Here is a 288,358-nt window from a genome sequence, read left to right on the forward strand (position 1 = left end):
TGTGTGTGTGTGTGTGTGTGCGTGCACACACACACACACACACACATTCTGATTTGCTCCCTTTTCCCACAAAATATGGCCTACCACACAATCTACCCAGCATTTTACCTTCGTTCTCTCCCTTGAAATGTCTGGTAGATCTTTCTCTACAGAGAGGTTGGTCATTCTTTTCTGCAGCTGCCTGGTATCCCATGGCAAGGAGGACTGTGGTTTGACCAACCATCTCCCACTAACAGACATCGAGATTGTTCACGAACTTCCACCATTTCAACAACGCTACACTGAATAATACAGAGAGTTTAAACAATGGGGGGAAATGGAGAAACTAGCATTTTATTATGTTTTTCCCAGTGATTTCTTTCTCCTGCTGCTGTTTCTTCCTGCTGCATTTTTATCTTGCTGGAAGCCAAATGCTGATGCTTTATTACAGTTTGCGCATGGTTCAGGGCCATTTTCACAGTTGGAATTACACAATAAAACAGAAAAATGCATATTTGTGGAAGTCCTAAAAGTAGTGACAACAGCAGCAAATCTCACATTTTTCCAGGATCTTCTGCAGCCCTCAGTGCTGACAGGGCAGGCTGGTGGGGACTGGGCAGGTTCGGCGCACGGTGACACAATCAGATGCAGACCCCTCCTTAGTGTCCCAGGACACTAAGAAGCCTAGGTTGTGCCAGGGCTGCGGACGACCCGGAAGTCACCCAGGAATTTTTTCCTCCACTCACTGGTGGAGAGGATGGAAAGCCAGGACTCCAAGTGATATCTGCCTGCCAGCGTTCGAGGCAGCATTATTCACAATAAGGAAGGGGTAGTAGCAAGCCTAGTGTCCCCTGAGCAATGAATAAATAAGAAAACATAGTATATGCATATAATCGCATGTCATTCAGCCTTTTTAGGAAGGAAATTCTGGCAAATGCTACAGTATGGATGAGCCTTGAGGACATTACAGTAAATGAAATAAGCCAGTACAAAAGGACACATACTATGTGATTCCACTGCTGTGAGGTCCCGAGAGGGGTCACACTCCTAGAGACAGAAGGTACAATGGCGGTTGCCAGCGGCTGGTGGAAGGGAGTGGGGAGTTACTGTTTGATGGGTACGGAGTTTCCGTTTTGCATGTAAAGAGTTCTGAATATGCATGGTGGTGACGGTCGTATAGTAATATGAATGTGCTTAATGAGACTGAATTGTACACTTAAAAATGGCTAGGATGATGAGTTTTATGTATATTTTACCACCATTTAAATTTGGTTTTAAGAGGAAAGAAAGAAAGCAAGCAAGAAATGAAAGAAAGAAAGAAAGAAAGAAAGAAAGAAAGAAAGAAAACATATGCAACCCCTTGAGGTCTCTGTGGAAGCAGCTGTAAGGGAGGCTTTTCCAGTGAAATCCTTGTTCTCCATGACCCCTTCGCCTGCAATCAGTGGAGGGAGTCACAGAGAAAGTCTCCACCATGAGGCTGGTAGCAGTGGGAAGGCTGGCTATCACTTATCAGCCAGCCTCTAAGCTAGGCTTCTTACTTTATCTCATGTGACCCTGTTAAAGCTCCACAGAGTCAACACTATCTGCATTTTGCAGATGAGAAAACTGGTGACCAGCAAATCCAAGAAAAATAACTAAAAACCATTAATGCTAAAAAATACCACAAAATAAAAACAAACAAACAAAACAACCAAACCAAAAAACCCTGCAAGGAGTAAGGTGGACAGGACACAAAGTAGATGACAATCGTGCCTTCCCCGGTACTAAGGCATCCAGCTGAGACCGTAAAAGTCATTTCACCCACAGCAACAATCTAACTACTAAGGACTGGGGAAGCACTATGAAAATCTGCTGAAGAAACTAAATACAAGAGGGATTGGGGCGAGGGGATAGTGTCAGAAAATTCACTCCTACCTGGTGTAATGGACTGAACATGTATGTTCTCCCAAACCCAAATGCTAAATCCTAAAGCCCAGAGTGACAGTATCTGGAGGCGGGGCCTTTGGGAGATGAGTCAGTCCTGAGGGTGGGGCCCTTGAAAAATGGGATTAGTGCCCTTATGAAAGAGACCCCCAGAGGCTCCCTGGCTCCTTCCACCACGGGAGGCCACAGTGATAAGATGGTCTTTTACGAACCACAGAGCAGGCTCTCACCAGACACTGGATCTTCCAGTGCCTTGATCTGGACTTTTGGCCTCCAGGAAATGATTTTCTGTTATAAAATACCCAGTCTATGGTAGTTTTGTTATAACAGCTCAGACAGACTAAGACACCTAGTATTAGCTCTGTACAATTTGAATTTTTATGACAAGTATTTTTATAACAATGAAAAGCTGCTAAAATACAAGTAAGGTTAAGAAAATTGTCCAGGTCAGAATTTGAAAGCAAATCAATCCAAATCCAAAAGGATTCCTTTATCCTCCACCACCCCAGAGTCCACCCACGATGACCCCTGTTGGTTTGCATTAGGATCATCAACAGAATGAAAACACGAATATCTAAAACTCCTGTGGAGGGCTAAGCGGGCCCTGACTCTACACAGTGCTCTGACTCCAGCATAAACACTGTTGCTATAAAAAGGTTCCCTGATTTAAGAACTTTCCAAGCCAGGCCACAGTATGGGACAGGGGGTGTGACACGTGGGGCAGAGTCGGCAGGAGGGCACGTTACATTGTATTCAGAGAATGGTGCCCCCTGGACCATAATTCAAAGCGGAGCCTTTGCTCTGGGCCCCGAATTTCCTATCCCATTTTCCCAGCGACTTGTTGTATGTCACTGCCCCCAAGTCTCACCCCTTGGCTTGGACCTAGTTTCTCCCTACCCAGGCCCTTTGGATGGGACCCTTCACTTATACTGTCTGCTTCCCCTTGGCACTGAGCCTTGAAGCTTTGGACCTACCCTATGACAGACCAGACTCCACTTCATGAGAGCAGATTCCGGGCAATTTCCTGAAGGTGCTGCAGGAAAAACCTTTATCCCTTGGCTCCCTGGATGACCACATTCCCTGCAAGAATCCATCTCATTGTACTCTTAGTACCTTCCCAAATCCTCAGCTCTTTACAAGACCCACAGCAATGCACAGCCCAGAACTCCCAGAAAAGGACACCCAATCACTCTTTTGTGCTTTCCTTCCTATTACCCATGCCCAGATTTCCAGTCTACTAGGCACACGTATCTCTTATATATTCATTTTATGTACAGCAAATTCCTCCCATACAGTTGAGTTACTCTAGAAATGTAATAACATTTGCAAAGCACTCTTGCATACCTGTTTCACTTGGTAGTTACAGAAACCCTGTTAGGTAGCCAGGTGACCCGCTAGGACGGGCCATCTGCACAATAACAATCATAATAATATCTGACATTACGGAGACCTGGCTGTGTTCCAGGCAATGTGCTAATAAGCACCTCATATGCATTATCTCATTAAAGTTTAAAACCACCCTCTGAGGTTGCTATTATTATCCCCACTTTACAAATAAGGACACCGATGCTCAAAGATGTTAAGTAAGTTTCCCAAGGTCACACAGCTAGTAAGAGGTGGTGCTGGGATTCAAACCCGGGTCTTCAAAGTTCTTTCTGTTGTACTATGATCCAGAAAGATATGGTGATAGTAATTAGAAATGCCAAAGTGCATGAAGGGTGAAAGAGAAAAACCATAAAAATCAAAAAAGAATTCAAAAAGCACATATATCTAGACCAATGACCCTACACTCCTCCTGGAACCCAGGAAGTTCTGTATCATGATTGATGTCATTTACACAGCACTACTCTGTGCTAGGCCAGGGGGCTTCCGCGTGACTTTCTCTTACTAGTTGTGTGACTTAGGCATGGTCAAGTCTCCCAACATCCTGAACATCGTTTTCTCTCTTATAAAATGAGCTGAAGATGCCTAGTCACACAGCTGTTATTACAGGTGAACGGATGGCACTCAACATTACCGTCACAATGGTTGTGATCAGAGTAGGGGGACACTCAAGGCCCCCTTAGGTATGAGGGGCCCCCTTCCCAGAGCACCCTACCCCGACCCTAGCCTGCTGTCTCCCCCCACAGCATTGGCCAAGACTGAGTACATGACCATCCCTAAATCAGTCACTGGTGGGGCGCCTGGGTGGCGCAGTCGGTTAAGCGTCCGACTTCAGCCAGGTCACGATCTCGCGGTCCGTGAGTTCGAGCCCCGCGTCGGGCTCTGTGCTGACTGCTCAGAGCCTGGAGCCTGTTTCCGATTCTGTGTCTCCCTCTCTCTGCCCCTCCCCCGTTCATGCTCTGTCTCTCTCTGTCCCAAAAATAAATAAACGTTGAAAATAAAAAAAATAAAAAAAAAAAAATAAATCAGTCACTGGCAATGGGATAAATGCCATCTAGGTTAGACTAGTCACTGGCGGGGCGGTCGGAGTAGGGGGTGGGGGGGTGGAGGGGGGACACAGTCTAAACAGGCAAAAATAATTTACAAGAAATTCCTTTTTACTTTGTTTAACTTGAGCCTTTCTAAACATCTTCACAATTCTCGGGAGCCACTCAGGAGGCCCCTTCTCCCAAAGCTCCCCCCTCTACTTCCAGCCCTCGGATCTCCCTCCTTCGTATGATGCATTCGCCCATCCCTTCTGATGCCAGCTTCCCCTTCTCTCCAGTCTGGTCCTTCTCCACCTCGCCTTGGCGTCATCCTTACTCCTCTTTGTCTCCCACCCAAACCCAATCTAACAGAAAATCCTTGGCCTCTACCTTCAAACCAGGTAGAGGGGCTGGTGGCTTCTCAGCCCTTCCCTGCCCCAGCTGTGGTCCAGGCCACCACACTCTCTCTCCTGAATTCGTGTAAGATCACCCACGATCTCCCTGCTCCCACCCTTGTCCCGCGGTGAACGCCATGAAGTGCCACCCGGATCCGCCCTTGGGACCACAGCACTCATTTCCCTAGCGGTCAGGAGTGTCACCTGCTGATGGCTCTCAGCCGAGTCCCTCCCCAGGAAGGCCCTCTGAGGAAGTAAGAGCAGCCCACGTCCTATGACTGGTCAGTGTAGGGATATAAAGCCCCGGCCACTTCCCTCAATCCAGGACATCTCCCATTGAGCCAATGTCACCGTTGCAAAACACTGACATGCAAAACACCACGTGCCCTGCCTCCCTCACTCCCCGACGGACGCTGCTGTCGAGGGCACACCCTGCACACCCTCCTCCCTCTCGGAGTCCGTTTCTGGGGAAATCCAACTATGACACCCTCTGCTGTCTCCTTTCCCACCGAAGCAGCCAGAAGGATACTGATAGTATCATAACACAAATCCCATCATGTCACACGCTCTGCTCACATCTCCCTCGTGGCTCCTTATCTCTCTCAGGCTAAAAGCCAAGATCCCAGTAATGGCTCCAAGGCCCCCAAGAGTCTGCGCATGAAACTCTCTCTCCTTTGCTCCCTCTCCACAGCCTCCCCAGCCTCTCTGCCATGCTGGGCGTGCCCCACTTCGGTGCCGTCGTTCACACTCATGTGCGCCCTGCCCGCCGCCGTTGTTGTCCAGCTCCCTGCAAGCCTCAGGTCTCACCTCCCTCTAGCCTCCGCCCAGATGTCGCCTGTGTGTGAAGCCAAGCCTGACCACCCTTCCAGGTTCTAACACCCCTCCCAGACCGTTCATCTCTCCTAGCCCACTTCATGTTTTCCGTTGCACTTACTGTATTCTCGAATACCAGCACTTACCGTGTTTAATGCTTATTACCTACCACTCCTCCCACTAGAATGTAAGTTCTCGAAACAAATGATCCCTGTTTTGTTCAGTGCTGCATCTCGAGGGCCTAGAATGAAGCCTGGCTCATAGAAGGCTCTCAGCGAATCCGTGTGGAATGGACAAGTGAATGAATCCAAGAATGAATCCAAACGTGCTTTACAAGAGCCTAAATTCTCCCCAAAACGCAACAACAGTTCATTTATGTCATCCTGGGAAAGAGGAATAAATCTCTGTCAATAATTTTTATCCCAGCACATAAATACACTCTGGGCCCTCTACCTTACAGCAGAAGCCTTCCTTATAAGTGAAGATTATACCTTGTGAGTGAAGAAGTCCCACCAATTTCAGTACCCAAGTTCATATCTGTATTAAAATCAGATTTCTGGGGCGCTGGGTGGCTCAGTCAGGTAAGCGTCTGTCATGATCTCAAGTCATTCAGCTCAAGTCACGATCTCACAGTTCACGAGTTTGAGCCCCTCATTGGGCTCTGTGCTGACAGCTCAGAGCCGGGAGCCTGCTTCGGATTCTGTGTCTCCCTCTCTCTCTGCCCCTCCCCTGCTCACACGTTGTCTCTCTCTTTCAAAAACAAACATTAAAAAAATTAATCATATTTCTGCCTAGTGAAAAAAAGAATAAACGATATGGTTGGCCCGTAAAGGCTTCCCCACGTTGTTACGAGGACAACATGAGATCTTGCATGGCGACGGCTTCTTCTGATGCTTGACAGATACTTAGCACTGTCTGGAAGGCAGATTCGGTTATTTCTTTCATTTCCTCAGTGCTAACCCAGGGAGAGCCAAAATATCAGACAGGTTGCTGCTAATGGTGGCGGGCATTAGTCTTTGACATTAAGAAAAATTTATTTTCCAATTTTCTACAATGTAGCTAAAATTACAATATAAATTGCACAAGTATGTATTTACCTAAGGAGCAGGAGGAATAGATTGTGAGTAAAACACATTGGAGTAATACACCCAGTGTGTGCCTAGATAAATAATATGAATACATTTTTTAAAAAAATTTTTTAATGTTTATTTATTCTTGAGAGAGAGACACACACACACACACACAGAGTGCGAGTGGGGGAGGGGCAGCGAGTGGGGAGACACAGAATCCGAAGCAGGTTCCAGGCCCTGAGCTGTCAGCACAGAGCCCGACATGGGGCTCGAACTCACAAACGGTGAGATCAGACCTGAGCCAAAGTTGGACGCTTAACCAACTGAGTCACCCAGGCACCCCTGAATACATTTTTTTAAATGCCTTAACAAAGAAGTTAACAGTAGTCAGGTTAACAGACAGTTGAATCAGGAATACAAGATTCAATTGATGGAAATTGCTATTAAAGAATTTTCCAGTGGAGAAAGTGGTGCATCCAATGCATCAACCTTTCTTAAAAGGCAGAACTAGGAAGCAGATGAAAATGGGCCAGGGTAGTAAGAGCAGTACCCTTTACTATACACAGAGACAAATCCTTCAACCAGCCCAGGTGGTTTATTTGATCCTATCAGGGTCTGATCTTTCTGGCTTTTTTGGAAACTTTTCAAACTTTAACGTTCACTTCCTCCTTTGAAGGGTGAAGTTCACCAACTCTTGTACATACTTAAAGAGATTAATTTTTAAGCTCTCTCCTCTGATATAAAATGTACACCTCCTCCTCTCCTTTCATGTTCGGTTCCCACTGGGGCAAAGCAGGCACAAAAGGTCTGAAGAAGCCTCAGCTACTCTTAAGGAAGAAATGCATGGTTGTGATCAGGCTGAAGAAATCGATCGGGAAGACTTAAAAACGAGCCCATCCACTAATTGTCTTCTATACGTCAGACACTTTACAAACATGAGCTCATTTAAATCTCATAACAGCCCTTAAAAGTGTAACGGCTATCATCCTTATGGGGCACATGGGGACACGAAAGCTCCAAAAGGTAAGATTATACAATGACTAAGTGGTGGAAGGAGGAGGTGAGCAGGCATAGTGATCTGTTTCCAGAGCCCGTGCTCTCAGCCATGACCCTATGTACCTTCCGACCTCTCAGTAAAAGGCCTGCCCAGGCGGATGAGGCACTAGGCATTTCTCCCCTGGGACCACAGACCAGGGTGCAGTGACAGAAGCGCAACAGCCCTGGGGGCACAGGGACCTCGCTCAGGGCAAATGCTGGTCCTTGGAAAATGCTCCAAAGAGAGATGTGCCTGTGAAGAATTTGAAGGCAAAGCTATGGAAGCAGTTGTGGGATACAGAGCAGTAGTGTTTGCCCAAGGCGGTGAAGACATTCTGGTCAAGTAGTGACTTAAGGAGTGATTTAACTCAGCATTTTACCATGATGCACTTTTAAGGTGTGGTTTTCTTTGTATTTACTCAGCTTATGGTTTACGGAGCTTCTTGAAACCATTGTCAGTTTTGGAAGGTCCTCGTCAACTTGCTCTTCAAATACTGCTCCTGCCCTAGTCTCTGACCTGCTTGCCTTCCAGGACTCCAAATACACGTTAGATCGTTCATACTCCATATGTCTCTTACACTCTTTCCTGTGTTTTCTATCCTTTTCCTCTGTGTGGTTCAGGCTATTTCTTCCTGACCTGCCTTCTAATTTACTATTCCTCTCTTCAACTACTACATCGTATCTGTGTTGAAACCCACTGCTGAGTTCTTATCTTCTATTACTATATTTTTCAGTTCTAGAATTTCCATTTGGTTCTTTTCACATCTCCAGTTCTCTACTCCAAATTGTCCGCTAATTTCTTGATGATATTAATCACCATCATTTTTAAGTCTGTATTGAATAACTCCAATGTCTGGAGCTGTTGTAGCTGTGTTTTTTCTTCAGGTTTTCAGTCATGTAGATTTGACATGATGTATGAAAAATTACACAGAAAATTCGAAGCTCTGGGTGATAGTATCTTCCTTCCAAAACAATTTGTTTTTGCTTCTTTCAGGCAGTTCACGTGGGAGCAAATCACCGTAATGCATTCAGGGATTCAGCTGATTTAAATCTGAGCTTCAGTCTTGGTGAGAGGTTCTCTACTTCTGGTTCGTCCCCATCTGAAAGAATGGACTTTCAGAAGTCCCAGCTGAAATCCTGTGATTTGTATCAGAACCTCTCCTCGGTGTGCTGTAAACTATCATTTCTGTCCCCTCAGTCCCATAAAAATGCCAGAAGCTCTGCTGTCACCTCCATGGTATCTCAGTCACCACCTCTGCTTTGGCAATTGCCTCAAGGGGATAAGTGGCACCCACTGTCATACTTACGTTGTTGAATCTCCTCTCTGGAACCTTGGTCCCTTGGGTCCTCGCTTCTTTGGTAGGTCTCTGCTACTCCCAGACATTGTTTTCTAGATATCATAGCTCCTAGTTGTTTATAGCAAGATGGTTGGTGTGCAATAAGCTAGTCCATCATTACTGAAAGTGGAAATCCCTCTCGTGGCTTTGTAATTGAATAAAGTGATGAGTTGGGTAGTGAAAATTGGTGTCACGGCAGTGGGGGCTGCTGGGCAGGAAGCCAAAAAGGGAACAAGTGTATTCTGGAAGACAAGATTGCTCAGCAAGAGGAAACACTGGATGGGCTACTTTGCTCTCCCTCTTCCCCTCTCATGCACGTAATTTGGATTTAAGAGTCTCTGGAAGGTGGATTTGAGAATCTGAATAGGTTTGTAAGGAAACAATACCTACAACCAATAACTGTATTTTCTGAAATTAGAGCTTTATGGTCAAGGGCAAATTTCATTTTTAAATAAGAGTAAATAAATGAAACATGCAGGGGCGCCTGGGTGGCTCAGTCGATTGAGGGTCTGACTCTTGGTTTTGGGTCAGGTCATGATCCCAGGCTGTGAGATCGAGTCCTGCATCAGGCTCCACACTCAGCATGGAGCCTGCTTAGGATTCTCTCTCTCTCTCTCTCTCTCTCTCTCTCTCTCTCTCTCTCTGTCTCTCTCCCCTGCCCACACGTGCATATGCACTCTCTCTAAGATAAAAATAAATAAGTAAATAAAGTGCCACAGATACCATAAAAGGAATTTAAAATATTGCTAACACTGGCTACAATGAATTAGACCAAGGACTAAATTTCCATTTGCTTGAATGAAAGCAAATTAATTGAATGCAATATGAATCATATGCACCCCATACAGTGGATAACTAAAACCTTTCTGGAATATAAAGCCTTTCCAGAAGATTTGGAAAGGTTCAGAAGTCATATCATTAGGCTTCCATGACCTTATGTGCAAGCCACATTTAAATGACATCTGCTGGTCAAAACAGCTTGTGGATTTAACCTTTTGGGGTGTCTGGGTGGCTCCGTTGGTTAAGCGTCTGACTTCAGCTCAGGTCATGACTTCACCATTCGTGAGTTTAAGCACCATTCGTGCTGACAGCTCAGAGCCTGGAACCTATTTTGGCTTCTATGCCTCCCTCTATCTGCCCATCCCTCACTCACACTCTGTCTCTGTCTCTGTCTCTCTCTCTCTCTCTGCCAAAAATAGACATTAAAAAAAAAAGTTTTTAAATGCCACCTTTTGGTAAACACACCCCTTCTAAGTGAATCAGACTTGAAAGCCACTGTGGGTGTGTGAAATGGTCACTGTGTTCTGACAGAGGCGTGCCTTATAGAATTCTCCTTTCCAACAACTGTCCACTTTTGCTTTAATTTCATTCTTCAGTAGAATTAACTTTTGGTTTGAAAATAGAAAACCGCTTTACCACCCAGCTAAGTAACTGAGGTTGAAATCTACATGTAAGATGGGGTTTTGGTGGATACCAGCACTGCCATTCAGGGAACAGAATCTTGAGGGTGATTTTGAGCCTTTTGAGAGTGTACAAAGACTGAAATAAAGCCACCTCAGGAAAGTCTTATTTCCTTAGCAACTTCCTGTTTCATTGGACCTCAGAGAAATCATACCTGTTCAGTGACTGAATTTAAAACTCATTTTGAGTTTATTTTTGTGTATGGTGTAAGAAAGTGGTCTAGTTTCATTCTTCTACATGTTGCTGTCCAGTTCTCTCTCCCAGCACCATTTGCTAAAGAGACTAAGACAGTCAAAGAAAGACAGATATCATAAGTTTTCACCCACATGTGGATCTTGAGAAACTTAACAGAAAACCATGGGGGAAAGGAAGGGGAAAAAAAAGTAGTTACAGAGAGGGAGGGAAGCAAACCATGAGAGACTTTTAAATACAGAGAACAAACTGAGGGTTGATAGGGAGTGGGGGAGAGGAGAAAGTGGGTGATGGGCATTGAGGAGGGCACTTGTTGGGATGAACACTGGCTGTTGTATGTAAGCCAATTTGACAATAAACTATATTAAAAGAGAGAGAGAGAGAAATGTAAAATACATACATACATACATACATACATCTTTTTATTTTTTTAATTTTTTTAATGTTTATTTATTTTTGAGAGAGAGAGAGACAGAGCATGAGCAGGGGAGGGGCAGAGAGAGAGGGAGACACAGAATCCGAAGCAGGCTCCAGGCTCCGAGCTGTCAGCACAGAGCCCGACACGGGGCTCGAACTCACGGACTGCGAGATCATTACCTGAGCCAAAGTCGGACGCCCAACCGACTGAGCCACCCAGGCGCCCCAATAAATACATCTTAACTCAAATGTTCACAAAGCTTTCTCTGAAAGGAGCTTCATCAAAAGGTTGATCTAATGTGTCTATCTTCCTATACACACACATACATGTGCATATATATTTGGAAAATTGGAAACAATTCAAAAACCAAATGATGGTGATTGGATAAGTCAAAAGTGATTTAATTTTATAGAAGATTTTTCAATGACAGAAACTTCAAGCAATAACACACATAAAAAGTAAGTTCCAAACATTATAGTGTGATTCCATTTTTTTAATGTTTATTTATTTTTAAGAGAAAGAGACACACACACAGAATGCAAGCAGGGGAGGGGCAGAGAGAGAGGAAGACACAGAATGCGAAGCAGGCTCCAGGCTGTGAACTGTCAGCACAGAGACTGACGTGGGACTTGAACCCACGAACGGTGAGATCATGACCTGAGCCAAAGATGGACCCTCAACCGACGGAGCCACTCAGGTGCCCCAAATGTGATTCCATTTTTATGAAGAAAGAAATGGTGTAATTTTATTTTCTCATTTATGCCTCTCCGTATTTTCCAAATTTTCTAATACAACACGATGTCAAGAGCTATTTCATATTTACACACTTTGGGGTCTGGCAGAGTTCCCAATTATATACTGATACGAAATGTATTCCCAAGGAGCAGCAAGCAGTCTAGGCTGCAGTGTAGGGCAGGTCTAGGATGGAAAGACGTGAGCTCCGGTCCCAGCTTCCTCATCCACTCCCGAGTCTCTGTGGACAAGTCACGTCGCCCCTGGGAACCTCGGTTCCCTCATCTATAAAGATGGAGATGATCATCCCTGTCCTGCCTTCTTCCCTTAATGAGCACAAAGATCAAACGCAGTGAAGTTCATGAAAGCGTTCTGCCAAGGGGCAAGTGCAAACCAGTAAGAGAAATAATTGCCACTGCTAAAGATGCTCTTAATGTTCGTATGGGTCTGACTCAAGCTCATAAAGTTAAGGCTCTGTATTTTACATCAATTAAGATATTCATCCCTACCGTGCGCCTGTTCCATCCAATACAAACATGGGACCCTATGCAGAGCACTAAAGCGGGGGTACCAGACAGGTGGGTAGCACCAGCCAATCCAGAGAGAAAAAAAAAAAACCAAGATATTTACAAAACCCACTAAAGTAAGGAACAGCTGTCCAGACCCCAGGGGCACATTATCAACAGTTATACGATGCCAGAAAAGGTAAGAATGCTGTGGGAGATATGTCCACATATGAAGGACAGGATAATTTTTTAGATGATTAACATACTCCTCTCCCTTCCAAATCCATGAAAAAAAAGAATTTTTGATCAACACACTGAGATATTTTGTCCAAACATGGGAGGAACATAAGAAAAGCAATAAGTAAAATCTTGACCTTTCATCTCAGTTTTCCATTCTTGCTTTCTCTACTCTGACAATTCCACCACTGAATCATTGTGTCATCTTAGACAAGTCACTCCATTTTCCTTTTATTTTTAAATATTTTTAAATGTTTATTTGTTTTTGAGAGAGAGAGAGATACAGAGTGTGAGCAGGGGAGGGGCAGAGAGAGAGGGAGATACAGAATCCAAAGCAGGCTCCAGGCTCTGAGCTGTCAGCACAGGGCCTGATGCAGGGCTTGAACTCACAGACCACGATTTCATGATCAGAGCCGAAGCCAGATGCTTAACCGATTGAGCCACCCAGGTGCCCCATCTGCTTTTCTGATCTCAGTTTCTTTACCTGTAAAATGGGCCTGTGCCATTCCAAAGCCACAAACATTGAAGTGATACATGAAGCTGTCGCTAAGTTTTGGGCTCCAGATGGACACAAATGGGCTTTGGACTCAGGAGACGGGACTCCACGCTGGCTTTGTTGTTGTCTGCAACCCAAGCCCACCGCCCCCCACAGTGCTCAGATTGCTCAGGACTGGTTAGGAGGGTCTTGAGCCCCCAAGTCCAGCCACCCTTAAAGCTACACACATCCATCGTCCGCCCAGACTGGCTTCCCTCCACTTCAGGTGGCACTCTGTGTGAGGACACTGCCTCTGACATGCTGACCCTGTACAGACAGGGAATGCACGTGGGTTGTTTTTATACTTACAAAAATAAACAGATCTGCACTGAACAGTCCACATGCTTTCACTGCCCAGTAAGATTCCTGGTGGCCAAGACTAGAAATGTGTGAAATCTCATGTCTCCCTTCCTCTTCCCTGACTTCTTCCCAAACTGACCACCTTATTTTGCTTCCAGATCTTCACTCTAAAAAGCTCCCCTGATGAATAATCCAGGGTATATAAATCTGTGTCCATTTTTAAGACTATTTCTGAAAGTGAAACTATGGGGTTATAAGGCCATTTTAAGGCTCTTAACACACAGTATACCACATTGTTTTCTGGAAAGAAGTATCAATTGATATTCCTACCAGCAATGTAAGTTCTGTGCACGTCTTTTTTTTTTATTTGCCATCATGAGCAGTTTTTTAAAAATGTTCTTCTTCTTCCCTCTTAGTTTGTATTTCTGAGATAAGTTACAAGCATGAACGTTTCATTTCAAGTGTACTAGTCTTTTTTAGTGAATTATCTGTTCGTGTCCTCTTCCTATTTAAGTGGCTATAAGTTCACCCTAAAAAATTTTGTGAAGCAATTTCTTCCTTAGGGGGGAAGACTCAATTCTAGCCAGAAAAATAAAAAGTGGCCACTTTCTTTTCAGTTGGTTGGGATTGGCACCATGCAAAATGAAACAACATCTATAAAATAAAAACAACTTTAAATATTCATTTCCCTTTGAGGCTTGGCGACTGGGAACGTACTTCTAGTTTATTGCACACGCTCACTCTTGCTATTCAAGAAAGCTTTCCAGAACTTTAAGATATGACAAGGAGAAGACTTTATGTTCTTCTCTCAGTACCGAAGAAAGCAGACGTGGCTCTAAATTCCGGCCAGCAGGTGGATTTCATTCTCTGCACAGAAGCAGCACATGTTTTGACTAGTGATGCCCAAGGATCAGAAACCTTAATCTTCATGTCTCTTCTGGAGGAGACTTATTGAGACTCCAAATCGCCAATTCAGAACTCATTATATTTGACAACAGTTGAGGTAAACTATCATTTTCAGGTAACAAAACATTGTCATTTCGTAGACAACGAAACTCCACAGGGCCCCATCGACAGAAAGTGATGACAGAGGAAGGTAATAATACACTGTCATCCAGAGACCAGAGCCGTGCGAGATTCAGGTGTTGACAAAGCTAATTTGGGAAAAGGAAAAACCATGTAGGGCCATCTAAGGCATTGGGAAATGAATTTTGAAGGGAGTTAGGTGAAAGGCGTTTGAGCTAAAAAAAAAAAAAAAATTGAAGCAAAGTCTCAAGGGGTAAAAAGCAACTGTACCTCACAACTATTGTTTCTTTTTTTTTTTAATTTAATTAATTATTTTTTTTTTTTTAATTCACATCCAAGTTAGTTAGCATATAGTGCAACGGTGATTTCAGGAGTAGATTCCTTAATGCCCCTGACCCGTTTAGCCCATCCCCCCTCCCACAACCCCTCCAGCAACCCTCAGTTTGTTCCCCATATTTAAGAGCCTCTTATGTTTTGTCCCCCTCCCTGTTTTTTTTAATATATGAAATTTATTGTCAAATTGGTTTCCATACAACACCCAGTGCTCATCCCAAAAGATGCCCTCTTCAATACCCATCACCCACCGTCCCCTCCCCTTCCCTGTTTTTATATTCTTTTTGCTTCCCTTCCCTTATGTTCATCTGTTTTGTCTCTTAAAGTCCTCATATGAGTGAAGTCATATGATATTTGTCTTTCTCTGGGTGACTAATTTCGCTTAGCATAACACCTTCTAGTTCCATCCACATCGTTGCAAATGGCAAGATTTCATTCTTTTTGATTGCCAAACAACCCGTGTTTCAAACACAAGACTCAAGAGCTTCCTGCCCAAATGCTGAACAAAGTAACAAAATCTGTCCTGTTGCCACACATGACCAAGACATGACCTAAAGCAAGTTGTAATGAATGATAGAAAAGCGACACTCCAAAAGAGGCAAATTAAGGAATTTCTAGATGGCCTCCGGAAAGATTTACCTAGTAAAAGCAATCATGGATCCCATTTAGAGAAACTTTTTGACACAAGATGATACTTCAGCGGGGGGAATTTTGTATCTTTTCACGGGGGAGGCTTTGTAATTGAAGCTTTTTTGTTCAGACCAACAAAATGCATTCAGTCCGGATCCTTGAAGTGAAGGTGAGCTCTCCAGCCTAACAGACACGTCACAGGACCTCTTTGTGTTTTAGAAGCGGCACCTGCGGCCTGGTCGGTGGCTCAAGGACCTCCCCTCACCAGGTGACCCGCCACACAGGGGTGCTGGAGAGCAGAGGGTGAAGACGTTTACCCTCCCTTCTCCTGGCTTTCGGATATTCAGGAGGGAACCTGTCACTCTGATGTGGCTACTCTGCCTAGGGTGCGGCACCAGGTTGAGGACAGCGTGGCAGAGGCCGTGGGGGCCAGGGAAGAGGGGCAAAAAGGGTCTGCATGTCTGTTCGCCTCCCTTCAACGTCCTTTGAAGGCAAAGGCTGGAATCCCAGTAGTCATTCCCCCTGTTCAACTGTGCTTTTTGAATAAACCCCTGAGACCAAACTGAGGCACAGGGGCTGGGGGAGGCAGAGGCCACATGGGGCTCTGGTCCCACAGAGAGGCCGGACTCGCAGCTGGGGGCAGCACAGCCAAGAAAAGAAAAGCCACTGGGGAGAGTGTAGAGTCGGCTTGATTCATGGAGGGAGCAGAAGGCAAAGCCAGAGAGAGGCTGGGGAAGAGGGCAAGGGGGACAGGAGATTGGGAACAAAGGAAAACCTCTCACTGGGATGGGGAAGCCAGGGGCAGCATCTGAGGACAAGCTGGGAGGGCTGAGGTTCAGGCTGGACTGACGAGCCAGGGCGGTGTTGTGGCTACCTGGGACTGAGGCAAATGGGTCATGGAAGGGCGAATGGAGAACCGGCCCACGGGACAGCCTCCCACACATCCTGAATGCACTTCCCCACTTCCCACCTGGCCACTACTTACCTGTCCTTTTAGGTCACCTCAAGAGGCTGTCCCTGCCAGTACCTCCGAAGGGAGGGGAAGGGTACCAGGGGATTCATTATACCATCCTCCATACTTCTGAGTGCGTGAAAATTTCCATAGTAGAGTCTCTTAGAAGTCACTCTTTAACATAAGGAATGAAAGAAAAATATGGTGGGTCATCCCAAGGATGCCATTTGCACCTGTTCATGAACCTGAACCTGCAGCTCACCCTCTAACGAATCTACTAGCTCCAGAATGGGTCCTTGATAATCCCCGGTCCGTTTGAGGTGTCATCGTGCGGTTTCATATGCTGAACTGTATTTTGTGGTAGTTTCCGGGGATATTACGTGTGTATACCACCCACGTAAAATCGGTCCCCTGGACCTGAGACTGAGGTATGAAGAGGCTGCGCTGTCTCACGAGCTCCCCCTGGTGGTCACAACGTGAAGTCATCTTCCAAGTGTTCTGCGGGGCCAGTGAGTTTAGAGGAAATCTAGAAGGGTTGATGTTTTAAAGCAGGAAAACAAAATATCAGGGAGAAAAGAGAATTTAAGAAGGAAAAACATGTTTTCTTGATCGTTATCCCAAAAAGAGCTTAGGGAATCAGGGCATGCAGAAGTAACACACAGGTGCTTTCTTTTTTTTTAAGTATATTTTTATTTATTTTGAGAGTGTGTGCGAAGGGCAGAGAGAGAGAGAGAGAGAGAGAGACAGAGAGAGAGGGAGAGAATCCCAAGCAGGCTCCACACCATCAGTGCAGAGCCCGACATGGGGCTCAAACCCACGAACCATGAGATCGTGACCTGAGTCGAAATCAAGAGTCGGACGCTTAACTGAGCCACCCTGGTGGCCCACAGGTGCTTTCTAACGGTCCTGCTGACCTGCGCGAAGCAGCAAAGAAGCATTAGCATCCCCACCCCCGCCATCCCACCCCACTGGCTCCGCTGTCCCTCATCCTCCTTTCTAATGACCGCCGCCTCCTCCAGGCCGCCATGCTTCACACACCTGCACAGCCGCTAGCTGCTCTCGGCTACAGGAAACCTGGCAAAAGTACAACCCAGGGAGGAGAGAAGTGGCCGTGAGCCAGCCGCGAAGGCCTGGGTCTTCCCTGACGTGAGTGCTCCTGGCGGCAGAACCGGGCGTTCTGAGTGCTGCTATGTGCCTGGTGCTGTCACACGCACTTTCCCCACATTTCCATTGCGTGTCACACAACTGCGGGGTGGAGGAATCGCACGGCAGAGGAAACGGACCAAAACCAAAACACGCCGTGCCTGCCGACAAGTTGGGGACAAAGTCTTGCCCCAGGAGCCACAGCGGAGGGCTTGGACACCAGGGCGCGTGGGTGCCAGAGCTCTTTACGAGGCTGTCAAGGTCTGGGAAGCTCATTCGGAGGTGAAATGGCAGGACAAGACTGATAACCTGCCGGAAGTATGACATCTCGAGGAGAGGGCCCAACAGCAGGAACGCAGGGTCAGGGTCACTGCTCACAGACCGCGTGTCGTGACTATTGCACACATACGGTCTTCCCACCGCGATGGCGGTTATCTACTATGATATAATCTGTGTAGTTATGATTACACTCGCGTTTTGAGAAAACACCCTTACTTGAGAGACCCAGGAAACACACAGGTGTATCAGAGCTACAGAGCTCTCTCCCCTTGTTACACGTTACACATCAACGTAACCAGCCAGGTTACCATCATCGGTTTTATGAGGACTCGGGACCTCCAACTTCAGACACTCCTGCTTTTTTTGGTCCCACACTCTGGGTCTGAAACCCTTTCAGAAGGACGAGTGATGACCTTCCTCACCTGGGGAAAGTGAGGACATTAACCTGGATCAGGGGCTGGGGTGGGAGGTTCCAGGCGGGGGGTGGGGGGGTTGTTCCTGGGGGAAGTGGGGAGATCAAGCTGGACTCGGAAGCTATGCTCACGTCTAGGTTATGTTCTGGAATTTGGTGAAAGTTCTCAGTTTTGCAGACCACTGATCTGGATGGCCTTCCAAGGCCTCTTCCATGCGTTAAACCATGTTTTTGATTCTTAAAATTCTTTTATTCAAGAAATATTTGGAAAGCGCCTTAGTATGAGACAAGACTGTGCCAGGCCTGATACGCTATCAATAGTGAACAACATGCTAATAGATGCCGATTCCACCCTCATGGGAACTACCAACTATGCGCTTTTTTTTTAACGTAAATTGAAGAGTAATACAAATACACGTCCACAGGCAGAGTCACCAAAAAATTCGAATACGTGTTTCAAGTGTTAAAATCTCAAAATTCCTGAAACTCAGCTGGTACACAATTTATTCTTTGCACACTGGTTCAGGTGTTTCTTCTTTGCACAAGACTCAAAAGACATAGGCAGACGAAACCACTTGTCAATTGAAAATTCAAACTGGATTTTGTTTAGTATCCATAAACAACCCTCAGTTTTCTTTATGTCGTCAATTTGGGGAAGATAAGTGGCTATTAAGTGAAAAACAATAGTACTAGGTGTAGAGAAATGAAGGCCAAAACGGAGTCAGGGAAACTGTGTTCCGGCCCCGGTCTGCAGTCAGAGAAAGGCACTTAGCGTTGTGTCCTCAGCCGGAGAATGAGGTTGGTTGGAATGAACACGTGTTGCCCGAGATCACTTCAGCTCTAAAGTTGTTCTGTCCTAATTCTATTATTAGGAGTAAATGCTAGGAACAAACCACATACAGCACGTACTCACAATGAAAAAGTAAATGAATGCAGGAATATTCACAGGAACATTTTTAAGAAAGACGAGAAATACAGACGTATGCTGCTTTTTAAAAATGCCATTACTGTTTTATTCACACTAGTTAGAATATATACACAAAAAAATGTGTATCATATGTTGCTTTCAAAAAATTCTATGTTCCATGAGAACTATGTAAACAGTGTAAAATGTTTCTATCGCATAACAAAAGAAGAAAAATCGGCATTCCCATGTAGTATTAGGAAAATATTTAAGATAATTTGATTTTAAAGTCATAGTAAAACAAAGTGAAATATTACAGAACAGTCTTTCCAGGAAGTAGATCTACAGTCTAGAAGCAATACATTTCATACTCTGAAATACTTTGGTATACGTGAAATTAATACAAAGCAAAAAAACGAACAAAAAAAACCCACCCCAAAACCTAAAAAGTCTACTTTGGTTCTCATATTAACTGAAAGTTTAGCAATGAGGCGACTGCACAGCTCCTCAGATGACAAAACGGAAAACCTCTCATTTGCTCCCCACACCCCTGCGAGTGGACGCGGATGTGCCCGGAGGACACTTCACAGGACCTCTGGAGCATCTCACTTCTTTCCACAAGTACGCTCTCAGCGAGAGCCTGAAAGGCTTCATAAAACCTCAGATTCAACTCGGAATATAAGTGCTCTTGGTTACTTCCTCTTAGACACCAATGACCCCTCATTAAAGCAGCTCGAAACTACAAGTCACATTGAAGGTAGAATATAAATTTTTGGAAAGTCGTATTACTATAGTTTCTCAAGAAGTCCATACTTGAATAAAAGAACATACTACATTAATTTAAAAAATGCAAGTTTAATGGCCCATTGACAATAGGTTTTTAAGAAACAGAAATAACCATCTGCATGCTACAAATATTTCTTCATTGATATCACGCATTACTCTGACAGCTGTACAACTAAACTGATCTGAGGAATTTTTAATTGCATCATTTTTCAAATTACGTTTTCTTATCTATACTGTCCACATGTGGTACTGATTTTCTCCATTGTCTTTTTGTTCTGTACGTTTTCTTTGAAACGACTTCCTACATGTGAGAAATTCTGAGCAAATGCTGATGAACCACTTTTCTGTCATCCATCACGAGAGCAAACTGGGAATGTCTTCTGAGGGTTTTCTCAGCAATGCAATTTCTTGCCCGACTTTCTGGAAAGACAAGAAAGCCTTTAGAAGAAAAAGAAAATACCTGGTGAACTTCACAAAGTTACAGTAACAACACACTAATGCACTGTTATTCCTTCCTGAAGTAAAAGAAATACTGTCAAGTGCCTCCGAAGAACACAGCCCGTGAGCACAAGGCCTCGGGCCTTCCACGGGGGTGGACGTGAGGCGAGGAGCGTTCACTGAGAGTCGCCAGCATGGTAGCTCTCCAGAACAAAACACGTATGGAAAATAAGAGAGAAAGTTTCTGTCAGATTCATGAGAGGCTTTTTAAAGAACAATTCTTTTTCTATTTTTATTTTTTTAATTTGAGAGAGCGTTCATGAGCAGGGGAGGAGCAGAGAGAGAGAGAGAGAGACACGGAGGGAGAGAGAATCCCAAGCAGGCTCCACACTGTCAGCGAGAGCCCAATGCGGGGCTCAAACTCACGAACCGGGAGAGCATGACCTGAGCCAAAATCAAGAGCCGGACACTCAGCCAACTGAGCCATCCAGGAGCCCCTTAAAGAATACTTCTAAAAAGGACTAAAGGAGAAAAACATAAAATTATTCAATAAAACTGGCCTAAGCTTACACGAACCAAGTAGAGAAGGACTGTTCATATTCTCAATTATCGTATACTATTACAACAGTCTCAGGAACCAAAGTTCTGGCCCAAATTTTACAACCAAGTATAAGGAGAAGTAAAACAATGAGCAGTGAAAAATTCTGTATGAAATGAGAAAGGTTCTTAGTTTTTCATGCTAGCTTTTGCTTTCTTTTGTGGAAAGACACTGTCAGGCGAACTTGGGTCATTTCAAAAGTCATTTGCGACAACAGCCAAGACCGTCGTATGCTCAGAACTTGCACCGCCAGACAGCAAAATCTTTGTTACGGTCACTAAAACACCGTATTTCACAAAGTGTGAGACACCATCGATTGTGAGATGTACCATCATTTCAGGCACCCATCTTAGGCAAAGAAAAAAAGATGTTCAGGATACAGACTCTAAAAGGAGACAGAGACCATCACAAAAAGTGGGGACACGGAATGGCCACAGCCTCAATGAGGGGTAAAAAGAATAACCCTTCCTCTACAAAGGACAGCCAAGAAGTCTGCACGCCTCTTCCTTGATGATGGGAAGAAGGGAAAAGATATTCCTTGGTATGTGAACTGGTCCCCCAGCCCTGCCAGCCCACAAATTTTATGTCTGAATTCATACTAGCAGCATCGTCCAAAAACCTGAAGCAGAGAAATTAGCTTAAGCAGGCTCAGGTTGGTAGTGCCCCACCCAGTAACTGGGAGAAAATAACGCAACCCCTTTTGGCAAGAAGTCAACACCATCCAGGCAACAGCTGATTAGAAGATGCAGTCCAGGGGCACTTGGGTGGCTCAGCCAGTCGAGCGCTGACTCCAGCTCAAGTCATAATCTCACGGTTGGTGAGTTCGAGTCCCCGCATCGGGCTCTGTGCTGACCGCTCAGAGCCTGGAGCCTGCTTCCGATCCTGTGTCTTCCTCTCCCCCTACCCCTCCCCTGCTCGTGCTCTCTCTCTCTGCCCCTCTCAAAAATAAAATAAACATTAAAATAAAAAGAAGATGCAGTCCAAACGTAAAGATAAAATGTGGAAAATATACGACTTGCAATCAGTAAAATATGGTAGACAGATGAGTAAGTCAATAGGAGAAATGTCAAAAAACCTAGAAAACAAAGACTGGGTACAATTATCCTGATGAGCACTAAGCTATGTATGGAAGTGGTGAGTCACTATATTGTACACCTGAAGCTAATATAACACTGTATGTTAACTACACTGAATTAAAAAAAAATTTAAATCAATTTTCTTGGGGTGCCTGGGTAGCTCAATCGGTTAAGTGTCCGACTCTTGGTTTCAGCTCAGGTCATGATCTCACAGTTTCATGGGTTCGAGCCCCGTGTCGTGCTCTGTGCTGGCAACCCAGAGCCTGCTTGGGATTCTCTCTCTCCCTGTCTCTCTGCCCCTTCCTCACTTGCACTCTCTCTCAAAGTAAATGAATAAACTTAAATAAATAAATTTTTTAAAAGCAATTTTCTCATCAAAAAAAGAAAACAATACTGGGCATATAATAAAAATGTCAAACAAGAACTTACCATAGAAACATCAAATCAATGACCAAAGGATGCATTTCAATATATGGCATGGGCAAAACAACTAAGACAAAAGTTAAATCCCTCTATTCTTCTAAAATATATCTTTCTAACCTATAAAGTTAAATTAAAACACTATATAAAAACAAAAAATTAAATGTAATTATTGAAATGGTAAGTAATCTCAAAAGACTGGCTTATGTATTTTTAAAACATATTCTCTACCCATCCAAACCCCCAAAATCCAAAGCATAAGCAAAAATAAAAGGCCAATGTCAAACTGGAAAAAAACTCTGCAGTGACAAAACGTTATTATCCTTAAATATTATAATATAAATCATTAAGAAACAAAAATATCCAGAGAAACACGTTAAGACTAGACAACTGACAAAAAATACAAATGGGCACTTAAATATACCAAAAATGTTCCATTTCACTAATAATGGAAATATAAACTAAAACAATTATAACAATTTATGCTATCAAATAGGCAAAATTTTTAAAAATAGTAATACCCAGTGTTGGCAAGGGTACAGGAAAACCAGCACTTTTATACTGATGGTAAACATGAAAACCAAGAAACCTTTCTGAAATGCAATTTAGCAATGGGTAGTATAGATCAAAATCCTTTTATTTTGGTTGTTTTTATTTGAGAGAGAGAGAGAGGGAGGGAGAGGGAGAGAATCCAAAGCAGGCCCCACAGTCAGCACAGAGCCCAACAAAGGGCTTGATCCCACAATCCTGGGATCGTGACCCGAGCTTAAATTAAGAGTCGGACGCTCCAATGAGTCACCCAAGCACACCAAATTCCTTTAAAATGTGCAATACTCTTAAATCCAACGATGCTACATGTAGGAATTTATCCCAGATATGTGCAAAAAGCATATGCAACTACATGTCAGAATTATTTATAATAAAGTTGGAAAACATCTAAACACTCGACAATAGTATATAAATTAAGTATTTTAATAAATAACAGAACTATAAAATGGAATACAATGCAACTCTTAAATACTATGAACAGTAAAGCCTTCTTTATACTAGTAAAAGATCAGAATGACCTAAATGCCTATTAACAAGGAGCTGGTTTAAAAAACTATAGTGTAGGGGTGCCTGGGTGGCTCAGTTGGTCAAGCATCTGACTTAGGCTCAGGTGGTGATCTCACAGTTCGTGAGTTCAAGCCCTGTGTCAGGCTCTACGCTGACAGCTCAGAACCTGGAGCCTGCTTCAGATTGTGTCTCCCTCTCTCTTTGCCCCTCCCCCACTCACACTCTGTCTCTCTCTCTCTCTCCCAAAAATAAACATTAAAAAAAATTTTTTAATTAAAAAAAAAAACCACAGGGGCACCTGGGTGGCTTGGTAGGTTAAGCGTCCGACTTCGGCTCAGGTCATGATCTCACGGTCTGTGGGTTCAAGCCCCGCATCGGGCTCTGTGCTGACAGCTCAGAGCCTGGAGCCTGTTTCAGATTCTGTGTCTCCCTCTCTCTCTGCCCCTCCCCTGTTCATGCTCTGTCTCTCTCTCTCTCTCTCTCTCTCTCTCTCAAAAATAAACATTAAAAAAATTTTTTTGATTAAAAAAAAAAAAACACATAGTGTAGCAGTCAATGGAATAGCACACAATCATTACAAAGAATGAGGCAGCTCTTATGTTCTGATATATATACTTCTCTCTGCCTGAAATGAGCTTTCCCCAGATACCCGCCTTGCTCACTTGCTCCAAAGACATTGTATCAGTGAGACTGTCCCTCACCATCTGATACAGAATAGCAACGAGTCCCATGCCAAACGCACTCCCTCTCCCCCTGACGCTGCTGCTCTACTTTTTACCATCTGGCACACTTCAATTGTTTATTTACTGTCCGTCCTCCCCCCAGACGAAAGAAGATCCCTGAAGGCACCACCAATGTCACCACCTATCTGCATCAGTGTCCACACTCCTCTCCTTCATCTGGCACCGGGAAAGATACATCCCTGTTCTTTTCCTAAGGCTAAACGCTTCACTTGACCTAGGCCCCTTCCTGCACTGCCTTGGCAAGTATTTCCTCCACAATTATCCCCTTTTGCTCCTGTCTTATCATTTTCTCCCCCCAGCACTGGGTCGTTCTCAGTAGCAAACATACCTTAATATCATAAAATGTCCCCCCATCTTATTTCTATTCCTTCACAGCAGAACTCTTTCCTATCTGATCCCTCACTTCTCCTCAACCCACTTTACCTCTGCCATGGTGTTAACAAGGTTACCAGTGAAGTTCTATGCCCTCCTCGAGCCTCAAGCACACGGCCAAGTCTTGGCCCTCCTCCTTCTTGACCTCTGTGTCAGCAGCCCTGGACACCACTGACCACTCTCTCTTGAAGCAATCTTCTCTCAGCTTCTCTGAGATCGCAAGCCCCCAAATTTTCTTTCACTTCTATGGCTCCTCCTCCACCAGACCTCTTCTCTTCTCTTCTCCACCTACTCACTCCAAGGTGATCCCATCCAGTTTCCGGCTTCAAACGGCCAAGTATATGCTGATGAATGATTTCAAGGTTATTACCTTAAGCTCAAACTTTCTTCTGGGCTTCAGGCCATCAGCTTCACAACATCATCAACTACTGACTTAACACAACAGAACTACGGATTCCTCGTCCCCACTCCCCACCCCCACCCCCACCCAAGAGCCTGCTCTGTCCATAAGCCCTCCCAGGAAAGGTACACCATCCACCCAGCTGCTCACCTCAAAATCCTAAGAGTCATCCTCAACTTCATTCCTTCCCCGCTTACGATGAAGTCCTCTGGAAGTCCTGGACTTCCCTCCCTCCACAACAGATCTGCCCTCAGCCATCTGTCACCATCCCTATCACTAGAGCCCTCCTCAGTCACCACTAGCCTCTTCACAACTCCCCCTTCCACCATTCTTGCCCGGCAGTCTGCCCTCCACCCAGCACCGAGAGCATTCCTTCTACAGCCTAAGCCAAGTCATGTCACTCCGCCCATTAAAGCCTTCCATGTTTCCATTATACTCAGAGTAAAATGCAAAGGCCTTACCAGCGACCTCATAACCAGGCCCGCCCACCTCTCTGACTCCTCTCCTCTTTTATTACCACCAGCCACAATGATCTGCTTGCTGTCCCTCAAACGTGACACGCCTGTTCCCATCTCATGACCTTAGAAGGAAGCTGCCCTTCCTTCTGTTTCTTCTCCCCAAATCCTCAGATGTCCACCTCCTTCTCATCTTTCAAATTTCAAACCCAATGTCATCATCGCCCAGCAAGGCCTTTCCCAGTAGCTACCCATCACTTGCAACGTCTTCCTATTTTCTCTCTCCACAAAACCTACCAATATCTGGAATGTACTTGTGGGGAAAGCACAGGTTTACTACTGCTCTCCTCCCAGGAGAAGGGAAGTTCTTTAAAGGAGAGAAGGCTATCTTATTATCCATTTATCCACAGCATGAAAACTGGTGCCTGGCACACAATAAGTACTGAATAAATATTTGTCAACCAAAGGACAGACCATTTTATAACTGAAAATCTGAACTGGGGTAGCTTTTGACATCACCTCCAGTTTATTTTAGTACTATAGTATCAGAAATGGTGAGAACTGGTAAAACTATATCAAGAGCCTGATTGCAAAATGGCTTTTTTAAACCTCTTACCTACTCTGTTGACTAAGACTCCCTAATATATATTAGGGAATGATCTAAATGTGCATTAATGGGAAACTGGCTAAATAAGACGGAGTACAGCCACACAAGAGGTTACTATGCGTCCACTAAAGAGAACGAAAAAGATACCAGCCAACATAAAATACAAGCTGCACAAGTGAGAAGGTTGATGGAAACCATCAAGTAGCACAACACGTTCAATGAGATCCCTTTGTTTCCACGTGCACACATACCAGCCTGGATATGCACAGGGCGATCCCTCGAGGGCAATCCTGAAAGTGGTTACCGCTCCAGAATAAGGTGGAGGCTGAACTTTACATTTATTGTTAGAAAGATAAAAAGTGCCAGGAACTACTTTTGACTTCACAGTTTAGAGCTCACCACTTGTATTTCATGCTTTGAAGGGCTTCAAAATTTCGAGCTCTTTAAAAAACACACCTCTTTTTTGTAAATGATGCATCATCTAGTGAGGAAGAGGAGGTGTCGGGGTCTCAGAAGAACCGTCAGGAACGCAGGCTGGCTCGTTCTTCATAGGTTTAACCCCCTTCTCTACCCCTTCCCTCTATAAGGACTGGGGCGCATAAAGCATTGCTTTTATAACCCTCCATGCAGTTTGGGGTTGGAGGAGACATGGGACATGTGGTACAGGCTTAGTCAATAGCAAATTCATTAGTGAATTTGCTTTCCTAATTAAAAGGAATAGATATAACGGACAATCCTTTCCCCCGTATTCATGTCTCAAAGGTACACATGATGCCTGGAACCACAGGACCCGTCTTGTAATTGTGGAGTAAGAGCCGAGGTGCAGATGAAAAGATGCCAACAGTGTGGATGTCCAGTGACTTTACCCAACAAATGACACAAGAAAAACAAACCTCTCTTCATTTAAGGTACAGTGAGCTGGGTTCTGCTACCTACAACCAAAACAACTCCTAACTGATATTCTTGGGAATGTCTCATTGAAAGAAATTGAAAACAAAAGAACTCAAATTTGATGTGGAATTAGAAAACTGTTAACACATCAGAAATGTAGACTGCAAACCAATTCCCCTCTTTAAGGTCTCTATTCTGAATTTTTAAAAAAAAAAAAAGGAAAAAAAAAAACTACTAGGAAGAAACAGAAAAAAGAGAAAATTATAGTCAACATCAACTCCATAAAAAAGGCTTCAGAGAGGTGCCCGGCTGGCTCAGTCCAAGTGGAACATGTGACTCTTGATCGTGGGGTCATGGGTTCTAGTCCCACACTAGGCACAGAGATTACATTAAACAAACAAACAAAAAACAAAAACTAAAAAAAAAAAAACAAAAAAAAAAAACAAAAACTAAAAAAGACTTCAGAATGAAACATTCACAATGTATACACATAATAAAGATAAACTCACAGAGTGAGACTGAAGTCCAATCAATGCTGGGGCTGTTCTGGACTAATGTTCATTGTTCGATAAATTTCTTTAAGTAACAGCAGGGCAGTATCTTCAGATTCCCTATCACAAAGAAAAGAACATTTTTACTTAACAGATCATGAGTAGAAATTTACCTCTATGCCTAAAGGTGAAAAATGCAACTTTGGTTCTAGTCAACCTACCTAAGAAAGGCAAATGAAAATAAAGTAGTGTAGCCTTAAAGCTGCCCTTAAAAACTGGATGGATACCGATCAGCTACAAAACAGCTGTGCCGCAATATGAAAGGGTGGCTTTTCAAAGTCCCCACCCGCTCTCATTCTGTGAAAGGTATCCCTACAGAAACAGTGTGCAAGTACCAAAGGCCTGTGGTCAAAGTCAGATGACACACTGCCATCTTGTGGACAACAAACTAAAGGGGGAAAATACTGATTCTGAATACACGGCCGCCGAAATTAATATTCCATCCCAAGTGATAAATCCGCAAAAGAGTCTCCCTAAAACTACTGTATGTGCTAGCACCTAAAGGCCACGGGAATGTTATCAAAGAAGAAGACACTTACCAATAGCATAAATGACTCTGAAGAGCGAAAAGATATTCATTAAAACTCTCTATTGGCTTTTCTTGAAGAACGTAGTCAATTCGACGGCCTCCGTTTAGCATTCCCACCTTTCCTAAGTAGTCCTCATCCTTGGAAAAATCTGGACTTTCAACAATCTTTTCTGCTAGAATTTAAACCATTTCAATATCAAAGTCAATCACTTAATCATTATCCTTTGACTTTAGCTGACTTTCTGGGCTCAAGAGAATATCGCTTGCCACACGTAGCGACCTGGGGAGCTACCAGGCTCCCTTCCCATTCCTCCAAAGAGCCGGGGGAAGGAAGAGGGGCTGGTTACCCGACAGAGAGGAGAAAGAGCCAACGAGCTGACAGCAGTTTTGAAGAAAAGGGGTGAGAGAGTTGCAGAAAGGAAACAGAATTAGAATCTGAAAGAGTCAAAAAACATCACGGCACAATGACCTGACTATGCAGGTAAAGTCTACAACATAATGACACAGTTCAACAACAGCAAGATAACTTCTCACAGCGAGCGGGCCTTTAACATGCCTGAATGCGAGCTTAGCTCTCAACTCTGACATGCCATTCTGGCCTTAGGAGTTTCGACAAAAATTTAAGATTGCAGAGTAAAAAAGTCCAGCACCTATCAGGCGAAACTCCAGGAAAAGGCCGACACGCATTCTGAAGCAGTTTATCAGAACAGATTTTCCTTTGTAGGAAGAACATTTTAACAAAAGAGACTAGAATGGAAACGCCTCATTGAACAATTCGTGAGTATTATGTTTACAAACGACATTTGTACTAGAAAATGCCTCAAAGGTTAAATTTACCTTCAACGACTTGTTTTTCTTCTTCTTCTTTGATCTGATTGGCCACCTTTTCCAGTTCTTCCTGAAGCTGAGCTGAAGAGGTGTGAGCGCGGGCAAACTCGTTCAGCGTCTGCCAAGCGCTTTTCAGGGAGCTGATGAAGCCCTGCTTCAAATCAGATCCCATACGAGAGAGACTGTCTTTCAACTCTAAAGAGATTAAGACGACATATCAAGTGAATTAGGCACTGGGTAAAATTCTGTACCACGAAAATTAAAACAAAAGTTAACACCGTCCTCAGACAGGTTAAGACCCCCTCAAGGCCTTAAACGCCAACCACACGGGAGTTTCTCAGCCAAGAACTTTCAACATATAAAAATGTTTTGAGGAGTCTTACTCTGTCATTTTTTTAACAACTAAAGCTAATCCAGCCAAAATGTATACATTTCCTCTCTCCAAAAAAGAAAAGAAAAGAAGAGAAAAGAGTTCAAATACCATAAAAATTCACGTGCTTTTTTTTTTTTTTACCATAAGTTAGAAGAAAAAAAAATAGACCCATAAGATTTAAAAGATGACTGCTTTTCTAATCTGTAATGGTAAAATGGTTTTGAGATTTTGAGATTCTGACATAACCACAATTTAACTTCTTTAAAAATGAAAAAACTCCTGCCCCTTCAACCTTTTCTACTTCAGTCTAATAAATCCTATTTGAACTCAAGGTATTTGAGTATCAAATTTCTCATTTTAAGTCCAAAAGAGTTAAATACATTTTTATTTATTTTTTACTGTTTATTTATTTTGAGAGAGAGAGAGCAAGTGAGTGCAAGTGGAGGAGGGGCAGAGAGAGAGAAAGAGAGAGAATCCCAAGCAGGCTCCACACTGTCAGCACAGAGGTAGATGCGGGGCTCGAACTCACAAGCCTCAAGATCATGACCTGAGCCAAAATCAAGAGTCAGACAGACACTTACCCAACAGAGCCACCCAAGTGCCACAAAAAAGAGGTAAATGTTTTTTAAAAGCATGATGTAAGCAAAAAAAAAAAAAAAAAAAAGGAAAGGAAACCCCCACTTTCAAATAAAAAGGCATGATCACTTTCCTCGCTCTTCTGTGCTACACTCCCATCCTTTCCACCCAGATCTTTAAACCTATGAGTAATATACACCCTTAACTGGCATAAGAGAAACCTAAACCCCACTTGGAATTATTATCGATCCACTACATTTAATGAACATTTTTAAAGGGAAAAGTTTATCCTGTTAGCAAGGACATGACAGCTCACTTAACTTAGCATAGGGTTTATTTCCTGATTGTTGGTCCTTAGTTCGTGTTACTCGGCTTCCCAACTCCAAAAATTATGACCAAATTCTATCAAAATCTATGCGTCTCATCATTTTATTACCAACTTCCCCCATTCCTAAGTATCTCAACCATTAGAACGCCATTTCAAGGAAAAAGTCAACAAGGAGAAGCAACGCATTCAAAACCTTTCTTCACAGTTCCTCTGAATGTTCTAATAAATGGGTTCTAAACACAGCAGGCATTTCAATAACACTAATTCCATCAAGAAAGAACTTAGTGTTAAAATTTTCATAATTCAATTACAAATGACAGGAAACACCTAATTCATTAGGACTGACAGATTCCAAAATGACAAGAAGGAAACAAGTTTTTACAGTATTTGCTTTTTACCTAAATGAAGTCTTTTTCTGCCTTTGTGATGGGGAATGAGAACTGCTTTCAGGTCCAAATCTGGAACAATCATAGGCTCTAATCTATACGCCACTGGATCAAGCTGTAAAGGGAAGAATTGGAAATTCAGGAAAAGCTGTTTTATCTTGAGTTACGTATCTCAGTTGGGCGACCAAACGGATAACCAGCAAACCAGAGGTTTTGATTTTTTCCCCCAGGTTATTCTGGTATATTACCAGTATAATTATACTGGTAATTATGAGGAGACTTCCACGTTTGTGGGTAAAATTACTTTGCAAGCAAAACAACAGAAATATTTCCTTGAACAAAGGCTCTCTGGTAGAGAAGTTTATTGGAAAGCATCAGACGGTTCTCTATTAGGACAGAGAGCTGAGCTGTATGTACCTCAAAATCAGAGTTAGTTCCTAAGAAATAAGGATCTGAGAAGCTATTAGGATGATCCAGATAGGTGTTTCTATGTTGGTGTTTCATCTTCTCCAAAATAAAAAGTAATTCAATTCACTCACTGGATGATAAATATTGAAGAATCCTTTACAGGTGGGAAGCCTGTAGTTCTCATCTATCCTATCCACTCCTCGAACAGTGAGAAACATACCAATTGGAGATCCCAAGGCAAAGAAAATCTCTGGTTCAAAGTCTAATGAGTTGTAAACAACAGAAACCTAGGAAGAATCAAAAATAATGAAAGATCATCATTCCAGTGGCATATAATAGAAAATTCACAAGTTCAAGCTGGAACTGCACTTAATTAAAATCACCTCAACGTAGATGATGCCATTCTAGGTGCGGCTTGTGAGGCTTATAATCACTGTCACGGCTATTTTAAAAGGGACTAAAAACTCTCTCTTTAAAATCTTCACAGGCTTCTCCATCTTCTGTCTATATTTCTCCTTGTTGTACAGCATAGTATGTACAGTACACAGCAAGCATTCTATTTACTTTGGTTATAAATTACCCTTAAAACTGCAGACTCTAGCTTCAAACCGCCTGGGTTTGAATCCTGGCTCCACGCCTCACTATGTGGCCTTGGGCAAGTTTCTTAACCTCTCTTGCCTTAGCCTGTTTCCTCACCTATAAAATGGGGATCATAACAATGCCAAACTCATAATGGGGTTAAAAAATCAAGAACCTAATCCACATGAAGGGCTAAGCACAGGGCCTGGCGTTTGCCAACTGCTACTTCTATTCCAGCGACCATCTTTGTTTGTTCAAGCAAGTTGCTTTCCATTAGGAAAACGATGTGCCCCCAAAGAGCTGTTTTGGGACAGCTTGCATGGAGTGTCGCAGCCCGCTGAGAACTGTCAAGATTAAGAAAAAGCACCTACATTGGTGCCACTCTACAGTTTACAAAGCTCTTCTGTTTGCTGCTCAGTGGCAGGATACAGGCCTTTGTCACCCGAGTACCCTGAGAACGAAGAACAATCCCCACGTGCACAACAGAGACCCAATGAAAGGGATGTAGGCAAGATGATCATGTCACCCCTTGGATGAAGATGTCACTTCTCGGATGAAGACGGTTAAGCTCAGACAGGTGGCACCACTCACCCGAGAGCACTCAGCCGGGGTGGCAGAACGAGGACTTCTCATTCCCACTCCAATGCACCCTCGACTACACTAGGCTGCCCCTTCCAACAAAGTGTGGACTGCACACGCCTTGGCTTGTCCTTATATGTGCAAATTCAATGGTTTCTGCTACTGATGAGGGCCACACAGGATGTGCTCCCAAGATTACCCACTTCCCCCAGCTCCAGACAAGAAAAAAAGAAGAAAATCCAAAGCTAAAAGGAAAAATACCAACCAGAAAAGGTTTTTACCACACAGATGACAAAGACCAAATACCCTTAATATACAGAAACTCTTCGATATCTGTGAAGGGAAAAAGAACTCAGCAGGAAAGTAGGTAAAATCAGCACTTCTACAAAGAAATCATGCCAAACAGACCTACGAGCCAACAGCTAACTTGTCTAGTGCTCAGAAACACAGCGAGGCGCCATTGTCCCCACAAGGTTATCAGATCAATGAAATACTAGAAAGAAAGTAAAAGTCCTCTGTTTTCACGAAACAGTTATTTCTTCAGAAGAGAGAGACCAAAGTGACAGCACTGACTATCCGTAAAGGACGCATGTGTAAAGAGTAGCACCAGTGTCAGTGAGGAGACCGGACGGGGGTCAATGCTATAAACTGCTAGCCAGAGTACAAACCAGCACAGCCTTTTCAGGGGCAAGTAGACAGAACTACCAGAATTTTGTGTGTACGTTCTTGGGCCCAGCTATCCCACTTGTACTTATTTAGCTAAAGGAAATAACGAAGAACGTGCACAGAAAATTGGTTTAAAAGTGTTTATCACTGGGTGGCTCAGTCAATTAAGCATCTGACTTCGACTCAGGTTATGATCTCAAGGTTGGTGAGTTTGAGCCCTGCATGGGGCTCGCTGCCATCAGCATGGAGCCCGCTTCGGATCCTCTGTCTCCCTCTCTCTGTCTCTCCCAGGCTCACTCTCCCTCTCTCAAAAATAAATATTAAAAAAAAAAAAAAAGTGTTAATCACCGGATTACTTAAAAAAGTGGAACACCAGAAACTGCCTACATGTCCGATGTTCTGGGTGAACTGTGTCCCCCACAAGATACATAGCACTTCCTCAGACCTTATTTGGAAATAGGGTCTTTACAGAGGTAATCAAGTTATAATAAGGTACTCAGGTGGGCCCTAATCCAACATGGTGTTACTATAAAAAGGGGAAATCTGGACAAAGAGACAGACACATAGAGGATGCAGACACAGGAGGAGCCATGTGAAAACAGACGCCTGGAGAGCTACATCTATAAGCCCAGGAGCCCCTGGAGGGCCGCCAGAAGCTGGATGAGGCAGGAAGGGTTCTTCCCCGTAGGTTTCAAAGGGAGCGTGTCCTGCTGACACCTCGCTAGACTTCCAGCCTCTAGAACTGAGACAATAAGTTTCCGTTGTTTAAAGCCACCCACCGTGCGATAGATACTTGTTACGGCGGCCCAAGCAAGCTAATACATCCGGTAACAAGTAAGTGACAAAATAAATCATTATCTTTCCAAACAGTAATACAAGGCAGTCATTAAAATTGACAGAAATATTTAGACATGGGAATATATCCATAATATAGTGTTTGAAAATAGCAGTAGAATGTTTTGGTAAAACACTATGTAGTATTTTCCCATTTTTATTAAAACATATATATATAAATATATGCTTAAATAAAACTCTAGAAGGGCTTGTTCAAACACTTCACAGTGGTTAGTTCTGGCTAAGGAGAATATGATGTTATTTCTTTTCTCTTGCTTAAGCAGAGTTTCTTGGCTTTCCGGCAACAAGCCTGCACACAGGCTATTGTCCACACTGCCCCATAGGCCTTTGGGTAACAGACCCTACTTGCCCACATTGGCCCACCCCCCACAGAGGTGGCATGTGACTTGGGCTGGGTGAATCAACTTGTGCCCCATTCCCCAGGCAATATGAATTGGCCAAAATGGACTTATAACCCAAACTAGGTCAAGTAAATTTTCCTAACTGGACCAACCAGGGGAGATTCCTTTTCCTCTGTGGTCATAAAGCTATAAGGAAAGGAACATACAGTCAATGACACCCATGAGCCCAGGTTCATGGAGAAGGCCAACTACCAGAGAAGGGCATGCAGTGAGAGCGTCCTGGTCACAGGGAGTCCCTGTTTCCACAAATCTTCTGTGCTCTGATCCTTCACAGTTAAATGAGGAAATACCTGCCCTTCATTTGCTAAAGTATGCTCAAGTCTGCTCATGTTTAAAAAGAAAGACATTTTAGAGGCGCGTGGGTGGCTCAGTAGGTTAAGCATCCGACTCTCGATTTCCTCAGGTCATGATATCACGGCTCATGGGTTCGAGCCCCACATCAGGCTCCACACTGACAGTGCAAAGCCTGCTTAGGATTCTCTCTCTCATTCTCTCTGACCCTCCCGCATTCTCACTCTCAAAATAAATAAATAAACTTAAAAAATAATGATAAAGGGTTCCTGGGTGGTTCAGTCAGTTAAGTGTCCAACTTTGGCTCAGGTCACGATCTCACAGTTTCTTGAGTTCAAGCCCCACGTTGGGCTCCACACTAATAGTGCGGAGCCTGCTTGAGGTTCTCTGTCTCCTCCTCTCTCTCTGCCCCTTCCCCATGTGAACTCTCTCTCTCAAAGTAAATGAATAAACATAGGGCACCTGGGTGGCTCAGTCGGTTAAGCATCCAACTTCGGCTCAGGTCATGGTCTCACAGCTTATGGGTTCGAGCCCCATGTCAGGCTCTGTGCTGATAGCTCAGAGCCTGGAGCCTGCTTGGGATTCTGTGTCTTTCTCTCTGCCCCTCCCTCGCTCACGTTCTGTCTCTCTCTGACTCTCAAAAATAAATAATAATAAATAAACTTAATAAAGGTAATAAATGAAAAGAAAGACATTTTAAAAAATGCAATCTTTATCAGTGAATTGGGTTAAAAGCTTGAATAAACTGTAATAAACACCTTGTTCCATTTTCTGCCTTCTTTAAATCAGTCGTGAATTCCTTTATGATAAGGAACCTTAGAGACCCAACTATAAATACATTCAAAAATACAATGTCTATAAAGATTTTAATACTCCCAAGCCACTGAGATACAAGTATAGTAAAGTATACTATTAAATGAAGCACCACTGACTCCTTGGTTTTTATAGAAATTTTCTGGGAAAAAAAAAAAAAAAAGAAATTTTTTCTCCAAGGGAAGAATTGTGAATACTAAAAACTGTAAGTCAAGTGAATGCAGCAAGTTTCTCTCACAGGAATCTAAGGATATATTAGTCTCCCCTCATCCAAGGGGATACACTCCAAGACCCCCCGTGGATGCCTGAAAACTCAGATAATCTGGTACACTATATACCACGTCTTTGCCTACACATACATACCTACGACAGTTTAATTTATAAATTAGGTACAGTAAGACATTAACCACAATGACAATAAAATGGAACAATTGCAACAATATACTATAATAAAAGTTATGTGAACGTAGTGTGTCTCTTCTGAAATATCTTCTTGCACTGCACTCAGCCTCTTCTTGTGATGATGTGAGATGATAAAAGGTCTACGTGATGAGATGAGGTGGGGGGAATGACGTAGGCATGTGACGTAATGTTAGGCTACTGCTGACCCTCTGACCATGTATGTCAGAAGGAGGATCATTTGCTTCCAGGTCACGGTCGACCTTGAGTCACTGAAAACTGCAGGTAACTGGCGTCTACTGTGTTCAGAACATAATTTTCTTTCTAAGTACTGCCACTCTGTTGCTGATGGCTATGAGAGACTAATACTATAAAATATAAAGTACTGCTACAAAATAATGGAAAAACTGAAATGAAAACAATTTCAAAAGTAGTAACGTTCAGTACACAATCCCTTATTTGGAACATTTCCATGAAAGCAGCATACAATCCTACTGAATGCAAATCAGTTTTCTCCATCGCCCCCCATAAATGTTGAATTTTTAAAGAATTTAAAGCCAACTCGGGGCGCCTGGGTGGCTAAGTCGGTTAAGCGGCCGACTTCGGCTCAGGTCATGATCTCGCGGTCCGTGAGTTCGAGCCCCGCATCGGGCTCTGTGCTGACAGCTCGGAGCCTGGAGCCTGTTTCAGATTCTGTGTCTCCCTCTCTCTGACCCTCCCCCGTTCATGCTCTGTCTCTCCCCGTCTCAAAAATAAATAAAACGTTAAAAAAAAAAAATTAAAAAAGAATTTAAAGCCAACTCAAATAAAAAAGATATACGATTCCAATATAAAATGTGCAGCCCTAATCAACATATAAACTTACCTGTCCAGTGCCAACTTCAAAAGACTCATAATCAACATGCACAGAAGATACATAAGCACCAACTGGAAGTTTCCTCTTGGACTCATTAGATTCTGAGGGGAGAGAAGCCGTCTCTTTAGCTTTCTGAGCACTTTCCTCTTGCCCTTTTGTCGAAGCAGCCATCACTGCCTTCTTTTCTGATGCTGCTTTTTTCTGTTCCTGTGAAACACCAACAATTCATAACATAACCTTGAGGAAAAGTTCAGTTAATCAGCTATCACTATGGAACACATTATGCTGATGGTAAGGAATCCTCAGTCATTTCTTAGGCAGTGTGGTGATTAGAGAAATGTCCTTTTTAGAGACACACACTAAATATTTAGGGAAGAAACACCAGGATTTCTACAATTAACTTTAAAATTCTTAAGAAAAAAGGGGCGCCTGGGTGGCTCAGTTGGTTGAGCATCCGACTTTGGCTCAGGTCATGATCTCACGGTTTGTGAGTTCGAGCCCCGCATCGGCTCTGTGCTGACAGCTCAGAGCCTGAAGCCTACTTCAGATTCTGTGTCTCCCTCTCTCTGCCCCTTTCCTACTTTCTCTCTCTCTCTCTCTCACTCTCCCAAAAATAAACATAAATAAATAAAATGCTTAAGAAAAAAATGACTAAGAGACTAAGAAAAACAGCAAAACAGCAACAGTTAAATCTAAATACTGGCTATCATTATACAATTCACTCTACTTTTCTCTTTTTTTTTTAATATATGAAATTTATTGTCAAATTGGTTTCCATACAACACCCAGTGCTCATCCCAAAAGATGCCCTCCTCAATGCCCATCACCCACCCTCCCCTCCCTCCCACCCCCCATCAACCCTCAGTTTGTTCTCAGTTTTTAAGAGTCTCTTATGCTTTGGCTCTCTCCCACGCTAACCTTTTTTTTTTTTTTCCTTCCCCTCCCCCATGGGTTTCTGTTAAGTTTCTCAGGATCCACACAATCACTCTACTTTTCCATAGAACTTAGATTTTTAATAAAAAATGCCAACTTCTTCCTTTATGGTCTCAACTTTAGACAAATTAAAGTACCATATAATTGTAAAATACATACTTCCCATAAAGATATGAATTTGGGGAGAAATTTCTTCATTCAACATGTTTACACCCATCATGTCTACATGGAGCCACTGACCAATTTTCCTCAAAACCATTTTGGGAAGAATGGACGAGCACCCTACAGCTAGAGTCGCACAATGGAAAAACTACTCAGAGATAAAAAGGAATGAACTGCAAATGTTGCAACAACTGGATGAATCTGAAAAACATGACTGTGAGTAAAAGAAGCCAGATACAAGAATATATGATGCTGATTCCATTTATGTGAACTTGAAGAGCCAGCAAAACTCCACAAAGATGGAAACCAAAGTAGTAATCGTATGGCAGGAGGAGTGGACTACAAAGAAGCGTGAGAGAATTATCTGATGGCAGAAATGTTCTAACTCCCATCTTAGGTGGTGATTACACAGGTGCAAAAACGCTCAAAACTTCCTGCGCTGAACAGAAGACCCACGTATTTCCATGAGTAAGGAAGTAACCAAAGCGTTAGGAGCCTCTGTGGAACAGGTGTGCCTCTGCAGTAATGAAATCAGGTCTGTTTGTGAGATCACTGGTTTGTGAGCGCAGCCTGACACAGCAGCCCGACAGAGTCAGAGGAACGTGAGCAGCTGCCACGGGTGGACTGGCCTGTTCACCACAAGCCCACATCTCAGCGGCCCTCGCTCGCCAGGCTGCACACGACTGCCTAAGTCTCTGCTTAAAAGGGCGCCTCAACAAAACAGCTGGCCAAGCGATCTTGTCTATTAAGGGCTTCCAAACACCAGGAAATCGGGAATCAAGTCTAACTGGTTAATTCTTAAGCAAAAAGAGAATACAGAACTCTCTGCCAGCCTTCTTTTCCACTTCCCAACACACCCCCATCATCTCTCACTGAGTCACTAAATAATCACAATGACTGCTCTGAGATGTGTAACAGCCCCTCACTGCCCCACTGCCCAACAGCAGGGGTTCAAGAACCGCGTCCCCTCAGAAACTGGAGCAAGAGGTTTACGGGGGCTATATGAAACTATGGCCCAATTCACACACACAAAAATTTTTTTAATGAAGTCAATCCAATTTAAAAATGGGCAGCGGATTTAAATAGACATTTTCCCCTAGAAGACACACATACACATGGCAAACAGGTACACGAAAACGTTCCACATCACTCATCATCAGGGGAATGCAAATCCAATGCACAATGAGGCATCACCTAACAACTGTTAGAATGGCTATCGTCAACAACGGCAAGAGATAACTAGTGTTGGAAATAACGTGGAGAAAAGGGAAAGCTTGTGCACTGTTCATGGCAATGTTACCTGGCGTAGCCACTACAGAAAACAGTATGGAAGTTCCCACTAAAATTAAAAGTAGATATACTATATGATATCTAGAGGGATAACCAAATCAAACAAAATCACGGTCTCGAAAAGACATCTTCTACCCCCATGTTCATTACAGCATTTTTTACACAACAGCCAATATATGAAAGCAACCTAAGTGTCCACTGATGGATGAATGATGTTTTGGTGGGTGTGTGTATAAATCTGTGTGTGTGTGTGTCTGTGTGTGTGTATATACACGTAGGAATATTATCTATCAACAAAAAAGAAAGGAATCTTACCACTTGCAACATGGATGGACCTTGAGGACATTATGACAGGTGAAATAAGAAAGAGAAACACAAATGCTATATAGGATCTCACTTAAGTGTGGAATCTAAAAATCAACAAACTTATAAAACTTGAGAACCATTTGGTGTAGCCAGAGATAAGGGCTGGAGGGTACGAGAAATGGGTAAAGGGGGTTAAAAAGTACAATCTTCCAGGTATAGCATTTAAAAAAACTTTTTTAACCAAGCTGATAATAGAATTGTTTCAATTTTAAGCTGACCTCCAATTTTTTTTCCTTTAGCCCTCCATATCAGCCAGTAGGCCCTAGCCAATAGCAAAAGAAAGCAAATGTTAATGGCAAAACCAGGAAGGAATCAAAATGTTAAAAACTCATTTATTACAGACACATTGCTCATGGCTGAAATTTTATAATGTGATTTATGGTACATATTTTTAAATTTTAACATGTCTAAAATAAAAATTAAACTTCAGACTAAACAGATGATTTGATACTAAGTCGTAATTTGTGACAGAACTAATAAGCAGGAGAGTATTTCATGGTATTTCCTTAAAAGCACCATGACTTTTGTGGCACTTAGGTGGCTCAGTTGGTTATACATCCAACTCTTGATTTTAGCTCAGGTCATGATCTCCTGGTTTTTGAGATCAAGCCCCGTGTTGGGCTCTGCACTGACAGCTTGGAGCCTGCTTAGGAGTCTCTCTCCCTCCCTCTCTGCCCCTCCCCCTGCTCACATACATATGCACTCTCCCTCTCTCTCAAAATCAATAAACTTAAAAAAAAAAAAAAGTACCATGACTTTCATGGCCATAAAAACATGCTTGAGAACCACTCCCTTATAAAAGGAAATCCAAACTCCAACACCTGCCATTCCCGCCTCCAGGAACCTTTGTCCTACAGTATTCCCAATTCACCTGTTTCAGCCCCAGGAAAACACAAGCCCACTCCTGGAAAGCCATCTCCCCTAATCCTCTCTCTCCTTCAAGCTCAAGCATCAGCATTTGGAGGAGTCTTCTCTCCCCATTCCCAGCCCCTTCTCCCCAGGCCAGAAATACCACCCCTCCCCTGGCTGACAGCACAGAAGACGCTCTGTTCCAGGACCGATGCCTCATTTGTGGTCAAATCTCTGCCCCTAACTAGACCACCTAACCTTGTTCGTCTCCAAATCCCAAATACTGAGCATGGTGCCTGACCCAAAAGATATTCATAAGATGCCGAATAACTCAACTACACAAGCTAATCGTAACAAATCAGTTCTATGACTTTATAGTCCTATTGCGTATAAAGTGACGTATGTGAAGTTCCAAACACGTGACACAAATAGAAGAACCACAGAAATTAAAAAGATGGAAGGATCAACATAGACCATGATAACAACAATAAAAATAAAGTAGCCACGCTAAGTGCTAATTTCTCTAAGTATTGAGAAAATCTGTCAAATTAATTTGATTAATAAATGAAAATTAAACAAGTGAGTTTTTTCCCAGTTGTTCTATTTCTTTCTGCATGCTTTTTAGTTGTGGCTTTGTTTTGTATTGTTAATAATTTTTGCTTTTTGGTTGTTACTAATTTAACGAGATTTTAGTGGTCTGTTCTTGTTTCTTTAGATGGTGAGGCCTGAGAAGGGAGAACATGAGCTAACATTTACTGGGGGCAGAGCCGACTCGTATGACTTCATCCTCACTGCAGCTCTATAAGGAAGGTAGCATCATTCACATTTTAGAAATGAGGGAAACAAAGGATCCGAAAAGTGAAGCAAATTGCTCACGAGTAAGTAGCTAATAAGTAGTTGAACTGGGAACTAGGGTGACCAATCCATCTTCCTGTCCAGGGCCTACCCAGTGTTTGCACCAGGAAATCCCCAAATACCAATTTTAAAACTGCAAGTCCTTTGGCCTGGGAATTGTCTCGGTTCCAGGAAAATCAGGATGGTCAGTTACCCTAACTAGGACTGAAATTCAGCTCTGGCTGCCTCCAAAGTCTGGGCCTCCGTCAACATGACTGTGCCCTCGGGCAGGGAGCACACCCGCTGGCCTAACCATACCAGTATCAACACAAACTTCCAAAATACAAAGGAGCTAGTCAAAGATGGGTTTGGGTTTCTATTTTTAGGGCAGAAATCAACTTTACCAGTTTAACCGCTTTCTGTTTTACAAAGTTAGCTATCTTCTTTCTGGGTCCAAGGGGTATGCCCATCTCCTTCAGGTCATCAACTGTGCACATCAGCTTTAAAAGGAAACAGATAAGCACATTAGTTAATTGGTCTAATGACAGATGAGCTGCAACTGAAATAAGGAAATGATAACAAGAACCCATATCACTGAAAGCAATCTAAGATCCAGTCGATTTTTTAAAAGTCCATTTGTTTTTAAATCACGGATTAATTTAGGTTGTAAAATCTGGGGCCTCCACATCTAAACCATTCTATTTATTTTTGGCTGAAAATACATGCGTGTTGTACAAAATTCAAAAGCTACAGTCGAGCAGACAATGAAGTCTCTCTCCTCCCCTCCTGTCCTCACCACCCCTCTCAGCAGCCACTGCTGACAATCTGCTCTCCTTCCAGAGACACCTTCTGTATATACAACACCTATGTGGTTTTCCTTGTATGTGTAGCCTGCTATACAAACAGGACTAAACTGTGCACTTTTCTCATAACATACCTTAGGAATCACTTCACACCAGTATTTCTGACACTACCTTATTTATTCCACAGCTGCAGGGTATTCCATTGTGTGCATGCACCATTAATTATTTCACTGGTGCCCTACTGGTGGACATGGAAGGTGTTTCTGAGGTTGTGCTATTATAAACAGTGCTGCAGTGAATACCCTTGTAGAAATTCTCGTGTAGGGGCGCCTGGGTGGCTCAGATGGTTACGTGTCCAACTTCGGCTCAGATCATGATCTCACCATTCGTCAGTTCGAGCCCCAAGCCCCACATTGGGCTCTGTGCTGACAGCCCAGAGCCTGGAGCCTGCTTCCGATTCTGTGTCTCCCACTCTCTCTCTGTCCCTCCCCTGCTTATGATCTTTCAAAAATAAACATTAAAAAAATATATATATATATATATATATATATAAAATAGTTTTTTTTTTTAATTCTTCTGTAAACACTTTTTTTTCTTTCCTTATTTTCCTACTGTGTTGATGGGCTTTGTGGAACTATTTTGTAGGAGCTTTAAATAATAAGGAAATAAACTCTTTGCCCAGAAAGGATGTTCCAAATATTCTTCTTAATCTATTGCTGGCCGTTAGATGTTGTTTAGGGCATCTCCTGCTATGCAATCTTTCTCTTATGGCTTCTGGGTTTTGTGTCCTACTTAGAAGCATTCCCAGATTATACTAAAAAACAAACAGGGGTGCCTGGGTGGCGCAGTCGGTTAAGCGTCCGACTTCAGCCAGGTCACGATCTCGCGGTCCGTGAGTTCGAGCCCCGCGTCAGGCTCTGGGCTGATGGCTCGGAGCCTGGAGCCTGTTTCCGATGCTGTGTCTCCCTCTCTCTCTGCCCCTCCCCCGTTCATGCTCTGTCTCTCTCTGTCCCAAAAATAAATAAAAAACGTTGAAAAAAAAAAATAAAAAAAAAAAAAAAAAAAAAAAAAAAAAAACTCCTGCCTTCCATTTTTTAAACATGTAAGTTTCTGCCTTATCTGAAATGTATTATGACGTAAGAATGTTCAAACCATTCTTAATGTTTGATCTTACAGGAAAAACAATTTCAAACAGAAATGAACGAAACTATCATCGGTACCAGAGATTCCATGTCAATCTTTTCCTTTTCAAAAGTGCTAACATATTCAGAGAGGCTAAGTGCTTCCAGAGTTTCTTGCAAACTTAGGACTTCTTCATTTTCAACATCAAGGTCACAAGACTCATCCAAAGTCAGCTTTGACTCTTCAGGCATCTTAAAAAAAAAAAAGTCAAGGGAACATTACAAAGCTCAGAAAAACTTCCACAAAATGTCTCCTGACCTACAGAAAATCTTAAACAATTTTGCTCCACAAAGAAATCCATTTTAGGTAGTTTATCATCCAAAGTTTGAATGTTCTGAAAAAGAATATAAATTTAATAAATCATTCTCACTCCCGTTTTCTACAGTAATTTGCTTAACATTTTTTAAAATCCTAAACTTTCTTCCACATTTAAATTTATAATCTAGAAGAAAGAAAAGTGAGAAACTCCAACAAGCTACATGATCCTATCATACTTATAAACCTCAGGATAATTTGATTTATAAAAACATTTCAGGAGCACCTGGCTGGCTCAGTCAGAAGACTCATATGACTCTTGATTTCAGGATTGCGAGTTCAAGCCCCACGTTGGGTGTAGAGATTGCTTAAATAAACTTTAAAAAAAATTTTTTCCGGGAAAGTTCAGACTTTAATAAACTTTTCAGCTTCACTTCTAAATCTGAATGTTAATCAGGCCATACCTGCTTTTCCTGAAAATGTGGCTGCTTCACAACTCCATTAGCAACAGCAAAAGGCCCAGGAGACTTTGACAAATTCAAATCTTTTTGATTAGATAGGATGTCAAATAATATTAAAGAACCTAGAAAAAAAATTGCATTTTGCTTTATAACGTACTAATAATTTTGTAACACTAATTATCATTTTTTTTACAAAGTCCCTAGACAGAAGTCATACAAAAGTTAAATGTCATTCAAGATCTGATCATCAATATCATTGTTTTACCAAATAGCAAAATAAACTAAAATACAAAGCATTCCTAGGTAATTGAAAAGCAAAAGCAGAGGGGCGCCTGGGTGGCGCAGTCGGTTAAGCGTCCGACTTCAGCCAGGTCACGATCTCGCGGTCCGTGAGTTCGAGCCCCGCGTCAGGCTCTGGGCTGATGGCTCAGAGCCTGGAGCCTGTTTCCGATTCTGTGTCTCCCTCTCTCTCTGCCCCTCCCCCGTTCATGCTCTGTCTCTCTCTGTCCCAAAAATAAATAAAAAACGTTGAAAAAAAAAATTAAAAAAAAAAGAAAAGCAAAAGCAGAATCTAACTAGACTCACCGCATTCATGTCTACCCTTTATAAAACTTAAAACCTGGGGCACCTGGGTGGCTCAATCGATTGAGCATCTGACTTTAGCTCAGGTCACAATCTAATGGTTCGTGGGTTTGAGCCTCGCGTTGGGCTCTGTGCGGACAGCTCAGGGCCTGTAGCCTGCTTCAGATTCTGTGTCTCCCACTGTCTCTGTTCCTCCCCCACTCACACTCTGTCTCTCTCTCAAAAATAAACATTAAAAAAAGAATTAAAAAAAAATTAAAACCTGTAATTCTAAATCTCACACTAACATTGTCACCCTCTCTAAAAGCAGTGAGGACTCAACAAAAATCATGTTTAAAATGTGGATATTTGACAGTTTTACCTAAACTGTGACCAGCAACAGAGACTCCTCCTTTAAAGTCTGGATTCCGACTCATAAAAAGTGCATGTAGACGGTTGATCTCCATGCTCACTTTTTCCACAATCGTCTGACAGTAGGTGGGGCTATTGTAAAATAAAATATCTAGCAAGGTTTCATTGGTAAAGTGACGAAACCGACCAATACTTGGTAAGGTGATTTTCTTAATATTCCTGTTTAAAGAGACGAAAAAGTATATTCAGTCAGTAGCCACCTTAAACCTATAGATTTTTTAAAGTTTAGATCCTGATTTCTAAATACACAATGAGTAAAGGAATCCCATAGGCTAATTATGAGCTGATTCTGTAGACAGTTATTACAAATGAATCAAGATAAAGCAAAAATTATGTGTGCCTATAGCTATACTATGACTTTGGGGCTTCATGAAGAGTTATTACATAAAAGAACGCCTACGTAAAAATTTAAATTTTATTTTTAAAGATGAAAGGCTACTCTTCCATTTTTCTTCCAATTAAGTGGAAATGAGGACACCTGACAAAAACTGCAGCGGAAAGGACAACAGGGAATATAACAAAGAATCAGAAAGCAGCTTCATGCACTGAAAAATCTTTCCTGATTTGAGAATGGAGGTAGCCAAGTTCATGAACATCCACATGGAGAGAAAACACCCTCATAATAGGGCCTGCCTGGAATAACATATGGAATAACACAGAATGCCGTTTGTAGAATTCGTTTTATTAAACTACATGCCTTGAAACATTATGATGTTCACTAAAACCTAGACATGTTATTAGCCCTGTGCCCCAGCAGAAATGTTTACCTCAATCTGTGTTTCTCAACTGAGAGCATTCAAAACTGAGTGGGACACTAACTTGTCGTAGCGCCTACAGAGTGCTGCTGGTCTTTAACAACGACTGGAGAGGTCTTTGGCTGTTATGGGTTCGAGGCCAGAGGAGGGGGTGCGTGCTGTTGTTGTCTAGTGGGTAGAGGCCAGGATGTTCCTAAATGTCCTACAACATACAGGACAGCACCCTGTCTCAACTACTACAGGTGAGAATAGTATTCTAAAACTGGCTTAAATTCCTTAGATTCTCAGGGCACCTGGGTGGCTCAGTCAGTCAGGTGTCTGACTTCGGCTCAGGTCATGATCTCACATCTCATGGGTTCGAGCCCCACGTCAGGCTCTGTGCTGACAGCTCGGAGCCTGGAGCCTGCTTCGGATTCTATGTCCCCTCACTCTCTGCCCCTCCCCCGCCTTGTGCTCGGTCTCTCTCTCTCTCTCTCTCTCATAAACATTAAAAAAAAAAATTCCTTAGAGTCTCTTATTTATAATAGGAACACATACGTATGCCTACACACATGTGCAAAAACACACATGTAAACACACACAGATAAGTAGCATATAAACATTAACGGCCAGTATTTAAATCATATGTCAGGGCAACTAGAACATTTAAATAAACAACTGTATTTGTTGAATATATCTATTGAAGCTACAACAAACTATTTTATATTATGATTTAAATCTTGAATCTAAGTGTGACTAATCCGAACGACAAGTTATCAAAGTCCACAAACCTGTCAACACCTGTGGCGTCCCCACCCAAGGAACTGTGCCAATGAACAGGAAGAAACTCCACTCTGCTTACTTTCCGATCGTCTAAAGATTTCTTGAAATGTGTCTGCAGCAATTTCAGAGAAACCACCCGAAAATCATCCACTTAAAAAAAAAAAAAATTCAGGAAGACAAATTAAATAGGTTAAATTTTCCCAGCTTGACAGGTAGTTAGCAATTCCCATTAACTATGCCAGTATGCTTTATAACAAACTCTTAAGAAAAAAAAATAAGAATGACAAAATCAGTCCAATAAAGAAAAAACCAACTTTTAGGAAGCTCTTTTCAACTTTTCAATAGTTTAGAGGAATATGTAAATGAATTAACTACCACTTCTGGAAGGCAGCATGGCACTATGGGTACAGACTCTGGAATCAAACTACCTGCCACTGGACCCCTGCCCAAGAACCCACAGACCACGAAAGCAGAGAAGCTAACTTGCGCTTACAGGCCTCAGTGCCGCACCTACCGGTGCAGAGGACAGACACCCCCAGGGTTTATTGGGAGAGGTAAGTAAAATGATACACACAAAATGCCTGGCACAAACCAAGTATTGAATAAATACCAACTATTATACAAATATAAAAACAAAACTTCAAAAATGTAAGTAAACAGGCAGATTCACTGTTCCATTAAACAACTTCTTTCAACTAATTCACTTTAAATTTAAAGCTCAAAGCATAGGTATTCCCAGTTGCTAGACGTGCTTAGGCAGAGGGTGTCTGTCAGGAAAGGCGAAATCATTTCAAAGATCTCCCTAATTCTAATTATTCTAATTCTTCACAGTCTAGGATTTTATGAGTTACACGTATCATATGAGCAAATGAAGTACAAATTATTTCCCAACGACCATTTAAAAATCTCCTGTCCTTACAGTTCCTCAGCCAGTAGTACACAGCTGGAAACTCTCTTTAAAATGAACATTTAGGGGCGCCTGGTGGCTCAGTCGGTTGGGCGACCGACTTTGGCTCAGGTCATGATCTCACGGCTTGTGAGTTCGAGCCCCATGTTGGGCTCTGGGCTGACAGCTCAGAGCCTGGAGCCTGCTTCCGATTCTGTCTCCCTCTCTCTCTGCCCCTCCCCCACTCATGCTCTGTCTCTCTCTGTCTCAGAAATAAATATTTAAAAAAAAAAATTTTTTTAATGAACATTTAGTTTTGAGGGAACAGGTCTATCTTAGAAAATATTTTGCCAGGTATTTTCTATTTGTTTTAACATAAGGTTGTCACCTTTTGAATGTCTCTGAATAATACCAGAAAATGATAGTTGTTCCAGGAAAAAAAAAAAAAAAAATGAACATTTCAATGTTCTTCTGTTAGTTCTCAAGTCATCACATGAAATAAAATGACTAACTTACCACATTCAATAATGCTTCTAAAGCGCAAGTCACACACAGGTCCAATGCCATGCACCATGAACACCAAATGATCAACCCGAGGCATTTCTCCTACAAAAGAAATGCATACATGGCTATATACATGCAATATTATAGATATCCCTTTAGTCACCACAAACTGGGCAAAGAACTGTAGGACCCTTCCATGCTAATAAGCTTTATTACTCTCTATGAGATGAGAAGAACAAAGCTCAAGGTCCATCTCGGTAAGTAACAGTGAACTAGACCAAGAAGTGGAGGAAGGTCACCCCTGATCCCAGAAGTTATGAGCATGTGATAATCATTAGTTTTGTGCCTCCTGCATCTCCATAACCTTTGTGATTTCTTCAGGTTTCCCCAGGAGACTACTAAGTCCCACATGGAAAAGCAATATGCCAATATAAAACTTTAAAATATTTCCCCCAGTGGGGCGCCTGGCTGGCTCAGCTGGAGGGGCATGCAACTCTTGATCTTAGGGTTGTGGTTTCAAGCCCCACACTGGGTATAGAGATTACTTAAATAAATAAATGTAATTAATTAAAATAAAGCATTTTCCCCAAATCCTTCCATTTCCCTATACAATATATATCCTGTATCAAGAGCATCTTCAAGATATATATAGGAAAATCAAGTTAAATCTATTATCTTACTCGGGCATATAGGAACATCTACAAGTTAAATTTACTATTTCACTCTGGTTATTTTGTTCAGATTCACAATGAGTACATTTATTTTATAATTTCATAAGACAATGAAACAAAAACGAAGTACATAACTGTCAAAATAAAATGTGTATATTTTTTAACGTTTATTTTATTTTTGAGAGAGAAAACGCGCGTGCCAGTACAAGCAGGGGAGGGGCAGGGAGAGGGGGACAGGATCTGAAGCGGGCTCTGTACTGACAGCAGAGAGACCGATGCGGGGCTCAAACTCACCAACCACAAGATCATGACCTGAGCAGAAGTCAGAGATTTAACCAACCGACCACCCAGGTGCCCCTGAAATGTGTCATTTTCAATGGTGCAACAGGAGAAAGCAAAGCATATACACTGGAGCAGGGGTTGACCAAACAGGCCAAATCTTGCTCACTGCCTATTCTTTACAAAGCTTTACTGGAACACAGCTATGCTCATTTGTTTATATACTATCTACGGATGCTTTCGCACTGCAATGGCAGAGTTGAGTAGATCCGACCAAGTCCATATGGCCTGAAATATTTACTATTTGCTCCTTAACAGAAAAAGTTTGCAAACTTGCACTGGAGTAATACAAGGTAGATAAGGCATAACCAAAAAAAGCCCAAATGTATTGCCAAAAGCCTGGTTTCAACCAGCAAAGTGTTTCTTCACAACAATACGTATTTTAGAATTTACATTACATGGTTTGTATATCTTCAACAGGATTCTCAACTTAAAAATTAAGAGAGAGAAAACAGGATAAAAATAAAGATATGTGCCAACCTGGCTGATTTCTGCATGTTACAGCAGGTATTCCTAATAATTGCTCCCTTTTTCATCATTCTAAAAATGATGCTACAATAGAGGAGTCGAAAAAAGACCTTGGCCCTAAGCAAACTATACACACCATCAGGAATTTCATCAAGGTTATCATCAATTCCACGCTTTACAACCCTGGGCCTTGTCTGTCCATCTTGTGTGGTTCCCCATTCATCTGGCACTGATGAAGGCTGGAACTGAACAATAACCTTCAAGACATGACAGAAGGATTATGACAGAGCTCACAACCAAGTGCATTTCCACTACAGGCTAAATAATTTATTTCAATACATACTAAACTACTTCATAGTATGAATAATTTATAAATCAAGTACTCGTATTGTTCTCCCAACACCAATTTTATAACAGTCCTCCTAGAGTTCATTAACCATTAAAACTAGGCAAATCAACACCATTACCTCCAATGCGTATACTGGAAAATACTACAACTAAATCAGAAGTAGTATACCTTGATTTTAAAAATGTAACGTAACAATCCAGGGTTATGCGTAAGAAATTAAGGAAAAGTTACCTAGAAGAGAAGAATCTTTGCCTAACAAAAATATTTAAGGCATAATCCTTTAAATAGCAAGATTCTCAATTAATTTACAAAGTTCAATTTCAATGCCAAAAACTGATATACCCACCACTTCTTAGGAAAACACATATTCTGTTAAACCAACTGTATTGAACTTAGTCCTATGTCACACAGAACATTTTCTTCAAAAAAAAAAAAGGATGCATGTAAGATGGTATGCAAAATGTTTGTGTTTGCATCAAAAACAAATGAAAAACAAAAGGTTAAGAGTACTTACTAACAGGAGGAGAAAAAGGAAATGCAGAGTAAGAGGCTTTTATTCTTGATTTGATACCTTTTTATATTGTTTCAATTTTGTTGGCAAATGAATGTTTTTATTTTTATTTATTTCAGTATCAATAAGAACTACAGAAGTGATGAGATTAAAATTACTTTTGTTTTCTTTTATGCTTTTCTAAAATAAATAAATAGCCTATGTTCTGAGAAACTATGGTATGCCAAGTACTATGCTGGATGTTTTTGTAGAAATTACTTCATTTTATTTAAAATATGATCCTGACCATGGAAAGATTGAAGTAAATCTTTTCACAGGTGAGGAACCTGGAACTCAGAGAGACTAAGTGTGGTAAATGAAAGACCACCACTAATCAAGACCTTAAAAAAAAATAAATTCATGGAGACAATACGAACAAAAATAGGAAGAACATATTTTTAAAAGGTGAAATGAAACATCATCAAGTGGAGGGTGGGTAAACTATGATGTACACTAAACTTTAGCGGACACACAGACATCAACAGCCTCATGAGAAAAATTCAAATTTCATTTTTGTTTCTATGATCAGTGTGAATAAGTAAGCTTTTAAAAGCCACGTGCTTGTTACAACTAGATCCCTACAGAAGTTAACAAAAATGAGCATTTATCTACAAATCAAAGCCACACTGAGATACCACCTCACACCGGTCAGAGTGGCTAAAATAAACAAATCAGGAAATTATAGATGCTGGAGAGGATGTGGAGAAACGGGAACCCTCTTGTCCTGTTGGTGGCTGGTGCAGCCACTCTGGAAAACAGTGTGGAGGTTCCTCAAAAAATGAAAAATAGACCTACCCTATGACCCAGCAATAGCACTGCTAGGAATTTACCCAAGGGATACAGGAGTGCTGATGCATAGGGCACTTGTACCCCAATGTTTATAGCAACACTTTCAACAATAGCCAAATTATGGAAAGAGCCTAAACGTCCATCAACTGATGAACGGATAAAGAAGATGCGGTTTATATGTACAATGGAATACTCCCTGGCAATAAGAATGAAATCTGGCCATCTGCAGCAATGTGGATGGAACTGGAGGGTATTCGCTAACTGAAATAAGTCAGGCAGAGGAAGACAGATACCATATGTTTTCACTTGTATGTGCATCCTGAGAAACTTAACAGAAGACCATGGGGGAGGGGAAGGGGAAAAAAAAAGTTACAGAGAGGGAGGGAGGCAAACCATAAGAGACTCTTAAATACTGAGAACAAACTGAGGGTTGATGGGAGGTGGGGGAGAGGGGAAAGTGGGTGATGGGCATTGAGGAGGTCACCTGTTGGGATGAGCACTGGGTGTTGTATGGAAGCCAATATGACAATAAATTATATTTAATATAAAAAAAGGAGCATTTATCAACCACATTCAATAAAATCTTTATTGAAAGGAACCTTACACTTTAATATCTTTTTTTTTTCCTTAACACTTTAATATCTTAAACATTACCTTTGGATTGTGCATAACGATGGTCTCTCCACTTGGGAACTCTAATCTACGGTGCCACTGATTGGTGGTTACTGCTTTTTTATATTCAGCCTAAAATAACAGAAACATATAAGCCAAGAAGACAAATCTATGCCACGGTGAGAAAAAGGGTGGAAGAAAAGTAGAACTATGATGATGATAAAAATAACGTAACAGCAGTTCTCATGTACTATTTATCATCCTTGTCTGTCATTTTACGTACATTATCTTATTTAATTAATTACTCTCAATCACTCCTAAATAAGATTATCCTCATTACATACAGGAGAGAACAAAGGTTTACCCAGTCTATTAGTTTCCTAGAGCTGCTATAACAAAGTACCACAAAATGAATGGCTTAAAACAATAGAAATGTACTGTCTTGGAGTGCCTGGGTGGCTCAGTCAGTTAATCCTCCGAGTTCAGCTCAGGTCATGATCTCACGGTTCGTGGATTCGAGCCCCGCATCAGGCTCTGTGCTGATAGCTCAAAGCCTGGAGCCTGCTTCGGATTCTGTGTCTCCCTTGCTCGCTGCCCCTCCTCCACTTGCACTCTGTCTCTTTCCCTCTCAAAAATAAATAAACATTTAAAAAATTTAAAAAAACAAAAACATAAAAAAAAAAAAATGTACTGTTTCACAGTTCCAGAGGCTAGAAGTCTGAAGTCAAGTGTCAGCCAGGGCCGTATCCCTCTGAAACCTATAGAAGACTCCTTATTCCTTCCTTGCCTCTTCCTAGCTTCTTCTGGTGCTTTGCCAGCAATCTTTAGTGTTTTTGCTTTAAAGATGCAACACCCCAATTCTCTATTTTTACTTGGTATGATGTCAAGTCATACTGGATTAGGGGCCCAACCTTTTCCAGAATGATCTCGTCTTCACTAACTATACCTGCAAGCACCCTATTTCCAGGCAAGATCACATTCTGAGGTGCTACAGGTTAGGGCTTCAACATATCTTTTGTGGGGTGCAAAGGAGGACACAATTCAACCCCTCAGTAGACATTTTAAGTTCACAGCTGCACGAGATCGCAGGCGTAAAGTAGCACGGGCAGAACCGCAGTTCACTCCCACCCTCAAATTTCTGACTCCAAAGACTGGACTGTTGAACAATCTTCTTTCTAGGGAAGATTAACATTTTAGGGGCCCCTTTCAACGTTAACACAGTGTTGTTTTAATGTTTTCTGTTAGTGCCAATTGTCTCAGTTTTAATAACTACTACATTAAAAAATAGTAAGTAGGAGCGTCTGGGTGGCTCAGGCAGTTAAACGTCCAACTCTCGATTTCAGTTCAGGTCACGATCTCACGGTTGGTTGGATGGAGCCATGCGTCAGGTTCTACGCTGACAGCCCTGAGCACGCTTGGGATTCTCTCTCTCTCTCTCTCTCTCTCTCTCTCTCTCTCTGCTCATACCTTGCTCACACGTGCTCGCACATATCCGCTCTCTCTCAAAATAAATAAAAGTTAAAAAAAAATAGCAACTAAAGTGTTCTGTATCTCATTTCCAGTGTACATAAATTGAATTCATTTATTAATTCAACCATTAAGTAGAATTATCATAAGAAATGAATGCAATTATGTGAAACAACATTAACCACCAGTTTTAGAATGGCTAAGTCTTAAAACATTTGTTTCTATTCCGTTTTCTATCTATTTTCAAAAATCAGAAGTTAAGCTCAAGTCTTTTACTGAAGTGATCAGAAAAGAATCCATATGCTTGGCACGTGCTTTGAACAACAGATCCCAGCAGACTAAGTTGGTGTGAATGTTTGATACAAGTATCTAGTTTCCAGATCTGTGATACGCCCCTATAAAACAGTCTACCTTCAGCTACTGAGGCCATGATTAGCACCTCATCTGAACAAAGGCACCACTGAAAAAGCAATCTTCTCTGTGAACAGCATCAAAACAGGCTCTTAAAAAGCCTGCTTCGTTGTGAGCGGTGTCACGTGAGGCTCCAATGTATACAGGGCCTACGGTTTGGAAGGAAAGCATAAAAGAATAAAGCCCACGTACCTCTAGTTTTTCACTGAACTCCTCTGTATAGGGAATAAATCTGCTGTCTGTGTCCCCTTTGTAAAACCAAGTACAGCGTCTGACTTCCGCCGGCTCCTCTTCCCAGTACACAGCCTTCCTCAGTCGATCATAGAGATAAACGTCATAGCGCCCTCCATCTGTGCCTAGAACCACACTCTCAGGGTCCGGCTGGACTGGAGCACAAAGTTCACGTTTTAACCCGACAGTTACAAGGCAGGTTGAAAAATGGTAAGTAATGAAAAAAAATAAATGAACTTTAAAAAATAAAAGTAATAAATAATGAATATGGTGGCTAGTTGACCCCTAATGACACAGAACTAAGTTCATTCCTGTTTAAAAATTGAAGTTTGGGGCGCGTAGGTGGCTCAGTCAGTTAAGCGTCCGACTTCGGCTCAGGTCATGATCTCACGGCTCGTGAGTTCGAGCCCCGCGTCGGGCTCTGTGCTGACAGCTCAGAGCCTGGAGCCTGTTTCAGATTCTGTGTCTCCCTCTCTCTCTCTCTGACCCTCCCCCGTTCATCCTCTGTCTCTCTCTGTCTCAAAAGTAAATAAACGTTAAAAAAAAAAAAATTAAAAATAAATAAATAAAAATTGAAGTTTAACATTAATTTGTGCTACTCAAAATTATGACTCTTCCTGGAAACAAATTTGGCAATAAATTTCATATATTGAAAAAAAAAAAAATTATGACTCTTCCTAAGTGAAGAAAAAATAGCCGGAGCAGAGTTGTGAAGTAGGACCATAAAATAATTCAAATGAAAAATAAATAAATAAAATAATAATTCAAATAACTGGATTTTCTTTTTTTAATCCAAGCAGCAAGTCTCCATGAGGTATGCTTACAGAAGGTATTGAGGGATTAAGTCTCATGATGAAATATCATCAGGATGAACAAAAACACATAATTCTATACTCCAGGACTTCTCAGAGCCTTAACACACTGCATTGCACTATCTCAAGAGGTGAACGAAGTTAAGTCACTTTCAAAACTGCCTGACTACAGAACACTTGTCAAAGCATCTTCAGGAACAAGAGTTCTAAAGAAGATGTTTCATAAATGTCCGTTAACTACAAAAGAATGACAGAAATAGGAAAATTGACACCTACATTATATGAACTACTCTATGTCTCTAACTTAAAACATCTTTAAACAAAGAAGAAAATTACTAAAACATTTTAAAAACCTTGCTTAAATAATTCAGGCCTTCTATTACTATCACTATCTTAAGATACAGAGTCTGGTGAAGTCTACAAGGATTAAGGAATTTGACATTCACAAAATATGAGCCATGGATAAATACTATTTCTTCTCTTCCTAAAATGAGATAAAAATGATGCATGATCTGTCCTTACCTGAATTATAGATTTCTTCAAGATTCAAAGAGTCAAACACACTGAAAGGCATCCACAATTGTTTGTATTCTACCTCCTTGCAGTAAAACCAGTGGGGTTGAACAGGTTCATATTGGTTTTGAAGTAGAAAAGGAGGGGGCGTTTGCACAGAAGGACCTGTGGGTCTAGCAAGAGCCTGCTGTGGTGTTGGAGGGGTCAACCCCGATGGCACTGAAGGAGGAATCTGGAACACACCAGAAAGACAGGACTATGATGTTTGTCCAAAAAACAACAATTCCGTATATGCCTCAGACCCAAAGTAACATTCATAATGATTATCCTACATATATCTCTGGACAACCATTCAGTTTAATAATTGGGCCCTAAAACAATGTTTCTTAACAACAAAAATCAACAAAATCCAACATCAGTCTCAAAGTAGACTGGGCTTTCTCAAACTGATGGTGAAGTAAACTGGCACCTTTACAGAAATCAATCTAGCAGTATGTCTCCTGTGATTTATTTAATCTCTATAACTTGCATATTCCTTGACCTAACAATTCTATTTCTAAGAACTCATCTTAAAGACGTAATACAGAAACCAAAATTTACCTACAAAGACATATACTAAACGGTCACTTATAACAGAAAATCACTGGACACAATCTAAATGTCTAACAGAGACCTGATTAAGTACATTATCTGTGACTTAAAGGGTGGAATTCTCTAGAGCCATTAAAAATGTTTTAGGAAAGGGGCACCTGGGTGGCTCAGTCGGTTAAGCGTCCTACTTCAACTCAGGTCATCATCTCGCAGTTTGTGAGTTCAAGCCCCACGTCGGGTTCTGTGCTGACAGCTCAGAGCCTGGAGCCTGCTTTGGATTCTGTGTCTCCTCCTCTCTCTGCCCCTCCCCTGCTCATGCTCTGTCTCTCTCTCTCTCTCTCTCTCTCAATAATAAATAAATGTTAAAAAAAATTTTTTTTAACGTTTTAGAAAACAATCTTAACATCTAAAAAACGTTCACAGAAATCATATACAATGTTTGTCTACAAAAAAAGATAAAACATAAAAAAAATGAGAAGAAGGGTTATCCAGATGCAATTTTTAATCATTTGACTATTCTGCGTTTTTCAAATTTTCTGCACTGGAAATACTTTTAAAATCAGAATCAGGGATGCCTGGGTGGCTCAGTCAGTTAAGCATCTGACTCTGGATTTCGGCTCAGATCATGATCTCACGATTTGTGGGTTTGAGCCCTGCATCAGGCTCCACACCGGGATTCTCCCTCTCCCCCTCTCTCTCTGGCCATCCCCTGCTTATGCAAGTTCTCTCTCCCTCTTTGTCAAAAAATAAACTTAAAAAAAATTTAAACATGATGTGGCGCCTGGGTGGCTCAGTCGGTTAAATGTCTGACTTCAGCTCAGGTCATGATCTCACAGTTCATGAGTTTGAACCCCACATGGGGCTCTGTGCTGGCAGCTCAGAGCCTAGAGCCTGCTTTGGATTCTGCATCTCCCTCTCTCTCTGCCCCTCCCCCACTTGTCTCCCTCAAAAATAAACAGTAAAAAAATTAAAATAAAAAAACAATTTTTTTAATTAGAAAACAATTATTTTTACATGTTTTAATTAAAAATCATTTTGGAATGTTGTATCAATGTTAAAATTACGGAGGTGATAACTGTACTGTGGTTATGTAAAAGGACATCCTTATTCTTAGAAATTTGCACTAAAATAGTTAGGAGTAAAGAGTCATAATGCATTCAACTGACATTTCCCAAACAACTTGCACACACACATAGTGACAAGGGGAGAGAGAGGATGTCCAAATGTGTGAGTGTGTGCCTGTGCACAAGTAAAAGAACAAATGGGGTAAAATGTTAATGACAGGTAAACATGCATTAAGGGCACTGGGGTACTGTTTGTGCTATCTTTATTTTTGTAACTTTCAAGTCTGAAATTATCATTTTTAAATTTCTTAATTAGAAACCTTTTCAAAAATTTAATCAGCAAACTAATATGTTAACTATCCCACATGCTGTGATGCGCTTACCTTCCAATATGCTGAAATCCAACATTATCAAGTTTGTGTATTGATAGGATTTAAATTAAACAATAAAACTGAGCCCATTCTCTATTCCCAAGAGAGAAGTTAGGTTATTTTCTGATTATAATACCGCTATCCCTGCCACACTTGGGTTAATTCTTCCTTTGAATCATTTCCCTTTTTTTGATTCAGTTGATTTCCCTGTGGAAGTCAGTTCAACAATCAGCTGGGGAAAAAGCATAAGGGAATTTCATAGAATTTACCCAATGCAAATGTTGCCCCATCACCCTCCTGAGATAGAGTTTGACTGTCTAGACCCAAACTTCATAAAGTAAATAAAAGAAATTATAGAAGTAATAAATTTTAGTCCCTGTATTTGAATGTTTTGATTGAGTAGGATAATTAAAAACTGAGAAAATGGCAGTCTGTTAATAAATGCTTCAACTCTGACATATCCCCAGATAACATTTATTATTGGTATCTTGCTCTAAAATCTGGAAATATTGACATGTAGTTAACTCATTAAAATCAGGTACTACTTTCATAAATCAATAATATATGAACCATTTAATGAGCTTCCTTTAAATTTTTTTTTAATGTTTATGTATTTTTTTGAGAGAGAGTGGCAGTGGGGACCCACGGCAGAAAGAGAAGGGGGACAAAAGATCCAAAGTGGACTCTGCACTGACAGCGGGGAGCCCAATGTGGGGCTTGAACTCACGAACCGTGAAATCAAGACCTGAGCCAAAGTCTGACTCTCAACCAAATGAGCCACCCAGGTGCCCCTTTATGATTCCTTTAAAAGAATGTTTACTTCAAAACACATAGCTTACAGGGGCGCCTGGGTGGCGCAGTCGGTTAAGCGTCCGACTTCAGCCAGGTCACGATCTCGCGGTCCGTGAGTTCGAGCCCCGCGTCAGGCTCTGGGCTGATGGCTCAGAGCCTGGAGCCTGTTTCCGATTCTGTGTCTCCCTCTCTCTCTGCCCCTCCCCCATTCATGCTCTGTCTCTCTCTGTCCCCCCAAAAAATAAATAAACGTTGGGAAAAAAAATAAAAAAAAAAAAAAGTTTAAAAAAATAAATAAATAAATAAAAAAATAAATAAATAAATAAAAAAACACATAGCTTACAAAGAATCACCTCTGAGAACAGTTTATCATCACATTGACTATTAAACGCCCAGTGTTGGGACACCTGGGTGGCTCAGGGGGCTGAGCGTCCAATTCTTGATTTTGGCTCAAGTCATGATCTCGTGGTTGGTGGGATCGAGCCCCAGGTCGGGCTCTGCGCTAACAGTGTGGAGCCTGCTTAGGATTCTCTGTCACCCTCTCTCTCTGCTCCTCCCCGACTTGTATATGCAGGTGAGCATGCGCCCGCTCTCACATTCTGAAAATAAATAACTTAAAAAAAAAAAAAAAAAGGAATGAAAAAATAAAAATAGAAGCTCACTTTTTAAAAACACAGGCTAAGATGAGAGAGAGATAAAAAATCAGAGTGAGGGAGGGGCGCCTGGGTGGCTCAGTTGGTTGAGCATCCAACTTTGGCTTAGGTCATGATCTCACGGTTCCTGGGTTCGAGCTCCGCATCAGGCTCTGGGCTGATAGCTCAGAACCTGGAGCTTCCTTTGTATCCTGTATCTCCCTCTCTCTCTGCCCCTCCCCTGCTCGCATTCTGTCTCTGTTCTCTCAAAAAGGAATAAACGTTAAAAAAAAAATTGCTTTTAATAAAAGATAAAATAAAAAACAAAATAAAATAAATCAGAGTGAATAGCTAAGATATAAAAACACATCTCCGTACCGGTGGCAAAGATCCTACAGGCATCTGGTACATCTGAAACGGGGGTCCGGCGGGTGGAGGATGGGGGGGATGGCCTGGCGTTTGGCACTGTTGCAGCTGTGGGGGTGCAATATAAGGATTAGCCCTGCTGCTTACAGGGGTGTGACGATATGGATTGTGTCCTTGTTGGGGCGTTCCTTGCGGTGGGCTCCCAAAATTGGAAGGAGGGAGACTACTTGGCTGAGAAGGCAGGTAAGTATTCATTCCCATCTGTGCAGAAGGTGGAGCACCATACTGAGCCTTCGAAATGGCTGGTGAGCACGCATTCGACGCATCTTGGGATCCAGTTGTAAAAGGGAGAGCAGCTGGGGACTTGGAGTATGCTGAGTGTCCAGCCGATGCTGCCACAGTTGTTAACGGCGACTGTCCAATATTCCCAAAAGGATCACTACTGCTTGATACCTGAGAGAAGTAACTAAAGGTCTGTGGGGTAGACGTGTGAGCAGAAGTCTGACCGAGGAAGCTGTCCTCCTCCCCAACATCGGTGGAATCTTCTGAAAAGGAACAGGAGAGCCAAAGATTTAAAGGATATTCTATTTTTCTGTAGCTACGATCCTATAAGGCAGATCGAACAATTGCACGTGTTCTTTTTTCTATTTCTGCATTACAAAAAAGAAAGAAAGAAAGAAAGAAAACCTTGTTCTTTTTTTCTTTGAGATGAAAAACTAGAAAATAAGAATACGAAACAACAAAAGGAGGGAAAAATCAGAATTCATTCATAAGCCCACCTCCCGAAGACAATCACTGTTAACACGTTAATGTTTTGGTACATAACCTTTTATATTTTTTAAATGAATAGTCAAGTATTTATTGTAAATATATATAAATTACACATATCTGTATATAGGAGTGTTTGAAAACAGAAACAAAACCTATACCTACTATTTTTACATCTTATTTTGAATCTCCTCCTGGTAAAAAATAATTCAAATATTTTCTGCTACCAAATACACGCAGTTTTATTTCTACAGTAATAAGAAACTTAAGTACAGACATGAACTCTGTTGACAAGAAGGGGTGTGTCGGGACTCTTACCTACAAAGCATTCATTGTACAAATGAACACGTGGTATTTGTATTCCCAAGGCAAAGTAGGTCAACCATTAATTGCCATCCCTAAAATCACACTATTGCGACCAGAGAACTAGCCATTAGAGAATGCCAAATCACTAAAAAAGCCATTTTCTAACCAAAGTTCACTTCTCTTCACTTCCCTTTGCCCAAACTGATCTTCACCACAGGGATTATCAACCCCAAACTACCTTCTCTTCTGCAACCAAGTTGTAAAATAAAAGTATTCTCCCTCTACATGGCCTCAAAAGTCCAACCCACTCTTCTTACCAAACTTTTATAAGCCCTTAGCTTGTAGAAACTTTCTTCCTAGGGGCGCCTGGGTGGCTCAGTCAGTTGAGCGTCCGACTTCGGCTCAGGTCATGATGTCACCGTTCGTGGGTTCGAGCCCTGCATGGGGCTCTGTGCTGACAGCTCAGGGCCTGGAGCCTGCTTCCGATTCTGTGTCTCCCTCTCTCTCTGCTCCTCCCCTGCTCACACTCTGTCTCTCTCTCAAAAATAAATAAAGATTAAAAAAAAAATTTTTTTTAAAGAAACTTTCTTCCTAATCTTTTCCTTCCCCCGGCTCATTCCCTCTTATCTCCTACTGCTGGAGGCATGGAGCCCAACAGAAGACCCACACTCAGCACACAGGCACACTGTGATCCTTGCCCCCGAGAGGCCTTCTTTCACTGGCTCACAGAGATTCTGGCTTGAGCTTCTAGGCTGCTCCCACTGTATTTCTCACGCATCAATTTAACTGAGATACTCCACTACTCAAAATACTCCTCTCCATTGTTTCTTTGTAACCAAAAATAAATTCTCACCTCCTTCACAAAGCCCTTTGTCTGCTGGCTTTATTCTCCTTTGGAGATACATCTCCAGTTCCCTCTCTCTCTTTTCAGCTGCCTGGACCTCACTTGTCTTACATTTCTCAGTTCACCTCTCAACAACTAAAAACATGGAATGGAAACAAACAAACAAACAAACCCCTGTGGTATCTTTCTTCCTTTAAGACAACCTGGGAGCAACCTGACCCAAGAGACTTTTTTCTGATTAGCATCAACTGCAAATGAAATACTGATCTCCGCATGCTGCCAGCTCACCTCAGGGGCACTTTCTAATTACATGTGGACACATTCGGCATCGAAACCTACAACCTTAATGAGCACTTGTACACTTTTGACACTCCCAAATCTGTCTCAAACCAGGAGCGTTCTCCTGTGCTCCAGAACCTATCAACCAACTGCTTCCTCAACACTTTTGGCAGACTCAGCCACATACACCTCAAACCTACTAAGCCTGAAAAAGAACTTACCACCTTAACTGTCCTCCTTCATGCGCTCCTTTTAGCACACCGCACTATCTCAACAGGTGTTCACCAACATCCATCCAGACACTCAAACCAAAACATCATCTCAGACTCCTCCCCCGCTTCGTTTCTCAATCCCTTCATTTAACCATTCAGACACTCATTCAAGAAACATGTACACAGTATCCATTACACGCCAGTCAGGGAGCCAGGTCTTCTGGCTAAAACTGAAGGAAGAGAAGGAGCCTCTGGGCTGATAAAGCTGACAGTATGGCCCCCAGGGAGTCACTGAGGCCCAACAATTTATAGTCTAAAAAATCTCTCCCCTCTCTTCCCTGCTCTTCATACCCAATGTGGCTGGGTAGGGCTAGAGTGCCATCCACTCGTGCCTGACTCCCAGTGGCCCCCAGACTGACCGCTCTTGCTACAGTCAGCTTAACTCTGGTGCAATCTCAGAAAACTCCAGTCTTTCTGAAACACACCTCCAGTTTCACTGCCTTGTTACCTTAAGATCCTTCGAAGGCTCCCCCACACCCTACAGGATGAACTACAAACTCCTCAGTACGGCATATGAGGCGCTTCGTGATCTAGTCCCCACTGACTACTCACGCCACTCCTCTGCACACACTCTAGCAACAGCTGCAAACTTCAAGAAGCCCACAGTCCAACTAGAGAGGCAGATATGTTTATTTCACAAACATGTAGGTAATACTATGTGCCAGGCACTGCACTCGGCACCTTACAAAAATCAATCCACTTCTCCTTACAGTTTTATGAGGCTGTACGGACATGGAAAGTGAAGCACAGAGAGGTAAAGTAACATGCCTAAGGTCATACAGCAAGTTCCTGGCACAGCCAGGGCTGGAACGCAGTCTGTGCCCCTAGATACTGTGGTCTGGGTAATGCCACACAATCATTAAAAAGCAACACCCCTAGACAATAATAAGGAAATGAAAGAGCTAGGGTGCACGTAGGAGTGGGGGCCAAGGAGAACAGGAAACGGCTTCTTAGACAATGTGATGATGCACTGTCTTGAAAGATGAGAACTGCATCGTGTACCTCTACTTTGCAAGTATTACAGGTCTATCCTAGGAGATCTCCTACTGTATCCTAGTTAAGAAGCACTATGCTCTTTGCATTCCCTGCCAGCACCTGGCACACTAGCATGTGTTCGACAAAAATCTGTGTAATGCCAGTGCCAGCGTGGAGCGTCCAGCCCTCGGATCAGAGGATTCCTCGACGAAAAGCAAGTCTCATGATCTGGCCCCCTACTTCCAATATTTCAAAGTCCCCGGGCCACTCAAACCTGGCCACGGATGGCCCTGGCAAGCCACCCAGAGTCGCATCGAGGCGCAAGGAATACCTCCTTTCCGACCCTCGTCACCCCACGCCCTCCGCCCGCCTCCCTGCACACACTCTTCCCACCGGACACCTCCCCCCCGCCCCCACTACCTCCAGGCAGGAGCAAGGAGGCCGAGGCAGCGGTGGCTTGGGTGACTGGGATGAAGGGCACGTTGAAGCTGAATTCCGTGGCCGAGGAGGAGAAGAGTAAGTTAGTGCCCGAGGAGGAGGTAGAGGCGGCGCCGCCGCTACCGTTAAGTTTCCTCTCGGCCATGGCTGCGGCCCACCGTCCGTTACACGTCTCCTGGCAGCCGGTGCGGCACCACCGGCCGGAAACCGGTCACACTCGGGGCCAGCACACTTCCGCACTTGCGCACAAGGCCCGGAACTCGGGTCGGCTCGTCAGCAGCCTTGCCCTTCCCCTGGAAAGCGCCGCCAGCAACCAACATGGCGGCGCTGGCTTCACGCCCGTGTCCTGGCACGTGACACTCCCCGGCGCGGCCGCGGCGGAGGCTGGGACTGGAGCGTGGGAGTGGCAGTACTGCTGGTTCTGAATCGAGTTGACGCCGAGGGTCACGGATTGCGGGGGGCGCGCTGGGCTGCCTAAAAGTATCGACAGAAGAGTTTAACTGGCAAGATTTTGGAGGAACAGCGGGAACCTGCAGGAGCAGTCAGCAGAGCGCTGTCCCCATTGGGAGGGAAGAAGAGGTGTTGAGCCATTTGTAGCCAAAGCTGAGCCCAACTCACCCACGCTAGCACTCACATCCAACCCGCCCACATGTCTTTCTGGACTGAACTGAACTCTTTTTGTTGGCCCAGAAATAGAAACGGTAAAACTTTTGAAGTTTTTAAGCCATGTTTAAAAAAGGAGCCAGGGAATTGAAATTTGGAGATGCTACATTTTAAAATAGCTTTCTATATCTGTCTACAATAATCTGATTAGTTAAATCCCAAAATGCGCCGTGGGTGACTTGGATGTAATTGTCACCTTTCATGTAGGTAGAGATTATGAAATAAAAAATAACAGACAAGTAGCTTTTTTGGAGGGAGGGAGAGAAGGATAGACCCCAAAAGAAGCTTTGAAATAATGAAACTCCTCCCCTGCAGCCATTCACTCCTGTGCAGAACCTGTTTACTTAATTCAGTAACTATTTAGTGTGCTTACTGTCAGAGATAAACAAAGTGAGACACTAGTTAAAGCAGTAAGGATAGATTTTACTGGGTAATAACTACTACAACAGGAAAGAGGGTACATCGTGAACTGAACTGAACTTCCCCAAAAGACTGCAGACTTTCCAAAGATCAGAGTGCTAAGGGGAAAGCATTGAAAGATGCCAAGGGATGTTGGTCCACGTGACTAGGCCACCTAGGTTTGTTAACTGCCAATTATCTGGAGGAGAAACAAACTTCTCATATCTTTATGACAGGCAGTTGTACAAGTTAGAGCAATATACCACCAGGCTGGGAGGAGATGGGCCTTGAGAAGACAGTTCTGTATGACAGATTTACATCTCAAAATTATAAGGGATATAGAATTGCAAGTTTTCTAAAGTAACTGCTCTGAAATGAAGCTCAGGGGCCCAAATGCCTAGCACCAGGTTTTGGCTGGAACATACAGTAAGTTCTCCTGGCAGCGTTGAGCTTTCTCAGGGCAGGCATTTTAAGGAGGACTGGGGTCATTCTAGGGACATGACCTTACACTGTTAGAAACCTTGGTAGAATTGGGTCAAGGAGAGAGTCTTTGTCGTTCCTATGGGTGACCAAGGCACTACACGAAACACTGCGGGTTCGGTGGTGTTTAAGAAAGACACAGAAACTTTCCATCTTAGAGCTTATAGTTTGGCCAGGAAGACAGGAAAGTAAACAGTGGTGAAAGTTGTAATGTAGAATTTCCCAAGTGTGTTATGTCTAATATGGACACCATCAGGGGAGGGAGGTATAACCCTTCTGTGAGAAAAGATAGCAAATATTTAGACTAATCAGACCATCAACAAAGGACCTACATAGTGTTGAGTGACGTGAAAGGCTTCCTCGAAGAAGAAAATTTAAAGTCAAGCCCTGAAAGACAATGAGTAGAAGTTAAGTGGAAAATCTGGTGGTTGGGGGGGGGGGGTGGTTGGAGGAAGCAATGAGAGATCATTTCAAAAAAAGTCACAGTATGTAGGAATACCCTGAAATGCCACACTGAGCAACTGGAAGAATGTTGGGAGATGAGAATGAAAAGCAGAGCAAGGCCAGATGATGCAGGGGCTTACAAGTCAAGAGCAACAGGGAGCCAAAGAAGGGGTTAAAAGAGGGTAGAGAGGGGAGCCTGAGTGGCCCACCTGGTTGAGCATCCGACTTCAGCTCAGGTCATGATCTCACGGTTTGTGGGTTCAAGCCTGGCGTCAGGCTCTGTGCTGACAGCTCACGAGCCTGGAGCCTGCTTCACATCCCTCTCTCTCTCTGCCCCTCCCCCCGCTTGCTCTCTGTCTCTCTCTTAAAAAAATTAATTAACATTAAAAATGTTTTCAATAAAAGAGGGTGGTGGGGCGCCTGGGTGGCTCAGTCGGTTAAGCGTCCGAATTCGGCTCAGGTCACGATCTCGCGGTCTGTGAGTTCGAGCCCCGCGTCAGGCTCTGTGCTGACAGCTCAGAGCCTGGAGCCTGTTTCAGATTCTGTGTCTCCCTCTCTCTGACCCTCCCCCATTCATGCTCTGTCTCTCTCTGTCTCAAAAATAAATAAGCGTTAAAAAAAATTAATAAAAGAGGGTGGAGAAATAACATTTGCCCTGTAGAAAGTCCACTCTGACTTCAGTGTAATAAAGTAGATACGGAAAGAGCAACCCGGGCTGCTACAGTGGACCAGGGGAGCCGTGAGAGTGGCTCAAATTAGAGCAATTGCAGTAGGAATGAGCAGAGAATTCCTGGGGTAATTCCTGGGGAGAGACATCACATTGAACCAAAGTGTCTTCATTTCCTTCCTCCTGAAACTCTGTGGAAAACACAAATAGGTGTGTTTGATTTTTAAACCCAGAAGGATAAGGGGGATAGGAGAGGATTCTGCAGCAGCAAGATTCCGCACACACACACGAAAATGGACCTGTAGTGGGTGAGTTAGCAAACCAGTAATGGGGAGCCCAAGAGCAACTTGTTTGCACCACAGAATCTTCATAAGATTGAGGGTCTGATGACCCCAGGCACCTGAAGCTAAAGAGTTTGGAAGATTGGGTAAAACTGTGGGAGAAGCTGTTAGGTCTGTACCCCTACTCTGAGTAACTGGACCACTAACCATCCCCCTTCTGGAAAAAAAAAAAAAGACGAAATTTTCCCTTCCGGAGTGGGTAACAGAAGAAACACTTAGCAAACGTGTACATACTGAATAAAAAAATAATCTCTCCCACAACCCCAGCCAAGTTTCTCCACTCAGCTCTGAGAACACTGGCTGCCAGATCTTCAACCTTCAGGCAGAAGATTAGAAAATTCTTCTTTGGGGCATGGGAAAGAGAGATGTAGAGGTGCTGAAATCTGGAGTCCCTAGGAAGACAGCCCAGCCAGATCACCCCATATTAAGTTCACAATCAACAATCCCTATTTATATGCTCTGAGCTCCCAATCACCTTGTCAGTCCCCACACTTTTTTTTTTTTTCAGTCGCTTCTGTGGCCAATGTGGGGCTCAAACTCACAACCCTGAGACCAAGAGTTGCATGATCTACGGATTAAGCCAGTCAGGTGCCCCTAGCCCCCACACTTTAAATATGATCACCACATAGTTGAGAAGATCCTTTAATGTGAAAGAGATCAAAACAAGACACACACCAAAGGAAGAAGAAATAGCAACTTAGAATAAACAACCCACACGGGAAGAAAAAGACTTAGAAAATCTGTCAATAATATCCTCAGAGGGATAAGAGGGTCAGTAACCAAGAAACAAGATCGGTGTGTTGTTTTTTAAAAAAATGTTTTTTAACATTTATTTATTTTTGAGAGACAGAGACAGAGCATGAGCAGGAGAGGGGCAGAGAGAGAGGAGACACAGAATCCAAAGCAGGCTCCAGGCTCTGAGCAAGCTGTCAGCACAGAGCTCGAACCCACAAACCGTGAGATCATGACCTGAGCCGAAGTCGGACGCTCAACCAACTGAGCCACCCAGGCGCCCCCAGGATGTCATTTTAAAAAGAAAATAAATGTTCAGGGAACACACAAGAAAATCAGTAGAAGGAAGATAAATAGGAAATTTCCCAAAAAGTAAAGCAACAAGACAAACAGATGGGAGCTAGGAGAGAGACATAAGAAAATTAGAGTGCTGGGCAAGGAAAGCCAATATCTGTACATTAAGAGTTCTGCTAAGAATAGAGACAGAGAAAACGCAGGGGAGGGAATAATCAAAGAAAAAACATTTTTATTCCCAGAAATGAAGGATACCAGTTTCCAGATTGCAAGGGTTGAGTACCCAGCACAATAGTTGAAAATAGACACACACACGAGAAAACGCTGGAGACAAATAGAAGATTCTTAAGGCTCCAGAAGGATAAAAACAGGTCAAATGCAAAGGAATTCAGCTCTCAAAATACTTACCCCTCCAGCACACCTTCTAAGAAAGCAAATGGAGGAGGTCCTCCACCAAAATAAAGGAATAAGCTAAGGAAGTCTTCCTATGTGGGATACAGGAAACGTGATGTGCAACCACAGGTGTACCGGAGAACGTAAGCTGTTTTAACAAAAAAAAAAAGACTGCAAAATGCAGTGGCTCAAAGTGAAGGTTCATTTCCCACATGAGAGTACATGCAGGTAACCAGTTTTTCATCTTCAACACAAGGCTTCCAAGGCCGCTCTAGTTTTTTGCCAGCCAAGGCAGCGGCCAGAGGTCAGAGCAGTTCAGGCACAGACGTCTCATCTTAAGAAGTAAGGCAGACCTTGTACAAATCACTTCTGTTCACATTCTGCTAGTGAGAACTTGGACAAAAGGCACTCCTGGTACAAGAGCTGGAAATACGATCCTCACCTGAGTATCCACATCCTACCTACAATTCTGTAACTGTTCTGTATGGAGAAAGAAGATTTTAGTGGGCAAATGATGATCGCCACCACAGTCTGCCCCTCTGGCCACCAAACGCCAACCCTTCTTCCCAAATGTAGAATATACTCACTCCTCAAAGGAAGCAACATGCTGCATCCTGTTCAACAGTCTAGGATCTGTGGGTGCAGCTCAGCCCTTTCCACTGGGCCTGGATGTGGCTTCTCACCTATGGCGATAGGGCACATTAGACAGTCATGGGCTGAGAACAGGGTAACTGTATGGAGACTCCCACCGTTGCACAGAAATGATTAAATCCTACGAGGCATAAATTGAAAATACTCCCTGAGAGTGGAGAATGTTTTTGATTGGTCCTGACTGCCCCTGGTTTGGGCCTCTAGAAATACTTCCTCAGTCTACAGTCCTCCCTGGCCTCAGCTTTGCCCTCAGGGAGGTTTCTTCTTGTCCCTGACCATCCATGGCTATATCCCAAGTGGCACGAGGAGGCACGTCCTCTTTGGGGGCTGTACAGCTTTGGTAGCCCACTGTCTCTCCTATGAGTCTGGGGCCTGAGACTTGCCTTAAAACTTGACAAGTTGCAGACTTTTTCAGGCCAAGCTCCTGGCATTTTATTTCCTGAAAGTTCCATGTTCTTTACTTCCTTGTCTGACTTGAGCCCTTTTTCTGTCAGCCTAATAGGTATAGGTGGGAAAGCTACATCCTTGATCTGACCTTTGCCATAAGGCAGGATTCTTTAGTTTACCAGAGAAATCTTAAAAGACCCTTGGAAATGCCTTTGAGCAAGATTCTTACCTCCTCTGATCTGAATACTGAGGCCCTGGTCTCTCCTGTGCTGCCTCACTTGATGGTCCTGGCTACCTGTGGCTATCGAGGTCTAGAAATGTGGCTGTCTGAATTGAGAAGTGCTGTAACTGTAAAATGCACACCAGATTTCAAAGAATTCATTCTAAAAAAAGAAGATAAAATATTCATTAATAACATTTATATTCATTATCCCAATTACAATATTTGGAATATGTCAAGTTAAATATAGTACTAAAATTTTTTAAGTTTATTTATTTATTTTTGAGAAAGACAAACCCAGTGTGGGGGCGGAGGGGCAGAAAGAGAGGGAGAGAGAGAACCCCAAGCAGGATCCACACTGTCAGCACAGAGCCCAATGTGGGGCTCAAACTCATGAAACCATGAGATCATGACCTGAGTTGAAACCAAGAGTCAGATGCTTAACTGACTGAGCCACCCAGGCACCCTACTATTAAAATTAATGTGATCTGGTTTTTTTTACTTTTTTTTTTAACATTTATTTAGTTTTGAGAGATGGAGACAGAGACAGCATGAGTGGGGAGAAAGCGGGAGACAAAGAATCTGAAGCAAGTTCCAGGCTCCAAGCTGTCAGCGCAGAGCCCAATGCGAGGCTTGAACTCATGGACCATGAGATATGACCTGAGCTGAAGTTATAGGCTTAACCGACTGAGCCACCCAGGTGCCCCTCTTTTTACTCTTTAAATCAACTTTATTGAGGTATAATTTACATGATAAGTGCATGAACTGTAAGTATACAATTTTATGAGTTTTGACAAAAATATCAGTATAGAATAAATCCATCACCCTACAGATGCCTGAGTGGCTCAGTTTGTCGAACGTCCAACTCTTGATTTCAGCTCAGCCCATGATCTCACAGTTTGTGGGATTGAGCCCCACATCTAGCTCTGCACTGACAGCACAGAGCCTGCTTGGGATTCCCTCTCTCCCTCCCTCTGTGCCCCTTCCCCACTCATGCATGCACACTATTTCTCTTGCTCCCTCTCTCAAAAATAAAACATTTAAACATTTTTAGAATGTTTTATTTATTTTTGAGACAGAGAGTACAAGCGGGAGCGGGGGAGAGACACACAGAGAGGGGAACAGAAGATCCGAAACAGGCTCCGCGCTGACAGGAGCAAGCCCCACGCGGGGTTCAAACTCACAAACTACAAGACCATGATCTAACCCAAAGTTGGACGCTCAACCAACTGAGCCACCTAGGCGCCCCATCAAAATAAGTATATTTTTTTAAAAATAAATCTATCACCTTAGACTATTCCTTTGTGTTCCTCTTTCCAGCCAATTAATAACGTCATAAATTCTATTCCCAGCCCTATTCCACCACTGATCTACTTTCTATTTTTTACATTTTTACATCTGTCTTTAGTAAGTTTTGTATAAATGGAACCATATAGTACATATTCTTTTGTGTCTGACTTATTTTGATTAATGTAATATTTTTGAGGTCCATCCATGTCATGTGAATCATAGGTCATTCTTTTTTCCTTGTTAAGTAGTGTTTTATATGACTATACCACAGTTTGCTTATCCATTCATTGGTTGGTAGAGATTTAGGTTGTTTCAAATTTGGGGCTATTATTATTAAAGTTGCAATGAAAATTTATGTAAAAATATTCATGGGAAATGTTTTCATTTCACCTAGGAGTAGAATTACTGAGTCTTCTAGTCATGTATATTCAACTTTGTAAGAAATTGCCACATGATTTTCCGTCATCTTTTTTTTTAATGTTTATTTATTTTTGAGAGAGAAAGAGACAGAGTGTGAGTGGGGGAGGGGCAGAGAGCAATGCAGAGACACAGAATGTGAAGCAGGCTCCAAGCTGTCAGCACAGAGCCCGATAACTGTGAGATCATGACCTAAGCCAAAGTCAGATGGTTGACTGACTGAGCCACCCAGGTGCCCCTTTTCCATCATCTTATTTTCCCACCAGTAATATCTATACTTGGTGTTGCCAGTATTTTAAATGTTGGCCATTCTAACCGGTGTGTAATATTATCTCACTATGGTTTCTTATTTGTTTTCTATTTAGAGAGAGAGAAAGAATGTGTGCACATTCAGGCACATTCAGGGTGGGAGGGGCAAAGGGTGGGTGGGTGAGAGAGAGAGAGAGAGAGAGAGACAGAATCTCAAGCAGTTTCCACACCCAGTGCAGAGCCTGATGCAGGGCTCCATTTCACAACATTGAGATCATGACCTTAACTGAAATCATGAGTCAGGGGCTTAACCAACTGAGCCATCCAGGTGCCTCAGTTTGTTTTCAATTTTTTTTTTAAATTTTTAATGTTTTTTAATTTATTTTTGAGACAGAGAGAGACAGAGCATGAGCAGGGGAGGGGCAGAGAGAGGGGGAGACACAATCTGAAGCAGGCTCCAGGCTCTGAGCTATCAGCACAGAGCCCGACGTGGGGCTCAAACTCATGGAGTGTGAGATCGTGACCTGAGCTGAAGTCAGATGCCTAACTGACTGAGACACCCAGGCACCCCAGTTTGTTTTCAATTTTTAATTGAAGTATAGCTGATATATCTTTCAGGTGTAAAATATATTGATTTGACAGTTATATACATTATGAAATGCTCACCACCACAAGTGTAGTTTCTACCTGTCACCAAAGTTATAACAATATTATTGATTATATTCCCTATGCTGTGTTTTTCATTCCCGTGATTTACTGATTTTATAATTAGAAGGTTGCACCTTTTGGGGCACCTGGGTGGCTCAGTTGGTTAAGTGTCCGACTTCAGCTCAGGTCATGATCTCACAATTTGTGAGTTTGAGCCCCACGTCAGACTCTGTGCTGACAGCTCAGCTGCTTCAGATTCTATGTCTCTCTCTCTCTCTCTCTCTCTCTCTCTCTCTCTACCCCTGCCCTGCTTGTGCTTTGTATATCTCTCAGAAATAAATAAACATTAAAAAGTAAATAAATAAAAAAGAAGTTTCTACCTTTTATCAACTCTTAATGTGACTACTAATAACTTTTAATTTACATATATGGCCTGCACGATATTTCTGGGAGGCTGAATATACAATGGCCAGACCATATTTAACAAAAGAACTGACAACCTCTGCAGCGATTGGCCTAGAAAAGTCAGAACTTGGTCAATGAGTCCAACTTCCCTAGTAGTTGCCCCCCACTCACTCCTCAGAAAACAGGGATAGTTAAGAAATCCCTTCTTGTTTCTGTGTTCCAAGAAAGGATTATAAATGCAAAAGACCAACTCATTCTTGAAAATTCCAACATAAGGGGGCGCCTGGGTGGCGCAGTCGGTTAAGTGTCCGACTTCAGCCAGGTCACGATCTCGCGGTCCGGGAGTTCGAGCCCCGCGTCAGGCTCTGGGCTGATGGCTCAGGGCCTGGAGCCTGTTTCTGATTCTGTGTCTCCCTCTCTCTCTGCCCCTCCCCCGTTCATGCTCTGTCTCTCTCTGTCCCAAAAATAAATAAACGTTGAAAAAAAAAATTTAAAAAAAAAAATAAAAAAAAAAGAAAATTCCAACATAAGGCTCACCTCCATCCTTCCTCAACGACTTCCTTGCTTTATGAAACTCAAAATTTACCACTCTCCTTTGAGATGTTTCTGAACGAACATTCTCCCTACTGCAACAGCATGAATGAAATCAATCTCCTTCGTTGTCTCAGGCATTTCATCTTTTACTGATTGCTACCTTCCTTCCAACCACTAAACTAGAGCCACCTTAGTTTGTGTTTGTTGTGATAACACCCCACTTACACCACTTGCTGAATTACTTAGAGTAATGCTAGCAGTTGTAATAAAGAGGCCTCAGAATGCAATGTTCATATAAAAATCCAGGCTGTCACACAGAGTCGTTCTAGTCATCACCATCCTGTCCATCACAAAGGAGGAAAGAACATATCCAGGCCAAAAGTTTTCTCCAAACAAATTGAGGGGGAAGTTCCAGACATAACATTTGCTCCCAGTTCATTGGTAAGAACCTAATCACAAAGCCCTACCTAGCTGCAAAGAAGGCTGGGAAATGTAGTCCCTCGTTGGGCAACCAGCCTCAGCTATACGTCTGTAGGTAGAAAATGCAGGTCTTCCCTAGGAAATCTATAGCTGTGGAAGATGGAGGAAACAGATTTTTCTGAAGGGTCAGTGAAACCATGAAAGGAAAGAGAATCTTAAGGATAATGGATAATGGTGGTAGGAGATCCTAGGAAGACAGTTTTGTACCAGAGGTAAAGGGCAGCAAGTCTAGATCAGAACAGGTCAAAAGGCTCTAGGAAAGATACCCAAGAAAAGGTGTCTAAACACCTAGAGAGGAAATTTAGGCAACGGATGGAAAATGTGTATTATCCATTCAGAAACCATTTATTGAGCACCTATGCTATGCCAGGCACTGTTCTAGGTGCTAGGGAATAAAATAACATGTAACTACCAAAATCATTGCTTCAAGGATCTTACAGTCTAGTGCAAATTCTAGTGCAGTTGAGGCTTAATTAATAACAAATGTGTAGAAAACTAGCAAATTTTTAAAAAAATTTACTCCACCCTGAAGGCAACTGCATTCAACTCTTTCTGCTGATTCTTTCAGGATTTCTGTTTCCAAATTAACATGATTACGTTGCCACTTCTGATGTTTTTCCTGTTTACATTATATTGTTGACTTTCCAGGTGAACAATGAGGATTTTGCCCCTTTTGATCTTTGTCCTCATCACATATATGAACCCTTTCCCCCTAGCCTCTTGCTGAAGTTAAATTATAACATTGGTTAGATTAACACTCAAGTTTTACCTTTATTATGATTACATAAAGATGATTCATAGCCAAATGATATAATAAGTTGTCACTATTTTAATTTTTGTTTGCAAGCTTTGTTTTCCTAGGCTTGGAACACTCTTCCCTCACTTTTTGCCTAGTTACCTCTTATTTATCTTTCAAGTCCTAGGGTAAATGTCACATTTCAGGAAAGTCCTCAAACATCCTTTGCCTTTACCCCACAGAGGTAGACAGGGTTATTTAATGCCGTCCTTAAAAATATAGGCTTGGTGTGGGGGCAGCGGTGCCATTCGTGGTGGCGGGAAGTCAAATCTTGCCACAGAGATGTGCTTTTATGGATCCTCCCTGGCCTCTTACATTTTCATAACTACTTAGTAGTAGTATCAACACATCTTGCCTCAGAAAAATTAGGTGTTATGATCATTCACATTTTAAAATAATGACATTTCGGGGTGCCTGGGTGGCTCAGTTGAGCATCAGACCTCGGCTCAGGTCATGATCTCACCATTTGTGAGTTCGAGCCCCAGGTCTGGCTCTGTGCTGACAGCTCAGAGCCTGGGGCCTGCTTCAGATTCTGTGACTCCCTCTCTGCCCCTCCCCTGCTCATTCTCTCTCTCTCTCTCTCAGGAATAAACAAATGTTAAATATATATACATACACACACACACACACACACACACACACAATGAAATAATGACATTTCAAAAGCACCGTGGGGTCTCTTTAAGTAAATCTGAGTGATAGTTTGTTTCTAAGTCACTAAATACAGAGGAAGAAACCTAAAGCTTCAGTGTTCCTCGCCACTGTTGACTTGGTATCCATCGGCAATTTCATATGAAGCAAATCAATCTGCAATTATTATAACTTAAAAGCAGACATTTTCATGTCCGCATACATTTAATTTGCCCGTTACTGGTCAAGACACTAACATATGGGATTTCTCCATTTAATACAAGGGTCTTGGCAACCCTCTCTGCTAAACACATGAATAAATGAACGACGTGGTGGTAGTGCCCTGGATTTGAAACTCCGTTTTCTCAGCTCACCCAAACTCACAAGAGCCAGATGTATAATCCAGTAGACCAATTAATTAGTTCACAATGAGAAATACAAACCACCCGCCTTTGCCCTAAGTAGGGCTTAAGCTTCGAGTTCAGTTCTTATTCTCAGGCTTTCCACTTTCCAGTCTCCATTCAGATCATCCTCCTGTTTAACACGCTCTTCAGCTGTGGATATTTCAGTTTTCTCAGGTGTGTTCCAGTCCTAGGAGAAACATGCTGTTTCATCCCTGAACTTGGATGTTTTTCTGAATTCCCTCACTAAAAGTTTACCCCTAGATTTGATCTTTTTGTATGTGTTAATGCCACCATCTTCAATCTTAGGGTATCCAGAGAGAGGCACACATTGTTTTACTCTGCTTAGCTTTACTGCCTTTCCCAAATACTGCGTTTTTTCACAAATTGAAAGTTGGTGACACCACCATTTGGCGCAAGTCCATTGACGCTATTTTTCCAAGACCATTTGCTCACTGGGTATCTCTACATCAGGTTGTGTTAGATCTTGGCAGTATTTCAAACATTTTCGTTATTACTACATTTGTTATGGTGGTGATCTGTGATCAGTGATCGTGACTTGCTGAAAGTTAAGATGACAGCATCTTTTAAGTTAAAAAATATTTTTAAATTGACATATATACTTTTTAAGACTTAAATATATTGCACGCTTGATAGACTACTGCATAGTGTACACATAATCTTCATGTGCCCTGGGAAACCAAAAACTTCATTTGATTTGCTTTATTATGATTTTCGCTTTATTGAGATGGTGTGGCACAAAGGGGCAGCATTTCGAAGGTATGTCTGTACACACCTTCTGCAGGAACCTGCCAAAGCTCCCTGGTTGTTTCCAGCTTCTAGGCAGAGGCAGACAGGTACGTTTCCACAGTGAGGAGCTTGCCTCTCAAATTATGAACTCGTCACTCTACCACAGTGCCAGAGATCCAGCAAAAGGCGCTTGTGAGTTTTCAAAGTACCCCTTATCCAAATGCATACCTCCCCCAGTGGAATCAGACTTTATGCAGCTGAGGGAGTCACTGTATGGGTGTTTCAGGCAGGGCGCCACAGAAAGGAGCAAAACAAAACAAAACAAAACTAGCACCAAGAGTGGATGGACCGACACCCAGGGCTGTTTTGCCCACTAATTTTGCCCAGAGAGGACCCGAAGGTCTCCTTGGGCTTGTGCTTTTGGGCTGCTGCGCCCTCCAGCCTGTGCAAGGGCTCGTATTACGAATTAATAAACCGGACCTCGGGAACTTCCCCCTTCACACTAGCACAGCGTGACAAAACGCGATACGCAGAGCTCAGCCTCGAAGCCCTTCCACCCACCAGCCCTGCGTGCCCTTCCTTTTGCCCATCTCCAAGATGGCGGCCGCCCCGCCGCCGCGTCGCCGCCGCGTCCTGGCTCCACCCCGCCCCACCCCCGCGCTCCCACCGCCCCTCCTCCCGCCCTCGGGGCCGCGCCGCGCGCTCCCGCCGCCCCTCCTCGCGCGAGCTCCACCCAGGTCGCAGGCAGCGCGGTCGGCGGCGCCTATTTCCCGCCATTGTGCGAAGTGGAGGCTGGGGGCCCGCACGCGCCGCCTGCCCGTGGCCAGCTGCTCCTTGGCTGCCGCCGCCACAGCCGCAGTTCCCTGAGGCGCGGACAGGCCGGGCGGCCCGCGCCCCGAGGCTCGCCGTGCGTGGGAGGGCGCGGGCGACGAGCGGCCGAGCCCCCGAGGAGGAGCCGCGGCGCGGGACGCCGGGCCGCGCCGGCCCCGGCCCGTCGGCGAGATGCCCTGTGGGGAGGATTGGCTCAGCCACCCGCTCGGGATCGTGCAAGGTTTCTTCGGTGAGTGGCGGCGCCGGGGGCGGGCTGGGCGGGCCGCTGAGTTTGCCGAGCCCGGGGCCCGGCCCCGCCGCGCGGCCCCACGCGGGGCTCCCCCGGAGGCTGGCGTGGCCGGCCAGGCCTGCGCGGAGACACCCCCGTGCCAGGGCCCGTGCCCGTGCCCGGGCCGCGGCTTCCCCGGCCGGCCGCAGGTGCCTCCCACCTGCCCGATTCGTGATTCGCGAGCGGCCAAGGTTACGCGGCGAGGAGCCGGCGACCGGCCGTGATTGCCGGCCTCGCTCCCCTCCGTGGCGCACCAGGGACCCGCGCCCCGCGTTTGACGCTTCGCGGAGGGGTCCTTGAACCTTCGGGGGGCCCGCCGAGACGGGGCGAGGAAAAGCACTTTGCCTATGGGAAGCCTGCAGGATATTTCAAAACTTCCGGTGTGTCGGGGGAGTGCTCGCTCGCAGCAGAAGTTGGCTCTAACTACTGTATTACACACATCCTCCCTTTTCGCGATAAGATTAGGGGTGACAGCTTAATTTTTTCTGTTATGACTTTAAAGCCTTTTTAGTACACGTCTGCTTTCGTGCCAGAGCTAGCAAGAAATGTTGAACTCAGCTGAGTTCCTACGTAGAAAAGGGCTTTGAATGCTGCAGACCAGCTTAGTAAATTTTAGTTGTAGTTCTTGTTAACGCTACTTTTCTGCTAAGCATCCATGGAGGAAAATTGAGGCTTGTTTGCGGTTAACTGGGCATTTTAACCCCCCTCTCCGTTCTTTTTGCACTTACGAGTGGTGGAGGCAAACCAGAAATCACTGTTAGATTGTGGCACCTGGAGGTAGCTTAGCAGTGAGTGGCCTTAGCTCATTTAAAACACCAGGCGGGTGTTAGTGAGAACGCCTTGATCTAGAAGCTAGTCTCCAGCAGCCAAAACCAGTGGCGTAAAATGCACGTATTTCTTGTAGGAGGGATTCAGCAACTCTTTATTCATTTTCCCTATAATTTGAACTAGTTTAGTTTTCTGGTTTCCCAGGTTGAAACTAGAAGCAGTAAATTAGAAGGCCTGTGTAGGCATCAGGACTGAGTCCGTGAACACTGACAACCTGATAAAGAAGTCTAAAACTATGTGTGTGTGTGTATGTATACATATATATATATATATATATATATATTTTTTTTTTTTTTTTTTTTTTTTTTTACTGTATCCATAAGGGTGCTTTGAGGAAGGGGCATATAGTCCTCCACTAAATCTTAGTAATTGATGTTCACATTACTGGAACCCATAACTGATGTCCAAAATAATGGCTCCAAAATGTGGAGTGAAGATTAAATTGCACAGTTGGTTTAGGTCGCTGTAAATGCATAGGTACTTCTTAGGGAAAATCCATCAAAAGTGAAACGTTTTGGGGCACCTGGGTCGCTCAGTCGGTTAAGCGTCCAACTCTTGGTTTCAGCTCAGGTCATGATGTAACGGTTCATGAGTTTAAGCCCCGCATCAGGCTCTGCGCTGATGGTGCAGAGACTGGGACTCTCTCTCTCTCTCTCTCTCTCTCTCTCTCTCTCTCTCTCTCTCTCTCTCTCTCTCTCTCTCTCTCTCTCTTTCTCCCCCCCTACCCCGATTGTCCTCTCTTTCTCTCTCAAAAATAAACAAACTTAGAAAAAAAAAGTTTTGGTGCTGAGGGGCAAAGTTCCAGTTATGGATATTTAGTAAATTTCCCACACCCTGGTCTTGCTGGATAAATAAGATGACTTTATATTTGATGTAGTTTTGAAAGTATTTGTCATGTTTTGTTTCCTATGTGTATGATCCTAAGGGACACATCTCATTATAGTACAGAAAGGGTATAATTCGGATAAAAATACTGGCTTTACAGTATTTTGTAAATTTTGTAAGTTGCTATGGGCACCTGGATCTTGTTGAAATGTTTCCCTACAGAATGTCTTATTTCCCCATATAGATTGTTTTATAGAGAAGAAAATAATACTGCTTTATAGCCATAATTTTTTTGTAGAAGCTGTTCTGAAGTATATGTTTTTACTGTATTTTCCTACTGCCATGAATATGTTGAGTACCTTTGTAATAACAGCATTACAGGTATGTTTCTGTGAGAAGTAGGTCAGGTGTTAAACTTGTAGACTCTTTTTGGCTTTGTAGTAAATTGTTTCAAATTGATTTTTCACCCAGTTAGAGAAATGACTGTTGTAGTTTATGAGGCCTTTCTTGGCTCCACCCCTACCTAGTTCTCAGACCTCACCTTATCACTACATTCCCTCTCCTGCTGAACCCTCTTTCAGTTCTTTAATTTTGGACCTTGCTTCTAGACCTTCTGCATCTCAGCTCTTTCCTTTGCCCGGCCCCCTCCTCATTCCACTTGTACTTTCCTGCCTAAGTCTTCTTTTGGAAACCTAAGTTAAGTACCCCTTGCTTCGGTTACTGCAGGATCCTTTGTGTCCTGGAAATTAGTATACGTTAACCCTAAAAATAAAACTGCCGGTTATCTTACCAGTAAGAATGGGTTTACTGGGAAATAACAGAGAATTACAGTGCGGGACATGCATGCAAGCTAAGGCAAACCATAGACAAGTCCCACAAACAAAGGAGAGGAACTTTATTTTATAAAGGAGGAGGAAGTTGGGACGGGTTATTTTGAAGGGAAGCCCATCGGAGAAAAAGGTTCAGGGTGATGCTGGTTTCTCACTGGCTGAGTTGCAGGGATAGTAGATATCTTGTAGGAGATGCAATGTACATCTCTCTCTGTTGGGGCCTGTAATTGATACTTACCTGTTAAAGATTTTTTTGTTAGGGATCTTTAATTGATAATTCTTCTTGTAATTAACATTGAGTGGTAGAGCTCCCCCTTTCAGCCTCCCAAGTCCACTTTAGTGAGGTTTCCCTTTATTAATTTTCACATATGTAAAGCAAGTTGTTGAAAGTACTTGTTTCTTGGGTTCCTTTGCTATATTTTTTCTCAGCACATTCAGGGCCTGTCTCTGACTTATTCACCAGTATATCTTCATTGCCTGGAATGCACCTTGCACAGTGAAAATGCTCAGTGAACATGTGTCAGAGGCAGTGGAAAGACTGATGAATCAATCAGAAATGGTGTGAATTGGGGTGGTTACTGTGAGCGCAGGTCTCAGACATAGGACAGTCCTGGCAGACCTCCTGTTGATTCAGAGAATTCATGATCGTACCAGGTATGAGCTACATTCACATGCAAGTCCTGATTCTTCTTCATTTAGATAGGAAACTTTGAAATTCTGTGAGTGGCCAATCATAACTACCTGGGTCATAATTCATCTTTGCGAATCAATCTGTACTTTAATTTGTATCTGCCATGTTATAATTGCACATTTTTTTTAAAAATGCACATTTTTTTCTGTAAGCCCTCATAAAGTGTCATTAATGTTTCACTTGGAGTTTCTTAAAGATTTTATGTACAGGACATTGAGATCCAAAGCTTTAAATTATGATTTAGGAATACTTCAGCATTATCTTTGTTGGCCTCTGTTATGTGTATAGTGCTAATGGCTGAGTCCCTACGATGATTATTTAGTGATCCATATCAAATTGCTTCCTTTAAACAAAGGCAGGAATAATAATTAAAAACAATTTTGGTATCCTTTTTTTTTTTCTCCTAATCAGTTTTTATTTAAAAGAAATTTTTTTTCTTCCTTCACTCAGGTCCTCTCCACTGTACCACATTAACCCTGAAAGACTAGCTATACTCATTCCTGTCCTCTGCTGCCTCAGTTTCTGTTGAATGGTGTTCTCCTCTGGTATGACTATACCCACACAGGTGGCTCCAGCAAGCACCAGGAAGAATGAACATTGGTGGAGCCATCCACGGGAAGCATGATGCACTCAGCTCTCAGACAACCATGAAATAAATGAGAGGACTTCTGTTGTAGCCTATCTCCATTTTCAACCACTCATTCTCATCCTTGAGTGGTAGCTGTTGAAGTGGAATTTGCTTTATTTAAACGAAGACTCGTAAGACAAGATTTCTAGATCTAACTGTTGGTTAGAAAAAATAGATAAAATAAATTTTCTTAGGGCAGCTGACTGGTTCAGTCAAAGGAGCGTTCTACTCTTGATCTTGGGGTCATAAGTTTGAGCCACATGTTGGGTATAGCTATTTAAATTAAAATACTTTAGGGGTGCGTGGGTGGCTCAGATAAGCGTCAGACCCTTGGTTTTGGCTCATGTCATGATCTCACAGTTGTGGGATCGAGCCCCACATTGGGCTCTGTGCTGAGCACGGAGCCTGCTTGGGATTCTCTCTTTCCTTCCTTCTCTGCTCCTCCCCCACTTGCACATACTCTTGCTCTCAAAAAAGAATAAGTAAAAAATTTAAAACACCATTAAAAATTTTTTTCCTTCCCTGAATTAATAACTCGTCAATTTTGGAAAACGTAGGAATGCTTATTGACCAGTTTCTTTAACTGTTTTTATTAAAAAAAGTTTTTTTAGTGTTTGTTTATTTTAGAGACAGAGCATAAATGGGGGAGGGGCAGAGAGAGCCAGAGACAGAATCTGAAGCAGGCTGCAGGCTCTGAGCTGTTAGCACAGAGCTGGACATGAACCATGAGAAGATGACCTGAGCTGAAGTCGGACGCTCAACCGACTGAGCCACCCAGGCGCCCCTCTTTCACTGTTTTTAGATTGTTGGTTGGGTCAAGATCATTATTATTGGTTATATTCAAAGTACTGTGGTTATATCCAACAACCAGAACTAGACTAAAAGAGCAGTGTTATGTGGAGAAGGGCAGGGAGAAGTATTTGGTCACTAGCATTTTAAAGAATTTAAAGCAATAATAAAATTGACTAAAAGTTTGCTTTTTTACTGTCACCACGATTCTGGACAGACAATTCATCCCCTTTTGTTTGTACCCATCTTGGATCTCTCCTATCATCCTGACCTTGGTAGGCCACTGAAAAAAGGCATTTGTTACAAGGCTGTGGAACCCAAAGATAGGGAGGATGTCTTGGCGTCCCAAGAGTGGAATCTGGAACTGGAAAGCTGGCAGGAATCTAAGCAGCTCTTCTCAGATTTTCTTCTTAGGCTATATTCATCTCTGCACACGAACTTTATCTGTCTCTACTCCACAGCTCCCAAATTCACTTGGTCTCAGTTCCACACTAGTTAGCATCTTTATCTTAATTTCAGATTCCAGGGTTAGAGAATCTGATTGGTCCAGCATGGCGTCAGGAGTCCACCCGTGCACTAACAAGCTGTGTCCAGGGCACAGAGTTATATAGGACAGTCCTGACTTTTGAGTCCCACACCTCAACAATGGGGCAAGTTCTCAGAGAAGAAGAATGGATTGGGCACCTGTGGCAAAAGGTGTAGATATGTATGTATGCATTTTTAAATAATAGATCACACATGATTTTAAGAAACATGGTAATAAGTAGAAGGATGCCCTTTTCCCACTGAAGTAACCACTTGTGATCCTACTTTTAGTGCCTTTATTTTTGTTTTGTTTTTATTGAGATCTAACTCACAGACATGAAATTAATCATTTAGGTATGTATACTTCAATGGTTTTTAGTATATTCACAGTAGTATGCAGCCATCACCACTATCATTTCCATCATTCCAAAAAGAAACGCTGTACCTATTAGCAATCACTCCCAATTGCCCCCTCCTCCATTCTCTGTCAACCAGTCTACTTCTGTTTATGATTTACCTATTCTGGACATTTGTATAAATGGAATAATACGTGTGGGCTACTGTGTCTGGCTTTTCACATAGCTTAATATTTTCAAGGTTCAACCATGCAGTGGCATGTATCAGCACTGTATTCCTTCTTATGACTGAAGATAATATTCCACTGCACGGATATACCACGTTTATTCGTTCATTCGTGGACGGACCCTTGGGTTGTTTCCACTTCTTGGCTATTGTGAAGCGTGCTGCTGTAAATATCAGTGTACAGATTTTTGTGTTTTCACTTCTTTTGGGATATACCTAGGAATAGGCTTGCCTACTCATAATGGTAATTTATCTTGATGTATATATACATATATGTGTGTGTGTGTGTGTGTGTGTGTGTGTGTGTGTGTGTGTTTTAGGTTTATTTTGAGAGAGAGAGAGAGAGAAAGTGCACACTCATGAGGACTGGAGGAGCAGAGAGAGAGAGGGAGAGAGAGAATCCCAAGCAGGCTTCGCATAATCAGTCGGGAGCCCGATATGTGGCTTGAACTCACAAACCGTGAGATCATGACCTGAGCCAAAATCAAGAGTTGGATGCTTAACTGACTGAGCCACCCAGGTGTCACTTTTATGTTTAATTGTTTGAGGAATTGCCAAACTATTGTCCAAAGTGGCTGTACCATTTTACATTTTCACCATCAATGTGTCAGGTTTCCAGTTTCTTACATCTAACATTTGTTATTTTCTGTTTTATTAGTTATAGCCATCCTAGTGGGTGTGAGGTGATAACTTCTTGTGGTTTTGATTTGCATTTCTCTAATGACTAATGATAATAGCATATTTTAATATGCATATTGGCCATTTGTGTATTTTCTCTGAAGAAATGTGTATTCAAATCCTTTGCAAATTTTTTAGCTGGGTTTTGTCTTTTTATTGTTGAGATTTGAGTTCTTTGTATATTCTGCGTACTAGACTTACCAGATATATGTGATTTGCAAATATTTCTGCCATTTTGTGGATTGTTTTCACTTTCTTGGTGTAATGCATTTCAATGTAAGCTTTTAATTTTTTGTGCATAATACACCATAGTTTATGTAGAGGAACAGAAAGCACAGAAAAACTTTCATAACATTCTATTTGTATACGTTCAAGTTTTTAATTTGATGAAGTCCAATTTATGTCTTCCCTTTGATTGCCATATTGTAGAACCCATTGTCTAATGCCAGATGTAAAAATTTATACCTATGTTCTTTCTAAGAGTTTCAGAGTTTTAGCTCTTAGATTTAGGTGTTTGATTCATTTTGAATTAAATTTTGTATAAGATATGAGGTAGGGATCGAAATTCATTCTTTTGCACATGGATATCCAGTTGTCCCGGTATCATTTGTTTTTGGCTTATTTTTTACATTTGCCAGTTTATTATAAAAGATATTATAAAGTATTCAGATGGACAGCCAGATGAAAAGGTGCATAGGGTGAGATCTGGAATAGTACCTCGTGCTTTTGTCTCCAGGGAACTGGAGTGTGATAGCTACCTCCCAGCAGTGGATGCATTTGCCAACCTGGAAACTCCCGCACTGGTTTTTGAATAGTCTGTTCTGCCCACTGAATGGTTGCCACTTAATGGTTGCCATTGAATGACACCTTTGTCAAAAAAATCACTGGACCATAGATGTGTAGCTTTATCTCTGAACTCCCAGTTCCGTTGGTCTATATGTTTATCCTCATGCCAGTACCACATTGCCGTGATTAACTTTGCAGTGTTTTTAAATCAGGAAGTGTGAATCCTTCAACTTTGTTCTTTTTTAATATAGTTTTGGCTCGTTAGAGTCCCTTGCATTTCCATATAAATTTAGAATCAGATCGCCCATTTTTGCAAAGATAGGCAGTGGGCATTTTGGTAGGGATTGCATTGACTCTTTTAGTTCTTTTGATAATAGAGTATAGTTAAGATTACAGACTCTAGAGCCACACTGCTTCTTAACTTCTGAACCATACTGGGTATTTGGCTCCCTGAGTCATTTTTTAAAATATTTACTTTTTTTTTTTTTTAACTGCTGAATGATTTTCAGTAATAATCATGAAATGAAGCTTAAAGTATTATGTATTTCAAAATAGTATAGTTCTGCTTATTGCTTCTGTCGCCTTCTTCTGTACGCAACGCCCCCCCCCCGCCACTGATTTTAGAATTTTTTTGTTGAGTTCCACTGTATTGATGTTGTTTCATGTTGGTATGGGTACCGCACATGAGATTGGAAGAATTTTGTTTTAATTGTGTAATTAATTCTTTGAATAACTTCCCAAGTTCCTACAGGACAAAAAAGAAACAATTGATAATTAATAAGTGAATTCCAACTACTTGGCAATGGCAAAGAATGAAATCTGGTCATTTGTAGCAACGTGGATGGAAACTGGAGAGTGTTATGCTAACTGAAATAAGTCAGGCAGAGAAAGACAGATACCATATGTTTTCACTCATATGTGGATTCTGAGAAACTCAACAGAAGACCAGGGGGGAGGGAGGGGGGGAGTAACAGAGAGGGAAGGAGGCAAACCATAAGAGACTCTTAAATACTGAGAACAAACTGAGGGTTGATGAGGGGTGGGGAAAGTGGGTGATGGGCATTGAGGAGGGCACCTGTTGGGATGAGCACTGGGTGTTGTGTGGAAACCAATTTGACAATAAATTTCATTAAATAAATAAGTGAATTCTGATAAAACAAGCAACTACAAAAGACACAAGTTAGGCAGTTCCCAAAATCGTGCCCCTGATGTTAATGTATTTTTTGTCATTGTTAACGTTTTTTCTTTTCCTTTCTTTTTCTTTCCCTTCCTCTTCCTTTCCTTTTCTTTTTCTTTTCCCTTTCCTAGAGAGAGCACACACACCAGGAGGAGAGAAGGGCAGAGGGAGAGAGAGAATCCTAAGTAGGCTCCATGGTCAGCGCTGAGGCCCACGCGGAGTTAGATGCAGGGGCTCAATCTACCATCATGAGATCGTGACCTGAGCCTAAATTAAGAGTCAGTCACTTACCCAATTGAGTCCTCCAGGCGCCCCTGTTAATATATTTTCTTGATTCATTCTTTAGTTACAAAGCGAATAACAGTTTGATAAGAATATATTTTAGTATTAAATACTAAATTCAGTGCAATATATACGTGTGAGCTAAAATGTGCGCTTCCTATGCCTCTCATTTTGCACTGTTTTAAATATTAAACACACTCCCAAGTTGTCTCATAGAAGATAGAGTTGAAATAACTCAAGTTCTGTCTCTTCATCTTTACAATCACTGTGGTGTTTATTTAAAATCTGTTGTATGCATGTAGGGCTCTAGAGTGCCACACAGGGATTGGGGGATACTCACTGCCCCTAAGAAACTTTGGACTGTTCTGGACCAGTTAGAGATTTACTGTCCAAACAAATGCACTTAGCTGAGTCTTGATTGGGAAGAATCTTGACAGTATTTAGTCTTCCTAGCCATGAATGTGGAATATTTCCCCATTTATGTAGTTCTTGAGTTTCTTTCATCAGGCTTTTATAGCTTTCCTCATACAGATCTGACACATATTTTGTTAGATTTATATACAAGAATTTCGTTTTGGGGATGCTAATGTGAATGGTTCTGTGTTTTTAATTTCAAATTCCACTTGTTCATTGATAATATGTAGGAATATGATTGACTTCTGTATACTAACCTTGCATTTTGCAATCTTGCTATACTTGCTTATCAGTTCCAGGCGGGTTTTTCTTTTTGTTGATTCCTTCGGATTTTCTATGTAGAAACATGTCTTCTGTGAACACTTTTATTTTTTTCCTTCTTGGCCAGTATACCTTTTCTTTTCTTTTCTTTTTTTTTTGTCTTAATGTATTAGTTATGGCTTCTAGTACAGTGTTGAAAATGGTGAGAGGGCCATCATTGCCTTGTTCCTATCTTAGTGTGAAGCTTCTGGTTTTTCACTTATTTTTAATTCTTCAGTTGCTTTCCTTTTGAATGTAGAGGCATATTCTAAAGTTGTTTTTTCTCTCCAGCAACTTTAGATACCATTTCAGAGTTTCCATTTCATAAGATGAGGAAATAGTGTCTACACAACCCTCCATTGCTTGTACCCAATTTTTGTCAGTCATCGTGCCACAAATGTGGCACCAAAGTTTACAGTGCTCTAGTGCTTTGTCTGACCGTATTATAAAGGTCAAAAACCAGTGAGTAACATTTATGTTGTTATGATTGTATAATAGCTTTCCCTACAGAATCTACTAGGGTGTTTGGACCAGTAGGGGAGGAAGTAAAATCCTGTCATTACATTATTTTGCTTTAAGGACAGTGTTTCAAGAATCAAGGTCAAAAGGTTTCTCTTATACTCCAAAGTTTACTATCAAGCCATAATTTATCATTTTTCATCATGAAATAGGTTTTGCACTTTATCAAGTGCCTAGTTTTCTATCCCCTGAGATGGTTATATTTTTTCTTTAATCTTTTAATGCCATAAATTATCCTCTTAGGTTTTCTGGTCATAAACTACTTTTGTATTATTGGGTAAGTACTGCGTGATCATGATTTCTTTTTGAATACTCCATTGGATTCAGTTAATAGTTTATATGGGAGTTTTGCATCTTTATCTTTTGTGAACAGCTTGGCTTGAAAGTGCATAATTTTCTGGACTTGGGACTTCATGGAATTGAGAGGAAAGATCAGTTTTTCTCTCGTGCAGTATTAGACATACAATGTTCTTTGACCAGATGGTGATAACCAGAAGAGCTCTGCCTGCCAATCTTGTGGCAGTTCGTATTCTTTCAGAAATTCATCTTTCACCTGGATTTTCAAATCTGTTTATAGTTCATAATATTTTGCATAGTTTTTAGCATTTCTGTCATCTATAGCATTTTCCCTTTTTTCATTTTGCTCTACCTATATTCTTTCCTTTTAGTATTGTCTTCTGTGTCTTGTTTTTATTTGTCTGATTTTGTTCTTTGGGTTTTCTTTGTTCTGAACTGGCTTGCCAAAAAATTTAGCTATCTTAACATTAATGATTTGTATTAGTATTTTTCTCCATTTTATTTACTATTTTTCTTATTCTTTGGATTTTCTCTTCTAAAAGCTTCTTAAGTTGAAAAGTAATAAGCTCATCTATTTCCATTCTTTCTTTGTACTCGATAAGCATATTCGAATCTATAACTTCATAAAAACCACCTTGGTAACCCACAGACATTAAGCTGCACAGCTTTCTTTGTTATCCGTCTGGGAGAATTTCATAATTACTCCCTATAAAGTCCTCTCTAAATTATGGATTATTTATTATCATGGGCTTCTCTGTTTTTAAAAATCATTATAGACATAAGGGTGCTCATGTATTAAGCTTCCCTTTTGTACTGAGTTCTTGGCACATTTTGGGCAGAGAACATACACCTGGCATCTGTTGAGGCTTCCTCTGTGACTAGTACGTAGAACTTTTTGTAAATGTCACATGCTAAAAATGTACTCTGGATATTTTTATTTATTAGAGAGCTTACTATCTTCATACCTGCTGTGTATTTAATTTTGTGTTTCATGCTTGATTTATGTTTCTGAGAGGGCTGTGTCAAGTCTTTGTGATTTCTGTTTAGTCTTTCCTCCTTAGTTCTGAAAGTTGTTGCTTTATGTATTTTGAGGCTATGCTGTCAGGTACATACACACTTCCTTGAGCAGTACTATGTTAAAACTTAATTTACTTATATTTGTATTCTTGCATTTCCTTATTGAACAGAAATTTGACATCATATTCAATAAGTTCTTCCAGCATCTCATTCATATTATTTACTAAGAAAGAACTATGATCTCTTTGTGGATGTTCTTCAACTTCTTCGTTTTTAAAATTTTATTTATTTTGAGAGAGGGGGAAAGAGAGAATCCCAAGCAGCCAGAGCCAGATGTGGGGCTTGAACTCACAAACTACGAGATCATCACCTGAGCCAAAATCAAGAGTTGGACGCTTACTCAACTGAGCCACCCAGGTGCCTCAACTTCCCTTTTGAATTATTCCTCTCATTTGTGCTAGTTGCTTTTTAGGTTTGTTGCTTAATTATGATGCTTGGACTTTTTTTCCCCCCCATTGCATTCATGAGTTAATTCTGTTGTTTCTTAGACCTTAGGTCTTCCTCTTTAGCGGATTCTTCATTTTAAATTTAAAAATATTTTTAAGAAATATTGTGTGAGAAGAGAACAAGAGATTCATCACATAATGATAAAACAGTTCACTAAGAGGCCCTACATGTAAATGCACCTAACAGCAGAGCTTCAGAATACAGGAAGTAAAAACTCCTGGAACTGGAAGGAGAAATAGAGACATTTGTAATTATATAATTATAAGTGGAGATTTTACCATTTCTCTTTTAGTACTCTACAGAACAAGCGAATAGAAGATAAGCAAGGATTGGGGCACCTGGGTGGCTCAGTTAAGCATCCAACTTTAGCTCAGGTTATGATCTCATGGTTTGTGAGTTTGAGCCCTACATTGGACTCGCTGCTGTCAGCATAGAGCCCATTTTGGATCCTCTGTCCCCCTCTCTGCCCCTCCCCTGCTTGTGGGTACACATGCACGTGCTCTCTCTTTCTCAAAAATAAATAAATGTTAAAAAAAAAAAGCAAGGATTTAGAAACACTGCAAAACACCATCAACCAAATAAATCTAATTGACATTTGTAGAATGCTCCACCAACATCAGAACATACATTTTTTCTGAGTGCGCATAGAACATTCACCAAGATAAGCCATATTCTGGATTATAAACAAATATTAACAAATCTTAAAGAGTTGAAATCATCAACTATGTTCTCCAGCCATAATGAAGTCAGATTAAAAATCAGTAACAGATGACAAGAAGATTCAAAGTTGTGGAAATAATATTTCTAAATAATCCATGGATCAAAAAGTCTCTAGGGGAATTTTAAAATATTTTGAACTAAATGAAAATGAAAACACAGCATATCAAAATTTGTGGGAAAGAGCCAAAGATGTGCTAAGAGGCATTAAGTGCATTTATCAGAAGAGTAGATCTCAAATCAATAATTTAAGCTTCTGTCTTAAAACTAGAAGAGCAAAATAAACCCAAGTCAAATAGAAGAAAGGAACTAATAAAGGTAAGCCAGAAATGAATGAAATTGAAAATAAGAAAAAAGAAAATCAATGAAACCCAAAGCTGTTTGTTTTATTTTTTTAAAAAGATCAGTAAAATACATAAGCCTATAGCCAGACTAGCAAAGGAGAAAAAAAAAAAAAAAAAAGACACAAATTACTAGTACCAGGAATGAAAGAAGAGCTACCACTACAGACTGTATGGACATGGAAAGGATACAAGATAACTCTAAGGACATAAATTCAACAACTTAATGGAGCAGTTCTTCAAAGAACTGTATTTCCTATTTTTACTGTGACAAATCACCACAAACTAAGGGCTTAAAACAGTATAAACTTATCTTACAGTTCTGGAGGCCAGAATGATGGGAGTCTTACTGGGTAAAATCAAGTTGTCAACAGGACAGCATTCCTTTCTGGAGGCTCTAGGGGAAAATCTATTTCCTTATTGTTTTCCAGCTTCTGGAGTCTGCCAACATTTCTTGGCTCATGGCTCCTTTCGAGTTCTTTTCTCCTCGCTCTGAAGACTTCTGTCTCCCTCTTCCATGTTAAGGACCCTTGTGATTATATTGGACGCACATGGATAATCTCTCTGCTTTAAGGTCAGCTGATGATCAACCTCAATTCTATCTTCTACCTAAATTCCCCTTTGTCGTGTAATATATTCAGTTTCTGGGGATTAGGATGTGGCCATCTTGGGGCGGGGGGAGGCATTATTCTGCCTACCACTCCACATACTCATACTCACCCCAAGGTAAAATAACCATCAGCTCCCCCTCTTTCATGTGTCTCCCCTACAAAAGCCTCTGTTCTAATTTTTGTCTCTGTGATTTTGCCTATTCTTGGTACCTCATGTGAGTGGAATCCTACAATATTTGTCCTTTTGTGTCTAGGTTATTTTACCTAGCATATTGTTTGTAAGGTTCATTCTTGCTGCTCTCATTGTTTGACAGAGTACAAAGATAATTCATGGAAAAGGATATTTTCAGCATAAATGTGGGAACACATTTAAAACCTTTAAATCTCATACCTTATACAAAAATTAACTCAAAATGTGTCACAGTTCTAAGTATAAAATTTAAGACTGTAAAAATATAAAACTTTTAGACGTAAGTAGAAGATCTTTGTGACCCAGGGTTTGGCAGTGAGATTTTAGACATACACCAAAGACACAATGCATGAAACAAAAATTTGATAACCATCAAAACTAAAAACTGCTGCAAAAAAATACTATTAGAATGGAAAGATAAGCCATTAATTAGAATATATGTGAAAACCATAGATGAGATTTGTATCCAGAATGTATAAAGAAAGCACAATGGTAATTAACCCAGTTTTAAAAAGGGCCAAAGATTAAATAGATGCCTCACCAATTCAGCATCATTAGCCACTAGGGAAATGCAAATCTGAACCATGATGAGATGTTACACACCTATTAGAACAGCTAAAATTGGAAAACATAGTGACAGTACCAGATGCTGGCAAGGATACAAAGAACTTGATCTTTTATACATTGCTGGTAAGAATGCAAAATGGTACAGCCATTCTGGAAAAGAGGTGGAATCTTAACTGTACATTTACCGTATACCCAACTGTCCCATTCCCAGGTTTTTACTTAGAGAAATGAAAGCCTACGTGTACACAAAAACCTCTACACAAATGTTTAGTTGTTTTGTTCATAGTTGTTAAACTTGGAGACAATCTAAATGTCCTTCAGTGGGTAAATGGAGAAACAAATTGTCATTCAGCTATACTGTGGAATACTATTCAGCAATCAATAGAAATGAGCTATTGATATACTCATGTGTTAGGGTTCCCAAGACCACTTCTATCTTGAGAGACTCACTAGAAGGACTTAATGTGACTCCATGTATAGTTTTATTCAAGGCCAAGATTTATTACAGCAGGATAGTAAAGATACACAGCTGGATCGTAAGGGAAAAAGACACAGATGAAGTCTGGAGGAATCCACGTGTAGGCTCCCTTATTCTGTCTCCCCTGGGAGAATTCATGGATTGGAAGACTCTGTTAAGATGTCAGTTCTCCTCAAATTATCTGTAAGTTCAACACAACCCTAATCAAAATTTCAGCAGACCTGACACAGAAGTCCATAAGCTGGTCCTCACAATTACATAGACATGTTAAGGATGACAATAATCAAGACAAATTTGAAGAACTTAACTATTTGATTTTTAAGACTTAAGACCGAGCCATAATGGTTAAGACAGTAACGAATATAGTATTAAGACAGCATAAAGATAAATAGATCAGTGTAACATAGCAGAGTGTGGAAATAAACTAAGTACAGTGAGTTGATTTTTTGATACAAGTGCCAAAGCAATTCAATGCTAAAAAGAAAGCCTTTTTTTTTTTTTCAACGTTTATTTTTATTTTTGGGACAGAGAGAGACAGAGCATGAACGGGCAAGGGGCAGAGAGAGGGAGACACAGAATCAGAAACAGGCTCCAGGCTCTGAGCCATCAGCCCAGAGCCTGACGCGGGGCTCGAACTCACGGACCGCGAGATCGTGACCTGGCTGAAGTCGGACGCTTAACCGGCTGCGCCACCCAGGCGCCCCAAGAAAGCCTTTTAATGTTGGAACAAGTGGATATCTTTTTGGGGAGAAAATGAGCCTCAACCCCTATGTCACAATATAAACAAAAACATTAATTTGATGTGGGTTTACAGGCCTAAGTATGGAAAATAAAAAATGTAGAATATCTTCATGACCTTGGGGGTCAGTTACTATGAAAGAAAAAAAACTTGGCAAATTGGACTTCTCCTTAAAAGACACCACTAAGAATGTCAGAGAGATAAGGGGAAAATAATGTGCCGTGCATATATATCTGACTTCATCATCAGTTAGGTGGCATGGTCTTGTTTGTATAACTTTCTTTTTTATTTATTTTTTTAAAAGTAAACTCCACACCCAATGTGGGGTTTGAACTCAACCACTGTAAGGTCATGAGTTGCATGCTCCACGGACGAGCTGCCCTCCTCCCCTCACCCCCCCAGCATGTCATGTTTCTTACTCAGATGCAGTCAGAATAGCAATGTTGCTGTGGCTGTCATGGCTGTGTATCAGCCTTTTCTTTAAACATCCATTTTCACTGAAAGCAAAAATGCCCATTCTTATTTACTTATTTATTGTCCATTTTGGTAATCCTTTATCGGCACTCCTCTAGTACAACAGCAGCTCTCTTTAGTATGCATCAGATTCACTTAGAGGGCATTTTATTTGTGTATTATTTTTTTTTTATCGCGATTTACCAACAGCACTTTATTTTTGTCTTCTCGACATCTTGTTCCACGGCCTCCTTGGCCCTTTCTGCCGGGGCATCAGAGTCCAGCGTTGGCACCAGCCGTGTAAACACTGGCTGCAGTTCTCCTCCTCCTCTGTTGTGACTCTGACTTCCTCCTTGCAGACATTCCGTATGGGCATGACTGGTCCTGTCAGCTGGGTTTGACCGATTTGAGGTCTTCCGGAGAGCGCTCCCAGAGAGGGGCAGAGAGAGAGAGGGAGACACGGAACCGGAAGCTGGCTCCAGGCCCCGAGCTGTCAGCACGGAGCCGGACACAGGGCTCGAACTCGCAAACTGGGAGATCATAACCTGAGCTGAAGTTGGGGGCCGAGGGCGTCCAGGAAGGAGGATGGGCTGGGAGCGGTGCCGCCACCACGGCACGCCGGCCTGCAGGACTCTGCAGACTGGTTCTGCCCTCTTGGATTCCACCGAGATCACTGGTTCATGCCGCCTCCTTGTGGACGCCAGCCTCTCGAGACTCTTCTGAGCTGAAGGCCCTGCCGGCTCGCACTTGGGTGTGACGCTGCAGCAGAGGGCACCTTGCTGTGGGCTGGAGGGGTCCAGGCGCAGGGTGCGGGTGAGGCACCAGGCCTTTGGTCTGTGGATCTTACAAGCCTGCTGGTTGAACCACAAGGCGCGAGCCACTGTGGTCCTCGTGGAAGTGGGACTTCGGGGTCCTGCCTTTGCGGCCGCTGGCGGTGGCTGCTCCAAGAGGGGATAGCCAGTGGGAAGGGACGGGCGTCGCAAAGCCATTTAGGCATTTTAAAACGCAGATTGCTAGGCCTCAGCTCCAGAATTTCTGATTCAGTAGGTCTGGAATGGGCTGGAAATTTTGGATTTTTAACAACTACTCAGGTGATTCTAATGATGGTGGTCAGGGCACGCGCTGAGGACCAGTTTCCCGGTGGATTTAACCCTCGTTGCACATCTGAATCACCTCAGGAGTTTATTCCTCCCTCCTTTTTTCAGAATTAGACTTGGCTCAATTAAATGAAAGTGTTTGGAAGCCCTGCTGAGCATGGTGTTAGTGGAATTTTATGAATATTTCTAACAGAATCAGCTCGTCACAAATAGTTCCTTCCTTTACTTCACGGCACCATAGCACCTGTGTGATGAATATAAATGGTGGAAGTATTGGCTAGCTATGTGGTTTGCTGGTTCTCCCCAAGCAGATAATTCCTAATTCTGTCAATAATTCACTTTGGTCTTGGCCAAATGCTGTAATTTTTTCAAAGCCTTGGTTTTCTTTTCTTTTTCTTTTTTTTTTTTAAGATTTTATTTTTATTTTTAATGTTTATTTATTTTGGAGAGAGTGAGAGAGTGCAAGCGGGGGAGGGGTTAGAGAGGTTAGGCACAGAATGTGAAGCAGGCTCCAGGGCTTGAGCTGTCAGTGGGGCTTGAACTCAGTGAACCGCGAGACCATGACCTGAGCCGAAGTCATACGCTTAACTGACTGAGCCTCCCAGACACCCCTAAGATTTTATTTTTAGGTAATCTCTATGTGCAACGTGGGGTTCAAATTTACAACCCCGAGATCAGGAGTTGCTCCACTAACTGAGCCAGCCAGGTACCCCGGTTTTCTTCCCTTTAAAAAACATTTTTTTTTAATGTTTATTTATTTTTGTGAGAGAGAGACAGAGAGTGAGTGGTGGAGGGGCAGAGAGAGAGGGGGGGAGATGCAGAATCAGAAGCTGGCTCCAGGCCCTGAGCTGTCAGCATGGAGCCTGACGCAGGGCTCGAACTCACAAACTGTGAGATCATAACCTGAGCTGAAGTCAGCCACTCAACCAACTGAACCACCCAGGCACCCCTCTTCTCTTTAACATGACATTAGAAACACCTTTCTCTTCATTTTACAGTCATCATTGTAAGAGTTGTCAATGGATGCTAAATCTGGGGGTGGGGCAAGATTTGTAATAATTATTTGCATGCTCTTGAAGTGCCTCCTGCAGATTACTTAACAGTTGCAAAGGGGAAAAAAGTAACTGTACTGTGGAGAGATTGGCTATCCTTTTGACTGGGTGGTTAAGGTGAACATCATCAGTGAGGGGAAGGTGGACATTTGTCTCTAGATGATACCATTACAAGGACACAGCATCGCTTAGGGAATAGTCTGATAGTGCACACCTGCAATCTAATCATAAGAGAACATTAGACAAACCCAAAGTGAGAAGCATTCTATATTTTTATCTAGGGTTTGTATTCTTCTTAAATATGAATGTCATAAAAAATAAAGATTGAGGAACTGTTCCAGTTTGAAGATTAAAGACACATGATAGCTAAAAGCAGTCAGTATGTGATCCTAGACTGGCTCATGTACCGAAGAGGAAAAAGTGCAATAAAGGATAGTATTGGAATATGGACGGTGGGTTAGGTAAAAAGCATTAGTTTTGAATTTCCTGAGATTGGTAACAGTACTGCTAGTTATGTAAAATAATCTCTCTGTTCTTAGGAAATGCATATTGAAATATCTAAAGGCAAAAGCATATGGATGTGGGTAATTTAAATCGGGTCAGAAAACTATGAGAGCAGATAAATGGAGCAAAGACAGAGGTATTCTTTGTACTGTTCACGTGATTTTTTGGAAAGTTTGAAATTACTCCCAAATTAATTTTTTTTTTTTAATTTTTTTTTTTTTCAACGTTCATTTATTTTTGGGACAGAGAGAGACAGAGCATGAACGGGGGAGGGGCAGAGAGAGAGGGAGACACAGAATCGGAAACAGGCTCCAGGCTCTGAGCCATCAGCCCAGAGCCCGACGCGGGGCTCGAACTCATGGACCGCGAGATCGTGACCTGGCTGAAGTCGGACGCTTAACCGACTGCGCCACCCAGGCGCCCCAATTTTTTTTTTTTTAAAAGAACATCCTCTTTTTATTTCAGGATAGCTGTAAGGGAAAAAAATCTGTATAAAAATGTTTTCAAAGAACATTGTGCTTTACAAATGATGGTTCATATGCTGCTTTGCGTAGCTTTAGGCCTTGTTCTGTGGTGGTCTCAGCTAGGGTGTTGGCTTCTGAGAGCCTGCACGAGGTCACCATGCCCTTCCTTGTGACACCCAACCCCCTGGAGGGCAGCCCCCCCCCCCCCGGGTGCCCACTGCAAGGCTGCACCTGAACGCGAAGTGCCACACCTGACCAGAGTCTGTTGTTACGTATTGTAATATTGTACATGTAGCTGTGAAAAGTGCCTTTTTTTTTTTTTCAGCCCAAAATGGAGTTAATCCTGACTGGGAGAAGAAAGTAATTGAATATTTTAAGGAAAAGCTGAAGGAAAATAACGCTCCGAAATGGGTAAGTTTATTGCTGCTGGGTTGGGCTGACTTCCAGGTTCTCTCTGTAGAGTGGTAATCCACGTAAAATTTTAAACTATATATACACATTATATATATACTATATGTATACATTAATGTGCCCTGTCTTCTGCATTAAGTGTATATGTATTAAAAGATTTTGCCCTCTTTCAACTGAAACGTCGAGCAGTTCGGTGCTTCTATGTTGGTGCCTCTAGGTGGCAGTAACTGACCATATTACTCTCTAAGACCAAAAAAAAAAAAAAAAAAAAAAAAGGTGTGAGTCTCTATTATCTTTGTTTTATTGCTTTCATTTAAAAAGAATTGGCATGTACTAGGTTGTTTTTAATGTTTATTTATTTTCGAGAGAGATGAGAGACAGAGTACAAGCAGGGGAGGGGCAGAGAGAGAGGGAGACACAGAATCCGAAGCAGGCTCCAGGCTCTGAGCTGTCAGCACAGAACCTGATGTGGGCTCTAACTCACGAACTGCAAGATCATGACCTGAGTCGAAATCAGGTGCTTAACCAACTGAGCTACTCAGGTGTCCCTGGGATGTACTCGTTTTAAGAGAAGAGCTCAGTAAGGCAAATGCCTTTCTGCTACTTGCGAAGTTTACATTAGAGTCCAGTGTCATTATACAAACTAGGAAGAACTCAGTACTTTTATGCCCAGCACTTATGTTAACTGTTGAGATCATTGGCTTCCTAATGGGGTTTGGGGTGTGTGTGTGTGTGTGTGTGTGTGTGTGTTGCAGTTTGGGTCTGGATATATAGTTTCTGTATATGTGCTTAATGTTTTACAGATAGGAGTATTGACTTGTTTTCCTTTAAGGTGCCATCATTGAATGAAGTTCCCCTTCATTACTTGAAACCTAACAGTTTTGTGAAGTTTCGCTGCATGATTCAGGATATGTTTGACCCTGAGTTTTACATGGGAGTTTACGAAACGGTTAATCGAAACACAAAAGCACGTGTATGTATTGCTTTTTTTCATGAAACTTTCTGTTTGTAATTAGTGGTATTAATCTTATCCTTGTTGTTTCTGGTGGTTTTGATTCAGATATACTGATATGATACTGTTATTCTTTGTTTTGGATCATAGGTCCTTCATTTTGGAAAATACAGAGATGTAGCAGAGTGTGGGGTATGTATCCTTAAGATGTATAAAACATTTTTAGTAAGAATTTTTTTTCTTAAATGTTTATTTTTGAGAGAGAGAGAGAACACAAGGGGGTGTGGGGCAGAGAGAGGGGGGTGGACAGAGGATCCAAAGCAGGCTCTGTGCGACAGTGGAGAGCCCGATGTGGGACTCACAAACCATGAGATCGTAACCTGAGCCAAAATTAAGAGTCAAACGCTCAAACCGACTGAGCCACCCAGGTGGCCCAATATGAATTTTTTCTTAAGCAGCAAATTTATTTCCTTTGGTTGATCTTAAATGTATTTATCTTGTGTGTAAGTAAGTTCTAAGAAGTCACATGAATGTTTTATTTACCTTTTATTTGAGTTTCTCTGATGTGGATGTATTTTTGATCTTCTAAAAATCTCTTAGAAGGTGGAGTACTATAAGTAACAAAACTAATTCCTTTTCCTAATATCTCTATACTTGGTTAAAAAATTACAGGTTATGATAAGTTATTTTAAAATAAAAGTGGAAGATTAATTTAGGACTTAACACTGGCTTAATTAAATTTCATTAAATCCTGTCATCTTTTTGTAGGAGGAAAAATGTTTTTAATAAACTTAAGCTTTCTTTGATAAAAAGAGGTAATGGAAGCTCTCTTACATATCACGGGAAAGGCAAGAAGGCAGAGAACACCAGTCAGGATTATGTTTGGGAAAGGGATTGTCATGAGGTAGAAACTTACTAGGAAAGCAGTTATAGAGAGGACCTACAGTATATCTGCAGTTTTTTAAAAATTGCTTTTCTGATAAAAGCAAAAATATCTCCCATATTTTACTTTTTATGTGTTTTTCATGTGGTTCTATTGAAATTGATGGTAATTTTATTGTTGGGGAAAAAAACAGGTATCATAGGTGGGGATTGATCAGGTAGGTGCTTACGTAGAAAGGTGTCACCTCCATTCTAGGGTCTAGTTCTCTGGTTTGCTGATCCAGAATCTTAATTTAATCAGATTATGTAGGGCTTTTTATATTTTGGGAGTCTGACTCCTGCTTACCCGAACCTTAAGAGATTGATTTATAACCCTCATACCAGCCGTTAAGTCACAGTAGAAGCTGTGCCTGGCTGAATAAAGTGTTCTAGTTCAGGGGCCAGTCTGAACAGAACAGCCCTAATTTGGAAGGTTGCCGTGAAGATTACATTCAACAAAAATGTATCTTCCTACAGTTATTTAGGGGGACCCATGAAAGATGGATTTGTTCGTCTTAACACATGATGAACCAGGTCTCCCGACGTCTTTTTTTCTTTTACAGTGTTTCTACAAAGTAAAATGTGGGAGTAAAACGTGGTGCCAAATCGAATGAGTTAACTTTATAAATGCTTGCTGCCTCCCTTTTTTGAGGAATCCTAAGGCACATTAGCCGAATGTATTAATAAATACACAGTTTTGTCCAGTACACAAAATGCAATATCACCATAGATTACCAAATCTCAGCATCTGGAAATAGGAAAATATAAAAGATGATGTGTCTGTCCACGTGTGACACTTCCGAAGGCAAATAGTTTCTATTGTTTTGCTAAAGGTCATAAGTAAAAGCACCAAACTAGGAAAACTTGGGGCCTGGAAAGAAAGCAACACGCAGAAAGCCCAGGTTGTACATATTGGCTAAGGCTCACACTTGATGTCTCTTGGGTTTGTGGGTCCTTGGGCCCTTGTTTTTTTCCTTACAAAATGGAATATATATTTTATTTTCTAAGAATTTTTTTGTACTATAAAAGTAGTATGTACTTATTAAAGTAACATTTTAATATTACATCCTGGGTTCTTTCTTACCTCTTAGGATTTTCTAAGTGTATTTGATATAGAGAACATGCCTCTTTTAGGGAATAATATCTGACTCCAGTCTCATATCAGTTACCTCCTAATGAATGTTTCATTAAGTTCCTGTTTTGTAGGCTGATTCTGATCATTTTCTATGAAAGAGACAATGGAAGTACCATGTATCCTGTTTATTAAAAAGGATTTAATTTTGTAACAGGGTGCTGTGTATTATGGATTTGAGGGAAGCTAGTATATTCATCATTGCATGTGAAATGATTTTATGTCCATTTTCCTTTTTAAAAAATGACAGTTTGGATTTGGTATTTGTTTTTTAGTTCTTAATGTGTAATATTTACAATGATTTATAAATAACATGAAAAAAGTGACTTGCTAATTAAAATTTTTGTTTTTGTTTTTCTTAGTAAAATTTTAAATATACTTTTTGTGTACATCACAGCCTCAACAAGAAGTTGATTTAAACTCTCCACGGACTACCACATTGGAAAGACAAACTTTCTATTGTGTTCCAGTGCCTGGGGAATCTACGTGGGTAAAAGAAATATCCTTTATCTGAAGTTTCTTCCATATTGAATGGTTCCTGATTAATTGAAAAGACCACAATTAGGGAGGGGTACCTGGGCAGCTCAGTTGGTTAAGTGTCCACCTCTTGATTTCCACTCAGGTCATGATCCCATAGTGTGTGAGTTCAAGCCACGAATCCACCTCTGCACTGACAGTGTGGAGCTTGCTTGGGATATTCTCTCTCTCTCTCTCTCTCTTTCTCCCCCTCTCCTCCTTCCTCTCCCTCTCTCTTCTCCCCCTCTCCTCCCCACCCCTCCCCTCCCCTCCCCTCCCTCTCTCTCCCTTCCTCCCTCCCTCCCCCCCACCTTGTTCACACACACCCACTCTTTCTCTCAAAATAAATACATTTAAAAATAAAATAAAAAACAATTAAATTTTGAGTTTTTAGAAACTTCATCTTTTTATGCCAATGAAGTTAGCCGGGAAAAAATTGTTCTTCCTTTACAGAGGTTGGCTTTGTTTTAATGAGGTGTTTTTCATTTGTCCTAAATAAGAAAGCTTATAAAACAACCCAACTATTCATTGTGGAGAAATCATAAAATTATGGTATATTCCTATAGTGAAATACTGTTGGGGCACCTGAGTGGCTTAGTCAGTTAAGTGTCTGACTCTTGATTTCATTTAGTTCAGGGCTTGATCTCACAGTTCATGAGTTTGAACCCCAAGTCCAGGCTCTGGTGCTCGCAGTGCAGAGACTGCTTAGTATATTCTCGCTCGCTCTCTCTGCCCCGCCACTGCTCACACACACACTCAAAATAAATAGAAAAAACTTAAAAGAAATACTGTTAAAAAGATTGAGGTGGCTAAATTAAAGGTACTTGAAAAGTACCATAATTAAGTAAAAACATAGTTTCAAATTAGAGCTAATGCTGAATTTCTTAAGGGAAGGCAACATGTTGGCTATTTTGAGAGATGTGGAAACATCTTGGTGTCTTTTTTATTTTTTAAATTGTATAATTTTTTTAGTTAGTAACTTTTTTAGGCATAGTTCACATACCCTGAGATGCGTAGATTCTAAAGGTACACTGCAGTGATTTGGACAAATGCATACCCATTCCATTTACACCCGTCAAAGTAAAGAACTTGTGCCAGCAAGTTCCCTTGTGTCTTTTCCAGGCACCTGTCTCCTCTTGGAACCACTGTCCTGATTTCTTTCACTATAGCTTCATTTTACCTATTCTTGAGTGTCCTGAAATGGAAGCAAGAGAGAGTCTGTGTGTCTGATTTTTGTTCTGCATAACATATTTGAGATTCATCTCTGTATGTATGTTAGTAGCTCCTTCTTTTTTATCACTGATGGTATTTGTTTATATTTTTTTTCTGCTTGATGAGCTTTTAGGTTGTTTCCAGTTTGGAGCCTGGTGTTTTCTTTGTGAGAAGATTTTCAATTAAGTTTAACAGTTTTTTTCTGTGTCAGTTGTAATAAGTTGTATCTTTCAAAGAATTGTTTCAAAATCATTTAATCTAGTTGTACTTATGTCAGTATCAAAGCTTTTCATAATATTTCCTAGTTTTCCTTTTAATGTCTGGGGCATATCTAGCAATGATCTCTTTTCGTTTCTAGTAATACTAATTAATTTTTCTTTTATTCTTGGTCAGTGTTAGTGGTTTGTCAGAGAACCAACTTTAATTTTCTGTTTTCTATCTCATTGACTTCTGTTCTTGTTTCCTTTTATGATAGTTTGGTTTTAATTTTTCTCTCACTTCTCAAAGTGGATGCTCAGATCATTAATTTCAAATCTTTTATTTCTAATATTAACATTTAAGGCTATACATTTCTCTATAATCACTGCTTTAATTGCATTCCACAGATGTTGATTTGTTGTTTTCATTATCATTCAACTCAGACATTTTCTAATTTCCCTTGTGGTTTCTTCTTTGTTCCTTGATCTTTACAATAGTGTACTTGCATTCATCCACTTCATACTTAGTGCTGCTGCCATAACACTTGATTTGTACTTTAATTGTAGAGCCCCCAGTATATTATCATGTTTGCTTTAAACATTTGGCTTCTTTGTAAATTAAGAAATGAGGATGGGGTGCCTGGGTGGCTCTGTCGGTTGAGCATCTGACTTCAGCACAGGTCATGATCTCACAGTTCATGAATTCGAACTCGTGTCAAGCTCTACAGCTCAGAGCCTGGAGCCTGCTTTGGATCCTGTGTCTCCCCCTCTGTCTGCCCCTTCCCTGCTCACGCACTGTCTGTCAAAATTGGATAAATGTTAAAAAAAAATTTTTTAAGGAGAAAAATGTCTTTTATGTATTTTTGTGTGTATGTATCATTTCTAGCTCCCTTTGTTCTTTTTTAAGTTTATTTATTTTAAGAGAGCTTGAGCAAGGGAGGGACAGAGAGAATCCCAAACAGGCTTAACTGACTAAGCCACCCAGATACCCTTGTTCTTTTTGCTTTTATATAGAGTCATTTTCCTAAGCTTTTTTTTTTTTTTTTTAAAGTACACATCTGTTGGTGATGAATGAATTTTCTCAGCTTTGGTTCAACTGAAAATGTCTTTATTTCACCTATATTTTTGAAAGATGTTTTCGCTGGATATAGAATTCTTGATTGATAGCTGTTTTCCCTCCCCAGTGCTCTGGTGGTATTGTCCACTGTCTTCTGGCCTCCATTGCTTTTTTGATGCAAGGATAGCCATCATCTTACTGTATTCCTGTGTGTAATGTCTCTGATTTTCCTCTGGCTGCTTCTAATTTTCTCTCTTTGTCTGTGGTTTTCAGCAGTTTGACTGTGATGTGTGTGAGTATTTTTGTATTTATCTTGCTTGGGTATTTTTGAGATTTTGGATCTGTGGACTGGTACTTTTCAGGTTTCGGCCTTTATTTCTCCCAATGTTTGTCTGTCCAGTCTCTCATCATTGTGTCATTTTCTGAGGATCCACTCACATGATCATTAGATTCTTTGTTACTGTCCTCCTGGTGACTGGGCTTCTGGGAGACTTTTGTTTTTGTTTTTATTTTTATTTCAGGTATCTTATTTTTCTCTTCTTCATTTTTCTTTTTTTTTTTGTTTCCATTTCTCTGCTAACATTCCTCATCTTTAACTCATCTCATCTTTGCTTTTAAAATTGTGAATTTTATAATTGCCCTTTAGTGTCCTTGTCTGTGAATTCTAATATCTGAGTCATCTCTGTGTTATTAGTGATTTTTAAAAAAATTTTTTTTAACATTTATTTATTATTGAGAGAGACACACAGAGCATGAGCAGGGGAGGGGCCGAGAGATGGAGAGATACAGAATCCGAAGCAGGCTCCAGGCTCTGAGCTGTCAGCACAGCCCAGCGCGGGGCTCGAACTCACAAACCGCGAGATCATGACTTGAGCCGAAGTCAGACGCTTAACCTTAACCTTAAGACTGAGCCATCCAGGCACCCTGTTTTTAGTGATTTTTAAATTTTTTTTTTAATGTTTATTTTTGAGAGAGACAGAGCGTGAGGGGGGGAGGGGCAGAGAGAGAAGGAGACAGAATCCAAAGCAGGCTCTAGGCTCTAGGCTCTGAGCTGTCAGCACAGAGCCCAGTGCAGTGCTTGAACTCACGAACTGTGAGATCATGACCTGAGCCGAAGTCAGATGCTTAACCAACTGAGCTACCCAGGCGCCCCTGATTATTTTTAATCCTGATTGTAGGTCATATTTTCTTGTTTTTCATCTGTAGCTAATAATGTGTTACTATATGCTGATATACAATATTGTAGAAAGTTTGGTTTTGTCTTATCTCAGGAATGTTGCATTTTGTTCTGATAGGTAGGTGATTTAAGTTGATCCCTTGGACCTTGTTTGTCATGGCTTGGTTTTGGGATTGGTTAAGGTGGGTATGGAGTGGCCCTTGCTGTGTAGGACACAGTCCTTATTCATGAGATGCGCTATTTCTGGGTCACACTTAAGTGCCCGATATGTTCATCAGGGTCCAGTTCTAATATTGTACAGTTTCCCCCAGCTGCATTTAGCTTCCAACCAGCTAGCAGCTGTTCTCTGCTAGGCCTCAAGGAATCCTGACTTGAACATCACAGGTTTCAGTTCAGCCAAAGACCCAAATGGAACCTGCACAGATTTCTGGGTGTTTATCTGCAACCAGTAGCCTGAACTGGGTGTTCTGTTTTCTCTACCTAGCAAGGGCAGGGCCTTTACTTCTCTTTGTTGCAATTTGGGCAGTGTTCCAAGAGAAAGCTGGGAAGAATGTGGAGTTTATCCACTATGTTTTCTTATTCAAGGATTATAACCTTACGCTCCCTTACGGTGACTAGAAATCGTTGCCTTGTGTCTTTTGCCTAGTTTTACACTTCTTTATAGCAGGGGTTGGGGGCATGAGGCTAAGTTGCTACCTTCATAATCAAAACTGGAAGTCTAGTCTTCTTTTAAAAGAATGTTTTAATTTTAACCAAATTGCCAAACTAGTAATCTTTTATTGGTCCTGTAATTAGCATACCTTAGGATATTCATTTCATGGTGGACTTTTCTTAACTTATTTAACGCCTATGTTAATGCAAACCAAGCTCGAGTCAGTCCTTCAACGTCCTACACCCCCAGTCGTCACAAGAGGAGTTATGAAGATGATGAAGATATGGACCTACAGCCCAGCAAACAGAAAGACCAGCATGCGGGTGCCAGACAAGCAGGTATTGTGTGCCAGTGGGCTTTCTGTAGACTTCTCTCTCAGATTCGGTTTCAGAGTGAATTGTCGTGTGATGCAGCTCTAGATTTAGGAGCTGGCAGTGATGGGACAACCTCACTTTCAAGTTTATCGCAATTATAGACGGTTTTGAGAGATTCTGCAGTACTTTTGGTCAGACTGTTTCATAACCAAGCAGTTAAGCATCACTTAGTGAAAAGTGTCTGCTCACCTATTAGTTTGTAAGGGTCTTCAGGTGGTTAGTCAAGAAAGGCCTTTGGTCATTCTTCATACTGGTTTTTATCTCTGCTCATAAGTAATACGGAAGCATAGTACTTTATCCTGAAAATGTTTTTTTCATATCTGAAAACATCCTTTCTTATTTTCCTTTTGAGATAGTGGTATTTTAAGTTAGATTGAGAACACCAGCAGAAAACCTGAAATTGTGGCACATGAGATGACTTAGTCCTCAGCTTGAGAGCAGAAAGCCCTCAGGATAGGCAGAATTATATTTATACATGTTTGTAGTGGTTTATCTCGAAATGTGCTGAAAACCCAGTGAATTCTTGTTAACACAGGGAGAACAAAAGGGGCAGTGCCCTAAGAGATGAGACCATTTCAGGATTGGCATAGTTTATTCTCGATCTCACCGATCACGGTTTTTAGGAGTATTTATTGTGGCAGGTAGAGGTTTGTCTTTCCTCCTTTTCTGTCCAGTCATTGAGCTTGAGCACCTTCATCAGAGGGCAAGTTGAAGGGAGAGGAGGTCAAACAAGTCTGTCTTGTCAGTGAGCTTCTGTAAGATTGGGCTGAGGGTGGTAAACAAAGAATTAGTAATGAATTTCACTTACCCATGTTTTCCTACTTAGTAAGTTCATATTACTATATTTCCTTAAAGCCAAGGCAGATTTTAATGTTCTTAAAATTGGGATGTTTAATAGTAAATCTATACAAATGTGGTTATTCTTTTTCTCCACACCACCCCCCCAAACAGTATAAATTAATGGTGTAGCATAACAATAAGTAACCTTAGAATCCAGGACATAGTAATTCTCTTATTGTCTAAGCAGTTGATGCTCTCTTCTGTTTTTTGCCTTTTGTTTGAATGTCATACTGTAGGGGTTTTTTTAATACATTTGAGTGTATTATTTATGTAAAACTTGTTTGTTGGTTTCTGGGTAATCTGTCAAGCTACATATATTTTTAAACTTTCTTTGAGATAAGTGTAGACCACATGGCAGTTGTAAGAAATAATACAGAGAGAGCCTGTATATCCTTGACCCAGTTTCCCCTGATAACATCTTCTATAATTCTAGTAGAATATCATAACCAGGAAATGGTCATTAATACCACCCATTGACCTTATATTCACATTTCTTATATGCACTTATTTGTGTGTGTGTGTGTGTGTATTTAGTTCTGGGCAGTTTGGTCACGTGTAGATTTATGGGCCCACTACCACGGTCAAGATCCAGAGCAGTTCCTTGCCCGCCATCTCTCAAGTTGCCTTGTAGAGCATACTTACCCCTTTCCTGCCTCTCCCCTCCCCACAGATTCCTAACCCCTGGCAAACACTAATGCTTTATGCTTCCGTTACTGCATGACCATATGTAGTCAGGTATACTTCAATTAAAAAAAAAAAAAGATTCCAGCCTAGCATTAACCCTAAAAAAAAAAAAAAAAAAAGGTTACATAAATGCAATCAAATATTACGTAAACTTTGTGGATTGGCTTTTTTCATTCAGAATTTCCTTGAGATCCATCCAAGTTGTTGCAGGTATCAGTAATTTATTCCTTTTTATTTTTTTATTGCTGACCGATACTTTATGGTATGGCTGACTATCTGTTGATTCTAATTAGTTATAAACCCTAGGCTGGGACTGCTTCAGAGATAAGAGGGTACTTTTTAATCATCTTTGTATCCCCAACAACTGGTCTGATTCCTAGTACATAATGGATGCTAATAAATATGTGGTAAATGAATATATTGCTGTTACATGGTTTTATTCTGCTTAATAAGTAGAAAAAAGTTCTACCAAGGTGGGTTTGTTGTCTGTAAACCATGTATTTCTTAAAGATGTCAAAGTAACTATTAAATGTTAACTTTTAAAATACTTACACTTGAGATTTGATGGGAATTTTTTGCCATCTTATTGTAGGGAAGAAATGATTAAAATTTGCAGATCTTCATAATAATCTTTGTTCTTTTAGGTCAGATAGTAGGTTTTGTTAGCATATGTTATTTAAGAACCGTAACAACTTGAAGTTTGTGAGTTCAGCAGCACCATTTATATCAAACTTGAGAGGCTCTTTGGAATGTTCTTTATCTCTGGGAAGCCTTAAAAATGACTAAGTGCAGTGTTGTTCTTTGAATTTAGGCAGTGTTGGTGGTCTTCAGTGGTGTGGAGAGCCAAAACGTTTAGAAACTGAAGCTTCTACTGGGCAACAGCTGAACTTCTTGAACTTCTCTTCTCCTTTTGACCTGAATTTTCCACTGCCAGGGGAGAAGGGCCCTGCATGCCTTGTGAAGGTACTAAACCCTTTATAGACCCCATGTGGATACAGATGTGCTATGCGTCTCAAGTCGACATGGAGTGCTCTTAGCATTGTGTTTGTTTCCTGTGGCTGCTGCAGCAAATACAACTTCAGTAGCTTTTAATAACAACAAAAATGTATCATTTTATAGGCTTTAGGTCAGAAGTCCAACATGGATCTCACTGAGGATAATATGCAGTCCTTAGGGCTGCATTCCATTATAGATGCTCCGGGAAGACTGTTTTTCTAGCTTCTAGAAGTGCTCACGTTCCTTGGCTTGGGACCCCTTCTTCCATCTTCCAAGCCAGCAGCCATGCCTCTCTCTAACCATTTTTGCATAGTCACATCTCCCTCAGACTGTTGGTAGGAGAGATTCTCCAGTTTTAAGGGCTTTCATGATTATATTTGGGTCCAGTCAGATAATCCAGGATAATCTCCTCATTGCAGGGTCTTTAATTTACACACATTCCTTTTGCTTGCAAGGTAACACATTCACAAATTTCGGGGATTAGGATGTGGACCTCTTTAGGAGGCCATGTTCTGCCCACCACAGCATTCTGAAAGAATTGAAGAATATTCGAACACAGAAGTGGAACAGTTTTTTAATTCATGTCTACTGCCTTCCTTAGTCATTTCCATCTTCCTAATAACGACTTCATTTTCAACATTCTCGCCCCAAAATCCATTTCTCATTTGAATTTAAAATAAAATAGAAGGCAGCAAATCTATTGGTAGTTTGTTCTCCAGTGTTGCTTACCCTGGTTTTTTTGAAGTTTCAGAAATGATCTTGAGAATTTCCATTCTCATATTTTGTGGTTTTAACTTCAGTGGCACTTCAGTTATGTAACACAGGGACCAGAGTTAGGACAGCTTTCCTGCCATGCTTCAGTTAGGTCTCCCCAGTAGGAGGCTTTGCCAGTTACTAAAGTCCATTAAAGACAGACAACTTTGAAAGTTTGTTTTATTGTGAAAAACCTCATGGCCTGAGTTAGTGTTAATCCTCCTAATGGTACCTAGTGTGTGAGTAAGTCCAAAGGTAGTCATTCTGGTTTTTTCCCCCTTCCCTTGGTATACCTAATGGATTTTGAATTATATAATGTATGTTTCTTGTTTAGTTGGCCATCCTTCTTTGGGAAAGCCCTTTTCTTCACAGCAGTGTGGTATATTGAAAACAGACCATGGTCTGGGAGTCAGGAGTCCTGTGTTTTAATTGTTAATTGCTAACTAGGAGAATGACTTCAGGCGAGTACTTTACCTCTCTTGGTTTCAATTGATGAAATAAAGGAGTTGCCTTAAGGTCCATTTCCTGTATTTTATGATTTTTTGGTGTTGGTTAGTGCTAACAACATGATTTTGTGTGGTTTCGTCCTGTTAGGTCTACGAAGACTGGGATTGTTTCAAAGTAAACGATGTTCTTGAGTTATATGGCATTCTGTCTGTGGATCCTGTGCTAAGTACACTGAATAATGACGAAAGGTGAGTCTGTTTGCTCTTTTGGGGGGAACTTTATTTTGATATAATTTCAAACTTGCAGAAAAGTTGGAAGATCGTTATAAAGACCTTTCTCCCTATGCCCAGATTGACCAGTTGACACTTGTGCCTCATTTGCTCTGTCATTCATTTGTGCTCTTACATGTACACATTTTTGTGTGCATACATACATTTTTCTGAAACACTTGAGAGTAAGTTGCCTACATTATACCCTAAATACTTGAGTTCATACTTCCTAACAACAAAGACTTTCTCATACACATTCAGAATATAACTATCAGAATTAAGAACTTTGCCATGAATGCACAGTACACTGACCCACAGTCCACACTTAATTTCCCCAGCTATCTCAGTCATGTTCTTTCTGGTGTTTGTTTTTTGTTGTTTTGTTTTTCTTCTTTTCCCTGGTACGGTATCCATAGGGTCACATGTACCACTAACCTGGAATAGTTCTCAGCTTTTGTCTTTTCTGGTCTCGATGCCTTTTTTTTTTTAACAACAGAAATTCATTGCTCACAGTTCTGGAGGCTGGGAAGTCCAAGACTAAGGTGCTGCCAGATCCAGTGTCTAGCGAGGGCTCGTATCCTGGTTTGCAAATGGCTGTCTTTCGTGTCCTCACATGCACAGAGCCTTGACACTTTTGAAGAGTAAAAGCTAGTCATTTTGTAGAATATCTCAGTTTGCGTTTGTGTGATGTTTCCTCATGATTAGATTCAGGCCATCATCTCGGGAGACATGTGATGTCTGGTTGCCCTATTACTGGTGATACTAATTTTGATTACTTGGTTAAGGTGGCATTTGCCAGCCTTTTTGTCCTACAAAGTTACTGTTTTTCAATTTGTAATAAACAAGTAATTTGGAAGGTGATACATTGAGACTATAAATACCTGGTTTCTCATATAACATCCACTTATTTTAATATCCATTGATGATTCTTGAACCAGTTATTACTGTGATGGTGATTTTGTTATCAGTCATTCTTCCTACATTTATTTATTGGCATTCTGTTGGAAGAGCAATTTCCCTTCTCTCTCATTTGTTTATTCCGGTAATTTGTTTATATCAGCATGGACGTTAGCCTGGTATAATTTTGAGATTCAGATTTTCTCATTTTGCTAGTGGGAGTCATCGTAAGCAGGCTTTGGGTCCTTGCTGACATGACCTTTTCGATTTTGAACATCTCTTTTCTGGCACATTAACAGTGAGTGTTTCAGCTTCATCTTGTCCTTCCCATGCTCCAGCTGCAGTATCAGCCATATTTCCAAGGAGCACCAGTTTCTTTTAGGGAGGAATTGTATTTAAAAGTCTAGATCTGAGTGCTTGTGTGCTCCTTGGTACTAGGATTGGTATTGCTTCTATGCCCTTTGAGTGGACAGTGCTGGGAAATATATATACACATACTCGCACTGTATACATACAAATAAATGCACGTTTATATACACATACACATAGATCTGTGTATTTTCAAGTCTGTATATCAGAACCATGAGTTCACACTGTTTCTGGTTCCAGTTCGGCACGTAGATCGTCCTTCCCCCTTCCCATGTTTGTAACTCCTTTTCTAACAGAAAGAAGCTTGACTCTCATTATTCTCCATACATCCTGCAATACAGGGAAGGTCATTGCAGAATTGGTAGTCCATAGCACTGCAAACAACAAACCTCATAACTGGAGTTCAAGATTTGTTTCCATTTCTTCTTGTTTTAGAATGAGGTTTGTAGTCAGAGTGTTATGTCCAGAATTACTGGGGTGGGTACTTTCCTTCCCCTTGGTTCTTTTTTTTGCTCATCATTCATTTTATGTGGTCGCGTTCCTTTGCTTCCATTGTGCTTCATTTCAGAGTTTTTCTTCCATCCTTAACTGTTTTGATTTTTAAAGCCTAGAAAACATTGACATTATTGCCAAAGTTGCAGCTGTACACAAAGAAGGCAGGGCTGTCATCGCCCTGCCCTGTTCCCCTCACCCTCCACAGGGAACCAGCCTCCCTTTCCACTTTTATCTTCCATGTAGTTTTGGCCAAAATAAGTAGAAACGTGTGTATTTTATTCCCCCTTTATTCTTATGGAAAAGGTGGCACAGTATATGTATTCCTTTATACTCTTTCTGCTCATTTAACAATATATCCCGAAAATCCAGATCTTCCTCATTATCTTTTGAGTTTGCCAGAAGAGTGGAATCGCATCTCGCCCTTCCCCTCCCCCGCCCCGCACACACACACGATAGCTTTGTTGAGTATTGGGCATTGATCTTGGTTTCTCCACAGAAAGAACTTTTCACTGTTAAAAAAAAAAAAGGTACAGGGGCGCCTGGGTGGCGCAGTCGGTTAAGCGTCCGACTTCAGCCAGGTCACGATCTCGCGGTCCGGAAGTTCGAGCCCCGCGTCGGGCTCTGGGCTGATGGCTCAGAGCCTGGAGCCTGTTTCCGATTCTGTGTCTCCCTCTCTCTCTGCCCCTCCCCCGTTCATGCTCTGTCTCTCTCTGTCCCAAAAATAAATAAACGTTGAAAAAAAAATTTTTTTAATAAAAAAAAAATAAATTAAAAAAAAAGGTACAAAATAAAAATTTTAAAGAACTTTAAATAAATAACATTTCCATAATAACAGTATAGCAAATTACTTTTCTCAGCTGTTTCTGGTTATGATGATTTTTCCTGCGTCGGTTTCTTCATTTGCTGAGGCCACGCAGTGTACAGAGAGACCCGGATCGCTTGGGCTGGGTCGGCAGCCTGGTTTGGCCATTTACTGGCTGTGCAGCCTTGGGCTTAATTGCTGCGGTGGCTTGGTTTCCTCTCTGTAGCTGAGGGTGTTGGTGCACAGCGAAGAACACTGCCCAGCACATAGTACGCGTCACAACAAGGGTTGTCATTGTCCTTGTGTGTGAGGGAGATAGCAGTATGAAGTGGGGACTCTAGAGCAACCTGTAAAGTCTGAAGTTCTAAAAACATTTTAGTGTTTTGTTTCAATCATACCACAGCAAATCTATCGTCTGCTCATTTATTTGGCAAATTTGAAAAACTCACACTTTATTTTCACTGCTTGACTACTCTTCAAGGGAGGTGTCGTGTAGGAGTAACATTTAGGAAGAGCAATTAGGATAGAGGTGAGTGGATCTTCCACACACTGAGTAAGAGATACCTGATGGCTTTTGAGAAAAAGACCCCAGTTTGGGGGTAGCTGAGATGCTGCTGCGAAGTATTTCATGTTTCAGCTGATAGCTTAAGAGTATCTGTGTTTTGAAACAGCCTTATCAGTGACATACTCTGTTCCATTATTTGCAGCTACAGCACACTGAGTAAAAATGTTCTTGTTCTCAAAGAATAAATCCATATCCTCCTACGACCTTAACTAGCCTGAAATCGTGTGACCTGACAATTTAGAGGGGCCGTTTTTTGTTCTTTAAGGAGATACACAGGTGGAGCCGTTCTCGGCCTGAATTCTCATTTCATTTTCAGAGATGTGTCTGGGAATTGAAGCTTTATCCTGTCTCCGTAGGGATGCCTCTTCGCTCCTGGATCCAATGGAATGCACAGACACGGCTGAAGAGCAGCGAGTGCACAGCCCTCCTGCCTCGTTAGTGCCAAGAATCCATGTGGTTTTAGCCCAGAAGTTGCAGCACATCAATCCTTTACTGCCTGCTTGCCTTAACAAGGAGGAGAGCAAAACCTGTAAGTGTAAGTGCTGACGCCATGGGGCCCAGACCGTCAGCCCCTGTGTGTGTCGGGAGCTGCCTGTGACATGTGTTCACGGTGGCGCTGAGTTGGTCAGGTCCTCGCTCCTCAGGTTGAGCTTCTCTAGTAATCCCCCTTTCTCTGCCCCATTTTCCTCTGTGTTAATCCTCTTTATTAAAACGAAGCAAACGAAAGTTTACAGGCTGTCTTATTTTGAAGATTGGCATCGCTTAATGACCAATATTTTAAGTCTACGTTAGTTGTCTATGGACCATAGTGCTCTGTTCCACTCGGGTTTGTTTAGTTTTTTTAGCTGAGATGCTCGAGAGGAGCCGTGTGTGTGTTCTAAATGTGGTCTCCCCTCTCCAGTCATTTCAGGTTTCATGTCCGAACTGTCTCCTGTCCGGGCAGAGCTGCTTGGTTTCCTCACGCACGCCCTTCTGGGAGACAGCCTGGCCGCCGAGTACCTTATCTTACATCTCATCTCCACAGTGTAAGTGCGGTCGTCCCGGGGTGCTGAGGGCAGCTGGGGGTGGTGTGGAAAGTGGAAGAGAGCGGGAAGGTTTCTCCGCTAACTTGTGTGTCACAGTTTATTAGCTTCATCATCAGATGGTTTTTATTCGTTCAGTGTAACAAGTGTTACACCAGATGGCAGACAAATTCCTTTTCTCAGTTTCACATTGAACCTTTTGTTTATGTCTCCCGTAAATAGAAGAGCCACAGTCAGACAGAGCCTGGCTGATGAGTAAAATGAGCTGTTTTACTCTTTTTGGGTCCTGCATTCTCTGTTCATACAATCCAGGGCTCCACACAGTTCAGTGTGTGCACCTCTGACTGGTCTGTGGACGTGAGCGCCTCTCCCTTGCACAGCACTGTGCGTGTGTCTTCCCTGATTTCGGAAGTAACGTGTGTCTTCAAAGTTTCAGGAGCGTAAAGAAACGGGAAGTCATCTATAATCTCTCCAGTCAGAAATGATCTCTGTTAACACATCTTGGCTCATGTCCATTTCATCTTTTTTTTTTTTTTTTTTTAATGTTTGTTTATTTTTGAGAGAGCAGGGGAGGGGCAGAGAGAAAGGGAGACAGAGGATCTGAAGCAGGCTCTGCAGTGATAGCACAGAGCAGACACAGGATTCGAACCCACCAACCATGAGATTGTGACCTGAGCCAAAAGCAGCCACTTAACTGACCACCCAGGCGTCCCCATTTCGTCCTTTTTGTTTGCATATGGATTGGATATATCCCTACACAGATACTCCATTTCATTCTTAACACAGATCTACATCTTGGTTTTATCACTGAATATATCTTAAATATTTTCCCTTTGTGATTCTTCATAAAACTTTTCAATGGCTGCACAGTATGTATTTCCTTATAGACAGTTGTACTGTTTCCATACGTGTTAGATTTCCTAGTTTTTCATTGCAGTAAACATCTTTGTACTCCAATAAATCTTTCCTTGGATACGACTTCAGACAGCCATACGTGATGGTTGAGTGCACAGATTCTGGAGCCAGACTGTAGGTTTGAATCCAGTTCTCCCACTTCCTGACTGTATGAGCTCTGGGCATGTTACTTCAGATTTCTGTCTCAGATTTCTTACCTGTGCAGCGAAGATGACCTACCTTAGAGTGTGTGGGGACTAAATGAGGCATTTAAGCTCTCTGGACAGTCCCTAGCACCTGATCAGCACTTAGGTTCTGCCTGCTACTTTTATTGCTGTCATTCTGATAAATGAACCGATCAGAGTAGTCTGCTTTATTTATTTTTTCTAAGTTTATTTATCTTGAGAGAGAAGGGGAGAGAGGGGAGATCCCAAGCAGGTTCCGTGCAGTCAGGTCAATGCAGAAGTGGACACGAGGCTCAAACCCACAACCCTGACATCATGACCTGAGCCGAAATCAAGAGTTGGACACTTAACCAACTAAGCCACCCAGGCACCCCTAATCTGCTTTATTTTTAATGACAATACCGTGCTGATCTTTGTTTGCTCTTTGGTGGAAATCAGGAAATGACCTGAATATCTTATTCGTTGGTGTCTTTTTTTTCTAGATATACAAGAAGAGATGTTCTTCCACTGGGAAAATTCACAGTTAACTTGAGTGGTTGCCCGCGGAATAGTAGCTTCACAGAACACTTATACCGAATTATTCAACATCTTGTTCCAGCAGTAAGATCAATATAAATATTTATTATAAACCTAAGCAGACTTGAAAAATTTATCTAATTGTCTTTCATTCAACCCAAGTATTTAACTTTGAGATTATAATAGATCTTACTCAGGGGAAACAAAGCCTGCCAAGTTCCAGAATTTAAAACCTATTCACCCCTCAACATGTCACTTTTCTGTTATTGCCTTAGCATATATTTCTGCAAATCTAACAGCACGATTGCAGGGAACTTCCTTAAAATTGTACTCTCAGTCGATGCCTGTTTGTGCAGTTTGGTATCCTTTGTGTATGTTAAAAATCTTAAATCTTTAAGTGAACCTAAATTACAGGAGCATAATTCATTTAGCTGAGGTAATAAAGATCTTTATGTCCATTGCCCCAGTTGTAATTCTTGCTTGCAAAGTCGAGCTGCCTTTGTTTGCCAGGGCATCTAGAACGAGCGTCACCGTGGGGAACGAGGGAGTTGCTTCTGAGTAGTAGTGTGACCGGCAGTGCTGACCGCTTGTTTAACTGTGCTCGCTGAGGGCGAGTGTCAGCGCTCTTCTGGGCCCTCAGGAAGCAGTAGTAGACCAAATAGACCAGCATTTCTCACACTCCTTGACTCACTTTACACTCTTAAATTATTGAGGACTCAAAGAGGTGTAATTTATTTGGGTTGTTTTTGTCATCAGTTTACCATAGTAGAAATCAAAAGCTAAAATACTAATTCACAAAAATAAATCAGTTACATAGGAACATAAAATATTTTTGTAACTATAGCTATTTTCTCACACCAAAAACCGTTAACGATAAAAGTGACACAGTTTTTTGCCAGTCTCTTTAATATCTGGATTAGTAGATCGCTGGGTTGTCAAATCTGCTTCTGCATTCAGTCTATTGTAATAGGACACTTTGATTGAAGTATATGAAAGAAAGCTGGCTCCTTACAGAAAAGTAGTTGGCCAAGGAAGGACTGTTTTCATAGCCTTTTCGGATACCTGTGGATATTCTTTGATACTAGACCAAAACTGCCTACGGGACATTCTCTTGAAGGATGGTTGCAGGTGTGGGATCTGTAATCTCATCCGTGAACTTGCATTCTCCACTACAGTAAATTCATTGGTCTCTCTTGCACGTTGAATGGATCTTTCATCTATGTGTGATTTTGACCTCGTGGACTCCATAAAAGGGTGTCAGCAACTCCCAGGCAGTTCCCTAGACCACATTTTGGGAATTACTGAACCGGTCAGATTTTAGATTGTAGTAGAACACCAGTAGATACTAAGTAAGTATGTAGTATGTCATTGAAGTGCCTTGGAGAACAGTAATGGCCCAGGAGAAAGGGTCTTGGGGGCGCTGGGCCAGGGTGGAGTTGCTAATGTAATCCGAGTGGTCAGGGAAGGTCCCGCCTTCAGGGAATTCAGGGAGACACTTGGTCGAGTGTGGGAGCAAGTCAGATGCTCTGTCGGGGGTGGAGGGTGTCCATCCTGGGCAGAGAGAGGCAGCAGTGTGCCTGGCACGTTGGAGGCCCAGTACAGGCCGGTGTGGCTGGTGCAGAATGAGTTCTGGGGAGGAGGGGAGGAGGTGAAGTCTGAGCACATACTAAGCACGAATTGTATTTTGTAAGGTGTCTGTGCTGGGTACTCAAGGTGTGAGAGTGGTAAGGGATTTCCTTTTGGTTCCTTCTTATTTTGCATCACTTTGTAGTGGGTTTGCGGGTTTTACTCTTTTATCGCTACCATATCCCACTCCCTACTGTTCCTCTTATGTTTATGTCCAGCACCAAACTCTTTCTGAACTCTTGCCTTGTTCATCCCTTGTTTAGTTTCCACAGCGGGTTAGGTATGAGCGACCTCATGCCTGCGTGGAGCTAGACCTGCTCTGTGCCACCTTGTGAATGACAGACTCTGCTTCTTCAGGGCTTGTTTGCTTCCATCTTTGGTATTCCAGCCCCCTGCGCATTTTCTTTGAGTCACCGAGCCAGCATACCATAATCCTCTGAACTCTGAAAGTTTCTCTCTTCCTCAGCACCCTTTTCCCCAACCCCAGTCTCCACCCCATCCACGCCTACCTCTTCTGAGGCTGGAGCAGGAGGAGGGGTTGGAGTGGAAGCAGGGTGCAGAGGGTGTTGGTGGGCTCGGGGAGATGGAGGAGAGGCTGCATGTGGTCTAACGGATACTGAAGCGTGTTGAGACGGGACGAGGAGGCTGCGTGCAGCAGGTACACGACCCGCAGGGCCCAGTCCCCGCTCCGTGCGCTTTGCACCACAGTGTTTATTTATCGGGGCTGTTTGTTCACTGGTCTGCGGTAGCCTGATGAACGAATGTGATTTTAACTTGAGGCACCCAGAGGAAAATTAAACTTTTCTCTCCCCATCTTGAATAAGTATTTTCTGTTTTGTTAGCATGTGGTCGTGGTAGGCAAAAGAAGTCAAGCTCCTGAATATTTGATAAATGTATCTGAATTATCTGTCGTTTCTTGTTCACTGGTAAAATAGAAATTAGTCATTAAGAATAGCAAACAAAACGGTTGAGAATAGAGCAGCTCATACAATCAGTGAAATTCTTATTTAAGATGTAGATATTATTTTTGCTTCTAAGAGCTCAAGAAACCATGAAACTGCACCCTGAGGTTGCAGAGATAAGCTCTTTCTTACACACATGTGGCAAGTGTTTAACCCCGCGTGTGTATTTTCTTAAAACAGGGAAACTTCGTTCCGTGCTTAGTGAAACGTGTCTCTTTGTAGTCTTTTCGCCTGCAGATGACTATAGAGAACATGAACCATTTGAGATTCATCCCCCACAAGGACTATGCAGCCAACCGCCTCGTCAGCGGGCTCCTCCAGCTCCCCAGCAACACTTCCCTCGTGATCGATGAGACTCTCCTGGAGCAGGGGCAGCTGGACACACCAGGTATGGGCGGGGGATGCTCCCCTTCATGTCTGACCTCCCGGGAAAGCCGGATCTGGTAAGGACTTTTGAAAGAATCACTGAACAGAAGGCAGACTCCCGTTTCACAAATATTTAATTAAGGTCAAGGCTCGCCCTATGATCTGCATGCTGTGGGTACTGTAAACTTACAGATTGGGTACATCAGCTATGTTTTGTGTCGTAGTATGGAAATAGTACAAGGACAGAGCAAGGACGTAGCAAGGAGTTCTTTAAAAGCTGAGAAGGCAGGAGATTTTGCCTTCAGTAATCTGTTAGCTAAAAAGGAGAGGGTAGAAAAGATCTAATAAGGTGTTTTTTACCGCCCGATGTGAAACTTAAAATTATTTTTCCCAGAATCCCTGAAAAAAAATTACTATGTTGAATGGTTTGAACTAGCCTCAGTTACAAAACACGTTATAAAATCACAAGAAAGCAGATTGTGCTCAGCTGAGGTTGGAGGAGGCACCTTGCTGGTGGGGGTTCAGGAGGCAAAGGTAGAACAAGTAGTGTGGATGGGGGTGCTTAAGGCAAAGGTGAATCTAAGAGTCACTGCAATTCAGTAACCTCCTTTCTCTGCATAAAACAGTTTTAGTTCTGTCGTTGCAGACCTGTGACACCGCACACAGTGATCGTACTTACTGGGAACCTGTCTTAGGCCTGGTTGCACGCTGGGTGCTAGAGTGATGTGGGGGATCTTGGCCCCAAAATACGTTTGTCCAGCATTGTCTGTGGTGTCTGTTAACGTAGTGAACATTTAGTTGAACGGTGCCCCAAACGCTTTTTTTATAGAGGTAGAAACCTCACGTCTTAAAATCAATGTCCGTAAAACCAGTTTGTTTAGGTGATTAAAATCAGATGACCAAAAAATTACTTGTTTTATTTTCTAGGTGTTCATAATGTGACTGCCCTGAGCAACCTAATAACTTGGCAGAAAGTCGATTATGACTTCAGTTACCACCACATGGAGTTCCCCTGCAATATTAATGTTTTTATCACTTCGGAGGGGAGATCACTCCTTCCGGTAAGAGGAGTCATTCTGAGATGGAGGGAGGTTACATTGGAATGGGATCTGTATTTTTGTTTTCTTTCTCGGTACTGCTTGTTATTATTGGTAAGTTAAATTTGTTTCACAATTGTGGCTGCTGATTGTCAGTAAGAGAACTGGTTATTTTGTTCCTGCCTTGGGGATGAAAACCTCTCGGCAGATCACAACACAAGCAAGGGAAAGCTTTTGGTAGCCGAAACTCCCACATCCAGGCCTGGAGAGGAGAAGCTGTCTGTAAATTGCCTGATTAACATCTAGACCTTTGTTCTTGCTGCCTCGATCCCATTGTTTTCTTTTTTAAATTTTTTTTTTTTTTTCAACGTTTATTTATTTTTGGGACAGAGAGAGACAGAGCATGAACGGGGGAGGGGCAGAGAGAGAGGGAGACACAGAATCGGAAACAGGCTCCAGGCTCTGAGCCATCAGCCCAGAGCCCGACGCGGGGCTCGAACTCCCGGACCGTGAGATCGTGACCTGGCTGAAGTCGGACGCTTAACCGACTGCGCCACCCAGGCGCCCCATCGATCCCATTGTTTTCTGTCCGTCTTCTGTGAGAAGTATTTTAGAGTTGCTTTTAAAGTGTTCCCAATGACGTGGTAATTAGTTTTGTGCCTTATGGTGGAATGCTGTGGTAAATCATCAGCGTGATTTCTGAAGAGAGCTTTTAATTCTGAATCTTTTAATGATGAAAAGTATGCCCAGTTGCTTAAAAGGTATGTCGTTTCTCTGGAAACTAATGTTCACCTGTGATTTATGAGAAATTGCCTCTGGATGAGAATGAAATAGCCCAGGAGTAAGTTTTCTTTGGGAAAGTGTTATGTTATGTGGTTTTTAGAAATGCAGATCAGTAAGAAACAGTACCTATTCCAGGATGAGGAAACCTCTAAAACATTTTAATTGGCTGCTTTTTAGAGGTGGGCTCCCTTTTTATACTGATACCCTTTTTACTGATACTGTTAAGGAAATAAAAGTAACCAAACAAAGGCTAACTTTAGTGAGTATTGCTGAGGTAATCATCGTGCTTGTAAATCAGTGTTAGGAAGTGACATCCCCACCCCTCCCAGGGCGCCTTGGTGGCTCTGTCAGTGTAGCGTCCGCCTCTCGATTTTGGCTCAGGTCACAATCCCAGGGTTATAGGATCAAGCCCCGTGTCGAGCTCTGGGAGTGGAGCCTGCTTACGGGTCTCTCTCCCTCCCTTCCTGCCCCCCTCCGTCCGCTCTTCCCTCTGCCCCTCACCTCTGCTCGCATGTGTGTGTGCTCGCTGGCTCTCAAAACCCCCCAACCCCCCAAAAAACACAACGTGCCCTTCCCCCAGTAGTAAAGAGTATTTTCTGATACGTGCAGGGGCCGATAAGGTGACGCATCCCCCCGAACCGTCAGACCCTGTGGCAGCCTGGAAAGCACTGTGCCCTTTGTCCTTGCAGGCCGACTGCCACATCCGCCTGCAGCCGCAGCTCGCCCCGCCCAACATGGAGGAATACACCAACAGCCTCCTGGCCGCGGTGCTGCCGTCCGTGCTCAACAAATTCCGCATTTATCTGACCCTCTTGCGGTTCCTGGATTACAGCATTTCTGATGAAATCACCAAGGTGGGTTTGGGTCAAAACACGGGATTTCCCCGTGTGGAATCGGACCGTCACATCGACTCCTGTGTCCTGGGACCGCCCTGTGGTGCCTGCGGGTCCCCCGTGCCCTTGGTTCCCTCGTTCTCCGGCGTCGTGTCGTGTCGTGTCGTGTCGTGAGGAATCGTTCCTTGTATACAGTTGCGGTTTCCGGGTCTTTGTTTTTACGGTTTGTCTTCCTAGTAGCTGTCCTGGGTTCTGCGGCTCCCAGTGTGTGGGGTCCGTCGCGGCGTGTACGAAACGGCGACTGTAACCCCGGTCCCCCCGGTGCTTTATTGTCACGCACGTCACACCGTCGGGCCTGGCTCTCCGCCGGCGCTTTTACAGTTTGTGCTGTGTGCGCTCGTCTTTAAGTCGGAGGAGAGAAGTCCCAAGGCAAGAGACCTGCATCCTGCTTTTGTATTTAGCTGCGTGCTCACCTTCGCCGGTGACGTTTGCGTGGATGCGAGTCACCGTGCGGGGTCCCTTCCGTTCCGGCCTGAAGAGCCCACTCGGGCTCCCGTGGGGCAGGTCTGCTTCCCTGGGCCTGTCTTCGTTTCTGCTTCGCTTCCGGAGACTGCTTCTGCCGGATGTGGTGTTCTCGGTTTAGAGACTTCTTTCAGCTCTACCATTTCCTCCGGTTGCCTTCCGGGCCCGCGGTCTCTGACGACAAGCCCGCTAGGGCCTGAGGAGAAGCTTCTCGGTGCACGGTGAGTCCTTTTGCCCCCGCGCCTTCGGGACTCTCTCTGGCCCTTGACAGCTCAGCTGGGGCGCGTCTAGGCGAGGAGCCCCGGGAGCCTGCGCTGCCGGCCTTCGTGGGGCGTCTTGGGTGTGCGGACGGGGGCACATCTTGGGAAAGTCTTGAAGAGGCTTGGTGGGTTTTGGGGGCACCCGGCGTGGCTCGGTCGCTCAAGCGTACGACTTCTCGGGTCGCCATCTCGCGCTTCGGGAGCCCAGCCCCGCGTCGGGCACTGTGCTGTCAGCGCGGAGCCGCTTCGGAGCCCCTCTCCCCCCTCCCCCACTCGCGCTCTTTCCAAAACAAATACTAAAGAAAGATTTGGTGAGGTTTTGACCATTACTTCTTTACGTTTCTTTCTGCCCCCCGTCTCCTCTCCCCTCGACACGCCCGCGCGTATGCGAGTGTTCGCGCGTGGAATCGGGTCCCCCGGGTCGCTGAGGATTCGTTCGTTTTCCCCCCTCCCTTTTACCGTCTCCTCCGCAGACCGGACATTCGCATTCGACCTTCCCACGCGTTCGCAGAGACTTTCTTCTGCCTGCGGCGCAGAGCTGCTCTGGAGCCTAGCTTCTAGTGAATTTTCAATTTTGGTTCTGTTTTTGTGAAAGAATTTGTCTCTGTTGAGGTTCTTTATTTGGGGAGACGTTCTCGTCCTTTCTCTGAGTTCTTTATATGTGGTTTCCGCTGGTTGTTGGAATGTATTTAAGATAGCAGATTTAAAGTGTCTGGTGAGGCCGATGTTTCGGCTTCCTCAGAGACAGTTTGTTGCCTTCTTTGTTCCCAGTGAAGGGCACCGCACATTCTTGTTTCCCTCCCCGTCTCCTCAGTTTTGTTTGGGAAACCGGATGTTTTACGTCGTCGTCGGCTGGCCCTGCTCTGGGGGCTGCTCCCCCCTCCGGGGGTGGTGGCGTGTCGTTCGGCGACTTCTGAGTGAATTCTGTGAAGTGTGCTCTTGGTATGTGGCTTAGCGGTCAGTCAGTGATCAGACAGAAACTTAATTTCCTCAGATGCTATGTCTCAGTCTAAGCCGAGGGCTGTGGGTCTTGTGTGGACAGGCCTCCTGCTCTCAGCCATGCAGGTCACGACTGTGACCTACCCTTCTCCTTCTGCTCACACAGAAGAGGCTACTCAGAGGGGATGGCCTGGAGCCCGCTCCCTGTACACGCACGGGGCCTTCTGCGTTCCCGGGGAGAGGGGGCTAGATCTGTCCGCTGGGGGCTCTGGGAGGAAAAACCTCGCATTTCCTAGTTTTTTCTTTTAAGGGTTTTGGTTAACCGCGTATCTGCCCCGACTAGTACCCGACGCTTGAGGCGGCCGGGACGATCGGTAATCGCTTCGGGTGGTTTCTGGTCAGTCCCCTGGGAGAAGAGGCTGTTCACACTGGGCAGGCCGAGTCAGGCTGAATGAAGACCACCTCACAGGTGGGTTCTCCCGGGGAACCGCCAGTCAAATAACGACCGTTCTCCCGGGTGGTGCTTTGAGAGGACCCTCTCCAGCAGTGGCCGAGAGTTCCCTCTTCAGGGCTGCTGGGGCCAGGGGATAGATAGGGCAAGCTGAAATGACTCACAGCCTCGTGTTGTGTCTTTCTGGAACAAATGCTCCCTGCATTCTGGTTAATTTTCAGCTCTCGAAGAAGCAGATTTTCGTATTGTTTGCTCCCGTTCTTGTGCCCTTTAATGGGGGAGAGAGTTTTCAGAGGTCCTCGCTCTGCCACTGTGGTGACGTCACTCTTCCCCGTAGGCCACGCACACTGCCGACCGGGACATTTGCCTTGCCGGGCCCTGGTTCCGTCAGCAGCGACAGCCCCGCGTGTGACGTGTGCTCCTCTGTCCGCTACCTTCTGGTCTCCGCGGCCTTAGAATCGGGGCCCGTGGCCCATGTTACTCTCGCTTTCCCTGCGGAATGCATGTCGCTTTTCCAGAAGCAGTCGTCTTAAAGTCCGTTTCCTCTCTCGATACAGGCAGTCGAAGATGACTTTGTGGAAATGCGCAAGAATGACCCTCAGAGCATCACCGCGGACGACCTCCACCAGTTGCTCATTGTTGCTCGGTGAGGAACGATGTGTCCGTGAATTGCTTCTTTGTTTAGTAAGCCGTGTACGAACCTCGCGACTGGGGGGGAGTAACAGCAGAGGCAGATTTCTACAAATGGAAGATGTTCTTCCTTTAGAACACCTTGCGAAAGTGCTTAGCGAGGGGGATTGCTTGGCAAGTGACCACTACAGTGGGACGGGCTTGCTCTTTGGCTCCAAGCTTCAAAGATCCCTCTGTGGAAGTCTAACTGGGCTCTTGACTTCCGTGTAGCTAACAGATGGTCTTGACCTGTAACCCAGGATTCCTAGGTTCTTTAAAAAAAGAGAGAGAGAAGGAAAGAGAACTAGAGACTGCCCTAAGTCTAGACTTCAATCTATTTCTGTGTTTCATTCCAGGTTTCTGTCTCTCAGTGCCGGCCAGACAACGCTGTCTAGGGAACGATGGCTAAGAGCAAAGCAGCTAGAGTCTTTAAGAAGAACCAGGCTTCAACAGCAGAAATGTGTGAACGGAAATGAACTTTAAAGATCTGACACTTATGAGAGTAGTGGGCAAGTTGTAGCCACATTATTGTAAAATTCAAATGCCATTTATACCACATTGTTTTGTAGATAATTTGTATCAGAAACCAACGACTTTTCCTGAAATCAAGCCTGGTAACATCTGAAGTTTATATAATATTCAGTAAGGGCTTTTACCTTACTGATTTTATGGAGCTTTTGATTGTTTTATAATTATATAAATTAGTAACAATGTACAAAAATGTATTTGATATTAAAAGTTTAATATTGATAATGTTGCTGATTATACCATTTCCTTAGTTTCAGCTAAGTCATAGGCCAGACTCTGTTGAAATGCTCATGTCAACTTCATTTGAAGAAAATTGTTGGAATTCCAAAGTCAGAAGGGTTGTTCGCTTCAGATTTTTACATCTTTCCGATTAACGGTGGGTCTGAACGTGTTTAGTGGTCCAGGTTTGGGGAATGGGGTGTACTTGCCATTAATTCACACGACCGTGTGAGATTCTGCAGTATCATTTCCCAAACATTTGGCCACAGATTTTTTTTCCCCCGTTTAACAGTTGTTAATAACCTACAAAATTAGTCTTTTTACGTGGCAGTGGTTCCCAGACTTTTGGATTTCATGGACCAGTAAGGTTTCCAAAAATTTGGGGGACAGCGTTGCCAGTTTTGCCAAGTAATCTGAAAGAAACCCCTGTATTGCCATTTGTTTCTTCCTAAAAGGACAGTCTCCGAAGGAGAGTCCTTGAAATGGAATAAACACAGCTTTTTCAAAAACAAAACAAAACACTACATTGTCCTTATTTTTCTCATTTCACCCCGGTGCATCTGGGAACCACTGTTTCACGGGGTTTGTTTAGGGGAATGCTGCTGGCCTGGGATAGGATATCTTGCCCAGATCTGAAGAGAGCAAACAGTTAACTTTTTAAAAGATGCCTTCTGTAGAAAATAAAGTTTTAAATTGTTTTCCTAATGGTCATTTAGTTGCTTTGATGATTGTATTGGATTTTGAACTTTTATCTAAGCTTCTCCATTAGTTCCAGATGAGTTAGTTCAACTAACATTATCTGCTAATCCAGGAATAACTGATAAAGCCATGGTAAGTTTGTCCCAGACCAGTTACAGTTGTAACATGAAAGTTTTTAAACTAACAGAAAGCAGTTTAGTACAGTGTAGTAGGGAAACTGTGGTATCAGAAAGGTTTGGCAAGTTTAGACCATTACTTTTGTCAGAAGCCACCAGTGGTAACGTAGAAAGATGGTTTTCTTAGGCAGCAACTTACATAGTGGGAAATGCGAGAGCTCAGTTAAATAACTCCCGAAGTCTGCCCCCCACTCCAAATTGACACAGCTAAACAAGGAAACAGGGTCTGCCTTGAAAACCAAGGAATTCGTTATGCTTAACTGAAGTGAAAATTACTAGTTGCTTAGCTTTTCCTAAACTCAAATCTATTTTTATAAACTAATGTAAATAATGTTTATATTTAGAATTCTAACTGGTTTTCATTTTTATAACTGGTAGACTAGACTTCCTTAAAGTTTTAGAAATGAAATGAACACTCAACTGGATCTGTGAGAATAAAATTCAAGAGAGTAGATTAGTTACCATGTGATTACTGTGCCAATGTGAACTGTAATTTACCAAAGAGAAGTACATGATCTGCTTGATTTTGCAGAAAAGTTCCCCTGAAAGGAAAACCCTCTTTCAAATAAATAAAACTTCCCAAATGACCAGTACTTGGGGTTGTTTTTCATGAATTGTAAGACTCTTCCCCCTGTGACGTGTGGGGAAAAGATCCCACTTCCTCCTGGTAGAAAACCATTACTGGAAACTGTGTCCTTCTGGCGTCCCACTTGGGTAAGACAGCCTGGAACTCTGGGCTTCGGAACTCCCTTGGCCTTTGCCTACACACTGGACCTCACAGGACTGTAACCTCTACGTGAATCACCAGGAAACTGAACATAGTACCCTCACTGGAATTAAATGTTGCTTTATTTTTCAAAAATCTCTTTGGAACGAATTCTGTGGAGCTTAAAAGATACGTTTTATCACCTGACTTTGCTTGTATTTCTCTCTCCCGTTGTGGGACACTAGCATTTCAAGACCCAGAAGAGAAGCTGCTTGAGAACAGGATAAAGCATTCAGTGTTCGGGTGTTTAAAATTTGCGATGTGCTTCATCGTCACGAGGGGGCACTTGGGTGGCTAAATCGGCTAAGCGTCCAACTTTTGGTTTCAGGTCAGGTCATAATCCCAAGATTGTGGGCTTGAGCCCCGGGTCAGGCCCTTCACTGATCGTGGAACCTGCTTAAGATTCTCTCTCCCCACTCTCCCAAATTAAAAAAAAGGGGGGGGGGGGCAGAATACTAGAAGGGCTGTGACCTTTTTTTTTTTTTTTAAATGTTCGAGACAGAGAGGGAGACTGAATCCCAAGCAGGCTTCACGTTGAGAATGGACAGCCTGACGCAGGACTCAAAGTCACAAACCCTGAGATCGTGACGACCTGAAGTCGGCTGCTTAACTGAGCCACCCAGGCGCCCCCAACCCTTATCTTTAAAATGTTATTCAAGGACTCCTCATACACACTGTCACATTAAATTACAATGGTCTTTTATTTTAAATAGTCACAAGATTCGACACTTCAAAAAAAAAAGATACCGCTAATAAATAACAAACGTGGAAATACTTATCAAAGTTACAACAGACATAATGTTTAGCTGAGAATCCCTTCAACAGAGTAAGGCTCTAAAGATACCAGACAAACCAGAACTTGTTTGTAATAACGTTCTTGTTGTGTAGGGGCCCTTCTGGGGCCGTGGTTCCACGTGGTCAGGATTTGAAGTCCTGTAATCGGTTTCAGCACCGCTGTGCTTCAGCTGAACCTTTAATACTTTTCAGTGAACACAAGATGTTAAGGAATGCCTCCCTGCAACAAATGATGACTTGAACACTCAAGAATTACCAGTATCTAATAAATGCACAGTCTTACACTCCTGAAAACAGCAAAAATTTAAGGTGCTGATCTTCACATCTGGTGTCTCAGGTTTCATGACTGACAAGTCTTAATCCTAGACTTCGGGGTGCAGAAGGAAGCAAAATATTTTAAATTTAGGCTACGGGGAATGCATCAGATGGGCATACCCTTCTTGGGCCAATAACCCTCAATTTAGTCTTTCTAGGGGATGGTTAAGCCATCAAAACTAAGTTAGTAGTTTTTATATTCAAACGCTTCTTTGTACTAGTAACTCTAAAGTCACTAAGAACTAAATGTATTTACACAAAAGAATGGACAGAACAAAAACACATGGTGAAGAGGCTGTTCCCCTACATGTGTCCACGTGTGTACTTTCCGTGTTTACTTGCACACGCCACCCACCCACCTCACTCCCAAGAAGGGTCGTTCAGGTTATTCTGTCTCAAAGTAATTATCTCGAAATTCCTTCCAGAGAGACACCGCTCTGTAGCGTATGAGCTACTCACGTGTGCACCCTTCGGGGATGACGCACTTCTGTTGTTCTGGCTCTCAAATCTGGACATCTGCTCAAGTTCACACTCCTTTTAAAACCTTTCCCGATAAACACAATTAGCATTTGCGATCCCTAGCTTCAAAGACCACGAAGGTTAAAATTGCCTCACGCGTGAAACCTCTTTTTGGATCAAACAAACGCCAAAGGATTCTTGGCAGCTAAAAACTAAATCTGAATTATTCGTGTCTGGCATTGTGTAAACATATTTTTAAGTTCGTTTTGCCGGACTTCCTGGACCACTTCAGACTCTGCAGGGCTCTTCTGGACCTTGGCCACCGCAAAGTTTATCCCCTGGGTTAACCCGGCTTGGGTAATACTCGCCACCTGGACCATGGAACTTCGGATCTTCGCAAAGGGGGAGACTGCCCTGCTGCCAGCGCCCTCTGAAGGAGAAGGAGTCACCGGAAGCCCGGTCTCCAACTCCCGCGTGCTGGAGCCAGAGCCCGGGGTCTTCTGAGATCCAACCGGATGCACCGGTTCAACTGACAAATACTGGGGGCCGCTTGCGGAAGAAGCCACGTCTAACTGAGACGGTCGAGAAGGTAGCGGTTCTGTTGATTCAGACGGTGTTTCTTCATTAGAAACTTGATTGGTCACTTGGTTTCCTTCCTCACTGGCCTGCTGAGAAACAGACCCCGCTTCTGATGGCCGGGTCATTTTGTTTTGTGCATCTCGTACAAATCTGTGGCAGTAAATATCCACAGGCTTGGCAAAGCCAGTCAGTACGTGTATGTTGTCGGCAGAAGGGCTCTTCTTCAAAGGGGACTCCTGGCCTTTTCCAAAACCACTTCCGTGAGCGGCACCCTCTGGAGGGACGTGAATGCTAATATCCGTGCTGCTGAGAGACTGGGAGCGACTGCCTAATCGAGGTGCTGAAGCAATAATCCCACAACTCGGAAGAACGTAGTCTATTGGCCCTACGTTCTCTAGGGAGTTAGCTAGCTGTCTGTCTTCATCAGACTTGGAATTTGTGAGGAATTCATCAGAGTGGTAGGAGTCGTTATCTGAAGACATTTCCCCATCCGACTCTGCTTGGACTTTATTATCCATCACACCGGTGTTCTCCATGGTTTCCAGACTACTATCTGATTTCCAGAGATTTACTTTTAAGTTTGGTTTTAGAAAGTTAACTTTCATTTCAGGTTTGGTAAAGTTTCCTAGCTTTCGTAGATTGCCAATATTTACATTAGATTTGGTCTGTTTCACTTTTTGATTTAGAGATGAAAATTTGCTCATTAAAAAATTTTTTCCCTGTGCCAAAGAGCCTTGGTTTTGAGATCTGATGCCAATGATGTCTTCGTGAGGTTTACTGCTCTTCCTACAAATGAGAAGAGAAAAAAAGTTCCCTGTGAAATCTAATATGCCAGTTCCAATTACTAATGTAAATGAAAACGGTTACTTTCATTGGGCCCAATTTCTTAAACTCATATAATCCCTTGGAATTGAGGCTATAATAGTACTGTCCAACAGAAATGTGAGCTATATGGTAATTGTGAGCTACACAGTAATATAATTTTCTAGCCACTACTAAAAACATGAGATTTTGATAATCTTCTGTGTATATTAAGATACTGTAGCGTTTCAACATATAATCGCTATTAAAAGACAATGAGATATTCTTTTCGGTATGAAGTCTTTCAAGCAACCAGTGTGTAGCAGTTGACCACTGGGCAGCAGAAGCCTCTGGAAACAGTGTCGACAAGTTGTCCCCAAGTTCTGAGTGGGAACAGTGGCCTGGCTGTGACTTTAACCCCAAGTCCAGCAAGCAGTGTCCTGCCCTTAACCATCCTCAAACAGGCCATGCACTGAACAGCCAGTCCCTGGAAACACAACACCTGTAAGATCTTAGTCTGACTCCGTGAAGCTCTTCACCATAGTTAGGTTCATCATATTGGGTTATTTGGGATCAAACCTTTTGTCTTTAAAGTTGACTGTAATTATTTCATGTTTCCTTCAACTGAGTTCTCTCTGGCATCCAGAGGAGGGGGAGGCAGCAGAGGAAGGCAAGGGAGAGAAGCATCCCAATGGTTGCCTCAACCTGCATTTTGGGGTATTCTGAGAATTAAGCACAAAAAGTTCCCCCAAAAACCACACCTAAAATTCAGGCAACAGCAGTTATCCCCTCGTCTGTGGTGGATACATTCTAAGCCCCCCGCAGTGGCCATCTGAAGCCATGACTGGACTAAACCCTGTATATATACTAGGTTCTTCCTTACACATATGCACCTGTGATAAAGTTTAATTTATAAACTAGACACAGTAAGAGATCAACAGCAGTAAGACAATAATACTGTAATAAAAGTTATATGAACATAGTCTCTAAATACCTTCTTGTACAGTACTCACCCCCCTTCTGATGATGGGAGATGATAAATGCCTACACGATGAGATGCAGTGAACGACGTAGGCATCGTGACTTAGGCTACTACTGACCTTCTGACAATGGGTCAGGAGAAAGACCACCTGCTTCCAGACCATGGCCGACAACAGGTAACAGAAACGTGGATGGCAGGGGGAGGGGAGAAACTACTACAGTCACTTTGGGGGCATGTCCACCACATCCACAATCTAAAGGACCAGCAAAGACAACAGGCCCATAAATGGGAATCTAACATCTTGACTAAAGCTGCCTGCACGCATTCCATTTGGCTGAATTCGGATGGGAGGGAGGGAAAATTTTCCTTATGTTTTCTATGATTTACCTACATTTATTTAAAAAGATACGGGCTATTTAACATAGCGTTTTCGCATTTGGCATCCCTCGTGACAGCTATGAATGTCAGAAAAAAGTATTGCTGTTTGCCACATGTCTCAGTATGTACGTTTGACTCTTGCTGGTCATGTGGGATTGCTGGTCATGAGCATGTTCAGAACAACTAGGATGTTATTAAAGCGCTACTGGAACAATTCTCTCTACTAACAGAAGACCGAACAATTATTCTCTAGATGACCAAGTGGCTCTCTTTAGTGGAATGTGAACCATGAAATGTGATTAGATAGAAAATCCAAATTTTAATGTAAATAATCTCTTCACAGGCATTCATTCCTTCCCCAAACTCAGAAACCACTGGTGTTTAAAACATACTGGCTCGGGGTGCCTGGGTGGCTCAGTCGGTTGAGCATCTGACTTCAGCTCAGGTCATGATCTCACAGTTTGCGAGTTTGAGCCCCACGTCGGGCTCTGTGCTGACAGCTCAGAGCTCGGAGTCTGCTTCAGATTCTGTGTCTCCCTCTCTCTGCCCCTTCCCTGCTTGTGCTCTCTCTCAAAAATGAATAAATGTAAAAAAAAATTTTTTTTAATTTTTTTTAATTTTTTTTTTTTTTTAACATTTATTTTTGAGACAGAGAGAGACAGAGCATGAACGGGGGAGGGTCAGAGAGAGAGGAGAGGGAGACAAAGAATCTGAAACAGGCTCCAGGCTCTGAGCAGTCAGCACAGAGCCCGACGCGGGGCTCGAACTCACGGAGTGCGAGATCGTGACCTAGGCCGAAGTCGGACGCTTAACCGACTGAGCCACCCAGGCGCCCCCCCCAAAAAAAATTTTTTTAAATATATTTAAAAGAAAAAAGAAAATAAATAAAACATACTGGCTTGTCATTTCCTCTATACAGTTGTTTAAATTATGGCCACAAGTAATGTATTGCTTAGATCTACTCTCAAGAGAGAGCATTCAGATTCAAACAAAAAGCATTACTTATTGATCCACAAAAACGGGACACTTCCCAGCCTAAATACCAATACATTATCACAGATTTCTCCCCATCTTGCAAATACTTTTAAAGGAGTAAGACTTTGAATAACAATGTCTTCATTCTTCAGAAAATCAAAGTACTGTACTTACCTCTCAAGTTTTTTCTCAATTATAGGTACATCTAATCCCATGGCTTGCTTGGTTATCTGCAGCATCTCCGCAATGCACTGAAGGGTATCTGAAACCCAAATACAACTGCTTGACAATCTCTCCAAAAACAGATGAAAAAAACAGCACTTGTAATTCAGAACCCTGAATGAAACGTGCGGTCTTAACGCTTAAATACAAATGTACTTGCTGCGATTTACAGAAAACTGCTTCTTGTTCATTACTCTCCCCCACTAATTTAAAATGTCCTAAAACAAATTTTTTTTGTTGTTCTAAAATTAATAAAGGGCAAAAGGAATTAATAAAGGGCAAAAGACCCAAATCAACTGGAATTAGAAGTTTCTTCTCATTTGTCCTGTGTTAGACACCAAGGTTGCAACAGCCACGAACAAGACAGGAACGGTCCCCGACGAGTGTCCACGAGAGGCACCTGTGTTGGGGGAAAAGGCCCGGCACCCATATGGCCAAATACACAGATCTCCCATCAGATACCCTTGCCTGAGCTACATCAGCTCAAGTAACTTCCCTGCTTTGCTGGGGACAAAGTTGCTATGTGAAGGTTGCAAAGCTCACAAAGCGGTTTTCCTGGATCATTCCGTTTGTAATGGTATGTACTTTCCCCAGTTCCACCTGGATTTTTAAGAGCAGATCAAAAGCTATCCCTGGGGGCGCCTGGGTGGCGCAGTCGGTTAAGCGTCCGACTTCAGCCAGGTCACGATCTCGCGGTCCGGGAGTTCGAGCCCCGCGTCAGGCTCTGGGCTGATGGCTCAGAGCCTGGAGCCTGTTTCCGATTCTGTGCCTCCCTCTCTCTCTCTGCCCCTCCCCCATTCATGCTCTGTCTCTCTCTGTCCCAAAAATAAATAAACGTTGAAAAAAAAATTAAAAAAAAAAAAAAAAAAAAAGTTCCTTTAAAAAAAAAAAAAAAAAAGCTATCCCTGAATACAGGCATCTCTTCATTACCTTTCCCGTCCTCTTCTGGATTGCGCATTACAGCTCTCAGTGTGTGGAAATAGCCACTTGCTTCTTTGTATCTGTAGTGCAGTCGCATGCAGGAGAACTTTGGCTTACCAAAAAGAGTGGGTTCAGGACCTAAAAACCCAAAGGAAGATGTTTAAACGATTCATATAACACTCACTTTTTTAGCTCCAAAATACCAACACTTACTCATCATTAACTATTTAGCACACGTTTCTTATTTCTTCTAAATGAGGACACACAAAATACAAGCTTACTGTGATGATTTGGTTTGATGAGACTACATAAAAACTCTTCTTCAGTTTCAAATATGTAAACTTTCTTGATCCCTGGGTTAATCTTCACAAGGTATTAAGCACAGTTATTACAATCTATCCATCACTCATCTCTAAGGAACAGAAGAGAGTCCTAAAAATTAGACTACTTGCAGTATAGTATCAATACCCCTTTCTGGGTCCAGTATGCTATAGTGCTTGCTCAAACAAAGTGACCCATTCTTGGAAGAAACCATGTTTGCTTTCGAGGAGTTGATTAGCATGTTAAAATTTACCTATTTCTATTTTTTCCAGGTCTTCTAGACTTAGTCGTTGATACTGGTTTACCTTATCAACTTCATCATCATAACTGGATAAAAGGAAAGGGAGTAAAAACAGGATTAAAATCAAAAGCATATTTGGTTTGTCGGCTGAAACAGTAGCAACTTCTATACAGTTAAAATATTCCAGGGCATAATACACTATGGGATAAAAGGTTAAACATTTTAAAAACTAGATGAAATGGCATTAACATATATATACAGTTCAAAAGCTAAGTAACAATCAGCTTATATCTTACATTAAAATGAATTACAAAATGTAATTTGTTTTATAAAAATTTTTAAACCCAACCAACCTAAAACTTAACCTAAAAGGCAGGTAAACACATACATACTACACTAAAGGCATGTATCTGTGAATAATAACAGATACATCTGATATCCGAAATCAAGAATAAAAAATCCATACATCAACCTCAATGGGCACCTGGGCCAATGACTAAAAAAAAAAAGACCATTCAGAGTCACACAAGTCCAAAAAGAGAGTATTTACTTAACAGGAAAACAAAACAAAACAAAACAAAAGCTGATTCTGGTAAGGCTAATGAGGAAGTGCTTGTAATTTTGCTAGTGGCATTGTTAATTGGTAGCCTTATTGGAGATCTGATAAACCACAGAAGTATTGTAATTCATCATACCCTTTTAACCAAAGAGAAGCAGGTGTGTGCATGTGTGTGCACACACATATACAATTACCTGCACAATGACAACTGTATCATTCCTAACAGAAAAAAAAAAAAAAAAAAAAAAAGGAAGTATTTCAGTGCTAAAAGATGGGGAACTTTACTGTAGAGTAATAAAAAATAATGTAGAGTCATTTACATTAAAAGTATGGAGTACATCAAAACATGGAAAATATATAATACTTAAATACTGAAAAAACATATAAATACTGATTACAACTCTAAAATCCCATTTTCAAGTTGATAAGAACAGTTATATGAGGTAAAGAAGTTCAGTGAAGTTCCTTAAACTATGTAACAAAACCAGACTCTTAATTTTTTTGTCATGAATTCTAATAAGGAAGTTGACTTAAATTAAAATAACAATTAAAAAGCTTTAAATCAAAAAGCAACTTACTAGGCCACGTAGTAGGCAGAGTTAGAAAGCAGTAACAGCACATCCACATCTCTGTGAGTAGCATCAATGAGGCTAAACAGACACGACACAAATAATTAAATATTTTCATTTTCACCTGCATTTGTGCCAAGATTATTTGTATAGCAGAGCCACTTGTGATAAAGATTGGTTGGGGGGCGGGGCAGAAAATCAAATAATCAAGGAGTCCCACTTTTGAAGTTAAATGTATGCAATCTATCCATCTGGAGGGGGGAAAAAAGGAACTCCGTTTGAGAATGGGGGGTAGGTATCAGGGAGGACTAGCTGAGGAGAGAGGTCCCTTCTCAGAGAGAGGTGGCCAAAGAGGTGGGAGGATTCGGCAAAATAAGATAATATGTGGGGAGAGGGGTTTGAGAAGAAAGGAAAACCAGGGTCTCAGAAAAGAAGAAAAGGTCTACATGATCTCACAAGACCTAACCATCAAAACGACAGCACACATTAAGGATATTTTTACATATGTGCAGAATGCATCTTTTGAAAAAAATTTACATAAATAAAACATTTAGATGCAAAAATGGGACCAAGCCCAAGCAACTTGGTGTATTTCTTACTCCAGATTAATTTATTTGGCTTTTAAGGAACAAGTAAACATTTCCTTATTCTAAGTCCATTTTTTGGACTTGTTTTACCATATTTTTACCTCCCCTCTCAAATCAAATATCAAAATAAGGGTCAGAAACATGAGTGTTGGTGAGACCATTAAGCCCCACAGCAAAATCTACATTCTTGTAAGATTATGAATTAAAAAATGGTCCAAGTATAAAAATCTACAAATAATCAGCAGATAAAGCGGGCAAAACCTGAACTCAAATAAAAGTCTTAATATTCATCTAATATTAACAATATTAATTTCCAATCAAAAGGTGGAAGTTAATCTACATTCTTATATTGGTCTCAATATTCCACTGCACGAGTGGATATTGCTCCTTTAGAATTTCATACCTATTCGCCCAGATTTGCCAAAATGCTACTACTGAAAAACAAATGGAAAACAGTAGGGAAAAAAAATCATTTGTAGATGGAAGTCACGTCCTTAAACTGCGTCAGAATGAGGTCATTGTTTAACGCGTACTGCAGAGACTAACTAACCAAAATCTTCAAACTGCAGTAATTTACATCCGCGGCCCCCTGCCGCAGCATAACTCAAACGGTCTTAATCTGAAATAACTAATTCGCCTCAGTTTTCACCTACAGTAAGACACCGAAAAATACAACGAGTAAGATGCCAGGAACCGACGTTACGCAGATTGGTCCAAGAATCACGCGCACTAACTAATCAATCCACCGGGAACACAAGACCACGCACTCAGGCTACCGGCAGCTCCACCGCGAACCCCGGATCACACTACGGCGCAGTGGGGGTTTGCGCAGCGATACTTACATGCACTCTGAAAACTGATGCTGGAGCCAAGCCATAAAAATTCTGTCACGACACTTATCTTAATGAGAAATTCTACTTCTACAAGTCAGTGGTTACTTCCTCCGAGCTTTTTCCACTGAGGCATTAATATATTTACATCAGTCCAACAGGATCCTCAGTCAAAAACATTATGTCTTTAACGAAAAGCACTGGGCACGTAACAGGCGGTCAAGAAAAAGGTCAGCCCTCCCCCCCCCACCCGCAATTTTACTGGAGTCTTAGCTGCAGTAAATACTTAATTTCCCTCCCCGCCCACCCTGCCCCTGAAGCGCACAAAAAAAGACACGTTTTTCAACACAGACAGTAAACGAAGGAAGCCCCCCCACCCCGCTTAGGTACCTCCCCACCCCCCGCGTTTGCAGCTTCCGAAGCTGCTCTACTCGTTTTTGTTTTCCTGCCAGTCAGGCATGCCCTCCTTCCACACGATGAAGACAAAAACTGCCAGCACCACATGCAACCCCACCACTGCGACAATGGTCGCATAAAAGCCACTGTCGTCAGGAGACATTAACAGGAGACTTTGGAAAAGGAGCAACTTGCAGGAAAAATACAGCCCCACAGGAACTTTAACCATAAGTCCTGCAAAAAGGAGAAAAATCTTGAAAGTCGTGGCCAGGCTGCCGCCTTCGGGCTTGGGCTCGGCAGCGTTGCCGGTGGCATTGCCGGTGGCGTTGGCGGGCCGCTGGGCGGTTGGTGGAGGCCTGTGGGAGCGCGGCATCGCGTCCGTCCGTCCGTCAGTCCGTCCGTCGAGAAGTCGAGGCTCAATCGGAGCCGCCTGCAACCAAACTCGCGCCTGCAGCGACTGCGGAGACTGCGGCAACTGCGGCAACTGCAGCGCCAAGCCACGCCCAGGAGACACGTCTCGCTTCCGGCCGCCCCCGCTGCCGCGGCACGCGCCCAGTGCGCATGCGCATCCGCCCCCGCTATCCCGCCCCCGCTATCCCGCCCCCGCGCACCGCGCGGTCCCAGCCCGCGGGGGCGGAGCGCCGAGGTGCCCGCGGTCCGCCCGGCCCGGCGTTCGCACTCGCTGCGGTTCAAAGGGACGCATGCGGCCGCGGCAGTGTGAGCATCTGTCCGCTGCACTCACACGCCCAGCAGCGTGGCCGCCCCACGCCTCCCCACGCCTCCCCGCTGCCCTGAAACGAGTGGAGAAGTGGGCATCTACTCGGGGCAGAAAAAGCGGGCTCGACAGAGTTGGGCAAAATAACGAGTGGGCTGGTGGAGGTGCCGAAGGGCACCTGGGCGGTACGCCCGCTGTCCTTCCACTCTGCCGACTCCCCTCGCGACCAGCAGCGCGCCCCCAGGCACCTGTCGTTCAGGGCCCAGCGTTTTCGCGGCAACGGGGCGCAGTGCAGGGAGCAGGGACTCAGACCACCCGTCGTCCGCGCCGCTGGCTGGCCGTGGGGGTGCAAGCCGAGCTCGTCGCTGGAAGGCAAGAGGCCGCGACGGGAGTACCCGGGAGGCCCGCAGGCAGTGCGGGAACAGTGCAGCGACAGTGCGCGGCCGCCCCGGGAGGGGTGGAACAGCGCGGGGAGCGGGTCGTTCCTGTGGTGGCAGGGCTGCGCATTTGTCAACTGCGGCCCAAACTGTTTTCCTGCCAGAGTTAAGTGACCGGGACCGCATTGCGGCGAGCCTCTGACGCAAAATTCAACCGACATCAAAAACACCCAGCCATTAATTTTTTAGTGCAGTATTTAAAAAAAAAAATCCTAACGCCAAAATATCATGAACAAAACACCAGCCAACATTTGAAATAACGACAGGATCTGACCCTGCACTTGTACAACCTTGTCTCACTTGCCTCACTCCATCCCCAGCCCTGTAAAAGTTTATTTACCAAAACACAGTAGCTCAACAACAAAAAGACACAGAACTGTTTTTAAACGGGCAAAAGATTTCAACAGACATTTTTCCAAGGAAGATACACAAATGGCCAACAAGTACAAGGAAAAATCCTTAACATCCTTTGTCAGTAGGGAAATGCAAATCAAAACCACAGTCAGATACTACTTCACACCTCTTAGGAGGACTGTAATTAAAAAAAAAAGGGGGGGGGGGACAAATGTTGGCGAGGTGGAAAAATTGGAACCCTCATACACTGTTGAGAATATCAAATGACACAGTCACTCTGGAAAATAGCTTGATGGTTTCTCAACAGTGAAACACAGATTTACACATGACCCAGCACTTTCCACTCCTAGATATGCACCCAAAATAAAAACTGATGTTCAAACCCAAACTTGTACAGGACTGTTCTCAGTGTTACTATTTACAACCGCCAGAAAGTGGAAACCACCTAAATGTACATCCATGGAAGAAAATAAGCAAAACACGCTATATCCATATGACGGAATGCTACTCAGCTACAAAAAGGCCTGAAGTTCTGATACGGTCCACAGCATGCACGAACCATGAAAACATGATGCTAAGTGAATGAAACCAGTCACAAAAGTGGTCATAAAAGTCACTTATTATATGATTCCATTTATATGCAATGTCCAGAACAGAGACATCTATAGATAGACAAAAAGTAGACCAGTGGTTGTCTGGGCAGAGGGACAGGAGAATGGGGAGTAATTGCTAGTGGGTGCAGGGCTTTCTTCTGTTGTAATGAAAATGGTCTAAAATTCACCATGGGGATAATTGCACAATTCTATGAATATACTAAAAGCCATTTAATTGTATGCTTTACATGGATGGATTACATGGTATATGAACTCTATCTCAAAGAAGGTGTTTTTAAAAATATATACACACAACCCAGGAGCAAATGGCGGAGGCAGGTAGGTATCAACTGCTGAAGACCCCAAGCCCCATGGCTGGCTGGCTGGCTGGCTGGGGATCTGAGCCCACACAGCCATTCCTGGAGCTCTCTCTCCCTGTCCTCCATCAGGGTCCGCCTGCTCTGGGTTTACCTCTCTGGCTTAGTCGAGAGACTGTACAAAGGTTCCGTAGCAAGTCAGCCAAAGAGCAAGTTTCCAAACATCCCCCTTCAAGGGAAAATGGTCCGCCATCTAAAAAAAAATCTTTAATCTTTGCAAATGAGGAAAAATACCGGTAGTGAAGTTAAAGAAATTTTAGCAGTATTAGAAAGAATGACAGCCACAACAAAAAGTAGAGAGGAGCTGACAAGCAGGAGAATTCTAAAGAACTGTGTGTAATCGAGATGCAGACACACAGTTAACTTTGGAAATTCAAATGGGCACATGAGACCCATCAGAGAATAACCCACCTGAGAGGAAAAGGTAGTGAACCCGAAGATGGTAATAATTCTGTATCTGAAAAAGCATCACCTCTGGAATAAAAGAGAAGACTGACCTGAAACAACGATGGCTTCTGCTCCAGCTCCTCCAAAACCCAAATGTAAGGCTCCAAACCATGCCCCCCATAGGGGCCGACGCTGGGGCCAGCCGCAGGGTGGCAAAGTGTCTCCCATTACCTCAAAGATACCAAGACTCCGGATGGGCGGGTCCCGGCCTTCTACCCAAGCCACCAAGCCAAAATACAACCTTCGAAGTCACTGCCTCAGCTTCACTACCTATTCTATCCATGTCATCTTGTCCCACAGCTTCAAGGGTGGCAGTTTCTAGTAAAACAGTAATAGTGGGAAACACAAAGGGCAAGAAAAAAACCTAGCAAGCAGCTAACACCTCAACCGTTATCAGATGCAACCGCTTTCAGTTTGGTCAGCCTCAGGGATAGGAGATCCTTCCCAGACCAGAGTAGAGAGTCTCAAACCTGAGCCGTCTGTCCCTGTCACCCAGTAGACCACGTGCAGATTCCCACAAGTCTGTGTCCCCTCTGCTCCCCCAACCCTGTCCTCCTCTTGAGAATCCATACGTCACTTCCTCAGACACTCCTGATGTCCGGCGTAGCAGTGGGGCTCCCTGCCCATCTCTTGTCGGACCAAGTCCAGTGTCTGTGCTGAAGAGGCAACACACAGAACCATTCTCCCATCAGGAACTGGCTACGTGTGAGAACCAACAAGACACAGAAGACGACACCTCGGCCAACGAGATGTAAGCTGATGGGACAATCTTCAGAATCTTTCTGTGTCCTATAGCACAGAGGTCACAAGGTTTCACTACGTCCATGACTCTGGCTCTGATGGGCCTCTTTTGTCCACCAATGACCACGAGGAAGAAGACAAGGATGAGGACGGCGGGGGTGAATGTGCTTCGGCATGTGACGTGGGCAAAGGGATCCTCTCATCACACTAAAACTTAGCCACAGACCGTCTAAGAAAGAATTAGAAGACAAAACACCTCGCAGGGGTGACACGTGAAGAAGAGAGGCAGGGAATCCAGGAACAGGTTGGAAATTAGGAGACTTAGCCAGAGGCCCACAGCCGAGGAATTTGAGGGAAGAGATATCCTTAACCCAAAGGAATGGGTAGGGAAGGATTCAGGGACACTCGCTGCCTAGTATGGGTTATCCGAGTAAATTATTCTTCCTCAGGAGCTTCAACCAAAGATGAGCAGAACACAATCACTGTCTCCCAGTTACCAGAAAGCCCAACGGTATAGTGCAGGATTAAAGAAAAACGAGGAGTTCAATCATCGGGCACTAGAAAGGGGTGGAGGGGTCAAAAAAAAATCAGAAAAAAAGAGAAGTATTTCATCATGTGAATGAAGAAAGGACAAAACTGGGATAGGCATTGGCATCTGGAAAGTTATTACGGGTTTGGGAATCTAACCACCCAGCAATTTTCTTAAGGACCTGATCTGATCCCAGGAGAGGAGACCAGTCTTGTTTCAGCTGTTCTGGTACATACGGTACCAGTAATTTATGTTGTGCCAGTGAGCCCAGTTGCCAGAAAAAAGCCTTGAGTGTTTTCATACACATTTTTCTTAAATGCAGGAGGCTTCTTCTGACTCTTAACAAGCGTGCCTACCCAAGTTGTGCAGCAAGCTTTAAATACAGCACAAACACACTTTACGTATTTTTAAACTCCTCATCCAGGAGACCAACTTCATGTGAGAATTACAGGATTGGAAATCAAATCAGGTGTAATGTGACCTTGCAAAATGGTAGTCAGCTTTAGAAAAGAACATTTTGGGGCACCTGGGTGACTGTCAGTTAAGCATCCGACTTTAGCTCAGGTCATGATCTCATGATCTCACGGTTCGTGGTTTCAAGCCCCACATTGGACTCTGTGCTGACAGCTCGGAGCCTGGACCCTGCTTTGGATTCTGTGTCTCCCCCCTCTCTCTCTACCCCTTCCCTGCTCACACTCTGTCCCTCAAAAATAAATAAACATTAAAAAAAAAAAAAAAAGAACATTTTGGTCTTTCCCTATTTCAATAATCTCCAAAGCAGAAATAAAAATACTTGATCTAAGGAATATGATATTGACAATCACAACACCTTTACAAATCTGAAGTGCAAAGTTAAAATTCAAGCAAACTGCAGGTGTGCTGCCCATAATTATTCCTGAATCTCCCTCTTTTGGGATGCTGCCTTAAGTTGAACTAACGTTATTTAAAAAACACACACAAAAACCTAAGGTACATGAATCAAAAATTTTTACCAAATGGCTCATGGGAACCCAGAAGTTTTCCGCTAATTTGTATGTAAGAAAAACCTCATCTCTTATTTTATGAGTCTGAAAACTGCATCCACACATACAGTATTGATTATCAAAGTGAAATAATCCAGGAAATTAAAGTCATGGAAGGATTCCCTATGAACCTACAGTCAATATTGTTTTTAATTTTAGTATACATATAAATATTACCTTGCATTCAATTGTTCTTTCAAGCTTGTTTTACGCCTTTTATTAAAAGCACATGAAAGGTAAAGTGCAATAAAATCTAAACAGAGCCATTTGTCCTCAGAGCTTGGTCTAGAATTTTCTGCAATGTTTCTAATTCATAATATTGAAGATTATAATGTTAGATTTTAGCGTAAAAGTAAACACTCAATCTGTGAATGAATTTAGATCCTGCTGTTCCTTTTGAAGAACAACTTGAAACTGGATGGTTTTCGTTTAAAAAATGTTGAGCATTCGTTGGCCGATTGATTTTGTGAAAGGCCAGGATACTTTCCAAACAATCCAAGTAAGTGCCATCATTGTTCCTCTTGCTGCACTCAGTTGTGGGCAACAGAGCAATAAACCTAGATTCTGGGGTGTGTGTGGGGGGGGGGGGGCAGGCAGCTGTGAACTGTAGTTCTACAATTTGACTCAAATATGGATTTTTTAAAAAATTGCATTAAAATATGTCTCTTCATTGCCGAGTTTTTTAAATGCCCCTTTAATTTTGCACCCAAAGTGAGTGCCTCTGTCAGCTTGCCTCAGTTTCCAGCCCTGGTATATGAAAACTGCCATGCACCAAGCATCCATGCCCACAGCTTGATGGACAGCCACTAGTGCTAATTATGACAACAACATCAGAAATTGAAACACGTTAGTTACCAGAACGGGACTCCAACTCACCTGGGGTCACAGTCAATGAGGGCCCAGCCCCCATGGAACTTTTCATCATCAGGCAGCAGTAACTTCATATAACTTTGTAACAGCTGGCTAATTAGTTCCTGGTGGCTTCTCTGATTCTCCTTATGCAAAGCTTCATGCTCTTTCTCCTTGGTAAATATGGAATAAAGATCTTCTGTCACTGGAATGCCTTGCATCAAATCTAGAGTAGAAAGTGTTAATATCTATCATCATCTTAATTTGCTAATATAATTTAAAAAAAACAAGCCAGTGTAAGACCTAAAACAATAAAACGCATAAGAAAACAAAGGCATGGGGGCGCCTGGGTGGCTCAGTCAGTTAAGCGGCCGACTTCGGCTCAGGTCATGATCTCGCGGTCCGTGAGTTCGAGCCCTGCGTCGGGCTCTGTGCTGACAGCTCAGAGCCCGGAGCCTGTTTCAGATTCTGTGTCTCCCTCTCTCTGACCCTCCCCCGTTCATGCTCTGTCTCTCTCTGTCTCAAAAATAAATAAATGTTAAAAAAAAAAAAAATTAAAAAAAAAAAAAAAGAAAACATAGGCATGAATCTTTGTGATCTTGGATTAGGTGGGTTTTTTCTGGTTTTTGTTTTTTTAAAGTAGGAGTCACACCCAGCACGGAGCCCAACAGGGGGCTTGAACTTAGAACTCTGAGATCAAGACCTGAGCTGAGATCAAGAGTGGGACGCTTAACCGACCGAGCCACACAGGCGCCCCCCTGCATTAGGCCTTTTTGTTTCATTCAGATAGGGCACAAAAATCACAAGCTACAACAGCAAACTAGACAAAGTGGACATCATCACGATTAACAACTTGTGTGTCTCAAAAGGCAATGCCATGAAACCGAAAAGAATCTACAGAATGGGAGAGAGTGTTTACAAATCATCTGATAGGGACTTACATCCAGAACGTACAAAGAATTCCTACAAATCAGTAACAAAAAAAACAAACCAATTTTCAAACGGGCAAAGGAACTGAACAGACCAGCTAACTTCTTTGTGGTGTGGCATATAGCTCAAGCCTTCACACAGCACTGTAATCCATTCTTTACAGGTGTTCAGGACAGTGAGCCTAGCAGCTTCTGGGAGAAAGCTGCTGGCCACTGGCCTTACAAGGGGAAGCAGTAAGCCCAGACTGCTGTGGCCTCACGCCTTCTCTCACCTTTAAAGAAATCCAGTTTCAAGATTAGGGTGAAGCTGATGCAATGGATGGTCAAACAGAGAGGGACAGAGTCTGGGTCCTCAATGACTGAACTGAGCTGCTAGATCAACCAATGGAGGAAAAGTGTCTTATTTTTTCTTGAATAAACTGCTCAAATCCAATTTTCCGGTCAATGCACACCCTACCTATGGCCAAAACCAAACTTTTTTATACCAGACTTCTCAAATACCTAACTGACCAGTGTATAGGCCTTACCATTGCATGTATGGCAAATAATCAGATTAAACAATAGAATTTCAAAAATATTCTCAGAGGGATGCCTGGGTGGCTCAACTGGTTGGGTGTCAGACTCTTGATTTCGATTCAGGTCATGATCTCACGGTTTGTGGGATCGAGCCCCACGTCCAGATCTGCGTTGACAATGCAGCCTGCTTGAGATTCTCTCTCTCTCTCTGCCCCTCCCCTGCTCTAAAGCATGCACTCTTTCTCTCAAAATAAATAAACTAAAAAGCAAAAAAATTCCTCAGAGACCATAGGACGAGTTGTTACTTTGGTTCTAACCCAGAACGTTCTACATTTACTTTAATCCTATGAGGTAATACTTTCATGAAAATTAAATTAAAAACGTGCCACTGTATGAATTCCACTGGGCAATCTACCTCCATTTCCTCTTCTAAATCGTGATAAGAACTGGTTAGGATAATCTCTAAATAAGGAACCCTAACATCATGTTCATTCATGCTTACAGGAAAGGATGGTGTGCTGTCCACAGCAAGAACATATGACAAATGTCATACAGGGCAAGAAAGACATCTCATCACATCTCTCAGCCTTGAGTAATGGAAAAACAAATAGAACATGGAGTTTTCAGTTGATGAAATTTTAGGGTACCTCATGCCATACTCCAGGAACCTCAACTCTGCCTTCTGTTACATGAATAGCAAACTGACAAATACACATGGAAATGAGTGGTTGCTTTTGTGCTTCAGCCTAAAAAAATCTGTCAAAGTCTAGTCTTGAAAAAATCTGAATTTGATTTCTTGGGTAAGATGCTCAATATAGAAACACAAGTAAGTATATTATAAAACATGCGCTGTGTTAATGAAGTTGGTTTCTGCAAAACACTAGTCAGGGAGGAATAACAAATTTTAAAGAAAGAAAGCCATTTATGTTCCTTACCTATAACAGCTTGCCTATAAGCATCCTTAAATCGATTCAGGTAATACCGATTTGCCGAGTTCACACCATCTTTCATAACTCCAGCTAACTTCCTTTCTCCTGTCCTTGTAAAGTCACCCTGTTGAGGAAAAAGTCATTCTGACAATTGATTCAAATGTAAGAATTTTCCCAAAGTCAATGTGGGCTTTCAATACAAGACCAAAATTCTATAGGCTTTCATAATCTCTAAATAGTGCTGTTAAATTAAAATACCTACTAATATTAGGCTGTGACACAAGCACATCAAATAATTAAAATGCTATTTGTGGCATTAAGTCTTCAGTTAGAAGGTGCTTTAAACTAAATCCATTCTTGGCAACCTGTAGAATTTCTAGAATTTACAGGTCAGAACTTACTACATAACAAACAAAAAGATCTAAAGCCTCAACCTGGTAGGATACTCAAAAACTACAAATTTCTGATGTGGGAAAATGTGGACCATTCGCTAGAGTTTATTACAATGGTGTTTAACTGGTGGATGTGGATGTTTGTGTCCAGAGAGAAAGAGATTTCTGTATTTTTCTGTATCTTGCTGCCCATTACAATTTCTGTAGAATGATTTAATGAAGAGCTAAATTGTTTTCTCTTGCTTTTCAAAAGAGGTGTCAGAGCAAGGCCCTGGAGGGCAGTGATTTAAACTTAAACAAAAGGAAAGCACTGTCGTCTTTTTTGTTTTTCCCCATCACAACCCTACTCTTTCCATCCAAGGCGATTTCAAAAGCAGTCCTAACACTGATGGCTTAGGAAGAACATATTGCTAATTAGTGAAATTATTCATAGGAAATATTTAGCAATAAGAATCTATTATGAAGAGAAAGACATAAATGCTGAGTCCAAAGAAGTGTAATATCAAGGAAAAAAGAAGTATTTCTCCTTTTCCTCCCTGCTTTACTGAGATATAATTGGCAAGATATAAATGGTAGTAGCACTGTGTGACTTTAAGGTGTATAATGTGATGATGTGACCTACATATATATTATGAAATGATTGCATTAAGGTCAGTTAACATATCACCTCACACAGTCCGTGCGTGCGTGCGTGTATGTGTGTGTGTGTGTGTGTGTGTGTGTGTGTGTGGTGAGAACATTTAAGATCTTCTCTCTTAGCAAATTTCAAGGATGCAACACATGTTTTTAACTATGGTCACCATGTTGCACAGGAGATCCCAGAACTTGTTCATCTTATAACTAGAAGTTTGTATGCTTTGACCAACATCTCTCCATTTTCCCCTTCCCCTGGTAACCACCAATCAACTCTTGCTTTCGAGTTTGACTTGTTTAGATTCTACACACAAGTGAGATCATACAGTATTTGTCTTTCTCTGTCTGGCTTACTTCATAACACAATGCCCTCAAGGTTCACCCATGTTGTTGCAAAGGCAGCATTTCCTTCTTTTTTATGGCTGAATAATAGCCCACCACACACACACACACACACACACACACACACACACACACACACACACACACACACACATCCAGTCACTCACTCCACATTCATCCACCACCGGACACTGAAGTTGTTTTCATGTCTTGGCTATTTATTGTGAATAATGCTTCAGTGAACGTGGAAGGGCAGCTATCTCTGAGACACTGATTTCATTTCCATATATACCTATAAATGGGATTGCTAGATCATATGGCCATTCCATTTTCATTTTTTAGGGACCTTCCTTACTGTTTTCCATAATGCCTGTGCCAATTTACATCCCACCGATGACATCTATTTTTCCACATCCTTGCCAATACTTGTTATCTCTGGTCTTTGATGACAGCCATCCTAACAGGTATGAGGTGGTTAGCTTATTGAGTCTGGATTGGCATTTCTCTGCTAATTACTGATTATCAGAGGTTGAGCACCTTTTCATATACCTCTGGGCCATTTGTAGGTCTTATTTGGAAAAATGTTCAGGTGTTTTGCCCACTTTTTCACTCAGATTATTTGTTTTTTTGCTACTGAGCTATGGGAGTTCCTTATACATTTTGGATATTAGCCCCTTATCAAGTATATGGTTTGCAAATATTTTCTCCCATTCTGTAGGTTGTCTTTTTGTTCTGTTGTTTCTTTTGCTGTGCTGCAGCTCTGTCATTTGATGTAGTCCCACTTGTTTATTTTTACTCTTCTCACTATGCTTTTTGTGTCACACCCAAATAATCACTGTTGAGGCCATGTCTCAGAGGTTTCCTCTATGTTTTCTTGTAGGAGCAAACTGTAAAAGCTCAGGCCTTGCATTTAAGTCTTTAATACATTTCAGTTTAATTTTTGTGAGTGGTGTAACACAGGGGTCCAACTTAATTCTTTTACATGGTGAATATCTGGTTTTCCCATCACTATTTATTGAAGAGGCTATCCTTCCCCTATTGGAAATTCTTTTTGCTCCAGCTTTGTTTTGCTCCAACTTTGTTCTTTCTCAGAACTGCTTTGGCTGTTAAGGGGTCTTGTAGTTCCATATGAATTTTAGGATTTTTTTCTAGTTCTGTGAAAAATGTCATTAGACTTTTCTTCTCTAAGTTTATTTATTTATTTTGAGAGAAAGAGGGAGGGGCAGAGAGAGACAGAGAGAGAAAGAGAATGAAAGAGAATCCCAAGCAGGCTCCACACTGTCAGCACAGAGCCTGACACGGGGCTCAAACTCATGAACCACAAGATCATGACCTGAGTTGAAACCAAGAGTCAGATGCTTAACCAACTAAGCCACCCAGGCGCCCCGCCCTTATAATTTTCATAGGGATTGCATTGAATCTATAGACAGCTTTGGGTAGTATGAAAATTTTAACAATATTAATTTTTCTGATGTATGAACACAGGATATTTTTCATTTTGGGTCTCTTTCCTTGATGTCCTAACAATTTTCACTGTACAGGTCTCTTACCTTCTTGGTTATATTTATTCCTAAGTATTTTACTGTTTTTGATGCTACTGCCAATAGAATTGTTTTATTTCTTTTTCAGATATTGTTAGTATATAGAAATGCAACAGATTTTCATGTGTTGACTTTGTATCATATAACTTTATTGAATTCATTTATTAGTTCTAACAGTTTTCTGGTGGAGTCTTTACGATTTTTTTATGGATAACATCATGTCATCTGCAGACAATTTTACTTCTTCCTCTCTGATCTGAAGGCTATTTCTTTCTCTTGCCTGATTGCTCTGGGTAGAACTTCCAGTACTATCATGAATAGCAATGGCGAGTGGGCACTCTTGCTCCTGATCTTAGAGGAAAGTGTTTAGCCTTTCACCACTGAATATGCTGTTAGCTGTGGATATGTCATATGTAGCCTTTATTATGTTGAGTTATATTCCTTCTATACCCAATTTGTTCAGTTTTTATCATAAAAGGATGTTGAACTTTATCACATGCTTTTTCTGCATCTACTGAAATGATTATACGATTTTCATCTTTCAGTCTATTAATGGGACATATCACATTTATTGATTTGCATATGTTGAACCATCCTTGTAGCCTAGGGATAAGTCCCACTTGATCATGACGTACAATCTTTTCAATGTGCTGTTGAATTCAGTATTTTGTTGAGAATTTTTGCAGCCATATTCATCAGGGATATTTGCCTGTAATTTGCTTTTCTTGGACTGTCTTGGCTTTGGTATCATGGCCTCATAAAATGAATTTCAGAGTGTTCCCTCCCTTCTATTTTTTGGAGGAACTTGAGGAGGAATAGCATTAATTCTTCTTTAAAATGTTTGGTAGAATTCATCAGTGAAATCATTTGGTCTGGGGCTTTTCTTTTTCTTTTCCTTTTTAGCAGGCTTTGGCTTACTGATTCAATTTCTTACTCATTGGTCTGCTCAGATTTTCTTATTTCTTCATAATTCAGTCTTGGTAGGTTGTATGTTTGTAGAAATTTATTCATTTCTTCTAAATTGTCCAATTTGTTGGCATATAACTAACTGTTCAGAGTAGTCACCTGTGATTGTATGTATTTCTGTGGTATCAGTTGTCTTTTTTCTTGATTAGTCTAGCCAAAGGTCAATTTTGTTTATCTCCAGAAAGCCAGCTCTTAGTTTTGCTGATCTTTTCTATTGTTTTTCTCATCTCTATTTCAAATATTTCTGTTCTAATCTTTATTATTTCCTTCCTTCTGCTAACTTTGGGCTTACTTTCTTCTTCTTTTTCTAGTTCTTTGAAGTATAAAGTGAGATTGTTTAAGATCTTTCTTTTTTCTTAACGTAGGCATTTATAGCTATAAACTTTCCTTTTAGAACTGCTTTTGCTGCACCCCATAAGTTTGATATGTTGTGTTTCCAATTTCACTTGATTCAAGATATTTCCCTTTTGATTTCTTCTTTAACTCACTCATTATTCAGGAGTGTGTTTCATTTCTACATGTTTATGAATCTTCCAATTTTCCCATTATTGATTCCTAGTTTTATATCACTGTGGTCAGAAAAGACACTGATATAATTTCTACCTTTCTGAACTTGTTGAGACTTGTTTTGCAGCCTCACATATGATCTGTCCTGGAAAATGTTCCACGTGTGCTTATGAAGAATGTGTATCCTGCTGTTGTTGGATGAAATGTTCTATATATGTCTGTTGGGTCCATTTCACTGTTTCCTTATTGATTTTCTGCCCAGATGACCCATTGTTGAGAACGGGGTATTCAAAGTCGCCAACTATTATCGTACTATGACTTAGGCAAGTTATTTCTCCTTTTCATTCTATTAGTCGTTGCTCTATATATTTAGGTGTTCTGATGTGGGGTGCATCAAAGTATTTCTCTTTAAACAAGAACTTGTACAAGGACTTCTAAAGTTCAATTTCTTTAATTAATAAAAAGCTTTTTGAGATTTATCACTCAACCAAAGATGGACTATCTGATGCCTGTTGAGACCTTGACAGTTTTTTTATAAGAAATATCCTGAGATGAACTATTACCTTAAAGGAAAATTAACATAAAACTAAACTAATTCAACCACTTCCTATTGCCCACAGAGGGAGCATTTAGTGACCAGTAACTATAATTTACATGTAAATTAAATTCTGTGAAGAATGGCTCTGTAGGATCCTCCAAAGACTTATTCATAACAACCACGAAAAGATAATAAAATATTTCTTCAGCATTTACTATGTGCCAGGAATGGCCCCCACATGCACTAAGGCGTATAATACCATGACAATCTTTTTTTTTTTTTAATTTATGCTTTTTATTTTTTTTTTTATTTTTTTTAACGTTTATTTTTGAAGGAGAGAGAGACAGAGCATGAGCGGGGAAGGGGCAGAGAGAGAGAAGGAGACACAGAATCCGAAGCAGGCTGTAGGCTCTGGGCCATCAGCACAGAGCCCAATGCGGGACTCAAACCCACCAACTGTGAGATCATGACCTGGGCCCAAGTCGGATGCTTAACTGACTGAGCCACCCAGGTGCCCCTTTTTATGCTTATTTTAAGAGAGAGAGAGAGAGTGCACACAAGAAGGGGAGGAGCAGAGAGAGAAGAAGACATAGGATGTGAAGCAGGCTCTGGGCTCTGAGCTGTCAGCATAGAGCCCGACACAGGGCTGAAACCCATAGGCTGCGAGATCATGACCGGAACAAGATCATGACCTAAGCTGAAGTCAGGGCTCAACTGACTCAGCCACCCAGGCGACCCTCTCATGACAATCTTTTGAAGTGTGCCTAGTATTATCCTGTTTTACAATGAAGAGACAGACACAGGTTAAGTGACTTGTCCAAGGTTGCAGAGCTAGTAAGACGCAGGATTGGGGATTCAAATTCAGTGGAGGCCAATCATCATACTAGGGACTGAGTCCTGTCAACGGACACATTTTATCTGTATAAAGTTTTAAAAAAACAACTATTTCACATGAAATTCCTCATTTCCAAACTCCCGTGAAAAACTGGAAAATCTAGCAACCCTGGGCCTCTGTCCCAAAAGGAAGCAGAACAGTCCCCTCCTGAGACAAGATATGCTTTTCCTTAGGGTCATACCCATCTCCCCCTTTAATCTAATGGGTGGTCACATTACCTGGCCTCAGCAGGATGTGAATGTGTGATTCGCACCTTAGCCAAACATTCCTGAAAGGAGTCAGCTACATAGACTACCATCTGTAGCCCACATATCTTCCTCTCAAAAGCAGAGTCAGTTTTCAACCACGTCCAATCTCCCCCAGAATGATCCACAAAAGCATGCTGCACTTACTTACCTTCAGAGCAGCTGTCCCAGCATATTGTCTGCTAATGGAGTCTCCGTTGTTGGCCCACATTATCTGATAGATCCGATTGCATTTCACTGGTAGTGGCTGTTCCGGGGGCATCACACCTAATTTTTTTAGCTGAAATTAACACATTGGTGGATTAGCTACATATAAGCCAGGAAACCATAGCATAAAATACACACTGCAGAAAAAGGAAGCATGTTCATAAACAGTTTAGGATCCTCAAATAAAAGTAATGGTGTTTTCAGACTTTCCCCCAAAAAAAGCACAGTTGGGAGAGAGTTTTACGAACTGTTACACATGAATGAATAGAAGGAAATATTTATACTGCTTTGGTGTAATTTTTAATGTGTAGGCTCTTATTATATTTTGTCCGTGTTTTTAATTTGCCTATGAAGTCAAACTATCAAAAAAGCCTACTGAGACAACAATAACACTAACGGTAACACAGCAGTATGTGCCCAATAAAGGTGAACTCTGTGCTGGGGTTCTAAGAGATTTTTTATATAAATTATTTCCTTTACTCCTCATAACAACCCTACGCAATCAATACTCTTATTACATCCATTTTAAGGATGAAGAGACAGAAGTTTCGAGAAGCTGAGTTCTTCACATGGGGTCAAACCTCATATGTGGTAGACAGAGCCAGTGCTTGGACTCAGAATCTGGCAGCTTTAGTGTAACGTTAGAAGGAACGGACTCACAATCTCAAACAGTCACTAGGCTCTATCAAAAAAGCCCTGAAACCATGCTAAGAATTTCCACCTTGAGAACTCACTACTCAGGTGTTGCGGCGTTCAAAGATCTAAAGGAGGACACCGAGTGACAGGCGTAAGGACTGCACAATGCAGCTGCAACCAACCGGGGCGTGGAGGGTAGAGGCTGGTCCTGTGGTGCCAAAGGAGCCAATGGCTGGAGAGGGCGCTGCCAACAGGACCATAACACAGGTGAAGAAGCCTGTTCCTTCTCTTTCCTCCAGCCTCCTGGTCTTCCTCTGGCACCTCCTACTGGCAGAGACCAACACAGAGCTCGGGCTGAGCAGAAAGTGTGGCAAACTCCCAGCCCCATGTGCACAAGGCAGGGTTTGGAGCTGAGAGAAAAAAGGCATATGACCACAAAGTGCCACCCAATCGACGTTGAAATGCGGGGGTCTCGTATTCTTGAATTGAGTACGTAAGAAAATGCCCCTAATTCCACTTATTTCTAGTGAAGGTTGTACTCGGCAGGTTTGAATGTAACAAGGTTGTTCGTATGCTGTAAATTGTCTACAGAACAAAGATTTTAGTTACTTGTTTACATGTGGGGAAGAAAAGTTAGAAATGAATACTTATAAATCCGAGGGACCACCAATTACCTGCTGTTCCATGACCACTCGCGCAATGGCGGCTTGGACCACGTTGGTGCGATCCAGGCAGTCCATGCAATTGACACGAAAAATCCCTTCTTGTTTACATATTACTCCAGCTTGATCCACCCTTTTCAAAAATAGTATGGGATTATGTTACAATATGAAATACTTCAGCAAGTTTTTCAAAAACCACAATTCCTTAGAGTAGAATAACAACAATAGCACTGGTTATCCATTGTTTGACATATCATTATGTGATGGGCATGACTGAGTACTTTGTAGACGCTGTTGTTAATTTACCTAGTAACTTGGTAAAACAGATGTGATTATTCCCATTTGGGGAAAAAACAAAAACAAAACTGAGGTACAGTGACTTGCTCCAAGTTTCACAACTACGAGGCAGAGGTGACACAACCCCAAATTATGATATTTAAATAATTTAAATATATATTAAAGCCAGAATTATATTAATATATTAAAGCCATAAATATATGATATTAAAATATTTAAATATATATTAAAGCCAGAAGCCACTTTAAAACACCATCCTGTCCCTCCTTTTTGACTCCAAGTAGAAATGCATCTGAACGCATGGAGCTTGAACAAAGTCACTTTACCACTCAGTGAGAAGGCATGAAGCATGCCTTGTGCGTCCAATCTCTCTGTCCACCTCTGGCCTTTCGAGTCCAATTGAAGGTTCTTCCCTAGCATTTAAGCCAATTTCTTCTTCCTACACCTCCCTCCTGCAGTCTGAGAATCATCTTCCTTCTAATTTTGAACTACCTGCAAGCTGAGACCGAGTACCTCTAAGGCTTCCTTCCCTTAGATGAAGGGATGGTGAGAAGAAGAGGAAGAGGAAATATAGACCATGGAGCATTAGATGGAATTAAACAACAGTCCTAGAGCATTTCGCTTCATCTTGCCTGACCATCTGACACCTCTTCCCTTTTCAAAGCTAATGCTGCCTAGTGACTGACACTCTCGAAAAGGAGACTGGGAATTAGGAAGCAAAATAAGAAAAACGAACACGCTTTTTCAGCTTGCTGCTACTATTTTAGTGCTTAGCAGTACCAGACAAATACATCTGATTTCACAGTCCAACAGTTTGTCAAATTGACTTCTTAGGAGATACCTACCAACACCACTTCATGTCAAGAATAATGTCATAAATGGCATCCGTTAGTGTTTGAACATTCTCAAACTTCATTCCTCGGCTAAAACACATGCCAAAAGAAAAAAAAAAGTTTAATAATAGGTTAAACCTAATAACAGATTTTTTAGCTTAAGTCACAGTATTTAAAGTAGCTTGGAAAAATTAAAGAAAACTATTGCTGTAAGTATGTGAGGTTAACTCTACTATAAATTATATAGGCAATTATATACATATTTGTAATTAATCTCTATTGTGAAAGAAAATATATTTAAGAATACATTGAAACCTATCACAGCTATCAGAAGCTTCTTTCCCCCCACCAAATTTTCAAAACTTAGGTAAACGAACCCACATCAGAGCCAGGATTAGGACAAAGAAGCTAGCTTTCAGAACACACACAAGTTAAAATTACCATCAAAATGATCCAGTGACTGTTGTTTTTCCAGAGCAAACTCTAGTGAAGCTTATCCATAGAGAAAGAAGTATTATTAATAGAGCATGAAGATGAGCCAGCAGAATGATTTTTAAATAAGGGTACTCGATTACTTCTGCTAGGCTTGGACTCAAGCTGAAAGGAAAAGCTCCAGAAGTTCTTCGAGTGATAAAAGGAAAAATGGAACTCTCCATTGCCATGTTGTTTTGGGAAAGATGAAATATTTCAGGAACAATTCAATTTTTAGCCAAAATAAAGCTCATATGAAAATTAAAACTAAGTTAACAATGAGAAGAAGAAAGTGTTCTTCCCCGTAAGGAAGAGGAGAGCTCAGCTTGCTGTGGGAGCGTGTACCACAAACACTGGAACTGATCAAAACTCCCATCAGGAAGCCCTCTTACCAGTGCTCATGGAAGTCAAATGAGACATAAGTGAGGTGTGAGCTGTTGAAGAGTAACACTTGTTTCAGGTAAGCATCGCCAATAATTTTCTCCCTGCCTGCCTGGTCCACCAAGTTAATAATAACCTGTGAAAGTTAAGGGAACACAAATTCAGTTTAATCAGATGCTAAACTCAATGTGGTTTTGAATCAGTTTATTTGAAATTGTTTTAGAAATATTTGATAGCCATACTTAGAAATCAATCCACTCAGGCATCAATTTTTTCCCCTATAAAGTTAGATTTTCACTTGTTATATTTAGGTAGCATTAATAGTTGTTTAATGTACTATGTATCTGCAATGACCAATTAGAATAAATTGGTAAAAACCAATTAAAAAACCAATTAGAATTGGTTATAATAAAATAACAAACAAGGTCCTTTGTAATGCAAATATTAAAAATATTTAGAAGTTTTAAAAAATATACAAGACCTACTTATGGACACTATAAAACTTTGCTTAAACACGTAAAAAAAAATCTGAGTAAATGGAAAGACACACTATGGTGCTAGATAGTGAGATTCAATATTATAAAGATGTCAAGTCTCCCCAGATTAAACACTCAACAATCCCAATCAAAATTTGATCAGGATCTTTCTGTGGACTTTGACAAGTTAATTCTGAAGTTCCTCTAGAAGGTAAGTATATGGAAAAAGTTTTGAAGACTAATAATAAAGGAGGACTTGTCCCATTGGAAAGCAAAACATACTCTAAATCTGCAGCAATTAAGACAGAAGTACTCGTGGAGAAACAGATGAATGACCCATAGAACGGGACAGCCAGCTTAGAGACAGACCTATGCACATTGAGGAATCTAAAATATTAACAATATCATTCTGGGAGAAATAAAAAATACTCTATAAATGGTACTGGGATAATTATCTATCTACATAGTGGGGGAAAACTTACTGTAGCTCTCTAAATCTCATTATATACAAATCATAAGATGCATTAATGACCTAAATATTTTTTGAAGTTATAAAAAAGCTAGAAGAATATTCGGGGTGATGTTTCCATAACTGTAGGATGGGACGTGACTTTCTAAACGTAAGAACCAGAGGGCATAAAGAAAAAGATGGACAAATGTGACAACATAAAAATTTAAAACCTCTTTACCCAATGACAATACAAGTAAGCAAAGGTAAAACAAAACAAAAAGACACAAAGGACTACGTGGGGGAACAGACCCGTAACATTAAACCAATACTACATAAGAGTGCTATAAATTCAGTAAGAAGAAGAGTAAATTCACAATACAGAGGAAATTCACAAGAGAAAATATATAAATAGCCAATAAACATGAGGCTACAACTTTGTTAATAATCAAAGAGACAGAGGCAAACCAAGAGACAGACTCTCAACTGTAGAAAACAAACTGGTGGTTACCGGAGGGGAGATGGGTGGAGGGATGGGTTAAATAGGTGATAGGGACTAAGGAGGACACTTGTGATGAGCACCTGGAATTGAATGGAAGTGTTGAGTTGCCATATTGTATACCTGAAACTAATATTACGCTGTATGTTAACTAAATGGAATTTAAATAAAAGCTCTTAAAAAAAAAAAGAAATACTAATTTTAAAACAGAAAACTAGCTTTCATCTTTACAGAGGCAAAAATTGAATCCTAAATGTCATCAGCATCGGTGAATATACGGGGAGATGGGCATGGCTCCCACTGTTGCTGAGGGTATAAACTGTTGGGATCTTTTGGGGAACAACAAAGTGGTAGTTATCAAGTTTCAATGCATCCTGTTTGATCCGGTCATTCTGCCTCTAGAAATCTGTTCTGTAAAGCAACTAAGTGTCCCAAAGTACACAAAAGTTGTTTTCTGGAATTTTTGTTTTTACAATAGCAAAAACTAGATCCTAAGGGTCCACCAAGAGATAAACGGTTAAATAACAGCCATGGAACATTAAGTGAAAACAGCTGCAGAATAGCATACATGGTATAGCCCTCCACTGACTTCATTTTAAATGTGCATATATACACGTGTCCAGATGGGCTTTTGCTGCAAATGACAAATCACTGACTCAGGTCTCAGAGCAAGAAGTCTGGAAGCGGCATGGTTCCGGAATTGCTTAATTCAGTGGCACCAGTACCAATTCTCCCCGTCTTTTTGCTCTGCCATCCTCAGCACACTGGTCAGCCCTGAGGCCAGTTCATTCACGGTTTTGCCATAGCTGCAGCGGCACATCACATCCACACACAACAATCACGGAGGGACTGTTGGGTTCTGTATCTCCGCTTATTTATTAGAGCAGGAGATCTTTCCCAGAAGCTTCCCAGCAGACTTCCCTCACATCATCCCTCACTGGCCAAACTGCCGATGAACACAAACAGGCCAATGCCTAAGCCAATCACTGGCAACAGGAACAGTGGTGCCACCCTGACTGAGTCAGGCTGACCGTGGGCCCACCTCCCAGAAAGCAATTACCCAGGGGATGCAGGTGGACAAGGGAACATTACTGGGGTCCTATCAGAAAGGAGGTGTCTGCTCAGTACACACGCTGGTAAAACTGACGTGTACAAACAGGCTTTAAAAGTCCATACAGAACAGGGATGAGGGTGGTTAAGGAGGTTATTGTTACTACTTCCTTTACACGCTTCAGTATCATTAAAATTCATTTTTTAAGCAAGTCTATTTTTTTTAATGTTTATTTATTTTTGAGAAAGAGAGACAGAGTGAGACTGGGGGAGGGGCAGAGAGAGAGGGAAGACACAGAATCCAAAGCAGGTTCCAGGCTGTGAGCTGTCAGCACAGAGCCTGACACGGGGCTCAAACCCACAATCCTGAGATCAAGAGTTGCATGCTCGCCAGCTGAGCCAGCCAAGTTGCCCCTAGTTGTTACATTTAAATTGTGGTTTGGAGCGCCTAGGTAGCTCAGTCGGTTAGGCATCTGACTTTAGCTCAGATCACAATCTCACATTATCTCAAAAATAAACAAACGTTAAAAAAATAATAAATTGTGGTTTATTTTCTGTAGTGCTAATTATAATTGCACATATTGCTGATATATGAACTTATTCACACTGTAAAAAATTTCAACCATATGGGAATGCAAGCCGGTGCAGCCACTCTAGAAAACAGTATGGAGGTTCCTCAAAAAACTAAAAACAGAACTACCCTATGACCCAGCAATGGCAGTACTAGGCATTGATCCAAGGGATACAGGTGTGCTGTTTCCAAGGGACACATGCACCCCCATGTTTATAGCAGCACTATCGACAATAGCCAAAGGATGGAAAGAGCCCAAATGTCCATCGATGGATGAATGGATAAAGAAGATGTGGTATATATATACAATGGAGTATTACTCGGCAATCAAAAAGAATGAAATCTTGCCATTTGCAACTACGTGGATGGAACTAGAGGGTGTTATGCTAAGTGAAATTAGAGAAAGACAAAAATCAAAGGACTTCACTCATATGAGAACTTTAAGAGACGAAACAAATGAACAGAAGGGAAGGGAAACAAAAATAACATAAAAACAGGGAGGGGGACAAAACAGAAGAGACTCATAAATATGGAGAACAAACTGAGGGTTGCTGGAGGGGTTGTGGAAGGGGGGATGGGCTAAATGGGTAAGGGGCACTAAGGAATCTACTCCTGAAATCACTGTAGCACTAGATGCTAACTAATTTGGATGTAAATTTTAAAAAATAAAACAAGTTAAAAAAAAATTTCAAACACAAAGGTCAAATCCCTTCTCACCACAACCCAGACCCACGCCCTTCCCTGGAGGTAACAACAGTTACCGTTCAGTGTGTGCCCTTTCAGCCCATATAAAGGTATGCCTACATAAATGTGCATGCCACATATGTGTGAGAACATATATGTGGAAAAGAACTACGTGTATATAAACGACACGGTTTTGTTTTGTGGGTTTGAAATGGCAACACACCATGTGCTCTTACAGTCTTTTCTCGCTCTGTGTGATCTTAAGATGTTTCCATGCTAGTGCACACAGATCTACCTCATCGCTTTTAAGCGTCTGTAGTCAACACTTTATTTTTTTTTAAATATATATTTTTTTAACGTTTATTTATTTTTGAGACAGGGAGAGACAGCATGAACGGGGTAGGGTCAGAGAGAGAGGGAGACACAGAATCTGAAACAGGCTCCACCCAGGCTCTGAGCTGTCAGCACAGAGCCTGACGCGGGGCTTGAACTCACAGACCGCGAGATCATGACCTGAGCCAAAGTCGGATGCTTAACCGACTGAGCCACCCAGGCGCCCCTGTAGTCAACACTTTAAATGTGTCACACTGTTTATCCACTGACGTTCTGATGAACAGTCAGGTTACTTTCATGCTGCAAAAAATGCTCTTGTACATGCCTCCTGGATTGAACGTGAGTTTCAGGTACATTTAAACATTTTTTTGTATTAGAGTCCCAGTTATTTCACATCCTTAATGGAACTTGGTATGTATGATTGTTTTATTTTAGTCATTCTGGTGTATAAGCGGTTTTAGTTTGTATTTCCCTGATGATGGGTGAAGTTCAACACCCTTTCAGATGTTTATTGGCCTATTAAATACACTTTTTCATGAACATCTGCTTAAGTCTTTTGTCGCCTTTTCTTTTAGGTTGTACATCTATTTTTAGCGTTTTTAAGAGGTTTTTTGTTTTTAGTAACTCTAGATAGGAATCTTTTGTCCTATATATGTATTAAAAAATCTTAAATATCTTCTACTTTGTGAATTGCTTTCCCATTCTTAGTGGTGCCTCTTAATAAACAGAAGTTCTTTATTTTAATAAAGTCTAAATTATTTTTTCATTATGGTTTGGGATTTAAGTCCTATTTAATTTTAATACAGTTTAAATAAATGATAAAACTTTGATAACAATTAAAAATTTAGTAAAGTCAAATGTATCAATATTTTTCATTATTGGTTAATGCTTTTTAAGTCCTAAGACCAAAGATCAAAAAGATGCTCTGGGGGTGCCAAGGTGAGTCTGGGCCAAGGCCCTGGGTCTTTTTAAAACAAAACAAAACAAAACAAAACAAAACAAAACAACCCTATATTTTCCTTTAAAAGGTTTACAGTTTAACTTTTTGCATTCAGATCCATATCCACCTAGAAATGACTTCTATATATAATATACAGGAAAGATATCAAAAAGCAAAACTACCAGATTAACAGTATAAGCATATTTTATTTTGATTGATAATACCATTCAAAATAGCTATACCAACTTATGTTTCCTCTAGCAATCTGTGAGCGTTCTCATTTCCCCAATTACTTGCCTTTATTTCTTACTGTCAAACTTTATAATTTTTTCAATCTGAGGGGTTTTAAAATTTTTTTATTTTTGAGAGAGAGAGAGCACGAGGAGGGGAGGGACAGAGAGACAGGACAGAGGATCTGAAGCGGGCTATGTACTGATAGCAGTGAGCTTGACTCGGGGCTCGAACCCATGAACCGTGAGATCACGACCTGAGCTTAAGTCTGACACTCAACTGAGCCACCCAGGTGGCCATGAGGGTTTGCTTTTTATTTCCCTGCTCAGACTTTGGGACTGCACGAAATTTCTACATTAATTTTGGAAGAACTGAAATCTATTCAGTATTAATCCTTCTTTCCAGGAACATGGTATTTTTTTCTCCATTTATCCAGGTTTTCCTTTGCATTCTTTAGTAATTCTTCGTCCCATCTCCCATCCCCATACACCACAGACTAGACTATCGTAGACTCTAAGTCTCAAGTTCTCTCTTGGCCAGCAAAAGAACAGATGCAGGATTAAAAGCGAGAGATGGCTCATGTCTGGGAAAAGACAAGAGCCCCGAATAAGGGTCCTTGCTCCGTATTTATGAAGATTAAAAGGCTTACAAACTTGATGGGAGTGCATAAAGAGACAATGAATCCGTGAACATTAACTCATGGGCATGAGGGAAAGGGGGTTTTGAAGATATACGGTGTTTGGGGTTTGGGTCAATATAAAACAAAATCCTGGCACCGCACAGATGGTTGTTAAAGGCAGACAGGAGGCACTGCGTCTGTTTATCTTAGCTAGCCTAGGGGATAAGACAGGGAAAATAACCTCAGGGTTAACAAGGCACCTTTCTCTTGTTAATCAGCTCAGCTCTGGGCAGCATCACCTCAGGGCAGCAGTCTATAGCCCTATTTACCTGTTTACCTAATTTGGTCCTTCCTTCCTGTGAAAGCTTTCTGCTATAGCACTAATTTGGGGGGCTTGGGGGGTAATCTTGCTTACCCTACATATCTTTGTATTGGGGGCCTTTGCCCCACCTACTCTATTCTGGGGGCCTCAGCCACCCCCCTTTCTCTATCCTTATAACACCTAATCTTGTTTACCCAAACTTGGGTGTGAGCATCCTATGGCTTTGTAATTCTTTTTTTTTTTTAATTAAAAAAAAAAATGTTTATCTTTATTTTTGAGATAGAGACAGAGCATGGGGGGTGGGGGGGGGCGGGGAGAGGGAGACACAGAATCAGAAGCAGGCTCCAGGCTCTGAGCTGTCAGCACAGAGCCTGATGCGGGGCTCGAACTCGACAACTGCGAGATCATGACCCGAGCCAGAGCCAAAGCCGGACGCTCAACAGACTGAGCCACCCAGGCGCCCCTGGCTTTATAATTCTTTATGCCTTGTTAACCCATCAGTGCTTATTCCCCAAGCTTATCCCCCACAGGTTATTCTATACAAATCTTGTATCTGAAATCTGGTCATCTTATTGAACTTGTAATTTCACTTAATAGTTTTCACTTGATTTTAGTCTATATGATCACAGTCCTACATATAAATACATGAGAGGTGGGCAGAGAGAAAAGATCTTGAAGATAGACACATATCAAATTGTTATCTTCAGGAAGCAGAACTACAGGTGGTACTGAGAGATGCCTTTCTTTCCTTACTCTGGATACTTCAACTATAATAATTAACGACAGTAGACTAATTCTTATCTAAAAACAGTCTAAAGTAGCTGATTCAATTCTTCCTAGAGAATATTAGAAATACTCTTAGCTTATGTATTCTTCAACTTCATGGCAAGATGCCATTTTGTTTAATTACAAATAGTATATTGTTATTTTCACGAAATTTAAAGAAATAGATACATAACCATGGCTGAAAATGAAGGAACATTAATACAGATCAAAGCCCACCTGTTTTTTGTAAATTTTCAGTTGTTCTTCGAAATGGGCACAGAAATAGGCAATGGTGTCCTTTTCACCTACAAAGAAGTGATACAAAATCTATTTTTCCTTCCGATGTTTGAGACAGAAATTAGTGTCTATTCCACCCTTACTCTTACTTTTCAACAATTTCTTGGCCACCAAATGTAACTAAGATGGTCTAAAACCAGTATTTTAAAATAAAATGAGCCAAAGCCAAAGCCCTCAGATTCCTTTTCCCCCCAGTTAGACTGCACCAGGTCACACTGGAAAAGCACACTATGTAATCAGGACCTTTATTGTTCATGTGTCCAGCCTGTTGTCAGAAAGGGTTCCATGTAGTTTATAGTAAGAGAATAAAACTCCTCTAAAAATATGAATATTATAAACTGAAGGTTTACTGGATTCTTACAAATATCAATTGAGTTTTGAGAGAAAAATATTCTGTAAACAATTTTTAAAATCAACCTCATTGAGTTACCTGGTTAGACTGATATGATTTAGCCATTCCAGCGCTAAAGTTAAAATACTAGAAGAAATTAAATCCTCAATAGCTAAAACAACAACAAACCTTACACAGCGAGACACTTGAGTAAAGGCATCTGATCTATTTTTTGTAGATGCCATCTGAACATATCTCCTGCTTCTATTAATATTGACTACATTCACCCTTTTCCAAAAGTAAACATTTCATAAAGTATTCTCCAAAGAAACAACAATTAAAATCTGTGAAATAAGCTTTATTTTATTCTATTGTGAGGGCATTTTTTATTGTTAAACAACTTACTTAAACTGTCAACAACCATTATAACTCTTGCAATTACGACACCTCTATTAAATCTCACCAACTGGAATATTGTTTTAAATGAAGTATCTGGCCAAGCAAATCCAAACCTATAAAATACCTAATATTTTAAAAAATACTCTCTCAAATCATCACTGCAAACTACGTAATAATGAACATGCTTACTTTTGTCCAGTCGTGGTCGCGGATTATATCGATACCCAACCTGGCTCCAAAAGACAGGCACAGAGCCTCGTGTTTGAATAAATGACAAAGTATGATTATGAACATGAATCAACTGCTCAGTTTCCACATAATTGGCAACATTGCCATTTTTATCCACTCCTCTTCGTTTATAACGCATTCCTAAAAGAAAATTAAAACAGAAAACAACATAAAAAAACATTATTTAGTCTGATTAGATATGCTACTGCTTTTTCTTTTTTTTTTTTTTTTATGTTTATTTTGAGAGAGAGGGACATAGAGCACAAGCAGGGGAGGGGCAGAGAGAGAGGGAGACAGAATCCAAAGCAGGCTCCAGGCTGTCAGCACAGAGCCCGATGCAGGGCTCAAACCCACCAACTGTGAGATCATGATCTGAGCCGAAGTCGGATGCTTAACCGACTGAGACACCCAGGCGCCCCTGATTAGATATGCTTCTTAACCAAATCCATCTTCCAGGATAGCTTTAAGGATCTAATGTGCAACTTCCAGGCAGAACAGCATCAACTTCCCCCAAACTCATAACTCTACGCATCGTTTTGTACAAGTTGAAGCGAAGCTACTTTCTGTGAACTGAAAGGGAAAGGTTTTCCCGAGGGCGCTGGTGCTCAGGAAGGATTTATTACCGTGATACAGGCTGTCAGTGGGAACAATGGTATTTAGAAACATATCCCAAGTGACTTTCTTCTCTTCTCCATATATATACCTCTTTTTCTTTCTGCTTTTGTTAACTCTCCCCCATTCACCTCCCTCCAAAAATTGGTCCCCAATTACATCACACGATTTAGAGTCACTGAGCACTTTGAAGCCAATTATGCTTCCAACTCCATTATTGTCATTAGCATTTCAACCCATCTGCAGCTTTTCCATTCTCGTCTGAATTTAACTTGCACATGATTTCAGCCCTTTTACTCACCTGCTCTGTGCCTACTTCGGCGTGAAATGAGAGCCACGAGAAATCGTGGGTGAATGTCATCTACACAGGTGGACTCCTGAGGGGGGGTCTCTGGGCTGCTTTTCTCATCATCAGATGATTCATTATAATTAACCACAAGTTCTTCAATCTGCACGAAACCTTGGATAATGGGGAGAATCCAAAAGTCCACATCTGGTGTCTGAAAACAATATGAATATCATGTTGTTTCTATTCTGTATGGTCCTGCTGCTTTCTTAAATAGAGGCTAGCACATATTTGTCGGTTTCCTAGAAGCAGAAACCTTCTGTTTCTTAACCATGTTTTCTGCTTATTGGAGAATGGCAGAAAAAAGGGAGGGAGGAAGGAAGACAAAGGGGAGAGCCTTTTTCTCTATGGTGAGCATTCAAAAATAGCTGCCTGAGAGGTCCCTGGCTGGCTCAGTCGGTAGAGCAGATATAGCATGAGACTCTTGATCTCGGGGTTACAAGTTTGAGCCCCACATTGGGTATAGAGATTACTTACAAAAATAACTAAATAAAAAGAGCTGCCTAAGAGGACCCACCGGATAGAAGCCACACTGCCTGGGTAACAAATTCAACCTCCACCACTTACGAACTCACTCTGATGAATCACTTAACCTCACCGTGCCCCAACGTCCTGCTTTGAGAAACAGGAAAAACTGTTACCTCATTTGGTTGAGTGAATGAGTAAAACGTAAAAAGTGTTTGGCATAGTGCCTGCCTTATTGTAAGGATTTAACAGACATAGCTACTATGATTATTCCCATCGGTACAGAAAAAACAAAAAACAAAAAAAACCACTTATAGGCTGATTTTTAACTCACCATTGTATCAAGGCTTTAACAACATACAACCAACTCTGATCCCCTTACTACAAAGCGCAGAGGTCCAACTCTATGTTCTAGTTTAGAAAAAACTTGCCTTGCCAAGCTAAAATCCACATAGTAAATGAACCAAAAAAAAAAAAGGAAAAGGAAAAAAAAACGCTTTCCATAAATATCTTATTTTACAATGTCACCCAACATAATTAGGAGAGTATTAATTACAGTTAGACATTTCCCCTTCTGTGCCTTTGAGGCTAAGAATACTCCAATTTCCCGGCTGACTGTCTGCAGGGAGAGTGAAGGGTAAGAAGTACTCTAGGGTGTTGTTCTCTTTCTCTCCCGTCTCCACAACTGTATCCAGCCTTAACCTCAGCATGACCTTCAAACCCACCTCACCATCCATCACCACATAAGCCGGGCAGGACCTGTCTCACAGTTTTGTTTTATGGAGCAGCAGACAGGATCCTAGGAAGGTGGTTAGAATTGAAAATTATGAAGGGTCTATATGCATTCATTATCCTTACCACCATCCTCATTATTTGTATTTTTGTTCTGGCAACAATGCAGAACTCTTGACGGGGACAGAGAAACATACGTGGCCAAACGCCACCTCTACTGCAAGCCATCAATTTTAAATGGTAATTCGAAGTTCCTGACAGAAACCCTGCAAAACGTATTAGAGCCCAATGTGTCAGCAAGCAGGAAAAATATGCATTATCGTCACCCTTATTTTTCTCCCCTGTCACTGAGTCTCAGTGGTCACAGTTTGATCAGCCTCCTAAAAAGAGGTGAGAACATTTTCAAGCCTCATTCTCTTTTTTTCTTTTTTTTTTAATTTTTTTTTTTTCAACGTTTTATTTATTTTGGGACAGAGAGAGACAGAGCATGAACGGGGAGGGGCAGAGAGAGAGGGAGACACAGAATCGGAAACAGGCTCCAGGCTCTGAGCTGTCAGCACAGAGCCCGACGCGGGGCTCGAACTCACGCACCGCGAGATCGTGACCTGGCTGAAGTCGGACGCTTAACCGACTGCGCCACCCAGGCGCCCCTCAAGCCTCATTCTCAATAGAGGCATGACAGATATCTCGTGGGAGACACTGCTAAAGTCAAAATCATTTATACTAACCACTGCCAAGGGGGAGAGATAGGAGAAAAAAGGTTTGAAATTTTTGAAAAGTTAATGAAAAGATAGTATGTCACCCATTCAGCTATTTGCCCACTTTGTGTCCAAAACAGCAACTGACACACAGGAGGCCTTCCATACATATTTGTTGACTGAGTGAACTGTCCTTGGATGGGTATAATTCTTCCACACAGGAGACAGAGTGAAGGAACAGAGTAACCATTAAACTGGAAGGATCCTCATACAATAATCTCAACATAGTCCCTCTCGTCCCTGATTCAAATACTGGCAGTACTGGAATGTCCTCAAAGATCTTTCTACTCCAATCCCCAGATGAGGAAACAGGAAAGGGAAGTGACTGGCATCATTGAAGAAAAAGCACACTTCTGGGGCACCTGGGTGGCTCAGTCGGTTAAGCGGCCGACTTCGGCCCAGGTCACGATCTCGCGGTCAGTGAGTTCGAGCCCCACGTCGGGCTCTGTGCTGACAGCTCAGAGCCTGGAGCCTGTTTCAGATTCTGTGTCTCCCTCTCTCTCTGACCCTCCCCCTTCATGCTTTGTCTCTCTCTGTCTCAAAAATAAATAAACGTTAAAAAAAAAAAAAAAGAAAAAGCACACTTCACCATTTCCAATGGGTGCAAACAAAATCTCTGTCTCCTAGGAACTCTGTGGACATTAGTTCCTCAGCCTTAAATTACTTCTATCCCATGGGAACCTGCTAAAAAGGCAGGCCTGTGGCTAGGCTGTAGAGTTGGGAACTGTCTTAAAACAAGGTCTTGGTGTTCATAGCTAAATGATTCCCATTCTAGAGAGGAAAACATTATAGTGAGATTTTTTTTTTAAGTAGACTCCATGCCCAACGTGGGGATCAAACTCACAACCCTGAGATCCAGAGTCACATGGTCTACCGACTCAGCCAGCCAGGTGCTCCCATTTTATTGAGATTTTCAATTCGTTTTAATACAGTGTTTAAAACTTTGCTTAACAACCATAACTACCTTTAGGATATTTTAGAAACAACTACTCACACCAATCTCAGTAAGATCTTGTATCATATATTTATTCCAAAAAAATCGGTCATCAACCTGGAAAAGGTAGAGAATGAACAGTTCAGAAACATGTTGAGCTTTCTTATAGAAGTCAAATGGGCCCATAAATCATTCTGGAGGGCAAAGCCTGCCCTGAGCCATGAGAGAAGTACCTTCTGCCAGAGGGGACGGGGGTCCCTCTCCCCAGTGCTTTGCCTCTGTACCGAATTGGTTAGGTCATAAGTCAAGCTATAGTAAAAGGATTCTGAGTCCATGAACATCTTCAGCAACTCCTCGAGTAATCTCCTCTCCAACTTCTCCTTTTCTTTACTTTCCTTAACCTGTAAGAAGTTAATCTACTATTACTACAGGAATTCAATGTACAGCATTGTGTGGATAATACCCAACTTCCTAGGAGGGAAGTGAAAATAATCCCAAGAACCATACATGGGACAAGCAGTTTGAAAACAAGTTTCCTGGGAAGGAAACTACCCTTCAATTTAAAAGTAATCCAAGATGGATTCCAAGCCCGTATCAATGAAACTCTTACTTTCTTTTTATTAGGAGCAGACACATTGGATTTAATGTGTGTAAAGGTCTTCAGTAGAAACTTTGAGTCATCAGGAGATGGTACAATCTTCTCTGGTTTGTTAATTCCAAAATGATGCTTCTTACAGAGCTAAATAGTTAGGAAGAGAAAGAAAATTCATTATTATTACCGTCTGCTTGTTAAATGTCCGGGTACAAGTGCACAAGTGACTGCTACTGCTCATGCATGGTAGTTAAAAGAAAACCTCAAGATTTATTAATAAAATGACCAAGTAGACAACTGATATTAGAGAGCACAGCTATGGTTTCAAGGATTAGAAAGCTACCATAGAGGGGCTCCTGGGTGGCTCAGTCGGTCAAACATCCGACTCCTGATTTTGGCTTAGGTCATGATCTCAATGGTTTGTGAGATCGAGCCCCGTGTAGGGCTCTGAGCTGATGGCATGCAGCCTGCTTGGGATTCTCTCTGTCCCTCTCTGTCTACCCTTCTCTGCCCCCACCCCTTCTCAAAATAAATAAAAATACACGTTTAAAAAAAAAAAGCGATCATAGAGGATAAGAAAGTAATACAGGACAAGACATCCTTAGGATTTAGGGGTGGGAAATTCAGGTTCGGATCACAACGACAGTAAGTCCTTACCCAGTATAACTGAAGAATAACATACTCTGGTTGAGGTTTATCCATGCTTTGAAAATCGGCATCTGAGATTTAAAATATTGCAAAATACACATCTGCTATGCCCTAGGGGCATTACTTTACAGCTGTCTGCTAAAGATTCATTCATGCTAGTTAATGGAGCATTTGGGTTGAGAAGATGTCAAGAGTCTGCTCTGTAGGGAATCTTAAAAGCTGGACATTTCAATCACTCTCCTCCTATCCTCATACCTACTAACGGAATCAGCATAAAAACATACTCTTTGGGACCAGAGATTAAATTTGAAGAAGCCGTAAGCAGAGGCTGCAGGAAATGTGCAGTCTAACTGACAAGTATGAGGAAGAGGATGGGAACCTGTTAAGAGAAGGACACAGAGGTTCCAAAGAAGGCTACCTGCTTAAAGCCAAGGGTTTTACATATAATTTTCACGTGGCTCAACACACAAGGCAAATACTCTGAGAGGTACACAGAGATTCTTTTAACTGTATGCAGACGAATTCCATGTTTTCAACGCAATGGGTGTATCACTACACTAAGTGGTAGACACGAAGAGCAAACAATTACTACGTGCCTATTGTAATTAGTGTCTTACTTGCAAAATAACTATTACTAGATGATAAGCAGGATAAAAAAATGAGAACAGAATCTAGCTCAAACTGTGATTTTAAATTTAATAAAAAGGGGAGAGGTATTCCTCATCGATCACCCTTGAAAGTGGCCAATTTTGTCAATTCTATATACCTCAATAAAGCTGGAGAAAAACCAGAAGTGCAGACTGAGAATGGGACTGTATTCAGACAGAACAGGATCTTACAGACTTCAGGCCTTTTCAAAATTATGGCTATCAAAACCTCCGTTCACCGGGGTCTCACAACCTGACTGCAATTCTATGCTGCTCCTGCTCCGCTTATGAACACAGGGGACCCGAAGATGGAGTCGCTCACGGCTGTCCTGCCGAAACTGAGCTGACGATTTCCCAGAGAGTAAGCAAAACTACCAGGCTCTGAAGCTGACAGGGAAGGAGAGGAGAGCTAAGCAAGTACACACCGCTCCGGGGGCTCTCTCCTCCTCCCCTCCTTGCGTGCGGCACTCCCATCAGCATAGAAACAGACCGATAGATCTTTCCTCAAACACCTTCACTTGACGCCTCTTCTTCTGCTAGCCAGTGCCCTGTTCTTGTACTCCTCACTGCCTCCAGCCCATGGCATCCCCTCCTCTCCCGGGCCCACTCCAGTCAGGCTTCAGCCCCCCACTACTCTACGTAAACTGCTATCTTCAGTGCGACCAATGACCTCCACTTTGCTAATAAGTCCAGAGGCGGACTCATCTTAACCTCTCGGTGGCATCTGACACAGTTGGTCACGCTCTGTCATCACATCATGCCATCTGTCATGCACTGTCTGCACTTGGCTTTCACCGGTTGTTCCTTCTTTATTTCTTCTGCTGGTTCCTTTCTGACCTTTTGACTCAATGTCTTGGGCACCACAAAGCTCAGCTCTTGACCCCCTTCTCTATCTAAATTCAGTCCCTTCGTGATTTCATCCAGCGTCGTGGCTTCAGATACCACCCATATGCCAACTCCTCCTTCCCAAATGGGTATTTCCAGTCCAGCTCTCTCCCCAGATTCTAGACTCTCAAATCCCAACATTCCCTTCTGAATTGCCACCGGGCATCTGAAATTCAACGTGTCCAAAACTAGACTCTTACCTTCCCTCCACTGCCTTCACCTCCCACTTTCCTCCCCTTGTTTACTCCACTCCATCCACACTGGCCTTCTTGCTCCTCAACACGTCAGGAATGCTTCCGCCTCGGGATTCCATTCTAGCTGTCCTCTCTGCCCAACACCCTTCTCCCCAGACCTCTCACCACAATCTCTACTCCTGAGCACTCCGCCCACCGCCCTTCCTGTGCCCGACTTTTATTTCCCATAGCATTTATTACTTCTCAACATACTGCATAATGATCATTATGCTGACGTTTACTATCTGTAACGGAAGCTCATAATGGCAGAGGTGTTTGGTTTTTTGCCTCCTGTATCTCTAGTGCCGCATAGTCCCCGGCACAGGAGGTCACAATATTTGTTACGTGACTGAATGAGCGCTGATGCTAAAATATAAATGGTAAACTCCAGGTTCATACACGGGGCAGGCATCGAAGTAGTCCCAGGAAAACGGTCACTGCCCTTATTCCAAGAATATACCTCACCCCCCACGCCCCCACCTGCATTGGTGCAGAATCACTGGGGTAGCAGAGAACTGGTTTTAAAAAGAGGCTCTCCCGTTAGACCCCTGCTGCCTCCTCCGCTTGCAACACTGAGCAACTGTTGGTTAGCAATTTTTATACAGAATGTTAGTAATTATCCAGTCATATTAATAACACTCTCAAAAAAATTGAAAACATGCCCAAACCTAGTTAGGGACTATCACGATTTTTATTTCCAAAACAGGGTATTAGGCATTTGTCAGACATAGTTATTCCTTAACAGTACTCAAGCCAGCAAAATTTCTCCCAGGAAAGTAGAAAGCAGATGCGTAAGACCCAACTACTCTAAAGTCAGACCGTGTCTGCACCCACACATTCCTCACTCTCAGAAGGAGCGGAGACCCTCTCCTCTGCAAGGCTAGTTTCCTGCTGTGTCCCTTCTAGGACCAGGACCTTTCCTTCATTTCCTCCTCTCTTATCTGTTCCAGCCTCTAAGAGCCCCTTTGCTACCATCTTTTAACACTGTTAGAATTTACCAGAACATGTATCTTTTAATCCATTCCTTAACCCTAGAATCTCCTCTGAGGTAGCAGGGTAAAAATGGTGTCATGGTCACTTGAATTGTGAGGACTGTGGTCTGGTAGGCATGGGTCAGAGAGTAAAAGCCCAATGGGACTGCTCAGGCAGAGTAAAATAAGGGCCTCCTCAAGTATGGAGAGGACAAACTTTATCTCTAAGAACATGACGCTAACACTCACCCCTGTGATCTCTTTCTCTGGTTCCCACGACTCTGGGCTCTTCCCCCACCTCTAACTTCTCCTGCTTAGTCTTCTTTGTTGGCATCTCTTTCTGTCCCTAAAGACGGTGGTATGTCCCAACATTCTGCCCTTAGCTCTCTTCCCCTTCTTCATGAATTCTAGAAAATGTCATCCTCTCTCCTCATTTGAACTATTGCTATGTTTAACTACACATTTCTAATGCCACTCTTGTGCTGAGTTCATGACCCAAAAATATAACATCTCCCAGCTACTGACACCCTAGTCCCTCAAATTCAGCATTTCCAAAACTGATCAAAGTTTGTTTCCCAAATCTTGTTCTTCCTCTGCTTGCCGTAGGTCATTGACTACACTATCTACTGGATCCCTTACACAAGAGATGGACCCCTGTGTGGCCATCTTCCATTATTCTTCCCTAGCGTCTCTCCTAACGATCCCAGCTACTTCATGCTGATTGCCATTATGTTAATTCAGATCCTTACCTTTTGCCCAGATCAGTATTTCTCAAGGCAGGGGCTACTGGCTAAACAGGAGAATTCTTTATACATAATTATCCCACATAGAGCAGACAACCTAACAAGCCTCCTCTCACAAGGTAGCAAGTTGGGCTCCAGCACGGAGCATGGTTCCAGGCCCCCATCTCTCCTGTAGCCCTTTTAGTTCCCTTTACTGTGCAGATGCCAAATCTCCACCTCCCACTGCCTGATTCTGGACCCAGAACCAAGAAGGCCTATAGCCTCAGGTTCGACCTAATGTCCATTTATGGTCCATGAAGATGCTTCTCCTCTCTAGGCCTGGCCATGTCTTTGTTTTCCTTTTTCTTTCTTTTTTTTTTAAAAAAAAAAAAAAAAAAACAAAAAACCTATCCCCTTCCTGGGCTTGGAATAGAGCCTAATCCCAATATCCCTTAACTTCATTATCCACAACTCCAAAATAAAAAAAAAATTAAAAAAAAATAAAAACATCAATGAAACCTGCAAGTTAATTTTTTTAAGTTTGTTACAAACTCATTTAATTGCCAATATGCCCTGAACTGATAGAAGGCTATCGAAAGTCATCCTAGTATGAATATTCGTATGATTCTTTAGGAAATATTAATGTATTATATTATGGGGTAATGCTCCAGACTCACTGGATATGTATGGAATGCATGGAATAGCCTTTTGAAAACTCTCAAAATCCTGAATTCTAAGACAAATATGGCCCCAAAGTTTTCAGATAAGGATTGTGATCTGTATAGCAAAGCACAAACGCAGGATACCATCTTACCTGGAAGTCGATTTCTGTCTCTTAAAACCAATTTTTCTAAATAGAGATTTAGGGGCACCTGGGTGTCTTAGTCAGTTAGGCGTCCAACTCCAGATTTCAGCTCAGATCATGGTCTCACGGTTCGTGGGATGGAGCCCTGCATCAGGCTCCACACTGACAGCACGGAGCCTGCTTGGGATTCTCTCCCTCTCTCTCTCTCTGCCCCTCCCTGGCTCGTGCTCACTCGCTCTCTCAAAATAAACTTAAAAAAATAAAAATAGAGATTTAAATTTACTTAAACAATTCCATAAATATTTTAGAATCTTCACATAGTTACCGTTAGAAAAGTATAGACCACAATTGTTTTTAAAAGGGCTAAATTTTTTTTTAAAGGGTTACGTTATTTTTTTTAAATGCAGGCTACCATTTATTTTTAAGTTTTTATTATCACCACCTGGTGCTCATCACAACTGGGCGTTCCTTGATCCTAAAAGGGTTAAATTTAGTCCTTCTGAAAAACAAGGATAGAGAAAATAACCTCTTGGGATCTGTCCAGTCCTAAGATGCTTTGTTTAGACAGAGCTCTTGGGATTACAACATTCAGCATTGACAGTGGGATCACCTTCCCTTTTCCAGAGGCCCAGCCAGTTGTGCGCAGTATGTGCTTAGGCCCTTATCACAGCTTTGATCCACACGATCTCAAAAAGAAAACACCACCAGAGGCCCCAGGGTGCTCCGCTACTTCTTGTATTACTCTAGCAACTTCTGTCTCACAACCAAGATTAAGGGCTGATGTTGATGCTTGCTATTTAAGAAATGGAAAATGAATGATTTTACTTTCAAAGTTGTATCTGTGTCCATCTGGAGCTAAAATTTTAAAGATGTCTAATGGGAAACCAAATATGGAAAATGTTGCAGTTATCTATTAAGGCAATGAGATACAGCAAATAAGATATGCAGACATGGGACAGAAGGCTATAAAACTTAAAGGATGTTTTTTTCAAAAGCAAGAACATCGATGTTATCTACTGAACCCCACAGATTCTTCACGCTCTTGGATAGATGTTTTAAAATGGCATACTGCTCTGAACAACAGTCTGGTGCTTCCTCAAAAGGTTGAACACAGAGTTACCGTATGACCCAGCAATTCTAGTCCTAGGCCATGCCCGAGAGAAACGAAAACAAGTGTCCACCAAAACCTTGTGCACAAATGTTCACAGAACTACTCCTAACAGCCAAACAGTGAAAGCAACCCAAATATCCATCAACTGGTGAATGGATAAATGTGATATATCCACACAGTGGAATGAAAAGGAATTAAGTACTGAGATACGAACAATGGTTATGCACCTTGAAAACACTGCACTAAGTAAAAAGAAGCCAGTCACAAAAGGCCACATATAGGGTCTCCTGGGTGGCTCAGTTGGTTAAGCGTCGGACTCTTGATTTCAGCTCAGGTCATGATCTCACAGTTCGTGAGATCGAGCCCTACATCAGGCTCTGCACTGACAGCAAAGAGCCTGCCTGGAATATCTCTCTCACTCTCTATGTCCCTCCCCACTCCCTCAAAATAAATAAATAAACATTAAAAAGTATTTTTAAAATAATATTAAAAACAAAAACAAAAGCCAATATCATATGATTCTATTTAAAAGAAATTTTCAGAATAGGCAAATTTAGACAGTAGATCAGTGGTTGCCTAGGACTGAGGGAGCTGGGGTTTGGAGAAAAATGAGGAGTGACTGCTAATGAGCACAGGGTTTCTTCATGGAGAACATACATAATGAATATGTTCTAACGTCGATTTGTGGTAACGGTCACAAAATTCTGAATATATTGAAAGCCACTGAATTATATGCTATAAATGGGTGAACTGTATAGTACGCGAATTTTTTTTTTTTTTAATTGGCAAACAAGCCTAATACTTGAGGTGAAAAGGCAACCAAGGCAGAAAGAAACTAGAAAATCTATTAAATTCCAGAGTCTGGAATAAGACTGCTTCTGCTCTAATTACAGAACACAGACGACGGCCCCAGCAAGTCTGAGAAGTGACCGCACGAAAGAGTCCGAGGGCCCTGCTGGGAAGGACGAGGGCACTGAAAGCAATACACAGACATCCAACATTAGAAAGAGGTAGAAAGAAACATAAGAATGGTTTTAAAAATATGTATGTTTATGAAAAATAACAGGAGTTAAGTAGGAAAAAAATATGTAAAAATGCAAAAAACCGAAAACTAGTCTAAAAATTTCAAAGTAATGTTCCTTCAAAAGCTTGGGGCAGTGGAAATAACCATTAAGACTCACTAAAATATGGACAATGATTATTTCTAAGTAGTGGGCTTTTTTCCCTTCTCATTACATACAATTTACTATGAAATCAAAACAAATAACAATGATTGCTAAGCTTCTAAAAGCTCCCTTTAAATGGATTTATATGGCAATTGGAATAAAGATCCCAAAGATTTAAATTAACGTGTTGGAAAATAAGCAAGCAATTCATGATTTCCAAAATAGCTGTTCTTTGCCTTTCCTCCTGTTTTTCACTGTTGAAAAGCTCTCCTAAAAAAGGGGGAAAGGCTTAAGTGCAAATTCTAAAATGATAATCTCCTCAGAGAAAGGTGTGCCAAACTACTCATGAAAATAAGATCTGGAAATATTTTCCCTATGTCATGTTTACCCCCCAATTAACAGGGATCATTACATATTTTCAGCTCTTAACATGGACCACACCTTAATGTCCATAAGTGCTATAGTTAATATGGTCCAATAGTGCTGTAAAACATTCAACTCTCTTATGTTGGGGGTAAATCTCATTTTCATTTTATTTAAAGATAATCTGTTTTACTTGAGAATATCAAGAGAGAAAAAAGGAAAAATGTGAAGAATGAAAATCTCAAAGTTTTCATAATATGCACATTTCTGTGTTTAAAAATTCCACATAAATGTCATTTGCTTGCCCCCCCCCCCCACCATTTTTACAACAGCCAGCTACGAATCTCAAGAATATTACAGATTAGGGAGCAAAAGGGTGCCAGAAAACTTCCCTGAAAAATCCAACAAGGGTCCCAGGCTTCTCTGGATGAGGAGTGACCATACATTTCCCAGAGTGGGGAGTGCAAATGTGCAGACCAATGACTGACAGGTGGATTAAAGTGCCAGACAAGTGGTCCCCTACTCTAAATCTAACTACCAGGGTCCCTAGCTTAGTGCTTAAACCAGAACGCCAGTGCTCCCCCTCAAGGCAAAGGTTGGTGACAGAAAAGTCATGCTGATCTTCCAATTTGTCAGCAAAGCCATCCAAAGACACTGATGACACATTTATTGGTTTAGTAAACTAACTGAGTTTTTGCTAGTCTGGCTGCCCTTCCCTACGATAAAATGCAAACAAAAACTGCCAAGACCTGCTTTTAATAGGCTTAACTGCTACCTAAGTTATTTGTCTCTAGATCAGCAATAATGATTAATGTTCTAGCACTGGAACCAATAAAGGGGAGTAAGAAATACCCTAATCTTTTTTGATTCCCATAATAAATAAAGTATCAGGGTCCTCTTAAATTCAATTTAATGCTGGTTTCTAAAAATTAGATTGTCAAACTTCCAGTACAATCTGAAACATAAAAATAACCGTATTTTTACTTATTTTTCTAAACAATTTAACCCTGTCCCCAAATTTCCTCCCCAGGAGACCAGCCCAGAAAAACATGTATTGAACTGTGGGAGAGTGGGTGCTCTGGTACCTGTTACCTGCTGTTTAGGTATAGGGAGGCAGCTCAGCGGGAGTGATACAGGACCAGATGGCCTGAGTCCAGGCCCAGTCCCTATGATGTGCCAGCTGTGACTTAACTCTTGCCAAGTCTCCTTCCCTTCATCTGTATAGCGTGGATCCAACAGTGCTACCTTATAGGGTGCTCTGAGGCATCAGATAGGATAAGCCACTCACCTTCAGGGCCTCACATATCACATAGTGATGAGGACACCCCAGGACCAGGGCAGAGTGAGGACATCCCTAGAGGCCACATCCCTGCACCAACTGCAAACATGATACAAACGCTTTCGTGGGCTACTTCTACCTACTGGTGGTACAGTTGGTGAAAAAAAAAAAAAAAAAAATACTGGCCCTGGGAAATCTCATTATTTTGGCCTTAAGTCCCTCTATTGTAGGCTTGGTTTCCTTTTGAAAAATTAAAAGATTGCACTAGATCAGTGGTTTCTTTCTTTAAGAAAAAAAATTTTTTTTTAATTACAAAAACAAATATATGTTTAAAAAAATTTCAAGAAATACAGATAAAAAGGATGCAGAATAAGTTAAATCTCATCACCTTCTTGACTAACTCCACTCTCTCCCAAATCAGGAGTTTTTAAACTGTACTGTTGCAGAGTTCTGGGTTCCCTGGAAGCAGAAAATGGCTTTTCCAGTAGAGGCCAGGTGGGCAGGGTCCCAAGGATCCCCTCCCCTGTATCACCACCTCTGCCTTTATGCATTTTATACACTGGATTTCACAGATTTGAAAGTTTCCACTACTGAAGTGAAGTTTGAAAACCACAGGATTAAGTTACTTTTAAAAATATATCCAGGGGGCGCCTGGGTGGCGCAGTCGGTTTAAGCGTCCGACTTCAGCCAGGTCACGATCTCGCGGTCCGTGAGTTCGAGCCCCGCGTCGGGCTCTGTGCTGACTGCTCAGAGCCTGGAGCCTGTTTCCGATTCTGTGTCTCCCTCTCTCTCTGCCCCTCCCCCCGTTCATGCTCTGTCTCTCTCTGTCCCAAAAATAAATAAACGTTGAAAAAAAATTAAAAAAAAAAATATATTATCCAGTTCTAAAATTACGATTTTGGACTATTAAACCAAATCCTATTTGTTGTTATATTTACATCAAGCTTCCATAAATTTCCTGAGACTTCCACCTTACCTCTAACTCAAGATCCTGAGGCTCCATTTCAGAAAGCGACAGCACAGCAATTTTGGTAACTTTACAGACCTCATGGTCTCCTGGAAGTTTGCCCACCAATGCTTTCTGCCGAATTAAAATAAGCCACCATGGAAGATCTGAAAGAGAAAAAGTCACACTACGTCTGGTATCTATAAATGCTACTATCCTAGCAAGCTGAAGACGAATAATCTAACATACACAATATACATTAAATATAACCCTTCAAAGTAAAGCACATGACAAAGATATAAAAATGGCACTGAATATGGGAAAAGATGTTCCCTCTCACTCATAATTAGAGAGATGTAAATTAAAATGTAGTGATGCCACGTTTACCTATCGGACTGGGGAAAATGAAAGGTATGACAGCACATTCACTGGCAAGGCTGTGGGGACACAGGCACCATCATACAGTGCTGGTGGGAATACAAACAGGCAAAACTTTTCTGGAGGGAAATTTAGTGATACCTAACAATAAAACATATGCACTTACCTTAAACCTAGCAATCCCACTCTTGTGAGTTCACCCAAAGATATGCAGCCAGCCCAAAAGTAGGTAAACTCAAGTCTATTCATTGCAGCGGTTTGTAATTGCCAAATACTAGAAACAATTTAGCTGTCCAGACATAGGACAGTGGTTGAATAAACTGGGACACATCCTCTCAGTGGAATACTATGAAGCTGTAGAAAAGACATTAGGCATGTTCTAGGAACTGACAAGAAACGATTCCTGGATATATTACATGGATAAACTGGAGATACTTATAGAACAAGGATATAATGAAGTCATAGATGACTTATTATCAAATCAAAGTACAGAAGAGTATCTAGAGTGTGCCACCTTTTATGGAAGATATGAGGAAAAAACACACACACTGCTGAGTTACACACAAAAATAAAAGAGAAATTAGAAATTAATGAGACCGGTTACCTACAGAGAGTAGTAGGCAGAAATATGATGCAAAAGGGGGGAAATGGAGATTTAAAAGGATCAGGGGAAATGAAAGTTCTCTGAGTATACCCTTTTGTATAGTTCTGACTCTTAGGACTACGGTGATATTTCACATCTCCTCAAAAATAAGGAAATAGTTGCTTTCAACCAGAATGGGGAGTGGGGGCAAGACTAAAAACTAAATGCAAACAGCAACTTAACTCTAATACAAATGGAAAATGTAACCACATGGGTTAGAAAAAAACTCACCTAAATAACTCTGGAAAACATTATTTTTTTAAGGATAAAGACAAAAAGAACTATATATAATACTGTACTCTGGTTAGTGAATTTGTTGGAAGGGCGTGAGTTAGCGATTCAAAACACTTTATGCGCACACTAGGACCAAGCAAATAATATACTGAGACGAACGGGTGGGGTGAGAGGGGAGGGAGATGGTTAAAACAAACTAAAGAACTCTTTAAGTACAAGAAAGAAGGAAAGAAAACACCCAAGGGCCCAACAATGATCTTTCCAATCCAAATTTTTTATTTCTCACAAGATTTGTTATTATTTTTTTTAAAGATTTTAATTAAATGAGAAATGGTCTAGAAAAGACGGTATGCAAATGCTATTTTTCAGTTCATGAGGTTACAGACACCCTTAAAAAAGTACTCCCTAATTAACACCAAAAAAAAATAATCAAAATAGTGTTTCAGTAATTTCTTGTGGAAAAGCAACATGATGGATATATATTCACCATATAAAAAATGTTCTTAAAAGAGATATATAGTATTTCAATTTCCCCCAAATATCAATCAACTCACATTCTAGGGACTGTGCTTGAAAATGTGCTAAGGCATCTCATAGATGCAAGAGTTTGGAAGAGTTTCATAATTCTTTATAAAGTAGGATGGAAATTTACTCCAAAGTTTCAAGGCTTTTACAGGCCATTTCATTATTCATTATCATTAAACATTAAGCAGGGACCTACCCACGGGCTACGGAGTATTTTAGGCATGGATCAAAGTTATCAAGCACCTATCATATAATAAACCTAACACATAATAAATAAAGCACATAACACTTGTTCTTCAGAAAGGTAGGAGTTAGCAACAAACAATATACTGTTGAATGTCAATACAGTATTTTGTTGAATTAAAACAAAATCCTTACTATAGGATTCCTAACCTCACAGGAATAATTTCTTTTAGAGTGCTGGCAGTTGACCAGGCAGCCAACACTAGGAAGTCCTTTCCCTAGCTATGCCTTCTAGCTGGAGTTGACTTGGATACATTTCATATTAACATTGCAAATTATGGTTTTAATAAATAACAGCAATGAAAAACACAATATGCATAATCAAATGTATAAATATCTTTCCAATAAACCACCTTATGGCATAGTGCCAACATATAAAAATATTAACCTTCGAACCGAGGTTTTGCTCATGCATAAACTCACTTGGGAACCAAAACGCATCATTTTTTTCTTTCATAAAAATACTGATCCTGCCATACTGAAATACAACTTCCAAACCCAAACACATTTTAAAATAAATATGCATACTTTTAGAGTTTAGGTTAGCTAGTTCTACAGAAAAAAAAAATATATGAAAAAAAGGTGTTCTTTAAAAATATATATATTATGGACTGAAGTTCAATATGTTTGGGGAGTTATAAGGAAGAATAAATCTGAAAAAGTATAACGTAAGTGATCAACAACAGAGAAAATCTGTAGTGGGCTGGACTTTGAGGTCAGAACTCAGACTGAAATTTTAGCTCACCACTTATTTATCGGGTACCTAGCAGCACAATACTTAGCTGACTTCCTGGTTTTCCTTATTTGTACAGTGGGATAAAACTGCCTGCTACAGGAATAGATCGAGGATTAAATAATCTTTATGATTCATGGTTATTGTTACTAAGAGCTAACGTTTACCAGATAGCAAAACATACTATAAAGCAGGTAAATAAACAATGGGTAGTGGTATAGGAATGGCCAAATGAACACTGGAAGAGAACCAGAGCAGACAGATACAGACCAGTAGAATATGAACACCTGGTACATGATGATAAAGCGGGGGAGAGCGTTGTAGGTCATTAAACGGTGCTGAAACACATACTGAAGCATTGGTGGATAAACAGGGCATCTGGAATCGGCTTTGAAATAATTTAGCAGCTGGAAGTGTGCGAACCATGGATTTAAAAAAGGATTTTTATAGCTAACTTCCAACCCAATCTACAAACTGCATCAAAAAGAAAACATGAGGGGTGCCTGAGTGGCTCAGTAGCTTAGGTGTCAGACTCTTGATTTCCAGTCAGGTCATGATCTCACGGTTCTTGAGATCAAGCCCCGCGTCGGGTTCCATGCTGAGCCCCACTTGGGATTCTCTCTCTCCCTCTCTTTACCCCTCCCCTGCTCATGCTCTCTCTCTCTCAAAAGAAATAAATAAGCCTAAAAAAACTAATAAAAATTAAAGAAAACATGGAAAGTAAAATTAATAGGGGAATAGCTTTCTACTAGTTATAATCTAAGGAATTGGGATGATGAAAATATTTTGGAATTAGTGGTGATGATTGTACAACTCTGAGAATGTATTAAAACCACTGAATTATAGGGGTGGTTTATATGGTTCACCATATAAAAATGTTCTTAAAGAGATATATAGTATTTCAATTTCCCCCCAAATATCAATCAACTCACATTCTAGGGACTGGGAATTTTCAGGGGTGAATTTACGGCATGTGGATTACATCTCAATTTTTTTTTTTACCTTTTTATTTAAAAAAACTTTTTTAATATTTTGAGAGGGAGAGGGAGAGAGAGTGAGCAGGGGAGGGACAGAGACAGAGAGGGAGAGAGAAAATCCAAGGAGGCTCCATGCTGTCAGCACAGAGCCCAGTGCAGGGCTCAAAATCATGAGACATGAGATGATCACCTGAGACAAAATCAAGAGTCGGATGCTTAACTGACTGAGCCACCCAGGCAGCTCCTCAATTTTTTTTTAAAGTTCCTTCTAAAAAAGAGAAAGAACTTGTTAGGAGGTCTTACCTAGCAAAGCAGAGAATAAAAAACCAAAAAGTGTATTTTCTGCCCAAGACAAAGGTAAAACTAGGACAGCCTATTAATTCTTGAATTACATCAACATCACTCCAAACAGCTACCAGTTTTCACTAGTGTTGAAAAAACAAAACAATTAAAATTATCACAATGGAAAGAAAATGAAAATTTTGAATTGGACACAGAGCTATCTCCAGACAAAAATCACTGACTCTAGAAAACAAAACAAACAAAAACCTCATGGAAAATAATAAACTTCATTTCTATAATTATTTGCTTTAGGTGAAACCGCACATAACAACCCTGTAAGCCTGAAAGTCTGGCAAGAATGAACATGTTAGGAACAGGGTTAAATGATCCAAAAATATGTTTTATAGTTTAAGAAAAATGTAGAAGCATCCAGTCACTAGTGTTTGGCAGTCCCAGTATGCATCAGGCAAAATTCTACAATTAAATTTTTAAAAGCACCAATGATATAATTTATATCATCATCCACCAGGGGAAAAAAAAGTGTGGCTCAATGAAAGCTGCCACATTGAGATGTGGATGTGCAGTGCAACCAAGTCAAAGGTAACTTCGGCGTAAAGATACTCTTTCACCTTTTTTTAACATATTACAATGGGAGAAATAGTCAGTTTTGTAACCCTGGCTCCTCCAGGAAGAGACAGACAAGGAACTCTGACTTCCCCAGCAAGATAAGAAAATGGATTAGGAAATAATTATCTTGAAAAGGATGACCAGTAGGGCAAGCTAAAACAATAGTACTGGAAAAGATTCAGTTGTTTGCTCTATACAATAATGACTCACTTAAAAGGGTAAAAAACAATTGTGGAATAAAGATTTTCATCAAAAAAATTTTTTATCCATTTCAGAAAATGTTTTTACAGACACTCATGACCTCACCTCTGGGAAGTATTCCATCTACATGTTTCTCGACATGGTATGCATCCTACCAACATAATGATAAGCATGTGATCCAACGATGAGTGGCCAGCAATCCTTTTTTGTTAATGTTAATTTTATGAAGAATATATAAACACATTCATTTGCTTAAAAATGTAAATGTTGGGGCACCTGGGTGGCTCAGTCGGTTAAGTGTCCGACTTAGGCTCAGGTCATGATCTCACAGTTCCTGAGTTCAAGCACAAAGCCTGGAGCCTGCTTTGGATTCTGGTCTCCTTCTCTCTCTGCCCTCCCCTGCTCTCTCTCTCTCTCCTTCAAAAAAACATTAAAAAAAATGTAAATGTTAACAGATAAAACTAAACTTCCTTTTGATCATTATTCCCCCTTCCACAGATATTCTTTATATCAAATCCAAACCCCACTTCAGGAGAACAATTAGTTTACTATGCTTGGTACTAGTCCTTTTACTTTTTACTTAAAAAAAAAATTTTTTTTGAATGTTTATTTTTGAGAGAGAGAGAGAGAGACAGACAGAGCATGAGCGGGGGGAGGGACAGAGAGAGAGGGAGACACAGAATCCGAAGCAGGCTCCAGGCTCTGAGCTGTCAGCACAGAGCTCGACGCGGGGCTTGAACTCACGATCATGACCTGAGCCAAAGTCAGATGCTCAACCGACTGAGCCACCCAGGCACCCCTGGCATTAGTCCTTTTAATCTTACTTGAAAGCTTAAAGATGACATATAAAAAAAGACTTTTTTTTAATGTTTATTTTGAGAGAGCACATATGTGAGCACACACCTGCATGCAAGGGGGAAGGGGGAGAGAGAGAATCCCAAGCAAGCTCCACGCTGCCAGTGCAGAGCCTAGTGAGGGGCTCGATCCCACAAACCACGAGATCATGACCTAGCCAAAATTAAGAGTCAGATACTCAACCAACTGAGCCACCCAGGAGCCCCTTAATTTTAGTTTTCATATGAAACATTCAAATGTATATTGATTTACCTAGAATTTTTCTTTGAGAATGAGCTACTGATGGGTATTCAGTGTTGCTATTTATTCTTTTTCTTTCTTTTTTTTTAAATTTTATGTTATTTTTGAGAGAGAGAGAGACAGAGTGCAAGAAGGAGAGGGGCAGAGAGAGAGAGGGGGACACAGAATCCGGTAAGCAGGCTCAGGCTCCGAGCTGTCAGCACAGAGCCCAACGTGGGGCTCGAACTCATGAACATGAGAACATGACCTGAGCTGAAGTCGGACGCTTAACCAACTGAGCCACCCAGACGCCCCTTATTCTTTTTCTTTATAGCACAACAACAGCTTTATCTAAGTATTTCCAGAGTATTCAGTTCAGCTTCCTAGAAACCATTAGTCTTCCTTTTGCACTTCGAGTTGATGGGCTTAATATTTAATCACATAATTACAATAACGAGTTTAACAGATATAAACAGGTTTGGGAACAAGCACCATCCATGATCCACCAGGAGAGAGCGAGCTTCCTGCACAGTCCCCTACCGGCCAGCAGCTTTCAGCCTTCAGAGCATCCAGCATATCCACCAACAGGCTTTGCAGAGAGGCAGTGGGGGGAGGTGGTTCATCTGGTAAATGGCTTAAGTGAGATTCAATTAAAAGAACTCCTGAAAGAAATGCACATGCAGTACATATTCATATGTGCCAGACGATTGAAGTGAATGAAATATTTGTGTGAAAAAGATTTTGCTTTTCCTATTTTCTTTTCTTCTGGCTCACCTTTTCCAAAGACTGGTTCTAATTTGAACTGGTTCAGTAGGGTAGGAATTTTTAAGACTTTATTTGCTTATTTATTTATTTACTTACTTACTTACTTAGCATACAACCATAGTTGTTTTCGTAGCATACAACCACAGTTTGTTTTGGAGGTTCTGTTTTCACTGCTCTTTTGGACACTTTCTACTTTCTCTGTATCTCTCTCCAACCATTCGTTATGACCAAAGGCAAAAATAAAAAGAGAAGTCTGCTGTTGACTCTCACACATTTACCTCCTTTAGCTTGCTCGCAAAGAGTAGACTATATTCCTGAGGACAAAGCAACCCTGCACCTCTCCTGGGTCCACTTCTCAGAGGAGAAGGTGGGAAATGCGAAGCAATGAGCACAAGCTGTCTTAACACAGTCCTGTGTAAATGGAGGGCCCAGCACAGCAGAGTCCACGACTACACCCACATGCAAATAAAAACTAACCCAAAGACAGATGGGTATTATATACTCCTAAGTTATTTGTCATAGAATATTCGAATACAAATATTTAAGTTCTTGAAGGGCTTCTACAGATGGTATCTCAGGGAGGGGTCTGCGTTCCCACAACATATATTGGAAGATGGAGACACACTGGTGAAGAAGGAAAACGAGAATTAGGAAAGGAGATTAGAGTTGGCTCACCTTTTCTTTCTTCTGTATCAAACTGATATCAAGAATACTTACATGATTCTCTGTCATTTCAAATTGACAGTCTGAACCAATTTAAGTTAAATGACTCACTGCTCTTTATAGATTTTGAAGTTATGTTTAGGTGCATACCAATTTAAAATTGTTATACCTTTCTGGTGACTTAAATCTTTTGGTATTATCGAAATGTGTATCATTCTATGCTTCTTGCCTTAAAGTGTGCTTTGATATTAGGGGCACCTGGGTGGTTCAGTCGGTTAAGCGTCCGACTTTGGCTCAGGTCATGATCTCACAGTTTGTGGGTTCAAGCCCGCGTCGGGCTCTGTGCTGACAGCTCAGAGCCTGGAGCCTGCTTCGAATTCTGTGTCTCCCCTCTCTCTCTGCCCCCCCTCCTGCTCGCACTCTCTCTCTCAAAAATACACCTTAAAAAAAAATTTTTTTAAGTGTGCTTTGATATTAGTATACTGCACATCAGTTTTCAGGAGGTTAGCATTTGCATGATTTTTTCTATCCTTTTACTTTCAACCATTCTGTATACACATACCTAAGGTACTTGCCTTGAGAGCAGCTTGTAGATGGATTTGACTGTTCTTCCAGTATGAAAGCTTTGTGCTTTAATGGAGTTTAAATCCATTCATATGTAATTATTGATGTATTTAGAAATCAATCTACCATCTTATTTTTTGTCCTATCTGTTCTATGTACTTTTCTTGCCTTTGGGGGGATTTTTAAAATTATTGCTGTTCTATTTCCCCCTTTATTCACATTTTACAATCTTTATTATTTTTGTTAGTGATTATATTGTAGGAGATGAAAACATGAACCTGACCTACAAAAGCCTTTTTTTTCTTTTTTCTTTTTTTTTTTTTTTACACTAGTTTTACTAGTTCCTGGACAGGGGAAAGGACCTTAGAACACCAATTCCTTTCAATTCCTTATCATTTCTACTGTTGTGTATTTTAATTCTATCTTATTTTAAACTCCATATAAAGTCAAATTCCTGGGGCGCCTGGGTGGCGCAGTCGGTTAAGCGTCCGACTTCAGCCAGGTCACGATCTTGCGGTCTGTGAGTTCGAGCCCCGCGTCAGGCTCTGGGCTGATGGCTCGGAGCCTGGAGCCTGTTTCCGATGCTGTGTCTCCCTCTCTCTCTGCCCCTCCCCCGTTCATGCTCTGTTTCTCTCTGTCCCAAAAAAAAATAAATAAAAAACGTTGAAAAAAAAATTAAAAAAAAAAAAATAAAGTCAAATTCCTTTAAATTTGCCAACATATTTACATCTCCTGTAGACAGAGATAGAAGGGATAGAGATCCCTTCCCACATCTCCATACTCCATCTAGAGTCATTTACCTTTTGCCTGAAGAACTCTAGTATTTCTTGTTAGCAGATCCTGCTGGTGACAAATTCTCTCAGTTTCCGTTTGTCTCAAAATGTCTTTATTTTCCTTAACTTTTGAAGGTACAAAATTCTAGACAGGCACTTTGAAGACATCATTCTGTCGTCTTTTGGCTTCCATTGTTTCTATCAAGGCTCACTGCATGCCTTTAAATTTAATGTGTATTTTTCCTTTGTCTGCTTTCAGGGTGTTTTCTTTGTCTTCAGTTTTCATCAGTTTCATTTTGAGGTGCCAAAGTGTGGTTTTCTTTATACTTTTCCCCTTGTGGTTCAAAGTACTTCTTAAAGCTGTGACTTGTATTCATAATTGGTTTTGGAAAATTTTTGGCTATTATCTCTTCAAATACTGCTAGTCTGTTGCTGTCAGAAACAGAATCTCTGACTAGTTTCTCTTGATCTCATTTTTTTGAATGTATGAAGTCTCTTCAAATGAGCCATCATATATTAACACACCATACATTATAAGAGAATCTAATAATTGGGATATCTTAATGGCTTATCTCAGGATAAATTATGCTCCAATTTGAAGGATCCTGTTTTTGGTTTGTTTTGTTTTTGTTTTTTTTAAATACCAATCTTTGGTAGGAATTCAAATTCAGTGGGATGTATGCATAAAACCTACTTCATTGATACCCACTGCATAAGCTATTAATTGGCCAGTTAGTACTTTTATATGAATGTGAGCAAGACTCTATAAAGGTTTTATGCAAATTTATAAATGAATTTAAATTTTTAAAGATATGAATCCACAGTATATTTAATATGTTTTATATTTAAAGCCATTTCTATTTTTTTTTAACTACATTAACAGAAATGCTCCCCCTCCCCCTTAATAGAAACAGATCACTATACATCCCTGAATACATTTTAGGGAGCATTGTACATCGAGTAAGTGGAATTGCAAGTAACACTACCACTATACCAGCACTGTTACTTTCAATCAGGTACCTAGCAGCTAAGAGTACATGACATTGGCCTTCTAATTCTCTTACCAACTCAAAAGCCAATTATTAATTTGTTTATCTTCCATACATAGTAGTTACTCAATGTTTCCTGACTGGCTGCTCTGTTGACTAGTAAAGGTCCCTCAAGTCTGGGTTTATAGAAAATTGACAATGACTCACAGAGCATCTAGGGTAAGAGGCACTTTTAATAGGCACCATTTCAAAAATACCAAATGGTGGAATCAGAAACATATTCAGGTCAGCTTATGATGCTTAGGATGAATTTAGGTCCCTGATAATGACCTGCCATAAAATGAAATAATCTCTGACACTGTATAAAAATATAAAATCTTTTGTGTAATAGTTTTAGAAAACTAGAAAAGTCAAACTTATAAAGTGTCATTGGGCAAAATGAATTTATATATAAAAGTACATTTTCAACATAACTATAGCTTACCTTCCTTAAAGTGCAAAGATGTATTCTCCTATGTTTATTAAAAACTTTAATGTATTACATATTTTCCTAACTATTAGGTATAACAAGTACATGAAGTATAACTGGGATTTCTACTCATGATGCAGGTTTACCAACAGGAAGATAAATTACTGGTTGAGAGGGGGCACAAGCATGCCTCAAGGCTGGAGGCAACTGGCCCCTCCAAGAGGGGACCCCAAGCCCACAGGCTGTAACAAACTTATGACCAACTCAATTCAATCAATAACTTTCATTTTCTGCTCTGGATGGCTGATACTGGCCCACATCTACGTAAATGACAACTTACTGTATTTAACAAGAATCTCTTTTCTTAAACAATTAGGCCTGACAATAATTTGATTATCATCACTTCAGAATGTTCATTAAGATAAAAAGTTCAAAAAGAATTAAAGGGGGAAATAAATATAGAAAGAACCTTTATAGGTGGTCCATACACACAGTCACTCTTAACGTAACAATCCTTTCCTTCTGCCAAAGCTAAAAATTTTAATATCACTGCCATATGAATCACTGAGAGAGACTGGAGTTTAAGAACAAATGGCTGGGCACCTGGCTGGCTCAGTCGGTTAAATGTCGGACTTCAGCTCAAGTCACGATCTAGTGGTTGGTGAGTTCAAGCCCCATGTCAGGCTCTGTACTGACAGCTCAGGGCCTGGAGCCAGCTTCAGATTCTGTGACTCTCTCTCTGCCCCTTCCCTATTCATGCTCTCTTAAAAAATAAACAAATGTTTAAAAAAAAAAAAAAAGAACAAATGGCTTATAACTAGAAAATGGAATGGAAGGGGCACCTGGGTGGCTCAGTCATTAAGCATCTGACCCTTGATTTCAGCTCAGGTCATGATTCATGGGATTAAGCCCCCTATCAGGCTCTGTGTGGACAGTGTGGAGCCACTTGGGATTGTCTCTCTCCCTCTCTGCCCCTACTTCACTCTCTCTCTTGCTCTGTCAAAAGAAATAAACTTAAAAAAAGAAAGAAAATGGAATGGTAGTGGAATAGCATAAGAGGCAAGCTGGCCCATCTCCTAAGAATCTCCCTGCCCGAAGATATGAAAATCTGATTAGAAATGCGCTCGGAAACAAGAAGCTTGCTTATCTGACAACCACTGGGAAAGCTCAAAACTGTGGGTCACATTTGTGTGTCCAATTTGTCCTGCCAGGGTGGTGGAACCATCTGCACCAAGGAGACTGGAGCTCAGATCAGGGACAAGGGAGGTGATGGAAAATTCTGAAGTGTAAAGTGATGGAAGAGACTGAAGGGAGCAAAGAGAGGAAGTAAGGGCCATTCAGCACCCACGTACCTTGGGAGAGAGTAAAAGGAAGAGGAGAAAAGCAGAAAAGAGTGAGAAGATGCCAGAGAAAGGAACCTCCTGCCACGTAGCTGCCTGCTTCCCAGACCCAAAACCATTCACAGAATAGGTCCCCTAAACTACAATTAAAGAATCTTTTAAGGGTTAACCAGGAACCTAGTCACCACTGAAAATTTTACCCCCAAGATAATGATTCTGAGACCCTCATGAATAACAACGTGAATATAAGATGACTACGTTTGAATTACATTTTAAGTCATTCCTACTTTGGTAGAAATATTAGGTCACAAATAATACTTCCTTAGAATGTTTCCTTCAAAGCAACTTGAAAAAGTACATGAAAAAAAAAATCATCAAAACTTACCTCAAAAGAGGTATTTATTTTTTTAATTAAGATAAAATCAGGGGGCGCCTGGGTGGCTCAGTCGGTTAAGAATCTGACTTTGGCTCAGGTCGCGATCTCGAGGTTTGTGAGTTCAGGGCCCACATCAGGCTCTGTGCTGACAGCTCAGAGCCTGGAGCCTGCTGCGGATTTTGTGTCTCCTCCTCTCTGCCCCTCCTCCACTCATGCTCAGTCCCCTTCCCTCCCTCCCTCCCTCTCAAAAATAAACATTAAAAATTTTTAAAAAGATAAAATAAGAAGTAATAACAACAGTGTACATCACAAGTTACCTTCCAAAATGGCTTCACTGAGATATAATTTACATACCATAAAATTCCCCCACTGTAAGTATACAACTCAATGATTTTAATAAATGTATGGAGTTGTAAAACCATTATCCCAATCTTCACACGTTTTTAAAAATGTGAGTTGTCAGTAGACAATAAAACAATCTACTTTTCTCACAATGCAAATGGATGCCGACAATCACATGGGTATTTAAACATAAGAAGCAATGTCTAAAAGGCCTGCCCCAAGAACCAGGCCTCCAGTGGAGGCCAAGAGCACCACAAGGCTCTGCCAGACTTCTCTTTCTTCCCTCCAGGGCCCTTGACGGCTGGGGTTTTCCAATGGCTTTTCAGGAAAATACTGAGGCAAGGCTAGTGACACTCCACTCATTCATCTCTAAAGTAGGTTGAAGATTTCATGTCATCAGTGTCCTAGCCAAGTCTCTGCGGCAGACTAAAATCACACTTTTTAAACCACATGCATAATACATTTTACCATTTTAATGATGGAGACATCTTCCCCACGTCAACAGTGGAGAAGGAGCAGATGGCCAGCACAATCTGAATGAACGAGAGCTACCGCAGTGAACCGTGTCTCTGGCTGTTCAATACTACGACTAGTAATTCACTTAATTACTAAACCAAGAGCCTCTATTGCCACTTCAATCAAGATTCCTTACAGTTTTCACGCTATTCCTGAAAATCTCATGGAATATATATTTTTCTTTCTATATTCAGACACTTCTTACCCTAACTGAGCTTATCTTATCTTCAAAATAGATTTTTTTTTTCCAAAATAGGTTTTGATTTAAAGAACTTTTGTGATCCATTTAAAGCCTCCAGCCTCATGCAACCTCTTCATGGAGATCTCCGCGAAGGTACGACTATCTCCCCGGCATCGCACAGAAAACAGGAAACATCAATCATGTGGAAAGATCAATCATGCATCTTTTTTGCACAGCTGCTGACTCCGCCAAGAGCCATCTATCTCTCTTTCTCACTCTCTGCCCTTACCCTAGCCTTTTCCAGATTACCTCGCTCATTTCTCAGGCCTTGCTTCGGACATCGAGTCCCCAGGGCTGCCTTCCATCCGGGACCCGCACCCACCAGTCAGGCCCCTCTGCCACGTGCTTCACCACATCCCACACTCTTCTCCAGAAGCTGAAGTCTAATGAGCACACAGTGTGACTGGGTAATTAATGTCTAGCTCCTGGATCCAATCCTAGACTCCTAGAAGCTTCGAGTTTTGTTCACCCTGTGATCCGCAGCACTGAGTGCAGACCATGACACGCAGTAGGCGCCCCATAATTATTCGTTACAGTAGTATTTGCTGTATATTTATGAGTAGCCCTGCTATAGGCCAGCACGGGAGGACACAGCAATGAGCACAAGAGAAACAGCTCCTGTCTTCCTGGAGATTATCCTAGGAGATGGGGTGAGAGAGGGCCATGAGAAAAAAGGAACACAAAAAATTAATGTGTAATTACAAGTGTGATAAGAGTATCATTCTTATGTCCCCCTAGACCCTACAATGGATAAAAAAAAAAAAAAAAAAGTGTTGATATTTCATGGTGCTTTTCTCTCACCTATTTACCATGTTACATGTCCCTATTTTCTGCTCCTCAAATCGGTAAACCCCACTGATCAAACCAAAGTCAGACACATTCAAGTTGTCAGAGATAGCCTACATTACACCCTCGCTTGAACGTGGAACTGCTCGCAAACCTGTGGGGAAGAGGCCTTCCTCATATTGTGACCCTATTTCAGAGACAGGGTCTTAAAGAGGTAATTACGTTAAAATGAGGTCATTAAGGTGGGTCCTAATCCAGTGTGATTGGTGCCCTTGTAAGAGGAAATTTGGACACAGATACACACAGAGAAAGGCCAGTGTGAAGACAACATGAAGACACAGGGAGAAGACAGCCATCTACAAGCCAAGGACAAAGACCTCAGAAGAAACCACTCGCCAACACCTTGACCTCGGGACTTCTGGCCTTCAGAATCGGGAGAAAATACATTTCTGTTCTTTAAGACCCCCAGTCTATGGGACTTTGCTATGGCAGCCCTCACAAACTAATACTGTTCCTAAGTCACACCTGCTGACACTCCACAGAGCTCAGAGTTCAGTGACAGTCAGGAACAGTGGCATGGCTCACCCACGCCGCTGTTAAGACTGTCAATGACATCTGTTCAAATAAACTTATGTTCCCATCACACTAGACAAGAACAAAAATTCGTGCCTTGAAATGCAGAGAATAAGTAGGAGGGAAACAGGAGTGAAAAAGAGTTTAAGTACAGACATGTTATCCCCCCCAGCCCCATCCTCTACCCCCAGAAGGGAAGATGCTCCCAGGGGAACATGCATCTCAAATCATTACATTAGATCTGGTACATCCAGCGAACGAACCTCCAACTGGCCGAGCTGATGGTGTGGCCAGAGCAAGAGCTTTAGCGGGCCCTAAGGAGGCCTGGGGATGAGGCATCACAGGGCAGAGAATGCAGGGAGGGAAGAAGGCAGGGAGGGAAGAAGGGTGGGGAACTGGGGGGGGGGGGGGTGACACACTGGGGTGTGGCTGCAGTTAGCTCTTGTGGGTGGTGGGTGAGGGAAGAAAGAGCAGCAGGGGGCCCAGAAAAGATGTTCCTTTGCTTCCTCCCCACTCCCCCTCTTAAGAGCCAAACCTCAAAAGGGATGTGATGAGACGGAGGGAAAAAAAAGTACAGAGATTACTTTCCCTGCCTTTCTTACATTTTCTTTCTCCACCTCCCCCTTTTCCAACATCCTGGAGAACAGGTATCCCCAGTGCTTACCAACCACTTGTTCTGAGTCCAAAGGCAAGCGGTGCAAGGAGGGAAAGAGCATATAAACAGAGGCTGACCACAGGAGATGCCCATGTTCACCACCTCCAAAATGCCCACACTTTCACTGCATCACGAACTCATCGACCAACAACGTCTATCTGTTCATTGCTTGTATGAGACAACTTTGCATCGTCTGCCCAGTCCAAGGCCTCCTACTCTGATCAAAGAAGTAAACCTCTGGAGCGTAGTTGAACTTTGAGAACCAGGGGAGGCCCATGGCCCAGACAGCACCAATAGGAATCTCTTTTTAGGGGTCTGAACTAGACTCCCTACTCAATCCCTGATGGCTATAGGCAATCTCCGGGGGTTGTAGGGAACAGGAGCTGTTGTTGGGCTTGAGGGCTGAGGGTATCATTTATGAGCAGAAATTTTGTCCTACATACACAGAAACAGAAAGCCAAAAGAAGAGAAAAATAAGGGAGATACATAGGAAAGTGGTGCTCAGAGACCCCCTGCCCCAAAATGTAATCTCAGATCCTGTAAAACATCCACTTCTTGGTTTTGGTCCCTGGGGTTTCTAATAAAACTTCGTTTTCTGTATGCTGATAGGTTTATTTTTGCAACCAAAAGAGGCTTAATAAAATAGTGATAATTTATTAAGTACCTCCAGGTATATTACCTCATTTAGACTCACAATACTGGGGGGGGGGGAGTAGAAAGGAGGGCAGTTATTTTTAATCTTGTTTTACAGCTTACAAAGCAGAGGCTCATGGGCATGGTGGCCACAGTGAATCAGCCTCCTGGGATACAAACTTTGTAAAGTCTCCTCCAATGTTGGCTCTGGACTTGGCTATGGGACTTACTTTGGCCAATGGGATATTAGCAAGCTCGATAAACCTTCTCATACTGACACTTGTCTTCTTGGCACTCAGCCACCACCTTGGAAAAATGTCCAGGTATCCGAGAGAGAGAGGACCTAAGGGAGGCCTTGTGTGTAAGAGAGGATTTACACGGGCAGAGATGCCCCTGGAATGAAAACAGATACCGCAGGCAAAATCCTGGGTGGACACAGTCACATGAATGACACCAGATGACAGAAGAGAAAGGGCAGAAGAGCTGCTTGGTCAATCCATAGTATCATGTGATATTTTATGTTGTTGTTTTAAGGCATTAAATCCCAGGGTCTTAGCAATAGGTAAACAAAACAGATGTTAAGCAACCCCCTCTATTTCTCAAAGCTAAGAAATAAAGCTTGGATCCAGATCTCCTGATTTCAGCGATTTATTCACTGCTGTAGGATGTGACTGAAACTGAAGAAAAATAACTCAAAAGTTTCATAAGCTTCATTTAAACAATAGAAAATGAGTTTTAGCTCAGAACACTCAGCTATGAAATTATCCTGTCAGCATATAAATGAATTAAAAATATATTTATGTAAATGTGGACAGGTAGGAGAATGTTACTAAAATACTTAGCATGGTTATACAATGTCTAAATGCTTTTCTCCTTGTACCACAGAATTATAAAACTACCAAAGACAGAATATCCAACAATGCTTTTTTTTAATGTTTGTTTATTTTTGAGAGAGAGAGAGAGAGAGAGAGAGAGAGAGAGAGAGAGAATGGGGGAGGGGCAGAAAGAGAGGGAGATACAGAATCCAAAACAGGCTCCAGGCTCTGACCTGTCAGCACAGAGCTTGATGCGGGGCTCAAACTCACGAACCATGAGATCATGACCTGGGCCGAAGTTGGACACTTAACTGACTGAGCCACCCAGGTGCCCCGTGGTACTATTTCTAACAGCAAAAATAACCCCCTAAACAATTACCCAATGACAGGAAAAAGGACAAATTTAGGATATATTCATACAATAGTGAAAATAAAAAACTAAAGCTTCATATATCAACATGGATAAATCTCAAAAACATCAAATTAAGTCAGGGAAAAAAAGAAGTAAAAAAAACCACAAACAGCTTAATAGTAAAGTCCCCAAATACAAACCTTAGCAACTTACTACTTAGGGATACATATGTAATAAAAGCAGTAATGAAAATCAAGGGAATAATAAACACAAAATTAAAAATAGTAGGTGCTCTATAAGCACCTGGGTGGCTCAGTAGGTTAAGCGTCAAACTCTTAACTCAGCTCAGGGCTTGATCTCAGCTCCATGCTGGGTGTAGAGCCCACTTAAAAATAAAATAATAGGTGCTCTTGAAGGGAAGGAAGCAGGATACACTTGGAGAAAGGCACAGTGAGGGATCCAAAGACCTTGGTCATGTTTCATTTCTCAATTTGGGTGGCAGATATATGTATGTTTTACAACCTATACTGTACGTCTATAATAAATAGCTTTTTGTATCTATGATACATTTCATAATAAAAAATTTATTTAAGACTTTATTTTATTGTTTTAAGTGACCTCTACACCCAACGTGGGGCTCAAACTCATGACTCCAAGTCACATCCTCTACCAACTGAGCCAGCCAGGTGTCCCGATAAAAACAAATTTTAAAAAACAACCAAAGAATCTAACAAAGGAAAATTAGATGGTCTCCAGTAATAGGTGCTTTACAACACAGAGAAAGCAACCTAGCTCCCAAATGCATAACAATTTTATTTTATTTTTTAAAGATTCTATTTTTAAGTAATCTCTACATCCAATGTAGGGCTTGAACCCACAACCCTGAGATCAAGAGTCACACACTCTACCCACTGAGCCAACCAGGTGCCCCACAACAATTTTATTTTAGAAGAGTAAAAAAGGGCATACTACAGAGGTAGCTAGGCTCCCAATTACACAGTAATTATGGTAAAGCTGCCTATAGTTTTTAACTCATTAAAACTGATGCCAAAGGAAAAATAGATATTTAAATATAGTACTTAAAATATTTCAGTTAGTCCTTTTCAGGACTTTTTGGAACCTGCCTATAAAACATCTCTTTTCTCATCAACAAAATTCCCTCTGAACCCCAGATACAAATGTCTGTCTTTGAAGCAAGGGCCTGGTGAATAACCTAGACCTTTCATCAGTTTGCCCTGGAAAGGGCCACACTGCATGCTAAGAGAACCATGCCCTTCCTTAGCCAGAGTTGATTGCATCCGGGATGGACAGCTGACCAAAGTAGGCCAGTCATGGCCTGCCACGTGCCTATCTGTGCAGTCTTAGTCCCATCACCCTCTCCCTTGAAATCAGTGCAGTTTGTGTAGTTTTGTCAGAGCACCTACCACAATTATCAGACAATTTCATATTTATTTCAGTGATTACTGACCGATACCTGTCTTCCCAAACTGTAAGCTCCACAACAAGGGTGAAAACAGGTCAGTTTTTTCTCACTATTGCGTTCTACCAACTAGCATAATTCCTGACACATAGTAGGTATTCAATTTTTTTTTTCTTTAAGAGGAAGAAAGGGTTGTAAAATTATCCCTCCTCCTCCCTCAAGCTTTATTTTTATTTCATGAAACTTACATGGAACTTTATCTACTTTGGGCAGACCTAAAATTAAGGCAAAGGAATCAAAGCCATAACAGAATCCACATTCATCCTCAAAGAAGAAAATATCATAGGATGCCACGTTAAATTTGACAAATTTAAGGACTTGATAGAAACATACCTGAATGAAGCTGAATTTTCCCAATAACACCTTCTACCAATCCCAAACAAATGGGATTCCAGGCAAGAAGTAGATCAGTAGCTAAAATAAAATAAGAAGCAATCATGAGAAAATATTCATCAGAAAACATATTAAAACAATAGCAGCCTATTCTAAATGATCAACATCCCCAAAGGGCAGTTATGAACATCCAGAACTGTAAAGCAATTTGTGAAAAAGCATTAACTCCGAGGTCTGAATTAAGGTTTCTGACATCAGGACGTGATGGGGAGAGAAATGACAAGCCGAAATTCTACTCTGATGGGAGGCAGTACTTTGGCGCCCTGCAGTGGAGGAAAGAGGCTGGTACATTGCAAGAGGGCAAGTTAGAGGAGTTCTCTAACCATCCTGTGGCCCATAGCTAGTCCCAGATTCAAAGACAAGGCCTGAGAAACAGCCACAGAGATGTCGACTTGCTGGATCACACTCTGGAAAACATGTTTTCCCAAAGAAGCTTACACCAAGCAAAGAAATCCAGAAAGCCAGTGCTCTTTTATGTGACTTCTCTGGCAAAGGCAGTAAGAACCACTGCCATTTCCTGAGTGTCTACCATGTGCCAGGCATCCCAATCAGGGGTCCTTAGAACAGAACAGAATGCTTCGGTGACTCTTCTCAATTCTCCCAAGAATGGCACATAACTGATATTATTCTCCACGGCCAGACAAGAAGCTAATTCATTACACACAGTGGATGTGTGAGAACGTCAGGGCTTAATTCTCTTGTGAGAGAAACCCAGGTTGCAAAAGTCTGTTAAATACACGGAGATAAATGTAGCTCTAATGGTAACTCAATAGCTGGAAAAAATTACCAAGAATGAAAACAATATTTGTCTTAGCAGGAAATTTAAATTACACTTTAATTATTACCATTTAAATTTTATTTTAGTGAAATTTATAATCAACCTATAACTCACAGGGTAATTACAGACTCAATAGTTCATAGTCTCCAAATTCATTTGAGTTTTGACTACTGTATCTTAAATGTCTTTGTTGTTAATGATCTACTCAGTGGGAGGCATATGAAGTTGACTCCTCTTTGGGCAGAAATGCAATTCAAACCAGACCTGCATGACTCATGGTCTGTGCTCTTAACCATCCTGCTACAGAACCTATACATGGAACTAACCAATAAGAAGATATTTACATTTTAAGTAATATGCATTCTTACTATAAAAGTAATACTGTACAAAATTGGGAAAAAGTATTTTATCACTCCCATTCCACCAGCCAGATAACTTATTTTGCTATGTTTAGGGTCATAGTTTGTGTGCATACCAAATCACAAGACTGCAAATATAGCAGTATATGCAAATTGTTTTTCTTATAACATGAGTATTGTCTCATGTCTTTAAAACACTCTTCAGGGCACCTGGGTGGCTCAGTGAGTTAAGTGTCTGACTCTTGATCTCAGCTCAGGTCATGATCTTACAGTTTGTGAGATCGAGCCCCATGTTGGGCACTATGCTGACAGTGCAGAGCCTGCTTGGGATTCTGTCTCTCCCTCTCTCTCTGCCCCTCCCCCACTTGTGCTTTCTCTCTCTCACTCTCAAAATAGATAAATTTAAGAAAAAAAAAACAAACTCTTCAAAACTATAACGTCACAGCTACGTAATTTTCTACCACAGGAAGTACTTCTTCACTCTTAGGCATTTAAGTGATTTCTAGTTTGTCCCTATTATTAAAATATACTGTAATAAATGATGAACATTATGCAAATATTGTATTGCCTCCCTAATTAACAGCTTTAGGGCAGATTCCTAGGAATGAAATTCGTAGGTGAAAACAAAAAAAATTTAAATATTCAATTCAAATATTACCAAATTGCTTTCTACAAAGGTTATATACCAAGTTAAGATTTCTGCCAGAAACATATAAAAATTCTTGTTTTAAAACACGCTTGTGGCCATTCAGAATTTCTTTTTTAAATTGTTCTCATTTGCTGGCATCCATTGCCTAAATGATTTTTCTTTTCATTGCTGATAAAATTAAACTTCTAATTATAAAACTGGCTTATGTTTCTTCTATGATTTTGCTATTCATATTTTCTAACACTTTTTTTTATATTCCTTATTGATTTGAGTCCCTTTTATATTAAAGACATCAACTCTGACATATTTACAAATGTTTTCAGTTCTTAATTTTTATACACAACCTTTTTTCATTATCTTTACACCTAAAAAGCTGTTCTTTACCCAGTATTAAATATTTATTAATTTTATCTTTGTTAATTTTTAAAAGCTTAACTCTACTGGAATTCAGGCTGGTGTGTAGACTAAAAATACCCTGATTTCTTTTCAAAGAGTGTGCCAGAATCTCTATCAGGCAGTCCAAGTCTCAACATCTGCCAACACAGATGCCCCTCTAAGCAAAGAGCTCCAATCACCCATAACCCTTCACCTTGACCTCAAATGAACAGACCACAATTTTGTGACTCTATCCTTTGGGACCAAATGAGCTATAGCAATAAGAAAGAGGAAACAAAGTTAGAGGTAAAGCAGTCAGGAACAGTCACATAGAAGAAGCGGAACTTGAAGCATAAGTAAAGCAGCAAAAAATAAATAAATAACGCAGAGGAAAGCGCAAAGTTTGTTCTGGAATGTGTCCCTTCACTGGAGAAATGCTTATCAAGTACCTGCCAGGGACCAGGCACTGTACCAGGCTACGTAGGTAGATATAAAAATAAAGGAACAAGCTGTCTCGAACAGAAGAGCAATGGCGTGGTGACGATGTGGATTGATAAGACTGGAAAAAGTAAAGTGAGGCCAATTGTGGCGAGATGTGAATAAAAAACTAATGAGTGTGTGCTTCCTGGAGACCAGGGCAGGCAGATAATGGCATAAATAAAACAAGACTGCAGCCAGGGATTAGCTGACAGTATTGACAGGAGGCGGAGACTGAGAGCAGGGAAAGGAACAACTAGACGATTGTTGCAAGGGTCTTAGCCGGACGGGACCTGGAGCTACACAGCTTGAGGGTGGGGTGGACAGTAAGTGAGGACTGCACAGGAGGTTAACAGAAAACACCTCGAAGAAAGCCAGGGAAGGATGGGAAAATAGTAAGTAAAAAAAGACATTGAAACAGCTCTTCTGAGTGGGAGAAGAAGGAGAGGGGGCAGGGCAGAAAGGACAGGGTATACAACAGCTGAAAGAAAAGGTCGGTGAGAACCTCCTAATTCAATACCCTTTTCCATCTTTGGCATTTTGAACAAGAACACATTAGCCATTCAAGAAAATTTTAACTTAAAAAAAAAAAACTGGAAAAACTATAAGGATGACCAAATTCTGTGCTCTAATGACTGAAAATAGTCACAGATAATCTTTGAGATCCAGAGAGAGCCAGTTAAACCCGTTAAGACTGAGTTTCTTGGGAACGCAAGCTGGTGCAGCCACTCTGGAAAACAGCATGGAGGTTCCTCAAAAAACTAAAAATAGAACTACCCTATGACCCAGCAGTTGCACTACTAGGCATTTATCCACGGGATACAGGCGTGCTGTTTCAAAGGGACATGTGCACCCCAAGTTTATAGCAGCACTATCAACAATAGCCAAAGTATGGAAAGAACCCAAATGTCCATCGATGGATGAATGGATAAAGAAGATGTGGTATATATATACAATGGGGTATTACTCGGCAATCAAAAAGAATGAAATCTTGCCATTTGCAACTATGTAGATGGAACTGGAGGGTATTCTGCTAAGTGAAATTAGTCAGAGAAAGACAAAAATCATATGACTTCACTCCTATGAGGACTTTAAGAGACAAAACAGATGGACATAAGGGAAGGGAAACAAAAAGAATATAAAAACAGGGAGGGGGACAAAACAGAAGAGACTGAAATATGGAGAACAAACTGAGGGTTACTGGAGGGGTGGTGGGAGGGGAGATGGGCTAAATGGGTAAGGGGCACTAAGGAATCTACTCCTGAAATCACTGTTGCACGATATGCTAATTAACTTGTATGTAAATTTTTAAAAATAAAAAAATAAAATTAAAAAAAAAACCAACACTGAGTTCCTAATGTAATAATCAAGGAGAAATAAGAACCAGAGGAGATATTCAAGGAGGAAAAGAAAACAGAAGATGATGAAATCAAAAGTACAGGTGTAAAAGTTGCCCTTGGAAAGGAAGGTCACTACCTTTCTCTAAGTCTGGGAGAAGGTGAAAAGCTAAATATAGCAGTGGAGAAGCAGCAAATGAATTGATCAGATGGCCTTGACTCAGTAAAAGCAGGAGTCAAAGTCATCTTCGCTTTAGCAGGGGGGAGGGAAGTTCGGAGGGAGATGGAGAGGGGCACCAGAGGCTTGGCTTGGCGAAGGGAATCCAGAAAGTCAATTTTTAAATGTTTTATGTGTGCATGAAACTCAGTGTTTTCAAGAAAAAAAGGTGTCAATCCATTAGTGGGTCATGAAATCAATTTTGTATATAATGAGATCAACATTAACATCAATGAAACTGAACAGAACAGAAAATAGGGAAATTGCACCAGGTAAAGAGAAACATTTCATGAAACTTTTGTTTCTGGTACACACATATAAGTATGTGCTCACTAGGTCATAATTTAAAAAGTGTTCCTTATTATGGATCTCAAACATTTGAGCATACTATTTAACCTTAGGGTGAGGATTCATTATATCAACTTTGTTGATTATTTTGCCCAACTCGTGTATGTACTAATATTTTTGATTGTTTCACCAAAAAGTTTTTGAGAGAGGGCTTATTTTTATAACCTTATACTTTGTGTATATTTCTCCATTTTTCCCTTAGTTTTTTTTTTTTTTTCACATTTTGAGACTGTGTTGTCAGGCAGATACACATTCAGGATTATTACACCTTCCCTGGTGAACTGCTGTTTATCAGGATGTAATAACGGCCTTTATTTTAAATGTTTATTATTTTTGAGAGAGTGAGTGCATGCACACACAAGCAGGGGAAGGCAGAGTAGGGGGAGACAGAGGATCTGACACGAGCTCTGCACTGACAGCAGAGAGCCTGATGGAGGGCTCAAACTCACGAACCATGAAATCATGACCTGAGCTGAAGTCGGACACTCAATTGACTGAGCCACCCAGGCACCCACCTGCCTTTATTTTAAATGTTGCCCTTTGCCCTAAAATCTGGTTTGTCTAACATTAATATTATGAAAGAAATTACAGCAGGCATTAGAAAAGCATAAATATGAACATCAATGATCCAAACGTATCACTTCCACTCCTCCAGCCTTAGGGACAAAGTCCAAATTCCTCGGAAAGGGCTGCAGCGGCTGGTCTGGCTGGTGTCCACCCTCCTCTTGCCCCCTCCCTACCCCCCAGCACCCTGGCCTTCCCGCAACCACCCAGAAGTGTGTGCAGGCTGGGTCTGGAATGCTGCTCCACACCCACTTCTGCCTGCTTTTCATTCCAGACTCAGAACAAGAGTCACTGGTGTTCCCTGACACAATGCCCACTCCACCCACCCAGGAGAACTGATTAGGCACTCTTTTGTGGCCTCCTGAACCCTGTGCTTATTTCTATCATGGCACCTTATTTTGGTCTAATGCATCTGATTACTGGCTTCCCTATCTCCCTGACTGAACACAAAGCTCACGGAGACCTAGTCTCATCTAGCTTTATGTCCCCAATACATGGTACACAGCAGGTTCCAAAATGCTGAATGGACAAATGAAGGAAGATACAGCGTGGAATAGAGAGGCAAGTTGAGGTCAGGTAACTTACACTGAATCACACAGTGATTCACTACTTAAAGTGGCAAAGTTAAAGTCACTTGGTCTATTTCAGATAAAGATATCAGGGCTGACTGTACCAAATACAACACAGACTTGTCAAAATCAGAATACCACTTCCCACTTAGTGCAGGGCTCTTTTTTAATGTACCTCTAACACCGTAAGGTTCCCTACAAGACGTTCTTGAGTGTAATACCCTCATTTTACATTGGAACAGGGCTTTCAGCTCACCAACATCATTCCAGCTGCACAAGTCAGAACCTGGGAGTCATCCAAAATGTTTTCCTTCCACCCCAAGTCCTATCGATTTACTCCTCAATATCTGATGAATGTTTCACTTCTCTCCAACCCCACTGCCATGATCCTTGTCCAGGCCAAGACCTCCCCCATCTAGATCATTAAAAACGCTCTCATCAGCGGTACATCTGACAGGCTGCTTCACACATAACAAGCATGCAAATATTTACTGAATATGGTGAGGACTCTAGATTTGGTACTGTGGGGCAGAGAGCTGTAAGTTGGGGGTGGACAACAGAGAGTAAATGCAGGGGTCATTCCATCCAGATGGGGCAGATTTGCATTGGAGATTGAATGTTAGGACCAGCGTGGAGAGGATGGACATGAGAGGACGGGCCTACAGCCAGAGATCCAGGTGATAGGACAGGGCCAGGTGCACAAGAGCAGCCTGGGCAGACACCGGAACCAGGAGATGAGACAGAGTCCAGAGATGCGGGCACGATGAGGGTAACGCCTGTGCTCCGTGCCCCAGGGGAAGAGTCTCAGCTCCACAGCTGCCTCTGAACCCCTCTCAGCAATAACTTCTCTGCTGTCAGTGGAAATCCCATCCAACTTGTAGGGTATTTAATAAGGATCAAATGAGAGAGAATCATGAGAAAGCGTCCAACACAACGTCTGGCACATCAACATTCAATAACTTTTAGCTCGAGTTGGGAAATGTAAGTGTTTAAAATTCCAGGTTCCTACCACTCAAATAGTTCCATAGATTATTTCAAGGTATACATATGGTTTGTTGTTTTTTTTTTTTTAAACAGGAAAGGCAAAAAGGAAAAAAAAAAAAAACTTCAAAGTTTTTACTTATTAAATCTTATGGTAGGACCAGAATTCCCAAAAGCCTTCTCAGAGTAATGAACGTTTTATGAGAATATAGCAATGCCTAGATATGCCCCCAGAATCCTGTTTCCTCAGAACATGAAACACGCAGCTCACAACTGGGTGTCCAGCCTCAGTCCCAGCAACCCAGTTTGGGTCCAAATGGCAAATTGAGCACCAGGGCCAACTTCCTCCCTTCCCTAAATCCTCTACACAGGACAGAGGGAGAATCTACAAGAGGTAAAAACCTAAAAAAGGGGTAAAAACATGCTTGGGAAAAAGACATGAATATTGGTACACTTTCCTTACGTATGTGAAAATAAGTACTGGGTCCTAAGACATAAAAAACCACAGAAAAATATAAATAGAATGTATTGTATAACTTTTCATCAGCAACAGAAAGACACCTGACAAAAATTCAAGCTATCCAATGGAAGACAGGAAAAAGTGGGAGGAAAAAGAAAAAACAAAACAAAACCACATGTACGTAATGGGAAACATAAAAAGGTAGAAACAACTCCTAATAATAATTATAATAATCTATATAATAATTGTATATTATATATTATATAATTAAATAACTTATTATAATAAATGTATAGGTTATTTTTTAAATTTTATTCATTTTTGAGAAAGAGCACACGAGTGGGAGAGGGGCAGACAGCGAGAGAGGCACAGACTCCAAAGTAGGCTCCAGGCTCCAAGCTGTCAGCACAGTGCTCAACGTGGGACTCAAACCTACAAACTGTGAGATCATGACCTGAGCAGAAGTCAGACGCTTAACCGACTGAGCCACTCAGGTGAAAATGTATCATTTCAACTAACCAATTAAAGGGCCAATTGTTAAGTTTCAACTTACCAGTTTATTAATTCTATGCCTATTTGCCACTGGTAGCAGGCACTCATTTAATAGTTATTGAACCAAATGAATAAATAAGTAAAAGCAAGCATGAAAGATTGAAGTGGAAAATGGATTTCTCCTACCAACTTTATCTTCAATGTTATTTCAGTATTATCTTCAGTGACATTTAAAAAGACTAACATTTCTTTTTACCATATTTAGTTAGTTAGTTTTGAGAGGAGGCAGGGAGGGGCAGAGAGAGGAGAGAGAGAGAATCCCAAGCAGGCTCCATGCTCAGCTCAGGAGCTCAATTTCACGACCTGAGCCAAAATCAAGAGTTGAATGCTTAACCGACTAAGCTGCCCAGGCACCCCTGTTTATACTGTTTTTAAAGGAAGTCCCCAGGGGCGCCTGGGTGGCTCAGTCGGTTGGGCAGCCGACTTCGGCTCAGGTCACGATCTCGCGGTCCATGAGTTCGAGCCCCACATCGGGCTCTATGCTGACAGCTCGGAGCCTGGAGCCTGTTTCGGATTCTGTGTCTCCCTCTCTCTGACCCTCCCCTGTTCATGCTCTGTCTCTCTCTGTCTCAAAAATAAATAAACGTTAAAAAAAAAAATTAAAAAAAAAAATAAAGGAAGTCCCCAAAAGACCAGCATTTTGCAATAGGCACTCTTAATACTAAAAGCATTTATTTTTCAATAAATATAATAATGCAGGTGTGATTTCTCACAATGGAGACTCGCCTGAAAATTCGAGGAAACTGTAAGCTAACTTAAAATGGCTTCCCTTGCCAACGTACAGATGAGACAAAACAACAGAGGAAGGCCTAAAGAGGCAATGTACCTGGCACAAGAGGGGAGCTCAGTATGTCTTTAAAACTGCTGGGACTCTGCCGCCTGGTAGGGTACCTTGCACACAGTTCACTTCAAAATGTGTGTGTGTTTATTAACCCGTCACTCTTCACTAAGGAAATAAAAGTTGGCATTAGAAGTCTGCTAGTACAGAGGACACATGTAGATGACATTAATCTAAGCATATGTAGCAACTACACTCGGTAATGGACATCCTATCACCAATATGAACGGCTACTCTGGAGGCAGAAGGCCGCCATACCATTGTATGGCAGAGAATATGACCAATGGGCCTCTACCATCCTTCCACAAAGAACAGCCATGTAACTGATGTGCTCCAACAGACTGCTTTCTAATCGCTCCTTCGAAAGGGATGGTCCAATGTGTCATACAGATTTGAAATTTGCAAATAGGTTCTAAAATTTAGGAATTTCAAAGTTAGCTAGTAGAGTTGCTTACAAATTGCAAAAGTATAGCACTTTTGAAATAACACCAAATTTAATGTAGTGGAATAACTAAAGTAACATACACCCAAAGATATTTGGGTATTTTGTCATAGCTCAATTGTTTGACCCATTAGGTCAACATTTCCACTCTTATTTCAGGCCCCTTTGGCAGCACATGGCTTCTATTTTCACATGCCCTCCTCTTCCTGGTATACAGAAAACAAGTGATTAACTACTGTATGCCTGCAGAGAGCATGAGTCATTCATTCCAAGAGCCCAGAGAGCCTGGCGCTCCCTCAGCCCTGGCTAGAGAAGCCTGGGTGTCACACATCTACTAACGTTTATAGGCAGTTTCACTTGTGTCTTTAAGAAAAAGAATAAATAAGGTATGAGGGTATGCATAAATAATCAGACCCAAGTTTCATTTCCTGCTAAAGACAAAGGATATTACTGCTCTGAAAGACAATCACCAATACCAAAGTCAGATGAGGAAAAGGGTTCTACAAAGAGGAACTGAAAGTTCCCATCAGTAGCTCATCCATGCCTCAGTTCTCAGAATGATGCAAGGAAACAGGTTAGGGAATAATTTGACTCAGGTGCCATCTTAGAAATGCAAAGTTGGATACACGTTTCTTTGAACAATGGTAATTATTTTCCAGCATTAAGCAAGCTAAAGAGCTAACCCAATTTAGAAGTTCTAGCAGCTGGTGATTTCCCCATGTGAACTCCAACTCAATGGTTACTGACCCTGGCTTCTCATTGAGAAAATGTGGATGCCTGGGCCCCACCCCTTCAGAGGGTCTGACTCGGTTGGTCAGGGTGGGGCCCTGGCATAGGTATTTTGTTAATCTCCCCTAGGTGATTCTAATGTACTGGCCGATTGAGAATTACTCGTCTAAGGGATTATAGGTTACTGGGTGGAACCTGCATTAGTAATTTTATTCTATTAATCACTTTGATTCATAGAGGATGCCTGTGCCATGTAGGACTTTAAACACTTCCATGAAATAAAGCACGGCTTAGGATTCTCTCTCTCTCTCCCTCTCTCTCTCTGCCCCTTCCTGCTCGTGTGCATGTGTGAGCCCGCTGTGCTCTCACTCTCTCTCAAAATAAACAGACTTAAAAAAAAAAAAAAAGAAATGTTTCAAAAAATTACCCGTATACTTAAAAGATGAGAGACACTACTTAGGAAAGGGATCTTAAGAATTTTCAGACTTTTCTATTAAAACGGGGATCTAATTATGGTGCAGCAACAGAGCCACAAAGTTTTGACCATGATCATGAAGGGTATCAGAAATTGTTTTTTATTTTTTTTTTCAACGTTTATTTATTTTTGGGACAGAGAGAGACAGAGCATGAACGGGGGAGGGGCAGAGAGAGAGGGAGACACAGAATCGGAAACAGGCTCCAGGCTCTGAGCCATCAGCCCAGAGCCCGACGCGGGGCTCGAACTCACCGACCGCGAGATCGTGACCTGGCTGAAGTCGGACGTTCAACCGACTGCGCCACCCAGGCGCCCCATCAGAAATTGTTTTTTAAACTCTACCAATAACCAATCGAAAAACTGTTATGATTCTCTGACACGTAAAGTCCCAGTTGTCCCATCTCAAGAGAAGGCCAATGCACCTCGAAAAAGAACAGAGGACAATCAAAGGGGAAAAAAAAACAACTTTTTTGTGTGTGAAAGGTCAGACAATGTAATCAGGTCATGGGAGGACCTGCTGGAAATGTATAGAATTACGAAAGGTGTGGACTCCACAGTGCATTCAGAATACCAGCACAGGAGATACATGTCTAAAAGACCTGGTCTGATACATGTCTAAGATACCTGGTTTGAGAATAAATGAAGGCAAGTACAGCTTAAATTGCAATTTTCCAAACTCATTACCTTAAGAAGCTGACGATATGATCAGGTCAAATAAGGATTAGATAAATCCTTGAACAGTAAACTCATAATGCGTTACCCAAGGAACAGCATTGTGTTGGGTGGGATAGACCCCTCACCTTCTGTGCTCCCCAAAACAGTTCTTTGATAGATCTTTCAGAAATGGGATCCTAAAAGCTAAATCAGAGCTAATAATTGGTATTTTCTTTCCTCATCTTATTTCTTTAAAAAAATTTTTTTAATGTTTATTTCTGAGAGAGAGAGAGACAGAGACAGACAGAGCATGAGCAGGGGAGGGGCAGAGAGAAAGGGAGACAGAATCCGAAGCAGGCTCCATCCAGGCTCTGAGCTGTCAGCACAGAGCCCAACACAGGGCTCGAACTCGTGAACTGCCAGATCATGACCTGAGCCCAACAACTGAGCCACCCAGGCACCCATTCTTCCCTTATTTTAGAGCTCTTAACCAAGATGCATAAAATTAGCACTTCAATTATTAAATAGACACAACCTTTCTCCCAGCTGGTGTTTAAATAATTTCCTGGCTTTTCCTGGAAAGTTTGTTCAAAGCTGACCCCCTCCATCTAGGATGGTCTGTGTCATTCTCCCCCCCACAGGCCCTCAGCGACAAAAAGCTCTGCCTTCAAACCCACCATCAGATCTAGGATTTGCCACCTTAGCTGGCCTCAAATGAACTGCTTCTAGATCAAAAAACAAAGACCACAGCAGAGTGTCTGTGGGTGGGAGGTGGGGGGGAGCCCGGACTACTTCAGTCTGGCCATTATCAACTTTTTTTTAGATATCCAATTAGAACGCAGTGTGCATACAAAGCGTGAAGTCTGGCCAGGAAATAAAGTCCATAGCAGTCTACTAAGGTATACAGCCAGTTTCTTCCAGGGCTTCCCACTTTTATAGGAGACATACAATCAGACTATTTACAGCTGGTAGAAACTTCACAGAACCAAATAAAAGGGCACCGTTCTTCCCATTCCTTTTACTAGGAAGAAAAACAGATTTTCACCATCTTGCAGGGGGGGGGGGGGGAAAGACAACACTAAAACCTCGAACTTCAATACCCAACTCAAGCCTCCCACAGAGCTGGGCCGTACATCTCTGTCACAGAGCCTGTCACTCTAGAATCCTGTGTGTCTCTCCCTCATTGGACCATACCCTCGGGCTAAGGTATAGCATTTTATCCATCTTTTTCTTTGGCACAGTGTCCAGTAGACAGGTCTTCAATAAATGTTGAGAGAATAAATAACTTCACAGAATTTCAGACAATATAATTTGGAAGGAGACAAACAGAATGCTAAATTAGAGGGGGAAAAGTGAGGCTGCTTCTTTGCGAGAAGGGAATACAGATGGTCCCCCACTCACGACGGTCCAATTTACGACTTTGACTTTACAATGGTGCAAAAGCAATATACATGCAGTAGAAACTGTATTTTAAATTTTGATTCCACCCCCCCCCAGGCTAGTGTTACGCAATACCACATCCTCAGGCTGCTGGGCAGTCACGGGTACCTGTAGCTCCCAGTCAGCCACGTGACCCCACAGGTAAACAACCCACACCCGAAACAACCATCCTATACCCATACAGCCATTCTGTCTTCACTTTCAGTATAGTATTCAACAAATTACAGGAGATATTCAACACCTGATCATAAAATAGGCTTTGCGTCAGAGGATTTGTGCCCAACTGTAGGCTAACTAAAGTGTTCTGAGCATGTTCAAGGTAGGCTAGGCTATGTTTGGTAGGCTAGGTATATTAAATGCGCTTTCGACTTATGGTATTTTCAGCTTATGAGGGGTGATCAGGACGTAACCCCATTGTAAATCAAGGGAGATGTGCACTGTAAAGAGGTAAAGGGGGATAAATGTAACAGCTACTAGAAAGAATCGAATCCTGGAGGTCAGGAAGTACCCAGAAGGGACAGTAGCAAACTATTACTCTACTCAACAATTTGTTCTGTCTCCTGAGGGTCTGAAATAGGGAGAAGAACGTTTATACTTGGCATAAAAACGAAGTATAATGATACTCAGAAGCATCATTAATATCATACATGCAGACTACTAAAATTAAAAACATTATGGCAATGTTTAAAATTTCCTAATATTTCAGATCCTGTGACTGTTTCAAATTGTAGACACTGACCATGGCAGAAACTGTGAAATTTGAAGTTTGGTGTAATTGAAAAGCTGTTTCAAAGAATAAGATTCATAGGGGCGCCTGGGTGGCTCAGTCGGTTAAGCATCGGACTTCAGCTCAGGTCATGATCTCACAGTCCGTTGAGTTCGAGCCCCGCGTCGGGCTCTGTGCTGACAGCTCAGAGCCTGGAGCCTGCTTTGGATTCTGTGTCTCCCTCTCTCTCTGCCCCTCCCCTGCTCATGCTCTGTCTCTCTCTGTCTCAAAAATAAATAAAAACATTACAAAAAAAAATTTTTTTAAGTAAGATTCATAAAGAAAATGTATTTTTAAATATCCCACTATAAAGTTAAAGAAATGCCTGGTTAAAGTTGAATCAACCTGAAATAAAATGAATTACCTTAAAAGAAATAACAACAAGAAACATTGACCTAAAATCAACCTGTATTTCATTCAACCAGGCTTACCAAAGAAAGCAGCCAGGAGTGGATGCTTTTTTGTGAATGAGAGCAGTTTCTTTAAGGGTCTCACAGCAACCGGAAAATGAGTCATCCTAACAGAACACGAGATTTAATTAAGATCTTACCAGTATGTGTTGTGATAGTACTATAATGCTAAACGTTCAGGGTTTATCATCAGTTGAAAAATACTATTAATGCATTATTACTTAACATAGTATCAACAGCTACTGATGATTTAAAAAATGTATTATTTCTCTATTTTAACATACTCCAAATGTTCTTCTCAGTTCAATTATGGTCGGTTAATACATAATGATTATAACTTAGACTTGCTAACAGGTAATTGTTAGAGGTTCTAGGACATTGCTGTCACTTCTCAGGACTTGTGTTTGCAAAACTAGATTTTTAAAGGTTATATTTTAAAACATTTGAACACGGCATCTTGGATGGCACAGCCAGTCAAGCATCCAACTTCAGCTCAGGTCATGATCTCGCAGTTCCTGGGTTCAAGCCCCGCGTGGGGCTCTGTGGTGACGGCTCGGAGCCTGGAGCCTGCTTCAGATTTTGTGTCTCCCTCTCTCTGTGTCCCTCCCCTGCTCACGCTCGCTCTCTCTCTCTTTCAAAAATAAACATTAAAAAAAATTTTTGAACAGAAATAGAACAGTTTACAGTTTACTCATAGAGAGATACTGCTTACAAAGACCCAACACATTTAAATCCCCATGAAACCACACCAAAGTTAGCCTATGGCTCTGAGAATCCACTCAACAGCACAAACTAGTTAGATACTAGACTATTAGCAAATCAATCTGCAAATACATCACCTAATTTTGTCACGTCTGTGCTGCCGAAGCAAGGACAACCCGATTTTGTCATAAATCACAAGGACCAAAATTAGCAACAAGCGATTTGTGGTTTTTGCATAATGGCCAGTTCAAGAAAAATTAAAATGTCTTCGCATCCCATTTATTTTCATTCAAAGACAGAAGAGATTTATTGAATTCCAGACTTAAAAGTCCAATTCCTCCCTTCATGAATAAAATGACAATGAGAAATTAGCACGTTTTTTGTTGTTTTTGCTGTTGTCAAGACAGGCAGTGTTCTAGTCTTCTGTTCCTATCTTCTCCATTTAATCTTCCCAACAGACCCTTTGCTGCTCAGGGTACCCAGGGTTGACCAGGGACCAGAATCCTTTCAATTCATTCAATATAGTTTTTACAGAAGACCTGCTATGGGCCAGGCGCTAGAGAAATAACTATAAATCTACACCTCCTTTTTTTTTTTTTAATATTTATATTTTGGGAAAGCGCAAGTGGGGGGGGGGCAGAAGAGAGGTGGGGACAGAGGATCTGAAGTGAGTTCTGTGCTGACAGGCTGACAGCCGCGAGCCTGATGTGGGGCTTGAACTCACAAACTGCTAGATCATGACCTGAGCAGAAGTCAGATGTTTGACCGACTGAGCCACCCAGGTGCCTCCAACATGTCCTTCTTCTTTGGGCTGAGTTATTAGCCTGGGAAGTTAGGACAAAGGGGAGTCAAGCTGCTGGGCATCGGGGAGCAGCACCAATGCAACCAAATTTCTCAAAAACCAAGCTGTCTGGGCTCCCTGGTTTCTGGCACCTGAATGCTCTAGCCAAAAAGGCCTTGAGACTGCCTCTCCTGAAACCAGCCTTTGGCAAGTCCTGGCCTCTGCTGGCTAAGGCCTGGTCACAGCCCAAGCATCTGGGAACCAGGGACTCTACAGAGGTTCTTCCTCTCTTTGAAGGTGGCTGCCCCGAAGACGTATTCTCCTCCACTCCCTCTCTGCTCTGCATGCTCTGAAAGGATGCCTGTGAAATTGGATCTAGGACTCCTGACGGGAGACTGGGAAAGGCTTAGGTTGCTCATCACTGGCTGAAATAGTTCCCATCCAGTACATATCGATGTTTCTGCTCAAAGATCTACCCTGTATCTATTCCCTGCCCAAACTGCAGATGTTCTAAGAACCGAAGAGAAACCTGATAAACTGACCCTAACTGGAAAAACAATTAGTCAATTATATAACAATGTTCCCTGTACTACACGAACTAATTCTGCTACAAGGAGTCAGGGCAGGGGTAGGATCAAAGACTGACCAGTAGTCCCAGTTATCAGCCTTTCATTCTACATAGATCCTTTCCCAATGTGCATGCTCTGACATGTGAGGCTCTTTTACTCTCTACATATGCTACCCTATAATGATTATGATAGCGAAAGATACATTTCAGATATTACCATTAAAATATAAATCCTACAACTGTAGTCAAGAAGGTAGAAAGGTTTATAAAATATCTTTGTCAATACTGGGGAAAATTTGGCTTTAGAGTCATATACTGGGTTAGAAGCCTAACTCTCTTACTCTTTGAACTTGGACAAATTCATTCTCTGTGCTTCAGTTTCCTCACCTATGAAATGAGGATAATAATAAACCCTCCTCCTGATGTTTATTGTGGGGATGAAATAAAACAGTACGTGTTAAGGGCTCAGAACACTATCTGATTCGGAAAAATGCTCAATAAATAAAAGCTATTACCATTACTATGATTAATCTCGGTTGACAATGTAGACAACAAAATATGCGACAACAAAATATGCACAAAAACTTCCCACAATCTATAAAACTTGATTGCAAAGGTCATCAGTCACCTTAGAAAAACTAGGTTTTTTTAAGCTAAAGAAGTGGGGGAGTAGAAACAGCGGTCTTTTCTATCTTGCACACATCAATGTTCATAAAAATAAATGTACAATCTAACTGCTAGCTTGTTAGAAATATAAAATACGGGAGAAAAGAGGTTTGGGGTATAAAACTGATAAACTGCTTAAAGGAAACTGAAGACTAAAGACACCAGGAAAAAACCTAGTTATTCAACAAAATGGTTAAAATATTTTTACAACAGATTTAATAATCCAATTTTAAATCAAAATGCCCAATTACATTTTGTCGTGGTAATTTGTGAATTTTTAGTAAACATGGTGTTTAAAAAAGATAAAGTTCAAAAATCTTTTTTCCCCAAGTAAACAGCAAATGACACTAAAAAACTCTAAATAAACTGAATATAGTTTCATAAAATACGATTCCTGAAAAGAGATAAAAGTTCTATGTTATTTCAATTCCAGAGCTACAATTTCTCATTCAAAAAAAGTTAACTTCATATGGCATACTAAAAATAACTTTCATCAAAAAATAACTCGACAAAGAACAGGAACACTTTTAAACGTTTCTGTGAATTCTGAGAGCCACTATCCCCTCCAAAAAAAAATGTTCTCTGGTATTCATTAGAGTATCATAACTATAAATATAGTTTACAGGCTTATGAATGTTATGTATATGACAGATGCTCGCTCTCATCTTTTCATGGTCACTCAGTCTCAGAATAGAATGAACCAATACTCAGCAGGAAATTACATAACACCCGTCATATCAGACAAAGCCACAAGGCTAGTAGCAGCAATGTTTAAGACTAAAGAGATAAGACCTTATCACCCTTCCCCAATAGTAGACTGTTTTATATTCCTTTTTTTAAGTCTTTAAATTATAATCCTTATTCTCAGATAGTAAAACACCACTCTAGGAAGATTAGTGAATATTCACACGGAGCTTTATCATTTTCCCTGGCAGAACATAAGACAATCTCTGGTAGTCATTACCTTGCAAGACAAAAGCATTCACCAAAAAGCAGTTGCTATGTATGAATACAGACTCCTCACTACCCTTAAAAAAGTGGAAACACCAGAAAGATAAAAAAAATAACAGCACTCAAGTGTTTAGCTAGAAGAAAAAACTGAAAAATTTAAGCAATGTTAAGAAAATAGGGAATACTACCACAGGGATTTTAAAAAAAAAAAAAAAAGGTGATACTAAATCAGGTAGACAAATAACACAAGTGGAAATACACCTTTTCTCGTGGTTATTTCCTCACCCTGCTGGACAGAGATTTTCTGCCCCAATGAGAAGATATTCAAAACAGGGCTTAAAATGAATATTAAGCATAACACAACATCCTATTTTTATGGCAATGATATCACTGAGAGAAAACCTGGACTTTAGCTCAACTCAACCAAAAATGCCTTCTTCATCCTAACTACTCTAAAGCCCACATTCCAAGATGAGTAAAGTCCTTGCCTTGGGGAATACGCTGTCCAATAGGAAAGAAGCAAAGTACTACCATGTGATGCAGTATGGGCTATAATCAAAGTGTGTACTAAGTGTATAAAGCACCTAGAAACACAATAAAGGTGACCAGTAATTCTGCCCCAGGGATGTGGGCCTGGGTGAGCACAGCGGGGAGGCGGTATCTGAGCAGGGACTTAACAGAATAAATTAGGCAGGAAAAGGGGCCGACAAACATTCCAGGCCAAGGAAATGGTCGTTTAACTTTAAATATCAATACAGATTCTTTTGATGTCTCTAGGAAAAAGACAAGTCCCATTTCAGGTGGTTCAATAGCCGAAAACAAAAACCACAATGCCCACAGGCTTTTTTTGGTTTTATAATACTGCCCTTTGGAAGAGAAAAAAGGAGTTGGTCAGTAACCCATTCAGTTAAATAGCCAATAGGAAGCAATGAAAGATTTTAAATGCTGTCATTACAAACAATAGCAAAGCTGTCCATAAAAGCAGAGGGAAAAGAGCCAATAAAATGAAGACAATATTAAATGATTCTATAGAAAAAGATCTGAAAAACACTTATCCAATTAAAATACCATTATTAATAGCCATTCTTTAGAAAGGACCTTGAGTACTGGATAGGAAAAACTATTTGGAAAAGTTAAGTGCACGGGATTCTTTATTCACTGGCTACACTTGAACACACCTGAAGATCAAAACAAGCTGTTACTTCAAAAACATAATGGCCTCTTCCTTCCTCTAGATTTTTAGTCTACTTCTGTCTGTGGTCTGCTATATCCTCAGAAGTGATATGAATTTAATTGCACAGACTAGTCATTTTATTCAGGAAAAAAAACTTTTAATTTGCCTTCTGATATGGACTTTGGATATATAAACAGTAATTCAAACCACATGGCTTAATACAAAATCTAGGCCCACATTACCCTGTGAATATTCATTAAAGGCTTACGCCCGTGACTCACTGAGCTTCTTGAGCTCAGAAGTAGGTGTTTCGGTAGCCTTCCACTGAAAGCATACAAGAAGAGTTGACTTACTTCACTTTGAGTAATTTATGCCCAAGCAACCATTAGGATTGGAGAGCCTCTTGTGTACAAGAAACAAACAAACCAAAGAAAAGACAAATAATTCACTTAAAACCCCTCCTATTCTCAAGGCTTCCATGACCTTACTTCCTTGCATGCAATCCCACCAGCTTGGTTCACCTCTGTCAATCTTAGAGGCCAACAGAAAGGAGAGACTAGCCCTAGAAATGGAAACAACCAAGTCCACCCTATTTATATAGGTCTCAATCCACTGCCCAAATTCACAGGTGACCACCTAGAGAGCTGTTTTTTATGAAACACATTAATTCTTGTCCTCCAAGATGTACACTGAACAAACACTGAACAAATTAGTGCTGTTTTAAACATATTTTATGTACAAGGACTCCAAAGCCCAACCCTCATTTTATAGTCCAGGAAATGCGCCACAGAAAAGTGTTCTGCCGGATGAATTGGAGATGATCTCAAGTTCATCCAGTTGTAACAGCCAAGCCCTAAGAATCTAAAGGGTCGGCTGTTAGACAGCCTGGAGAATTTTGCAATCTACCTTTCTTCAAGGGGCATCTGAAGCCTTACTCCAACTGGAGGGGCAGAGGGGTGGGAGGTGTTAGGCAAATGGTCAAATCAGAAAAAAACAGAGAAGAGAATGACTGGAGACTGGTCAAATTTATCCTGTCTACAGCAACTTCTGTCCCAAGATCATCAGGAACCTTATCTGAGTGTGGTAATTTGTCTTTACTCTGAGTAGAGGAAATAAAATGTAATTGCAGGAAAATACAGCCAGAGCCTAGGAAAAAATAATAAGTTCTCCTTCACTGCTCTCACAAATCAACTAGCAGGCCCCCATAAGAAAGCAGTGGAACCTGCCAGAAAGCGTTCTGGCAGGCTCTCTCTGTGAGCCCAGGCAAGTCACTCAAGTTTCTTCTTCTCACCTGAAAAAGAGAATACCACCACCTGCTTTGTAAGGTTGTTGTGGGGAATGGGAATAACCTATTAAGGGAAAAGGTCCGAGGAAACCATGTTGTTATAAACACTAACAGCTGTCATGTGAAAAAGCTCATTTGGACCTTCTATACTTCTCAATTCATACCATGTAATTCTTGTCTACAATACACACAGAATTACAAATAAATTTTAAATGTTCTGGCTATTTCTTTAAAGAGCCCTGTCCTCTCACTTCTCCTAAAATGAAAGCTCTCGGAGGTTCTCAGGAAAAAAATAACTGGGAACCTCAAAGGAGAGGTGCACTGAGATCCCCCCCCTCCCCCGCCCCCCAATAAAGGAAACCGCGTCCTGGACTGTCAGCTCTTTGAGGGCAGGGACTGCTCTATTTAACTCACCACTCTCAACTAACTTTCCTAACACAAACTCATCGCTGCAGACTTAGGCATCTCCTAACAGCTTATAGGACACCCAAATGTGGCCCCACGACACATCCTGTATCACACAATACTGAGTCATACAAAAGTATTAAAAGTTTAACATTACGATGCAGTTCAACCGTAACACTAAAATCAAAGAAAGGGTGCTTTAAATCGGGTGCTTACGAGGTAGGCAGAAGGAAGTCACACCTTTAACAAGAAAGGACCAGAAACACACAGATGTCAACAGGGAGTGAAGCTCCGGCAGGACGTTCCACTGAGCTGGTGCGTCGGTTCTGGTCTGAGATCCGGACGGGATTCGAACCCATAACTTGTCTCAGAGGACGTGCCAGAACCGCTCCAGAGTGGAAGAGGCCTCTAAGGCCAGGCGTACCTCGCCCCAACTTTCCGACCCCGCGACTCAGCTCGGATCCGCTCCCCACCGGCAGCAGAGCGGATCTCGACGCGGAGGCGCGCTCGGAGGGACGAGGGTCGCCGGCCCTTTGTCCCCCGCGGAGGGGAAGGGGCGAGGCAAGCGCTCCCTCCCGCCAGGAAATAATGACAGCTCGTGCGCCTCCCCTCGCGCCCGCCCCGCCCCGCGCGCCTGAGCCGCAGTCGGCGCCCGCCGGGCTGCCCGCGGCTAGGGGCCCGGCCGCGCCCCCTCCTCGCCCCCCACCCCGCCCCGCCGCACCGGGCCCGAGGCCACCCCGCGCCACCAGTCTCACCGGGTCGGAGCTGGAGGCCGCCGTCGCGGCGGCTGCACCACAGCGCGCGCTCGCCCTGCTGCAGGATGTAGTGGTCCTTGGCTTGGAAGAGCTCCATGCCGGCCCCAGGCGCCGAGGGAGGCAGCGGCGGCGGCCGGGCGCGCCCAGGTCTCCGCGGCCCCCGGCCCCGGCGGCGGCGACCCGCGGGGGGCGCGCGGGGCGTACTAGTCGACTGGGGCCGCCAGAACCCACGCCTCGAGGAACGGCGGCTGAGGGAACGCCCCGGCGGCCGGGCCCGCGGGAGAAGAACGCGCACCGGCGGCGGCCGCGGCGGTGGCCTTGGAGGCCTCTCCCTCGGCTCCGCCTCTTTCCCGGCCCCGCCTCTGGCACCTCCCCCGGCTCCAGGCTCCACCCTCTTTTCTGGCTCCTCCCCCCGGCTTTTCCCAGGCTCCGCCTCCTCCCTGTCTCCTGCGCGCGCCTTTTCCCTCTCGGCTCCTCTTCCTGTCCCTTCCGCCGCCCTCTCCTCCAGCTTCTCCGGGGTTTCTTCTCCTGGCTCCTCCCCTCAGGCTCTTCCTTCTCCCTCCTCTCCCCCTCCTTCACCCCTCCGCCCGCTCTTCCCAGGCCCCTCCCCTGGCGGGCCCGCCTTCCCATCTGGGGCGAAAGCGGGCAGAACCCGGGCTTGACCGAGTTAGGGGATGGCTGACCTGCCCTGTGGCCCGTGGAGCAGAAGCTCACTCGTGGGGTTTTTCTTCCCATGCTGGCTCCTCGTGGGGTCTTCCCTCCCGTGCTAGCTCCTTTCACATCCGTACATCCACCCCCTCCCCCCCTGGGCCTGAGCAGCCCAGAGACCCGGACCAGCAGAGCCGGGAAAAGCGACCCGAGACGATGGTTACTGGGGTCTAGCCCCAGCCAGACCCTCCGCTGAGCAGGGCCGTTCTCTGTTTTGTATTTACTCTCAGTACCTTGTGACGTTTGACAACAGCAGGTATCCAATAAATGCACATCAAGGAGCATGTAAAAATAGAAAATACACAAGTATTAGCATAGGGCTCTAAATAGCGAGGAAGAAGGCAGCAAAGTTCAGAAGAGATCATGTCCCGAATTAAGCAGGATGGGTCTGAGAAGGCATCAAAAAATATGTCGATTAGTGGAGTGAAAGGGATCTAGTTTGACAAGGATAAGATGTCTGGTGGAAGGTGGAAGCCCTCCAGAATATCTTTGAGCTATTTTGAAAGGTCAGGTGGTATCTTGAACCCAATGCGGCTTGGGAGTCAAGTACCCAGGTCAGCTCCAGCTCCAGGCATGATCTAGTGTGTAATCTTGGCAAGGTCTCTTGGTCTCAGATGGTGGTTGGACTAAATGACTTTTCTTTTTTAAAGTTTAGCCGTTTATTTTGAGAGAAAGCAAGAGCAGGGGAGGGGCAGAAAGAGAGTGAATCCCAAGCAGGCTCTGCAGGGTCAGCGTACAGTCCTACATGGGACTCAAACCCATGAAACCTGAGATCATGACCTGAGTCGAAATCAAGAGTCAATTGCTTAACTAACTGAGCCACCCAGGTGCCTCTGAACTCAATGACTTTTAATTACATTTCATTTTATAAATCTGTGACTTTTGCTAGTCCTATCTCTTGTATTCTGTAATGCTTTAGAAGGAAAGAAGAAAAAATGAGGTAGGAGATAAGAAAAGGAAAGCAATACTTTTAACCTTCTGCTTAGATAAAAGTGAGAGGGCCCCAAAGCAGCAAGGAATTCCACATTACTAATTATTCCAGCCCACACTGATTTCCCTGCTGAATTTCCATAGCACAGAAAGACCCCTGATGGCAAAATGTCTGGAATCTCTGATAAGCCCCAAGCATCCTGGACTGCCCAGATGTCTTCAACATAAAGATCAAGAGGAGTGATTACTAGAGCAAATCTTTGTGATGTGACTTAGACACAAGATGATGGAGATAAGGTTCCGTGAAATCATCACTTTCAGATTTACTGTTGAATTCAGCCGTATGTTGACTTTATTTAGCAAAAAATTAGTAGGTGATGAGAAAGCCCTATGATGACAGTTTGTTCTACAAATTATATCATTATTTTTAATGAATCACATTGCCAGATGTGAAGAAAACAATGCTATTGTAATTGAAAACAATTGGCTAGTTGATTGAAACTTCTCCTGATGTTTTAAATCAGTGGTTCCAGGGGCGCCTGGGTGGCGCAGTCGGTTAAACGTCCGACTTCAGCCAGGTCACGATCTCGCGGTCCGTGAGTTCGAGCCCCGCGTCAGGCTCTGGGCTGATGGCTCAGAGCCTGGAGCCTGTTTCCGATTCTGTGTCTCCCTCTCTCTCTGCCCCTCCCCCGTTCATGCTCTGTCTCTCTCTGTCCCAAAAATAAATAAACGTTGAAAAAAAAAATTTAAAAAAATCAGTGGTTCCAACCCTAGCTACTTATTAGAATCACCTGGGGAGTTTTTCAAACACACCAACGCTAGGACCTCAGACTAATGAAATCAGAATCTAATTGGGGTTGGCTCTGACATTAGCATTTTTTTTCCTCAGCTACCCAGAAGATTCTAATGTGCAGCCAGGGTTAAACAACACTTTTAAAGTGAAATTTATTGGAAAAATCTGCCCAATAGCAGCTTAGCAGAAAACAGCAGTCAATCATTAACTAATACCATGGAAGGGGGTGGCTACCTATAAATTCAGAGTTAACAAGCAGAATCTTTAGGAGACAGAAAACCTGAAGAAAAGTTGCTCTTGGACTCTGACTTTCTCTGTCTCTCTCTAAATGGATGCCTGGCTGAGCAGAATGAGTGAAGCGAGTAAATGCTCTGTCCTCGGCAGGTATCACATCGCCAGTCTCCTGCCACAGCTGCCTTGCCTTGCTCTTGCTACGGACTTTCTGAACCTCAGGCCTGCTTCTCCATTCCCTTGCTGGCCTCCCTGTCTTGGTCTGTGGCTACTGGCTAGCCTTCATCACTCTCTTCCAACTTCCTAATTCCAGGCCCTCTTGCCCTTGAATAGTGTTATCCAGGTTGTACTGGAAAGTCTATGTGATGCTGTTTTGCTTTTTAAACAGGAATAACCATCATGCATGTTACCTATCTTCTGTGTATGGTATCCTTATGCCCATTTAAGTATATCCCCTAGGGAGTTAGTTGTACTAGACAGCTCCGAGTGACCTCAGTCAAGTTACTTAATCTTTTTTAGTCTGTTTCTTTATATATTAAAAGAGATGATCACTAAGGGTTCTTCCAGCCCTGAAATCAATGAACATGAAGAAATGTGTCCACATAGTTAAACCTATGCAAATAATGATGGTTAAATGACTCAACTCTGATTATTGATTTGGCCTTCAGTGTCAAGTTTACTATTTGTCTCTGAGATTTTTGGGTTCTGATTGGAGTCTAGTGTCCGCTGGTAAAATGTGACTTTTAACATCATTTCCTGTCTACTTGCCCACAGTCTTGTATGTTGTGTGTCTATGAGAACTTTCTTCAGTCTGGTTTGTGTATGAGAAATCTCCCAAAGGAGGGAATTTTAAAAATACATGTTCTGCCTGCCGGGAGGCTGCTAATTCATAGGTCAGCAGTGCAAGTAGTTAAAGGCACAAGACACTTGGAAGCCAAATGTTTGCGTTTGACCAGTCCTCAGCCAATTTCTCATGGATTTGTCTGCTGGTAAACTTGTGCTACCTCCTCCCCTAACTTCATCAGGGACAATTGGAAATTGTAACAACCATCTCAGAGCACTTGGACATATATAAAACTGCTTGAAAAGCACCATGGAAGAAAAAAGGGAAAAGCCTCTCAGGAGACTGTCACATTGGTCCGATAGAAAGATACCACTCTGGGGGAGCCTGGGTGGCTCAGTCAGTTAAGCGTCCAACTTCAGCTCAGGTCACGATCTCGCCGTTGGTGAGTTCGAGCCCCGCGTCGGGCTCTGGGCTGATGATGGCTCAGAGCCTGGAGCCTGCTTCCGATTCTGTGTCTCCCTCTCTCTCTGCCCTTCCCCCATTCATGCTCTGTCTCTCTCTGTCTCAAAAGTAAATAAAAACATTTAAAAAAAAAAAAAAGATACCACTCTGTTCACTGGAGAAGACCATCTCCTTCATTTCTATACTTTGGAGGGCTAAAAAGTACTCATTGTTGGGGTGCCTGGGTGGCTCAGTCAGTTGAGCATCTGACTCCTGATTTCAGCTCAGGTCATGACCTCACGGTTCATGAGTTTGAACCTTGTGTCAGGCTCTGCGCTGACAGTGCACAGCCTGCTTGGGATTCTGTCTCTCACTCTCTCTCTGTGCCTCTCTCAAAACAAATAAGCTTTTCTTTTTTTTAAAGTACTCATTATTTAGTTGTATGGCCTGATAAAAGTGTCCACCTAAATTATTGTTTAACCAGCTGTAATAATTTGTGTGTGTTTGAGAGAGAAAAAGGAATCGATTCTTTCTACATCTAATCTCCTTCCAGAGGGAAGGTAATTAGCCTTTATAGTGATGATTTCATATTTGTCTAAAGCCAGCTGTCTCTCACTTCCTTTCTGTTATGCATTTACTTTCCAATTAAAAAAATAGTTAAATTAGATAGTTCTAAAAAAAGCTGTTTTGAAAAAAATGCCCAAGATATACTGTTACACACTAAGTCCAAATTGCAGAATAGTATTTTAAAGTATCCCATTTGGGTTTTTAAAAAGGGAGAATGAGAGAGAGGTGTTTTTATAGGCCCAGAACATTTCTGAAACAAAACAAAAAAAAGTACGGTTACTTCAGAGGAATGATGATGAGGGAGCGTGGGGCAAGCTGAGGACAAAGGACAGGCTAACAGCATCCCCCCCCCAACAAAGGTGGGATATGCGTGATCTTCCTCGACACTCCTGGCTGCCCCAGAACAGGGGAAAGGAAAGAAAGCAGATGGTTGACTGATAGAGATCACAGTCATGCAGGACAGGAGTCTCCTTCCATTTATGGATAACTTAGTAAACTGCAAGGAAAAGCCTAATCTCCAGAAACCTATAGACTCTATTTCCTGGAGCCCAAATATCACCCTCATCAAGATGTAAGGAGGTTTAAGTGCTTGCCGTGGTGATGTGGGAAACAAAGGCAAATGAAAAATTAAATCCCCTTATTGCCAGCAGCCCAATGACAAGTCCTCGAAACAAGTGGAGTGACCTCCATCTAGGAGCTCAGCTGCCATGATGATGACACTTTGCTGAGGGCAAATGAAATCCTGGCTTAATATTATCCCAACCCCCTAGGATCCTGTAAGTCTCCTTAAATGCATAAAAATTCCTTTGCAAACCTCCTTTATCTTTAACCCCAAGTATATGTTAGCAATTATACTCTGGACTTATGGCCCCCTGATGTAGATCTGAAGGGTCTAATGACTGAGGTTTTACTAAACAGTAATAAATGATGTTTTCCTCACAACAGCCAGCCCCTCAAGGTCCTGAAAACCTTGCTTCCAAAATTCCTTAGAGACTTATGCTGTCCCTAACTATAATCAGTCACTCTTCACAATCCCAGTGAAGCTCTTCCTGCCCACGGGTCCTGTCCCCGTGCTTCAATGAACCTACCTTTTTGCATGAAAGACGTCTTCAAGAATTCTTTCTTGGCCATCAGCTCTGTACCCTACCATCACCCCAAAATCCCATCAATGGGAAGGAGAGATGGGACTGGCAGGGGAAGGGAGATCAGAAATGTAAGGACGGCAAAAACTTCTCCTTTTCACTTTATACTCCTGTATGATGTTTCTGTTTTTTTAACCATGTGTTTTTAATGCTTTAAATTTTAAGACAAACAAACAAGAAACACTAGTTAAATGTGTCTGTGTAAAACTCATTCTTCCACCACACACAAAAACATTTTTAGGTAATTTATTGTCTAAGGATCTAGAACCTTTTGTCTTCACAAGTCAGCAGTCCAAGGCATGGGTCTTTTCATTTTTCATATTCTGCTTAGTATTTTTGAGCTTTCCTAACTTCTTAAATGCTGTCAAAACAAAGTATAGTTAAGTATATAAGCCATCTTTCTGCACAGTATACTTTAAAAAAAATCTTTAACATTGAATCATTTTTTTGAGAGACAGAGAAAGACAGAGTGCAAGGTAGGGAGGGGCAGAGATAGAGGGAGACACAGAATCCGAAGCAGGCTCCAGGCTCTGAGCGGTCAGCACAGAGCCATATGCGGGGCTTGAACCTATGAACTGTGAGATCATGACCTGAGCCACAGTCAGCCACCATGATGGAGCCACCCAGGAGCCCCTGTATACTTTTTTAAATGGAGCATAAGGAATAGAGTTGTTTTCTTAGGCACGTTTTCTAAACCACAGCAATAACTGTGGCTTGTTCTTCCTCTCTGCCAATTATAACTCTCCAGTGGATGGCCTACTGGGGTCGGTACCATAATAAATCAATAACAATGGTCAAAAATGCTGTCTGTTAGATAATCATGTCAGAGATTTTTAAAATGTTTTTTAATGCTTATTTATTCTTTTTTTAAATTTTTTAAATGTTTTTTTGAGAGAGAGAGCGTGAGCAGGTGAAAGGCAGAGAGAGAGGGAGACACAGAATCCAAAGCAGGCTCTAGGCTCTGAGCTGTCAGCACAGAGCCAGATGCAGGGCTCATACAAACTGTGAGATCATGACCTGAGCCAAAGTCAGACACTCGACTGAGCCACCCAGGTGCCTGTAGAGATTTAAAAAAAAAAAAAAAAAAATGCTTTGTACTGCACCAGAAAACAGCAGGGGGACTTGCTCCTGCAGAAACTTACATCCTTGAAATGCTGCCCAGTAGATTTTAAATCCATTGTTTCTTCTCCTAGTTAAAGAAAAAGAACATCTCACTGTTTTTCACCATTTTGTAAGGGTAGCACTTAGTGACAAGGAAATACAGGGTTTCGGTTTTCCTACTAGTGGCCCATCCTTTTCCCTCTATTTTCCAGCAATTCTTCAATGAGTCTGAGGAAGCACAGAGAAGGTGTATATTGGGGGAGGGGTTTCTGGACTGCCCGGACTGGATGGGCAAGGGGTGGGGTACCCAGCTGGGGGAAGTGAAGAGTGGAATAGTATTTGCAAAGTCCCCAAGGTGACCTTTTAACAAGGCTCATGATGAGTAACCAGATACCAGCTGCAGATGTGGCAAACATATTTCAAAATCTGGCCATTTCATTAGTATCAGAGTAATGTTGCTGCTTTTTGAATATGGTGAAATCCTGACATTTAAGTTGCCTGTAAGCAGTGCCTTGCTTCTCATGGTTTTTCCCACTGCGGTTCTATGATTTCATCAAGATTCCAGGTTGTAGGTGTGATGCTTGTAAAACTGTAGCCCAAGGGATTCAGTCCAGGGCAGCACTGAACTTAAAAAAAGACCCATTCCACACAATTAAAAATAGTTTAAGGAAATGCAAGTCCTTTGTGTGTATTTCTCAACTGTAAGTTGTTTTTTTAATCTTACTTTTCTTCTCACCACTGTCTTCATACAGCACAGATACTCCTAACCCTCTCCAGGCTCCTTCCTCTTTTTCAGTCCTTTGCTGTGAAATCTGACCCCAGGAGAGTCAGGGGCCCTTCTTGGAGGATGGGAAAGGGAGAGAGATAGCAGGAAGCTAAGCCAGAAAGCTCTCCAGCTGTGGGGCAAAGGGAAACACCCAGACATTAACAAGGGTGTCTCGTTACTTCAGTGGGAGCCTGTTACTCCCTTGGGATTCAGTATAACTATTTTCATTTTGAAAAAAATGTGCCCTGTAAATATTTGGGGGGTTGAGGGGGGCCTTCCATTCTGAACTTTTCTCCCCTTGTGAATTCACGATGAAAACTGGAGAATTTGGCCCCGAGGAGGATAACAAGCTTGAGGGACTGATATTCACCTGCAGAAACAGACCAGCCCCGGATCTGAAAGCACTCCCCAGCACACCACCAGCTCCTTGTTTCCTGCTGACCCTGACTATGATATCATAGGATATAATTTGATGTAACAGCATTACTTGCTATTCTGCCTGTCAAGCTTGGAGCTGAGAAATCCAAGGGGGATGGGGAGAGACAGGTAGGAAAGAGTAGTATAAGGCAAGCAGTTCAGATGGGATCTCTTTTCTTGTTCTCCCCTGCCCACCCCCCTGCTGGCCCTGGGCCCTGCCCCAGCCCTGGTAGACAGAAGTGTTTACCAGTTGCATGTGACCCCATCAGCGCTGGCCAGTGGGGAGCCCCGGTCTGGCCACCACCTCCATTCACCAAAGCCCTGTGGGCCAACAAATCTCCCAATTCTCTCTAAGGCCGGCTTCCTGCATGTAAAATGCAGAGAAAATAGAAAATGTTCTTTATAAGTTTCTCAGCAGGATTCAATGAGGTAAAGTCTTTGAAAGGGTGTTCTGACCTATAAAGTGTTACAGAAATGTCATTTTATAATTTTGTAAAAATCTGCTTTATGTATTAAGGGTCTCCACTAGATTTCAGATTATTTCATAGATTCCTAACATGTTTTATACGTGTACATATACATTATGTTAATATATATTAAGAAGAAATATGTTAATATATCCATGATTCAGATGCTTTTAGCTCAAATCACATCACTGGGAAATAGGAGCAATTGATATTAATCATGTAACTAGAAGGTGGATGTTGGCCTGGATTCAAATTAGAGACAGAGGGTTTGCCCTGAGGCTAATGACACATAAGCTTCAGGACGTTTGGATGTCATCCAAAGCTCTGTACCAAATTCTGTACCCTTTCTGTATTTTCCTTTCTAAGAGGACCCTCCATATTTTAAAAAGCATTAGGTAGGGGCGCCTGGGTGGCGCAGTCGGTTAAGCGTCCGACTTCAGCCAGGTCACGATCTCGCGGTCCGTGAGTTCGAGCCCCGCGTCAGGCTCTGGGCTGATGGCTCAGAGCCTGGAGCCTGTTTCCGATTCTGTGTCTCCCTCTCTCTCTGCCCCTCCCCCGTTCATGCTCTGTCTCTCTCTGTCCCAAAAATAAATAAACGTTGAAAAAAAAAAAAGCATTAGGTACCACAAGCCTTGCTCCCAACACTAGCATAAAAGAACATTCTGTGCTTCTACATTCTAGAAGAATTTGTGCCTGCTCTTTGTGTTCTCTTGATTTGTCCTTCCCTCTTCAGATCATTCTCTGGCATCATTTTAGCCCCTCCCCCCTTTCTAACCTCAGATATACTTTCTGCTACCTCAATTCTTTAATCCACTAACAATCACGTAGCTGGGGAACACATGTACACACACACCCACACACTCACTTCTCTCAAGTGATAAATTTGGAGATCGGAAATAGTGTGTTCAAGAATAGCACCATTCATCCCAAATGACTCAGAGAGCTATTCCCAGTTTATGCGGAGACTTTCTGGTGAAAATGGAACTAGGAAGAATTCTTTGATTCGATAATGCTAGGCTTATAGATTTTCCAGGAGAAGATTCAAAAGTACAATTATTAGGAAGCAAGTGTTTTCATCGTGTGGTATTAGGCTAGATTGTCTCTGGAAGAAATGGAACACTCCTTGGGGCAAGGTATACTTGCCCTTGAGTGATTCAGAAGGAACCTGGCCACACCCTTTCCTGGTCAAGGAACTCTCTGGAATTAAGTAAGGCACACAGCCCTCTTCTAACTCGTAGGAACCCAGGCTCACCCCTCAACCCCCAAAATGCACACGCACATACACACACTCCAGAGCCAACAGAAGGACATCCTTAGTAACATCAGGCTGAAGCCCAAAGTGGTAAATACTTGGGGAGACAGAGGGCAGGTCCCAACCTGTTGCAAGGTTTGGAATTTTCTAAACGGATTGGGAGACATCAGACTGGAAGGGGATTAAATGAAGGCAGGAGGCAGACACTGAAAAATTGGAGAAAGAGAATTAAGGACACGGGTAGTATCCATTCAGAACATTCTCTGAAGGCCTAGCCTTCACCCCACCCCCACCCTGAGTGGCATGAGGAAAAGACGGAAGTCAGATGAAGGCAGGGCTTCCAGCCCTTCTACTGGACTGCTTTAGGTGGCTTACCTGACATTTCACTAAAAGCCAGTTGAAGGGCACCTGGGTGGCTCAGTGGTTAAGTGGCTGACTTCGGCTCAGGTCATGATCTTAGGGTTTGTGAGTTCAAGCCCCGCATCGGGCTTTCTGTTGTCAGCACAGAGCCGGCTTCAGATCCTCTGTCTCCCTCTCTGTCTGCTCCTCCCCTGGTCTCTTTCTCTCTTAAAGATAAATAAAAAAAAATTAAATAAGTAAATAAAAAATAATAAAAGCCAATTGAAACCCCCAGAGGCAGCTGAATAATAGCCCTCGAAGATGTCAGATCCTAATCCTGGAACCTGTAAATTATGCCTTACAGGGAAAAAGTGTCTCTGTCAATATGATTATGGATCTTGAGATGTGATTAAGGGTCTTATCCTGGATTAATTGGGTGTGCTCTAAAAACTCTCCTTATACCCTTATAAGAAGGAGGCTGAGGAAGACCTTAAAAGTTCTCATCCCAAGAAAAAGAACGGTAACTATGTGAGGTGATGAATGTTAACTACATGGTTGTGGTAATCATATAGATATATATATATGTATATGTATATATGTATATGTATATGATAGATCAACTATCTATCATATATAAATCAGTTCTTTATGCCATACACCTAAAACTAACAGTGATGTTGTGTATCTATTATAGCTCAATTTAAGAAGAAAAACAGGAGGCTGAGGGAGATTTTACACACAGAAAGAAGGTGATATGAAGACAGAACGACACTTGAAGATGCCAGCCTTGAAGACAGAAGTCGCGTGTCCACAAGCCAAAGAATGCTGGCCGCCACCAGAAGGTCCATGAGGCAAGGAACCGATTCTGCTGAGACCCTCGGACGGAAGCAGGGCCCCGCTGGCCCCTTGATTTTGACCCTTTGACTCTGTGAGGCTGATTTTGGACTTCTGAGCTCCAGAACTACAAAAGAATAAAGTATGTTATTTTAAGTCACCATTGGAAATTAATACAACCCCTGTTAGAATGACACAGGTGTTTGGTCTGTCAAGGATGGGCAACACCAATTTCTAATCGTCAGATGTGACAATGCTGACTCATGTGTCACTAGCAGAGAGGCCTATTGTGCCCAGGCCCTTCTGACCTGAGGGAACTGTATGGGTTTCTGGGGCCACCTTACAGACCACCACAAACTCAGTGGCTTAAATCAACAGAGAGTTATTTTGTCACAGTTCTGGAGGCCAGAAGCACCAAATCAAAGTGTTGACAGGATTGCTTTCTTCTGAAGGCTCTGAGAATCTGTTTTATGCCTCTTTCCTGCTTTCTGGTGGCTTCTGTGATCCTTGGTGCTCCTTGGCTTGGAGCTGCCTCCGGTGCTCCAAGAGTACCTCCGGTCTCTTTCCTCTGTCTTCACACAGATCTTCGTATGGTGTGCACCCTTGAAACTCTTTTCTCTTCCCCTTTTCTGTCTTTTACAAGGGCTGAGGTCATTGGATCTAGGGCCCTCCCTAATCCAGGATGATCGCATCGAGACATCTTTAAATTAATTACATCTGCAAAGACCCTACTTCCAAATAAGTTCACAATCACAGGTCCTGAGTGTTAGGATTTGGACATATCTTTTGCAAAGACACTCTTCGACCTACTACAGAGGCCAATGCCCCTCCTTTCTCACTGGGTGGGGGAATTACAGAGAACTCTAGTAATCATCCAGCTTAATAAAGACTCAGCAAAATGCAGCAACTTGTCTAGGAGCAGGCAAACATTTCTAACCTCAGACCTCATAGAAACCAACCTTGGAATTTCTAATTTTGTGTGATTTCCAACACACTACCCAGCCTCTTGGTAATTCCCTACCTAGGAACAATTTCATTTACAATTAGCTTCAAACATATACTTCACTCATCTTCACACGACTCCTTTTGGCAGAAAAGACAAGCATACCATACACTAAACATTAAAACCAGGGCTTCGTATTTCAAGTTTGCATCTAAGAGATTTAAGAAAACATTGCAGGGGCGCCTGGGTGGCTTCATCAGTTGAGCCTCCAACTCTTGGTTTCGGCTCAGGTCATGATCTCACGGTTCAGTTTGTGAGTTCAGAGTTCTGAGCCTTGCATCAGAATCCGCTTGGGATTCTCTCTCTGGCTCTTACCCTCTCTCTCTCTCTCTCTGCCCCTCCCATGTGTGCTCTCTCTCTCTCTCTCTCTCAAAATAAATAAATAAACTTTAAAAGAAAGAAAGACAGAAAGAAAAGAAAGAAGGAAAGAAAGAAAGAAAAAGAAGGAAAGAAAGAAAGAAAGAAAGAGAAAGAAAGAAAGAAAGAAAGAAAGAAAGAAAAGAAAGAAAGAAAGAAAGAAAAAAGAAAGAAAAAGAAAAAACATTGCAGTGTCTGGGGCATCTGTCTGGCTCAGTCAGTAGAGCATGTGATCTCAGGGTTGTGAGTTCTAGAGTAGAGCTTGTTGGGCATAGAGCCTACTTAAACACACACACACACACAACAGCAACAACAACAACAACACAACAATATTGCACTTCTAACACTTCCCTTTCTGTACCTGTTGCTAAATGATAATGTTCTCATAAAGGGAAAATCTCTTTAAAAATTAGCTGATTTTACATCCCAAAGCAGCTATTCTGACATTTCAGAATATAGATGATTCTTCACACTGGACATACAAGAATCGCCTCATGGTTCACAAGGCATTTTCTAGTTCTAAAGCTCTTTATATGTGTTATCTTATGTGAGATAATGGATAGCGTCAAGACGTCCCGTGGAATGTCAGCCGGCAGTGTCCATTTACCGCAAAGTGTGTTGGAAAGGAAAGGGAGAGTCATTTCTGAGGTCTGTCCTAGACATTGCCACTTATAATACCCACCACGGGTTTGAAATCTCTCATTTGGGCCGGTAGCTACTTACTATATGACACTTACAAGCCCCCAAGCACTTGTCAAGAGCTGTGCTTGCCCCTGCCCTGCTCACTTCCTGTGTCTGTTTCACAGGGCTGTTGTAAACAGGTTCTACAAAGTGGGTGGCTGAAAACAACAGAAATCCATCCTCTCACAGTTCTGGAGGGTAAAAGTCCAAACTCGGGGTGTTGGCGGGACCATGTCTCTCTGAAGGCTGTAGGGAAGGATCCTTCCTTGCCCCTTCCTGGCTTCTGGTGACTTCAGCCATCTTGGCACTTCTTGGCTGGCAGCTGTGTTATTGCAGTTTCTGCCTCCACTGTCACATGGCCGTTTCCCCTCTAATCCAGCCTGACATCATCTTAACAGCTAATTCTATCTGCCAAAAGCCCTATTTCCAAATAAGGTCACATTCATAGGTTCCTCAAGGACATGGATGGGAGGGGGGCACTATTCAGCCAAGTACACTTGCCCAAGGAACATTTGTAGGTCTCTTTGGATGGCTTGATTTTCTTTCACTGCCCCCTTTTAATACACCAATTTCTTATGTCACTTAGAAAGAAAAAGCCATAGGGGCACCTGGGTGGCTCAGTCAGTTGAGCGGCCAACTTTGGCTCAGGTCATGATCTTGTGGGTTTAAGGCCCGTGTTGGGCTCTGTGCTGACAGCTCGGAGCCTGGAGTCTGCTTCAGATTCTGTGTCTCCCTCTCTCTGCCCCATCTCTGCTCACGCTCTGTCTCTCTCTGTCTCTCAAAAAATGAATGAACATTAAAAAAATTTTTTTTTTTTTAAAGAAAGCAATTTTTTTTTTTCAACGTTTATTTATTTTTGGGACAGAGAGAGACAGAGCATGAACGGGGGAGGGGCAGAGAGAGAGGGAGACACAGGATCGGAAACAGGCTCCAGGCTCTGAGCCATCAGCCCAGAGCCTGACGCGGGGCTCGAACTCACGGACCGCGAGATCGTGACCTGGCTGAAGTCGGACGCTTAACCGACTGCGCCACCCAGGCGCCCCAAAAAAAAAAAAATTTTTTTTAAAAGAAAGAAAAAGCCATAAAGAGTTTAATAGAAGCCTATACAAATTAATTGTATCGTTTCCTTCTATTTCTAGAGAGTAAAGATTTATCTTCTCTTAAGGAAAGGTAAAACATCAGCCATTAGGGGATTTAGTATGACAGCCACCAAATTACCAAAGTGTGAATATCAGCAGCCGTTTCCCTCTGCTCCAGGAGTGGATGTTGGATGTGTGCCCTCAGGAAGAGTCCCGCCTCCGCCAGCCAGCCCATCTGTGATGACATACCTAGAGCTTTCAGAGCTGTACCAAGCAGGTCTCCAAATTGGTGGTCTGCCACCCATCCTTCTCCATGCCCTCCCTCTGCCCTTCAGGCTGAGCTCCGAAGTAGGGAAGGACTATGGCCGGTACTCAGCTATATCAGCAACTCAGCCTGCCATAAGACAGTGCCACTGACCAGGTGGCTCAAACAATAGAAGTTTCCGGGGCGCCCAGGTGGCTCAGTCAGTTACGCGTCTGACTTTAGTTCAGGTCATGATCTCGTGGTTGACGAGTTCAAGCCTCACGTCGGGCTCTGTGCTGACAGCCTCAGAGCCTAGAGCTTGCTTTGGATTCTGTGTTTCCCCCTCTCTCTCTGCCCCTCTCCCATTCACATTCTGTCTCTCTCCCTCTCTCTCTCTCTCAAAAATGAATAAACATTAAAGATCGACATGTCATCAAGGTTGATTTCTTCTGAGGTTCCCTCTCCTTGGCTGGCAATTGACCACCTTCTCACTGCGTCCTTACATGATTATTTCTCTGTCATGTGTTAGATGTGTCCTCATCTCCTCTTCCTTTTTAAAAAAAATTTTTTTAACGTGTATTTATTTTTGAGAGAGAGAGAGGGAAAGACAGAGTGCGAGCAGGGGAGGGACAGAGAGAGAGGGAGACACAGAAGCAGGTTCCAGGCTCCGAGCTGTCAGCACAGAGCCCACATGGAGCTCAAACCCACAACTGTGAGAGCAGGTGCTGAGCCGAAGTCGGACGCTTAATGGACTGAGCCACCCAGGCACCCCTTGATTACCTCTTTAAAGACCCTATCTCTAAATACAGTCACAGTCTGAGAACTTCACCATAAGAATTTGGGGGGGGGGGACACAATTCAGCCTGTAATAACATTCAAAGATCTCTTCAGCTTACCTACTCTTCTCCCCATCATGCCCCACCACCCTTGGGGCTCCAGCCAATCACCCTACAAGATGAGGAAGGAATCTTTTCTCTCAGCCCAATGTGAACTATATTAAATAATATAGACATATATAAGACAGATACATGCAGCAATCTACCCATGACTGATCGATTCTGTGGGGTCCTTGGATCATTGAGAGTACCTATTAAAAATGATCATTTCAGAGACATATTGCAAATATAAACTAAGAAAATGGGGAAAAACAGAGTCAGGGAATTTAGTTCCATTATTCATTTAATTGAAAACAACAGGTTTGCTGTGTGCTAAAAATACCACCAAGTGTCTGAGCCAGATGACTGAGAATAGAAAAATCATAAAGATCTCAATCATAACCAAGACCTAATTTGAGGAAGAACCTCCTTAAAGCACATAAAAAAGGCGAGCAATGGGTAATAAAAAGTCTAAATTTCAGAGAATGAGAATCAAACGGTTGTACACATAGAAGAATAAGATGAAACAGCTATTCGTATTTTTCTTTAGGGCTTGAGGAGAAAAACCATTGGCAATGTTCTAGAAAAGAGTTAACACTGCAGCTGCAAAGTAAGCATGCAAAAAATATCCCTAGCATCAGGACAAAGGATTCCTCTTTCAGCAGGTGGAAGAAAACCTTTTTTAGAGTTAGGAAGTATGAGACGAGCAAACTTATCACTAATGATGATGTAAAGAAGCAATGCATACTGGGGCGCCTGGGTGGCGCAGTTGGTTAAGCTTCCAACTTCAGCCAGGTCACGATCTCACGGTCCGTGAGTTCGAGCCCCGCGTCAGGCTCTGGGCTGATGGCTCAGAGCCTGGAGCCTGTTTCCGATTCTGTGTCTCCCTCTCTCTCTGCCCCTCCCCTGTTCATGCTCTGTCTCCCTCTGTCCCAAAAATAAATAAACGTTGAAAAAAAAATAAAAAAAAAAAAAAGAAGCAATGCATACTTTTTCAGGTCATCAGCTTGGTGTATGTTCCAGGCTCTATGTGATTCTCTGTAACAGTAAAAGTTGTAAAAAAGAAAGAAAGAAAGAAAGAAAAGAAAGAAAGAAAAGAAAAGCATGAGGTCAACAGGATTTATATATTTTTAAAAATGTTTATTCATTTTTGAGAGACAGAGACAGACTGAGTGCAAGTGGGGGGTGGGGCAGAGAGAGAGGGAGACCCAGAATCCGAAGCAGGCTCCAGGCTCTGAGCTGTCAGCACAGAGTCCTACGCGGGGCTCAAACTCACAAACTGTAAGATCATGACCTGAGCGGAAGTCGGACACTTAACTGACTGAGCCACCCAGGTGCTCCCAACAGGATTTATATTGATTTCACATATTAAACAACAAAACCCATAATCTATAGAATTGTTGATTGTACACCTGAAACTAATATAACACTGTTATGTTGGCTATACTGGAATTAAAATAAAAAAGTTAATAAAAAAAAAAAAAACCCTGCAATGCTAGACAGGCATGCCATTTACACTCATCTTGACAACCTGACAAGTAAGGGAATATAGTCCATCAAAATATCCTTCTCGGCTAGAAATCTGTGCATAGATGGAAATAAATAGCTGAGTCCCAGATAGAATGGGGAAATAACACCCTTGCCTAGGTGAGGAATCACCAATGACATCAGAACAAGAATTCTGGTCAGGTTCCAAAGTGAAGATGTCTTAAGGGAAAAGATGTGAACAACAAGTTCTGAGGAAAGTCAGTTTAAAGAAAAATTAAAGGGGGGAGGGGAGCAAAGGAAGATAATAATGCTACCTCTAATTTTCCACAGCAGCTTCTAGAGCTCAAAATACTTAAAAGACAGGGGTACCCGGCTAGCTCAGTGGGTTAAGCATGCAACTCTTGATTTCAGTTCAGGTCATGATCTCACAGTTCGTGAGTTTGAGCCCCATGTCTGAATCTGTGCTGACAGCTCAGAGCCTGGAGCCTGCTTCGGATTCTGGGTCTCCCCCTCTCTCTGCCCCTCCCCTACTCATACTCTCTCTCTCTCTCTTAAATAATAAATATTTTTAAAATTTTAATACTTAAGAGCATATTTTTCTTCTGAGGTCGTAGAAGCTATGTAAACCAGCATTTACAGATGGTTTCTGTGGTGCCTGGGTTCTCCCGGTAGGATCTCCAGTCCTGAATGGAGCAGCACAGAAGGAGCCCGTGGAGAGAATGTCTCTCTTTCCCTGGGAGCTTCCCCCAATTCGAATATATATTACTTTAATATAAAAATACTGTATAAAATACTATACAATTATTATTAATAATTCTATCAAAACTTCCATCAGAAGTCTGAAAGCTATTGAGAACAAGGATTAGTCCTATTCTGTAGGTTAAAATAAGAAAGGGGACAGAAAGATGTGGTCATTGGGTCAGTGGATTAGTTTCCTAGGGCTGCCAAAGTACCACGTGCTGGGTAGCTTAAAACAACAGAAATTCATTCTCTCACAACTTCTGAAGCCTAGAGGTTCAAAATCAAGGTGCTGACAAGGCCATACTCCCTCTGAAGGCTCTAGTCTTCCTTGCCTCTTTTGGCTTCCGGTGGTTACTGGCAATCCTCGATACTCCTTGGTTTATATAATGGGTCACCCCACTCTCTGCCTCCATCATCACAAAGCATTTTCTGTGTGTCCATGTCCAAATTTTCCTCTTCTTATGAAGATACCAGCCATCAGATTAGGGCTCCAGTATGACCTCATTTTAACTCGATTACCCCTGTGAAGACCCTGTTTCCAAGTAAGGTCCTATTCACATGTACCGGAGACCAGGACTTGAATATACCTTCTGAGGGGATACAATCCAACCCACAGCAGTCATTTGGAGAGCAGGATATTGCTGTCCAGAGGTAAGAATACTGAAAAGGACCAAAAGCCATGTCTCTCCAGACAAAAAGGGAGACAAGACCATGTTTGATGGTGAAATGACCCAGCATCTCTCTCCGAATAAGCTCTTTCGGAGTTATTCCCATCTCGAAGATTCATGATTTTGTAACTTGAAATGTATTATCCCACAGAATCTATCTATAATATCTTTTTTAATGTTTATTTATTTATTTTGAGGGAGAGAGAACACGTGTGAGTGGGAGAGGGGCAGGGGGAGAGAGGGAGGGATGGAGGGAGAGAGGGGGTGGGGAGGGAGGGAGAGAGAGAGAATTCCAAACAGGCTCCACACTGAGCACAGAGCCCTACATGGGGCTCGATCCCACAACCCTGGGATCATGACCTGAGCTAAGATCCAGAGTTGGACGCTTAACCAACTGAATCACCCAGCAACCCCCCCACCCCCATCTATAATGTCTTATGTGGCTTTTTTACTTTAAAAACTTCACATTCCTATTCCCTAAAGCTGGCAACAATGTCTTTCAGAGGAAACTTTTTCCCAAATGGGATCATCTGCTCTAAAGGATTCATCTGTTCTTTAGACTGAAAGGAGAAGAATGTCCATGGAGGGGAAACATAAAAATGACATTTCGAGCTTCCATTTTAGATAAGACTCTGTGATGGGCACCATTAGTCACTTAATGTCATGTACAATCGTCCCCATTTAGAGATGTGGAGGATGAGTGGCAGAACACAAAATAACTTGTCAAGGTCTCATAGGCCCTAAGAGGGTAAAGAGTGAGTTAAAGACAGGTGCAATCTTCTGACCCCAAGACCAAGACAACTGGAGCTAGAGACAGGAGGAGAGAGGATCGGGTAGGAAGGGCCTGGAATGGAAGCTTCCTTCCTTCCCTCTGAACCAAGCAATGGTTGTTTAGGAGCTGCTGTTTCTGTTTGTGCAGTGATGCCACTGCCTGACCAAGAGAATCAGAGTAAGCCACTCACACAACATCCTACAACAGGGGCCCATTGTCATGTGGGTCACGCGACTGTGAGCAAAGCATTTTTCTCTTCAACTGTACCATGCTTTGTTGCGAGGCTGGAGGAAATCATGAAATGTAATCATTCTTTCTGAGTTCTGGAGGACAACCAACAAAACTGAACGATTCATTCATGGGTGACCCCACATTGTTTCATTTTACCCCACAACATTCTTTGTCCACCTTCTCCTTAAAAGCATTTATTCACTCCAAAACATGCTAGTTTTAACAAGCTGATAGCTTAAAGCAGCTACTAGATATAACCTCTTTTTTTTTCTTTAGAATTGCTAAATCTTAGAGATGCAAGTCATAATGACTTCTGAAGAGTTCATCTTACTGCAAGAGAAATATAGATAACCAGATTTCTTCTTTCTCTTCAAGCTTAAATATGAAATTTCATTGGATTTATCTTCGCAATTACAAAAAAATTTTTTTACCTTCCATTTCTTCCTTTTTAACTTGTTTTACTTTACTTCTTTACTTTCTGCTTTTCTGAATTATTTTATATTGCCTTCTTTGTCCTTGGAATTCTCCCATTTCCTCATTTTCTTTTTTCTTTCTTCAAACAGTTTCCTCGTTGTGCGAGATGTCTGACTCTCTCTTCCTTGTGGTTCTCTGTAGAATCATAAAAGCATAGAACTTAAGGAAAAAAGAAAATTTCAGGGAGTTTGATGGCATCATTTTGTTAGCACCATGCTCTAACCAGCTGAACTAACTGGCCACCAATGGCATCATTTTAGATGAAAGGCTAAGGTCTAGGGAATTTAAGGAATTTGCCCGACATGACACAGTTAATTTGTGGAAGGACCTAGCACTACAATCCAGGTGTCTTGATTACCACACTACAACACTGATTCTTTCTTCATACCTAATTCCACATTCATATAAATCTTCATTTCCCTGCCATGTTTACTGCTGTGCAATAATGTCAAACCATAAGCTCTGTGTTATTAAGTACAGAACTTTAAAGTTAGTCTGTGCTTAAAATTTTTGAGTCATTCCTAGACAGATCGCAGAAGATTTCACAAAAATTTGTAAAACGTGGGATCCTTATTATTTAACTTTATAAAAAAGAGAAATACAAAGAAGAAGAAAAATGGGGAAATTTGGATACAGCACTACCAACAGCAAAAGTGTTGAGAAAGTAAGAGGAAGTGAAATTATACAAGTCAAAAATATACTCATGGTAGACTCATAAATTTCCCTCACGAGCACAATCTAATAGTAAACATTTAGGTCATAGGCCAAGCAAGTAATGAGAACCAACAATGTTTTCCATTAACTAGAATGGAACCAAATTTTATTCAGCGTTGCGTCCCAATGATCCTCACAGTTCTTGATGCATCCTAAGTGCTCAATGCACTTGTCTAATAAATGCTGATCAAGATTAGATATGTGGGCTACAGGGTTCTTTTAACACCAAGATCCCATACCTCTAATTTTGAAACGCAGCACAAAAATATTACCAGTTAGTAATGAAGAATCCTCAGTTTTGAGCTTTCTCCATTTATCACATGTTGAGATACACACATATAAGGGATATGATTTGAATTCCTTGGGTGCAAGCAACAGCAACCAACTCAAGCTAGATTAAAGAGACTATCACATGACACAGAGTGTCTCATGGAACCTAGCACTCACCAACTCTTCCATGAGTTCCTCCACATGTCACAGCCTCCCTTGCAGTTCATTTGGGACCATGTGTCTAGACCTAGCCAATGGACTGTGACATGTGTCATATTGGGACTGAGGCAGTTATGAGTGACTCTACTTACTTGAAGACATTATGTTAAAAGAAATAAGCCAGTCACAAAGGGACAAACATTATATGATTCCACTTCTAAGAAGTACCTAGAGTAGTCGACATTTGGTTGCTAGGGGGTGGGAGGAAGGGAAAATGGGGAGATATTTTTTTAGTGGGTGTGGGGTTTCAGTTTGGGAAAATGAGGAAAGTTCTAGAGGTGGTGGTGGTGGTGGTTGTATAACAATGTGAATGTATCAATGCCACTGGACTATATACCTAATCATGGTTAGGATGGTGAGTTTTATGTATATCTCACCACAATAAAAATAATAATAATAAATAAATAAATAATAAAAAAGCAAGATAGAGATAATGTGTATGGTATTGAATAAGGAGGGAGGGGAAACTATGTGCATGATTGCTTATACTTTTAAAAGGAAAATAAACATAATTTTTTCATTGTTAACTTTAGTGGAAAGGGGGGAATAGGGTAGAGGGAACTGGGCAACAAACTAGATTTATCTAAATACACCTGCTTCATAGATTGGAGTTTGAACCTCTGCAGATATACTATATAAATATAAAATCAACAACCTAAAAAAATAAAAACAGAGTGGCTGTACCTCCCCCATCAATCTCTCCCTCTGCTCCAGCAGACTTGCAGGCCACCTCTTCCAGATGACTTAGGTATAAAAGAAGGAGCTCCCTACCACTAAGGACTTCAGTGGGAGGCAAGAAACAAACTTGTGTTGGGTCAAGCCACCAAAACACTGCAGAAACTAGGATGACCAATATATCAGGTGATGTAGGATGCTCTGGACGATGTTAAGCTCTCAGTACCTGTTGCTAGTGGTATCTTTAACCATAGGGCACAAATGCCACCATGTCTTCTAGCAGCCCCAGAACCAAGAATGAATGGGAAGAATTCAGACTTCTTGTCAGACTCATATATCTTCCTCTCTTTGAACATCTGTTTTGTTTTGTTTTGTTTTTTTCCATGTAGAAACCAGTTTTCTCTGTTTCTGTCTACAGATAAATAGAAGAGAACTACCCCACAACTCATACATTTATATTTCCTCCAATCAAGAGACAAGTTCAGACACTGGTTATCTCTCAGTCCTATTCTAAATCCCCGGAAGAGGGAATGCTATTCGCTGGGCTTGGGTCAGGTGTCCATTCATAGTCCAATAATACGGTCACTGGGGGAGGGTCCTGTCACACTCCAGCCCCTGTCCTGATTGGGGCAGGCTGTCACCCAAGAACAGTCTCCAGCAGATTGCACAAGACAGGCACTGCAGAATGACTCTGGTGGTTGGGGTATGGGTTCGGAGATCCAAAATATTAATGGCATAAATAAGAGAAAACAGAGGCACCTGGGTGGCTTAGTCGGTTGAGCGACCAACTTTGGTTCAGGTCATGATCTCACGGTTTGTGAGTTTGAGCCCCACGCTGTGCTGACAGCTCTGAGCCTGGAACCTGCTTCTGATTCTGTGTCTCCCTCTCTCTCTGCCCTTCGCCCACTCATGCTCTGTCTCTCTGTCTCAGAAATAAACGTTTAAAAAAATTATTTTTTAAAAACAAGAGAAAACAGTCTTTTTCTATCCCTTGAAAGGCTTTTACAGGCATTTAAGAATTTATATAGTGGGTATAATGAGTTGAATAGTGTCTCCCAAAAATTCACGTCCACATGAGACCTCAGAATGTGATCTTATTTGGAAATAGAGTCTTTGCGGATATAATTAGTCTTGTAGATGAAATCATCCTTAATTTAAGGTAAGCTCTACATCCAATGATTGGTATCTTCTAAGAAGAGGAGAGGATAGAGGGAGACACACAGAAAAGGAGCCATGTGACAACGGGGCAGAGATTGGAGCAAGGCCACCTCAAACCAAGGAACAGCTGGGACTCTAGACGCTGGAAGAGGCAAGGAAAGATCGATCCTTCCCTAGAGTCTTCAGAGGGACCATGGCCCTGCTAACACCTTGATTTTGGACTTCTAGACCCCAGAACTACGAAAGAATACATTTCTATTGTTTTGAGCCATACAGTTAGTGGTGATTTGTTTTGAGCCACACAATTGGTAATGAATTGTTAGGAAGCTAACACAGTGTTACTCGTGGCATCTGGGACCCAGGCTACTTCCAGCTTCCTTTCTACCATCCCTAGGAGGTGGCCCTCATCAGCATGGTCCAAGTGGATCTCCAGTCTTCATATCCACTGAGCATTGGGATGGGAAGGAGGGAAAAAGAGACTCACTCTCTCCTTTTAAGGACATATCTTGTAGTACTACCCACCACTTCCATTCCACACCACAAGCCAAGCCTAGCTGCAAAGGAGGTAGGGAAATAGTCTTTACTCTGAGTCAACAAAGGCTCAACTAAAATCTAGGTTTCTACTACTAAGGAAGAAGATGAGAAAAGATATTGGTAGACAAAGAACACTTTCTACCTCTGTGTTGAAACATTTCTAAAGGTTTTTGATTTTTGTTTGTTTGCTTCCTAGCATCTTATTTTATATTTTATTTTATTATTTAAAGTTTATTTATTCATTTTTGAGAGAGTGTGTGTGAGCAGGAGAGGGGCAGAGAGAGATGGAGAGAGAGAGAGAGAGAGAGAGAGAGAGAGAGAGAGAGAGAATCCCAAGCGGGCTCCATATACCCAGCACAGAGCCTGATGTGGGACTTGAACTCACGAATCACGAGATCATGACTTGAGCTGAAATCAAAAGTTGGACGTTCAATTGACTGAACGACCCAAGGGCCCCTCATTTTATATTTTAGCAAAAATATCAGGGACAGGCTTCTGGAAATTTCACTGGATCTGGATGTTGAATTATGGCCAGGGGCCAGAGAAAATCAGTGGGAAAAGCATGCCAGCCCAAGAGGCAGCCTGAGCTAGCACACAGAGACCTTAGCTTAAATTCATCACCTCTTCAGGAAAGCCCTCCCTAGCTCCCCAAATTAGGTTACGTCCCTCTGTCTCACACCCATCGGCCTAAAGTTCTCCTTTGTAGCCCTCACTGTGCTTGTTCAAGTCTGTTGACCTTCTAAAGGAGAACTCATTAAGGTCAAAGACTATTCCACCTTGATCACTCGCCATGTCCCCAGCACTTGGTTCAGTACCCAGCACACAGTGGGTGCTTAATAAATATCTGTGATCAAATTAATGCAGGAACTAAGGCAGGAGAGTGCACATTTCAGTAGGGTCAGTAAGGCATATGACCAATACAGAGGCACATCAAGAAGCGGGCCAGAATGAAGACTAATTAGAGACTAGGGCCAGATTTTGAGAAGAATGGGGTCTGCTACTTTTTTTAAAGTGGAGATTTGCTTTAAGGTAATTCACATGGTAGGGGCACCTGGGTGGCTCTGTTGGTTAAGTGTCTGATTCTCGGTTTTGGCTCAGGTCATGATCTCATGGTTTGTGAGGTCAAGCCCTGCATAGGACTCTGTGCTGGCAGCATGGAGCCTGCTTGGGATTCTCTCTTTACCTCTCTCTCTGCCCCCTCCCCTGTCTGTCAAAATAAATAAATAAACATTTTTTTTTAAGTTAGTATGGTGTAGTATACAGGATTTCCTCTTTTATAATGAAAATAATGATACATACTTGGTAGAATGTTGGGTAGATGCAATGAGATCAGAAAAGGTATCCAGTCTGGCAGCTACTACAAGAGGAGGGAAGGGCTGGGGCACATAAATCAGTTCACTTGTTTACCTGGCAAATATTTGATGAGAGCACTAAGTGAGACTGTAAGAGAGTCGCTCACCCTGCCTCTCCTCTAGGCTGCACACCAATAGAATCTATGTCCAAGAATCTTTAGCCAAATGGGAAACTAAAAACCAAACTTCATGCAAAGCTCCAGTAAAAGCTAGATTTGAACATGGCCTGAACCTAGGTCTAAGGGGAGTTATAGTCCCTCCTCTCTCTCCACTGAACTGAATAGGCAGGGCCCACAGGGCAAGGGTCACTGGACCTACCCACCCAGTTACAGAGGAGGTGATTGAAAAGAGAGAATGACAGATTCCCACTTCCCACTTCCCCAAGAGGGTGGCCATGTCAAGGAGTGTTAACCACACAAGAGCGTCCTATGTGAATTCAGGAAGTAAAAGAAGAGTGGAGCCTGGGGCCCTGCCTTTAAGACCAACTACCACCGCCCCTGCTGTGAGTCAGGCTGGCCACCTCTCCAATTAAGGGAGAGGAGGAGAGTGGTGGGATTCTTTTCTCTGATATTCTCCCCAATGGGGAGAGAAGCAAGAATCTTCTTCCCTGCATCCTGGGTCTCAAGAGGAACTACAGCTGTATCTAGTTCTAAGCTTCCAGGCATTGGAAGGTTGGGGAGGGTGTTCCTAGCTGAAGAAGAGGATGTACAAAGCTATGGAGCCATGAAAGAGCATGGCAAGTCCAGAAAAATAGTCTGTAGTTAAGTTTGTTTAAAGCATAGTGAGTGTGCAGAGAAAGCAACATGAGTATCTGGTCAGGGAGTAGGAACAAGACAGTTTGTCAAGACTTACTAATTTGAAGAAACATATCTGCTATGGGATCAATACTTGTATCCTCCCAAAATTCATATGTTGAAATCCTGACCCCCAATGTGATGGTATTAGTAGGTGGGGTTTTGACAGGTCATGAGGTGATGAGGTGGAGTCCTCATGAAGGAGGAGAGTTGATCAATAGATCAATAGATCATGAGGTGGAGTCCTCATGAAGGAGATTAGTGCCCTGGAAGGAGAGGCTCCAGAGAGATCCCCAGCCCTTTCCACCATATGAAGGCACAGCGAAGTCTGTAACCCAGAGGAGGGCCTTCATTCAACCCTGCTGGTGCCCTGATTTAGGACTCCCGGTCTCCACAAATGGGAGAAATAAAATTCTGTGAATTATAAGCTACCCAGCCTGTGGTACTTTATTATAGCAGCCTGGGTGGACTGAGACAGAAATCAAAAATGAAAAGCAAACGTCGTATTTATCCATGAAATACCAGAAGCATTCTCATTAACTTAAGGAATAGGACAAGGAAGTCTGTTATTCTTGATATTCAGCATTTTTCTGGAGATTCTAGACAATGCAGTGACCCAATAAAAAAAGAATAGGAGGTGTAACAATTGGAAAAGATAAGACAAACTTATTTACAGATATGACTGCCTTTCTCTTGCTCTATTACAGAAAAAGCTGAATTGGAGACTGCACCAGTCAGCTTGTGCTGCCGTAACAAAATACCAGAGGCTGGTGGCTTCAACAACACAAATTTATTTTCTCAAGTTCTGGAGTCTGGAAGTCCATGTTCAAGGTGTCAGCAGGGATTTTCCTGAGGCCTGTCTCCTTGGGTGCCTTCTCTCTGTGTCCTCACACAGTCTTTTCTCTGTGTGAGCTCATCCCTGGTGTCCCTTACTCTTATGAAGACAGGGCGTCACCCTTATGACTTCATGTACCTTAATTATTTCTTCATGTGCCCAAATACAGTCACACCGAGGATTAGGGCTTCGATGTATGAATTTTGGGGAGACGCAATTCAATTAATAACAGAGACTAAGCTCTAGCCGTTTGAATTGCTAAGGAAAATCAATAAACCGTAAGACCCAGTGGTCATAACTGAGCTTCTGGATATCTTCTCTTCTGAACTGATCTAAGAGAGGGAAGAGAAAGGGAGAGAAACAGAGACAACAATTCAAGCAAGCATGCTAAGCACTCCCTCCCCATTTTCTCTACTTACCCTCGGGAGGAGTGAGTGGGGAAGAAAGAAAGCAGATGTGTTAATCTAACAGTGGTTCTCAAGGCCAGCCGCTCATTAGAATAACCTGGGGAGCTTTACAAAATTGTCAACTCCTGGACCCCACCCGCAGAATTTTTTAGTTAATTGATGTAGGGGAGTCTGGCCTTGGGTACCTTTTAAAATTGAGATATACTTCACATACCATAAAATGTACCTTCTTAAAGTTGCACAGTTATTACTGATATTGAATTCCAGAACATTTTCATCATCCCAAAAAGAAGTCTCAGACCCATCAGCAGTCACTCCTCATTCCTCCTTCCCCCATCTCTAGCAACTATCAATTTACTTTCTTTCTCTATAGATTTGCCTGTGTGGGACATTCTTACAAATGGAATCATATAAGATGTGGCCTTCTGTGTCTGGCTTTTTGCATGGACCTGTGTATTTTTATGAATCTCTCTTTTTGTGCAGCCAGGATTAAACACCATTATACTAACAGAAGTCCTCTCATGGAAACCAGAGAACTTCTAGAGGAATTCCTCTGAACCTCCCTTAGGGTCAGTTCAAAACAAAAGAGATGCCCCCAGCTCCAGCAGAAAAAGCTGGTAAAGGGCTCTGATTGGCCCAACTTGGGTCACATGTTGACCCCTTGGTCAGTCACAGTGGCCAGGGGATAGTCACATGATCACTCCTTTGAACTTTAGCCTAAAAACAATGGGGAGTTGCCATAGGATTTTACATAGGAGAGGACATAATCATATTTAGAAATATTTACTTGCCCTAGCCGTTTGAATTGCTAAGGAAAATCAATAAACTGTAAGACCCAGTATATTAACAGTCTGATGCAATGATGCCACTAATAAAAAAAGGTATTCTGTTATGATGTGAATGTTTGTGTCCCCCCAGAACTCATATGTTGAAGCCCTAACCCCCTACCATATGATGACATTTGGGGGTGGGGCCTTGGGGAGGTAATAAGGTTTAGATGAGGTCATAAAGGTGGGGCCCCATGATGGGATTAATGTCCTTATAAGAAGAGGAAGAGAGCTCAGGGCTACTCTCCACCATGTAAGAACATAGCAAGAAGGGAATTGTCTGCAAGCCAGGAAGAAAGTCTTCATGTAACCCAGCTATGCTGGCACCCCGTGCTTGGACTTTCCAGCCTCCAGAACTATAAGAAGTAAGTTTTTATTGGTTAATCCACAGTATTTTGTTATGGCAGCTTAACCTGGCTAAGGTATTCTCTAAACCCAATTACCAATATATAGAAAATGCAGAAGCCAGGATCTAGTTCAATGACACCAGGGGATGCAATCAATAAAAACCCAGGCAAGCAAACTCTACAGAACAGACAACATGTTTCTGTTTTTCTTTCTGTAAATAAACTGCAAGGAAAAGAAAGAGATGGGAGAACCAACAGAGTAAAAGACATTTAAAGACACAGCAATCAATTACAATGTATGCACCTGACTTAGGTCCCAAGTTTTAAAAAAATGTATGACATTTATGAGACAATTGGAAATCTGATCAGTAGATATTTAATGATGTAAAGAATTATGAATTCTTTTTAGGTGTGCTAATGGTATTTTTAAAAATCTCTATCTTTTATAAATTCATACTGAAATATTTATGAATGAAATGATAGGATATATGGGCTTTGCTTCAAAATATTATGTGAGAGGGGAGTGGGCTGGGATAGGGATAGGGCAGGCCTAGCCTTGGTTGCTGGTTGTTGGGGCTAGAGGGATGGGAACTTAAGAACATTATAATCTGTCTCCTTTAGGGGTGCCTGGGTGGCTCAATTGGTTAAACATCCTACTCTTGATTTGGGCTCAGGTCATGATCTCACAGTTTGTGAGTTTGGGCCCCGCATTGTGCTCTGAGCTGATGGCACAGAGCCTGCTTGGGATTCTCTCTCTCCCCCTCTCTTGGCCCTTTCCTTGCTTGCACTCTCTGTCTCTTTCTCAAAATAAATAGAGAAACTAAAAATAATAATAATCTGTCTCCTTTAGTGTATGTTAAAAATTATTCACAGCAAGAAGTTAAAAAGGCAACAAATATAGTTATATTAAACCTTTCTTGGGGCCCCTGGGTGGCTCAGTGTGTTAAGCATCCAATTCTTGACTTTGGCTCAGGTCATGATCTTGCAGATTGTGGGTTCGAGCCCCACATCGGGCTCTGCACTGGCATCGGGGAGCCTGCTTGGGATTCTCTGTCCCCTTTCTCTCTGCCTGTCTCCCACTTGTTCTCTCTCTCTCTCTCTCTCTCAAAAATAAACAAACTTAAAATATTTTTTAATGTTTATTTTTGAGACAGAGAGATAGCACGTGAACAGTGGAGGGGCAGAGAGAGAGGGGGACACAGAATCCAAAGCAGGCTCCAGGCTCTGAGCTGTCAGCAAAGAGCCTGATGCAGGGCTTGAACCTACGAACTGTGAGATCATGACCTGAGCCGAAGTCGGACACTCAACTGACTGAGCCACCCAGGTGCCCCCAAAATAAGCAAGCTTTAAAAAAAAGATAAAGCTGTCATGTCTTCATTGTTTGGTAGTGATTTGGGTCTTTGTGTATACATAAAAATACTAAAACTATATTTCCTTTAAAAAGCAGGAAGGAGGGGCACCTGGCTAGCTCAATTGGTAGACCATGTGACTCGATTTTGGAGTCGTGAGTTCAAGCCCCACTTTAGGCATTGAGCTTATTTAAAAATAAATAAACAAACAATAAAAAGGAGGAAAGAAAAGAATACTCAGGCCATTGTGGGGTAACTGGATTAGGGTTTGAAAAAATGAAGGTACAGAGCCCAGTTAGGAGGCTGTTTGAAGGACCCAGGAATGATAGTGATGGCAGGAAGGAGAAAGAAAAGATGGATACTTAGGAAGTGGACCACTGGGTGTTGGGTCTATTAAAAACTTATTGTCAATTCTTTTGTGTTGTTGTTTGGATGTGGAGAGTGATGGAGAGATGGGCATTGGATATGGTGTCTAGTTTCTGGCTCAGGTGAGTGGGTGGTGCCATAGGCAGAAGTAGAAAACAACAGAGGAGGAGGAAGTTTGAGGAAGAAGGTGGTGAGTTCAAATGTACACAAAATGACTTTGACGTTTCTGTTGGGGCATCCAGGTGGAGCTGTCCAGTTGGTGAAGGGGTCTGGGCGGAGGTCAGGCAGACATATAAAGTTAGAACCTATTAGGACAGAGCAGGTGACCGTGAACATGTGGGAGAACGAGACGGCCTGGAGAGCAACTAGAAAGGAAGAGAGGACTCTGGAGAGGAAAGGAAAATATGGGCCCAGAGGAAGGCCAGCTTTGAGAGGAGAGGTAGAGAAACAGGAGCCCACAAGACAGGCAGGAAGGAAGCAGACAGAAAAGCAGGAAGAGAACTAAGACGAGTGTATATTTCATGCAAGTCATAGACAAAGGAGCAGGAGAAGGGTCAATCATTTCAAAAGCTGCTGAACATTCATATACAGAAATAAATGAAACTATCTATTGGATTCAACAACAAAGACGTTGTTTATGACCTCAGTGAGAGCAGCTTCCAGGCTGCCAAGCACATAAACCAATTGCCTTGGGTTAAAGAGTGAATGGGAGGAAAACAAAGATGCTTCTCACTGACAGCTTTTCTCTCCACAGTCCCTTCTAAGGGAGGTTGCTCTGTCCATGATCCTGTGGCCCTGAAATAGCTGTATCCTATAATATGAGGCCAGTGGCCTATGACTTGTCTCCTCAAGTGAGGAAATTACCAGGCTAATTAAGTTCCATCTCTCTTGGGCCTCTGTTGACAGTGGGAGCTGAAGATCCTGAGGTTGACTGGCGTTGGAGTGGGCATTATGGGATGAGATGAGAAGTAGAGAGAGGGGGAGAATGGAAAGATGTCCAGAGAGAAACAGAGAAGGAGAGGAAAAGGAGGGGAGGGAAGGGGAGATGAGGAATACCTGATCCTGATGGGCTGACAGTCCCCATTCCAAGTTTCTATGAGGCCATCTCTAGACTTGCACATGCTTTCCAACGTGTCCCTGCAATAGGCAGTTCCCTTGAGCCAGCCAGACGTGTCTCTACTCCCAAGAAACTTGAGCAAAACAGGAAGTAAGAAAGCAGAGGTGGTGAGTGTAGACAACTCCTTTAAGAAATTTGGTTTTGGGGGCGCCTGGGTGGCGCAGTCGGTTAAGCGTCCGACTTCAGCCAGGTCACGATCTCGCGGTCCGTGGGTTCGAGCCCCGCGTCGGGCTCTGGGCTGATGGCTCAGAGCCTGGAGCCTGTTTCGGATTCTGTGTCTCCCTCTCTCTCTGCCCCTCCCCCGTTCATGCTCTGTCTCTCTCTGTCCCAAAAATAAATAAACGTTGAAAAAAAAAAATTAAAAAAAAAAAAAAAAAAGAAATTTGGTTTTGCAAGGGAGGATAACTAAATGGAGTGCTGAGAGTAAGTTTAATGCTCCTGGGAAACTCAAGAGACACGGAAGTTAAACATGTAAGAGAGCTGAGATAATGATTAAAGCAAGATCTCAGAAGAGGCAGGTGGTGAGATCATCCTCAAACAGAGCCCCTCAGCTCGGTGTCCTCAGCACCAATGATGGAGCTCTGTGCACCAGCCCCCACCCCCACCCCTGCCCAGGTCAGGGTGGGTCTCCTCTGCCTTTCTGCCCATGCCTGCCTGGATGACCCTGTTGCTCTGCCTTAGTCCGAGGTACCATTCTATCAGGCCTTTAGCAGCTTGGGTTCGATGTATAAAATATCATGTCAAATGCCTCACAGACTTGCTAAGTCACTGCCTGCAGGCACTGAACTGCTGTATACGATTGCTTACCATTGGACTTAAGGAGCACCTGGCTCTAATACAGAGCTTCAAAGACAGAGTGCCATATTCTGGCTGTTTCTAGCTGTATCAATCAATCTCTGTGCTCTGTGATACAGCTTACTCAAACTTTACAAACACTGCTTTTGACAGATGAGCCAGGGAGCAAATAGCAATGGTCATCTGCGTATGTATTAAACATGGAGTGAGGAATTGATGCTAAGGAAATTTCCCCTCTCTTTATTTATTCAGATGACAAAGGAAACCCGTAGTTTTTCCAAAAATTTGAAAGAGTACTGAAACGTCGGACATACAAAGTAAGTTTTCTGTATTTTGTTTCCAGAGAAAATGTCTATTTTTTTAGCTTCTTTTTTTTAATTTAATTTTTTATTTTATAAAATTAACATCCCAATTAGTTAGCATCTAGTGCAACAACGATTTCAGGAGTAGATTCCTTAATGCCCCTTACCCATTTAGCCCATCCCCCCTCCCCCCACCAGCAACCCTCAGTTTGTTCTCCATATGTATGAGTCTCTTCTGTTTTGTCCCCCTCCCTGTTTTTATATTCTTTTTGTTTCCCTTCCCTTATGTTCATCTGTTTTGTCTCTTAAAGTCCTCATAGGAGTGAAGTCATATGCTTTTTGTCTTTCTCTGACTGACTAATTTCACTTAGCAGAATACCCTCCAGTTCCATCCACGTAGTTGCAAATGGAAAATGTCTATTTATACTATGACCTATGTTTCCCAGACCTGAGAGGACTAACATAAGATATATACATAAATGCAACCTAAATGCTATCATTCAGCTTCTCTTCTACAGCTTGCCTTTTCTTTCTTTCTTTCTTTCTTTCTTTCTTTCTTTCTTTCTTTCTTTCTTTAATGTTTTTAATGCTTATTTCTTTTTGAGAGAGAGACAGAGTGCGAGTGGCAGAGGAACAGAGAGAGAGGAAGACACAGAACCTGAAGCAGGCTTCAGGTTCTGAGCTGTCAGCATGGAGCCCACGCAGGGCTCGAACTCATGAGTTGTGAGATCATGACCTGAGCCGAAGTCAGATACTTAACCGACTGAGCCACCTAGGTGCCCCTACAGTTTGCCTTTTCATTCAACAATACTCAAAGCTGAATATAAGGCCAAATAATTTTGTAGAGTACATATGCATAGAAAAAAATAATAAAAGGAAATATAATGCTAATAGCAATTATCCCAGGGTGTTAACCGTACGGAAAATATTTTTCTTTATATATATTTTTTTGTATTCTAAATTTTTTTCAATGGAAATACATTACTTCTAAAATCAGAATATATATATATATATGTATATATATATATATATATACACACATACATACAGTAAAACTTTGGTTTGTGAGCATAATTCATTCCAGACACATGGTTGTAACCCAAGCACTTATATATCAAAGCGAATTTCCCCATAAGAAATAATGGAAACTCAGATGATTCATTCCATAACCCAAAAATATTCCTATAAAAATGATTATGACAGGGTAAAATAATACAAATTAATAAAGAAAACACAAAATTTAAAAAAATAAACAAATTCACCTGCCCTTACCTTTGAAAACCTTCGTGGCTGCTGTGAGGGAGACAAGAGAGAGGAGGGTTAGTGTATAGGATGACTTTCACTATCACCAATGGAATCACTGCTATCTGTTGGCTCAATGGAATGTTTTTCTTTTTGTGCAACTTTAACGAGGAACCTATCCAATGACACTTGCTTTCGTCTCCTTTTGAGGAGTTCATGGAAATGTGATATTGCGTTGGCGACCACCCACAATCCTGCAGGGAGAGAGAGAGAACCATTGGCTGAATTGTGATCATGTGACATTTGGCGGCCACCACTGCAGGTGGCACTACTCGTCTCGCAAGACAGAGCTTATTTATCAAGTTAAAATTTATCAGAAATGTTTGCTTGTCAGGGCACCTGGGTGGCTCAGTCCGTTAGGCATCCGACTTCAGCCCAGGTCATGATCTCACGGTTTGTGAGTTCGAGCCCCGCGTCGGGCTCCGTGCTGGCAGCTCAGAGCCTGGAGCCCGTTTCAGATTCTGTGTCTTCCTCTCTCTCTGCCCCTCCCCCGCCTTCACTCTGTCTCTCTTTCTCTCTCAAAAATAAATAAACATTTTAAAAGAAAGTAAAAAAAAAAAAATGTTTGCTTGTCTTGCGGAACACTCACAGAACAAGTTACTCACAATCGAAGGTTTTACTGTGCTCTGTGTCCTAGCTTTTCCAGACAGCTCGCCAAGGAACTTCTTCCCATCAGGCCCTTAAATTACTTCTTTCTTTTTCAATCTGCCCTACTAGATCAGCCCAGAGGAACATGGGGGGATGGACTGAGTCTTGTTTGCTGATGGACATCTGGCTCTTAGCCCGGTGCCTGGTATAGAGTAGGCTCTCAGTCACTGTCGAATAAAATTTTCCCTGAATACTCTTCATACTTTTCCCCCTGCAGGCTTTTTTGTTCATGTTAACCCTGTTCCCCCAGAAGATGCTCAACGTCTTAACTAGATTCCTCTAATCTACTGTCCTCTCTCTCCATGAACCACTCATAAGAGTCCCGATTACATCTGTATCTTATCAGCAAATTATGTTCTGCCAGGCATTGCCCCAGCACACTGTATTCAAACTACTGCTTTACTTTTTTTATTGCCAATCACCCCCTCCCCCCTTCTAGGCTGAAAGGAGCTCCCTGAAGGCAAAGGATATGTCTTATCCAGCTCTTACCCCAATCTTACCTCTCTGTGTCTTAGCCACAATTAGAATAATGTCTGGGGTGCCTGGGTGGCTCAGTTGGTTGAGCGTCTGACTTCGGCTCAGGTCATGATCTCGCTGGGTTTGTGAGTTTGAGCCCTGCGTCAGGTTCTGTGCTAACAGCTCAGAGCCTGGAGCCTCCTTCAGATTCTGTCTCCTCCTCTCTCTCAGAGCATGAGATTCTGTCTCTTCCATGCTCATGCTCTGTCTCTCTCTGTCTCTCAATAATAAATAAACGTTAAAAAAATTAAAAAAAAAAAAAAAAGAATGTCTGCCATGTAGCAGGTATCAATAATGTAGGCCCCTCTTCTTTGTGCCAGAGTACTTCTTGCCAAAATATCGAGGGGAGAGTGGAGACAGAAATCAGATATTCAGTCCTACTTTCTCCCAATTCAGTGACTGCCCTCAGATATTGGACTCTTTGAGTCTGGTGATACCTGGTGGTACCTTAATGGTAGGAGCGGGAGAGGACTTCGGCTGTTGGAGACACCTCCCAGTTGATTAGAAAGTGCTTACCGCTTGCCTTTTGCCTGCCTTACTGGTCTTTTCTGACCCAAACATGACTGAGCTATGATGGAGGCAGCCGGTATAATCTTTAGAGGAAGGAACAAAAAAGAAACATCTGTACGAATGCCACAAACTTGTGCCACCCATAGAAAAGAGGTCTTATAACATTAGGCCTCCGGAAAGAGGGGGCCCACGGAGACATTCCTTTTCTCCCCATCTCTGTACATCTCCCCACAACGCCCCTATTATTGCTACACCCACTTCTGATGTGTGGGTTTTTTCCATACTATCAAGCAATTCTCCCACGGCAGCTGGCTGTCCTACAAGTCAAGTCAATTCTGAAACTACTGACCTGGAGAGGGCGTCAGATTCCACAGGTCAAGGGATTCAGTCCTACAAGACTGCCTTCACCACCTGCCCCCACCCTTCTAATACCAATCACAAGTCCAGATAATCAACTGTGCTTCTGGCCAAGAGGCTATAGATTGGAGATTCCCGTGACCCCTTCTTGGGTTCAATTCATTTGCTAGAGTGACTCACAGAGCTCAGAGACTTAACATTTTACTTACTAGATTACTGGCTTATTATAAAAGGATATAACTCAGAAATAGCCAGATGGAAGAGATACATAGTAGAAGGTATGGGGAAAGGGCACAGAGCTTCTGTGCACTCTCCAAGTGCAACACTCTCCCCAAATCTCCACATGTTCACCAACTGGGAAGCTCCCCAGACCGCTTCCTTTTGGGTTTTCATGGAGGCTTCCTTAGGTAGGCATGACCAATTAAATCACTAGCCATTGGTGACTCAATGCAGTCTCCAGCCCTTCTCCCCTCCCTAGAGGGGTGGGAGCAGGTCCGAAAGTTCCACCTCCTTTATCACATGGTTGGTTCCTCTGGTGGCCAGTCCCCATCCTTAGGTGAACTAAGGCTTTCCAAAAGTCACCTCATTCACATGACAAAAGACACCTTATCTTCTTAACACTTAGAAAGTTACAAGTGTTTAAGAACTAACTGTGCCAGGAACAGAGTCCAAGACCAAATATGTATTTATTATAAATCACGATATCATTGCCTTTTCTCGCGGAATCCCCTCTTTCATCTAGACCTGATACCCTTGCCAGAGACTCCCCCTCTTCACAGTTGAAGGCTGTTGTCCAGATCTGGTTGATTTGTTTTTTTGTTGTTTTTTTTTTCTGGCTTAGTCCATCACTTCCTGAGAAATGTGTCCTAAAATCTCCTACTATGATTGTGGGTTTGTCTTTTTATGTCTGTCAACTTTATCATCGCTTAAGAAGTTATTTATTTATTTATTTATTTGGTGCTGGATATCATGAATGAAAAACTATGGATATAATCTGAGGTGATAAAAGATTTATTTTGCTTCTGCCCAGGCAGTCTGGGCAGGTACCCTTAAACTTGAGTTTGTTTGTTTGTTTGCTTGCTTGTTTGTTTGTTTTGTTTTGTTTTTAGAGAGAAAGTGTGAGCAGGAGAGAAGGGCAGAGGGGGAGAGAGAGAGAGAGAGAGAGAGAGAGAGAGAGACTGACTGTCTCAAGCAGGCTCCACGCTCAGCTCAGAGCCCAATGTGGGGCTTGATCCCATGACTCTGGGATCATGACCAGAACCAAAATCAAGAGTCAGACACTCAACCGACTGAGCCACCCCGGCAAACTCTGGTTTTAAAACAGGGGCAATTTGGGGCGCCTGGGTGGCTCAGTTGGTTAAGTGATGACTCTTGATTTCAGCTCAGCTCACGATCTCACGGTTCATGGGTTCAAGCCCCACATCGGGCTCTGCGCGGACAATACAGAGCCTGCTTGGGATTCTCTCTCTCTTCCCCCTCTTTCTGTCCCTCCCCCACTTGTGCGTGTGCTCTCAAAATAAATAAACCTAAACAATTCTAAACAAACAAACGGAGGCAGTGTTGCCCCCAGGAAACATTTGGCAATATCTGGAGACAATTTGGGTTGTCTGAACTTGGTATGTATGTGGGGGTGCCACTGGGTAGAGGCCAGGGATGCTGCTAAACATTCTACAGTGCATGGAGTGGGACATTCCCCACAACAGAGAATTAGCTGGCACAAAATGACAATAGCACTGAAGTTGAATAATCAGTAAACATAATAATAACAATAATGATAAAAAATTGAGCTGATTGGAAATGGGGCTTCAATCTTTGTGAGGGTTTTTCTATCATCACCTCTTCCTCTTGGGATGTCCCAGCTGAAAGCCTGAAGGGTTTACCTAGCCTCCTCCCGCTTGGTGTTCCTGAACTCTAATTTTTGTCTCTTTAGCATAAAACGTTGGAAGCGTCTCTGACTCTTGAGAATGGGCAAATGCCTCAAAGCTAATCTCTCTGCTAACCCTTCTCTCCAGGATCTTGGCCCTCAAACCCTCACCACCATGGTAGCTCATTTTCAAAGACACATCTTATATGATTCATCCAGTTTTTCTAGCTGTTCTTGATAGGAGGGTTGGACTGCCAATCTACCTCACTGGAAGCAACTCTCTCTACAGAAAGAAGTTGTTCTCACTCTGTCTTGCATGTTTCAAATGCAGGCTTTAGGCTTTACCACAATGTTGTTTCTTCTCTGCCCACACTTTGTTCATTCTCCCTAGAGGGAGGCAGCTCCAGTCCTAAGATGGGGCAAGATGGTGGGTGGGTGCTCTGATTTCCTGTAATTGCTGCCACCAGCATGAGCTATGGGAGACAGCTAGTAGTGGTGGTGTTATCAGGGTGAGGGGGGCTCTCTCTTACTAATTATCTAAGAGACAAACATGTCTCGTTAATTTTTCCATTCTCATACAAGGGTAAAATAGTCCAGTCTCATAGAAGGAAATCCTATATTTTCCTGTCAACATTATCTTGACCCCACTCCTTATGAAAGAATAAACTTGGCATTAAAGTGCTTGAGAACATTTGCCTTTCCCCCTAAAGTCTGGCTTCCATTGCTAGAAAACCAACCCAATGGTGACTGGGCCAGATCTCAGGTGGGTGCAGTCAGTTTCCATTTTTTGAATGGAATGTTAATCAGATTGTGAATTTGATTATCTCTGATTCGCAAATCTCCCCAATTTTAGAAAAGGGGGGGCATTCATTCATGGAACGAAAGAGTGAATGAATGCACATATGTGCTCTAATCTTTAGATCAGCACCTCATCCCTGTACTTTCTTCCTTAAATTTGGTTTTCAAATAAGGCCTTAGTCTTTGTTAGGGTATCATTCGTATTATAAGAAATAAAAAATAATTAAAGTGGTAATTCGTTCCAAAATGGAGACCCCAATCATAGAAATGACTTCCAGAGAAAGTGGGCAAGGTTCCTCTGGGGGGGAGGGGGGGAAGGGGGCGGTGGGGGGGCGGTGGAGAGGGTAAAAATGGAAGGCATAGTCACCCGTCGCCCCCTACTGGTCAAGAGGGGCTACCTCACCTCAGATTTTAATAATTTGTGTGGTTGAATTCTGTTTAAGAATTACAGAACTGAAGCAGAATTTTGTGAGTCCAAGGGGAAGTGGCTTGCTAAAACACACAGTGAGTTACCGGAGGTGGGGGGCTGTGTGTGTGCTGGGGGTGAAGAGCCAGGATCTGAGGACTCCAGGGGCCAATTTAACAGCCACAGTCCACCGAGACCAGAGGCTGCATAGTCTTAACCTGTACCATAAATTAATTCCCCCCACCCCCAGCCCACTCCCGCCCCCAGTGATTTCAAAACTTTAAATAGCTTTGGTAAAGCCTTAGCTATAAAGAAAGGTTTTTGAGTTTCATATTACAATGTATCACCAAAAAATCACATTAATCCAAAATCAACCATTTCAGCCCCATATTTTGTACTAATTAATAAATTATTCTTGGGACCCACTTCCTCCCTTTCTACCTATCCTCTCCTGTCCTCTCTCTCTCTCTCTCTCTCCTGTCATTCTAAGAAAATTTATCCTTAAAACCGTTCATGAAATAATTATGAAATATCTTTTTTTTAAGTTTACTTATTTATTTTGAGAGCCAGAGTGTGAGCATGTATGCACTCCTAAGTGAGTGAGGGAGGGGTAGAGAGAGAGGGAGAGAGAGAATCCCAAGCAGGTTCTGAGTTGTCAGCACAGACCCTGACGTGAGGCTTGATCTCATGAACTATGAGATCATGACCTGAGTGGGAACCAAGCATCAGTCGCTTAACTGAGCCACCCAGGCGCCCCATGAAGTGTCATTTTATTTTTAAAGTATATATTTTCTGATATGTTTGATCATTAGGGTGCAATGTAATGAACAAAAACTCAAAATGGAAGAGTTACCATAGTTTTAATATTTTTAAATCCTGAGGGTTTAAACATGTTTTTAGATAATGATCTTTTTTGTCTGAAAGAACTTTATGATCCAATAATTTGTCAAAATTATCTCCAAAAATGTTAATATTAACTAGATACCTGTTGGGAGAAATTTCTAAATGATGCCAGCTGTTTCTATGTCAGAGGGTAGGCCCAAAGCCATCTCAGAACTTTCATTATTCAGGTAAGAATCTTTGGGTGGATTCTTTTGATTATGAAAATGTAGGGCAAGTAGGCCTTCGTTGCCCTGAGTTGAAAGTGGTAGAAAGCTTTTTAAAGAGTTGAGGAAGCTGCCCCTACCCTTCATACCTCTTGCCACATAAATCTGGTTGCCAGGGAGAAAGAGTGGAAAAGTGTCCAACAGTCATGGAACCTTCTGGAGGCAAAATCTCCAGATCCCAGCCCTTTCTCTCTGAGATTCAAAGATCAGAAAAGCTGTTTGGGATAGATGTAAGGTCACTGACAGAAAGGAATACTGAAGCACACCCTGCCCAGCCCAAGGAAACTCTATGGGAGAAATCCAAAATGGAGACCAGGGGGTTGGGGTGTGAGGATGGGAGGCTGGAAGGGAGCCGAGTGAGGGTTCGTGGGAGGTCATACTTGGAGGCCACAGGTAAAAATTGGTTGACAGTATTTGGTTGTGTTCTGTTAAAGTTGACTTAGACTCTTGTTCAGGTGAAGGTTTCAGAAGAGTCTTGTTATGGTGACCAGTACCTCCTCAGCATCACACATAGAGGGGATGTAAAAGGTCAACGTGCCGCCCAGTGAAGGGCTTCTCAGGGCCCCTCCTGGTTTTGCCACTTGACTGATAACGTGGATTTATAGACTCCACTCTTACCCCTACATCTTTTACACATCTTATTCCCCCTCTGAGCAGCCATATTGTTTACGCTAAGTAAACTGTTTACATGCTTATACTAACAGGTATGTGAGTTTGCAATTCAATGAACTGGAAAGGTCCATATCCATTCCTCCTGGGCCTCAAGCCTGGGAGGAGTCTTCATGAAGATCACATGCTGGTTCTTGCACAGGGTAAGTCAAGGAGGAAGCTCTGGATCCAACTGCTGGGTGTATCGTCGTGATCCAAGAAATCTTTGAACTTGATGCCTGGAGCAGCCTTAAGTGGAGGCCTTAGGGATCCAGGCCAGGTCTCTGCAAAAGGAGCAAGTGTCTATCCAACAAGGAAGGGCCCCCTTTCTTTTTTTTTATTTTTTTATTTTTTTATTTTTTTGTTTTTTTCCAACGTTTTTATTTATTTTTGGGACAGAGAGAGACAGAGCATGAACGGGGGAGGGGCAGAGAGAGAGGGAGACACAGAATCGGAAACAGGCTCCAGGCTCCGAGCCATCAGCCCAGAGCCTGACGCGGGGCTCGAACTCACGGACCGCGAGATCGTGACCTGGCTGAAGTCAGACGCTTAACCGACTGCGCCACCCAGGCGCCCCTGGAAGGGCCCCCTTTCAACAGCAAACCTGAAGGTACCTCTGAGGCACTAGCTGGTGAACAAATCACACCTCCTGTTCTCTCTGTCTCCCTGCACCTGTAGCAGGATTGACTCCCACTGACCTGAGTGAGTACACCCCTGAGGTCCTTGGACAACTCAGGGAGGAAGGAAGAAAACCCTGGTCTTTGGTCCTCAGACCTCCAGGTACCGGGGCTCAGATCCCCTCCTATGCCTCTTGACCCCTCAGGCCCCCAGTAGCAGTCCCTGGGACTCCCCAGTTAAAAAAAAAAAAGAAGACCCTAGACTTCCTGCTTCTAAGAGGATGCAGGCACTCAAGCAACTACTTGGAAAAATTAGACCTGACTCTTGTAGCCCCGAAGTGTTGGTTGAAGCAGATCAAACTAGTTACAAGGTCTCCTCTAAGTTGCCTCATTTCAAGACCCAAGAAAAGCAATACCTATTTCTTTCTCAGTCCACTGCCCTCTTCACGCACATGGCCCTGGGACTTGGATGAAGCTGGTACCACCCTCAAGTACCGCGTCTTCAGGAAATCATGTTGTTCAGACCTCTTCTCTTTCCCAGAGACTCTGCGGCAGGGATGGGCATTCAGTAGCCGTGTGCTGAACCGTGTTTCTCTGCTTCATCACTCTGGCCCTAGCTGATCTGCCCAGTGCAGAGTACCCGGCACGAGGCAGACAACCCATGACCTAATCAGTGAACTGTATCACCTGGTGCTAAGAGATGAGCAGTCAGTCGAATCTATGCTGCCAAACATTTTAACTGAGATAGGTCAAGGATGAGATGGGGAGTAATTGGAACCTTCCCACACTGCTGGCAGGAATGGAAGACGGTGCGGCCACTTTGGAAAATGGTCTGGCAGTTCCTCAGAAAGTTAAACATAGAGTTACCACGTGACCCAGCAATTCCACTCCTAGGTATGTTCTCCAGTGAAAGAAAAACATATGTCCACGCAAAAATTTGTACATGAATGTTCATAGCAGCATAATTTGTATATAATCAGTCCATCAGCTGATGAATGGATAAATAAAATGTGGTCCATCCACACAATAGATATTTTTCAGCCATAAAAAGGAGTGAAGTACTAGGCACATGAAAAGATGCTCAATGTCGCTCCTCATCAGGGAAATACAAATCAAAACCACACTGAGATACCACCTCACACTGGTCAGAGTGGGTAAAATGAACAAATCAGGAGACTATAGATGCTGGAGAGGATGTGGAGAAATGGGAACCCTCTTGCACTGTTGGTGGGAATGCAAACTGGTGCAGCCGCTCTGGAAAACAGTGTGGAGGTTCCTCAAAAAATTAAAAATAGATCTACCCTACGCCCCAGCAATAGCACTGCTAGGAATTTCCCCAAGGGATACAGGAGTGCTGATGCATCAGGGCACTTGTACCCCAATGTTTACAGCAGCACTTTCAACAATAGCCAAATTATGGAAAGAGCCTAAACGTCCATCAACTGATGAATGGATAAAGAAATTGTGGTTTATATACACAATGGAAATCTACGTGGCAATGAGAAAGAACAAAATATGGCCTTTTGTAGCAATGTGGATGGAACCGGAGAGTGTTATGCTCAGTGAAATAAGTCATACAGAGAAAGACAGATACCACGTGTTTTCACTCTTATGTGGATTCTGAGAAGCTTAACAGAAGACCAAGGGGGAGGGAAAGGGGAAAAAAAGTTAGAGAGGGAGACAGCCAAACCACAAGAGACTCTTAAAAACTGAGAACAAACTGAGGGTTGATGGGGGGGTGGGAGGGTGGGGAGGGTGGGTGATGAGTATTGAAGAGGGCACTTGTTGGGATGAGCACTGGGTGTTGTATGGAAACCAATTTGACAATAAATTTCATATTAAAAAAAAAGGAGCGAAGTACTAACACATGCTGTAACAGGCATGAACCTTGGATACATTATGCTAAGTGAAAGAAGCCAGTCACACGAGACCACATATTATATAATTTACACGAAATGACTGGAATAGAGTCCAGCCTATAAAGACCAAAAGTACCTTACTGGTTGCCAGGGTCTGGGAGTATGGGGAGGGTTAGGGGGACTGGGGAATAAATGCTCATGAGTATGGGGTTTCCTCTTGGGATGATGAAAATGCTTTAAAGCTGACGTGGTTTTGGGTGCACAGCTCTATGAATATACTAAAAAATGTTAAATCGTATACTTTAAATGGGCTAATTGTTTGGTATGTGAATTCTATCTCAAGGAGGATGAAATTAAAAACAAAAAACAGAGAATGAAACAGTGAGCAGTGGGAGAGAAAATGAAAAGGTTCAGATATAAAGAGAGGCCACATGGTGGTGGAGACACCATGTAAGCCAGAGTTCCATGTATACAGAAGCTGTGTCCCGGGGAGGGATTGAAGGATGACGTTGGAGATCAGAAGCCCTTCTAAAGCTAGATGATTTCACTGCTACCAATGCAGTTGCCACCACCTCTGAAGACTGGTCTACAACTTTCCAGAACCCTCTGCCTCACACAGCTATACGCTGACAGAAGCACACAGAAGCACAGCCGTGTCTTCCAGGATGCAATACGTCAGCTCCAACACAGCCTTGAGAGTCAACTCCACTGTTCACATCGTTCCCACACTGCAGTGGTCATTTGAAACTAAGAAGTTTCAAGAATCTGTAGCTCATAAATTTAGGGCCACATTCCTGGAGCTTGTCCACTGTGAATTTCCACATGACTAATTCTCAACCCAGTCCTTTTTGCCGGAAGTTTGTCTACTATGCCCCACCCTTCCTGTGTCAGTGGAGGGCTGGTAGGAGGGCAGCCATATGGATTATGCGCAGCTGAGCACGGACGCCTTCAAGGCTCCAGGTCAGGGGCCGGCCCTCACATCTGCTCTGTCTAGCTCAACATCCCACCGCCTAGGGGTGAATTTGCTTCCATTTTATTTATAGATGTAGAAAGGGGCGTTCTTTCTATGTCTCAGTTTTTTTTTTTAATTTTTTTTTTCAACGTTTATTTATTTTTGGGACAGAGAGAGACAGAGCATGAACGGGGGAGGGGCAGAGAGAGAGGGAGACACAGAATCGGAAACAGGCTCCAGGCTCTGAGCCATCAGCCCAGAGCCTGACGCGGGGCTCGAACTCACGGACCGCGAGATCGTGACCTGGCTGAAGTCGGACGCTTAACCGACTGCGCCACCCAGGTGCCCCATTTATGTCTCAGTTTTGAAGTTGGACTGTCCTCCTCAAACATGACACCCTGCTGAGGGGCCCTGAAGGGTGACTGTCATGTTGGGAACCAACCGCCAGGAGCATTAACTGCCAGTCGGCTCTTACAGCCCTATTTCTATATTCTTTTGTGTTTCCCCACAGTGGTTCCAGCTCCTGGGAACCACGCTGCCTCCTGATCTCCCTTTGCTGAAGCCATTCTCCCTGAAGGCCCACCTCTGGAATGGCCAGTGGTTACCAACTTGAGTGCTCCCCTGATGGCATCACGTGCCCTGACTCTGATGTCCTAATCATTGGTAGGGAGAGAAGAGCAGGGCACTTCAGGAAGAGCTGGTGGTTTAGTTCAATGGCAGACCCTGGGCCCCCGGATCTCTGCCTTCCTTCAGCGCCTGCTCCTCTCGAGGCCTGGCCTGGGTATTTCCTAGGTTCCGGGGCTCAGAGATCTTGGCTGTAAACCCTGTTGCTTGAGGTCCTTTGGCACGGGGGCAGGGGGTTGTCTCTGTTCCCTATTTCTTGCAACCATAAATTCCCTGCCCGGAATGCACTGTAGAGATGTCATCCACACTTGAACTGGGAGGTTACACAGGTGGAGAGGGAGGGAAGAAACTGGCATGGGGTGTAATGGCCCCTCCCCTGGACTCTGTTCAAATACCATCTTGAGATTGGAGACCAGAAGGACCAACATTGTGGACCTGTCCCTGACCCTTTCCCTTTGGCATCGGGTGGTATGGAGGGAAGAATGCTGGGGACAGTGTGCCCGGTCACTGACCATCTCGAGTGAGTTGTTGTCCTCAGGACGGAACGTGTTACTCAAGTGGAGTCTGGCACTCTCACTGTCACCACTAACTAAGAGAAAAACTGAGCCTCAAAAAGGCGAGGAGCCTGCCGAATTCACAGAGGTACTGAGTGATGAGGCTGGGATTGGAACTCCCAGCCTGACACCACTGCCCTCAACATGCCTGTGACCAGTGCAGGCCAGTAAGACAGCGGGAGTGACTGGGATGAGTTTGAGTTTTGTTTACACAGGGGGCCTGGAGGCATCCACTGACTTCTCTGGAATGGGTACCTTGAAGGCAGGCCAACTCTGAACTAGACTCAACAAGGTGCCTTTGGCGGTCTTTGAGTGACAGGATGAAAGCCTTGGATGGGTGCGGGGCGGGGGGGGGAGGGGCGGTGGATGAAAATGATGTCACCAAGGCGGAGGAAAGGGAGAAGGGAACCAAGTCCCCTCCCTTGGCCACCACTTCTCCTGTTGACTTACTTCATCTCAAGTGGGCTACAGTGGGGTCAAAGGGCCCTGGGCCTCAGTCCTCACTCACTTCAAAGAAGAGGGAGGCACAGAAGGGACTGGGGACAGAATTAAGTATTTAACAGGGACACCTGGCTGGCTCAGTCAGTAGAGCATGTGACTCGTGATCTCAGGGTTGTGAGTTCAAGCCCCATGCTGGGTGTGGAGCCTACTTAAAATAAAAGAAAAAAATTTTTTTAAATAAATAAATAAAAAGAATTAAGTATTTACAGCACAGTGGGACTTGGAACTTGCTAATTGGCAGCCCAAAGGCCAGATCTGGCCTGCAGATGGGTTTGTTGGGCCTGCTGGGTTTTAAAAAAACATTTAAAAATATTTTAAAATTGAGAGATTTCACATGAACAGATTTCTGGCCTTTCTTGAACATTGGAAAACCCTCACAACACCAGACCCATGTTCCTACACAACTACTGGCTGGGGCTGAGCAGCAGCCTCTGTCTACCCCCCACCCCCCCAACTGTGACAGCTGGCTCTGTCATTCCTCCACCTGGTGACCTCTGCGAGTATTTGAGATCACACCCCAAGGAGGGCGTGTGCTGGAACGGATCTGATTTGGTGCTAAGGGAACCCTGGAACTTGACTTCTATTCATCTCACCTGTGTATCCTGTAGGCGACTATCATGTAAGTTTGGTGTACAGGACAAAGAGAGTATCAGAAACTTACACCCAGAAGTGACTGGGGTCTGGAAAGTGGAAGCCAGTGACCCAGTGAGAGCGTAAACTGTATTTCAGTCAGGGTTGTCCAGAGCAAATACAGTGTGTGTGTGCGTGTGTGTTTTAAAGAGATTTATTTTAAGGACTTGGCTCACACGACTGTGGGGCAGGCAGGCAGCCTGGAAACCCAGGCAGGAGCTGATGCTGCAGTTTGGAGGCAGAATTCTTCGTTTCCACAAAAACTGCTTTTGCTCTTAAGGCCTTCAACTGATTGTATGAGGCCCACCCCCATTACCATGGGTAATCTCCTTTAAGTCAACTGACTGTAGATATTAACCCCATCTACAAAACTCCTCCACAGTGACTCTTTGACTAGCGTTTGATTAAGTATCTTGGTGCTATCAGCTAGCCTGGTTGACACCAAGGCAACCATCACACAGTGATAAGAGCAGGTGGACGAAGGGGGTGCGGGAGACCTCCCTGTTCAGGAGTGGGGGGTGGGGAGGGGAGGAAGGGGAGTCCGGCAGAGGAGCATGGGGAGGTGTGGCTCCAATGACTGTGTGCAGCTCTGGGCCCGCAGGGTGGTGGGGGGTGGGGGCAGGCGAATGCAGGGGGGAATGCAGTGTATGGGAGACCAGGTGGTGACTTTGGTTCATTCAAGATGTTTCAAAATAAAGAGGGTAAAACTGAGGAGCAAGGAGGAAAGGTTTCCTTCTGGTTTGTGCTTTTTGTAGGCCAAGGCAGAGGAAGGAGCCTGTCGTGAGAAAGAGAGATGAAGCGGAAGAAAACCAGGGAGAGACGGATGGTTGGACTCCTGATTGGACAACAGAAGAGCTCCTTCCTCAGTAACAGGGCTGTAGACAAAGCCCAGCCTTCACACGGGCAACCGAGGACATCAGGGCAAGCTCTGGCTACAGCAGGCAGGGGCAGGAAGAGGAGAGTTCTACCTGGAAAGCGTTTCCAACCCCCTCTCGACCTCCCTGCACCGCTTGAGGCCGGCTTCCATGCACCCAGAGCTCTGGCCCCGTTGTTCTGGGCTCCTGAGGTTGGGGAGGACCTGTCTACAAAACCTGTGGCTGCTTCCTCTCCCTTTCCCTGAAAGCAGGATGGGAGCATCGCTGGCTTTCCCTGCTCCTGGTCCCTGCTCTCCCTGCCCAGAGCCCTCCCCTGCGATGGAAGCGGCTCCTTCTCATCTGCACTGGTTCCTAGTGGGCAGTGCTGGACAGCAGGCAGACTGAGTACCAGGAAAGCAAGACCACACTCAAGCGTGTACACACGCGTGCGCACGTGCGTGTGCGCGCGCGCGCGCGCGCACACACACACACACACACACACACACACACACTGGGAGAACTTAATCTCCCGTTTTTAAAAAAGCAACGGAGTATATAACGTGGCAAATTCAGATCATCCCTATACTTACGTTGGGGCTTGTTTTTATTTTGAATCACTTTTTAAAAAATTTGTTTTAATGTTTATTCATTTTTGAGAGAGGGAGAGAGACAGAGAACGAGTGGGGGAGGGGCAGAGAGAGAGGGAGACACAGAATCCAAAGCAGGCTCCAGGCTCCGAGCTGTCAGCACAGAGTCCGATGCGGGGCTCGAACCCACAGACTGTGAGACCATGACCCGAGCCCAAGTTGTGGACGCTTAACCGAGCCACCAGGGTGTCCCTATTTTGAATCACTTATGGAGAGAGTCACCACAGTTTTTTCCACCCTTAAGGCCTCCAAGGGCTTAATCGAGCCCTGCCCCTCACCCCTCTGCACTAACTTTTCAGAGCTCAGAGAATGTGATAGCACAGCCGAGAAACAGGGAGTGCTGGTCAGGAAGGGCAGGCCCAACACAAGGGGCGTGTGCGCCTGCTTTTTCGTGCCGCCTGGAAGTTCAAAACATGCTGGAACACGGAAAAGAAAGGTATTTGCCTGAGTAACTCAGAGATGTTCCAGCATTTTCCCACAGGCTCCTGCATATCCCAAAATAACTGCAACTCTGGATCCTGTTCCTTGGCATATGATTACATTTGTATAATGTTACAGAACAGTGGGCAAAGTGGCCACACTCACACAGGAGCTGCAGGAATGCACAGCCCCGAGTGGAGATCCATGCTGCAGAGACAGAAATATAAGCATAGAGACCATGAGAGTAAGAAGTATAGACTCACCAGAACCAACCAGGTCACCACGAGGGGCTCTGGTCAATGTCCACCTTTCATATGGGGAGAGAAAGGAAAGGAGAAAGGAAACTTGCCCACACTTGACACATCTGGGGACCCTACACACCCATCAACTAATACTGATGCTTATTTTGAAATGTCCCCTTAGCCTTGGAATCATAAGCTCTTAAGTCAAAGGGACTTTCAGGGTCTCCGGGCCCATCAAGGGTGCCTCCGTGCCCAGGTCTGGACAACAATGTGGGAATTAGGAGGTTTCAAAATGGACTGCCTCAGGGGATTTACAGTCTTGCTCAGGCAACGGCTGGAGGCATTCAAACAGCTGGAAGACAACTGGGCCCTGGCAAACAGGCAGAAGGCACGCAGTTTGGAGGAAGGAAAGTCTGAGAAGGAAAGTTCTGTCCAAGTAGGGAAGGGTTCACAAAATGGCGGGCTCAAGGGTGCTCACGGGTGTCCAGCAAGATCTGGACAAGAGGCAAGGACAATCTCAAAGGTGGGAAGGGGCTGGAGGGGTGCAGACCCTGAGACGAGAGGAAATGGGGGGTGCTCTAGAAAGCTCTGGACACCAAACCCAGGTACCCGGGCTGCCAGCATTGAGGCTGCAAGTGGCTTTTGTTGCGGACACCATTACTTGCTATTTCCAAGTCATTTGCTTCACCCAGGCGACAAGAATAATTTCACAGTGTTTTGACACAATATATGTAATTTTAAACGCTCTGTCCTAGGAAGAGGCGAGAGGTTGTTTTCAAATTTCTGTGGTCCTTAGATAGTCCTGCTCCTCTTGGCCACCACTGCCCACTTGGTGCTACAGAAGACGGCACACTGTAGTCAGACTAACGTGGCCTGTCTGCTGGGACTGGATTCAAATCCTGCCTCTGCTGCTGGCTCTGCGGGCAAGTCACTTCTGGTCTCCTCACCCACCGCGTGAGAATGTTGAGAATAGCCTACGGTTGTTACATGCCAGGAACAGCTTCCACTGCCTCAAATGTCTGAATTCAATTTAATCATCCCCCACTCCCCCATTTTACAAGTGAGAAAGCAAGGAAGCAAAAGGCTATGTGACTTGCCCATTGTCCCAGGACTGTTACAAGAAGCTGTAATTGAACCCAAGAGTTCTTTTATTTTTTTACGTTTATTCATTTTTGAAAGACAGAGAGAGACAAAGCACAAGCAGGAGTGGGGTGGAGAGAGAGGGGGACACAGAATCTGAAGCAGGCTCCAGGCTCTGAGCTGTCAGCACAGAGCCTGACGCGGGGCTCGAACTCACGAACCACGAGATCGTGACCTGAGCTGGAGTTGGCTGCTCAACCAACTGAGCCACCCAGGCGCCCCGAACCCAAGAGTTCTGATTCAAGCCTGTGTTCTGAAAATGATGTTCTCTAAAGGGCACTTGGATGGGTGCATAAGCAGAAACCCCCTGACACCAAACAGATACTTAGTGGGTATCTGTCCCCTGACTCCTACAGAGGCCAAGACAGTTATGTTGGCAAGAACCCTGCAGCCAGCTCTACAGGGCCTGTTGCCTCCATCCAGGACCCAGGGACGACCAACACATGCCAGATAATTCCTGCCCTGATACCCAGGTACCATCTAATTTGGATGATTGAAAATATATTCTAACTACAGCGAAGGTCTACAGGTGTTTAGTGATAAAAATAACATCAGTCCAATTCATAATCACCCAGGGAAACTTAATGTTAACGTCCACTGAGAACAGACGCCCAAGTACCAAAAAGAAATGGTCCCATTCTTTATCTTTGGTTCATTTTAAAAACAGCCCAGGAGGCCCATTTTCCTATTTGCACATTTTCAAGTTTCTAGAATCAATGGTGTGTCATCAGCAGTTTGTACTCCCCAAACTAGTTCACCCAGGAATGATGCTGGCGGGTTCCCATCAGAATGACTTCAGCCTTTCTCAGCGAGCTAAGAGTGGCAACGACACCAGCATGTATTTTTGTGCAGTATCGTCAGGCACCAATATTAAACTCAATACAGTCGTGAGGAATTCGGCACGGGGGCTCTTAAGTCAGCATGCGACGGGAGTTCCAAGGTCTCAGGACTATCCTTCTCTTCCATTTTTGGTTTATGTGCAAGCAATTAAAACACCAAAATCTAGCCCATTCAGGGGCTGTGGTCCTTCCCAAGCTTTCAAAACACACGGGCATACAAAGAGGGATCTTCTACCCAGCGGCTTGAGTAAATCTGATCTTAACCCCAATGGCTTCTAGGAACCCAATCTGGGAAGATAAACCCAGGCTGGTTAGATGACTCAGAGAAGTGTCAGATAAAGATGACCCCAAGGCTCTCACAGAACACATTCCCCACCCCCCCAGTGACCTGGACTCCACAGAACACTTTGGTTAGCCTCCGGCAACACCAGGGACTGATTTTCTCCTTCGCTTTTGAATCAGCCCAGCCCTTCCCTGAGGCCTGAGGGTGGCCCGGGTGAGCAGAGATGCTGCCCGAGTGATCCCTGGGCTGGACCAATCCTGAGAGGTGTGGCCGGTCCAGTCCCATCACCTGGGTGCACAGCCCGGAGTCTTCCCAGGAAACAGCTGCCATCTAAGGATGCAAAAGTGATGGACCCTCATTCTCACGACGTGGGCCAGGATCCATGTTGTGGATCCCAGAGCCGGCTAGTAAATGTGTCTGTCGCTGACTGTCACTGAAGCCAGGGAGACACAATCTTGATGCTGACACTCCTCAGCACTTCAGAAATCACCAAAAAACATTGTGAGTTTGATTATTACTTTATTTTACTTTTCTTAAATGTTGCATTAAAGTCATCCAGCATACAGATATTCCTGGGCTCCTTGCACATTTTATTCTATCTGAGGTTAGGTATTTTAGCTAGGAGATGAAGATCATCCCAACAAAAGAGCAACAATTCTGAAAAATGGGTTTCGTGTTTGTGTGATGGGAAATCAACAGCCCATCCACCAGCCAAACGCCTCCCTCGGTCCAGAGCTGCGCAAAGACGGAGTGCAAGCGTGGCTCACACGTGGTGCCTGCGCACAGATGGGGCCCCGCCACCAAGCAATGGGGTGAAAGTTCTGAAACGAGCAACTGCTGCATTTGTACAGAGTAAGAATACAGAAGAGCATCATTTTCCTTTTAGCCCTTTAATTAGTGTGTGTGGCCTCCACCCAAGTTACTGCATACCAAGCGCCTATGAAAAGTAAAAACAAACGGATTCAAAGTCCCTGAAATGCATGCAACTTAAAATTCCCTAAAGCACACCGCTAGCACCCAGTCCCTGGGTCTGATCTGTGTCCAGTGGAGACTACGGTGCCGCCGCGTTACCAGCTGTGTCCGTCGTGCTGCCGGGGTTTGCCGTCGCTGCTTCTTTGGCTTCTGGCGGCTGCTGGGTTTCAGTTTTGGGATCTTCTCCGTTTCCCGCACTTTTCTTACTCTTGTCTGTGGCCGTGGCACCCATCTCCATGATTTCCTGCAGTGGCCGATCGGATTCAAGGGAGCTAGGCTGGAGTTCATAAACCTGGACTTGACCTGGGACATCTATCGCTTTCTGTTCAAGTTTTTCCAGGATGGTCTGAACCTTCCTGACACCATCTCTCCTGGCCTGACGGACATCAGCTCGTCCTTCAGGGTCTACTGAATCCAGGGCCAGTAGCTCTTTGGTCAAATACTCTTCGATCATTAGGTACTTTTTGTCCGTCTTCTTGCCTTCAAAGTTGTCCACGGCCTGCTCCAGCCCTTGCACGTTCTGCAGGATGGCTTCCACTTTCAGCACGCCTGGATGTTTTGGGGGCGCCTCAGCTTCTCCTGACTTGGGAGGTGCAGCCTCTGCAGGGGCGGGGCTGGGGGCTGCCCTCTCTTCTGCAGCCACATTCTTGGGGGACGAGGGGACAGCAGAAGGGGCGGGGCTGGGAGGATGGGGAACCGGAGCAGCAGGAACCTTTACTTCCACCCTCTCAGAGGCGGGTGGGGGCTTCTGGGAAACAGGTTGGGAATCTGCCTCCTTGCGGATCACCTGAATCGGGACGTGTCCAGGAAGGAGATCTGGTCCAACTGGGCCTGGCTTGCTTTCGGGTTTGTTTTCAGGTTGGGGAACAGGTGAAGATTCTCGATGAGTCATGGGCTGCTGAGAGGAGGCAAGGACACAGAGATATTTTTAATAACTGGCTGAGAGTCACAGGCAGTTGTTTGTAGTGAGTACAGACCATAAAGAAAACTGGGGAATGGCTTTAACGTATAAAAGAGATTTTCAAAGTCGACCAAATACTGTCACAAAATAAAAACATATTGATCCTGTAACGTGACCAAACCGTTTGTTTCCATTCATCACCCATCCCCTTGGACTGTGTGGGTCTGTCACCATTCACTGAATTTTTCTGTAGACGGTATTCTTAGGGCAACGAAAAGAACACCAATGTATTCAAAATGAAAATATCAAAAAACTCGCTGACTGCTGAGCTAGTTTAGCCCAAAGCAAAGTCCTGGGTGACTCAGAATCTCGGTGGCACAGCCATGGAGGAATGATTGCCACATGTGCCCTTCCTTACACTGTGTGGACAGTTCTGTTCAGGGTGTGACAGTCTCATCTCCCGTTTCAGAAGAGTTGTAATCTTTTTTTTTTTTTAATGTATATTTATTATTTTGAAAGAGAGACAGAGCATGAGCAGGGGAGAAGCAGAGAGAGAGGAAGACATAGAATCTGAAGAAGGTTCCAGGCTCTGGGCTGTCAGCACAGAGCCCAATGCGGGGCTTGAACTCACGGACCGCGAGATCATGACCTGAGCCGAAGTCGGACACTCAACCGACTGAGCCACCCATGCTTCCCTAATCTTTTTTTTTTTTTTTAAAGCTATGACAGCCTAGCAGTTTCTGCCCAGACTGATCTATTTTTTGAGAATAAGCAAGGTGCCTAAAATAGTTAACTCTGAGGATTTTGCCGCGCACATTTATGCCCAGAGCCAACACTCAGCTGCGCATCTCTGCACGGACTCCTGGCCGCCCGTACTTTTTAATGGGACCACAAGCGGTATTTTTTAAAAAGCGCTATGCTTCAACCAAGTATCTTAGCTTTCCTAGCATCTAGGTGAATACCTCACCCCGCTTCTTTATTACGCGTATGTCGCTGACACACAGTGTTACACTGTTTCTGGTGTACCGCACAGTGATTCGACACTTCCACACATTACAGGTGCTCACCACAGTAAGCGCACTCCCCAGCTGTCACCACATGTCGCCACAATATTCCCTACGCTGTACTTTTCATCTCTGTAGCTTATCTTATAACTGGAAGTTTATACCTCTTAATGGCCTTCACCTATTTTGCCCATCCCCCCATCCACCTCCCCTCTGACAACCATCAGACTGTGCTCTGCATTTAAGAGCCCGTTTGGCTTTTTGCTTGTGCTTTTGTTTTATTTTTTAGATTCCACACAGTAGTGAAATCGTATGATATTTCCCTTTCTCCATTTGACTTATTTCACTTAGCATAATACCCTCTAAGTTTATCCATGTTGTTACAAATGGCAAGATTCCATTCCTTTTCACGGCTGAGTAATAGTCCAGTGTGTGTGTGTGTGTGTGTGTGTGTGTGTGTGTGTATGTGCGCGCGCGCGTGTGTGCGCGTGCATGCCACATTTTCTTCATAATGGACACTTGGGCTGCTTCCATATCTTGGCTATCATAAATAATGTTTCAATACACATAGAGTTGTATACTGTTTTGAATTAGTTTTTTTGCCAAAACCCTTTAAAAATCTCACATACCCTAGGGTGTCTGGGTGGCTCAGTCGGTTAAGTGTCTGACTCTTGATTTCAGCTCAGGTCATGATCTCACGGTTCGTGGGTTTGAACCCCATGTCAGACTCTGCACTGACAGTGCAGAGCCTGCTTGAGATTCTCCCTCTCTCTCTCTCTCTCCCTCTCTCTCTGCCCCATCCCCCACTGGCTCTCTCTCTCAAAATAAATAAACTTAAAAAAAAAAAAAACCTGACACCCTAATTCCATGAACTGGGAAATAAGAGATACTAATACTAAAATACTAAATTCCACTATAATGTTCAGTTAGGTCAGATCTTTGCACATGTTCAAAAAGAAATCTGAACAAGCACTAAAAAGGAGGGCACCATAAACAAGGTTATGGGAAGCAGAAACAGGATTAAATATTATTTCACCGACTATGGGAAATATATGGGAAAGACATGAGGGGAAGCTTTTCTAGCACTGCAGATGGGCACTTCTTTCCTGGGATTCCTGAGCCCAAGGAAGGACCTGGTGGCTACTTAGCCATCTGAATGCCAGCAACATCCTTTTCCATCAGATTCTTTTGTCAATGCACATGACCTCAAATCTGGCCCTTACCATTCAGGAACCAGCCACACACCCCTCTTTGGGCTTAAAAGGGCTGGGTATGAAAAACGACTCTTATTATTTTTTCAAATTTATTTGAGAGAACGAGAGAGCAGGGGAGGGGTAAAGAGAAGAAGAAACAGAATCCCAAGCAGGCTCCACACTGTCAGCGCAGAGCCCGACACGGGGCTCAAATTCACGAACTGTGAGATCATGACCTGAGCTGAGATCAAGAGTCAGACGCTTACCTGACTGAGCCACCCAGGCGCCCTGAGAAAAATGACTTTAGAAACTCCTAAGAGGGACTGCTCTATGGCGTGTCCTCTTTGAAAATGTCAAGGTCATGAAAGCAAAGGAAGTCCGAAGAACTGTTCCAGATTGAAGCAGACTGAAGAGAAATGATACCTAAATGCAGCGCTCGTGATCCTAGATTAGATCCTGGAGCAGGAGAAACTGCTCTCAAGGAGATTTGAAAGTGGACTGTGTATCAGGTAACAACGTAAGGAGGTTAAATGTCCCGATTCTGGTAACTGTACTGTGGTTATGAATGAAAAGGTCTTTCTTAGGGCAATATTTGCTGAATTATTCATGGGTAAAAGAGCATGATATCTACAATTAAATCTCCAACAAAGAAACCACATGGACAATACATACAGAGAGAAGAAATGGCAAAGCAAATACAGCAAGATGTTAACAGTGAATATGGATGAAGGGTAGACTGGGTTTCTTTGTATGATTCTTGTAACTCCTCTGTAAGGCTGAAATTCTTTCCTATACAAAGAAGCTAAAAAAAGAACCACACGACGGTGCTGTCACCATTTATAGTAAGACACCCCGCATTTGTCTACAAGGGGCTTTCCCTCTAAAAACTGTGGCAGAAAACGAACTCGGCTGCTCAAGGTGGGGTCCCAGGGCTGCTCAAGGCTCTGCTAAGCTCCAAGCTTATTGACACCAGCGACCCCCTCCTCCAGGACGTGCCCACGAGTTGCCCCTGAAGAATTAGCTGGTCTGTGCCTGCAACTTCACCAGACTGGAATGTTTCCCAGCCAGCCAGCCGGCTCATCATCAGTCAGGCAACTCGGTCCTTTGCCACCAGGGAGAGAGGTGGAAGACGTGTCCTTGTCATCAAGCTCCAAGCTGAGCTAAACAGGTAAGATGAGCACTTCCGAAATGCACAGAGTGCTCACGGGCCGAGCTGTAAGGGACTGTGATGAGGTGCCATGAGAAAGAGGAGTAGGCTTCATGGAAGAGGCAACACTGGCTTGTCCCCTGCAGGATGGGGAAAACCTGGATCGCGATGGCATCGCAGGGGGCTGGTTCAGCATGAGCAAAGGCACAGAGGCGACAAGAATGGAAAGAGTGGAGAAGGGGTACCCGTGAGGAGGAGACAAGCCGTCTGGAGCACTGGAGACGAGGCTGCGGCTAGGATGCGGAAGGGTTATGAAGCACCTTAACAAAGCGTGGTGGGCACTGAAACACTGAGACAGCGTGTGTGGGTGACACTCTACTTGCTATCCAGCCATTTCACGGTGGCTGAAGTTCTGCCCCAAAGGCAGCCGCACTGAAAAATGAGCAAAAGCTACAGACAGTACTGAGAGTTCCCAGCACTTGTCCTGCACTTCTGCTGGTGATCAGCCATTTCCAGGATCTCCCTTTCCCCCAGTAATACGTGTGTGAACTGGTCACAACCAGTGGAGGAACCAGGGCCCCTGCAAAGAGCTCCTCAGCCCCTGGAGAGGGGCTGCCATAGTCAGTCTGCTGACACCAACTCCATACCTGAGGCCTGTCGACCACGGTGTGTACACGGTGAGGCGAAGGGGAGTGCACCGGTGTGCCGCTTCTGGCCGGGGAGCCCTCCCGGCTGGATGCACCCCGGACGGGAGACCGAAACGGGGACGCTGCCGGCATGGGTCGCGGCTCCCAGTCATCCCCCGGGGCCCTGTGGTACATGGGCTGGTAGGTCTGGTATTCACCCTGCTGAGCTGGGTAGTGGGTCTTCTGGGCTTGGTGGAAGGAAGGCTGGGCTGCCGGCCGGGTGACATTCTGCTCGTGTATCACGGGGATGGGGATGTAGCCCCGGGGGAGCTGGTGGCTGCCCAGGCCGCTCCTGCTGGAGGAGGAGGGCAGGCTGGCCGAGGAGGACGAGGACGAGCAGTCCGAAGCAGCTGGAGACTGAGATCGCTACGAGACACAAAGGGTAGAGGCATGGCTCCATGAGTGACCCTCTACCCAGGTGCTCTAACCTCGTCTCCATCACGTGCCTCCTCAGGGTAACACATTTAACAGGACCTTCCACCTGTAAACCTTCCATCGCCAAACTGTGGTGCTACGACTCAGGGCTCTAGAGTCTGGAGTGTTCCAATTCTTACCAGCTCCATCGCCTTCTGAGCCCCATCTACAGTATGGAGCAGATGCCCCTTCCCTCCCCGAGGTGACTAGAAGATTCGGTAAGACCGTCTGTGGATATGCTTTGGCATCTGGGCTGCACGCAGTGGTGCTCAACCTGCTGGTTCTGACTGCTGCCGTACCTGTGGTCACTGCAGGCCATGTCTTTCCTTAACCCTTTCTCTGCTCATCTACAGAGAACGAGCTAAGCACCGGAAGCAGCACATCCCACGTGGCCAGCCCCTGGACCACCTAGAAAGTCAGGTGCGTATTTCCTCAGCTGGCTCCAAAGGGTCCTGTCAGCTCAAATTTGGTAAGATTTCTCTGATGCGTCACTTTGATTTTGACAACAAAAATATTACATACATAGGTACTACTCTGAAAAGGGAAAAGAGTAGGGCTGAGGGAGGCAATGCCAACTCTGGGCACAGACACGGAGCGGAGGATTTGTGCTCAAAAACAGGGCCAGTGGATACAGCCGGATAATCTGCAGACAGGAAACCTAGAATGGCTTACTTACTGCTCAGGAATCTTACTGGGGTCCACTGGCCCTCAAATCCCTGGCTAAGAACTAGATTAAGAACCCTTTAGAGTTTAGTGCACTGAAGCACTGGCCTCAGGCTTAAAAATAAAACCCTATCATCAAGCAGCTGACTTCCGGACTCTTTATTTTCGGTTTCCTTTGAAACCATGGGACACGGTGAGGGCAGGCATGGCACCTCGTTTTCCCATCAACAGAGCTGCACGCAGTTAATACTCACCCCTAAGTAGGGAAGTGAGTGAAAGAACACATTGCTATCCCTGTGGTGCTGACGCAGAAAGCCCAGTAGGAGGAAGAAGCACCGGACTAGGAGCCAGAAGGCCAGGCTTCCGGTCCCAGAAATGCCACACTTGTACCTTTATGCATTTGGACCAGACTGTTTACCCTTGTGAAGCCCAATTCCTTAACCCCAAAGATAAGCCGTGACCCCTGCCCACTTGAAACAACACAGCTGTGAAATGCGGGGGGGACACCGTGTGGCCGTAGTGCTGTCTTTGCTGGGTGACCTCTGCCGCTGCAGGCCAGGCCCGGATGCCCTGCACTTTAGCCCCAGGGTCCGGGGCCTGCCCCCAAAACACAACAGCCCGCTCTCCTTACCTCAGGTCTGTGGGAGCCTGGGGGCTGGGTCGCCGCAGCTGCTGCCACCGCCTGTCCACACTGTTTATCTGGCTGGGTGGCTTCCACCACACCCCGCAGAGGTGACTGGGACCTCTGAGGAGCCTCTGTGGCCGCCTCGGTTCGGAATCGCTGTGTGCCGGGCTGGGAACAGACAAAGGAAGGGCGCGGCTGCCGGCTGTCCACACCCTCGTGGTGGACAGGAATGGCAATGTAGCCTGGTCGGAGCTGGGGGTACACAGCGTGGCCTTCCCTCGCGGGCAGCAGCTTGGAGCCCTCCTGGGAAGGGCCGTTGGCAGAAGACGGTGTTTCCTAAAACACAAAGAAGGAGAAACAGACTGGTTAGGAACTGGGAAGAAAGCACCCCAAAGTGGCAAAAGCGTGGTGCTAAGGGTCCCCATCTCCCAGAGTGATTCTGGGCCCCCCAGCAGCAGCCAAGACGGCTGAGCACAGACAGCTCACAGGCACCCGTTTCTATCACACATCCCGTCCCCTACACGGCTGCTTATGGCCAGCAGTTTAAGAATTAGGGGCCTCAAGAGAAAGCAGTTGGGCCAAGGTATCCGTTGAGCACCAAGAGGTCCCAATTTCCCAAACTGGTCAGACAGGTTCCTTTTATGGGTGACAAGCGGCAGCAGTTACGTAGGAGAACCACTGACTGTCCCCCAAATCAGAGACCCAGATCAGAAGGTGCGAGGATGACTCAAGTCCAACTCACTACACCACAGCCGGCTTCTCTGCTTCCTCAAAGGTCCTAGCGTTTCCTAACACGGACTTGTGCTGGACCCAAACACAGGACACAGTCGGCACACCTCTGCAGAGAAGCGGCTGTGGGACGAGGCTGCCTACTCGGGGACGTTTTCAGAACAAGCTGCAAGAAAGGGAGATGATGAGGAGTGCGGGGGCAGCACAGGGGGAGAATGAAAGCCGACGATTAATTATGCTGGTCTGAGGAGGCCAACAAAGCCTGCTCTGCTCCGGCGGAGGAGTGGCCGGGGTCCCTCTCATGTTCTCGCATGAAGCTGTCCCTTCAGCGGCCTGGCTATTTTGGGACCCTTTGAGAAGGCCAAGTTCCAGATGTACCACAGAGGAAGATCTGGTTTCAAACAACAAGGCCGGTCAGTCACTCACGGGGCAATGTCCTTTCTCACCAAACACAGGCTGGGCAACCAGAGTCAGGGACCCCCAGGATTTCCAGTCTGGACCATCTCCTGGAACACGAGAAGGGCCTTTACAGAGAAGGCAGCTACAGAACTGCACCCCTGACGCACATCTGGGTAGGTTGACTATTAAGGAGGAGAGCTCCCCTTCCTTAAGAAGGCCGAGCTGCAAACAGAGGCAAAGACAGAGGGTCCAGGAGTTTGCAGGGTAGAATTCTCACTGCTGCAAAACCAGTCACAAGGAAGGAAAGCTGAGGGCTGATTTGCATTCTGAGTGATAGACCACTGTGATTTTTGCCTTGTGTTTGTGTTCCTGCACAAGAGTCAGTGGTGGTGGACCCTGAAACTTCGCTCTTTCAGGCCCATCAACTGCTTCCTTCCTGCTGAGCCCCTGCCCCGGGGAGGGCCTCCTGCACACAGAAGAGACAAGGGTGTCGCTGTGTCCTTGGGGACGCCAGCAGACAGGCGCTCTCAGATTAGAATACCCACGTGCTCAGGGTGGCGACATTACTTCAGCCTGTTTAGCTCTCAGGTCACCCAAGAGCAGGGAGTGGGTCCAGGCCTCACATTCAAAACCTGATCCCTGCCTGAGACAAGGCACCAAGAGACGCCGTGGAAACCCAGTGCTACTCAGTGCTGACTCGTAACGCGCCATCTAAGCATCTTATCCCCTCGCTGGGACACCCCTCCTTCCAGCCTGAAGCCGGGGCCTGGACAAGTCCTGGGCATTTTCTGTGCTGGCTGCCTGGGGGCCTCACTGTTCCCTCCCAGCCATGCACACAAGCCTCAGCTGCCTGCACAATCCTCGAGCAGGGCAGTTAGGAAGCCCTCATCCACCGACCATCTCCCAGTGACCCTCTCGCTACCCGGGCGCTGGGTACTATGGGGGTCACCAAACTGGCAAGGCTCCATTCCTGCCGACTAGGGGCTTTCGAGACAGTTTACGGCACAAAACAAACAGGAAGCAAAACTACAGGGAAAGCCTGGGAGGCTCTGGGAAGGGGGTGGGGGAAACGCATGGGCTTTTCTAGCTAGGATGGGGCTGTCTTAGCTAGGATGCCAGTTCGGTCTGACCTCTGTTAGTAACAGTTCTGTGATCTGGGGGAATTCTCTTAGCCTGTGAGCTTTGATGCCCGTACCTAGAAAACGGGGCTAGCGACACCCATCTATCTGGCAGGACTGCTGTGAGGTTTTGGGAGGGCACATCCAAGGGGGATGCCCAGGAGGCAGCAACACATGCAAGTTCCCTCCCCAAACAGGCACACGGTCATGCTGCACAGACCCCAAAGTGTCAAAGGAATCAAAACTGAAGAGCAAAGTTAACTGATAGAAGATTCAGAGTAGTGACTGCCCCGTAGGAAACGGGAGTAACTGGGAGGGTCTTGAACCTTTCCATGAGGATGGAAATGTTCTTTTTCTGCATGCTGGTAAACAGGTATATGCCTATGTACAGATCTATCGAAATACACACTTCCCTGAACCTCCCCCTGCCCTACTGCCCATCCCCTGTCACACTCCACCCGCACTATCCGGCTTCAACAGGTGAGGGCCGCCAACCCCACCGCCCCCACAGAGCCGGCTGTTAGCTGTGCCTCCAACTCAGCCCCTTCCAGGACCTGGAAACCTAAGATAGGCCTGGTTGAGGCTTGGCGCCTCCTGGGGGAAGCCCCTGGATCCAGACGGCACTGCAGCCGCCTGCCAAGAGCTGTGCATTTTATGCATCTCGCTGAATATCTTCCGTACAACTAAAAGAGAAAAGGGAAGACAGAGGAAGGAGGGAAGGGAGGAAGAGTATTTCTGCCTGCCCAGAGGAGGTGACAGCAGAGACTACCTCCTGGAGCCAATATTCCTTCCACCTGGGTCTGGGAAGAAGTGCCATGTTTGGTCGGTAAAGGAAAGCTGTGGTCACTGTAGGCAGGATGCGGCGTTCGAGCAGCAGAGGGGAAGGGGACAGCGCATGAAGGTGAGTGCTGAGCTGAAGAAGGTAAGGCTGGAGGCCCAGAGGCCTGACCATCCCGAGAGCTGCTGACGAGAGATGCCTCGGCAAGACGGGAGGAGCCAGAAGGAAAAACCAGGACACCGCAGGAAATGAGGGGAAGAGTCAGGGACGAGAGCAAGGAAGTGTGGGCAAAGCAGAGCTGAGGGCATGGAAATGAAGGGTGACCCAGAAGGGCGAGTAGGAGAGTGCGGGGAAAGGCTGGCAAGACAGTAGGAGCGAGGGGAAAGGGGCCGCTACCAAGACTCCTGTTCTGAGCCTGGGGCTGCCTGGCAGGTGTCGGTGCCTGCTGGCTTGAGCAGGGAGGCTGCGACAGGAAGGGTGGCCTGGGGACCCTGAGGTTCTGCACTCTGGGTTCTGTCTGAGTTGGCCCATCTATGCCATTCAGTAACAAACCACATGTCTCTTCATGAGCCTCACATCTAAAAGACTGCTTCCCCATGGCACCCGGGTGGCTCAGCTGGTTAAGGCTCCAACTCTTGATTCCGGCTCAGGTTACGATCCGTGATCTCACGGTTCGTGGGATCAAGCCCCACATCGGGCTCTCTGCTGTCAGTGCAGAGCCTACTTTGGGTCCTCTCTTCCTCTCTCTCTGCCCCTCCTCTGCTCATTCTCCCTCTCAAAAATAAACAAACATTCTAAAAATAAATAAATAAAGGAACGTTCCCCTTCCACTTTGATTGGGGTATTGTTTAGGAAAACACTAGGTTTAGGTAAGCAGAAAAACCATACCAGCTTTACAGAATAGAAAACTAAACGCTTCTACATGAATGCATAATTTAAACCAGAAATGAGGCTCCCGCCTAGAGTAAGGTCCACACCAGGAATACTGAGCCCAACCCATCTTCTCACATGTCTACTCTATCATTAGAGTCTTGTCAGTAGCAGATGCTTCAGTTTTTACTAACTAAAAAAGCACCACATAAAAGAATTAAATTGCCCTTCCTGTACTTCTATGGTGTTTTTCACCGAGTGTAAAAAAAAAAAAAAAAGATAAAACTTAAAAAATTTTTCAAGTTTACTTATTTTGAGAGAGAAAGAAAGCATGAGGCAGAGAGACAGAGGAAGAGAGAGAATCCCAAGCAAGCTCTGCACTGTCAGCGCGGAACCCGATGCAGGGTTTGAACCCACAAACCGTGAGATCATGACCTGAGCTGAAGTTGGATGCTTAACCTGATGAGCCACTCAGGCGCCTCAAAATATAAAAATTTAAAATGACAAAAGTAAAAGAAACAAATGTATAACAGTTATGATTCTCGTAGAATATTAGAACATGCCTCCTTAGTCTCCTAAGAAGTCTTTTCACAGTTCAAGCACGTCCAGAAAAAGTCTATTGGTTATGCCAGCATCCTCGACATAGCACTTGCTACTTGCCCCCCTTCTGACCTCAGTGGGGACCAGGGATCGCCCCTGCCTTGGGGTTAGTCTTCCGGGGAGGGAGGGGTGAGCTGTGATCATGTGACCAGGCAGGCCACTAGAGGTCCTGCCCTCAAAGGTCCTGTGTGTGTAGCTTCTTAAGGAGTAAGGACCAGTGTAGCTCTGCTCACCATCTATATCTTGGGCAAAGACATCAGGAATCCCTATATACAAGATCCAATTAGGAACCGCACTGCATTCATTTATAAAATGAATTGGTTAATTTTTCTCCCTTGCTTTGCACTGCAGGAAAATCTTGAGGCATATCTCAGGGCACTAAACAACTCCAGGAGATGGCCAGGATAAAAAGCAGGAAAAATTACCCCAGATGAGTCAAAATTTGCCCTATTAAGTACAAGGTATTATTATCAGAGAAGCCTGGGATCAGATTCTGAGCTTGGGTGAGCCCTTGGACTTCCACAAGTCTTGTTTGCTTAAGAGCACGTCTAAACTTTGCTGGTTTTTAATAACAATGTACGCTAAGGGGGCAGCTAAGAGATGTGGAAAGAGACTGCACTTGGTTCTAATCCTGGATCTGCCCCTAAATATATTTGTTATGCAAGCAGCCCACATCCCCTCTCTGGACCTTAGTTTTCTCAGCTATTAAAATTGAAGGGGAGACCCAGATGCTCTGTAAAGCAGTGGTTCTCAGACTCTAGGGGGCATCAGGAGCACCCAGAAAATGCACAAAAATGCAGACCCCAAGCCCAACTCCAAGAAGTCTGATTCAGTAGGTGTGTGGTGAAGCTAACCAGGACTGCATTGAGAAACACCGATCTAAGTGAAGTTCCTTTCAGCCCTGACATTCTCCATGGCTCTTACTGCAAGGTCCCCTCTACCTCTAAACGTCTACATAAAGCTCAAAAACAAAGAGAAGTTGGTGTCACAGAAATCTAAAAATGACCACTCTTAACTATGTTCACTTAAATCATAACAAGGGCACCTGGGTGGCTCAGTCGGTGAAGCATCTGACTTCAGCTCAGGTCATGATCTCACATGACCTGTGGGTTCGAGCCCTGCATCGGGCTCTGTGCTGACAGCTTAGAGCCTGGAGCCTGCTTCGGATTCTGTGTCTCCCTCTCTCTCTGTCCCTCCCCTGCTCGGACTCTCGCTCTCTCTCAAGAAATGAATAAACATAAATCATAACAGAAGTCACTGGGATTCAAAGTGCCCTAATGTTTCACGTCCTAAATGAAGAGGAGGCTGCTGACCCCCCAACCCCCAAGAAGGACGTCTTGTGCCTTAAAAGCAGGGCAAGAACAACATCCTTGCGTACCTACAAGGCATATGCCAACCACTGTGCTGGGGCATTGCACTTTCATGGCCTCAGCTGCTTTGGGGACAGCAGGGGAGCAGGGTTTGCCTTGCCCCATCCACAGTCAGTTCCCTGTACACTGAGTGGCCTCTGATCCCTGAAAACCCCTAAACTCAACTCCACGGCACAGCCCTCTTCAAAGTGTTATTGGTACCTACAAGTTACAGCTCCCATCAGCACGTCTGAATGAAGGGGAAGAGTAACAAAGGTAACTCTTAGGGCTGCCCCACAGCACTTCCGCCTAGACAGGCCTGGAGTCTTAAGTAGGACACAGATCCATTAACTGGGTTTTTAGGCCAGAAGAGCCTTCACAACGGTCAGGGTTTGAATTTTACTAATGATACTTCAAAACTTCTAAAACAAAGATAAAAAAAGATGGAGGAAAACAGGAATCCTGACCTCCCCATATATGCAGGACCTGGATCAAAACTGAGTAGCTTGGCTCACTTCTAGCAGCCAGGAAACGGAGCAGAAGAAAAAACCTCCTTCTAGAGCACATAGCTGAGCTTCAACATTCTTCCAAAACTTTCTGTTTGGTATTTCAGGTCATAGAAATTATCACTGCCAATTTAATATATCCCACAACCAACTCAAAATTCCTCCAGTTCCCACTGGATTGTGATAAAGGGTCTCTCCCTCCGCCTAAACCCCGTTTGGGGCACATAATGGATAGCGGGTAAATTGTGAACAGTAAGCAAAATCCACCTCCATAGAAATCCCCATACAACACTCCTGGTAAGACAAGAGTCTGTGCTGACCACGAATTCTAGATGCAACTCAGCCACAGGTGACTGCAGGCTTTATCTGATTGCCTGTTATCAAAGCACATATTATTTTCTCCTGGGATCGCTGAGCTGGGTGTCCCTATGTGTCCCCACTGGGGAAAACTTTCTATAGGGATGAAACTTAACACCTCCTCTCTTTGTAGCTGTGTCCAAACAAGCAGGAGTGAACCGGCATGAGCCCTGGGCTCCAAGCTGCCACCCTGAACTCCAATCCCACCCTGCTGCTCACCAGCTATGTGCCCTCAGACAGGATTCCTTGCTACCAAGACTCAGTTTCTCAGGCAGTAAAAGTCCCCACATCTCCCAGGGATTTTTGCAAGACAGAAGTAAAACAAGGCACAAGAAAGTCTTTGTAAGCTAAGTGCTCCAAGCCCTACACAATCACGTTCCTTCATTCCACAAATAGTTATCGGTAGATGCAGCTTTTCTGAGAAACAGTTGGTTGGGCCCATAGTTTACAAAGCCTAAAACCTCAGTGGTCTCACCAGTTAGGAATAAACCTGCTAAGAGTTAGAAGCTCCTTTATCTGAGCGTCTTAAGAACACTAATTAGCAAGGGTGCCATTTTCTCTGCTGGGAACTGTATCTATGTTTTCCAACCTGGAAGCAATCACAGCCCAACACTCTAGGGGCCTGAGCCCTAACCACCACCCCCCTGTGCCCCCCCCACCCCCAAAAAGCTCTAGTCAAGTGACTCAGAGGGGGCCTGCCCTGAGGACAAATCCACACCCGACTTACACTGATTGGGGCTCCTTGCACTTCCGCCCAAGACCTAGTGAGAAAACCAGGCCAGGCTGGGACAGGAGGACCTGGCCGGGAGCAGAATTCATCTGCTGGTATCACACCGACAGTCTCAGTGTGTCCCCCACCAGGGCAGGGGCCAGGCACCATGGGCCACAGCTGGCCAGTTTGGCGTCAGCCTCCAGCTTTCCCGTTTCCCCCACCCCCTGGAGCCCTCCTCAAGGATTCCACGTGGCAGATGTGGCCCAAGGTCACAGGGGCAGTTACCAAGCCAGGAACCCCAGTCACTGAATGCCCAGCTCCTGAAGTTCACAGCTTCAGGGAATGAAAAGCACTAGCTAGTTCCTCTTCCAAAAAAAAGGGGGTAGGGAACACCTGCTCTAATCAATCTGCAATCACGAATCACAGATGGAAAAGTACCTGAAATTTCCACAGCAGGAAGCAAACTGTCCGAATTAGATAAAGATACTCCCTCGTGGTCCATTTCCATGCGTTTCTCAAGGACTTGTCTCATGCTGTGGTGGAACACGGATCAATCACTTGGCTCTACCGTCTGCTAGACACCAACTATGCAAGTATTTGTTGGTATCAGGGTGCAGGGCTTCACTAGACCTGCATGTTGTACAAAACACAGTCCCCTACCCCAGCCTCCAATTCACCAAAGCAGCTAGGGCAAGGGCCCCTTTAACCAAGGGTAGCTGGTTCAATGATTCCTTGAGGGGAATTCCTGGGGACTCTCCTCCCCGCCCTGAACAGCTGCTCAAAGCATTCCTCCAACAGTCACACTCCCCCCCAAGAGGGTGGTGGCAATTAGAAAACTGCCCTCTCTCCTTCCACCTGCAATGCCATTTCCACCCCATAGAGCTGGGTCCAGAACAGCTGTGCAAATGGAAATGGCCGGATCCTCTTTAACGTGGCTCAGTTTCCCCACAACACTTGACCGGGCACCTAGTTCCTGCCTGGCAACTGTCTTGGGGCCTGTGCAGAGATGCAGAGGGAGACACTCCCCTTAAGGAGTCGAGATTCAGAGTTAAGACGCCACCCCATGCAGCAGAGTGCAGGAAACACAATTCCTCCTGGCCTGTCTCGGCTGAGGAATCAGGGATGAATCAGGGGTGAAGCTGGTTGGGGCTGTGGTTTGTAGGTTTGGGTGAGGCCCCAGAAGGCCCCGTGGCCTTCATTTGACTCCCCTGACGTGTACCTGAGTTATGAGGGGCATGGGAACCCTGGGGAGGGTACTGAGGGCATCCAGACACTGGTCAAAAGAGAGTTGGCTGAGGTGGTACAAGGGGGATAAGAGGCCTTTGCTTCTGAGAAACAAGACTGGAGCCCCACCTGGGAGCCAACAGACCCATGTCTGGCCACATCTGTCTGCCATGTGGTGAGTCCTCTCCCACTTCTTAGTGGAGGCTGTGACTATTTCCACGGGTTATACACACATGTCCAGTCAGGCCCTGACTCATCACTCTCCATGCACTATCCCCCTAATCGTCACAATCCTGCTGGACAGGGAATGCTGTGTTCCCATTTTACGGAAGGGCAGACTGAGGCTCGGAGAGAGTGAGTGTCTATCTGAGATCACTACAACCCAGGTGTGTCTGACATCAAGACCAGAGATGTATTAACCCTTTCACTATTCCTGCCACACCGTGCACTCTGATAATAACTGTGGCTGTCTTCAAACCCTTCATCTTCCCAGGGTAAAACGCAGCAGGGGAGAAAGCATTTCGTTTTGCCCAGTCGAGCCGGGCTGGGGCTCAAGACCTGGAACATTCAGTTCAAGTGTGCTCTGGGCCAGGGAGCCAGTGCTTGGTGCTGAGTCACTGCCTGGCCAAGGCACGGCAGGCGAGAGGGAGGGCACTCCGCTCAGTTCTGAGTCACCACGGCCCTGTGCATCCAGCATGGGGCCTCAGGAGGGAGAAAACCCAGCTCCATCTGGGCAGGAGAGCTGGTCCCACTCTGACACTCAGGGTCCGTGGGACTAATTTGGAAGTGTCAAAAAGTGATGCAGCTGCCTTGTCTTCTGCACACACATATTCTTCCCTAGCCTCCCGATGTTTGGATTAAAAAAAAAAAAAAAAAAAGGTTTTTTTAAAATGTTCATTATTTTGAGAGAGAAAGAGAGAGCGAGAATGTGTGCGGGAGGGGCTGAGTAAGGAGACAGAGAATCCGAAGCAGACTGCACACTGTCAGCGCAGAGCCCGACATGGGGCTCAAACCCACCAACCGTGAGATCGTGACCTGAGCCAAAGTCAGACGCTCAACTGACTGAGACACCCAGACGCTCCTGGATTTTTTAAATTATTTATTCATCCATTCAGTGTCCAAGACGAATCTTTAAGATAACTGACAAAAAATCGGAGCACCTGGGCGGCTCAGTTGGTTAAGTGTGTAACTTCAGCTCAGATATCATGGTCTTGAGATTTGTGAGTACAAGCCCCGAGTCAGGCTCTGTGCTGATGGCTCAGAGCCTGGAGCCTGCTTCAAATTCTGTGTCTCCCTCTCTCTCTCTGCCCCTCCCCTGCTCGCACGCTGTCTCTCTCTCAAAAATAAATATTTAACAATAAAATAAAAAATTAAATTAAATTAAATAACCAAAAGTCTACAATTCTACCCTAAGGAACACTGAGGAAGTTATTTCAAGATAGGAAATGGTTGTTCTCCAACAGGATGCGAGGGAATTTTCAGTGGCAAGTCTCACCTTAGTCACTGGGGACACAGCTCTGTGCTAGGAGTTCTTGGGCAGCCACACTGTTTACAGGCTCTTGACGTAGGCAGTGAGCAATCTGAAATTCTGGGCTTTTCTGAATTGACAGTGAATAAGAAGCTTCACTGTGCAGTAGCTGGTCTTATTGCCAGCCACAAGGAGAAAAAAAAAGAGAGAGAGAGAGATTCCTTTGACAGTGCTGAGGCTGCTCTCTGTGCAGCTGGGCATCAGCAGTGTCTGGCTGCTGTGAGCTCCCAGCCTCTCCAGCAGGTCTGTTCCAAGATGCTGTGTTGCTGGTAGGGACAAAAAAGAGCTTCTCCAGACTCAATAAGGATGAAGTCAGGGAATCAATACTTAAGTCCTTTGTGGAGAAAAGCCCATTTAGAAATACAGTAAAAAGGAACTGGCTCCCGGGGGACATTTGGGAGCCCAGGACAACACTGCAGTACTTTGGAACGAACAGATAGAGCTTTCGGCAACTTACATTCACTCTGGGCTTAAGACTGTACTTCAGTAAGGGTGGCTTTTCTTTTACCAGCCTGTCCACTCCGGAACCCAGCCCGTGTTTTACCCTTCCCCACACAGAATCATTTACTGAGACTGTAGATCCTGCCAGGCACTGAGAAACAGAAAGATGACAGACACAGCCTGGCCCTGGAACTCTCGGCCCACAGGGACATGACCCTAAGGCAAAGCAGAAAAGTGCCGCCTTTTGGAAGAAAGATTTGAATCAAAGTGACGTGGAGTCCAGGGCAGGGAGAGCCTGCTTCCAACTGGAGACATCTACACGTAAGAAACTCTGCACAGAGAAAGCTACGGAAGGAGACAGAACTGTCCTCCATATGGCATTGAACACTGTGACTTTCAGAGAACAGGCACTCTGTCAATTTCGGACGGAACGAATGAATGAAGAACTTGGGCCCATCTCCTAAGTCAGATCCAGACTCAAGACACAAGTGGTTTCTAATCAACGGGGGCTGTGCCTGGTGAGCTCTGAGTATAAAGGAGTTCTGAGAAGCAGCCAGGCTCAGAGGGGGCAAGGTGAGGGTAAACCTCTGGCCACAACAGTCTTTCCGCTTTATCACAGCTGACAGGCCTCAGAAGCACCTAGTAGTTTCTATCTTAGAGACCTGTTTTGAGGATTTAAAGAAATAAGGTTTGTAATGCCCCTAACCAGTGTTTGACATGTTAATATAAACGCGTGTGTGCATATACACATACTTACACAAACATGTTGGCAGACAAAAAAATACTAGATTCATTCTATCCTAAAGAAATTCTCCCTAATGAAGCTGTCACAAGCTGCCTGGCTTCTAAGGCCCCCAAAGAAATCTACACAGAAATAAGTGATGACTTAGTAACATCACATATCTCACGCAGTCACACAATGCCAAGCAAGCAGTGGGAATCAATGTCCACATTTGCAAAGGATGGGATTTAGTGCTTAGCTTCAAAAGTCAAGCCGTGAGTCTGAGATCAGAGGCACAAGAGGAGACCCAGTGAAGACTTGATGAGCCAGAAATGGGGAGCAGGGAGGGGCTCAAGAATTCCATAATCAGGTTGCTAGAGGTTTCTTCAGCGTTCATCAGCATTAATGGGTCCTCAGAGGTTCCTAATAAGCAAGGCCTTTGTCTTTTGCTCCCAGTTTTCCTACGTAAGGTGTCTTAAATATTTAAGAGCAGCATTACAACAGCAAAAATGCAAAGGAGGAAGAGTAGGTTTGGGTTATGCACGGTTTCCTACCTTTGATGATAAGCATCAGACCATTTATAAATGCCAATAGGAAGTAATAGATATGTAGAGTGCCTTATATAAGGCAACTGTGTGTCATTCCAGAAATGGGGACAGGAGGACAGTGCTAACCAAGCCTCACCGGTGGTATGGAGCTTTCTGACTCACAACCGGCCCCAACAGCATCAAACAGCTAAGCCTTCCTCGGCCCTGGCTAATGTCAAATGCCGCCACAGTTCCTGTGTACCGGCTTTCCCCTCGTAAAGGGCAAAGCTACGCTGCAAAACGGGGGACGAATTATGTTCAGTTCTTGCCAAACACAGCCTGTTCTCTGGAGGGTAAAATGGAGGTTCTGGATGAGCTGGGCATTAAGGCATGTGGCCCACGTTCTTCATCCTCCCCCCCAACAAATCCCTGCTCATCAGTCGCAAAGGAATTTGCTCCTCCATCACTGCAACTTGCTGGAAAATACAAAGGGGAGAAGGACCACTCATTTCCTGATTGTGCTCTGATTCTGCTAAGAGGCCCACGAGCTTCTAATCGATCTGCAAAGAGCAAAATGATCTCATCTGTAAGAAAATTCAGGAGGCTCTGCTAAACATGAAGCAGAATAAGTGGGTCTCTCCACTTCAATCACAACTACAAACATTTCCAATTTCCTCTGAGAGGATGTTTCTACATCTCTCTTCCAGGGCCTGAATGTAATCTGTCAGATTATTCTGGTGAGCTTCTGCTGGGAGGGCCAAACAGGAAGGAAATGCTCTGGCTCACATCTTTCTGGGGTACAGGAGGGTCTTGGGACTGCCCTGGATCTGACTCAGGGCACTGCCATCCCCATGTTCATACTCATGCAAGTCGGCACCAGGGAGTTTCACCAAGAAGGAAAATGGGGCCTCAGGCAAAGGCTATGCAGGTTAGATGTTAGACAGGCACAGCTTGAGGGATTCCAGGGCTCATATGCAGGAAAGGGTACAGTAAATCACAGCTCCCCTCCCCCTACAAAATGGGATCACCATCCACCAGGGGCTCCCAAATGCCAGTGTGGCAAAATCAAAAGGATCAGGGAAACCTTTCAGACATACAGATTTCTGGGCAATGTGGACTAAACATGGGGGGCGGGGGCAGGCGACAGATAGAGGGATGAGGCCGCTGGTAATCTGTGCTCTTAAAAGGCTTCCCAGGAGACTGCCGGCCTCGGGATTCTGTGCTGGTGACCTCTAAGGTCTACAGAGCTAGAAAGCTCTGCTCACTGAGGGAGAAGGGTCTCCCCCCTTGTCCCAGGAAGGTTTCTGACAGAGCAGCACAGCACAGTACTCCAAAGCATCTGGTCTCTGTTTAATCAGGGGAGAGCAGGCGAGGGGCGGCTGTGCACCTTCAGACTCCAGAGTGAGCACCAACCTCTCTGCCAGGGAAGGGGCCTGGACCAGAATGAACTTGCCAGAAGATTAGTGGCAAGCCCGTGAGTGCAGAAAATTGACATCCAGGAAGACTGCAGGTGGGGAGGTCCGGGTGCATGGAGTGGAGTCAGGTAAAGCCCTATGTCTTAGCCTGTAGCTGCCCTGCCTCTTCGATGAAGGGCAAGACGCTTGCTCTCACTTGCCTCCTCTGTAAAACTAGGGACAAACAGTCACTCTCACTACTTCAGAGCAATGTGGGAGGATCAACTCTAAAATGACAGAGTACAAGACTCAATGAAACAGAGTTGTAGTAGTCACTTCCTTTCCATGAAAGCCACTCCTTTCCCAGCAAGGTTAGACCGTAAACACCCAGAAGCTGCCGTCCCCAAAAAAGGGCTTCTTCTTTATCGACTGATGGCATCTCCTCCTGAAAATAAGGATGCTTGAAACGTCCTCTTAGCTCATCTCCCCCCAAAACGCCCTTTGTTTTACACCAGGACCCTTTTTACTACGAAGTAAGAAGCCAATTTCTAATATGAAACAGTACTGAAGATTTTCCGTTGTATTTAGTCTGGAGAAAAAGTGTCATTCGTGTAAGAGAATCTGAATTAATCACCCAGATGTTCTGTGTATTATCAAAGCACAGGTATGAGAACAATGAAGGTCAAGGAGCTAAGAAACTGAATGTCAGTTTTCTCAAGTTTTGTGCCATGCGGACAAATCTCGAGTAGTTAATTTGGTAAAGAGAACTCATTTCTTGAGTTATCATATCCAGTCATCACCATCCAAGTAATCACAGCACAGAGGTCAGCCACCCAGTACGTATGTGGTGGCCTAGAGGACACAAAGACAATGAAGTAGTCCAGCCTGCATGCTTCACAGTTTCATAAAAATTCAAGACACTTCTACCTTCTTCTGAACAGATACCCTGCCTCTTATCAGGACTTTCTGGTGTAGTTCTCTTTGCTATTGGTACTAAGTGACCTTTGGAGACACACTTTAATTGTCTGGGTTTCTTTGTCAGTAAAACAAAGAGACTGAGCTAAGAGATCTTCATAAGGCCTTTCGACTTTAAAATTCTGACTTAATTTTCAAATCCCCTTTTCCAGGGTCAGACTTCTGATTTAGTAGCCGTATTTTCTATTTGTTAAGAATGATAGGGGCGCCTGGGTGGCTCAGTCGGTTAAGCGTCTGACTCTTGGTTTCGGCTCAAGTCATGATCTCGTGGTTTCATGGGTTCGCCTGGGATTCTCTGTCTTCCTCTCTCTCTGAGAGTCTCAGAGACTCTGTCTCTGTCTCTCTTATTTATTTATAAATAAGTAAACTTAAGAAAAAAAAAAGAATTCTAGTAATTCCGGGGTGCCTAGCAGGTTCAGTCGGTAGAGCATGTGACTCTTGATCTCAAGGTTGTGTGTTTGAACCCTATGTTGGGTATAGATTACTTAAAAATAAAATCTTTAAAAAAAAAGAAAGAAAGAAAGTTACTTAACCTGTTTTTTCCCCTTTAAAAAGAGTTTATGAAACCACAGCCTAACCAACTCACCGGATGGGTACACAAAGATCTCAACTTGCTGGGTGAGTCTCATGCTAAAAACAAAGTGTTGGCATTCTGGGTTTACACTGCACTTAACAGTGGCTATGTTCAAACTTGACCTTCACTTACAACAAAGGGCATGGCAGATTCTGACAGTCCCCGTCTCTATAGGAAGGAGGCCTCAAACTGATAGTTTTACACCACACCAAAGATCAACATCCATGTAGACTGCAGTGACAGGGCTGGTTTGAAATGTGCTTTAGTTTCACCCAATAATGGGCTGAGCAGGCATACAAAAAAGTACATATGATTATACCCATCCCAGCTAATTACATACTCTTGTACTAATTTTCCAGATATAAATATACAATTCAACTCTTATAAATGGAAGTTGCTGAATGTCCCTACGTCTCACTGTTGGGCACCAGATTTTTATCAATGTTTGTCATTTAGAAATGAAAGTGGATGATACAAATATTTCTTCTAAAATAATTATAAAGCATTTTTAATTTTGTGAATTTTTAAATCTTCAAAACAACTGACCAGCTCTTTATGGCTTTTTAAAATTTTGCCCAGACAGTATATCATTACCCTTTCTTTAAGTGTATTTCTTTTTGCCAAGGCTTTTATTTTGAAAAAGCACAAATCTGCGGAAAATTGGAAGAGTAACACACTTAGTTGTATTTTTTTAAGTTAACAGATTGATCCCAACTTTCTATTTCCAAATTTTCATGCTCCTAAGGACTAAAGAGTTTATATTTCTGCATATATGTAAATAAGGTATGCTGCATTCACGAAAGTATTTCTGTATTTGTTGTGTATCTACTGGAAACAAATCCTAAGTATTTTAATACCATAACAAGGAAGGGAATGTATGCCATTAAAAAAAACAAAAACAAAAACCATTCTCTCTCACGCCAGCGTGAGGCAATGTCCTAAGGCAATGGTCAACCATGGGACAGTCTCACATCTTTAGTTCAGAAATTGCCTGGGAGAAGAACGCCTTGTTTTTCAACAAATCATACTAAAATATATTATTGAAAATCGTTTCAAAGAAGAAAACAATTTTAATTTCAGATATAAAAACGGGGGAGTATATTTACATCAGTTCCCTGAGTCACTCTGTGCCTGAGCCAGTTAAGATGCCCCTCGAGCAAGTTGAGGAATTTTAGGAGACAAAACACCTGCGAGACCACCCCCAAGCTGGCGAGTGGGCCCCCTCGCCGGCGTCCGCCGCAGCGCGGACCGCAGGGAAACCGGGACCTCCGCCCCGGCGGGCGGCGGCAGAGGCGGCGGCGGGGCCTGGCCCGGGCCTCCAGAGGTGACCAGGCCGGCCGCCCCTCCGGAGCCCGGGCCCGCTCCAGCCACCCGGTCCTCGGTCCCTCGGATCCGGCCGGTGGACGGCACCTGGCGCCACTGCGCGGGTCGCACTTCCCGGGAACCAGACGCAGCGGAGGGGGGAAACATTTCCTTCCCTCCGGGGCCTCCCTCTCGCCCCGACGCCGGCCAAGGGCGGGCCGGAGCGGGGGCTCGTCGGGGCACAGCAGGCCGAGCCCGGGCGCGGGCGTCCACCGGCAGGTGCGCTCCGGGACCCCGCAACCCGGCCGGGTGCAGCGGTCCCCGCCGCTCGCCGTCGAGGGGGGGCGCCGGCTGGGGCGCCGAGCAGGCCGGCTCACCTTGGGGCCCTCGGGGGGCACGCGCGGGTCGTTCCACGTCGTGGTGCGGCTGTTGTGGTCCACGAAGAAGGGCCAGCCGGTCTGTGGGTCGATCTTGATTTCCCAGCCGGGGGGCAGGGGGTCGCGGTCGCCGGCGCCGCTGCCGGACGCCATCTGCACCATGGGCGAGTGGGTGGCAGCGCTCATGTTGGGTTGGGGTCGGCCCGAAGGGGCGGCCGCCGGGGTGTCGGGTCGCGGGGTGCCTGGTCGTGGGGTGCCGGGCCTCCAGGCGCGGAGTCGCTCGCTGACTGCGGCCGGCTCGAGAGCGGTGCGCGCCGCCGACGTGTCCGGGAAGCCGGCGCCGGGCACCTTTATGAATTAAAGGAGGGGGTGACGTGGCCCGAGAGGGGTGGAAGTGTCTGGAAATAGCCTCCTCGCTGCCAACGGGGAAGGAGATAAAGGGAGGTAGCAACTGGCCGGCTAGAAACTTCTGGTCCCATCCAGAGAAGTTGGCGGCGAGCGGGTTGGATGCGGAGCTCCGCCCTGAGTCATCGGCTATAATCGGGGCGGGGCGGGGCGTGGGCGGGGCCTCTGCCGGCCGCCCCTCCCCCACTCCTTCCTCCTCCTCCCCTTCCTCTCCCTCCTCCGTCCCCTCCTCCTCCCTTCCACCCTGGCCCTGCCGCCCGCGCGGGTGTCCCCGGGCAGAGACTGGCCGGCGGGGCAGGCAGCCTCAGGGGCGTCGTCGGTGTGCGCTGGGCTGGTTTCGGTTTTCAGACTCTCTCTCTCAGCCTGGAGCCGAGTGGGTGTTCCCTGGACTGGGACTCGCCTTGCTGGGTGCCTGCTGCCGCTCCTTCCTATAAAAACAAAGTCATCGTGAGCCTTTAAAGTTGTTTTAAACTAGAGTCTCGCCCACCCCCTGCTTTGCTCCCTTATATGCTGATACTCGGGGACACTGGCGTCTCACTTACGTTTTAATCACTTTTTTTCCAAGGGCTTAAGGAGCTCTGGAATGTAGATCTGACACCATAACAAAGCCTGGGAGAAAATAGAAGTGCAAACAGAAACTCACCTGGCTTCTTTTGAAGCCTAAAGAAAGATTGCATCAACTGTGGTTTTATGCTCCCAAACCTTGCATCTCAAATGTACAAACTATTATTGCAATGAACAACGTTAAAGAAAAATCACATTGTTTTGGGCGTGGATCT

At 43.0% G+C, this 288,358-nt stretch overlaps 4 protein-coding genes across 15 annotated transcripts; 1 reads left to right on the forward strand and 3 right to left on the reverse strand.

Annotated features, from left to right (window-relative positions):
• Nucleotides 1-19,163: 19,163 nt before the first annotated feature.
• LOC115527083 (SEC23 interacting protein) lies at nucleotides 19,164-62,461 on the reverse strand. Of its 5 annotated transcripts, none has more exons than XM_030334479.2 (19): nucleotides 62,208-62,461; nucleotides 58,356-58,888; nucleotides 54,537-54,759; nucleotides 53,164-53,357; nucleotides 51,136-51,225; nucleotides 48,930-49,050; nucleotides 47,328-47,417; nucleotides 45,934-46,075; nucleotides 44,359-44,567; nucleotides 43,419-43,537; nucleotides 42,738-42,890; nucleotides 41,119-41,214; nucleotides 36,290-36,487; nucleotides 30,973-31,128; nucleotides 30,446-30,548; nucleotides 28,780-28,965; nucleotides 27,953-28,112; nucleotides 27,372-27,473; nucleotides 19,164-20,226 (listed from the first exon to the last, which is right to left on the reverse strand). In XM_030334479.2, exons 1-18 carry the CDS (start codon nucleotides 62,368-62,370, stop codon nucleotides 27,392-27,394), a joined length of 3,018 nt encoding a protein of 1,005 aa, XP_030190339.1. In that variant the 5' UTR covers nucleotides 62,371-62,461; the 3' UTR covers nucleotides 19,164-20,226; nucleotides 27,372-27,391. The 5 variants fall into 5 exon arrangements, with proteins under 5 accessions (XP_030190339.1, XP_030190336.1, XP_030190337.1 ...); XM_030334476.2 differs by having other exon boundaries at nucleotides 27,953-28,115; XM_030334477.2 differs by having other exon boundaries at nucleotides 19,164-20,244; nucleotides 27,953-28,115.
• Nucleotides 62,462-75,223: 12,762 nt separating this feature from the next.
• On the forward strand, nucleotides 75,224-123,481 carry LOC115526863 (minichromosome maintenance complex binding protein). 2 transcript variants are annotated; one of them, XM_030334192.1, is made up of 16 exons: nucleotides 75,224-75,556; nucleotides 94,809-94,894; nucleotides 95,727-95,867; nucleotides 95,997-96,038; nucleotides 98,297-98,398; nucleotides 102,904-103,048; nucleotides 105,420-105,571; nucleotides 106,952-107,052; nucleotides 110,558-110,736; nucleotides 111,103-111,226; nucleotides 112,785-112,902; nucleotides 115,629-115,794; nucleotides 116,700-116,833; nucleotides 118,282-118,446; nucleotides 121,155-121,243; nucleotides 121,623-123,481. In XM_030334192.1, the coding sequence occupies exons 1-16, from the start codon at nucleotides 75,499-75,501 to the stop codon at nucleotides 121,747-121,749; spliced, it is 1,929 nt and encodes a 642-aa protein (XP_030190052.1). In that variant the 5' UTR covers nucleotides 75,224-75,498; the 3' UTR covers nucleotides 121,750-123,481. The 2 variants fall into 2 exon arrangements, with proteins under 2 accessions (XP_030190052.1, XP_030190053.1); XM_030334193.1 differs by having other exon boundaries at nucleotides 75,225-75,556; nucleotides 110,558-110,730.
• An 855-nt stretch (nucleotides 123,482-124,336) lies between these two features.
• On the reverse strand, nucleotides 124,337-213,596 carry INPP5F (inositol polyphosphate-5-phosphatase F). 6 transcript variants are annotated; one of them, XM_030334318.1, is made up of 20 exons: nucleotides 213,326-213,437; nucleotides 192,559-192,639; nucleotides 174,007-174,143; nucleotides 164,219-164,347; nucleotides 163,842-164,009; nucleotides 163,669-163,725; nucleotides 160,675-160,873; nucleotides 159,723-159,902; nucleotides 158,744-158,811; nucleotides 151,580-151,704; nucleotides 150,729-150,806; nucleotides 149,599-149,719; nucleotides 148,233-148,361; nucleotides 142,029-142,146; nucleotides 139,676-139,874; nucleotides 131,781-131,852; nucleotides 130,656-130,729; nucleotides 130,091-130,219; nucleotides 129,113-129,200; nucleotides 124,337-126,588 (listed from the first exon to the last, which is right to left on the reverse strand). In XM_030334318.1, the coding sequence occupies exons 1-20, from the start codon at nucleotides 213,420-213,422 to the stop codon at nucleotides 125,436-125,438; spliced, it is 3,402 nt and encodes a 1,133-aa protein (XP_030190178.1). In that variant the 5' UTR covers nucleotides 213,423-213,437; the 3' UTR covers nucleotides 124,337-125,435. The 6 variants fall into 6 exon arrangements, with proteins under 6 accessions (XP_030190178.1, XP_030190179.1, XP_030190182.1 ...); XM_030334319.1 differs by lacking the exon at nucleotides 192,559-192,639; XM_030334320.1 differs by lacking the exons at nucleotides 124,337-126,588; nucleotides 129,113-129,200 and adding an exon at nucleotides 129,240-129,792 and having other exon boundaries at nucleotides 130,066-130,219.
• A 49,991-nt stretch (nucleotides 213,597-263,587) lies between these two features.
• On the reverse strand, nucleotides 263,588-287,747 carry BAG3 (BAG cochaperone 3). Of its 2 annotated transcripts, none has more exons than XM_030334677.1 (4): nucleotides 287,175-287,747; nucleotides 270,700-271,029; nucleotides 268,953-269,357; nucleotides 263,588-264,955 (listed from the first exon to the last, which is right to left on the reverse strand). In XM_030334677.1, exons 1-4 carry the CDS (start codon nucleotides 287,358-287,360, stop codon nucleotides 264,140-264,142), a joined length of 1,737 nt encoding a protein of 578 aa, XP_030190537.1. In that variant the 5' UTR covers nucleotides 287,361-287,747; the 3' UTR covers nucleotides 263,588-264,139. The 2 variants fall into 2 exon arrangements, with proteins under 2 accessions (XP_030190537.1, XP_030190536.1); XM_030334676.1 differs by having other exon boundaries at nucleotides 263,588-264,958; nucleotides 287,175-287,746.
• Nucleotides 287,748-288,358: the final 611 nt, after the last annotated feature.

Source organism: Lynx canadensis, chromosome D2 (genome assembly GCF_007474595.2).
Source record: "Lynx canadensis isolate LIC74 chromosome D2, mLynCan4.pri.v2, whole genome shotgun sequence".
In the NCBI taxonomy this organism is placed as follows: domain Eukaryota; kingdom Metazoa; phylum Chordata; class Mammalia; order Carnivora; family Felidae; genus Lynx; species Lynx canadensis.

What these genes read in the sequence shown, in the direction of transcription:
- LOC115527083 (XM_030334476.2), bottom strand. Translation starts at nt 62,370, where the DNA reads ATGGCCGAGAGGAAACTTAACGGTAGCGGCGGCGCCGCCTCTACCTCC. An exon ending in CTGTAGGATCTTTGCCACCG is followed by an intron (nt 54,760 to 58,355) that starts GTACGGAGATGT and finishes GGTGTGTTCCAG; the next exon opens with ATTCCTCCTTCAGTGCCATC. An exon ending in AGAAAAACAAGTCGTTGAAG is followed by an intron (nt 28,116 to 28,779) that starts GTAAATTTAACC and finishes TTTAAATTCTAG; the next exon opens with CAGAAAAGATTGTTGAAAGT.
- LOC115526863 (XM_030334192.1), top strand. Translation starts at nt 75,499, where the DNA reads ATGCCCTGTGGGGAGGATTGGCTCAGCCACCCGCTCGGGATCGTGCAA. An exon ending in GGAGAGCAAAACCTGTAAGT is followed by an intron (nt 110,737 to 111,102) that starts GTAAGTGCTGAC and finishes TCCCCTCTCCAG; the next exon opens with TCATTTCAGGTTTCATGTCC. An exon ending in AGGGGAGATCACTCCTTCCG is followed by an intron (nt 116,834 to 118,281) that starts GTAAGAGGAGTC and finishes TTGTCCTTGCAG; the next exon opens with GCCGACTGCCACATCCGCCT.
- INPP5F (XM_030334318.1), bottom strand. Translation starts at nt 213,422, where the DNA reads ATGGAGCTCTTCCAAGCCAAGGACCACTACATCCTGCAGCAGGGCGAG. An exon ending in CTGGGACAGCTGCTCTGAAG is followed by an intron (nt 142,147 to 148,232) that starts GTAAGTAAGTGC and finishes TTTCCTCAACAG; the next exon opens with GGTGACTTTACAAGGACAGG. An exon ending in TCTGCCTACTACGTGGCCTA is followed by an intron (nt 130,730 to 131,780) that starts GTAAGTTGCTTT and finishes CCTTTTATCCAG; the next exon opens with TTATGATGATGAAGTTGATA.
- BAG3 (XM_030334676.1), bottom strand. Translation starts at nt 287,360, where the DNA reads ATGAGCGCTGCCACCCACTCGCCCATGGTGCAGATGGCGTCCGGCAGC. An exon ending in TGCCCCCCGAGGGCCCCAAG is followed by an intron (nt 271,030 to 287,174) that starts GTGAGCCGGCCT and finishes TTTGTGTTTTAG; the next exon opens with GAAACACCGTCTTCTGCCAA. An exon ending in CCGTGGTCGACAGGCCTCAG is followed by an intron (nt 264,959 to 268,952) that starts GTATGGAGTTGG and finishes GCCTCCTCTCAG; the next exon opens with CAGCCCATGACTCATCGAGA.